Source organism: Ostrinia furnacalis, unplaced genomic scaffold (genome assembly GCF_004193835.3).
Source record: "Ostrinia furnacalis isolate ACB-3 unplaced genomic scaffold, ASM419383v2 OfSCF1345, whole genome shotgun sequence".
In the NCBI taxonomy this organism is placed as follows: Eukaryota; Metazoa; Arthropoda; class Insecta; order Lepidoptera; family Crambidae; genus Ostrinia; species Ostrinia furnacalis.
In genome coordinates this window covers 93,702-382,059 of record NW_021131584.1, presented here as the reverse complement: position 1 = coordinate 382,059, position 288,358 = coordinate 93,702, and the positions used below count along the sequence as shown (strand labels likewise).

Here is a 288,358-nt window from a genome sequence, read left to right as displayed (position 1 = left end):
ATTTTTATGTATTTAAAATAGTTCTATCTATTCAAAGACTATTGGCGTAAACTGTAAATAATTTCACTATAGCATAGTGCACCAAATCCCCTGACAGTAACAAAACAGCGCTAAATTAAGTGAGTGGATCGACGTGACCGTTGATTGGGGCTCTCCCGTTACGGCCGGCGAATTTGCCCGCTGCTTCATGTAATAGCATTCATTTTCCTCTTTCCCCACACACTATTTAAGCACATTGGGAATAGGAGGGAAATTAAATCTGTTACCTACTGATAACGGAATCGTGTGTTATCTTAATCATAATAAGATTGCCATAGCAACAATGTTAATAGCATTGTTGTGTTCCTATAGTTGAAAGGAAGATAGCTAGTTCCTCTGTGGTTGAGGATTCCGGGTGAAACTCGCTTTCACCTTCCGTCCGATCATCACTTTTCTTAGAAAACATTTTCATCACAGACATTTTCTTAGAAAATAAACTAAACAAATCATCATCATTTATTTAGTTTATGGCAGTCCACGTAAGCCTCCCCTAAGAACGTCATAAATCACGAATCTTTTTTCATGCACCTTCTACCACATTTTTGGCCGTTCTACGCTACGTTTACGGAAACAACAACAAAATTACTTACAGTAAACAGTATAAACAAATAAAGTAAATTAACAACAAATACCTAATTGTGATAATAAAGCATTGTTATACTTAGAGGAAAATTCTGACTACTGTAAAAGTAATTAATGGGCAAAATGGATGTATTTCCTTTGAGGAAACTGCTTTTCAAGCAGACGATAGACGTACGAATCCCAATTAATTAAATTTACCGCGACAAAAAGGAGGAAAGTGAAAAATAAACAATTTAAAAAGTACCTATCCAATCGCAAGTCAGCAACGAGAGTGACCTGAATTGATGAGTTAATGGATTTATTTGCATAGTTTGACAGATGTAGAGACAGCCAACGGCGATTCTAACGGAATTGAATAGTTGCTTTGATTTATATTGTTCAGATTGAGTTAAGCCATAACTAACGTAATACGGGACTATTCCCACCTCTCCTTCCCACCGCTGTAACTGTCTAAGTTGCTGTAAGCTGTCTTGTTAGTCGAAGGTCAAGTTTGTCCCGGGGGAAAGTTAAACTGTCATTGGACCCGCAACGAAATTAATCAGAAGAACTAACACTNCTAACATTATCCAAAATATTCATTAAAAGTATTGCACTGATAAAACTTGAGTTATTACACATTTTTAGACATAAATAATGTTCATACAATACCCCCATTTTCGTAGCTTTTTGAAAAAGATAAGTTATATTTTAAGCTCTATTCATTGATAATATCAATAGTAGTGGGATTCAGTTCTATATGCGATAGTAATAATATTACAAGACATTAAAATATGTATCTACTTTTAACAAATTTAGTTGGTAATTTTTTTGTAAGCGCGAGATTTATGCGTCATAATAACTCATGAAAGATACACAACAAAAAAATCTTGATTGTAATTGCACCGCTTCAAAAATGAGTTTTGAATAAAACAGAAACATCTATCGTAATAACTTAGCAGCTCTTGCAAATAAAAACAATTTTTCTCGAAAGGTATGTCCATAAATACGAGTTAGGGCCCCAGCGAAATTTTTATGAGGTTCCGTACGGTTGTCTTTCTTCCTTCTTTATTGAGGTCTCGAATTCTTAGTTATTTGGGGCAAGAAACAAAGTAACACGTTTTAAAATAACTTTTGTTTTGGGGAATGTGAACGAACGAAAACATAGAACGTGTACCTGACGGTTTTTATTTTTAATCGTTGTAGAGAAATAGTTACACTCCTTTTCTCTACGTTATTACAGGGATGTAGAGTGAATCGTGTTTATCTAATTATCAATTAATTTATAAAAAAATACAACTGCACAGAGTTTGTTTTATTACGTTTTGCTTTACTTTTTATTCCTAAACCTAACCAATTATGTTGAATATCAATACATTACCCGTTTGTGCCGTAAAATAACAAAAGTATATTAAATGCATGGAGAATCCATGTTACTTGTTGGTGTATAAAATAATAAATGATGTAACGGCCCTCCAAACACTAGTATTGTATAATCTGTGCTCTGACGCTCGGATTCGCATTTGGCGGGCTTGAGTTTCGCGGGTTCGCGCGCTCACCCGGCGCGCTCTTTTCAACGGCCGCCGCGCTTTGTGGTCCGCGAAACTCGACCTTATTAGGCAGTCGCGCCCATCGCCTCGACGCGTGCGAACGAGCTATCGTTTTAATGGTTATAAATTATAAATGTAAATCCGCCATTACAATGGCGCCCAACGTGGGGCCTCGCGTTCTAAGTTCGAGAACGTTCGAGAGAAACCACAAGTACCGCGACCCCAGTGAGTCGTGTTGATTGAANCCTTATTAGGCAGTCGCGCCCATCGCCTCGACGCGTGCGAACGAGCTATCGTTTTAATGGTTATAAATTATAAATGTAAATCCGCCATTACAATGATTTAGTTATATCAGATAAACTGTCATAGTCATATAAGGCCGCTACCAACCGGATGTGGAAATCATTAGAGAAGACCTATGTTCAGCAGTGGATGTCCTGTGGCTGAAATTATGATGATGTTGAATGATACATTATTGGCTTAGAAGCGTTGTGTTAACAGTCTAAATATATTTTATTTCTCTTCAAAAATTCAAGTACAGTAAAATAAAATCGACATATTCAAATTCCTTCATAGCAGAATCGCTGTCGTAAGCTAAAATCAGTTCAAACAGAGAAAACACGACTATAAAGATGCAACTTTCCCCTTCAGGATTCTTCCCGCTTTAAAAATATATTACGAACCCTTTAAATTTAACGAGCTCGAAGACAAATCTCTTAACTTTAAGTCGAGTTAGAAGGTCCATTTTCGCTTAACTCTTTGATAAAACTTCGAAGAGGTTTTTTATAACGGCTATTGAAGTGATAAGAACTGATAAAATTATATGAAGAGCCTGTAAAATGTTTTAAAGACCTTATTTTTATGGGACTCGAAAATATAATTAGACAATCAGTGCCTTGTTTACTAACGAAAATAAAACAAAAGTAAGCTAGTTATTGAGAAAAATAATTAGGCTAATTTTAAAATTACGCTTTTTCTGCCATCTTTTTGTCAATTTAAAATAAATAAATTAAAGACTCCTTTAGTAAAAAATGGTCTATGGAGCTTACTTTAAAAGTAGTAAGCTCGTACTCTCCAGAGTACATGGTCCATAACGTTACAATTCCGTCAGACTGCTGTGTAGCATAGGGCACCGACGAGATGGTCGGACGCGGTGAGGAAGACAGTGGGCGGGAGTTTGCATCGTGCGGTCCACACAGCTTATGACCGCAGTCTGTGGAGGAACACTATCTGTGGTCGCGATCCTCATCAGTGAGGGACCGAGGAAGAAGAAGAATGCTGTGTAGATGTTGCGACAATCTTGCGAGGATGTTGAATTTGTCATGTAGGTTATAAATTCCTTTTTTTTATTGAAAAAGAGGCTGACAAAGGTGACTGAGTTTTTTCTGCCACTTCTCAGCACCAGCCCATATTTTGTCCCGAAGTGGTGGTAGGGCAAGTAGGCCCTGGAAAAGGGTTATGTACTGAATAAACCATTTGAATAAGCTACGAGTATGTGACCATTACCACAATGTCAAGCTGTAGCATCTACAGTAATGTAGCGTAGCACAAGGTGGACAAGCAGCCTTCAGTTGATGTGTGTACTCGTTTGGTAATACAATTCTCTTCACTACCCACTTGAGGGTGTGTGAGCGTTGATTACGTCATCAAACTTGAATAATAAACTTGTCACAAACTTTATCTTCGTGTCCTGCATTTGCTAGTGTTGTCCAGTCATTAATATTTAAGAATCTCTAGGCGTAGAATTTGTTAGAAAACGTAATCTTTTATCCTAGGACCCCATCTTACGTTAACTGGGTATAACAAACGTTTAAAGTCTGACAAATTTCACACAAAAATACTGTTTAAAGTTAAGGTGATGTCGTAATCTAACTCAAAGGTGACTGACTGACTGACCGACATAGTGATCTATCAACGTACAGCCCGAACCACTGGACGGATCGGGCTGAAATTTGGCATGCAGGTAGATGTTATGATGTAGGCATCCGCTAAGAAAGGATTTTACAAAACTCCACCCTAAGCGGGTAAAACGGGATCCACGCGTACGAAGTCGCGGGCTGCCGCTAGTTTTTAGTGTAAAACACTATGCATTTGCCCTCAGCGAGATTAAAACCAGCAGTCAAAAGTGGCGTTGTAGTATCTATTTAAACCACCACGATGACAACGTATAAAATGGGATGATCATAACGTTTAGGTAGGTATTATAAATTAATTATGCTCCACAATAGAAATGCTGCAGTGTATAAAACACCCCAGGGACAAACCTTTGAACTTATCACCAATAAATTACATCGCGGAAGTAGGCAGTATCAACAAATAATCCCAAATCTAATATGAAACCGGGAATTCATATTAATTACGAACTAAGGTGAGAAAACCCGGATCTCCCGGGATAACTAAATCCGGATATGAGTAATAAATTGCGATTTGTTGATCAATACACCTTTGTTTGGTTAAATCAACACCTCTATGTGGTACGGAATAAGGACAAATATTGAATAACGGCAATCAATAGTTAGGGATTGTAACGGTCAGTTACGGGTATTACGGGGTGTCAAACAAAAGTAATATTTCGTGTCATTTCCGCAAGGCTAAGGTGGGACTTTGAGGAACAGTGTCCTGTTTTGGAATGGATGTATTGAATTGTATGCATTAAATATAGGTAATAATTTAACAGTATTAACTTTATGTACAACTAGCTTTTGCCCGCGGCTTCACCCGCGTGAAATTTAGTTTGTCACAGATTGTCATAAATTATTCTGGGTTATAGACAATAATACTGTAAAGTTTCATGAAAATCCGTTCAGTTGTTTTTGCGTGAAAGAGTAACAAATATCCAGACATCCACACAAACTTTCGCATTTATAATATTAGTAGGACAATTTTGTGTCTTACCTATTAGGGGAGACCGAGGAAAGTTGTAACAGAGGTGAGTTGTGACAAACCTGATTTTTCTGCACGTATGACAAGTTATCGAGATAGTAATTTCGCGAATTCGTTGCTCTTTAAACTCTACATTTTGCGTGAAATTATCACCTCGCCAACTATCAGGACCTTTTCACACGTCCCGGTTGCCGGCTAACCGGCGCCGGGTACCCGGTCGTGAAGTGTATGGGCATGCCGGACTAATTACGCCGGAACATGTGAAAGCTACGTACGTAGCTATGGCATCATCATCATCATCATGTCAGCCATAGAACGTCCACTGCTGAACATACGCCTCCCCTAATGCTTTCCACATTGATCGATTGGTAGCGGCCTGCATCCAGCGCTTCCCTGCTACCTTCACGATGTCGTCGGTCCACCTTGTAGGTGGACGTCCCACGCTGCGCCTATGTTGCACAGCGTGCTATGGAGAGGGCTATGCTTGGTGTTTCTTTGCGAGATCGAATCAGAAATGAGGAAATCCGTAAACGAACTAAAGTCGCTGACATAGCCCGACGGATTAGCAAGCTGAAGTGGCAATGGGCAGGGCACATAGTGCGCAGAACTGACGGCCGATGGGGCAGCAAGGTTCTGGAATGGAGGCCGCGTACCGGAAGGCTATGGCATGGTACGAGTGAAAAGAGCCTGATAGTTGGCGAGCTGATAATTTCACGCAAAATGTAGAGTTTAAAGAGTAACGAATTCGCGAAATAACTAGCTCGATAACCTGTCATACGTTTAGAGATATTGAGTTTGTACTCAACTCTCCTCGGTCTCCCCTACTGTACTCAATTTGAATGTCTCTTACTAAACAGTGACTCATCTTAGTAGCTCGCTTTCAAAAGGCTTTGTTTAATCGCGGTGTTTAATCTATGTCAATCGATTTTTTTCTTTCTTTCGGTGAAGAGTTAATTACACCAATATTCAGCAAAGTTCAACAATGAGGGAAAGGCCAAAATATAAACTAACCTGGGTTTCAGGTCAACGATCTTATAAAAAAGGATCCGCAGAATACCTAGTACCCGAACAAAATAATTGAAATTAAAGAATAAAGATAAAAGCTCCCAAATTAAGGGTTTTCAAGCAGAAAGGTTTTAATTAAAAAACCGTCCAACCATGGATTTGACTTTCGGCAAATCGTTTTTGTCAATAGCTTGCTATAGATTACAATTTTTGCGACCAGATAGGGCATCGTTTCAAAGTGATTACCTTTACCTTTACGATGTCGTCGGTCCACCTTGTTTTCAAGTTCTTTACTCGTACTATCGGATGACAGATCGCATCAATACAAAATGTTAAGAGACCCATCATGTTATTATGATGTGGGCTGCTAGTGTCCTGACCACAGAAAATTCTATAATCTTGATCTAACCATGCTAGTATTTTGGGACTGTTAAAAAAACACTCCAATCTACATGCGTTTTGAAATAAAAAGGAGGAAATAACAACAAGGAAAGCACGCTATAAACCAATCCATTTAACGCTTAAAATAGTTTAACGCACATGAAAGAAACTGTGCTGTAGACACAGAAGAACCAGTACCTTTTGCAGTGGTAATAGAAGTTATTTTGCTACAAAAATATTCTGATGTGCTGACTGTACGCGGGACCTCACAGTGCCGTTCTTTCTCTATTAAAAATACGCAATGAATATGAACTCACATTTTAAAATTTCAATTTTCCATCTCGATTCGCGACTATTGCGACCGTTTCCGCAATCGCGGGCGGCGCAAATTATGATTTGGTGCAAATGAAAGGCGAAAGAGGACGAGTTTTTAAATATTTTTGTATAATTAATTGTCTAAACTAAAGAACTAATTAATTAGTCCTTCATATCTCCCAAAAACAAAACCGCTCACATCTCATCCCTCAATTTGCTAGTTATTGTGACATGTCGGGCCAGTGAAGCCGGGCCGGCCGTCGCATTGTCCGGCCCAGCTGGTAATAACCGGCAATAATTACTCTAACCGGCCGGAATCCGGAGTTCGGCCGTCTTTTGACCGGACCGCGTGAAATTGGTGTGCGCGTCAAGATTGTGTTAACTCAACTAAAGTACGGCCAACTAGCAGCGATACAAAAGGTCGATTCGACTGTCAAACTGACAATCTATTCTGTCTCTTCCCATCTTGTGTATTTGTCGTAATGTCTCGTTCTCTCGCCAAAATATGTCAAAGTCAAACCCCTGCTATTCCAAATAACCATGACATTAGGTTTGTTTACATTTGGTATCGCTTCTCGTTGGCCGTACTTTAGGAATTGATTTTGAGTAATAGAAGCTGTTAACGATAGTCCATCAATACCATTAAAAGAAGTAAGAAAGGCAAAGTATGGAAAATAAATGCGTAACAAGTTACTTTGTGACGTTTTTCCAACAGTCTTGCCATAAATGCAACATTGAACGAGTATAATTGATATTCTTATTTCCTGAAAATAAATAAATTTGTTAGCTATGGACTGATGGTGTAATAACAATATAAATTGTAATTGAAATGATATGAGTACGACTAGATTGTACACTAAAAATACTTTTTAAAATTAGTCCTTCTTCTCCCAAAAACAAAACCGCTCACATCTCATCCCTTAATTTGCTAGTTATTGTGACATGTCGGGGCAGTGAAGCCGGGCCGGCCGTCGCATTGTCCGGCCCAGCTGGTAATAACCGGCAATAATTACTCTAACCGGCCGGAATCCGGAGTTCGGCCGTCTTTTGACCGGACCGCGTGAAATTGCCGCCATCTTGTGTTAAGTCAACTACGAATTTGTGTAGAAGCTGTTAACGTTTCGATTGACGGTTACTCGAGTCTGAAGGGATATTGGTCAGTTGAGTAATAGGAATCGATGTGGCAACACGTGGAGATTAATACAACAGCAATTTATGTAGTTGTATAAATGTTTATGTATAATTCTTACCGATTGTCCATCAAGGCCCATAAAATACGTAAGGAAGGGAGTCAGAAAATCTAAATAAATATAAGTCAAAGGTGCCTGACTGACTGACTGACATAGTGATCTATCAACGCACATCCCAAACCACTAGACAGATCGGGCTGAAATATGGAATGCAGGAGGTATCCGCACCGATTTTACGAAACTCCATCCCTAAGTGCCTTTTCACACGTTCCGGTTGCCGGCTATCCGGCGCCGGGTACCTGGTCGTGAATGTATGGGCATGCCGGATTAATTACGCCGGAACATGTGAAAGCTACGTACCATGCCCATACACTTCACCACCGGATACCCGGCGCCGGTTAGCCGGCAACCGGGACGTGTGAAAAGGGCCTAAGTGCCTTTTCACACGTTCCGGTTGCCGGCTATCCGGCGCCGGGTACCCGGTCGTGAATGTATGGGCATGCCGGATTAATTACGCCGGAACATGTGAAAGCTACGTACCATGCCCATACACTTCACCACCTGGTACCCGGCGCCGGATAGCCGGCAACCGGAACGTGTGAAAAGGCAGTAAGGGGGTAAAACGGGATCCACGCGTACGAAGCCGCGGGGGCCGCTAGTTGACGTATAATTTTATTAGGTAGGTAATCATTTAGTGATATTGATGCTACATTGATCTTATCAAAAATGTCTTATCATAGCAAGACAGTGTCAACAGTATACTAAAGTATTGGTTAAATGTCAGATACTTTGGGGTCTAAAAAGGTAGATTTGAAATAATCCGAATAATATTTTAACATAGTTTTTTATAGGCTTGAAATTTATTGAAATCCAATTTAGTAACCCTGTGGTACAAATTATCGAACCGGTTGGCTAAATTGGACCGAAGCTCTGAACTCGTACTTTATTGATTTGTACTAAATATACAACAATCATGTTAATTAATACTTATGAAATAGTAAGTTGAATAATGTATCTTTTATTATATACAACTAGCTTTCCGCCCGCGGCTTCGCCCGCGTGGAATTTTGTCTGTCACAGAAAAACTTTATCGCGCGCGTCCCTGTTTCAAAAACCGGGATAAAAACTATCCTATGTTCTTTCCCGGGACTCAACCTATCTCTATGCCAAATTTCATCAAAATCGGTTGCGAGGTTTAAGCGGGAAAGCGTAACAGACAGACAGACAGACAGACAGACAGACAGACAGACAGACAGACAGAGTTAGACTTTCGCATTTATAATATTAGTTGGGATAGACATTAGCAAAAACAAAAGAAAACTAGGTGTAAAATGGGATTGAAAAAATCTGGTCCAAATTAGCGGACTCTCCCTTATTAGTAGGACAATTTTGTGTCTTACCTATTAGGGGAGACCGAAGAGAGTTGTAACAGAGGTGAGTTGTGACAAAGCTGATTTCTCTGCACCTGTGATAGTTGGCGAGGTGATAATTTCACGCAAAACGTAGAGAGTTTAAAGAGCAACGAAGTCGCGAAATTACTAGCTCGATAACCTGTCATACGTCTAGAGATATTGAGTTTGTAATGTGACAACTCTCCTCGGTTTCCCCTACTGTACTCAATTTGAATGTATCTTAGGTACTAAACAATGACTCATTTTAGTAGCTCGCTTTCAAAAAGCTTTGTTTAATCGCAGTGTTTAATCTATGTCAATCGATTTTTTTCTTTCTTTCGGTGAAGAGTTAATTACACCAATATTCTGTAAAGTTCAACAATGAGGGAAAGGGCAAAATATAAACTAACCGGGGTTTCAGGTCAACGGTCTTATAAAAAAGGATCCGCAGAATACCTAGTACCCGAACAAAATAATTGAAGTTAAAGAATAAAGATAAAAGCTCCCAAATTAAACGTTTTCAAGCAGAAAGGTTTTAATTAAAAAACCGTCCAACCATGGATTTGACTTTCGGCAAATCGTTTTTGTCAATAGCTTGCTATAGATTACAATTTTTGCGACCAGATAGGGCATCGATTCAAAGTGATTAGGGGATAGGGATTATAGAAGTATTCTACCTTGCCTTCCTGCTACCTTTGCGATGTCGTCGGTCCACCTTGTTTTCAAGTTCTTTACTCGTACTATCGGATGACAGATCGCATCAATACAAAATGTTAAGAGACCCATAATGTTATTATGATGTGGGCTGCTAGTGTCCTGACCACAGAAAATTCTATAATCTTGATCTAACCATGCTAGTATTTTGGGACTGTTAAAAAACCATTCCAATCTACATGCGTTTTGAAATAAAAAGGAGGGAATAACAACAAGGAAAGCACGCTATAAACCAATCCATTTAACGCTTAAAATAGTTTAACGCACATGAAAGAAACTGTGCTGTAGACACAGAAGAACCAGTACCTTTTTCAGTGGTAATAGAAGTTATTTTGCTACAAAAATATTCTGATGTGCTGACTGTACGCGGGAAATCACAGTAACGTTCTTTCTCTATTAAAAATACGCAGTGAATATGAACTCACATTTTAAAATTTCAATTTTCCATCTCGATTCGCGACTATTGCGACCGTTTCCGCAATCGCGGGCGGCGCAAATTATGATTTGATGCAAACGAAAGGCGAAAGAGAATTGAGTTTTTAAATATTATTGTCTAAACTAGAGAACAAATCCTCTTTAACATAATTCTTTAGCAAAAGTCGAAATGAGAAGCTGGTGATACAGCAATTACAATTTACATTGTTATTACACCATCAGTCCATAGCTAACTTTATTTATTTTCAGGAAATACGAGTATCAATTATACTCGTACAATGTTGCATTTATGGCAAGACTGTTGGAAAAACGTCACAAAGTAACTTGTTACGCATTTCTTTTCCATACTTTGCCTTTCTTACTTCTTTTAATGGTATTGATGGACTATCGTTAACAAAAACAAAACCGCTCACATCTCATCCCTCAATCCGCTAGTTATTGTGACATGTCGGGGCAGTGAAGCCGGGCCGGCCGTCGCATTGTCCGGCCCAGCTGGTAATAACCGGCAATAATTACTCTAACCGGCCGGAATCCGGAGTTCGGCCGTCTTTTGACCGGACCGCGTGAAATTGCCGCCATCTTGTGTTAAGTAAACTAGGAATTTGTGTAGAAGCTGTTAGCGTTTCGATTGACAGTTACTCGAGTCTGAAGAGATATTGGTCAGTTGAGTAATAGGAATCGATGTGGCAACACGTGGAGATTAATACAACAGCATTTTATGTAGTTGTATAAATGTTTATGTATAATTCTTACCGATTGTCCATCAAGGCCCATAAAATACGTAAGGAAGGGAAATACGTTAGCTGCGATCGGAGGATCGAAAAAAAACCGAATATACTTATAAAAGATTTAATTAGAAATTAGAAAATTACATGAAATACTTATAATTAAAACAAGATGAGACCTAATCGAAGTATGATTATGGAATGATAAAATAATGAACTACAGTTTTAAGGAAAATGTCGATTGACGTCACTTTCACTAATTGCACTTCGGACCATTGCACTAATGTAGGGCAGCAAGTCAGCGATCTTCATACTGGGCGACAGCGTAATTAGGGAGTCAGAAAATCTAAATAAATATAAGTCAAAGGTGCCTGACTGACTGACTGACATAGTGATCTATCAACGCACATCCCAAACCACTAGACAGATCGGGCTGAAATTCGGAATGCAGGAGGTATCCGCACCGATTTTACGAAACTCCATCCCTAAGGGGGTAAAACGGGATCCACGCGTACGAAATCGCGGGCGGCCGGTAGTTGACGTATAATTTTATTAGGTAGGTAATCACTTAGTGATATTGATGCTACATTGATCTTATCAAAAATGTCTGATCATAGCAACATAGTGTCAACAGTATAACAAAGAATTGGTTACATCTCAGAAAGTCAAAAGTCAAAGTCAAAATTTCTTTATTTGCTTAGACTAATAAATAGTTCTTACAAATCGTCATTTTGCTCTTAAGGAGCTCTACATGTCTAATAATCTTTTTACCCTACCAGCGCTTCGAGACCAACATTTGGCAAGTGCTGAGAAGAAGCGCAGACACTTATGGCAGCTCTTAAACTTCTGTAATAAATAATTTAATACAATAATTCTATTCAGTTACAGTACTTATTAATTTTCTGGGGAGTTTTTCATAAAAAGTCGACTGGTTGTAGTTTCTTATAAAAATCTATTTCGGGTCTTAAACGTTAAAGCTTCAAGAGACACGACTTACAACTCCAAGTAAATTGCAAGTTGTTTAGAAAGTTGACCGTTTTGATGTGTTGAAGGGGTCGGAACTATCTCAGGCATATCAAAGCTACTGAAAGGCTTCTTGGAAGAACAGGAAACTTCATTGTCCTCTATTACTAGCCTCATTAACTGAGACCGTTTAACCATGTGGGATACACACCCACGCAGGGATGTATGTTTAATCTTTGACGTAACTACAATTTACATTCACAGATTGACTTCAAAAGGACATACAGCATAATTGAACATGAGTGTATAAACATGGTAGGTACAACAAAGATCATTAACATTTCAGCCATAGGACGTCCACAACTGAACAGAGGCCCCCATAGTGACCGGTTGGTAGCGGCCTGTATCCAGCACCTTTCTGCTACCTTTGTGAGGTCGTCGGGCTATCTTGCGGGTGGACGTCCTACCAGAGGTCCTACCCTGCACTTCTCAGTAATTTGTTTTCCTTCCCCAAAGTTATATCCCCAAAGTTGTTAGTTGGTCCCCAATCCAGAACCTTGCTGCCCGATCAGCCGTCACTATGGATTTGTCAAGCTTTTCTCTTAACTACATATTGATTGTTAGGTATCTCTATTTCTAATGTCATAGTGTTTGTAAGAAAACGGATTGACCGATTCTTATGAAATGTATATGTGTATATCAGTAGGCCTGAGAATGTTACGTAAATTATTTTTCAGACGTCTAGGTGATTGGGGTCTTTCACACGTAGTAATTATTTAGAAATTTGTCAATACGAAGAACCTTGGCCTAAACCGTTTAGCCCTGAACGATCGCTTTGTAATTACAGTATTTAGAGAAACATCTTTTCCTTATATCAATGTACCTACGTCTATCAAGTACACGTCATGTCAAGAACACAACAGAGATGTGCGAGAAAGATAAAAGTCCTCAAAAGGACATCTACGGTTGCTTCTCTGAACATTTATTTGTACACATCTTACGGATTACAGGCGATTGTCAAATTCTGAGTAAAGGTAATCACACTTATCAACTCGAAAAGTGGTCAACACCGCCTTTCGCCGCGCGGTCGCGGCGAGGCGAGGCGTTTACGTTACGGTGCGGATAAAGGTCATAGCAGACTTATGAACTTGGAAAGGGCATCAACACCATTTATAGCCTTTCGCGAGCTGCCATCGCCTTTCGCTCGCTGTCAACCGCGAGGCTAGGCGATTACATTACGGTGCGGATAAGTGTGCGTTGCAGTACGGACGCAGGTTGGCCGTAGTAAGGACAATCTTGTCAGGTGGGGATTCTTGGATGGCATAAACATGGAGTGCAGGTGCGGTTTTTTCCCCAGTCGATGAAGCACCAGATGTCGTGCCCTGAGTGCCTGAGCAACTGCACTCAGGAGGATTTGATGAATGTTGCTGACAACGCCGCTCTTGTGGCGGAGTTTTGGGCTGACACTGTGTAGGTTTGTTGTCGACACGAAAAAAAGAAGAAGAAGTACGGAGTTTCATAAAAAGAACACTGACCGCCTCGAGTTGATACGGTTACGATCCGTTTCCGGGTTGATAAGTGTGCTTTGTCCTTAAACCTTCAGATTCCGCCCAAACGGGAGTCTGTGTCGGACGTAATACTCGTATTACCCTCGAAACTTCGCGAGGATTTCATGTTTTGATCAAATAAGGGCTTGAAGATGAAATAAATATTTTACTTGTGTCACGAGAGGTATAAGCTCCAGTGATGATTACAGGAATATTTATTTTTAAAGATTATTAGTAATTTGTCATTGCACAAATTACTAATAGTCGCGTTGTTAGCCCTTCGTACTAAGCTATATGCTTTTGTCACGGGTGAGCTCACCACAATAGTCGGCGGCGGGGACCGAACCCGCGTTCCCCGAATCACGAGTCGGTTAGTCCAACCCCTTCATATATTTCTATAGTTATAAATAAGTTAAATAGTTATTAAACATACCTACAGAACCAATTAACTAAGACATTCAACGGTTAAACCAATCATGTAGTTAAATTATAAACCGAAGCCCCACCGCCATTACCTACTCAGAATATAATAAATCATGACTATTGCCAACTAACCACAACACAGNGGCGCCGGGTACCCGGTCGTGAATGTATGGGCATGCCGGATTAATTACGCCGGAACATGTGAAAGCTACGTACCATGCCCATACACTTCACCACCTGGTACCCGGCGCCGGATAGCCGGCAACCGGAACGTGTGAAAAGGCAGTAAGGGGGTAAAACGGGATCCACGCGTACGAAGCCGCGGGGGCCGCTAGTTGACGTATAATTTTATTAGGTAGGTAATCATTTAGTGATATTGATGCTACATTGATCTTATCAAAAATGTCTTATCATAGCAAGACAGTGTCAACAGTATACTAAAGAATTGGTTAAATGTCAGATACTTATGGCAGCTCTTAAACTTCTGTAATGAATCTATATTAATATTATAAAGAGGTAAAGTTTGTATATTTGTTAAATTGTAAGGGGTAATCTCGGGATGTACTGAACCGATTTTAAAAATTATTTCAGAAATAGAAAGCCACATTATTGCTGAAAGCTAGTAATTTAATACAAACATTCTATAATTTAATAATACAATTTTCTGGGATGTCGACTGGTTGTAGTTTGTTTAAACATCTATTTTCTCATAAAAAATCTATTCCGGGTCTTAAACGTTAACGCTTCAAGAGACACGACTTACAACTCCAAGTAAATTGCAAGTTGTTTGGAAAGTTGACCGTTTTGATGTGTTGAAGGGGTCGGAACTATCTCAGGCGTATCAAAGCTACTGAAAGGCTTCTTGGAAGAACAGGAAACTTCATTGTCCTCTATTACTAGCCTCATTAACTGAGACCGTTTAACCATGTGGGATACACACCCACGCAGGGATGTATGTTTAATCTTTGACGTAACTACAATTTACATTCACAGATTGACTTCAAAAGGACATACAGCATAATTGAACATGAGTGTATAAACATAGTACAACAAAGATCATTATCATTTCAGCCATAGGATGTCCACAACTGAACGGAGGCCGCCATAGTGACCGGTTGGTAGCGGCCTGTATCCAGCACCTTTCTGCTACCTTTATGAGGTCGTCGGTCTATCTTGCGGGTGGACGTCCTACCAGAGGTCCTACCCTGCACTTCTCAGTACGTGGTCCCCACTCCAGAACCTTGCTGCCCCATCACTATGAATTTGTCAAGCTTTTCTCTTAACTACATATTGATTGTTAGGTATCTCTATTTCTAATGTCATAGTGTTTGTAAGAAAACGGATTGACCGATTCTTATGAAATGTATATGTGTATATCAGTAGGCCTGAGAATGTTACGTAAATTATTTTTCAGACGTCTAGGTGATTGGGGTCTTTCACACGTAGTAATTATTTAGAAATTTGTCAATACGAAGAACCTTGGCCTAAACCGTTTAGCCCTGACCGATCGCTTTGTAATTACAGTATTTAGAAAAACATCTTTTCCTTATATCAATGTACCTACGTCTATCAAGTACACGTCATGTCAAGAACACAACATAATCATAATCATAATCATAATCATAATCATTTATTTGCAATTAAACATGGTATATTAAGATGTTAGGTACAGACAGTGAGAACTATACATGTTTAGCTAAAATTATTAGCATGCAAAAGTTAAATTAAACAGAGATGTGCGAGAAAGATAAAAGTCCTCAAAAAGACATCTACGGTTGCTTCTCTGAACATTTATTTGTACACATCTTACGGATTACAGGCGATTGTCAAATTCTGAGTAAAGGTAATCACACTCTTGTCAACCCGGAAAGGGGTCAACACCGTATCGCCTTTCCAGGCGACACGTTTACGTTACCGTGCGAATAAAGGTCATAGCAGACTTATGAACTTGGAAAGGGATCAACACCATTTATAGCCTTTCGCGAGCTGTCATCGCCTTTCGCTCGCTGTCAACCGCGAGGCTAGGCGTTTACATTACGGTGCGGATAAGTGTGCGTTGCAGTACGGACGCAGGTTGGCCGTAATAAGGACAATCTTGTCAGGTGGGGATTCTTGGATGCTTAAACATGGAGTGCAGGTGCGGTTTTGTTCCCCAGTCGATGAAGCACCTGATGTCATGCCCTGAGTGCCCGAGCAACTGCACTCAGGAGGATTTGATGAATGTTGCTGACAACGCCACTCTTGTGGCGGAGTTTTGGGCTGACACTGTGTAGGTTTGTTGTCGACACGAAAAAAATAAAAGTACGTAGTTTCATAAAAAGAACACTGACCGCCTCGAGTCGGTTACGATCCGTTTCCGTGTTGATAAGTGTGCTTTGTCCTTAAACCTTCAGATTCCGCCCAAACGGGAGTCTGTGTCGGACGTAATACTCGTATTACCCTCGAAACTTCGCGAGGATTTCATGTTTTGATCAAATAAGGGCTTGAAGATGAAATAAATATTTTACTTGTGTCACGAGAGGTATAAGCTCCAGTGATGATTACAGGAATATTTATTTTTAAAGATTAGTAATTTGTCATTGCACAAATTACTAATAGTCGCGTTGTTAGCCCTTCGTACTAAGCTATATGCTTGTGTCACGGGTGAGCTTACCACAATAGTCGGCGGCGGGGACCGAACCCGCGTTCCCCGAATCACGAGTCGGTTAGTCCAACCCCTTCATATATTTCTATAGTTATAAATAAGTTAAATAGTTATTAAACATACCTACAGAACCAATTAACTGTGACATTCAACGGTTAAACCAATCATGTAGTTAAATTATATCTAAACTGAAGCCCCACCGCAATTACGCAGAATATAATAAATCGTGACTATTGCTAACTAACCACAGCACAATCATTTCACGCGGAATTAATTATTACAATATACAGGGTGACTTCGCAAACAGTTGTGAAATTTTTGGAACTACTCGTAAGAAAACATCTATCGGTTGCGAGCAGTCCAAATTGGCACACATGGATAATTTACTTTGTTCATAGAAAAATACACACACACAGTTAACAGCAAGGCTTAGTAGCCATTTTGTTGCGCAAAATTAATAAGCCTTAGGCTTAGTTGCACCATCTTACTTTAACTTTAACAAACGCCAAATATTTGTCAAACTCCATACAAAAAACACAGGTTATTCTTATAGTTACGGTTAAGGTAAGTTGGTGCAACTCAGACTTCGGTATGGGATCTCGCAAATGCCATTTTACAATATTTTATTTCGAAAAGTACTTCGAATAAAATGAATTACGATAAAGTTGTATTATTATTTTGTTCTATAGAACTTATTAAAAAAAATTGGCAACACCTTGCAAAGTCACCCTGTATAAATATTGGTTAATTTTACATGAGGTGCTGACTATTGAACACCTCACGTATATTGGTACGCTCACGTCATGACGTCATCATAATTTAAGGCTTACTCTGACGACATTTAGTCGAACTTTGCAAGAGGTGTTCATGAAATGTTAAGTACAGTAAGGTCTTAAGTAAATGCTTTCGTTGATATCAAATACAGTGTAACGTCGAAACTTTGGCGAAATGAAAAGTTAAAAGCCTTCTCGAGATGAGTGCTGGGGACGTAAGTACTTTCTTTCTTAGCACTTTTTAAAAAGTGTATGGGTGGCGCACCCTTATCAGCCATAGTATTGAAGATTTTGATGCTAAATTGGTGTGGATTGATGACAAATGAAGTCAGAAGTGTTTGTCAGGCTTAACAAATCGAGTTAACTGAATTCCTTAACTACCCACACAATATCCCGTTATATCGTTCCCGCGGAACCCCAGCGGAAATAACTTTGGTTTGACTTCTTTTTTCCTCATTTTAATCGCCAAAAGCCGGATATTAAACCTCAGGGCTTATTCGCCCATTATTTTTTCACCCTTTGTCTCTGTAATTCCGATGCTCCTCTAAAATTTCAGCCGGCGCGACGGTCGGTGGCCTATAATTTGACGTTTTAAGAGTGATATTTGAAGCTGAAACTTGAATTAAAATTTGTTGCTACACTGAGTTTTATTATAAGTGAACTTCTTCATAATTGGTTATTTAAGTGTTAGGTACTGTAGAGCAAAAATAATCAATGTTATTAATAGACGCCAGAAGGTATTTTTAACTGACTTTAATAAAAGGAGGAGGTTCTAAATTCAGTTGGTATGTTTATTTTATTTTATTTTGTGGTGCCTCATAACTTAATTACGTTTATTTACTAAGGTGCTAATATTTTTACAAATAATATGCACAAAATAGAAATAATAATAGTCCCGTTAACCCCTCGTACCCCGGGTTTACCACAATAGTTCAGCGGTTCCTCCAGCGTTCCTCGTATTTTTTGTCAGTCATTCCGACACCCTCACCGTTGGACTATTTCATAAACCATGTGGTTATTAAAATCTGTTAGATAACTTACCAAAACTCTGCGCGTCAAAAACATATTGAGTATCTTCCTCACAGCTTCTTTCGATATACTCGTACCTGGAAAAAAACAAAACAAATTCAAAATTAAGACCAAAAAGAGCAACTCGTAAGTTTTTTCTTTTAGTCGAACAGTAAATCATTACATACACTTTCAGAGGCTTATATCTTACACCAAAACATTTCTCATTACAAAAGATAAATAAGAAATGGATACTGAACATTATGGTATTGTTCCAGGGAACAGTATTCTTCAGTATCGGTGTCCGATAGCCATTGTCTCTGATTGAATACAAAATAGGGACACACGGTCGTAAAAATGAGATGGCTGGGTGATTGATTTCCCAGACATATTGGGAGAGTGTATATTTTTTTACTTTCTCTGAGGTTATTTTTCATCTACTCTCTCAACTAGACTTTGATGTGTGTTGTTGTTTAATAGAGCAATAAATCTTTTTTCAGTAGGAACTTTAACTTTAACCGCCTCTGTGGTCTAGTGGTAAGACCACCTGCTTCAGACGCAGAGGTCCCGGGTTCGATTCCCAGTGGGGGCAGATTTTTCTGTTCGGTTTGGTTGGTGGTAGGGCTTGTTCTAAGTCCGCCTGGCTAGCTACCACCATCTTACCTAAGTCTGTCGCCATAACAACAATGTTAACAGCATTATTGTGTTCCGGCAGTTAGAGGTAAGATAGCCAGTTCCTCCGTGGTTGAGGATTCCGGGTGAAGCTCGCTTCCACCTTCGGCCTGATCATCACTTACCATCAGGTGAGATACAGGCCAAGAGCTTCCTCGTTGTGGATAAAAAAAAAAAACTCTTTTGTTTATTTAACGCTGTTGAAACTTTGAATCATGCAGCTCTTGCCTATAACTGGATTTCACCGAAATTATAATTTTAATATAATGTCCGCTGGGTTTGTTAATAGTATCTAACATAAATCTACACACTGATATCAAGAGGTCAAGTGTGACAGTTTTGGAGTTTGTTTGCAGGGAGTAATCTCGGAAATTTCTGAATTGTTTTTCAAACCAACAAAAAGCTACATTATTCCAGAAAAACAAACTTACTATATTTGATAGTTATAATGAAAATAGCTGTAAACATTCGTTTTAACACTAGAGTTTTACAGAAGAAACCCTATAGTTTCAGACTATGAACAGACTTTGATATTCAGTGTCTACAGAATAAGGTTAAATTGCACCATCTTATTTTAACTTTGACAAGCGTCAAAAATCTGTTAAACTCCACACAAAAACACCAGTTATTTTTATAATTAGACTGTTAAAGTAAGTTTGTGCAACTTAAGCTTAAGTAGAATAGCCCCAATCAATTGAAAACACACAGTTCCTTAGTTTGTGGCCACAGCATCACTATTCACGCCCGGGCGTTAGCAACGTGTTAGCATCAACCACACGAGCAAGTAGTGGTTAACCGAACATCGGTTAACGGCAGTAGTTAAGGCGATATACTGACATTTCACCTTGAGAAAACCTTAGTTTAATTGACGATGAATGTTTATTTTCACTCCACAAATACATAATACGATAAACTATCCTAATGTTAAAATAAATTACGTTCTTCTTTAGGATACCAAAGGATAACCTAAGCATTATTGCCTACTTTAGAACTTCAGGCCTCCAAAATGTGTATAGGTATCATTTCTTGAGAAGGTGTAATATTTTTCTTTTGTTTTAATATATTGTATAAGTTTGCGAGCGCAAAGTGTAATGTGAAGATATTTATTACAGAAAGTCTTTGCAAAAATATTGTGTAATTTTCATGAAAACCACTTCAGTTTGTTTGATGCTTTCAAATAATATAACGAGTCGTGCATTAAAAACTGGGATGTAGGATGGTAAGGTAAGTAAGCATTCATGATTCTATAAAGAATCAAGAATGCTTACTAACCTTGGATGTGAGATGGTCTTAACAAAATCACAAGTTTTGTTGACTAATCTTTCCACCTGTATGTCCAATCTATCGACACGACGTAATTTTCTCTCATTTTGTATCTATTTCTAATAGCAATTAATGTTCTTTCACGAGCGCAAAACGTTCTGTATTGACCACATTGTTCCTCTTCTAATAGCTACAGGCTTTGTTTGACTGCGCCTATTAATCATCTATTAATTAAAGACTTCTAATAGCTAAAAATTGTATTTTTTTACTAAGGAAATTGATAGCAAATTACTACCTATCCACGCTTCTAGAGTTTAGTGTTTAGAGAATACTACTTTCTCAAAGAGACTAAACTAATCGCTATTAAAAAGATACTTAAGCGTTGAGTTGTGTTGTTGTTGTTGTTGTGTGAGACTGGTATGATCAGTACGGCTAGCACGAAAAACTTTCGAGTTCGAATCGTTTGCGTGTTCGAATTGCCATCAAAAGATTTAGTACGAAAACTACAACAGCGCCCTTGTGAACGTGTCGTAAAGTGAACTTAGTATGAGAAATGGTTGCACGAAACTTATTTTGACAATCAAAATTGTCACGTTATCGCTTAATTCGAAGTTTGAGTATGGAATTTTATCGAATACGCAAACGATTCGAAGACGATAGTTGTTCATGCTAGAAGTACTGGTATGATAATCTTTCACGAGGGGGGTACAAATAGTTGAGACCTTTAAAGGTAATCCTTCAAAGATGCCTTTTCGCTTTCGACATTATGGTTGTGTGGATTCAAGCACAAGGACGCTGAAGTTCATCATAAGATAACCATTATTTATTTATTTACCCTTTTCTATTCTCCTTCCCAAGGTGTCTCCACCCCACAACACGAGCAGAAAATAACATAATTATTCGTCCATACACCGTATTTCGTGCCTTACACGCGTTTTTTATTGGATATTACCATACAAAATAGTACCTAAAGGTGGCACAGAATCTTCTCAGTTCTTTACTACTAATATTACCATTGTAGTGCGTTTGGATCGGATTGACGAATTACGTTAAACCGACAAAAAAGTTACAGGTTCAAATTCCTCGCGTTAGGAGATTGGTGAAGAAAATCAAATGGGTAATAAATATCAAATTAAGCTTCTTAAATGTAGTACTTTCAGATGGATCTTTAGGTACATAGTTAGATTTTCCGTGTTGTTTTAAAACTGGCTACAAGCGTAGTTTCTATACTAATTTTAAAACTTCGAGAAAACTCCGATTAGAATTGAACGCACAATTGCCGGGTGACTGCTGTGACTGCGGAGAGAGAAAAGTTCAATTGCTACCAGAGGCAATTTTTCTAGTATTAAAACAAGTGCGAAATAAGTTTAGCATCTTAAATGCAAATACCCTTTTAATTTATAGCTTAAACTTAAAAAAACGTACGATTAAAACGTACACGTTTAGTGTTCCTATAGTCACTTTAATAACACGAGTCAATTCATACCATCCCGCCCAACCCCGCCCTACATTCAGCAGTGACAGCGCTGCGTAATTTGGTCGTATGACCAGCGTTCCGGCGTTCCGGGCCTAACCGGAGCCCGGAGGAACGGGTAATCCGGAGTTCCGGACCCTTGTATTACCGGCTGGGACAGTAATAATGTATCGTAATGCACTAGTGTTACTGTCGTGTTCTGTGTGATTGCCACAATTAAGCGCTTGTTCGTGGGAGTTGACAAGATGATAACCTTTTTTATTATATTAGATAGGTACTACCTTTCCGTACGCGCTTTGCCCGAGTGAAATATTGTCTGTCACAGAAAAACTTATCGCGCGTCCCTGTCAAAAACCGGGATAAAAACTATTCTATGTCCTTTCTCGGGATTCAAACTCTATGATTTTCATCAAAATCGGTTTTGTGGCTTAGGCGTGAAAGTGACACAGACAGACAGACAGACAGACAGAGTTACTTTCGTATTTATAATATTAGTAGGGATTATCTAATATTACAACCATGGTGTCGGAGTGTATGTACGATTGAAGCTAACCAAGTGACGTAGGTAGGTAAGGAACTACCAAAAAGACCGTACTAACATTTGATATGGGTACGAATGTGAAAATTGATACTAAATGTAACGTGCATTTACGTTTGGTTTAAGTTTTGGTTACCAAAAGTTTATGTGATAGACTGTTTACGTAGTCACTAAATATGTAGTAGAAATTATATAAGGAATCTAAATTCAGTTGAAATCTATTTTGGTGCCTTCCAATGATGGTGTTAAACAATATGTTTTTTTTTCCTTTTTTGCCATTAATCTTAATTTATTTATCATCAAAATCTCCAGTTTATTAATTAGAGCAAAATAATTCCATAAACGACCATTTATGTCCACTAAGTTAACGACAAAATCCGGCAGTTGGTCTGACTTTACTCTTAAGCATAACTAGTTGTAGTACAGTCTTGTGGACCCTACCAGAATCGCTGGTAGGGCCCAAAAGATAAGGAGACATGTAAAGTGCCCCATAAGGGCTACCTTTTCTTTTTTTATTATTTTCTATTGACGTTCATAAGTGCCACTTGTGGTCTAAACTGAATAAATATTTTTGATTTTGATTGATTTTTGATTTTGAGTCAACGGCACATCATGGTAACAATACAAGGCATCATAAGTACTTGTAAAAAGAGCTATTTTGCAGCAATTTACAGCCTGAAGTGCTGTCTATTACCAGCATCTCGCACACTGTTCTTGAGCAGAAGTTAAGTGCTTCTAATAAATATTTTTCTAAAGTAATAAAACTTGGACAGCACAAACAGCTCTTTTTCACGGCACATTTACTTCTTAGGCTGGGTTGCACCATCTTACTTCAACTTTGACAAACGTCAAAAATCTGTCAAACTCCATACAAAAACCACCGGTTATTGTTATAGTTACCGTCAAAGTTAGGTGGTGCAACTCAGCCTTAGTGGAGTAGTTTCTTGCGACCATAACGGTCATACGTTCAAGTGAGTTAAAATAAAGAGCTTTGATGTATTAATTGCTTAGGTTGGTTAGGAAGGCTGCAAAAACGATGGCTTATTTAGAGGCTTCCTAGTTAGCCTTTGAGTTCGTTCGTTCTTTTCAGCCGAAAGACGTCCATGCACTGCTGGACAAAGGATTTCCACAAAGGCCATCCAGGCACCTCCCGCGACCTTCACCAGATCGTCGGTCCACGTAGTGGCCCATGCTACGTCTTCCGGCTCGTGGTCACCGCTCAAGAATTTTCCTCAGCAGCCTTTGAGTATTTAATAGTTATTTGTTCGTTTCAGGAGAAGCCTCCCTCAAGGATTTCCATGCGCTGCCTTCATCCAAGTACTTTCCGCGACCTTCTCACAGCTTGTAGAGCTAATGGCCATTATGGTAGACAAGTTCTCGAGTAGCAGTCATGGACCGAAGGAAGTGGTGTGGGAAAGCCCCCACTAAGTGGACCGACGATCTTGATAGTTATTCATAGAAAAGAATACTTAATAACTTATAAAAACAGTAAGGCTGGGTCCACAATCTTACTTTTACTGTACGAACGTCAAAAATCAGTCAAACTGTATACAAAAAGCACCGAGTTACGGTCAAAGTTAGGTTAAGGTCTAATGAAACAACGGTCATAGTCAAGGTCAAGGTCTAATGAAAAAACTAATCTGATGTTAACCCATGCGGGCTAAAAGACATTAATTCAAAGTTTAATTCCCCATAAACATTGTTGAAGAGAGAAAAGAATTGCTCGAAATTTTCATTGAATCTCGTGTCTGCGAATCTTCTGTGAAATTAAAATTTCTTCAACGTATTTTATTTTGTTCTAGCCAATGCAATTTGTCCCCTAGAACGCGATAGGGCATGTCTCCAGCAAATGAAAACAGTGGCCTTACTACCGATGAGAACTCGAATAGAAATTAGAAGTCCATGTAAAAGTCATTAGAATAGAGAAAAATAGGAAATAAAAATATCAACATGACACTTAAAACCAGAATGATAAGATATTAATACATAAGATTCTAAGGCTAAGTGATCCATCATTCGGACGTGAACTGGACGGTGGACGCGAAAGGGCGTGTCGACCTTACGCAAAAATATATCCAGTTAATTTTAATTATTTTAAGCTTAATGGTAAGCCTAAAATAATTAAAATTAATAGTGCTTGTTATGAAGCATGGCTTTTGTTCTTTTATTTGTCTTTTTTTTTAATTTTAAGTAAACGTACAATTATCTGATCAAAAGCAATCATAATCTGCGATTATATTTGATTTTTCTAATAAATTTATTACTATTTCATTGCAAAAGTGATAAAAATATGTTCTATTTTTATGTTTTGTTTTTTTACTTAAACTTCATTCAAAATAATTAACTTAAATCAAATTTTTACACCTTAAAAGTTTGTTTTTCTTTGGTGAATAACTTGACAAGTCGTCGGTACACAACTTGACAAGTCTTTTTTTTAATAGATTAAGAAAATAATTTCATCAAATTCTTACGCCAATCGAAAGATACGCATCAAATTAGCTTATTTCAATCATAAAAATATCAATTATCATTAATTCCGATTTACCAGAGAACTCTAAACTTTAAAATCGCTCCCCTGAAAAGTACGCAAAAATGACATGTCAAGTTATTCCCGCGCGGTACGGAAATTACGTTTAAAAGTATGCGTTTTTGTGCGTAGCCCTCGAGCATTCTGATAATATACACTAAGGTTTGCCATCTCTAAAGCTAAAAGCATAAAAGCCATATACAAACAAAATAAATATAAATTCCGAATTATCCACAATATAATCACAGTTACGAATTACATAATTGTAACTGACCCACTCAAATGCATAGCAAATAAAGCAAATCGCTAAAAATAACTGCCGATGTAAATTGTAATAATTTAAAAATAAGGTACAAATGCAAAACATCGTAAGCAAAGCAAAAGACGCTACGCAGTCATAGTTGCGACGTTCCGTAGTTATATAGCAATTAATGTTCTTACACGAGTGCAAAACGTTCTGTATTGACCACAGTGTTCCTTCCTTCTAATAGATCTGTATCTATTAGAAGGGCTTTTAATGAAAAAATTGGGATGTGAGATGGTCTTAACAAAATCAAGAGTTTTGTTGACTAATCTTCCCACCTGTATGTCCAATCTATCGACACGACGTAATTTTCTCTCATTTTGTATCTATTTCTAATAGCAATTAATGTTCTTTCACAAGCGCAAAACGTTCTGTATTGACCACATTGTTCCTCCTTCTTGGATACAGGCTTTGTTTGACTGCGCCTTTTAATCATCGATTAATTAGACTTAGAATAGCTAAAAATAGTATTTTTTACAAAGAAAATTTTATTGACAGTTACTATCCACGCTTCTAGAGTCTAGTGTTTATTATATTCACAAACATTGCTATGAGGTCTCACAGTGCGCGAAGAGGCACAGGGTCACACTCGAACCAATTACAGAGCTCTATCAATTCAACGCTGTGCGTTCGATTTGCTGCTTCACTTAAGTAAATATCGTTTGTGAATACAGGTGTCAGACTCTCAGAGTAGAGTAGTTTCTCAAAGAGACTACATGAGCTATGGAGAGTGACCGCAACTTATAGACCAATTTCTCTGTACCTCACAAGCTGTAGGTATTGTAAATATTAGAACTCTTACTTTAATCGCTATTAAAAGATACGTGGACCATCATAAAGTTAGCAGGAAGGCGTTGGACGCAGGCCGGTACCAACATGGAAATAAGATAAATAATAAGTACGCCACTTATTATAGTAGGTAGGCCTCATACTAGCTGATGGACCGACGATCTGGTAAAGGTCGCGGGAAGAGCCTGGATGCGGGCAGCGCAGGACCGTTCACTGTGGAAAACCTTAGGAGGCCTTTGTCCAGCAGTGGACGTCATTTGGCTGAAACGAACAAAGATAAATAATGTGAGACTGGTAAGTTATGATAAATCTTTCACAACTTTCTTAAAAGATGCCTATTCGCTTTTATCTTAAAGGCTTTGGCTTCAGGCATAAGGACGCTGAAATTCATAGTAAGATAACCATTATTTATTTACCCTTTTCTATTCTCCTTCCCAAGGTGTCTCTTCCCCAAAACACAAGCAGAAAAATAACATAATTATTCGGCCATACACCGTATTTCGTGCCTTACTTTCTTACACGCGTTTTTTATTGGATATTACCATACAAAATAGTACCTAAAAGTGGTATAGAATCTTCTCAGTTCTTTACTACTAATATTACCATTGTAGTGCGTTTGGATCGGATTGACGAATTACGTTAAACCGACAAAAAAGTTACGGGTTTCAATTCCTCGCGTAGAAGATTGGCGAAGAAAATCAAATGGGTAAAAAATATCAAATTAAGCAGTTTAAACTGTGTACTTTCATACGAATCTTTACATTGTTATATTTTCTGTGTTGTTTTTATTGTTGTGGTACTAGCGTAATTATTATTCTAATTTTAAAACTTCGAAAAAACTCCGATCATCAGGTCAAGATCAGAATTGAACCACAATTACCGAGCGACTATTCTAACCGCGGAGAAAGAAAAGTTCAATTACCACCAGAGGCAAATTTTCTAGTTTAGCATCTTAAATGCAAACACCCTTTTATAATTGCAGTTTTAACTTATGACAACGTAGATGTTTAGTGTTCCTATAGTCACTTTAATAACACGAGTCAATTCATACCATCCCGCCCAACCCCGCCCTACATTCAGCAGTGACAGCGCTGCGTAATTCGGTCGTATGACCAGCGTTCCGGCGTTCCGGGCCTAACCGGAGCCCGGAGGAACGGGTAATCCGGAGTTCCGGACCCTTGTATTACCGGCTGGGACAGTAATAATGTATCGTAACGCACTAGTGTTACTGTCGTGTTCTGTGTGATTCCCACAATTAAGCGCTTGTTCGTGGGAGTTGACAAGATAATAACCTTTTTTATTATTTTAGATACTAGCTTTCCGCCCGCAGTTTCGCCGGCGTGAAATATTGTCTGTCACAGAAAAACTTTATTGCACGCGTCCCTGTTTCAAAAACCGGGATAAAAACTATCCTATGTCATTTCTCGGGATTAAAACTATCTTTATGCCAAATTTCATCAAAATCAATTCTGTGGTTTAGGCGTGAAAGCGACACATACAGACAGACAGAGTTACTTTAGTATTTATAATATTAGTAGGGATTAATCTAATACTACAACCATGGTGTCGGAGTGTATGTAGGATTGAAGCTTACCAAGTGACATAGGTAGGTATGAAACATACAAAAAGACCTTACTAAAATTTGATATGGGTACGAATGTGAAAATGTATACTAAAGTATCGTGCATTTACGCGTGGTTTAAGTTATGGTTACCAAAAGTTTATGAGATAGACTGTTTACGTAGTCACTAAATATGTAGCAGAAATTATGGAATGTAAATTCAGTCGAAAACTGTTTTGGTGCCTTCCAATGACGGTGTTATACAATATCTGGGGGCACGGCAGTGCCCCCACCAAGTCGAGCAAAAAAGCGGCACGGCCGTACCATCCTTTTCTCGAAGCAATTCAGGCCATTTTCGACCGGCTGTAACTTCGTTGTGGATAAAACTAGAAGGCTGAATTTTCATTAGCTATGCAGGCATTGTAAAGACACGGTATATTTAAAATTTCATTCAATTCGAACCAGTAGTTTAAGAATTATAACGGGTCAAAGTTACTTAATTTTGTCACTCACTGACTGACTCACCGATCATCAAAATTCTAAGGCACTTCTAGCAGACCTAGAAGCTTCAAATTTGAAATATAAGTAGTGTTTGGTGTATGAATCAAGAAAAAACTAAAATATTTGGGGGCACGGTAGTGCAACCGCCAAGTCGAGTAAAATTTTTCAATTTCGGTCCAGTTTTCTAGATACATAACTGCTGTCTACAAAATACAAAAAGAAATGAGATCCCATCAAAAACAATACTTGTCAAAAAAACCAAGTCTCGCAACTCAGTTGTTCTACGGTAAAAAGTTGTGAGATCCATGTAATACCAAGTCCAGGCCAGGAAATCTTTAACGTTTTAAATAAATATATTGACTTGGCCATCGCATGAAAACAAGTGTAAATTAAATTATTTAGTGCGATGGCCAAGTCAATAATTTATGTAAAACGTTAAAGATTTCCTGGCCTGGACTTGGTATTACATGGATCTCACAACTTTTTACCGTAGAACAACTGAGTTGCGAGACTTGGTTTTTTTGACAAGTATTGTTTTTGATGGGATGTTTTTTTTCCGGTCCACTTAATTTTCATTTATCATCGAACATTTTTAGTTTATCAATTCCCTAGAGCAAACGTTAGGCAAATACAGGGAATATTTCAATATTAACTATCCGCGTATCGCGTTAAAATTTGTTTAAATTAATTTAACTACCTAGACCCTAGAGAAAAATCATTTCGTAAACGAATAGAGTCGCTTCTCAAACTAAATAAACAACTTGAAAAAATCGATCTGCCTAAGGCGGGATACGAACCCACGAACTTCCGCTTGCCGGGCTTTTTGGATTTTTTCAAGTTGGAAAATTATAAATAAATTGAAAAATTGGAACTGCCTAAGGCGGGAATTGAACGCACGACCTTCCGCTTTTATCCACGACCTTTTTCAAGTTGTTTATTTAAAATAAGTTGTCAGTAAATATTATATCCCTCAAGTTACGATAACATTGCAGCAGTTCATTCGGTTGTACTACAGGCAATAGCCAATCATGATTACACATAACAAAAGGCATCTTAAATCCTGGTAAAAAGTACTATTTTGCAGAAATTTACGACCCGAAGTGCTGTCTATTACCAGCATCTCGCACACTGTTCTTGAGCAGAAGTTAAGTGCTTCTAATAAATATTTTTCTAAAGTAATAAGCCTTGAGAGTACAAATAGCTTCTTTTCACGGAACATTTATTTCCTAGTGGAGTAGTTTCTTGCGACCATAACGGTCATACATTCAAGTGAGTTAAAATAAAGAGCTTTGATGTATTTGTCGCAGTCTTCATAATTTATTTTCTTAATTTTGCGATAATTTAGCAATAAGTTCTCAAATTGATTACAGAATAAAACACTGAGGGCAATCTCAAATTCACCATGGTTCGCTAGAAATGTAGAGATACACGAGTACTTGGAGATGCCGACAGTCAGAGAGGAGGTGAGCAAATACTGTACCAAATATAAGGAAAGGCTGAAACATCACACAAACCAACTCGCTAGAGAAATAGTGGAACAAACCCACAAGACCACCACAAGACTGAAAAGATGGCAAATATTACAGTTGGACCAAAGATGCTAGTGGCTTGGACTGAATATTAAAGGCTGGACTAGATTGCTACGTAAATTAGTAAAAACCGAGGGAGAGAATTTACTGGAATACCCCTCCTCATGAACACAAACAAAAAAGCAAGACAAAACATCTGATTATGACCTAAGTCGATTGCAGATATAAAAAGGGAAAAAAAAATATAATAATTGATTACTGTAGTACCGGAAATGAGTGAACGTCGTAACGTTATTATGATCGAGTTAATTGAGTGACGAAACGAGAACGGAATCGTGATGGTGGGGAATCGTTGAGCTAGTGGCAGTCTGTGTTCAACTATCACTCGGCGCGGACGTTCCTATCGCAAGACCGTTGGTTCACTCGATTCCGATACAACTCTCGTACTGTGTACGTACAGTACGAAATACACGGAATTTATTAATTTCTACAAGTGGATTTTCATTTTGCCTGAGACCTACGCATGAACCCTGAACCAGAAGACCCTGCCGCCGGCGACAGCGACGCTCATACATCCCTGGCGTCGACATAATAATTGTTTGGGTTGAAGTTAGGAAGGCTGCAAAAAGGCTGCCTAATATAGAGGCCTCCTAGTTAGCCTTCGAGTTCGTTCGTTTGTTTCAGCCGTAAGACGTCCACTGCTGGACAAAGGCCTCCCCCAAGGATTTCCACAAAGGCCGGTCCTGCGCCGCTCGCATCCAGGTGCCTCCCGCGACCTTCACCAGATCGTTGGTCCACCTAGTGGGAGGGCCCATGCTACGTCTTCCGGCTCGTGGTCGCCGCTCAAGAATTTTCCTCAGCAGCCTGTGAGTATTTAATAGTTATTTGTTCGTTTCAGGAGAAGCCTCCCCCAAGGATTTCCATGCGCTGCCTTCATCCAAGTACTTTCCGCGACCTCACAGCTTGTAGAGCTAATGGCCATTATGGTAGAAAAGTTCTCGAGTAGCAGTCATGGACCGAAGGAAGTGGTGTGGACAAGCCCCCACTAAGTGGACCGACGATCTTGATAGTTATTCATAGAAAAGAATACTCAATAACTTATAAAAAACAGTAAGGCTGGGTTGCACCATCTTACTTTTACTGTAACGAACGTCAAAAATCTGTTAAACTGTATACAAAAAGCACCGGTTGACGTTAAAGTTACGGTCAAAGTTAGGTGGTGCAACACAGCCTAAGTATAATAGTTTGAGATTAACGCGTTCAACCAAACAAAGAAACAAGATCATGGACTTTTAATACTTTTAAAAAGGGCAGAAAATTTTAAGGTCTAATAAAGCAACGGATGAAACTAATCTGATGTTAACCCATGCGGGCTAAAAGACATTAATTCAAAGTTTAATTCCCCATAAACATTGTTGAAGATAGAGAAAAGAATTGCTCGAAATTTTCATTGAATCTCGTGTCTGCGAATCTTCTGTGAAATTAAAATTTCTTCAGCGTATTTTATTTTGTTCTAGCCAATGCAATTTGTCCCCTAGAACGCGATAGGGCATGTCTCTAGCAAATGAAAACAGTGGCCTTACTACCGATGAGAACTCGAATAGAAATTAGAAGTCCATGTAAAAGTCATTAGAATAGAGAAAAATAGGAAATAAAAATATCAACATGACACTTAAAACCAGAATGATAAGATATTACATAAGATACTGAGGCTGAGTTGCACCACATTATTTTAACCATAACTATCAGAATAACCGGTGCTTTTTGTATATAGAGTTTGACAGATTTTTGACATTTGTCAAAGTTAAAGTACGATGGGGCAACTCAGCCTAAGAGTAAATTATTAAAATGTAATAAAAATGATAGAATTCGACTAATTGCCTTCAACTGCGCATACCTATATTTTACTTTTAATAACAACAGGTTAAATATTTAAGGGAGAGTCCGCTAATTTGGACCAGTTTTTTTCAATCCCATTTTACACATAGTTTTCTTTTGTTTTTGCTAATGTCCATGGTATATAATAAAAGATACATTATTCAACTTACTAGATAATTTGTACCACAGGGTTACTAAATTGAATTTCAATAAATTTCAAGCCTATAAAAAAACTATGGCAAAATATTATACGATACATTCTTAACAAATTAGGAAACGAAAAGGAACAGTAGTTAATAACATAGACAATCGATATTATTTTACACGTTATCACGATTTTGAGTACAAGTTTTGTAATTCCAATTATCGTAACGCACACTTGTACCTAATCTACTTTGCCAGTCTTTTGCTTTCATTTATTGTTAGTCAAACATAACTACGCTATTATAACTTCAAAATATGATTTACTAAAAAAAATTTCAAAATCCTTTGGTAAAGTTCCATACAACTTGATGTGGTACAATTTAGCCGACTAGGTGATAGTGCTTTTAAAAAATCGGTAAAAAATATAGCTTATAAATACCGAAAAATGTTTCAAATAATTGTAATCCACACTAATTTATGCTTCTAAATAATATATTAGAAACACCCTGTGATTAAATTTAACAAAATTACAAACTAAACATGTATTGTCAAAAGTTACTTGAAAACAATGAAAAAATACTTTTCAAAATAAAACACACGTGTTTGTTGTCACGGCAAAAACCACATGGCCGATATTAATTTATTTTAGTTGTGTATCGCTGAGTGTTGCAATTACAGACATTCAATTAATACTTTACGAAATATGAGGGTGGTACAATTTACCCGGCGGTACAATATACCGAACTCTCCCCTAAATACTCGTAGATACGGCTTATGTATTTACTTGTGAATAAACAATACTTACATCATGTTATTTTGAACTTCGTCCATTTATCTAACATTTTAAGTAACCTAATCAACATATACATAACATTAATTGTCCCCCTCAGGAATCGAACGCACAACAACTGTTTTGTAATCGGCCTGCAAACCGCAAGATCTTCCTCATAACTTAAACCAATAATTTTTATTCACAACTCCCATAAAGTTAAGACTTCATAGTAGGGTCCCAGCTCCGTTGAAAATGCAAAACGTTTTAATATCTCGCACAATGGCGACTCTTAATTTAAGTTAAGGGCCTTAACTTTGCTTTAATTAATTCAAGCCTCGGCTAATTGGTCCTGTATGTTTCTAGTAGCGCCCTCTACGTTAAAGATTCCCCCTTGATTTAATTTCGGTGACCGGAAGGGAAACACATTAATGCTGAAGTGGTATAAAAAATGTATTGACTTGGAGGTTTGGGTTTCTTCTTTTGTAAATATTTTGTTCTTTTGTGCCTATGTTCGCCTTTCGTTCGTTCGTTTCAGCCAAATAACGTTCACTGCTGGACAAAGGCCTTCCCCAAGGATTTCCATGCAACGACCGCTCCTGTGCTGCCCGCATCCAGGTACTTAATCCCGCGACCTTTACCAGAGGTGGAATTGTGTAAAGCAATCGTAATCATTTGACAGTTCATAACGTACGATTATTCTGTCAAACGCTTTGTTTAACTGACTTTATCGTACGTTATGAACTGTCAAATGATTACGATTGCTTTACACAATTCCATCTCAGATCTTTAGTTCACCTGGTGGGAGGCCTGTTTACACTACGTTTTCCGATACGTTGTCACCACTCGATAAATTTTCTGCCCCAACGGCCATCAGCTCTACGAGCTATGTGCTCCGTCCATCGCCACTTTAAGTATAGTCTTTGATTACTATTTACTATGTATTCGAGTCACATTTCAAGTTTAGTGGCATGTACGTAGGTATTTGTCATTTGACTTACTACTAATTTCATGGAATTATTTTTAACTGTTAGTTAACCTCAACTTAATTACGTCAGTTACGGTTGGTCGTTTGGCTCCATCCACTAAAGTTCGCCATTTGGAGAGGACGAGTAATTTGCCTAAGTTTTATGTCAATAGAGACGTCATCATTGGCTACTTCAGTCAAAGGAGAAACGTGATTCATTTTCTGGACAAGTAATAATAGTATTTTTATTTATAGTTTTTTAACAGACTGTAAAATATGAGGTTTCAGTCTTAATTTTGTTTAATGTGAGTATTTCGTTCCTTGAATACTCGATGACGTCTGGACAAAAATGGAAAATACTTTTTTTTTACATTTACATGAAAAAGATACCTAAATCGGTTCAGTAGNTTATTAGTCTACGTTTATTAGTTTCGACGTAATTGTTGAACAAAGATACCCCTTCCCAGCGGTTTCCATAGTAATCGGAATAGGGTTGTAATAATTTTGTGGCAGGCCTTTGTTCAAACGATCATAGCAAATGTTGTGATAGGGATAGAGACATGAGAGTTTTGGTTTTACAAAGATAATACGATAGAGAATAATACAAAGTAATAAAAACCACCTGTGGTAGGGACATTTTTTGGAGAAATTTATCAAATAACCAAAAAAACACGAATTTAAAAGCAGATTTTTTTTCAAAAAGTATCATTTTTATTATTTGTAGGCATTTTATGTATTTTTTTAGTATTGCCTGTTATTTAGCATTATTACTGTTTCTATTTTATCAGAATATACCGCTTAGTTTAAAAGTTATTACGTTTTCTTTACAATAAGTAATTGGAAGAAAAAAAATTCTATAAAAAATTTAAAAAAAAATCTCAAAAAAATTTTCACCTCCTTTTTGTCGATAAAAATAGGTCTAGTTTCATCTATTTTCATATGTACACTTTAACGTGACTCACACTGTATACCCTGAAATCCGCCTCTGTGGTCTAGTGGTAAGACCACCTAGGTACTTCAGACGCAGAGGTCCCGGGTTCGATTCCCAGTGGGGGCAGATTTTTCTGTTCGGTTTGGTTGGTGGTAGGGCTTGTTCTAGCCTGGCGCTGAACGGCGCTTGTGGCGCCTGGCTATCTTACCTAAGTCTGTCACCATAACAACAATGTTAACAGCATTGTTGTGTTCCAGCAGTTAGAAGTAAGATAGCCAGTTCCTCCGTGGCTGAAAATTCCGGGTGAAGGTCGCTTCCACCTTCGGCCTGATCATCACTTACCATCAGGTGAGATACAGGCCACNTAGTAGGTACATTCGATTCAGGAGCAGTTCACTGAATTTACCATGCATTCTTGTATGGTGTATCTTATAAGAATGGGTATACAAGATTGCGTGGTATATTAAACAAGGTAGTGACGTGCTAATTTCTAGACTTACATATTAAGATACTAGTAGAAATGACTCGCATACATAAATTTGAATAACAAGAGTAAATAAATATATGTTTACAGTCATAAAAGTGTTTTTGTTGCAAAAAATCCCGTGACAGTAATAATTTTATCATAATAAGAGTGTTAGGACCAGTTGTTTTTTTAGTTCTGAAAAATAATAAATAAAATCCTGTCTTCGTGTATTATAGTAAATTTTTGAACAGTGTGCCTACCATGAGTTTACGTTAGGTGTGCTCGCTAGCGACTGCGTAAAAAAATGACATTTAAATGTATGACATATTGTGCAGCGCCCCTAGCGGCTACTTTCAAGAAATAAAATCTTCATAGAATTTTTTGACGTATTCGCTAGCGAGCTCACCTAACGTAAACTCATGGTAGGCACACAGAAGAATCAGATTGCCATCAATCTCAAATCCCAAAACAGTGTGACCTAAAAACACCCGCCACATTTTTGACGCCACATCCATTTCCTCAGCCACACAGACCCGTCAACGTGGCTCCAAAAATTCCTATTAAAACGGGCGCAATCTGCGACTACCCGCCGTCACGGTTGACCGCGTGACGTCCATCGACACAGACAGATCGCCAGGCCGAGACCGGCGGCGTGTTTCCACTGTTTCCAATTCGATTGACAAATATAATATGGAAGTATCAAAAATGAACCTGGATGCGAGCGGCGCAGGACCGGTCTTCGTGGAAATCCTTGGGGGAGGCCTTTGTCCAGCAATGGATGTTTTTCGGCTGAAACGAACGGACGAACGAACCTACAAGGTGGACAGATGACCTCCATTTGCAGGAAGACTCTGGATGCAGGCTGCTACCAATCAGCTAATCTAGAAATAATTTAGGCTGCGGTGGACATGGTTAAAAATGCACTAGTTTTTTTTTTTCATAAATTGGTTAGGCCAACACACTTTGACTATCACAATCATAAAATTTTGCGTTTAGATACCACACGTTGATTAAAATAAGCCATGTTTTTGCATGGCGAGCAACTAACAAATTGCTGAACCGAACACTCGATGACCGTCGTCGCTTTCCAGTGGAAATACACTCAATTCGGGGACTTCTACCGGTCATCGATACTTATACCAGTATTCGTATTAGATTTATTTTATTTAGCTTTTGTGTTTTCGCTAAATTTTATTAAATCCATGAATTTGATTCAGAGTAGTAAAAGATTGCTATTGGAATCAAATTTCATCGATTACTTTTACTCAAAATTGGCTTAATATTTAATAATCTATTTACGTACCCATACCGACTACTAAGAAGAAACCTAAGCAACACAAGATGAAGAAGAACAATGAAAAAGGTTTGGTAGAATGATAATTTTATTCGACCCAACATTCATTTTCGATATGAGCCTTTCTTTCAGACTTAGGCGACTATGGCCCAGTTTGTGAATCAAGATTGTCAGCTTAAGCGTCAAGCAAAAATCAATTCAGAAGCCGGGGTATATTAATCAACGTTATTAATAAACGCTATGCGTAGGAGTTCCTGGTACTCCTTGTCACCTTTACCAAAACGTTTCCTTGTCACCAAAAGACCACAGCATTAAATTAATAAATAACTCGTTAGATTCATTATCTATTTCCCAGACTGTTTTGAAGCAAATCGATCGATATTACGTTTACGGATGATCGCGCGACATCAACCCTACCATTGACAGCACATAAGACTATACAATGTTGTTGCAATCTCGGTCTTATCACAACTGTGTAAGATCGTAGTGCTAAGCTTGATATGCTCTCGTACCGTTTGACTGACGAAACTCTCATGAAATATTGCGATGTCAACGCCCTGTATCCGAATGTGTAACAGGGGTGTTACTGATACTTAGCATCCGCAAAATATGCGAAACGTTCGTGTTATTAAAATTCTGACACCTTCATCCGCATACGCATCAATTAATGCGGAACTTTTACGGATGCAAATTCATATTAACAAGGAACAGCATTAAAAAGAAAGTTTGAGGAGCCAGAGTGACGCAGGGCTTAAAATGATGTTAAGTAACTGAAAGCTGTCTAACGCCCGTATTCACAAACGATGCTTGCTTAAGTGAAGCAGCAAATTGAACGCACAGCGTTGAATAGAGCTCTGTGATTGGTTCGTGTGTCACCCTGTGCGTCCACGCGCACTGTAAGCTGTTTTTGTTCTCAAAATGAGTGATAAACCAATTTTCACTATTTATGAACTTTAAATCTTTAAGCCCTGAAATCCGCCTCTGTGGTCTTGTGGTAAGACCAACCAACTTCAGACGCAGAGGTCCCGGGTTCGATTCCCAGTGGGGGCAGATTTTTCTGTTCGGTTTGGTTGGTGGTAGGGCTTGTTCTAAGTCCGCCTGGCTATCTTACCTAAGTCTGTCGCCATAACAATAATGTCAAAGTCAAAGTCAAAATTTCTTTATTTGTTTAGACTAATAAATAGTTCTTACAAATCGTCATATGCTCTTAAGGAGCCTCTACATGTCTCATAATATTTTTACCCTACCAGCGCTTCGAGACCAACATTTGGCAAGTGCTGAGAAGAAGCGCCGCAACAAACTCAGTCACCACTGTCTGCCGGTTAATATAAATAAATAGAAATAAATGTTAACAGCATTGTTGTGTTCCAGCAGTTAGAAGTAAGATAGCCAGTTCCTCCGTGGTTGAAAATTCCGGTGAAGTTCGCTTCCACCTTCGGCCTGATCATCACTTACCATCAGGTGAGATATAGACCAAGAGCTTCCTCGTTGTGGATAAAAAAAATCCACATCCGCGGATGTGAACTTGTAATAAAAAGATGTCAAAGTTTTTGCATGCGTAACAACCCTGGCGCGTATCACTCATCGATTAGGCGCCCTTTAGAGCGTTATCACGTCACTTTGGCAAGGGAAATCTTTGAGCAGTTAGCTCCGACTCTGACAAAGGGAATGTACTGAGTTGTTTGATTTTTTGTATAAAACCATTGTTATATGAACTGTATGAGTGTTGGAAGCGTTTTGCTTTATTTGTTGTGTGGTAGGTTCGTTCGTTTCAGCCAAATGACGTCCACTGCTGGACAAAGGCCTCCCCCAAGGTTTTCCACAATGAACGGTCCTGTAACGCACCTATTTTTATAGCTATGTTTAGAACGTGTTAACGCCCGTATTCACAAACATTACTAAGAGGTCTTACAGTGCGTATGGACGCACACTGTGCGTCCATACGCACTGTAAGACGTCCTGTGCGTCGCACAGGGTGGTTCGTTCGATTTGCTGCTTCACTTAATCAAGCATAGTTTGTGAATACGGGTGTAAGCGCCCTGGAAAAGGCCTAAGTCTTGAATAAAAGCTTTGACTTTGACTTATGCAGGACAAGTCAGGTATTTGACCGCAAACTCACCTGATGTTAAGTAAGATGCAGTATAGGATGGGTACATTATTTGCCGAGTAAACTATTCACTCTTAGCTTCAAGAGGCCCGGATTGTTGCGGAAAGACTTAATGTAGAAATAAGATAAATTGTTATTATAGTAGCACTTCATTATGTAGCAAGATAGCAGTCCTAAATATGAAGTAAGAGGTTTCTAATTTACCAAAGGCAAATGGAGAATCTGTATCAACATAACTTCTTAGAAGTCGCTCTTATTTTAATTAGTCCAATGATAATTACTCATTACCTGATCACAGTCGCAATAAAGGAGGTCCTTGAAGGCTGTCAGCGAGTCGTTGAGATAAAACGGCGATATTAAAGATAAAATAAACGACGGGGATGCTCTCCCTTGGGTTTGCACTCGATTTGAGGTCTAAGTAAGGGGAGGAGAACGATTTGAAATGATAGAGTGATTGATTCAGATATCAAACTTTTATTATAGTTGATACGCTTTTAATATCCATCTATTGACTTATGGGGATAGGTTAGGTTAGGTTAGGTAAAATATAGAAGAAACCATCCAGAGATAAACAATTATACACAAAAAGGCCACTTTGACGGTTCTTTAATTTAAAATATTTTACCTTTTTTTGAATTAAAGAACCGTCAAAGTACTAAACGCCTTCGATTTTCGATGTTGAAGATGGAGTCTATCAAAGAAAAGCAATTTGGAATCCATCAAAGAGGTTTATACCGTGATTCATCATGAAAACCATGCAAAGTGGGTCTATTCCACTTTGATCACCTTTTGATCACCCAGGGGATCAAAATGGACTCCAGGCGACACTTTGGTGTCCTTTGATCACCCATGGATAAGATCACCAGAGATCAAAGTGGGCTTCTTCTTCCACTAAATGGAAGTAGGTATACCTTTTTACCAAATTTCCTGTGAATAGAAATGTGATTCCATTCTTCAAAATTAATATTTTGATCTTTCGAGTATAAATTCACACTTTCACTGAAAAAAATGTTTGGTTACTGTTTACACAACAAAAGTGACCACCGAATACTTTGGTTATGAGGAACAAAATGTTGTGTAAATTAAACAAATAATTCTGTAGTGAGCTAGACTTAATAATAATAATAAATACTCTTTATTGCACACCAAAGAACAGAACAGAAAGAAAAGGAACACACAAGGTACAACTAGGCGGTCTTATCGCTATGAAGCGATCTCTTCCAGAAAACCTATGGTGAGGACAGTTACTTAAAACTTAGGACTTAGTTTGGTTGTAGTTAACTCTTAGTTCGGTGGGCCCTTTCTTGTGTATGCAGTAACCAAACATTTTTTTCAGTGTAAAGGAAGGACGTTTGATGATAACGGCATTGGTTCTCTTCAGGTTCTTATATCTTACACCACCATACTAATAGGCACGTAAAAATAGGCGTTTCGAGGCCGGCCTAACAAATGGGTTTCGAGTGGCTCGGTTTGTGATTGTCTTCGTATCTAATATTGTAAAAATACGAGCTCGGATAAACGCTGGCAAGATTTATGCTGATGTATATTGTCGCTAGGAAGTATTGCAGCGATGTATCAAGGCAATCGGAATACGATTTTGGTACGTTGATGGGATTTAGAGATTGATCCCTTTCGCAGGCATTTAGTGGCGTGGTTTCGGCTTTTTGATTTTGTTTGGCTTAAGCGTTAGAACTTCAATTGTTTGGTAGAGCATAAATAAATTATTATTGTAAATTAAAAAGTATGAAAATTGCAGCTACTTCCTCAAATAGTCTTTATGCAGAATGAAAAATTCATATGCAATCCCAAAAGTACTTGGATGCTGAAACACATCGCCTTGTTTATGAGACGAAAATTTCAAAACATCTATTTAATTCCCTCGTACTTCAAACTAATAACCATAATGAGCTATGACAATTTAAGGGGAATGTCTTCTCAACAATAACAAATGCCCCAATAAAGGGCACTCATAACCTTTGCACTGATTATTCAAAATCTAAGTAAGTATAACAAAAGATTTAATCCAACAATATTTAGATCTCACCATGAAATGAAATGAAAATATACATTATTGCCAGATCAACTAGTACAAAACAAAAGACAGACCTCCACTCTAGGCATTGCCTGTCCAGTCCTTTTCCTATTGTAAAAATAATGACCAATCAGTGAAGAATCTCAACAGATGTAATTAATTTCCACCCTGAAACGACTTAGCTTTTCTAATTGCTATTACGTAATCCTTGATGCTGTCCAATTATTGTCTTGGAATAAGTATTTCTTGAAATAAAAGTACTAAACGTCCAATCAGAATGGATCTCGTTTAATTACCGTCAGTCGTTATTTCTTGGCTTCCTTTTCACCAAATGACGTCCACTGGTATAGTCTGGTCTGTGAGCACGTAGAATTTTTTCCAATGTCCAGTGCGCTCGCACACTCTCTGCGGGCGCCCGTTGCACAGTCGCGACAGCAATATAATTACGCGCGAGCGATAAGGATGGGTAGCTTGGGGTCATTGGACAAAATTCTACGTGCTCACAGACCGGGCTTTAGACATAGGCCCTCAACAATATCCACAACGACCAGCCCTGCGCTACCCGTATCCAGATACTTCTCACGATCGTTTGTTTCAGCTGAATGACGTCCACTGCTGGACAAAGGCCTCCTCCAAGGTTTTCCACAATGAACGGTCCTGCGCTGCCCGCATCCAGGCTCTTCCCGCGACCTTCACCAGATCGTCAAAAAAAAAATCAAAATCAAATCAAAATCAAAATTCATTTATTTGCTTGATAAGCGGTACACAGCAGATGTCCATATAAAAATAGTTCGCACAAATCACCACAACTGGCATGCAAATAGCTTACAACTACTTAATCTACGCAATTTAATAGATACATGCAACAAAACGACGTCGGTCCACCTAGTAGGAGGCCTGCCCACGCTACGTCTGCCAGCCCGTGATCACCACTCGACAACTTTTCTGACCCAACGGCCATCGTCTCTACGAGCTATGTGCCCCGCCCACTGCCACTTGATTTTAGCAATTCTGCGAGCAATTCACTTCTCACCACCTTTACAAGATCACGCTGTCGGTACATCGATGTACTGTACTTAGGCTGAGTTGCACCACCATATTTTAACATAACAATAACCGATTTTTTTTTGTATAGAGTTTGACACATTTTTGACGTTTGTTAATGTTAAAGTAAGATGGTGCAATTCAGCCTTTTTAATCAAATGTATACCTACAGCTTTGACCACGTCTTACCGGCAGTTGGAGGTAAATAAAAAATTAAGCCTGTAGGAACTGGCTAAAGATGAGGACTCCGGGTCCGAGTGAAGGTCGCTATTACCTTCCAATCATCATTTTCCATAAAATTATCACCAAGAGCTCTCCAAGTAAAAAAAAAAATACAACTGAATAAGCGGTGATTGCAAAATCACGATTTTATTATCCAGCAAATAGTTCTTCGTAAATTACATCATGTTGTCCGCTAAAAGTTAGTCTTACTAGGAAATCTTTCTATGAATTGACATTTACTGAATATTTTGACCTTTTTAGGCTTTTTAACTCAGCCTTAGAGATATCGCCCGTTTTGTAAGTGATAAAAGGAAGTCGATATTCTTCAAAATCGTTTGATTTGATGATGTCGTATTGTTTTGTGGATATCTTCGAGATTTGCCAACGGAATCAAGATGATAAATGTAAATAGAATGTTATATTTTCTTTAAGTGCTAACGTCTATAGCTAGCTAAGTATATCATTTCATAACAATGTTTTAGTTACCTCACAACAAAATGAACAGTATAAATAAGCAATGAATTTGTAAAATTAATTAACTTATTAGTAAAAGAGTCAATAAATTAGAAGGGAATCTATGAGTTTGACATCTTAAAGTTCAAGAGAAATGAAATTAATTGAAGCAAACTAATTTTGCCTACAGCCGAGACCGCACACAATTTTTTTTTCAAAATTATCCCCTTTCATAATCACACAAGATCTTCTGCAGTCTACACAATCATAGATTAACCTCTACAACTAATTTATTGAACTTTATTTTATCCTCGCGGTCCCACAGCGTATATCCAACTCCGGCTTCCAAAAGCTATATTTTTTCTCTTCCGTAAATTATTATTAATGTGCCATTATTTTATCGTTACTGAGATTCAGAGAGGGGTCTAATTGGCTGGGTGTTTTTTCTTTGTTCTAACTTAGTAGGGGTATCTAACCATGGTTTTTTTGCTCATATAGAGTTCTGATTTGATAGAGCTAGTGATTGATGTATATTAATTTTAATTATAGTTTAGACCAACAGATGGCACTGTCCCGTTTTACTTCGCAGTGAGTGAATTAGTAGTACCTACCAAAAGAAAGCGCTTAATATCATGTGGTGTTAAGTACCTATGATAAATGTATTATTGGTTGCATGTAATAATGGGTGACTTTGTGTTTTAGAATTCAGATTGTGGAGCGAGAAAAATGTTTTGGCAAAACATCTACACCTGACGCTGTGACTTCTTTTTGTCCCCAACTTCTTTCTTTCTTTTACGTTCTCATAATAAGCGTATTTTTGTAAGTCTTAATGAGAATACAGATCTGAAAACATCAACTAGTGTCGTTCATTTTTACTTTTAAATAGATAGAGACGAATAGCCGGCCTTAAGAGCATCAGCATGAGAGTTTTTGAATACTGTACATCATCTCAGGTAGGTACCCTGCGGAATATGCCATTACCAGACCATACACAAGCCCGTATCCCACTTTGAAGTGATTACCCAAGAAACAAATTAGTATCATTCAAGCTTCACTCAAGAGTGAACTAGCCAAGTCTCTCAGGAAATGTTGAGCACGTTCTTAATTATATAAGCTAATGCCTTTGTTTCAAGAGCCCTGCTGAGGGCCGGGTGATGAGCACTTTCTCTTAGGATAGGGAATTTCAAAGCTGATGTAGGTATAAAAACATAGGTTGTAATAACGCCCATATTCACAAACGATAATCGAACGCACAGCGTTGAATAGAGCTCTGTGATTGGTTCGTGTGTCACCCTGTGCGTCCACGCGCACTGTGAGACCTCATAGTAATGTTTGTGAATACGGGCGTAAGTCTTTAAAAGTTTCAATTCTTTAGACCTTTGGACCCACCAAGGGGAGACAAGTTTTTTTTTATTTTGTTTTAGGTTTCAAGGAGTCCATTAATTTGCTAGAATATTTAAAATGATTGACTAAAGTTGACTTAAGTTGAGAATCTCTGGCAACTCAATCAAGACTATGTTATAAAGCAACTGAATTTTTTAGGTAAACAAGCCATAAATATTGTTAACTCCTTTATAATCATTTTCCATATTCTAAGAAGTATCACTGAATACGTACTTGCTGCTTCTCAACCTCGAAATGGAATATGAATATGGTTTGAGGATTATGACCGCATAAAACCCGTAATAATCGTAAGCCGGTCGAGACATGTTATCTCGTATAGATTCACGCCCAAATCAGAGGGTCGTCAGCAAATTGAATAATAATTTTCCCGATTTCACATTAAAATTAGTTAAAGATAATCTTAATATAACCTACAGCCGCTACAGTAGCCGTGACGTCACATCGACGCTCTGGTATACATCGTTTGATGATCCATCGCTAATGATTAAGTGCTATCGGTAATTCGGTACACGCTAATTATTCATGAGTGCACGCACTACTACAACTCGGATTGCTCGGATCAAACTCCCCGCACCCCGCGGTTTCCTCGACCAAAAATAATTAGTGGGGGGCGTCTTCGTGGATGAAACCATCTATACGGATGGGGCGAACGAGACAGGTGGCGAGCTGGTAGGGCAAAAAAAGAATGAGACATGTATAGGCTCCTTAAGAGCATTTGACGATTTGCAAGAACTAATTTAATTAGTCTAAACAAATAAAGATAATTTTGATTTGATTTGATTTGATTTGAGCGAGTGCGAAGGAGAATCGCATTCCAGCGAAGTGCGCAGTTAGCTCGACCAGGCTGTTGATTTTTATTAATTAAAGGTCGATTAATCATGGACTATTTTACATCAACTTTATAGATAAGGAAAAGTTTCAAAAGGAAGGTGGATCCATAAAACCCACCTTTACTACCATATTTGGGTGGTTCATTATAAATAAATTTAGCAATTTTTTTATCGAAGCAATTATTATTTACAGCTCTTTACATTGTTTTTTTCTATGATCTGTGATTGTCACAGCAGTGTCGCTTCAATAAATCTAAACGAGTGTGAGCGCTCAGTCCGTGCGTGTTCTTTGTAATCTTCAGGGGTTTGCGTGTATACGAACTTTTAATATTTAGCGCTTCTAAGTCTTATCATCTAAGTGACACGTGTAAGTTATCGAAAGAAGCTTATAAGAAGGTGTGAGCGTAACCAAACGCTTACTTATCTGAGAGATTGTAATTTTTCGGAAAAAAATTGTACCTACTAGGAAAAGCCTAATTGATATGGTGAGGGTGTGTAGTTGACACAACCAATTATTTTATATGCTCTAAAAATTTGATTCTCCCTTGCGATTCTGTATTGCTTTACCAGTCAATTGATTAGTCATAAATATACCCAAGATAGCCTGTATAAGCTCAAGCGGCAGTAGGTAGGGTACAGCTCGTAGAGCTGATGGTCGTTAGAGCAGAAAAGTTCTCGAGTGGCGACCACGGATCGGAATACGTAGTGTGGGCAGACCTTCCACTAGGTGAACCGACGATCTTGTAAAGGTCGCAGAAACTTCCTGGATATAGGCAGTGCAGGACCGGTAGTTGTGGAACTCCTTGTCCAGAAGTGGATGTCATTTGCCTGAAATGAATATCAACGATTTACATTTCATTCAATTTTCTTTTGAGCATTGTCTCAGAACAGAACCATTATTCATGTGTACCGTTTAGCTAAAGAAGACCTTCCATCGAATAGAACGTCTGTTTTAGAAAATAATTTATTCCCACCCAGAGTAAATTGCAAAAGACATACCTACGAGTATACCACACAATCTCAGCCTTAAAAATACTCCCAAAACGCGGCAATTCTCTCCGATCTGATTGCTTGCCTTGTTTATTTGTCGCCCTCCTTATTAAGTTGGTTAATAGCCCCAGTTAATGCGCGCTGGGACTGTCTACTTAGATAAGTCGGCTTGTTTAGGAAATAAGATAAAAACACTGCTGTTGTTATGAATAAACAATAGACAAAGAGCTGAGTAAATACTCGTAGAAGTGATTTGATGAGAGACCTGAAAAAGACGAAAGGTCTTGTGGGATAAAAACATTATTCTACATAGGGCACTATTTCTGAGACTATACTGATCTAAATAATACTTTTAATGAAAAGTTTGTCATTTTTTACCTTACCTAATTCAATACTTTTTTAATATTGAGCACGTTTCCTATTATCAAAATTGAATTGAAAATTATCTTGACCACAAAAAATGGAATTGGCTTGCGAAAATTTTCGCGCGAAGATTTATCATGAATTTTGACGTGGATAATCAATACAAAGCGATGGGCTTTTCACTTTTGGTGATAAAGATCTACCCTTTTCCATAGTTAGGCTCAGCACCCCACGTGCCCCAAGTATTTGGACGAGAAAATTTAAAGTAGAAATTACTATGTCCACTGTTTGAATATAGATACGTGAATTGTATTTTTTAACTAAGTTAACTGAGGCAATCGATTTTTTCAAGTTTAAAAATTAGTTTCATACGCATTTCACGTGCAAAAAGTCCTCATAACAATCAATGTTTATGTATCTTTTCAGTAGACCTAATATCGGAACACCCACACCTGTATCACCATAAAGTTACGAGTATAAGACGTAGGGTTGAGATGTCGATGGCGTTCGTTGCGCACAATACGACTAATGACGCCCGACACTTGGACCGACAGCAAAACATTAAATAATAATAAATAAATCTTTGGACCGCAGTGTCTCAAGTCAAAAGTCTTTGACCAGTGTGTGTTGCCAGTGATGGTATATGGATCTGAGACGTGGTCGCTTACTATGGGCCTCATAAGAAGGCTCAAGGTCACCCAAAGGGCGATGGAGCGTGCTATGCTCGGAGTTTCCCTGCGTGATCGAATCAGAAATGAGGAGATCCGTAGGAGAACCAGAGTGACCGACATAGCCCGCCAAATCGCTAAAATCAAGTGGCAGTGGGCGGAGCACATAGCTCGTAGAGCTGACGGCCGCTGGGGCAGGAAAGTTCTTGAGTGGCGACCACGAGCCGAAATTGCTTCGTTTCCGCATAACTATAATTCGAAAATCATTGACCAGGTTGTGACGAAACTTTGGTAGGGTGTTCTAAAAAATACTTTGAAACTTAAATGAATGACATTCAGTCTCAAAATACCCGGTCCCAAAATCGATCTCGCCATCTTAGCTAAAATCACTTTTCATTTCCAAACTCCACTGATTCACACTTAATTAGATAATAAAATGCTATCACTGCCTAAAACATTGAAATCTCCTGTTTACCCTGTAAACCTCTTTCATCTCGGTTATGCTAACAACTACGAAATTCGGGGTCCTTGACAAGATGAATTATCAACCCTATCGCTCAAAAAATAAGAAACAATTTGTCAAGGCATTTCGTATCTGACAGAATATACCGTCCATTGGGGCCGGTTACCTAAATTGGACACATTTCCGTTTGGTGAAGTGTTCTGTTGTACCAACTTTTTGGCCGAATGAGAAAACCAGTTGTTTTTGGTCCATTCAATTTTGGACCTTTTGGCTACCAATTAAGAACTGAGGTGAATGCATATTACTGGCGAAAATTTGTGATATACCAACTTTTTGGTCACATGGTACTCGCGGGTCTGATTGTTGGCAAAGTTAATAATGACGCTCAAAATAAGGGACGGCTCTTTATTATTCCTTCTAAGGTTATTATGGCGTTTGACATTGGAATTGTTAACTGAATTGGCAAAACTTTTTAATTAAATCGATATGCGGCGGTTTTATACATAAAGACGGCACGTGCACATACCTAGGACTGAAAGATGGTCAGTTTTAAAAACAAATGAAATAATTTAATATTAGGAATAGTAATTAAATGCTTGCTTTACCACGTACGTAAAGTTAGATACTTTTACACTTAAACTTTTGAATTACAGACATTTTTATTTAAAACACTTTTTCTTTGTCACTGTCAAACTTTGTTTGACAAATTTTCATTAATTTTAACAATTTTCAATAACTTTTTGTAATAAAATACTGTTTTCTTATTAATTCTATGTTTTTTATCTAGAACAGGGCAGATATTTGACTACAATCACATCTGATGTTAAGTGAGATACAGTTTAGGGTGGTAAGTCGGCGTACATACTTGCACAGTAAAGCTATTCACTCTCGCATTGAAGAGAATGCCTCTCTTTACAATTTAGAAGAGAATTCTAAATATAAATTCAATTTGTTTGCTGTCGCTCCATATGAAAGCGTGTGATATCTTCGGGTCAGGTGCAGCTCAGCGGCTTGAAGCGCGATTGCTCGTTTAATGCTCCTCTAAGTTCTAATACATTCCTTGGAGATCCGCTGTTAAATGTGAGAACCATCCAGTTTTATTGTCCTGTGCTCTTAAAGGTGATGTGGAAATCATTGGGGGAGACCTATGTTCAGCAGTGGACGTCCTGTGGCTGAAATGATGATGATCCTATGCACTGGTGCAAATATAATTTAATTAAAATAATTATGTTTAAAAAATATTTAGAATACAGATGTAGATTGATGGATAGATAGAACACGCCCTATTATACATCACACAAGACAAGCAAAAAAGAAATACATATTACACAACGAAGCGGCACATTTTAGACGGATTTATCGCTTTATTTTGCTTTAAAGCAAGATTTTCAGACAAATAGATAGAGGAATCTTTACAAAATATTTACTAATCGTCATATTTTGTTCAACAGTACCAATCGATACTTCAAAAAAGAAAGCAGATTTAAAGTAAAAACATTTTTTTAAAACAAATAATGATGGAGGATAGACATATTATATAGAAAAGATTTTTTATTATGTAGTCATCACTATATTTATTTATTTTTTGAAAGTTTCAATCACTATATTATACATTTTACAGAAAATATGATCATTGCTATTGCTATTGTTAGGATTTTTGTTGCTGACGCTACGTGATCAAGATCGTAAGAAGTGTGAGGACGCGCGGCCTCGCTCGCTCGGCTTTTAGACCGATTGCTCGCTCAGCTGAAGTATCTTTGTACCGACAGCAAATCAAGCTCAACACAGTGGCGTCTTATCTCGGTGGAGTACAGGCCATTTTGCAATTGAAATATGTATAGTCTGATGTGCTGTGGACTGTACAAGTAGCTTTCACACTTTCGACTTTAATATTTACAGTAGTGATGGGCCGACTATGGTCTTTGCCGACTAACCGACTACCCGACTAATCAGTTTTCAAATTGCCGACTAGTCGGCCCATCTCTAATTTACAGATAAATATTACGATCATCGTATGTTATAAAAGTCTAGTATTAAAATTTATTTCTAGGCAATCAACTTGTTTATAAATTATGGACAAATGTCTTCAATACGCAGCTGACTCATAAAATGGTAGTCAAAGGAAAATGGTGTTAGAGCTATGTTGTAAAAATTAAATAGAAAGAAAAAGAAAGAAAAAAATGTTTATTCAGTATCATCGACAATACACTTACAATACTTAACATTAATTAATGAGTAGGTAATGATACTGAAAAGGTATCCACTCAGCATGGTGTCGTAGCATCTCAGTAGATAATGCCACGACGCTGGTCTTCCGTGGGATAAATAATATAATAAATAAGATACGAATCAACAATACTGAGAGAAGTATTCATTTAGTCAAGTAGTTTTCTATTATTTATTCCTCACGCTATTCCAAAAAGTTATTGTTCTATTAAAATATGAATTTACTTTATTAGTGTTTGAAGCGGTTAGTTGAATCCATTATCTTTTATTGAGGCTGGGTTGCACCATATCACGTTGACTACTTTAACAAACGTCAAAAATCTATCAGATTCCATACAAAATACGCAGGTTATCTTTATAGTTACGATTAAGTTAATTGGTGCATCTCAGCTTAAGTGTTGTGTAAATTTTATTACACTTTAAAACTTAAAGAGCAAAATTGATGAAAGCATTTTCAGCTTACATTCAAAATTCAGATTGTAATTTTTTTCAGTTCAATTCCGTAGCATAGAAACACATCATTTCCTTGTGACCTTTTCCAAATTAATCTACCTTACTCCTCGTTATCAAGATTGGCACAAAATAAAAGGGACTGATTGTTTCAAGCCCGGATTGTGCCCGAATCAGAATCACGCACAGTCCCGTGTCAAAAATTACATTTCCCTGTTACATTTGACGTGCACATTTGTTACCTTTTTGTTCGTTCCCAAAAAATAAAAACAATCAACAGGACCGCGGGATTGTGATTCTTTTGCTGACGGGTTTTTTGTGGAAATGATTTTATCAGTCTCATTTTGACATTAACTTTAACATTTTTTTTTAACCACAACAGGGAAGGCTTACTTGATGAAATTTTTTTGCTGGAAAGTGATGATTAGGACGAAGGAAGTTAGTTTTTAATCCTATTTATGTTGATTTTAACAACGACCAGTCCTGGCTACCCGAATCCAGGTCCTTCTCGCAACCTTAATTCACCAGATCGTCAGTCCATCAAGTGAGAGGCCTTACGTAGAGAAAGTTTTTTTCAGTGACCTTAAACTGGAAGTGAATTTACCAGTCCAAGGTCGCAATTCGATTGTGTTCTACTTATGTGTAAACATTATTGTTACTTCCTAATTATTTTCAACATTAAATTTATAAAGATTAAGTAATAGGTACCTAGTTCTATGGATATTCTACTTCAAACAGACGCCATCCCTCTCTTGAACATTGCAAATGGTAAATATGTAGTAAGGATCTATTTTTGTCAAGAATTCAATTCAAATATTTCAGCACATAGGCCCTTTCCAGGGTACTTAACACGTCCCAAATATAGCTTACCCTACCACCACTTCGGGACAACATATGGGCTGGTACTGAGAAGAAGTGGCGGAAGAAACTCAGTTACTTTTGTCAGCTTCTTTTACAATTAATGTGCAAGCTATGTAACTTTTTATCTCATATAAACCCGTTCGGAACTCTGCATCTCATATTTAACCCTTAGGCATCTTAATTGATTGCTTTATACCTATTATGCGAATTCGTAATTCCCTCAGCGCGTTAATAAACTAGATTGTACCAGTAACTGTCACGGCCGCGTTGTTTCGGATTTAATATGGGCAGAGTAAATACAAATGAGTAGATCATCTTCATAGAAACGTACCGAGCGCGGTTTGTATGTGAGCGCGCCAATGTACGTATGTGGCGCGCACGCACACACTGACAAAATTCGGCGCAACCACGACTGGCTCCCCGGCCCCGCTAAATTTTGTCAGTGTGTGCGTGCGCGCCGCATACGTGTTGGCGCGCTCACATACAAACCACGCCCGTGCGTTTCTATGAAGATGACCTACTCATTTGTATTTACTCTGATACGGGGAAATATTTCATTACACGATCGTCGTCTGCAAGGGCGAATAATTCGAATATCTGGACGACACAGACCTTGTTGTTGTACGAGGGTCAATATGCCTTGGATAAATGCTAAGCAATATTAGATTTTAGATAGTTTGCATCACAAAGGATTTGTTACTTTGTAAATACAAATTAGTTTTGTGTGGAATTTATAATTTTATAAAAGGCTTTTTTTACCATAAGAACTGCAATATAAGATCACATTTTCATAAACGTAATATTTATGAACGAAACTAAAATGAGAAACAAAATAAAAATGAAATCATCCTAAATCAAATCAAACTCCATTTATTTGCTTAGTAACTGGTAGTACAGAAGATGAAAAATAGTTCGCAAGATTTCTAGGTTTTACATTTTGTATGAATTTGCAACAAAAACGAAATACTAACTACTTGAAGTCTTTAGATGGCAATTTTCTTAAGTAGTAAGTACCTAGTACCTACCTAGTACCAAAAATGATTTACATGACAACTATACCCATTTGAGATGTCCTACACTGAACTGTCCCAGTTATGACATTGTTAGGAGGGCATTACTAAAGCCTGGTCCGTGAGCACGTAGAATTTTGTCCAATGACCCCAAGCTAGCCATCCTTATCGCTCGCGCGTCTGTCGCGACTGTGCGACGCGCCCCCGCAGTGACTGTGCGAGCGCGACAGCAACATAATTACGCGCAAGCGATAAGGATGGATAGCTTGGGGTCATTGAACAAAATTCTACGTGCTCACGGACCAGGCTTTACTAATACTGGGTTATTAGTTTTTGATTTTTGCCACTTGAAATTTAAAACCCTTGGACTAATATAAACCATAATAAACCTATTGTCAAAACGTTCTAACAAAGGTCCACTATCAAATCACGCTCTATTTAATAGAGAATATTTCGCATGCTCATTAGTGTCGCTTGTCGGTGTAACTCATATGGTAAACGTACAGCCGATATTGAAGGCTTGACAGCCAAATAAAGCCAGGCTTTATCTTTTATCATGCATATGGTAATTTCAAAAACATACTCTTTTTTTGGTCAAAAAGTTTAACAAACAATATTATTATCATCTCTGCATTCAAAATGGCTTGATTTTTTTTTTCAAAACGGTGTTATTTATCACAATCGAAATATTACTCAAAGACTGACTGACTGACTGACCGCTAAGAAAGAATTTTACGAAACTCCACCCCTAAGGGGGTAAAATGGGATCCACGCGTACGAAGTCGCGGGCGGCCGCTAGTCAATAGATATAATTTACGAACAGGCAAAGACAGAAAAGAATAGCGAAAGTAAGGCTGTTTTAGATAGAGCGCGCCCATAGCAAAACTTCCGTGCGTCATTCACGCCACGTTGCAAACAGTCGTACAAAATTATCTCCACACTTACTAATGTAATGAGAGGACAAAAAAGGCCCTTCCTCCCGCAGGAGGCTAATGAGCCGTCGACGCGTGAGGCGCATTAATAACTGCCGTGGGTAAGCGCGCGACCATGCACGAGAATAGCGCGGAGCGAGAAATAGGGAGTTAGGAGCCTACAGCAACGACATTATAAAAACTCATTATAATAAAAGTACGGGACTATTCCCACCTCTCGTTCCCACCACTGCAACTCCTGTGTAGCCAGGATCTACAGCTTGACCGCCACAAAAACCCAACCAATGAAGGTCAAGCTTGTCCCGGGGGAAAGTTAAACTGTCATTGGACCCGCAACGAAATTAGTCAGAAGAACATAGGAGGAGTTCGAAATTAAGGTTCGACTTCCCTCCATTGCAAAGCGGATGACAGGTGACAAAGGTTCTAATAAAAGAATAGAAATGTTTAAAAGCCTCAAAGTAGCTACGACATGAACTATGGACGTCGTCGCCGTCGACACATGAGGCGTATTAAAAATTGCGCGTCCATGCACGAGCTTAGCGCGGGATGGAAAATATAGAGTTAGGAGCCTACAACAACCGAATTATACACACTTTAATCCAGGCCTTTTCAAGGTGAAAGTGAATAGGCACTTACAGGGTAGATAACAGAGACCCGCGACCATCACCAGATCGATTTTCCACCTAGTGGGAGGCCTGCATACTACTTCCGCCTCGTCGCCACTTAAGAAATTTTCTGTCCCAACAACCGACCACGTGCTATGTGCCCCGCTCACTGCCACTTAAAGGCAGTTTTGCGGGCTATTTCAGTTACTGACCAAAGTAACTGAAATAGCCTGCGGATTCCTGCGGATCTTCTCATTTCTGATTCGATCAAACTCCGAGCATAGGACGTTCAATCGCCTTTTTTATAGGGTCCATAGTAAGAATAATAAAGTAAAAGATATCTATCTATCTTACCTTATCCCATCCATGCCCTTCACTTAAGGTCCATAAAAACTTAATTTAAGCCGCTATTTAACTTGAAGCTACAATTATCGCGCTCTACGCTACTCTGCTTGTATGAACGCAGCCTTAGCTGGTTTCTTACCAGTCTGAATGACGTCACACCTGCAAGATGACGCGGCACTAATTAAACTCGTACTTCGTCCCCTATTCATCGTCAGTACTATACCTGTTTGTGTACATACTGAAAAGTGTGTAATTACGAGGGGTGTTCAAAAAGTAATGAGAACGGGATATTTCTAGCCATCACAAAAATCTGAAAAAAACGGGTAGGTAGCTTAATTTTTCACTAGAAACTGGTAAAAAAATAATTTAAGTTCACCAGTCGGATGATTTCCTTGACTCTCCAAAAAGACCTAAAAAGGACACTGCCTCGACAATTCCTCAACTACCAGGTCCCTGAACTATTTTTTAAATTGAAAAAAAAAAAAGCTATTAACGTAGCTGAGATTCAGATCTAGAGAAAATGATGGGTTATTGAGCATTTTAAAACGCAATTTTTTTTGGCTGCCACCGCTACTTCAGGGTTGTGTACGGGTGCGTTGGCCAAAGAAAACAAGGTCTTCCCGACTGGTCACGTTCAGGTAAATGTAATTCTTAACACGCTCACTGCGTTATGAGGTCTAAAAAGCCACATGCAGAACTTATCGCAGGTGCGGCGTTATATATAATCGCGTTCTCTCACTCTGTGCGGGGGGCGACTATTTTAACATTTCTATGAGTACAACAGAGACAAATATATCAAATTGCTTCTCTTACGAAGCCTAGCATAATGACGTAGACAATATTGTATGAGGTCGATTAGGTCCCATACGCACTGGATAGAAACGTTCAGTGCGCCGTGAGGTCTGAACTGCCTCAAAAATTGCAGGCCTCATAACCGCACAGAGTGAGGCGCGGGCGCCGCGCATTTAGAGTAGTGATGTGATAAGTTTCGATACGGACGCACGCTGTTAGCCGGTGACACATTAACACTGACTTTTTAACTAAAAATGGCATTTGTATACACTTAACGCACGTATTTATTTCAGGTATTCCTAGTGGCAGATAATAATAACATATTGAAAGTAATAATATCTTAGCAGAACAGCAAAAAGGATGTAGAAAATTTAGCCAAGGTTGTAAAGAACAGCTCACAATTGATTCCATTATATTACGCCAAGTACAAAAGACAAAAGGTGAACTACACTCGATGTACATAGATTACAAAAAAGCCTATGATTCCCTGCCACACTCTTGGCTTTTAAAAGTTTTAGACATTTATAAAATTCATCCGACTCTGTCAAAGGACAATGGGCAAAATGGTACCCGGCTCCAATAGATATGCTTCTAGTGTCGTTTGAAAGGTCTTACCAAGACGAACAACTTTTACTATGGCCACCAGCCTCAGATCTGGTTGCGTTCTGAGATAAACATACTTTTTGTGTAACCAAAGTATCATACGTGTCCATCGTATGGTACTTAGGTTATGCGAGGCATGAAGGGTTTATTGCTCCAGCATCCTTCCTTAACTCTATAATTATTGATAGGGATAATTGTGAAATAAATGTTTTTATTGGAAGAACTACTACCCCCTTATTAATAAAAAGTTATACCTAGGATGAACCTTGGATTAAAATGACATTTCCATACCAAATGACAATTTAAGCCAGAGTTCAACTAGGGTGTAACTTTTATTAATAAAGGGGTTGGAGTTTTATTACTTCTTAAAGGTTTTATTATGGGTTGCTAAAGCGAATAAACCCACAAGACCCAATAAGTCCACCCACAAGATGGACCGACGACCTCATAAAGGTAGCGGGAAGGCGCTGGATGCAGGCCGCCACCAACCGGCCATTGTGGAAATCATTGGGGGAGGCCTATGTTCAACTAGACGTCCTATGGCTAAAATGATCATGATGATGATGCTGAAAGCGAATAAAGGGCTAATGGCTTGGGTAGTTCATGGTAGGTATAATCCTTTCCTTTTCAATGTTTATTTTAGTTATATTAATAGATTCTAGTCATAGTACATACTCGTATACATGGATGATTGTGTTATACTTTCATACAATACTTAGTGGAATTACTGCTTTCAAAACGTGAATTAGAACTGGCCCCATAGCAGACATTTTTCTACATCTAAAGGCCTTTTGAAATATATATTGGTTATGGCTATTGGAGCGGGTACCACTTTCCATACATTTGTGCCCATCATCCTTTCCTGCAAACATCAATGCAAAAATGGGTAACGCGACTTAAAATAGCTGAATACGAGACAGATCCCATCAGAATAAACCGAGGAATTTTCCAAGGAGATTCCCTAAGTCCCCTCTGGTTTTGCCTAGCTTTAAACCCACTATCAAACAACTTAAACAATTCAGAAGCAGGTTATCTACTAAAGTACAAGTACGCCAATACAGATACACCGACCAAGACCCTCATCAACCACCTCATGTAGGGTCAAGGAGGCAACAGTGACTCGGTCGGCTACAGTGGCTCAGTCATGTTTCGACCTGAAGGCATAGGAATATATGTATATTTGTCTCTTTTACCGATTCAAAGGTNCTAGAGATTGCAATCCGGATTATTCGAAATTCGAAAATATCTGAAAAATCCGGATTTTGAGGCTATAAAAAAATCCGGATTTTTACTTTGAAATCCGGTTTTTTCGAATACTTATACCCCAAAAATTTTATCATAAAATCATAAACCAAAATATCTATTGAATGCAACAGGGATGCAAAACAAGCGAAGTTTTGATTGAACGCACCCGCACTTCGTCGCACAACACTCACACCTGCACAATGACGCGTCATTCCGCATGCGTAAGTGAATTCGCTAGTCGGCCAGTGAGTTTTATACGAGACGCTGATTCTGAAACACCATATCGCTGAGTTTTAAAGAGCAGCTAAATCGGCAAATATCCCTTGCAAGTGTAAGTCATCATCATCATCATCATCTCAGCCATAGGACGTCCACTGCTTTCCATGTTGCCTGGTTGGTAGCGGCCTGCGTCCAGCGCCTTCCTTCTACCTTTATGATGTTATCGGTCCACCTTGTGGGTGGACGTCCCACGCTGCGTTTTCCGGTACGCGGCCTCCACTCCAAATTCAAATTATTTATTGCATGTCACTCCAGAACCTTGCTGCCCCATCGGCCGTCAGTTCTGCGTACTATGTGCCCTGCCCATTGCCACTTCAACTTGTATCCGTCGGGCTAGTATGTCAGCGACTATACTTCGTTTACGGATCTCCTCATTTCTGATTCGATCTTGTAAAGAAACACCGAGCATAGCCCTCTCCATAGCACGCTGTGCAATTTGAGCTTCTGTATAAGGCCTATAGTGAGAGGCCACGTTTCCGAACCATAAGTCATCACTGGTAACACACATTGGCGGTAGACCTTAGTCTTCAGGCACTGAGGTATTTTGGACGAAAAGATGTTGCGTCGTTTCCCAAACGCTGCCCAGCCGAGTTGGATTCGACGATTGACCTCTTTCTCGAAATTGGACCTACCCAACTGAATCGTTTGTCCGAGGTAGACATACTTGTCAACAATCTCGAGAATTGAGCTCCCAACCGAAACTGGGTAGGGCGCAACATGGACATTGGACATAAGCTTTGTTTTCTCCATAATATTCATCCGCAGGCCAAGTGTAAGTAGAGATCTTCAACCTTGCTCATCAAATTCACCCAGCGGATCCGATTTACTTAGGTACATTAATTCATCTCGAAATGTTATTGTATGAGAATGGGGGTGATTGTGGAGAGATCCTTAAAAGAGTTTTAAACAGGTTGTTGGCTATACCGCCAACCATTTAGCTGNTTATGGTAACTGAAATTTTGTTTTATTCCCATCCCTAGTCGAGACACAAATTGGACTTTCTTTCAGTGCGAAATGAGGCAGAAAAGATGTCATATTTATTTTTTTAATTTATTCAATACCAAAATGTCATAACTGCGGGCGAAGCTAGTTTAAGGTTAAACATCTATTTAAGTTTATAATAGAAAAGTTTCAAGCCAATATTGTCTTTCCTGAGCTATATTTAAAGTATTTTTAGAAACAATATTTTGTGAGGCAGAAAAGGTCTCATACGCACTGTAAAGAAGTTCAATATTGACTCGAAAAGACCTCATACGCACTGGCTGAAAGTCTACGAAAAATGGTTACGCAGTGAGCGTGTTAAATGAAAAGGTGAACTTAAGTGATTTTTTTACTAGTTTCTAGTGAAGAGTTATAATTAAGCTACTTACCCAATTTTTTCAGATTTTTGTGATGGCTAGAATTATCCTATTCTCATTACTTAGTATTATGTAAAAAAGGATGATAAAGCCCATAATATCAAATCACGCACTGTTTAACTGTTTAGAAGACTGTTTGAAGTTTCATAAATAGCAGAGTGATATCACAGGAACACAATCCTCGAATAAAACCTTTGCCAAAGTGCCAAATTGGTATGCGTATATAGAATTTAGCTTCGATGCCAAATAACTGTTAATGGGTGCTTGACGCCACATGTGCTCGTTCAGATAATAAAAGGGAATGTTTGTCTCCGCGCTTACACGATTGAGCCAATCGGATTGTCGAAGTTATTGGCGGGGATCAGTGTTATTTTGAAGGTAGACAGAAGGTATTTAACAATACTGGTTTAATCCAAAGCATGTTAATCCAAATTATATTATAATAATATATTAATCAATGCAAAAGTAACTTCGTAAGATACTTTGTCGTTTTTACGGCGCAGTTTTTGGTCTTAGTTAAAATAATCAATTTTATTATATTTGTAGCATTACAACAACATGTCTTAATTACACTGGAAAATGGCGAAGGAAATAGCGTTTTCAGAACGATAGTTACTTTTAGTAGTACAATTTTTTACTATTAGTTTACATTTTGTTAATATTTAACCATTGGTAACAAAATATGATAATGATTATTTTTAACTACAGACCAAAAAACTGCGCAATCGCGAAAAAATTTTTGATGACTTTTGCTTCAGAAATAGACAGGACCTAGAAGAAGGATAATGGACTTCTGTAACTGTCAGATAAGTAGCATTCTACTATCATGTCAAAGTTTATAAGTTTTTATCTGGATGAAAGCTTTAAATGTTTTGTTCGCACTTCACTCGTCGCTCGCTCAATGTAACTACGAGTACAATTAAAACAATTGACTACAGAAATAGCTTATAAATGAAATCCCCGGTATTGTTTCATAATGCAGCAAACTGTACCAGTTTAATTGAATAGTAATTGTTAATTAGTCGGTCCATTTAAAGTGGGATGTTTCCATTAGTCCCTGCAGACAAAACTTTTTATCGGCTGATAGTTTGGTTGCTTTCTTATTTGTAATGTGCGTATTCCGTTTAATTCTTATACATACTGATTAACAACTACAGTCCGCAGGGACTCGTTCTTATACGTAATACCACTTATTCTTTAGTTTGTTCGTTTCAGCCAAGTGACGTCCACTACTGGACAAAGGCCTCCCCCAAGGATTTCCATAACGACCCGTCCTGCACTGCCCACATTCAGGATCTCCCTTCACTAGATCGTAGGTCCACCTAGTGGGAGGTCTGCCACGTTACTAATTTTTATTAATTAACTAGCTGACCCGGCGAACTTTGTTCCGCCTTAATGGCAATAAATACGCAGACTTTTTTTTTTAATTTCGAACGGGGTAAAAAGTATCCTATGTCCTTCTCCTGGCTCTAAACTACCTCCCTGACAATTTTCAGCTAAATCAGTTCAGCCGTTCTTGAGTTATAAGTGGTGTAACTAACACGACTTTCTTTTATACAGGGTGGATGGAAACGTTAAGTGATCTCACTCCATTATTTCTAATCTATACAAGATATCGAAAAACTGATTACTGATTCTGAAAGTGCTTTACAAGCTCTTTCAAACGGTACTAATAATAGGTTACATAATAAACTGGATCTATCCAAAAATTCCATGTTTCCAGCTTCCATACATTTAGTAAAATCACATAATATTAAAAACTGTAAAAGATATACAAAAACTGGTTACTGATCCTGAAAGTGCTTCACGAGCTCTATCCAACGATATCAATAATAGGTTACAAAATTAAGGCGATTACATGGCCGAACGACCTTGAGCATTAGAGCGAGACAACGCGCCTCTCGCCGCGCGCCCGCGCTTCTGCCCGATACCAAAGTGCGCTCAGAATACAGATGCGAAGCGCTGCCAATTCTAACATAACTGCCTACGGGAATGTTAACTCGATTTTAANAATTTAAGCCGCTATTTAACTTGAAGCTACAATTATCGCGCTCCACGCTACTCTGCTTGTATGAACGCAGCCTTAGCTGGTTTCTTACCGGTCTGAATGACGTCACACCTGCAAGATGACGCGGCACTAATTAAACTCGTACTTCGTCCCCTATTCATCGTCAGTACTATACCTGTTTGTGTACACACTGAAAAGTGTGTAATTACGAGGGGTGTTCAAAAAGTAACGAGAACGGGATATTTCTAGTCATAACAAAAATCTGAAAAAATGGGTAGGTAGCTTAATTCTTCACTAGAAACTGGTAAAAATTATAATTTAAGTTCATCATTGCGTTTAAAAATTACATTCGCTTGAACACGACCAGTCGGATGATTTTCTTGACTCTCCAAAAAGACCTAAAAAGGACACTGCTGCCTCTACAATAGGCTAGTTTCCTAAAAAATTTTTTTAGTCCGTTAATTTTAACATAAAAAAATATTGGACACGTATATTTTGAATTGTCAATCAAACAAATAATTACAAAGTTATAATGCGTTGAAGTTCCGCGTGACGTCACAAAGTGCTGCACGCTGCACTTGTACGCACTCATTGACGTCACGGGCCTTTACTTTAGAACTTTGGCACGCTTTATCTCTTTACATTTTCATTAGTTTTAAAAAGTGAAAAATACGTGTTGAGTATTTTTTCATAAGCTAACTGACGGACTAATTAAAACTCTTGCTTTTTTACCCAGGAAACATCCCTATTCTTCAAATATCTGGCCCCTTAACTATTTTTTATATAGGAAAAAGAGCTACGTTAGTAGCTGAGAGTCAGATCTAGAGAACATGATGGGTTTTTGAGCATTTTAAAACGCAATTTTTTTTGGCTGCCACCGCTACTTCAGGGTTGTGTACGGGTGCGTTGGCCAAAGAAAACAAGGTCTTCCCGACTGGTCACGTTCAGGTAAATGTAATTCTTAAATGAAAAGGTGAACTTAAGTGATTTTCTTACTAGTTTCTAGTGAAGAATTATTATTTAGCTACTTACCCAAGATTTTTGTGATGGCTAGAAATATCCCATTCTCATTACTTTTTGAACAACCCTAGTACTAAGTAAAAAAGGATGATAAGGTCCATAATTTCAAATCACGAACTATTTGACTGTCTAGAAGACTGTTTGAAGTTATATAAATATCACAGTGATATCACAGGAACACAATCCTCAAATAAAACCTTTGCCAAAGTGCCAAATTGGTATGCGTATATAGAATTTAGCTTTGATGCCAAATAACTGTTAATGGGTGCTTGACGCCACATGTGCTCGTTCAGATAATAAAAGGGAATGTTTGTCTCCGCGCTTACACGATTGAGCCAATCGGATTGTCGAAGTTATTGGCGGGGATCAGTGTTATTTTGAAGGTAGACAGAAGGTATTTAATACTGGTATAATCCAAAGGATGTTAATCCAAATTTTATTATATTATATTAATACAATGCAAAAGTAACTTCATATGATACGTTTACGTTTTTACGGCGCAGTTTTTGATCCTCGTCACAATAACCAATTTTATTATATTTATAGCATTACAACAACATGTCTTTAAGGATAGTGGAAAATGGCGAAGGAAAATGCGTTTCCCGAACGATAGTTAGGTACTTTGACTTGTAAAGTTTTTTATTAATTAATAGGTATTAATTATAAAGTTTAGCTAACAAAAAACTGCGCCATCGCTAAAAAATTGGATGTCTTTTGCTTCAGAAATAGACAGGACCTAGAAGAAGGATAATGGACTTCTGAAACTGTCAGATAACTAGCTTCTCTATCATGTCAAAGTTTATAAGTTTTTGTCTGGATGAAAGCTTTAAATGTTTTGTTCGCACTTTACTCGCTCGCCACTGGACAATTAAAACAATTGACAACAGAAATAGCTTATGAATGAAGTCCCCGTTATTGTTTCATAATGCAGCAAACTGTATCAGTTTAATTGAATAGTAATTGTTAATTAGTCGGTCCATTTAAAGTGGGATGTTTATGTGGAATTGTGAACTCTGTCAGTTTATAATATAACGCGTTAGATTGTAAACTAACAGTGGGTTAGGTTAGGTTAGATTGTAATTTAACTATGTCAGATTATAATCTGACGGAATTCACAATTTTACGGTGACGTTTCCATAAGTCCCTGCAGACAAAACTTTTTATCGGCCAATAGTTTGGTCGACTTTTTATTTGTAACTAGCTGACCCGGCGAACTTCGTACCGCCTTAGCGTAGAGATTTTCTTAATATTTTTTTCCGTAAGAACCATCCTTGGACTTCCACAAACATTTAAAAAAAAGAATGATCGAAATCGGTTCAGCCGTTCACACGTGATGCCGTGACAACGCGAAACGGGTTTCATTTTTATATATATAGATGTGCGTATTCCGGTTCATTCTTGTCCATACTGATAAACAACTATAGTCTGCTGGGACTCGTTCTTATACGTAATACCACTTATTCTTTCGTTTGTTACTTTCAGTTAAATGACGTCCACTGCTGGACAAAGGCCTCCCCTAAGGATTTCCATAACGTCCGGTCCTGCACTGCCCACATCCAGGCTCTTCCTTCACCAGATCGTCAGTCCACCTAGTGGGAGGCCTGCCAACGTTACTTATTTTTTATTAATTAATTAAGTTACTTTGACCAATTCCTATTTCCAAACAATTGCGTGCGCCTTTCTTTATAAAAAGTATTTTTTTAATCTAATTTATTTATCTGTTTCTCAAAATCAAACGCTTAGCTAACGAAGGTGACAATCTAACCGTGGTATTACGCGCTGTCACCTGTCATGAATATGTAACACAGGGAAGGTTAGTAACACAAAATAATAAACAAACATCTACTTCTAATATGTTAGCTAAACGTCTGTTCAGAGGAAAGGTCTTAAAGGCGGATTTCATTTCGCGACCGTAATATAGGGGTTAAGTTAGAAGAGATAACGAGAGAAAACTATCGTCACTTTTTGTTTTAGTCGTCATTTTAATAGAACAAAAAGGTTAGAAACTCCAAACTTTTCGTGCTGGAGAATCTAGATTCTTTTACAGCTTTTGGATACGAAACTAAAAATGTCTAAGTAAGGCGAATTCTGGCAATAAGTTTAATCTGTGTAGCAGTTTGATAACTTTATGAAAGCTCCAAGGCTGAGTTGCACCACCAAACTTTGACCGTATTTTTGACGATAACCGGTGTTTTTGGTATGGATTTTGGCAGATTTTTTACGTTTATCAAAGCTAAAGTAAGATGGTGCAACCCAGCCTTAGTGCTCTAAGTTTCGTCAACGAAATATAAATGAATATGAAACGTATGGGCTTTTGCAGTTAACCTGTTAGAGCATAATAAATTACTTTATACTATCTGTTGGATAACATGTCACCAAGAGATGGCGCTGATTGCCTGCTACATCTCGGTAGCACGCGATCGACGACCTTGCGCATTTCAATAAATCAGTCATTAACGTGATTACATAGAGACCTTCAAACCTCTTGTGCTTTACGTCTCTCCCTTAAGGGCAGATTTCATTGCAGACCCACCTAAGGGCTGTGAATTATTCATTCGCAGAGCGCTCTTTACTGAATAAACATGACGGGGTTGTACGTATATAGTAAATTATTTTTACCATCTTAGAAAGCTGATTTAAACGGGTAATGAGGGGTGTTAAGTTAAATACACTGATTGTGCTGATTATCTACATTAATTTTATAAAGAAAAAGAAGGATTAGATTTTTTGTTTGAATAGGCCTTGAAACTACTGGACTGATTTTAAAAATTCTTTCACTATTAGGATTCTACATTAGTTCTGATGAACATTGGCGGCATGAAGTTCAACGGGGCAACTAGCATTGTTTATAATAAATACAACGTGATTTATATGACACGACAAGAATAAGAATTACTTCTTTGCATAATAATATCCCTTTATTAATTAATAACTATCATGGTAAACTCTAGCTAGAGTTATTATTCAAATGAAAAATAAAAAAAAGTGCTTAAACTTTAATAAAATGATGAATATGTCAATTATATGACTGTACCTTTTGAAACACCTACCTTAGCCAGTTATTACCGTGAAGGATAATCGACAGCACGTCAGACAGTGAAACATACATTTTTGTTTCAAAATCGCTGTTATTACCACTATTACAAGATACTTAGCTTAATGTGTCATAGTCTGTACCTTTTCAAAATGACTTTAACAGACACGAGTAATAATATAACCGTATTCGCGCCGTGCAAGCGTCTTCTGGTTAATTAGATAAGGCGGGGTGTACACGCGCTGGATCGGTGCGGGAAATTATGCGTACGGCAGCCATTACACTTGTCGTTAGGCTGGAGGCTGCTGCGTCTACTTTCAATGAGGCCACAGTGAAAATAAGGTCAGTCAGTAGTCAGTCAACAAACTTTCTTCGTCTTTTCATCATCATCATCATCATCATGTCAGCTATAGGACGTCCACTGCTGAACATAGGCCTCCCCTAATGCTTTCCACGTTGATCGATTGGTAGCGGCCTGCATCCAGCGCTTCCCTGTTACCTTTACGATGTTGTCGGTCCACCTTGTAGGTGGACGTCTCACGCTGCGCCTTCCGGTACGCGGCCTCCATTCCAGAACCTTGCTGCCCCATCGGCCGTCAGTTCTGCGCACTATGTGCCCTGCCCATTGCCACTTCAGCTTATAGTACCATCGTCTTTTCAAGTCTTATAAAAGTTTAATCGGTCATTACACCGTAAGGTTGGAGGCTACTGTGAAACCACAGTAAAATATGGGCAGTTGATTACCTAAACATTATTTTATATGATTACGTTATACTTTGAATGTATTCACAGTTCAAAGGCAGTAAATTATTACATGCAAGTCCTCAAGAATGAAAAGGGAGGGTTTTCAATTCAATATCTCATCAAATTATGCGTACGGGAGCGATTACACTCGTTGTTAGGCTGGAGGCTGCTGTGTCTACTTTCAATGAGGCCACAGTCAAGTAATGGCAGTAAATAATCATGTCAAGTCATTAAGAAGATATTTTTATACATTTAGGGCAGATTTTTCAATCGTCGGATAACTACTACCTGAAGAATTTTGGCACATTGACAGTTTCAGTATGGGAAATATGTCATAATGACAAGTTTATCCTTCAGTAAAAAGATATCTGACGATTGAAAAATCAGCCCTTGGTCACCAATTACTCATTCAATGAGGCCACCAATTACTCATTCAATGAGGCCACACACACATACACACACACACACACACACACGAACACACAAGGAGCATAATGTGTATATGTTTTGTGTTTCATTTAATGTTTTAGTGTCAGCATAATTTATAGTTATGTGATTATCTAAACGATTCGACATTTCCAACTCAATATGATATTCTGTGGAAATCTGTAATTAGCTGTAAGTTTTATTCAATACTAATGTATATTATTACCATAATGTATCGCCGTTGATTTCCCAAATAAATAAAATAAATAAATAAACAGTAAAATGAGAGCAGTAGATCATCGTGCCTTTAAATAGTGGTTTTCGTTTCGTTATTTGTTTAGGTTTAAGGATATTTTGCCATTTAAATAAAACAAGAGCTTGTTTACTCACTTGTTTAGAATTTTGACTCGATTTAAATTTGTATTTTTACGCGATTAGGAGAAATAGGATACCTGCATAGGGATGTACGATACAGTCCGATAGATAGTAGATAGAACTAGCTCGATGCGATCCAAAGTATAATGATATAAGGATCGACCATCTCTAAGCTAAGCTGCTAGGTCTATAGCAACAGTTTCATTTGAATTCAATAGAGAACACACATTGTCTGGTCGGATGAACCAAATAATATGGGAGTGGTTTGTCATTTGGCTTTGTCCTAGCCAAATATGTTGTTTGAAGAGGACGGGTAGTTCCACTGAAAGAGGGTCCTCTCTAGTGGACCTAAGCTGCGATGTTATTGCAAAAATATACCTATTTCAATTAGAATTCGTATCAAATTTATATGGCAAGATATTTAAAGTTACAGAAAAAATCTCATTCGCATTCAGAAAGCAGTGTCTTGTGGGTTTAAAATGAGAACCGATTACGATTGGCGCAGAGCCCATAAAATCATTAGGGTAACCCATCTCACAAAAAGGAATTCTGATCCTCATTTTGTAGATTTTTTTCTTCAGATTTTTGTCTCCAAAACATAGGCTTTTTCTACTTATTACCTACCGTTTTTCTATACCTATTACTTACTAGCGGCCGCCCGCGACTTCGTACGCGTGGATCCTGTTTTACCCCCATAGGGGTAGAGTTTCGTAAAATCCGTTCTTAGTGAGCACCTACGGTTTAAAAGGAACCTCCATGCGAAATTTGAGACTCCTAGCACTTGTAGTTTCTGAGATTTCGTTATGAGTTAGTCAGTCAATCAGTGACCTTTTAATTATGATATATTAGATTTTAATAAAAATCACGGCCGTGGTCTGTAAAACTGTGTCTGTAGCGACACAGCTAAAAAATTAAGCTGTAAGTACTCAAATTTAATTTTGGTAAATCTGACTTATAAAGTTATTAAGTAAACTTGACCCACAAATGTTTTAATCATCAAACTCGACGTCGACGTTTCCGTTGGGACCAGCCAGAGATGATAATTTGGACAAATATCGACGGGTCTTATATCACCGGGAACATTTTCATTAACTTAGTAGCGTGCGATTCGAATTCCGAGGAAGCATGGTTTAGGCCTGGAGATAGAGGTTTAATTAAACTAAAAATAGATTGAAATAAAAAAGCATTCATAAACCTCGAGATGTTTTTAACCGATTCTGGTCTAATGGTAAGACCACCTACTTTAGACCCAGAGGTCTCGGGTTCGATTCGCAGAGGGGGAAGATTTATTTATTCGGTTTCGTCAGTGGGTTTGTTTTAAATCCGCTTGGCAAGCTACTACCATCTTACCCAAGTCTGTATTCTGGCAGTTGGAGATAAGATAGCCAGTTCCTCTGTGGTTGAGATAAGGTAGTCAGTTCTTCCGGGTGAAGCTCCCCTCCACCTTCGGACTGATCATCACTTTCCATCAGGTGAGATGCGGGCCAAGAGCTTTCTCGTTAAGGGTAAAAAAATATATCTTGTTATAAAATTTGAAGCTCAGTAAATATTGAATAACTAATTATTTTTAAGCGGCTCAAAAATTAATTGTAAGCACCAAGTCCCCTAGCCTAAAAGGAATTATTCACGCGGCCGAGCCAACCCTACAACCGTTCGCGGGTGAGAGGTGGAATTGTGGAATCACACCAACTATGCCCAACTATGCCACCCGGAACTTTTTGTGGCTATTTTGAACTATTCTGAATTTTTGTCTATTACTTTCATGGATTCGGGATATTGTATCATCTTTTGACTGAGAAAAGATGGTTGAAGTCAATTTTCGGAGGTAAAAAGAAAAAGATGTACTTCAGTAAATATGTCTAATTGTCTAGTCTAGGTAATTAAAATAATCCGAAGTTTTTTTTATGCATAACATGGCAGGTATTTGACCACGATCGCACCTAGTGTTAAGTGGGATCTGTCCTGTAAGTGCTTATTCACTCTCGCCTTGAAAAGACCCGGATTATAGTCTTCGGGAAAGACAGCAGCAGGCAACGAATTCCAGTCCCTAGCTGTTCACATTTGCTCTATAAACTCATAATTTACTAGGGTTCAAGAAAATCATTTGATGTTTTTTTTTGCCTTTACCTTCCTTAATGAATTTACTGGAGATTTTGTTAGATCCAAAGAATGGGGTTGCCATTTTGTTAAACAAAATATAAGAATGAAATAATCACAAATCCCAACCAAAATTTGATGGGATCAAATTACCAAGAAATAAATGAACCAGACTTCTTACCTTTAAATTAATTGAAAAATGTTTCACTAAGAAATAGCCGCAATTAACAATTTTGCTAAGAAATATTTTTTCCCCATTTTAGGGTATTAATTACCCGAGGCGACGCTTAATTCTGAACAAAAACATCCAATCTCGGGAGGTCAGACGTTGTCCGGCGTCTTTTGGTAATTCTATCGCAGCTGCCACCGTCAAAGCTCGCTAGATCGTAGTTTCCCTTCAAATAAGTATATAGCCGCCCATCCATCGAGATATTGTAAATAATTTCATTTTCATTGTGTAAAACTTAAATATTAGTGTCTATCCACTTAATATGGCTGCTACAGAATACCAGCGTTATTCTCTAGTTGCTGTAACACATGCTGAGTGGCTGCCATTTTAGTTCAAATATAAGTACATAAGTAGGTAACTATGTTGTAAGTAGTCTAAGGATGTTTGGACTAAAAATAAATATTTTCTTTCTTTCTTTCATTCATTAAAAGTCTAGATAATTAATTACATTACTCGATTTACAGGTCAGAATTTTCTTTTTTCAGAACATTAAATTATTTAAGGCTAGGTTCAGATTGCAAAATCTAAGCTGAAAATGGAAATTAAAAACAAACATTGGGTAACCTTCTGTCAATTTGCTTTCATAGCAATATGTTACGCTTATCAATTTAAAAAAATATTGTTAAAATCCATAATGTTTGTGTCACTTTGTAGGTACTGTTTAAGACATGTCTTGCAATAAAAAGAGTCTAATTACTTTTTAATAAAAAATATCTAATCTTTTTATTAAAATATTAAAAACTAAAAATTAATAATAATTATTAAAAACTTACCCATAACTGCCAGTGCTGCCATCACGAACAATCTGGAAATAGAACAAAACATTTCACATCAGTGGATGCGCGGTTACCTGCTAATCAAGTTGAGACGTTGAGCCCATTTCGTCTGCTTGTTTATCCCCTCATCCTTATTAAACTCTTAAATCACAGGCTCCACGAAAATCACCCTTAAGAAAAAGTGCTTCTAGTTTTTAAGGGAAGATTAATAATATTGGACACTTACAATTTAAAAGTTAATGAACTTTAAAAGACAATTTTTTGTAAAGATTTATTACTCATTAATATTTATCTTCTAAAGATGTTCCTAAATGCCAAAAAAAATGTATAAAACTTACCCGTGACTAACGGGTCAATTACTCGTAATTTAATTGAAAAATATGAAGTTTGTACAAAGTAAGAAATGTTGTCAACTTTGAATACAAGTTCTGATAAAAAATGTTTTTATCACTAACTAGCTGACCCGGCGAACTTTGTTCCGCCTTAATGGCAATAAATAAGCAGACTTTTTTTTATTTCGAACGGGATAAAAAGTATCCTATGTCCTTCTCCTGGCTCTAAACTACCTCCCTGACAATTTTCAGCTAAATCGGTTCAGCCGTTCTTGAGTTAAAAGTGGTGTAACTAACACGACTTTCTTTTATATATATAGATTTAATTATAGCCTTTGACCTTTAAAACAAATCTAATAGCTTTTGTAAAAAAAAATACTCACCGATTACTACTGTTTTAAGATTATTTTACTTGTAAATTAAATTGTAATGTAATTTAATGTAAAAAAATGAGAACAAAAAATTATAATTAATATAATTAAGCTCGCTTCCACCTTTCAGCCTGATCATCGCTTACCATCAGGTGAGATACAGGCCAAGAGCTTCATCGTTGTGGATAAAAAAAGTTGTATATTTTTTCGATATAAATAAATCATTTCATTTTAATTTTAAAAGTCTACACAAATGTTTTGTTGGAGAAAGGTAACCAAATAATAAAGCGAAATTTATGTCCAATAAGGCACGTACAAGATTTATAGACAAACTAGACGTGACTTGCATGGAGTTTGGTATTTCATTAAAATTCTTTATCGTTAGGACGAAGGCACGTCAAGATACCCTATGTAGATGCGTAGATGTAATAAGTGTGTGCACGTCCTTAGGCATGTTTGAAACGAGTGTAATAAATATTTATGAAATTTCAGGTTGGTTAAAGCTACACAACGTTATGTTAAAAAAGAATAACGTAGACGCCGCGGTTTTTTATACATTTTGACTCTTAAATGCCATCGAATTTTTTTAAATATCCATAAGATATTGAATCCAAAAAAAATTGGTCCTAAATTCAGTTACTATCGAGTATCGATACCCAATATCATAAAAGAAAAAATATTAAAACTTATGGAAGATACTTTTAAAATGTGACATGTTTTTTTATACAGTGTGAGTCACTATAAAGTGCACATATGAAAATAGATGAAACTAGACCTATCTTTATCGACAAAAAATAGGTCAAATTTTTTTTAAGTTTTTTTTAAATTTTTTTATGGAATATTTTTCTTCCAATTACAAAAGTAAAGAAAACGTCATAACTTTTAAACTAATAGGTATATCCTGATAAAATAAAAATAGTAATAATGCTAAATAACAGGCGATAATAAAAAAAAACCATAAAATACTCAGAAAATGGCAACAAATAATAAAAAATATACTTTTTGAATAAAAAAAAACTGCTTTTAAATTCGTATTTTTGACCTCTTTTCTGTCGATAAAAATAGGTTCAGTTTCATCTATATTCATATGTACACTTTAACGTGACTCACGTTGTATTTTTAACATATTTTTTTATTATTGCCAAATAAATGCCTTGGGCGGATTTATCCAACGTCAGATCGAAAAACCAATAAGGTGAAGAACGTTAAATTATTACTATCTAGGAAACTTTGGCCATTATCGACTTATCTTGGCCTTTATTCATCTCCTATCGTTATTCCACCATTAAAAGGGTACTGAAATTGCCTTAGGCAGAGGTAGATAACCTTTCGCACTTTGATAGTCAATCGTTTATTTCTACTGTTTCGTAAAATTCTGCGGTGGTCTTGAATAATGTATTGTACTTCAAAGAGGAAATGACCATAGAGTATTATGAAAATGAATGTTTGTAATAGTTTAATAGGAAAATCAGTTTTATCAGGTAACTGCAAAACGATCGACTGTCATTATGGGACAAATATTCGATCATCAGGCCTCCCTAGCCCATAATACGAGTATTCAATAGGACGTGTAGGGTCTTGAAAAGAGCCTATAGACTTATAATTATTTTAATTTCAAAGACCCTTAAATTTTTTCCTCCATAATCATATCCCAATATTTAAAAAATTGGCTTGGCTTGTGCCAAGTAAAGTTGGCCACCTCTGATCTATACATGGCTCTATCTTCAGAAAAATGGTACCTACTGTCAATAAAAATAACGAGCAGTATAAAGGACGGCTGTTTGTCTCTGATTGCTCATTTGTGACGTAGTCTTGATTGAAGGTGGGCTGATTGAAGGCTGATGTTACCTTCTGCCCTCGTTCGTGCACAATAAGTGCCTATTGATAAGGCCAAGGGATTAGTAAGCTAAAGAGGCAATGAACACACAGCACGCAGCACTGACAGCTGATGGGACAGCAAGTAACGGAAAGCGCAGCGTGAGACGACCATCTACAAGGTGAACCGACGACTTTATAAAGGTAGTAGGATGGCGCTGGATGTAAGCTGCTACCAACCCACCAATCTGGAAATCATTGGAGTGGCCTATACACTCAGCAGTGGACATCCTGTGGCTGCAATGAAACTTGCGGCCTTACCTAAATGCTATTTGGAGGTTTTAGAATTCGATAGACAACTAGTTTGTAGTAGGTACATTTTGGACTTCGAATGTTGAATAATACAGGTAAACGGCATTATTGAGAACTTATGACTTTCAATAATTACATTTTAAACTATAGTTAGTTAGGACAAAGTTCAAAACCTGTAATAAAATGATCCCTCAGCCAGATGAATATCAAATTACCCAAGACGCGGAACTCTTGTATGAACTAGAATCTAACTATCTTGTATGAACCAAATAGTTAACAGATCTCTTAGATCCTTAACTGGGTTATGTCGGAGAACAACTTTAAGGCTGAGACCACACTGAGTCGAACGTCACTCATAAACTTAGTTTTGTGCAGACAAAGGTAGGTATACATCAAGCTTTAAAACTATATATAGTATAGAGCTGACTTCAGCAATAAAAAGATCAATCAACAGCACATTTTATTTATTTAAATACTTTTTGCACAAAAATAATGCAAAAGGATACCTTAATGCTCAAAGAATTGTCCGCCAGTCGACCTTTGGGCCAAGCAACCACATTTTTTATTGAAAACCGGCCCATATTGCAACTGCTTTAGGCCTCACAGTGTTAAGCGTAATTTTCCGCATGTAATTAAAATTGACAATAAAACGAACTTAAGTTTCTTTATGCATAACAATGGTATTTAACCATAATCGCACCTGGTGTTAAGTTTGATGCAGTCTAGGATGGTACATCTGTCCTGTGTGTAGTACCAAACAGATTGATTTTTCGAGTTTCAAAAGGTTTTAAAAGATTTTTTTGTTCATAAAACACACCTGAAATTAGGTACGTAATGTATATTGTTAGCAACATGTTCAGATCAGCTACAATTCCTGAAACTCCCGCTTTGTGAGGGTAATAAAAATGAGTTGCATATTTTACAGAGGCGCACGTTCTTTTTAACATTCCACGCACGATCGTCATTTGTCGGCGTCGGGCGTTATTCGGTAACGACTGAAACGTCTTCAACATTTAATTTTTAGGGTTCCGTAGGTAGACAAAGGGTGTTTGTGGGATTGTATAAGCCCCTAAAATAAAAACACATTATTATCTAAGTACAAGGGTCTTAACGCGAAACATTACTTTAGTTGAAATGGAACGCGAAAATTTAAAAGTCATATGATCAAATTATTGTTGGATTTTTTTAAAAAGGAATATTTTTTTAATAATCGAATTTTTAATATACCAGATTATAAGTCGATCTTTATGTCACAAAGCATTATCTGCCAGTTAGCTATAGAGGAATAGGAATATAGAATACAACGTTTGGCGGTGCTTTATATGTATATGTTTAACTCAAAGGTGACTGACTGACTGATTGACTGACATAGTAATCTATCAACGCACGGCTCTAACCACTGGACGGATCGGGCTGAAATTTGGCATGCAGGTAGATGTTATGACGTTGGCATTCGCTAAGAAAGGATTTCACGAAACTCCACCCCTAAGGGGGTAAAACGGGATCGCGTACGAAGTCGCGGGCGGCCGCTAGTTATCAATAAATATCTAATTAACATTTGTACAAGATAAGGTTAAACTGAAAGTTAATTGCACAGTGTGGTCTTTGCCTATCCACTATTTAAACTAAATTCGCGAGTTATAACGAGTTTTGTACATAACAGCCCGGAGGGATAAAATAGACCTCGACTCATAAACAATATCTTTAAAGAATTTTCTGACTAAAGAATTGAACTTCCCGACTTACGTATCTACTACTTACATATTTTAAAAACTTAAAGTTGTGCGGAAACTGGGCGATTGGTCTTACATTGATTAGAATAGTTACTGTTAAAACTACTACTATTTTCTTTTTCAAGTTTAGCCATTTTAGTTATTTTAGGGTCACCTGCGAGCTTAACTTTAAAGCTTCTTGATAATTTTATTTTCAAAATAAGTACAAATTATTTTATAAGGAAAGTTGCGTAACATTTATAGACGGGTAGGTCATCAAATTACATATTTGAACCAAAAAAAATATTACTTTACAACTAAAACGTACGCCTCAAAGCGGCTGAATCCTAAGTTGAAAAGACCAGTGTTACTTGACCTCCAGACTCTAACAGCTGGGTTATAGAAGTTCGGAGTTGCGAGTCGAGAGGGGTCTTCTAACGGTTGTTCGTAGACAAAGTCAACTTCAGGGTGGCAGTAGGATTGTATTTGGTGCAAGTTAAAAGATGTAGAGCAATTGCACTATAAAAGAAATGAGATTTGTTTTTCCATTATTCCATTCCATTCATTTATCAATTAATAATAATAATAAATATCCAAGGATATTTAGTATTATTTTTGTTGTTCTGTTTTATTAAACCTCGAAGAAAGATAATTTCTCCGGTGTTGACGGCTGACTCACTTATTATTATTATTATTATTATCATCAATAGACGGTATGCACAATTGCACATACAGTTCAAAAGGGATACTGCAAATTCTAAAACTGAGCACATAACATTTTATGTTTTCTCAATACTCGATGTTCTTCCCTTTATCTAGCTATTGATGAATATTGTATCAAAAGTGGAAAAAATAACTATGCTAGAGACATTGTATTCACGTTGATGAAGCAGTGCGTACTGAACTGAACACTGAACACTTGCATAATCAAAATTATACTGATACTTGTAACGTGCTATTATTGAGAAATTACCTACTCATTAAATTGTTGATTACTAACATTTATGCGAGCGAGAAGAGCAAATGGCATATAACCCACGAACGTTGTTTTAACTTTAACCTTAACAAACGTCAAAAATCTGTCAAACTCCTTACAAAAAACACCGGTTATTTATTTATTTATTTATTTAATGTGTGTGTATTATGTGTGTGTGAATTGTTAGTCACGGTTAAAATAAGGTGGTATAATTATTTAGAATTACTCGTATATCGTCGAAACAGTCGTTATTTTTTTACACATAGTATAATCTACAGCTTTTGAAAGTGTTTAGGCAGAATAGAAGACTGTAACATCTTACATCGCTTATTTAGAATCCTTGCGCCAAACTAAGATACTCCAAAACAAGCAAACTTTTGGACAGGTTGGACAGGACTTTTGATTATTTGCTGTTGGCCCCGGCCCAATTTTCAGTGTTGGATATCATGACGCTATGCAAAGTAAAGTGTGCTAACTTAAAATTATGGAAAAATCCTGAAAAATGCCTTTCATCCCAGGACTAGTCACGTATTTTGAATTGCGCATTTATTTTTAATCATAATCTAAGTAAAATCTGTTAAAATTCATTAAAAAATATCTAAAAATATACCAGCAAACCGTGAGAAGGCTCTAAAAACTAAATAAAATATATTTTTCTTCCATAAAAATATAACTAGTTATTCATTGGTATCGCGGTCACATTAAAATTTATGTGTTTTTGAGTTGAATTTAAACTATCATTAAGTTTCATTTTCTTAAAGCTTATTATTATTCCTTGTCCATATTCCTTGGAAATGGACGTATACATAGATCCAGAATAATATTATTTCGTTGACAAACTATTCCCTGGAGGCAGATGAGTAATAGTCGAGGTTACTGTCGCTTTGTAAGTAATTATATTACTTATGGGGTATCACGGGAACCCGTCAAGGATGTATATAATTCAATGATTATGGGAATCCCCGGGAGTTTGGTTGTCACAAAGGTTATGGATAGCAGCGATTCCTTGGGGAAGATAGTTTCGTATAGCATCGTTTGTAATGTAACAAATTACGTTGTCACTATGTATGATCATTTGACAATCTACATAATATACTTGTATTATGTAGAGGAAAGATTTTTTAATATGTAGTTTGCTACTTTATGAGCCTAATCATTCNATTTTTTTAGTATCGCCTGTTATTTGGCATTATTACTGTTTTTATTTTATCAGGATATACCGCTTAGTTTAAAAGTTATTACGTTTTCTTTACAATACGTAATTGGAAGAAAAAAAATTCGATAAAATTTAAAAAAAAATCTCAAAAATTTTTTGACCACTTTTTTGTTGATAAAAGTAGGTCTAGTTTCATCTTTTTTCATATGTACACTTTAACGTGACTCACACTGTATAACATTATTGATTCCTATAAATAGGTACTAAAAATCTTTACCAAAAACAAAAAAAAATACTCATTGTGTTTTTATACATGATTTTTTAATTTTTTGTTTAAAAATTAATAAAAATTTGTTTTATAATTATGTATCAGTTTTATTTTTATTTTATTAGCTCAGTAAAGAACCCTTTAAATATAGACAGTAATTAAAATTAAGATTACTTGTTCAATTTCCTGTAATCCAGTTCCAGTATGGGTCAATATGACCCGGGGTCATCGTCTTTGCAATTATTTTCACGTCATTGGCGCCGGGTTAAAATAATCCGAAGTTTTTTTTATGCATAACATGGCAGGTATTTGACCACGATCGCACCTAGTGTTAAGTGGGATCTGTCCTGTAAGTGCTTATTCACTCTCGCCTTGAAAAGACCCGGATTATAGTCTTCGGGAATGACAGAAGCAGGCAGCGAATTCCAGTATCTAGCTGTTCACATTTGCTCTATAAACTCATAATTTACTAGGGTTCAAGAAACCCAAGCGTGTTCACAGCTTTACAATCATTTGATGTTTTTGCCTTTTACCTTCCTTATTGAATTTACTTGAGATTTTGTTAGATCCAATAGGCCAGTAGAATTAAACACAAAAATGGATTAAATCGGAAATGATTCAAACTAAAGATTTTAGTGCTTTAATGGCTTCATTAGTTGCCCATAAAGACTCTCCTAGGTTTTCGACTTCGACGGAGTTGTGCTTAAGTGGTGGGGGCCCCCGAAAGGGGCGCTTTTTCGGTTTTCCGGTTATACCGCGTAAAGGACTTACCCTATCGAAAAGTGGTCTTCCTGACGGTTAAAGGGCATTTAATCCTGCATTAAATAAGACCAAATTCATATGTTTTGAACAAACCGTTCTCGTGCAAATGTTCGGCAAAGTAGAGAATATGTGTATGATTAATGACCCTCTCCACGTCCAATGGCTCGTTATCCGCAGGCTTCCAAGTCTTGAAAAGGAGCGCCTCAACCAGTGTAACCCTATCAAGGCTTACGAGCTGGATGCGCCTATCCTTGTTCGTCCCAGCCGTTCCTTAACTGCGGTTGCTGCACCTCTTCCTGGCACTCACCTGAACGACTCTGTGTTAGCTACTGTGGCTGCCCCTCTTCCTTGTATCCTAGTTCAATTAAAACAACAAGTTCATATTAAAACGTCGAAGAGTTTTTTGTTTGTTTGTTTGAACGCGCTAATCTCAAGAATTACTAGGTTGATTGAAATAACTATTTTTGTGTTGAATAGCTCATAAATTGAGGAAGGCTATAGGATAATTATATACAATCACTCTACGATTAATAGAGGCGAAGCAGTAAAGAAAAATGTTGCAAGCACGGAAAATAGTATTTAAACTATTTTCACGCTTACGAAGTTGATTTTGTGACGTCGAACCTTGGACCAGGCATATGGCTAAGCAATGCAATCGTACAGGAGGATACAAGGAAGAGGGGCAGCCAAATTAGGTAACACAGAGTCGTTCAGGAGAGTGCCAGGAAGAGGTGCAGCAACCGCAGTTAAGGAACGGCTGGGACGAACAAGGATAAGCGAATCCAACTCGTGAGCCTTGACAGAGATACGCTGGCTAAGGCGACCCTTTACAAGGCTTGGGAGCCTGCGGGTGACGAGCTATTGGACGTGGAGAGGGTCATTAATTATACACATATTTTCTACTTTGCCGAACATTTGCACGAGAACGGTTTGTCCAAAACATATAAATTTGGTCTTATTTAATGCAAGATTAAATGCCCTTCAACCGTCAGGAAGACCACTTTTCAATAGGGTAACTCCTTTACGCGGTATAACCGGAAAACCGAAAAAGCACCCTTTTCGGGGGCCCCCACCACTTAAGCACAACTCCGTCGAAGTCGAAAACCTAGGAGAGTCTTAATGGGCAACCAATGAAGCCATTAAAGCAATAAAATCTTTTGTAGGAATTATTTCCGATTTAAAATCTAATTCTACTGGACTACAAAGAATGTAACTGCCATTTTGTTAAACAAAATCATACATTCCAACAAAAATTTGATGGGATTAAATTACCAAGTAATAAGTGAACCAGGCGTTTTACCTTTAAATTAATTAAAAAACGTTTCACTAAGAAATAGCCGCAATCAACAATTTTGCTAAGAAATATTTTTTCCCCATTTTAGGGTATTAATTACCCGAGGCGACGCTTAATTCTGAACAAAAACATCCAATCTCGGGAGGTCAGACGTTGTCCGGCGTCCTTTGGTAATTCTATCGCAGCTGCCACCGTCAAAGCTCGCTAGATCGTAGTTTCCCTTCAAATAAGTATATAGCCGCCCATCCATGGAGATGACATTGTGAAGAAATTTGATCAAAGCGTTGAGGTTTTTTCCATAATATGATTGTTAAAAACATACTACGTGTACGTTACTAAGACGCAAAGACTAAAATCAAATCAAAGATATTTTGTTCAATTTAGACCACAAGTGGCACTTATGAACGTCAAAATATAGTAAATAAAAAAAAGGTAGCCCTTATGGGGCACTTTACATGTCTCCTTTATCTTTTGGGCCCTACCAGCGCTTCGAGACAAAAAACAATTATTGGCTTATGCCTTTTTTAAAATAAAGAGTTTTGGAATTATTATTTCTCAGTCAACTAATAATATTCAGATGGAATAATACGCTGAATGACGGAATGGATCTCTATGTCATACTTCAAACTGAACGAAAATGTTCTGCAGCATAGAAAAACTGACACACAACCAAACGTTTTAAAAACTCACAAAAATACTAGCTCACAAAAAAATAAATTTATAAAATAATAAAGTACTTACCCACGACCGGTGCTGCCATCGCTAACAACCTGGAAATAAAAAAAACATTGAGATGAAGCACATGATGTCGTGGAGTCAGTATCGTGAAGATTTAAAGAATGCTAATGACAACGCCACTCTTGTAGCAAAGTTTTGGGCTGACACTGTGTCGGTTTGTTGTCGACACGACAAGAAGAAAAAGAAAACATTTTACATCAGTGGATGCGCGGTTACCTGCTAATCAAGTTGAGACGTTGAGCCCATTTCGTCTGCTTGTTTATCCCCTCATCCTTATTAAACTCTTAAATCACAGGCTCCACGAAAATCACCCTTAAGAAAAAGAGCTTCTAGTTTTTAAGGGAAGATTAATTATATTGGACACTTCAAAATTTAAAAGTTAATGAACTTTAAAAGACAATTTTTTGTAAAGATTTATTACTTATTAATATTTATCTTCTAAAGATGTTCCTAAATGCCAAAAAAAATGTATAAAACTTACCCGTGACTAACGGGTCAATTACTCGTAATTTAATTGAAAAATATGAAGTTTGTACAAAGTAAGAAATGTTGTCAACTTTGAATACAAGTTATGATAAAAATTGTTTTTATCACTAATTTAATTGAGCCTTTGACCTTTAAAACAAAATCTAATGGTTTTGTAAAAAAAAAATTACTCACGATTACTACTGTTTTAAGATTATTTTATTTGTAAATTAAATGAATCTAATGTAAAAAAATCCGAATAAAAATTATAAATCTTAATTATGAAGCTCGCTTCCACCTTCGGCCTGATCATCACTTACCATTAGGTGAGATACAGGCCAAGAGCTTCCTCGCTGTGGCTAAAAAAAGTTGTATGTTTTTTCGATATAAATAAATCATTTCATTTTAATTTTAAAAGTCTATACAAATGTTTTGTTAGAGAAAGGTAACCTAATAACAGAGCGAAATTTATGTCCAATAAGGCACGTACAAGATTTATAGACAAACTAGACGTGACTTGCATAAAGTTTGGAATTTCATTAAAATTCTTTATCGTTAGGACGAAGGCACGTCAAGATACCCTATGTAGATGCGTAGATGTAATAAGTGTGTGCACGTCCTTAGGCATGTTTGAAATGAGTGTAATAAATATTTATGAAATTTCAGTTTGGTTAAAGCTACACAAAGTTATGTTAAAAAAAGAATAATGTAGACGCCGCCGTTTTTTATACCTTTTGACTCTTATATTATACCGCCATCAATTTTTTTATATCCAGAAGATATTGCATCCAAAAATAAAATTATGCAAAATTGGTCCTAAATTCGGTTACTATCATTCATAAATTCGGTTACTATCATTCATAATCATCATCATTTCAGCCATAGGACGTCCACCGCTGAACATAGGCCTCCCCAATGCTTTCCATGTTGATCGATTGGTAGCGGCCTGCGTCCAGCGCTTCCCTGCTACCTTTATGATGTCATCGGTCCACCTTGTGGGTGGACGTCTCACGCTGCGTTTTCCGGTACGCGGTTACTTATCATTACCCGATATCATAAAAGGAAAAAGATATCTAACTATTAAATTCTATTAAAAATTTAAGGAAGATACTTTAAGGCTGGGTTGCACCATCTTACTATAACTTTAATAAACGTTAAAAGTCTGTCAAACACCATAAAAAAACAACGGTTATTATCTATTTATAGTCATGATTAGGTATAATAAGGCTTAGGCTGTGTTGCACCATCAAACTTTGAGCGTAACTATAACGATAACCCGTTATTTTTGTTTGGAGTTTGACAGATTTTTGACGTTTGTTACAATCAAAGTTTTTTTTAAATATTTTTAATGGACTTTTTTATTATTGCAGCATTTAAATAAATGCCTTGGGCGGATTTATCCTACGTTAGATCGAAAAACCAATAAGGTCAAGAACGTTAAATTATTACTATCTAGGAAACTTTGGCCATTATCGACTTATCTTGGCCTTTATTCATCTCCTATCGTTATTCTACCATTAAAAGGGTACTGAAATTGTCTTAGGCAGAGGTAGAAAACCTTTCGCACTTTGATAGTCAATCGTTTATTTCTACTGTTTCGTAAAATTCTGGGGTGGTCTTGAATATGAAATGTATTGTTTTTCAAAGAGGAAATTACCATAGAGCATTATGAAACCATGAATTTTTGCAATAGTTTAATAGAGAAAATTAAATATCAGTTTTGTCAGGTAACTGCAGCAACCGATTGTCATTATGTGACAAATATTCGATCATCAGGCCTCCCTAGGCCATAATACGAGAATTCAATAGGACGGGTCCTGAAAAAAGCCTATAGACTAATAATGATTTTAATTTCAAAGACCCTTAAATTTTTTCCTCCATAATCATATCCCTCCATATAATATTTAAAAAAAAATTACTTGGCTTGTGCCAAGTAAAGTTGGCCACCTCTGATCTATACATGGCTCTATCTTCAGAAAAATGGTACCTACTGTCAATGAAAAAAAACGAGCAGTAGAAAGGACGGACGCTTGTCTCTGATTGCTCATTTGTGACGTAGCCTTGATTGGAGGTGGGCTGATTGAAGGCTGATGTTACCTTCTCCCCTCGTTCGTGCACAATAAGTGCCTATTGATAAGGCCAAGGGATTAGTAAGCTAAATAGGCAATGAACACACAGCACGCAGCACTGACAGCTGATGGGACAGCAAGTAACGGAAAGCACAGCGTGAGACGACCACCTACAAGGTGAACCGACGACTTCATAAAGGTAGTAGGATGGCGCTAGATGTAAGCTGCTACCAACCCACCAATCTGGAAATCATTGGAGTGGCCTATACACTCAGCAGTGGACGTCCTGTGGCTCCAATGAAACTTGCAGTCTTACCTATAAATGATGATGATGATTATGATGTGACAACTAATTTGCAATAGGTATATTTTGGATAGATTATCCTCGCAATAGAAAGTTGATTAATGTAGGTAGGTACTAAACAAAACCGGCCAAGTGCGAGTCGGTCTCGCTCACCGAGGATTCCGTACAAACCTGCAAGGTTTACAAAGTTCGTTCATTACGACAATCGAGTCAAACTATGGTATTTTTATGGCAAAATGAAATTCATAAGTCTATATTTATTAAAAAATATATATTTTGTAATGTAACTAAAAATTTAAGGTTTTTGGAATTTTTCCTTTATGTGGTACAAAGCAACGTCTTATAGCATAGAATGTGTGCTATAAAACGTTGCTTCATGCCAAATTTCAAGATTCTAGGTCGACTGGAAGTACCCTTTAGGTTTTGATTCCCTTGCGAGTACTTGCGAGTTTCAAAATATGCAGCTTAAATTGCTGTTTCTTTTGATTGCGTTGACATAGAAGTTTGATTTTGTTACAACTTAAAGGTATTATAGACTTGAGTATTTGGTATGAATTTCAATTTAATACCTCTACGCGTTTATGAGGAAATGGGTAGTAAGTTTAAAATTATTTAAAAAAATATATTATGTGATGTAACTAAAAATTTATGGTTTTCGTAATTTTTCCTTTATCTATGCTATAAGACGTTGCTTTGTACCAAATTTCAAGATTCTGAGTTCACGGGAAGCACCCTGTAGGTTTTGATTCCCTTGCAAGTGTCGAAAATTTGCGGCATAAACGGCTGTATCTTTTGATTGCGTTGGCTTAGAAGTTTGATTTTTTCACAGCTTCAAGGGACAGAAGACCTGAGTAATTGATATAAATTTCAGCTTCATACCTCCACGCGTTCCTGAGAAAAAGGATCTTGACAGACGGACGGACGGACAACAAAGTGATCCTATAAGGGTTCCGTTTTTTCCTTTTGAGGTACGGAACCCTAAAAAAACATAACCCTTCTGGCGCAGTCGGATAATAAGGTAGTATTTATGTGCATCTGACTTTAAATAATTACATTTTAAACTTTAGTTAAGACAAAGTTCAAAACCTGTAATAAAATGATCCCTCAGCCAGATGAATATCAAATTACCCAAGACGCGGAACTCTTGTATGAACTAGAAACCAAATAGTTAACAGATCTCTTAGATCCTTAACTGGGTTATGTCGGAGAACAACTTTAAGGCTGAGACCACACTGAAGCGAAACTCACTAATAAACATTTTTGAATGATTTGTGCAGGCAGACAAAGAAATCTTTTTTTATACACAACGAGGAAGCTCTTGGCCTGTATCTCACTCACCTGATGGTAAGAGATGATCAGGCCAAAGGTGGAAGCGAGATTCACCCGGAATCCTCAACCACGGAGGAACTGGCTATCTTACCTCTAACTGCCGGAACACAACAATGCTGTTAACAATGTTGTTATGGCGACAGATTTTGAAGTTGTAATAGTGGCCCTATAATATTTTTTATCCCCAACGGGGAAGCTCTTGTATCCGTATGTATTTAAAAAACAATCACTTATAATATGAATCTAAGTAGTACCGAACTGATTGATTTCTCGAGTCTAATAAAGTTTTAAAGATTTTTTGTTCATAAAACACACCTGAATTAGGTACGTAATGTATATTGTTGGCAACATGCTCGGATCTATTACATCTCCTGAAACTCCCGCTTTGTGAGGGTAATAAAAATGAGTTGCATATTTTACAGAGGCGCACGTTCTTTTTTAACATTCCACGCACGATCGTCATTTGTCGGCGTCGGGCGTTATTCGGTAACGACTGAAACGTCTTCAACACTTAATTTTTAGGGTTCCGTACACAAAAGACGCTTGTGGGAACAATCCCACAAGCGTCAGGCCATGCTGAAATGTCCAAATTATTGTTATGAACTTATTTTTTAATACCAGATTATAAGTTGAACTTTATGTCATAAAGAATTCTCTGCCGGTTAACCATAGAGAAATAGATCTAAACGTTTGGCGGTGTTTTAAATCAAAAGAAAAAAACACGACTAACTAAGACATATACATAATTAACAATAAATAGCTAATTAACATTTATACAAGATAAGGTTAAACTAAAAGTAAGTTGCATAGTGTGGTCTCTGCCTATCCACTATTTAGACTAACTTTGCAAGTTATAACGAGTTTTGTACATAACAGCCCGGAAGGTTCAAGTGGATGGATAAAATATACCTTGACTCATAAACAATATCTTCAAAGAATTTTCTGACTAAAGATTTAGAATTGACCTTCCCGACTTAACTACAATTTGAAAAACTTAATGGTGTGCGGAAACTGGGCGATTTTTGATTTAAACTGGTCTTACATTTATTAGAATAGTAACTGTTTAAACACGAAAAAAAGATCATTTTCCTTATTTGCTTTAATGTTTTCTTGATAATTTTATTTTCAAAATAAGTACAAAATATTTTATAAGGAAAGTAGGGTAACATTTAATTTTATAGACAGGTAATCAAATTACATTTTTTTTGAACCAAACAAGTACTTTGTTTGTAGTAGCAAGTAGGTATCTTTAAAGTCTTGTGGCGAAGTTTTTATGATTTAGAGTAGGCGCAGTATAATAATAGTTTAGTCGGGCAGTTGATGAGTATGGGCATGTATGGGAGTGCGCACACTACGCCGATTCGATTTGGCCGATTCTTCATACAATTTAAAATCGGGCACAACTATCGGCCAACTAAAAATCAACGGTGTGCGCCTACTCTTAGATTACTAGACTAGACTTAGATAAATAGAAAATAGAAATATCTCTAACCAAACACCTGCAAATCTCATTTCCAACTACACTTTCTACAAAAAATATTACTTTACAACTAAAAAGAACGCCTCAAAGCGTCTGAATCCTAAGTTGAGAAAGCCAGAGTTACTTGACCTCCAGACTCTAACAGCTGGGTTATAGAAGTTCGGAGTTGCGAGTCGAGAGGGGTCTTCTAACGGTTGTTCGTAGACAAAGTCAACTTCAGGGTGGCAGTCGGATTGTATTTGGTGCAAGTTAAAAGATGTAAAGCAATTTTGCACTATAAAAGAAATAAGATTTGTTTTTCCATTGGCGGCCGTTTGGTGTAGTGGTTCGGAAACGGACTACTATGCCGAGAGATCCCGGGTTCGATTCCCGGCCGGGCAGAAATTGAAATTATGTATATTATGTATGTATAAAAAAAAAGTATTTAAGTATGTTTGTTTATATCCGTTGTCTAGTACCCATAGTACAAGCTTTGCTTAGTTTGGGACTAGAAGCGTAGTGTAAAATGTCCAAGGCTATTTATTTATTTATTATTATTCCATTCCATTCATTTATCATCAATAGATTGTATGCACAGACAGTTCAAAAGGGATACTGCAAATTCTAAAACTGAGCACATAACACTTTATGTTTTCTCAATACTCAATGTTGTTCCCTTTATCTAGCTAGCTTGAATAGTGCATCAAAAGTGGAAAAAATAATTATGCTAGAGAGACATTGTATTCAAGTTGATGAAGCAGTGCATACTGAACACTGAACACTTTTGCACAACCAAAATTATATTGATACTCGTTATGTGCTATTATCGAGAAATGACTCATTAAATTGTTGATTAGTAACATTTAGAGTAGGCGCACACCGTTGATTTTTAGTTGGCCGATAGTTGTGCCCGATTTTAATTTGTATGAAGAATCGGCCAAATCGAATCGGCGTAGTGTGCGCACTCCCATACATGCCCGTATTGATCAACTGCCCGACTAAACTATCGGCCGACGAAAAATCAACGGTGTGCGCCTACTCTTATGCGAGCGAGAAGAGCAAATGGCATCTGACTCACGAACGTTGTTTTAACTTTAACTTTTACAAACTTCAAAAATCTGTCAAACTCCACAGAAAAAACTCCGGTCATTTATTTATTTATTTAATACACTGTGAACTGTGTGTGTGAGTTATTCGTCACGATTAAAATAAGGTGGTATAATTTAGAATTACTCGTATATCGTCGAATCAGTCGTTATTTTTTTTACACATAGTATAATCTAACAGATTTTGAAAGTCTTTAGGCAGAATAGAAGACTACAACATCTTACATCGCTTAAAATAGTAAGACACGGGTCTTAACGCGACGTTTAATACGGTGAAGCCGTGAGTACATAATGTACCTCATTAATAAACTTCGCGGTAAGCGGTGTCTTACTATTTTAATTGAAATGGAACGCGAATGTTTAAAATCTTATCTTACATCGCTTATTTAGAATCCTTGCGCCAAACTAAGATACTCCAAAACAAGCAAACTTTTGGACAGGTTGGACACTTGGGTCCTACTTTTGATTATTTGCTGTTGGCCCCGGCCCAATTTTCAGTGTTGGATATCATGACGCTATGCAAAGTGAAGTGTGCTAACTTAAAATTATGGAAAAATCCTGAAAAATGCCTTTCATCCCAGGACTAGTGACGTATTTTGATTTTTTCTTACGCATTTATATTACTTTGATCATAATTTAAGTAAAATCAGTTAAATAATTAAAAATGTTAATGAGAACCGTAAGAAAATATTCTTTTGTAAAAATACTAGCGGCCGCCCGCGACTTCGTACGCGAGAATCCCGTTATACCCCCTTCATCTATCTTACGCGGTTTAGATTTTTTCATACAAAAGCATTTTCTCGCTATTTCCCGTTCCCGTGCGAATTTCGGGAATTCCTTTCTTAGTGCACCTCTACGGTACCTAAGCTACGTCCCTTCCAAATTTCAAGTGCCTACGTTTAGCCGTTTAGGCTGTTCGTTGGTCTGTCAGTTTCTCCTTTTATACTACATATTTGGATTAGGTACCTGTGTCATTGGTTTTTGAGTTGAATTTGAACTAAAACAATTCTTAAAGTTTATATTCCTTGCCCATATTCCTTGGAAGACGACGTATACATAGATCCAGAATAATATTATTTCGTTGACAAACTATTCCCTGGAGGCAGATGAGTAATAGTCGAGGTTACTGTCGCTTTGTAAGTAATTATATTACTTATGGGGTATCACGGGAACCCGTCAAGGATGTATATAATTCAATGATTATGGGAATCCCCGGGAGTTTGGTTGTCACAAAGGTTATGGATAGCAGCGATTCCTTGGGGAAGATAGTTTCGTATAACATCGTTTGTAATGTAACAAATTACGTTGTCACTATGTATGATCATATGATAATCTACATATACTTGTATTATGTAGAGGAAAGATTTTTTTAATATGTAGTTTGCTACTTTATGTGCCTGATCTTTGNCTACTTTATGAGCCTAATCATTCAATAGGTACGCTTCGATCGATCTATGACAACGAAAATGAAAATAATACTTGAAATATTAATATTACATATTAATTGCTATTTTGTAAGTTCACCTACTGAAAATCAGTATCTTGGCAGTTACACTGACAAGATGGTACTGAGTGGGTGACCTTTTTAGCAACTTTATCGTTTTAATGAAATAAGTGTTCTTATTCGTTACGCTCTTGGCAGAGCGGTCGTGGTCACGTTGAGGCGTTGTTCACATCGCTTGTAGAGGCGGATTCAACTCTCCGCACGATCTCCCGCCATCTCTCTCTATTGGCAGACTGTCCGGTGCAGTCACATACGCCGTCTCCCACTGCTGATTTAACTTGGTCGGTCCAGATTTGCCACGCGATGATATGACGTTTGTTGCCAAATAAAATTATTTTCTTTCTATTTTCTTTCACGACATCACTGTCACAGATAATATTATGTTAACACTGTAACATGAGTACAAAAAATCAATCGATTTACACCGCTCGAGTCTATAGCAAATATTATGGTCTACACTACTACAGGCACAGTGGCCTACATCTCAAATTCCAAGATTTATCTTTGTCCAAGACGATCGCCTTTAAATTTAAGACGCCAAATTTCAAATTTATGATCGAGGACTGTCACTGGCCTTATCAACCAAGCAACTTGACGAATTGTTTCAGCAGGCATCGTTCCGCGTTTCTACTAAACTTCGTTTATTTCTCAACTTTGATTTGATATTTCAATCCTATTATTAGAAATTCGATTGCGAACTCTATTTCTTGAGACGTTGGACTTGAATTGGTTTGAGTGAGTTGGACCAACCCATCTGTCACGAATTGTTATGGAATCCGTAGATAGAAGTAAACAAGCGGTAAGCCATGGGACCCTAAAACTAAAACTTTTGGTTTATGTAATCTAAGAGTAGGCGCACACCGTTGATTTTTCGTCTGCCGATAGTTTAGTCGGGCAGTTGACAGTATGGGCATGTATGGGAGTGCGCACACTACGCTGATTCGATTTGGCCGATTCTTCATACAAATTAAAATCGGGCACAACTATCGGCCAACTAAAAATCAACGGTGTGCGCCTACTCTTAGGCTGAGTTGCTCCATCATACTTTAACACCCGATTCACAAACATTACTATGAGGTCACGCAGTGCGCGTGGACGCACAGGGTCACACACGAACCAAACATAGAGCTCTATTTAATGCTGTGCGTTCGATTTGCTGCTTCACTTAAGCAAGCATTGTTTGTGAATACGGGTGTTACTTAAACAAACGTGCAACTCAGCCTAAGAAATATGGGTAACCGTTTGCCAAAATATAGAATTAAATCCTCAATATAAGATGTATTTTGGTTTTTCCTTTAAAAATAAACAGCTTAAAGAAACAAAAGAGTCATAAGGCCACTTTATTTACTAAATTCTAGGTCAGTTAAAGCAGAGTAAATGCGCCGCATACGTATATTGGCTCGCTCAAATACAAACCGCGCCCGTGCGTTTCTATGAAGATGATCTACTCATTTGTATTTACTTTGCTTAAAGTTACAAAGCTGTTTAAATGCTGCTCAATGGTTTCTTGCTTATTCTTTGAATAACAAGTAAATATTTTCATCCAAGCTGTACTCAAGACCGTGGTATAAGATGAATCAAATCAGGTCACTTGGCTCCAAAGCACTGTACTCTGGTAAAAATATTTTTCTCAAAGAAACAAAGCTTGTTTTTAAAATAAGTGAAACTGCAACGCTCAAAGGAAACATTTCCCTTTTATTTTAGAAATGTACTCGTACTACTGCAAGTTTCATATTTAGTTTTCATGTCATAACATTTTGAACTTTTTTTTCAATGGAATGGATGTTTTTTACTCTTCATCGCTTACGACCCCTTTCGTTTATTATTCAGAACTACCATCGTCATCGTTTTCGTTGGACTCAAGCCCTCAAAAACCATAAAAACAAAGTTTTTTAACATTACAATTTTAGAAACTAAAATTAGCATTATTAATCAATAAACTATGTTTTGAAATATCTATATCGAAAACTCACACTAACGCCCGTATTCACAAACGATGCTTGCTTAAGTGACGCAGCAAATCGAACGCACAGCGTTTAATAGAGATCTGTGATTGGTTCATGTGTCACCCTGTGCGTCCACGCGCACTGTGAAACCTCATAGTAATTTCTGTGAATACGGGCGTTAATTATGTAAAAACACAGCATGATTGTGAAAATTTCATAAATATATTATGATATAACTTTGTTAATCCCCAAACTAATTAAAATTATAACACAGATTATGTGTAGTGTTAATTATGAAAAATCTAAAACGTTAAAATAACGGTATCGTTGTGGCCAATGAGATGCTGTCATAGTGACATTGACAATACGTCAATGTCACGCTAGCATCAAACGTCAGAATAGAGGGACGCGCGGAGTCGTCTCCGCGCGTCCCTCTATTCTGAAGTGATTAATTGTATCTAAATTAAGGCAATATAATGTGAAAGATGAGTATCCAGTGTTTTATTTATGAGAATAGATCTACCGGCCTCTAATAGTAGGTAACTGTTAACTGTTATGCATTTTAATCCAATTGTCACATAACTCAATCCACGGAAGCAGTACAAGTTCCATACTAAGGATTAGCGAGTTACGCTTTAATCCTTGCATGATTAATTTTAACTCTATTCCTAAATGTACGACAGAATATGATTTATACGTATTTATTAATATTTATCACCTTATTTGGAGTTTAACTATTATGAATAGCTTTCAAAGGTATAAATTATTTTGGAATTGGGACTTATAGAGCTTTAAAAAAGGGATTTGTATTATATTAAAATTATGTTAAAAAATAAAAATTTAGCAGCTACAATTTTAAAACTAAAGTAATTCATTATGATCTAATCTACATGTAGAAACAGCTATTGCATCTTTAGTAGCCGGTGAACTAAAGGCCATTTTTCTCCTAAATCATCTAACATGTAATTTTAGTCATGTAATCTAAATTTTAATAGTATAAGTACTCGTTGTTGAAAATCAAAAATAAAATAAACATACTTATCACTCAATGCAAGATTTAGGTATGAACAATGTGACAGACACGTAAAAATAAGAAGACATGCGAAGCAAAAAGTTACAGTGCTGTTACTTCTACGGTATAGACGCTCAAAACATGGCTACGGACTACGACATTGGTATAGGCAAACACGTAGTATGATATTCGTAGTCAGTTTCGTAGCTACGATTGCTACGGCTTATGCCGCTACGGTATGCTCGTAAAGAACTAGGAATATTCGTCATTCGATCTATGTTTAATTTAATACTGTGTCATCGGCGTTATTGTAAGAAAGACAATTACCCATTTATATTAAACTAGCTTTCAGCCCGCGGCTTCACCCGCGTGGAATTTTGTCTGCCACAGAAAAACTTTATCGCGCGCGTCCCTGTTTCAAAAACCGAGATAAAAACTATCCTATGTCCTTTCCCGAGACTCAAACTATCTATATTGCAAATTTCATGAAAATCGGTTCAGTGGTTTAGGCGTGAAAGCAAGACAGACAGACAGACGGACAGACAGAGTTACTTTCGCATTTATAATATTAATAGTCCAGTCATTATTAGGGTGGTCCTTATTCTTACGAAAAAAAATTTTTTTCTTTTATTTTGCGGGGCACCACGTAATTTGAATATATACCATATGAAAGTCTTTCATTATTTTTTTTCTAATTTTTAAAAGACATTTAGGGGTCGCTACCAAGGTTTGAATTTTAAGTAAAAACAAAATCTGTATTTGTTCGATTCATTTATTTTTAAAGTCAAAGCCAAATAAAAATATTACAAAATTATTGTTATTGCTATGAACTAAGATATTATGTACAATGTACATATTTGAATCAATTATTTTTAAGATATAAGAGTTTACTTGTTAGTATCTCGACGCGTCGGTACCATGGTCGGTACAGAAGAGGGGTTGAGGGGAGAAGGGGACAAGAAGCGATTGTATATTCTATCTATGCGATGTTTTTTTGCACGTAAAATGTAATATAAACACTTAAATAAAACATTTATGAAACCATGATTTAAAATCTTCAAAGCTTTTGTAAATATTTTGACAGCTGGTAGCGACCTCTAAATCTTAACCAAAAAAAAAACAAAAAAAGCTAATTTCATATTTAGAGGTATATAATCGAATGAGAAAGTGCCCCGGGGATAATTCAAAAGTCGAAAAATAAGGACCACCCTAGTCATTATAGTAAGTTCACCTCGGAATTCGAGATACCCAGCTGTAAGTCTGTAAATACGTGTATATTGACACCCTAAAAGTTGTCTCAAAACCTACATATGGTAGGGTGTAAGCAACTATTAAATTTTAAGGTCAACGGTCCCAAAAATCGGTTTTTTGCGCTTGTGTTAGAAATATCTCATTTNCTAGGAATATTCGTCATTCGATCTATGTTTAATTTAATACTGTGTCATCGGCGTTATTGTAAGAAAGACAATTACCCATTTATATTAAACTAGCTTTCAGCCCGCGGCTTCACCCGCGTGGAATTTTGTCTGCCACAGAAAAACTTTATCGCGCGCGTCCCTGTTTCAAAAACCGGGATAAAAACTATCCTATGTCCTTTCCCGAGACTCAAACTATCTATATTGTAAATTTCATGAAAATCGGTTCAGTGGTTTAGGCGTGAAAGCAAGACAGACAGACAGACGGACAGACAGAGTTACTTTCGCATTTATAATATTAAGTAATAATAATAATAATAAATAAATCTTTGGACAATTTCACACAGCGCCATTTAAGTATTATGTAGATACTGAAGTAGTACAAATTTAATAAATTTTTGAGGACCTGAAATCGATAGTAAATATCCGTTCAGATAAAAATAAACTTGAGAAACTTCACAAATTGTCACGGAACCCGGAAACGAGTTCAAAAGGAATTGAACTCTATTCACAGGGTGTGCAATAACAGATGAAACGCTTTCACACTGTTCGTATATTTTTTCGTTTCTGATTTGTGTCGCATCGTTACGTGTTAGGACTGGCAAAAGAAGGTTGAAATATTTTTTAAGACTGCATCAGAATGAATTTTATTGCTGTATATTTTGGGACAGTGTTGTACCGATTGAACGTAGTACCTATCGATAGATATCTTATAAAGTTTGACACAACAAATATTGAAACAGCTCTGACTTAAATGTGTTTGTACGAATTTCTTCATCTATGTATTTCATGACAAAACCTAGAAAATTTTACCAACCTACTCTTGTTCTATGAAATGATTTAATGAAAAAATCTGTTTTTACAGTACACCAGATTTTTTTTATTCAAAATCTATTAACATTAACATGGCATTAAGCTCGCCTTAGGTTTATTTACAACTAAATATAATGTCACAGTTATATGCTTGATATGGCGAAATCTGTAGGTACATTATAATACATAGCTATGATTGCTGATTTTAATAAAAATACATATTTAAAATCGACCTAGCTTAATTCATCTAAGCCAGATTGATCATCATCATAATTTTACCCATAAGACGTCCACTGCTGAAGATAGGCCTTCCCCAATTACTTCCATGATGACCGGTTGGCAGTGGTATGCATCCAGCGCCTTTGTGCTACCTTTAAGGCCCAGAATAGACGGTGAAACGCAACTGCAACGAAACTGCAACTTTGTGATGATTCTGATGAATGAAACTGAAACTGAAAGTGTCAAACTGGTCGCGTCATGTGTGGTCTCTCAACGGACGCTATGGCAGAAACTTAGATGCAACTCAAAAGTAACTAGCAGTTGCAGTTTCGTTGCAGTTGCGTTTCACCGTCTGTTCTGGGCCTAAGAGGTCGTCCACCTTGTGGGTGGATGTCCTACGCTATCAGATCAATATTATCACTTAAAAAGCGACAACCCTATATTCGGGGCGTTCCGTCACAAACGGCTCAGCCAGCATTGCGTCAAGATACGTCGAGATACGAGATGCGAGGACTGATCGTTTTCTATTCCGACATTATGACGCTTCGGGGAGCCACTTCTCGTGACAGTTCCCATTACAAGTTTTCGTCGCTTTATAATGGTGGCGGGAACGTATCGATAGTTGGCCTTGTCGATACTTAAAAAGGTTATTCTCAACTTGAGGAAATGTATCGTGAAATTGAGTGGGATGAGTCTAAGACTTTTGTTTGTCCGACAAATGCTTTGGCCACAACATGTAGAGATTGGAATAATCCTAAGAATTTTGTGTAAAAAGGATCACAGCTTTTAGTGCTGAAGCATTACTTTCTAATTAATTTTATTGTGCTAAGTGTGAGTATACATCAGTAGTAAGCGCAGTATACGTCGTCAGTAGTAAGCGCGTAAAAAATGTATGATTGATTATTACAGCGCTCCTAGTGGATACTTTCAAGAACTAAAATCTTCATAGATTTTTCAAACGCGCTCACTACTGACTACTTTTGATGTAAACTTACATATTAAGCCTTCAGAATCCCCATAAAGTACGCCTTTACAACAAAAAGGCGGAGAAACTTCTGACTGTCATTCTTGAATTCATATTGATATTACTGACAACACTAGTCTTCATTCTGTCTGAGTTCAGACTCCGTTTGTATTGCACGAGCATTCGCAAGTTTTGATGTACATGGCAACGGTAGAGTACCTACCTACTATGGAAATATTCCATAATCCGAGTACTTAAGTAGTTTTGGCATGACCGATAGCAAAGGCGACTTAGAATCTATTTGGTACTACGAGTACCTAAGTAGTTACTTTATGAATAATGCAAAACCGTGAGTGAATAAAATAATATAAGTAACAACATAGTGTTTCATTTTAAATCCTAGTAATTCGTTTTCAGCCAAATAATGACGTCCACTGCTGGACAAAGGCCTCCCCCAAGGTTTTCCACNATGCGGCGCGCACGCACACACTGACAAAATTTTGCGTTGATTAGCGGTGAGTTGCCGAATTTTGTCAGTGTGTGCGTTGCGCGCCGCATACGTATTGGCGCGCGCTCACATACAAACCGCGCTCGGCCGTTTCTATGAAGATGACCTACTCATTTGTATTTACTCTGATATTATCACTTAAGTCATGTGACAACCCTATATTCTGGGCGTTCCGTCACAAACGGCTCAGCCAGCATTGCGTCAAGATACGTCGAGATACGAGATGCGAGGACTGATCGTTTTCTATTCCGACATTATGACGCTTCGGGGAGCCACTTCTCGTGACAGTTCCCATTACAAGTTTTCGTCGCTTTATAATGGTGGTGGGAACGTATCGATAGTTGGCCTTGTCGATAGTTTTCTTTTTACTGTTTTTTTAATTTCAGTGTGGCAATATAAAAGTTATTCTCAACTTGAAGAAATGTATCGTGAAATTGAGAGGGATGCGATGCTTTGGCTCAACATCTAGAGATAGAAATAGCCCTAACAAATATTTAGAGTAAAAAGGATCATAGCTTTTTATGCTGAAGCATGGCATACATATTCTGAAAAGAAATGTTATTCATTACCTATTTGTGGCTAATCACTGTAATTACTTTCTAATTAATTTTATTGTGCTTAGAGTGAGTATACATCAAATGTCGTCACTAGTAAGCGCGTAAAAAAATGACATTAAATGTATGACGGATTATTACAGCGCCCCTAGTGGATACTTTCAAGAACTAAAATCTTCATAGATTTTTTAAACGCGCTCACTAGTGACTACGTTTGATGTAAACTCACACACTGAGCCTTCAGAATCCCCCTAATGTACGCCTTTACAATAAAAAGGCGTAGAAACTTCTGTTATTTTTTATTTCATATTGATATTACCAACAACACTAGTCTTCATTCTGTCTGAATTCGGACTCCGTTTGTATTGCGCGAGCATTCGCAAGTTTTGATATACATAGCAACGGTAGAATACTACGGAATTATTCCATAATACGACTTCTTAAGTAGTTTTAGCATGGCCGATAAATAAGACGACTTAGAATCTATGTATTTGGTACTAAGAGTACCGAAGTAGTCACTTTATGAATGATGCAAAAAGCTACAAAAACCGTGAGTGAATAAAATAAATACTTTATTTGTAAAACAAATATACTTATAATTTTACAATACGTTAATGTTAGTTAGCAAAATTACCTATTTCTTTTGCTATTTTCGGAGTAGGTATGTACTCTGTGTAGAACAAAGCAACATAACGCCTTACTACTTAGTTTCTTAGTCACGGATCTTCTTTAGTCTGTCATCTATAGCCTACAGTCCCGTTGGTTTTTAGAAATCAAGACAGAAACAAACAAAAAAATTACCTGGAAATGTCTTTTAATGTTCTGAAGTGGTAATCAAAACATAAGAGTATAAAAATATACTGGTATTTTTCATGTGTGCGTAAAAGCAAAATTAGGAAAAGTATTATTTTAATTTAAATTAAGATCATCTTAGAGAAAAGAACTTTTGAAGAAACTAAGTGAGATTCATGTGACTAACGCCCGTTTTCACCAACAAATTTTTAAGTGACCCTTATGAAAACAAAATACCTGTTATGTGTTACCATAGGGGTCACTTAAAAATAAGAGATTGATGGTGAAAACGGGCATAAGTGTTTTTACTAAGTGAAAATGCCAAAGAAAAAAATATGTTCACATTTTATTGTTTGGCCAAATAACTTTAATATGAAAAATCTTAATATCCCACAGCGATGCGATTAAAGCTCATATTTCTGATTAATATTAATTAATTTGGTCTTTCATAAAACGGTCTTTCGAAATCAAATATTTGGGCCAACAAAATTAATAGCAGTTTTTGCCTTATTTTGTACCATTTTAATTAATTTATAAATGAAAAGGTATACAATATCTTCTATTACTTAAGTTTATTAAAATACTCTTCGAAGATATTAATTTAGATTAGCAGCAAATTTTTGAGAATGTCTTGCTTCTGAAAATAAAATTAAGATTAAAATTGATTGATATTCTTTACTTAACAATCTGTGACTTCTAAGAAACTGTTAAAAAGGCGAGTCTGTACATTGAAACCGTATCCTTAGCCATGTGACATGCAATAAATAATTTGAATTTCAATCCTACTAATATTATAAATGCGAAAGTTTGAATGTCTGGATGGATGTTTCTTACTCTTTCACGCAAAAACTACTGAAAGGATTTTGATGGAACCTTATATTATTATTCTTTATAACCCAGAATAACATTTAGGCTATAATTTATGACGATCTGTGACAAACTGAATTTCACGCGGGTGAAGCCGCGGGCAATAGCTAGTTTCGGTAGGTATATAAATTTATTTAACACTAGCGGCCGTCCTCGGTTTCGTACGCGTCGATCCCGTTTCACCCTCTTAGGGGTGGAGTTTCGTAAAATCTGTGCTTAGTGAGCACCGACGTTTCAAAAGAAATTTGAGACTCCTAGCACTTGCAGTTTCTGAGATTTCGTTATGAGTGAGTGAGTCAGTCAGTCAGTAAGTGACCTTTCGCTTTTATGAATATAGATTAAGTTAATATATTATCTTATCATCGATTTCTCGAAACAACCAACAGGTAGGTAGTAGACAACAGGAATTTATAGTAAAATAAGACAACGCATTATGAAACTTGAAGATTTAAATTCTGTTAAAAATATTTATTTTAAGATAGAAGAACGGGACTATTCTCAGCTCTCGTTCCCACCGCTGCAACTCCTGTGTAGCCAGGATCTACAGCTTGACCGCCAATAAAAACCCCACCCAGTGAAGGTCAAGTTTGTCCCGGGGGAAAGTTAAACTGCCATTGGACCCGCAACGAAATTAATCAGAAGAACATAGGAGGAGTTCAAAGTTAAGGTTTGACTTCCCTCCGTTGCAAAGCGGAGAAATAAAAAGAATAGAAACAGTCACCCTTAATAAGGTTTTTGTAGAATTATAAACTTTTATACTAACAAACTCTTACAATACTCGTTAAGAAATGTTACCGCACATTTTTGTTTATAAGTTGATTTTCTTTAGCTACAATATTAAAAAGTTTCTTACAAAAACGCATTCCACTTGTAATAAAACTGCAATATAGATCCAGACTTCAGAACAAGTTAAGCGGACTCCAATTAAGAACTGCTTTGTGGGTGTGGGGCACACTGAGCTATCTTCTATTCTATTCTGTAACAACTATGGCTAGAACTTTCGTTTTAATCGCAGTAAATGTATGGCTCAATCAAAAGGATGTGCTTCGAAGTACGAATTCAGTATTAATTAATTTGTCTCTAACTTTTACCCTTTAGGTAAATGTTTTGCTAATAATAAACGACGTAGTGTGTGGGCAGCCCTCCCACTAGGAATACTGACGATCTGGTGAAGGTCGCGGGAAGTAACTGGATGCTGGCAGCGCATGACCGGCCCTTGTGGAAATCCTTGGGGAAGCCTTTGTTTTGCAGTGAATGTCATTTGGCCACGGATTTGGCTGAAACAAAGGAAATATTGTGCTCATCTGATCGCAGATTTAACAATGTGTGTAATATAGGTACATAACTACTATTGTACTTATTTAGTATGCCATTTAGTAACGGTGTCTTATTAATAAAGAAATAAAAACATTACAATACAGTTTCATGTACTCAACTCGTACATAACAGCTTTACTCTCAGTACATCCCCACCACAACTGCACAACTCATTATGTGCAACAATCTTAGACGTAAACGTTTCGAATGCAAAATGAAATATTAACGCGAAAGCGTTCAAATTCAGATCCGGCCCGGTGAGGTTGGTAATGTTGCGAGCTTTTCATTCAACTTTTTACGGCAAAAACGCTAACGTTTGACTCGATTTAGTTTCTGCAGTAAACCCGTTAATGATGCAGAAAATACGAGTGTGTGTGTTTGAATTCAGTTAAAAGGCAAAATCATTTAAATACCTACCTATAATATTTAAATAAATGTATTTATTAACACTAGCTTTTCGTCTGCGTCTTCGCCCGCGAGGAATTTTGTCTGTCACAGAAAAACTTTATCGCGCACGTCCCTGTTTCAAAAACCGGGATAAAAACTATCCTATGTCCTTTCCCGGGACTCAAACTATCTCTATGCCAAATTTCATTAAAATCGGTTCAGTGATTCAGGCGTGAAAGAGAGACAGACAGATATACCTACAGACAGACAGAGTTACTTTCGCATTTATAATATTAGTATAGATTGTACTCAGTTTGGTAAGTCATTGTACGATTAAACCACATTTTTGCTGATAAACGTGATCAAGAATTCTTTCAAGCTATAGCTCTGACTCCGAAGAATTCTCAATAATGCTTCTTAGTACGAAACTTCGATTGTATGCTCTTATAACAAAACGTTTCAATTTCAATGTCTCAAATTAAATTTCTTATTCACTGCACAGACTCCCTTCACTGTTATACACAATGAAGCAATACACAGTAATCTCAGGCAGATAAGTTAACCATTTTTGTTGCCTCCAATGATATTGGGTGATATTTCATTAATTCAATAAACAATTTTATAATATATTTCTATAAACTTAAAATTACTTAAAAACTAAAATTTAAAAATTACCTACTAATAATAAAAACTTATAATTTGTCAAATGAACAATTACATTAATAGGTACCACTCTCATAGTCACTGGTTGTAATAAAAATTTAGAGCGATTTTTATTAATGTGCAGTTTAAAAAATAGTTATTACTTAAACCTTAATCAACTTCTGTCGTACCTACCTAACGCAAATAACGGATTGATATTTCGATGTTAGGTATGCCTAAACCTGAACCCCTATAGACTAATAGAAATCATTATAAAAGACGAAACCAGTAACAGCTTCCACACATTCATCCATCATATTATTATAGTCAGCCACCTCAAAGAATAAATAAATAATTAACACTAAATAGCCCAGAAAGATAAACACTGCCTTGCTCTCGGAGTAACCCACTAGCTTCGATAGTAAGAGCAAAAATGTACACCACTAAAATCCGGAAAAGTTTTAAGAAACCAGTCAAATAGCCAATTCCCTGTCATTAAAATATGAAATTACTGCATCAAAATGTGTTATGATTCAGAATCAAGGTTTCTGATACTGCCTACAACATCCCAGCGGAATTAAACGAATATTACGGTCAAATTCAATTAAGCGTTTTGTTTAACTTTGCCAATCAAAATCCGATTGTGAACAGATTTGGTTTGAAACAAATTTGTTATGGTTCACCGTTGTTGTCATAAAATATGAGAGGTTAGAAAGCCCGAAATTTTAGTTAGAAATAAGATATTCATTAATAGCAAGGGATCTCACGAAGTATAAACTTTACCAGGTAAACCGACGATCTGTTTGTTTTTATTTGTGGCCAATATTATATTATCAAATTAAATCACTTTATGGGCGGTACATAAAAATACATGTACAAAAATACAAGTATGTACATCATAGGTGCTGGTGATGGTAGAAACTGTACAATTTTCTAGAAAAAAAACCGGTCCACCTAGAGGTGAACCGACGATCTTGTGAAGGTCACGGGAAGCATCTGGATGCTGGCAAAGCAGGGCCGGTCTTTGTGGAAATACTTAGGGGCGGTCTTTGTCTAGCATTTGACGTTATTTAATTGGAACGAACGGAAGAACCTACTCTAAAAAAGTGTACTAAAAATAGAAAAGTAACAGCGCTATTTATTAGGCCCAACTACTATGCTAGATATTTTCTGAGACCAAGATTTTCAATTCCAGACACGACGTTCCAAACTTCACATTACCACATTTAACCCTTCTAAAGACCCTTTTATTAAAAGTCACATTCACTAAATCCATTCCAATTGAATAAGTTGAAAATAAGTGAGTTGTTGAAGCCCAATATCGTGCAAATGGGGCACACTTTCGTCTTATTTGCCGAAAGAATAAAGTAATCGTATTGTGACAAAGGCAGAAAGGTAACATTTGGAGCTAACACTTTAGTAATATAACTTACTCAATATATAAAGAGGTAATGTGGTGACAGAAATAAATGATGTGTGGATGGATTATGCGATAAATTAAACCAAAATCTAAAGGGATGAGAGCTAGATTTTTTTATTCCATTGCTTGGAAAACTATGACAAAGGCAAAATTATTCACAGAATATGCTAATATCGTAGACTTAATAGGCTCCTAAAGGTGACAGTTTTTTTCACTGTTTTTTTTTAGCAGAAGCCAAAATTATTGTCCAGCAGTGATAAGTAGGGTTAAAATGTCTAAAATCACTTTTTAAAAACCTTATTGCAAAACATTTATTATGACTTATTTGATGACTGCAATTCTTAATATCACCTCAGTGGGTGTAATGGTTTCCAACCGTTGCTGACATACCTAACCATTGTTTTGTAGCAACTTTTTAGCAAAAAGTTTTAAGTCTCTTTTTAAAAAGAAAACCTAGCGAAAAACAAAAGAACCTCGCAAGATTTTCTAATTCAGACTTTCATAATACCTGGCCATATTTTAGAAAATATTAGCAAAGTTTAAAAACTTTATTGGCGTGTGTGGTGTGTTTATTAAAAAACCGGTGTTTACGCTGTGGGCAAAACTTAATAACGTGTAATGTGGTTTCCTTATTAACTTTGCGCCACACGTTATCTTATTTTTCTTGACATTATTAAAGCGTATAATGTGCTAAGGGAGTGAAAATATTAAGGTGTATCTAAACTTTGGGTTTTAGCAGTCAATTAGTTGGCATTTTTAAACCTATGTCTGGTGATCGTAGTAACAGCAATATTAAGACTAACATTAAATGAAAAAGTACCTGAGAGAGATTATTAAATAGATAAAAAATATTCATATTAGTACATAATTTCAGCAAGCTATTTAATATTGAAAAATAGGCTGAAAATAAGTAGTGGCAGTTTTAATGTTTTGCACAGGCCAAGACTCTAATTAGTTCTAAATCAATGTTAGAGACGTGATAATAAGTAGAGATGGAAGATCTTTAAATGTCACAGAATTGAGATACTATACTTTTTTATGGGACAGGAGGCAAACGACGCGACGTCGTCTTGTTTCAGCCAAATGACGTCCATTGCTGCAAGTTGCAAATCAGTTAGGGCCGTCACGCGCTTGTGAGCACACGCGTATTTCTTTACACGCTCGGTCGATCATCGTCTCAATCAAGATTTATTGTTCCAACAGCACTGTTCATCATTTCAGCCACAGGACGTCCACTGCTGAACATAGGCCTCCCCCAATGCTTTCCATGTTGATCGATTGGTAGCGGCCTGCGTCCAGCGCTTCCCTGCTACCTTTACGATGTCGTCGGTCCACCTTGTAGGTGGACGTCCCACGCTGCGTTTCCCGGTACGCGACAGACAGACAGACTAGAGTGTATAACCAATGTGTGTTACCAGTGATAACTTATGGCTCGGAAACGTGGCCTCTCACTATAGGCCTTATACAGAAGCTCAAAGTTGCACAGCGTGCTATGGAGAGGGCTATGCTTGGTGTTTCTTTGCGAGATCGAATCAGAAACAGCACTGTTATTCTTCTTTAATGGAAAATCGTAATATTTAGGAATAATAATTAACTGTAGTGATTTAAATAACTAAAAAAACTACACTTTTTAAATAATTTTGAAATACTTATGACAAAAAACTGTAGCAAAAAAAATATTTTAGCTAATAAAATATGAACTTTACTTCACCGTGTATATTTTCCGACACTACACCTTTTAAAAATGTTTGTCTAATTTCGAATTATCGCAACACTGAAGTTTATTAACAGGTACTTTAGAGATGGTACGATTATACAAACACCACTAGATTAAAGTTTACCAATCGTAAATACAATAAATGCTTCTTAAAATTAAGTTTTTATTTATTTTACTTTGCTTATACAACCCTGACGCTTGAGCTGTGAGGTAGATCAATTCTGAACACAAAAAAATTGCGCTCTTGTGATCGTAGTAGTCAGTTGTGATTTCGAATGCACCATGTGCGTTGGATATTTTGCATTATTATTATTACCGTTAAAATGCCGGCATCTGATCCTACACAAAGGAGCGCAATTTATGTTGCTACTAAGTATTATGTATTCTGTGCTTGTGGTAGGGCTGCCCACGCTACGTCTGTATATCTGTGATTAAATAAAAGAAACCATTCCTAGCTCAATAACAGTAATAAATAAAAAAGAATATCCTCATCCAATGAAATACCAAATTGCTTATTTCCTGTTGCTTAATCTCGGCTCTAAGTTCCTTAACCCGGGGCAGATTAATCGGAATTGATTTTGTACACGAGCTTCTTAGGGACGTTATTAGTATTCCTGGGCGCGCCTATAAGTTGTGACGTCGATAGGCAAGATGGCGCGTTTCCATTATGTTTTTAGCTGCGACAAAGTAAATCAATCATTAATGATTCTAATTGATTTGGCGAGGTATTCTTTGAAGCGCACCCATTTTAAGTGCACCCATTTTCAAGCGCACCTCAGTTCTCGTAGTGCATTAATCGGAATTGGTTTTCTTAGGGACGTTATTAGTATTCGCGGGTGCGCCTATAAGTTTTGACGTTGGAATAGGCAAGGTAGCGCGTTTTCAGTGAGCAAGTGCTGCAAATGTATACTAATTTATAAATGAGAAAGTACGCTCTCACGCCTAAACTTGGCAAAGAGATAGTTTCCCGGGAAAGGACATAGGATAGTTTTTATCCCGGTTTTTGAAACGGGGACGCTACTAATGTAATCTTACCCACTATTTACAAATAATAGCCCATGTACTATCTTGATATAAGTACCATTAACATTGTAGAGTTTCATCCAAATTGATCCCGTAATTTTTGCGTAAAGGAGTTCAAACATCCAATATTTCCCACGCAAAATATTAGTATAGATTATTAAGGGTTCCGATACAATAGCACGGATAGTTATTGTGTACGGAGGCGTTCACGGATGTTTCTGCTTCAGTGGACACCCGCCCTTATCCAATCACTGTTGACTACACTAATAACCCACTACTGTGTGCGAATGTTTTTTATTTATTGCCGTGTTTTGTTTTTATTTGTGGCCAATATAATCAAATCACTTTATTCTTCATCATGAGCCGTATAAAGTACATAAAACAAAGTGCATCATCGGTGGTAAATAAAGGTCTGTCTAATGATGGCCTAGGAAAAATTGTAAGTAGTCGCAAAGGTACGAATAATCAATCTCCTTGGTCGCTCGCCTGGCCAGCGTGAAACTTATTTATTTTTGTTTTTTTTTTAACGACTGTCACTTTTTTCTCTTCCTCTTGACTTTTCTACTGAACAAACACGAGTAATGTGATTTTAACAATATAGTTAATTTTATTTTACAACATAAAGCCTTTCAAATAATATCTCTCGTAGTGTCGGTGACGTATTTCGTTCAGTGGTGGTGGAGTGGAGTGGTTGAAACTGAATAATTTTCTAGCAAAAACCGATTAACGTTGACTGCCTTTTTGATTTGCTTTTACCAACTGAACAAAAATTTTAGCTCATTAAATATTGGCTTTGCTTACTTTAAAATAAACACGTAGGTAGATGCAATTTGCATGTATTTGAGTATAAATCGTGTAAGTTAGGCTCGAATATGATGCAGCCCGTGTGCTATTACAGTTTAGATAGATACAGTGGGTTTATGCCATAAGCCCTAAATGTAACTATTTGTTATCCCAAATAAAGAGAAAAAAAGTGTGATTTGTACCAGCGCTATTTGTCATTGCATGTTTTCGGTGCATTGACTACATCAGGGGCCAGAAACCTTTTGAGATGGAATAGCCAAAGTAACAATTATTCTCAAAAATGTCGTTCGTCGATCAGTGACAAACTGGATTTCACTCGGGAAAAGCCGCAGGTAACAACTACCTAGTTTCAAATAAAATACAAAATTACTTCCTTATAAAGTTAAGTTGTTGACTTGAAGTAGCCTAAATTTAGTTCAATCACTAAAACAATAAGCGGAATTAGGCTACAGGAAAGTGAAAATTCATCATGATTTTATACAAAGTAAGTAGGTCTGTTTTTGAGTCTTTGTATAAAACATACCCTACTTAAGAGACTACCGTATTTACTTACCCTATAAAACTAAGAATACGAGGTTATTAATACAGGCCAACTTAATTAACAACTCGTGGTTTGGCTTCGCTCTTCCCAAACTTTAAACGAGGTATTTTGAATACGTGCAAGAAGGAAGATAATTGTGCATAATTTACCAGATGGTAAAAGGTGAGGGAACATTATGATAATAGCAAAGAAAATTAGGTTACGGCGTACTCTTAAGGGGTCACAGACTGGGTGTATTGATGTGTAATGTAACGATGTGTAACGATTCCGGATTTTGGACTTTACCTGCATGAAAATTAGGAATAAAATAAAGCCAGACGAGAGATATTAAGCTTAACACTGTGGCATCTTAAGTGCTTGAAATAGGTGTGATTTTGGAATACAATGTAGGTAAGTCTAATGTGATCAAAATATTTAACAATATCTTTAGATAGGTCGTGGGTTCGTTTCCCGCCTTAGACAGTTCGATTTTTCAAGTTGTTTATTTATTTTTTATCTACGCAATTTCCAAGTTTCCTTAAAACTGCTTTAAAATACTTGCTAGTTAAGTTTAACGTGACGTTTAAGGCTATTTCTCATCGCCACGGTTCTCATCGTCACCTTCGTGGCGAATTTTATTTCTAACTTATTTCAACTTTTTGTAAACAAAAATTGTAGCGCTTGATGTGAAGATTGTATTCTCAGTAAATCAGGCAAATAGTGAGTCTCGTTTGGAAGCTTTAACGTTTTAAATTTTTTGATACCACGAAAGTGATTCTGTACATCACAGCGATAANTTTTAACCAACACTGTATAGAACTACCCTTATATTCGGAATGACTATGCAATTTTAATGAGCCATTGTTTTGTACTGTTCGTACCTAACACTAGTACTACTTTACCAAAATGTTAATTAATGATCAACGTGAATAATCGAGCGCAAATAGTCCAGTCAATGAATGCCTTAACGACGGTGTAGAGAGAAATCCGTGGAACACAATTTCTGACCTCGGGACTTTATTTAGCCTAGTTAGGTGGTGAACATAGCAAAAGTCCCCGCCCTTAGCTCTTGAGCCGGTGGGGAGAGGGGGGTTTAAAGGTACCACTTTTCGGTTTTTCGCTTAATCCTCGGAAACTATGCGTCTTAGTGACATGACTACTATGAACCAAAAAAAGCTTATTCAATTTGCTACAGGTGAGACCGTCAGGTTTTTCTATATCTTGTATAGTTTTTGCGGCATCTGCTCTAGAAGGTCTATAAAATTGGAAATTTTATTNTGTCAAATAAAAAAAACCAAGGCAAGGACATCTAGTCATACAGCCTACTGTTAAAATTTAATTCCAACAGTTTTTGCGTAAAGGAGTTCAAACATTCAATATTTCCCACGCAAAATATTAGTACAGATTATTAAGGGTTCCGATACAATAGCACGGATAGTTATTGTGTACGGAGGCGTTCACGGATGTTTCTGCTTCAGTGGACACCCGCCCTTATCCAATCACTGTTGACTACACTAATAACCCACTACTGTGTGCGAATGTTTTTTATTTATATCTGTGTTTGTTTTTATTTGTGGCCAGTATAATCAAATCACTTTATTCTTCATCATAGGTCGTATAAAGTACATAAAACAAAGTGCATCATCGGTTTTAAGTATTATAGGTCTGTCTAATGACGGCCTAGTAAAAATTGTAAGGGGTCGCAAAGGTACGACCAAACTCCTTGGCCGCTCGCCTGGCCTGCGAAAAACTTTTTTATTTTTGTTTTTTAACGACTGTCACTTTTTTCTCTACCTCTTGATTTTTCTACTGAACAAACACGATTAATAAGTAGGTACCTATTGTGATTTTTATTCACCTTAAAAATTCATTTTACACCACTGCCTTTCAATTAATATCTTTCGTAGTGTCGGTGACGTTTTTAGTTCAGTGGTGGTGGTGGTAGAAACAGAATAATTTTCTGGAAAAAAAAAATCAATTTAACGTTGACGGCCTTTTTTATTAGCTTTTACCAAATTAACAAAAGTTTTGTCTCATTTCAATATTGGCATTGATTCTTACTTTGAAATAAACATGTAGATGCAATTTGCATGTATTTGAGTATGAATCGTGTAAGTTAGGCTAGGATATGATGCAGCCCGTGTGCTATTACAGTTTAGATAGGTGCAGTGGGTTTATGCCATAAGCCCTCAATGTAACCGTTTGTTATCCCAAATAAAGAGAAAAAAAGTGTGATTTGTACCAGCGCTATTTGTCATTGCATTTCGGTGCATTGACTACATCAAGGGTCAGAAACCTTTTGATACGGAATAGCCAAAGTAACAATTCTCAAAATTTTCGTTCGTCGATCAGTGACAAACTGGATTTCACTCGGAAAAAGCCGCAGTTAACAACTACCTAGTTTCAAATAAAATACAAAATTACTTCCTTATAAAGTTAAGTTGTTGACTTGAAGTAGCCTAATTTCAGTTCAATTGCTAAAACAATAAGCGGAATTAGGCTACAGGAAAGTGAAAATACTTTGCGATTTTAGACAAAGTAGGTCTGTTTTTGAGTCTTTCTATAAAACATACCCTACTTAAGATACTACCGTATTTACTTACCCTATAAAACTAAGAATACGAGGTTATTAATACAGGCTAACTTAATTAACAACTCGTGGTTTGGCTTCGCTCTTCCCAAACTTTAAACGAGGTATTTTGAATACGTGCAAGAAGGAAGAGAATTGTGCATAATTTACCAGATGGTAAAAGGTGAGGGAACATTATGATAATAGCAAAGAAAATTAGGTTACGACGTACTCTTAAGGAGGTCATAGACTGGGTGTATTGATGTGTAATGTAACGATGTGTAACGATTCCGGATTTTGGACTTTACCTGCATGAAAATAAAGGATAAAATAGAGTCAGACGACGGCATAATAAGAAAGAAAGAAAGAAAGAAAGATACATTTATTACATTAATAAGCTTAACGCCTGTGCTTGAAATAGGTGTGATTTTGGAATAAAATAGAGGTAAGTCTAATGTGATCGAAATATCTATTTACCAATATCTTTAGATATATTTGTCTATGCAATTTCCAAGTTTCTTTAAAACAGCTTTAAAATACTACTTAGTGAAGTGCAACGTGAGGTTTAACAGTTCAAAGTGATTAAAATTGTTATCATAATATTAACAACAGTTTCAGTCTCCATTTTAATTTTCAGCAAGACAAACAGTTTGCTTTGAATCTGCATTTTGAATTCACAGTCGTTCATAAACTCCCGCAAAGCCTTTTGTACTTGTTTATGCATATGATAGCAATTGTAGCAATTTCAAAGGACACATATTGCAATGACAGTTGTAAAATAGGCGAAACTACCAAATTTAATAGGATGATAGAGTACCTATGTAAATGATTAGGGAAAATATGGTTCTTCAGGATATCACTAGGCATCAATAATATTATGAAAACCTACATTATTGTAGGTGCAATTTTGCGACCTTACTATGAGTGTCTTGTCGATTAGACTTTTTTACTTTTATTTTAGATCTTTAGGATGAGTTGCACCACATAACGTTGACCGTAACTATAACGATAACCGGTGCTTTTTGTATGGAGTTTGACAGATTTTTGACGTGTATCAAAAGTAAGATGGTGCAACCCAGCCTTAGTAGGTATTGCTTGGTTTTACAACTTCAATTTATGAGGGTGTAGGTATATCTTCTCAATTAATCTCCGGTCTATGAGGGTTTAATAAATATGTACCCTCTATTGAGACTATAAAACACATTTTCTGTTTGGATTTAAAAACGTGTCGGTTGCATTTACAAAAATAAAACCAAATACGGCCTAATTTCCTTAAAGTTGTGCCGCGGCACATTCCGGAACAAAGATGGCCGAACAAAACATTCCCGAACTGATTGCTGTTTAATAATTCCCGGGAAAGTTTCCCGTAACGCCGTTTTCATTGCATCCCACTGTTGATAAAAGTTGCCCAGGGATCCGTTCAGAATAAATAATTTCATTTAACAGCTGTTTAAATTATTATTATTCTGCAACTATTCAAATCAATCGAAGGGCCACGCAGGTCCGTTTTCCATTAAGCAACTATCCAAAATAAGAAATGTGAATAATCAAACAATCTTTTTTATTTCATAAAATAGATTTTGAAAATTTTAAACAATTTATCAGGAAAATAGTTTTTAAAAAGCACTTTCACACGTTCTAATATTAATACTGGTAGGTAGGTTGGGTGGACATCATAAAGGTAGCAAGCAGGAAGGCGCTGGACGCGGGCCGCCCGCCACCAACCGGCCATTTTGTGTGGCCACCTATGTTCAGCAGTGAACATCCTAATAGCTGAAATGATGATGATGATGATGATGTTGATGATGAAGGCAATATAAAGCTGAGTTTTAATTTAAAATAATTGATTTTGAAAATTCAAAACAATTTATCATGATACCCTTGAAATCTGTTGTTGAAACCTAATTTTAGTCATTTTAATAATCAAAATGAACTCAACTTAAAATGAATAAAATATCGAAGAAAAACAGAAAATGGAAATAGCTATTGAATTATTTAGACTACGAACTCATGAATATGTAGAAAAGTTTCATTTGAATTTGAAACCTTGTAATGCCGGCTGTTCCTATGTGACGAAGAATTCCTATTGTAACTCACTTTCACCATAGCGTTCTCCTTTACATCAGGTGACGTCAAGAGCTTCCTCGATGTACTTATAGGTCTAGTCACTCTAGTGCATAACTCAGCCNACTCTGTCATTGCCTGAGGCTGAAACTGACATATTATGACGTGACAAAGCATACAAATTAGAAACACATTTTGATGTTTTGCTGTCGTTTGGGTACCTCTCTGTAAACTGATGGTGTCGGCGGTACGATAGAAAATCTTATCAACATATCGCGTGTCATAAAGTCACATAAACTCGACTTGACAGCCTTAAGGCAAGTTATACGAAAATATACATTCCAGAGAAGTCGACGTCCCTCGACGACGTCAGCCAGGAGTACCAACCTAATGGATCATCGTAATGGATCCATGGCTTTAGTAATGCAATAATACTCATATTTATAACACGATATTGTCGTATTTGTTGTGTTTTCGCAAATGGGAAATAGACAAAAGCCCGTATTCACGATTCAAATTCAAATTAAAATTCATAAAATTCATTTATTTTTGCAAATAGGCTTTAAAAAAGCGCTTTTACACGTCCCAATATTAACCCTACCACTGCTTCGGGACAATAAATGGGCCAGTGCTGAGAAGAAGCAGCGCAAGAAACTCAGTCACTATATTATTTATTTGCAATAAATAGGATTTACAAAAAGGTGTTTCAAAGAGATAAATGTTGCTTTCACCTATTTAACCATGATAACACAGCATGCAAATTTTCGTCTTAACCCGTAAAGATCTTGTTTAAAAGTGAAGTAGCAAATCGAACGCACAACGTTGAATAGAGGTATGTGATTGATACGTATGTCACCTTATGCATTCACGCGCACTGTGAGACCTCATAGTAATGTTTGCCAATATAGGCGTGAGCTTCATTACTCTGTGCCAAAATCAGGAGTATTATCAGATATTTTCTCTTACATCTGTTTAGAAGCAATAACATACGGGTAATGTAACTTTCGTAAGTTCAGTGATAAACTGTTATAGGTACTCGTATAATATACGACATTGCCAATGTTATAAATGCGAAAGTTGCTCTATTAGAATAACAAACATCCGAACTTTAGCTATTGAGATAGTTGTCTTATTAGGTATGAAATGACGCTCAAAATTCGATACTCAAGCGTAGATTTGATTTGTGATTCATTCTGGTGAATAAATAGGAACGAATATTCACAATGTCGATTTTCTTGAACTTTTCCTATTGGATTCTTAAATTGAGCAACTTTTCGTGCGGGTTATCATTACTCACAACAGTTACAACCTTGGTGTCAGATGATAAGCGTCTGACATGATATATTATTGTCTCAGTTAGACCCTATGTGTTTTATGAGAGACAAAATAACAGGAATTAATCGTTTCAGATCCGACACTCGAGTTCAGTCAATTTTTTTTTGTAAAAAGAGTTATTTTTTCATAAACTAGCTGACCGGCGAAACCTACTTGCGGATTTTGCCTAAAATTTGCCTATGTTAATTAGAAACATAATATAGGATTCTAATGCTGAAAAATCTTTCAATTCGGTCCAATAGATTCTGAGGCTATTGAAAACAAACAAACAATCAAATGTTCCTCTTTGCTGGTATAGGAATGAAGATGACTTTAATTTGAAATCAGGCTGGTAAAACTAGTTTTATTCAAAGTACATATCAAACGAAGAGCTTTTATAAAACATCGTTCAATATCTCCGACATCAACACTCAACGGTGTCTACTTGATATTCAGCGATACAATACCGAATACAGAATACAAAGTCTAACAATACTATAACTAACATTATGTATTCTGTACTGAAATACACAATAGACCCGCTGAAAGGCTATTTCTATCGCTGCATTGAGGTATTTGGATAGAGTTGCCGCCTATTTTTGCTGTCACAAAGTTTACATTGCATCAGAAAAAATGTGCTTTTTAAGTGAGCTTGTGGAATGTACGAAAATTCAATGTTAATTCGAAAGTTATATGCAATTTTTGTTTTAAATTTAATATTGGACCGCTTTGGTGCAAATAAGATTTCAGAAATGATAATGCAATAATATAGGTAAGTAACTAGCGATTTGTAAGCGAGTTCTAAGCGATACATGGTGGCCCTAAGAGTTTGTTTTTTCGAGGAACCACGTAAATATTGTGTGGCAATGGTAACCGTTAGAATAGAATATTTACTTAGCGAAAAAGTACCAAGCTTTCCTAAAAAAACTAGCTTCTCCCCAAGCTTCTACTCACCTTCTAAGCTTCTACCTACGAGTAAATTGTCAGAAGTTACCATCTTTGCACTTTTTAAAACCCATTGCCTCTGTTAGATGATAACATTGACCAGTTCTAAGAAAAGAAACGCTAAAAACCTAGTGACTTTAATCAAGTTACTCACAATAGTTTTAAGACCCTNGGACGACACTGGGAAACTCATATTCGCTATCGAAGTAGTTAACAGAAAGTTATATGCAATTTTTGTTTTAAATTTAATATTGGACCGCTTTGGTGCAAATAAGATTTCAGAAATGATAATGCAATATAGGTAAGTAGGTAACTAGCGATTTGTAAGCGAGTTCTAAGCGAAACATGGTGGCCCTAAGAGTTTGTTTTTTCGAGGATGGTAACCGTTAGAATAAAATATTTACTGTCAGAAGTTACCATCTTTGCGCTTTTTAAAACCCACTGCTTCTGGACGATAACATTGGCCAGTTTTATGAAAAGAAACGCCTACGAAACGAAAAAGAAAAATCTAGTAACATAGGTAAATCAATGAAGTTACTCACGACAGTTTTAAGGCACTACNGACCCTAAACTGCTATAGGCAATACAACAGGCCAAATCCACCCCTCGTTCCCACCACTGTAACTCGCAACTGGGATCAGCCTTAAGTCGCTGGGCTACATCGATTGAATTAGATTAAAATTGCTCCCTTTCTGTGCCTAACTGCTTATTGCGTTACCCGTGTTACGCAACAAAACTAAAGTAAACCGGGATTATTCTATGTCTTTCTCCCGAAATAGTAACGGGAAACAAAGGGAATGTATCTTGCTATTAAATTTCGGCCTCAGGACCCTTATAATGGACGCAAATGGACTGCCGTCTTGATATAGAATTAATAATGAACGTTTTTAGCTATACGCCGAATACAAGGGACGATAAGGCTGGTTTCCACTAAAGAGACGAGACGGAGATGTGTGGCGAAGTTGGCAGGTTATTTTCACTGAAGCAGAGCGGAGACAACTGGATTAGCCACACTCTCCGAAGGGACCCCGATCACATCCCTAAGCAGGCTCTGGATTGGAATCCCCAATGAAAACGCAAACGTGGTCGATCCAGGCAAACTTGGCGGCGCACTGTAGCGGACGAGGCAAAGAAGATCGGCAAGACCTGGAGCGAGATCAAGCCACAACAGTCCTCCATCTCGTTCGGTCTTGAGCTTCTCAAGACCGAACGAGATGGAGGACTGTTGTGGACGCCCTCTGCCCCATCTAGGGGACATAGGACCATAAGTCAAAGTAAGTCAGAGCGGAGACAAGGCGAGAGAAAAGGAGCTGTGCGTAGCTGTCAGTCTAAGATATCGTAACCGTATCAACTTGAGACGGTCAGTATTCTTTGTATGAAACTCCATACTGCAACGCGTGAAAAGCGATGACAGCTCGTGTAGGCGATACGATGTTGATCATTTTCCGAGTTGATTTAAAGTCTGCTATGACCTTAATGCTGTCTACGAATCGTATGACGCCTTCGAGTGCATGAGATGTGGGAAGAAGGCAGCGGGTACATTTCCTCTCCTCTGCGCTCCATCTATGTCCATCGATGTGGAAATAACGAAATTTAGTTGGATCATAACATATTTCCTCTTATAAGATTTTAAACTTTCGCGTTCCATTTCAACTAATATAGTAAGACAGTGCTCTTAACGCGCCGTTTATTAATGAGTTACATTATCTACTCACGGCTTGACGTTTCGGACTATGCTGCAGCCGTGGTCACAAGCAGACTGGCGGTTCGCGGCGTCGTCCGTTCGGGCGGGCTTGAAGATTTTCAACTACCCTCATATTGTCATTTGTTACTACCACTAGTGATGTTACCACGACACACAACACTCACAGTATCCGTATTCGTACTTGACGGCAAAATTCGCGGTTTGCATTTATTAATCACCGGATTCCACACTGGTGACAATTTAAATCCGTCCTCCCGATTGAAATTTTTATCTCATATCTTCTCTTGCCTCCGCTTTTCTCCGCCTTGGTGGAAACTGAGCTTAAGTAGATATTTGGGAGGAGTGGACGGGTATGAATAGTGTAGGACGATACAAAGGGGTGTCTAATCAGCTTTTCAGGTAAAATATGGATACAAGATTTACTTAGTTCGAAAGATTTTAGCTTGATGTAGGTGAAGGTTTAAGATTTTAACCTACTATATAGAACTACCCTTATATTCGGAATGACTATGCAATTTTAATGAACCATTGTTTTGTACTGTTCGTACCTAACACTAGTACACTTTACCAAAATGTTAATTAATGATCAACGTAAATAATCGAGCGCAAACTGGTGACAGACATACGTAGGTACAGACGATGGCACGTCAACGTAAACACTGTGGCGTCTTATTTAGTCGTAATAGATGCGATTTTGCAACAAAAATATATAGCCTGATGTGCTGTTGACTGTACTTATTAGACACAATGTTCCGATCGTGCGTTTGTAAAATCATGTCCACTGCTGGACAAAAGTCTCCTCATCATCATCATCATCATTTCAGCTACAGGACGTCCACTGCTGAACATAGGCCTCCCCCAATGACTTCCACATCGCACGGTTGGTAGCGGCCTGCATCCAGCGCCTTCCTGCTACCTTTATCAGGTCGTCGGTCCACCTTGTAGGTCGACGTCCCACGCTGCAAAAGTTTCCTCAAGGATTTCCAATAACCGGTCCTGCACTGCCCGCATCCAAGCGCAAACATCACATAATTTTTCCATATAGGCAAAATTTAAGAAAGTACCATTTTCTTCGTTTCATTTCAATACGGGCATATTTGATAGTAGTAAAATATGACACAACAGATGAATCATAAAACAAAAACTTAATCCATAATCATACACAATGGGTCTTATTCTAAAAATAGGCAAATCCCTTCCTTATTTGATAAAAGAACCGTGAAGTTCTTTACCAACCCTACTTGTCCACAATGGACTGCGAGGTATTGTGATAAAGATGCCTTTTATTTACTGAAACCTGCAAAGAAATGAACTAACTACAGATAAAAACTCATTTATTTATGCAAGTAGGCTATTATAAAGCACTTTTACACGTCCCACGTATTATTAACCCTACCACTGCTTCAGGGCAATAAATGGGCCAGTGCTGACAAGAAGCAGCGCAAGAGACTCAGTCACTATTTAATTGTCATGATGATATTCATGAAGATGTGCAGGTTTATACATTAGGTACATATTTGTCACCCGAAACCATGGAAGATATAAAAACCATGCTTCAAGATGCGAATGTTATTGAAAGTTTCAAGTAAAGAAAATAATACGTATTGTTAATTATGAAAAATCTAATGGACTCCTGCTGCGCCGACCGCGCCGCGCTCCACGCAGTATGTATGTCAGTATCTACTTCATCAGAAAAATCAGTCAATAGTGGCAGCATAAGGACGTCAACTTTTTTTCTCAAAGCCCTATTACCAGGCCTGTTCATCTCCGCGAGTTTACATCGAAAACAAAACACGCACGATGGCCCACCTACAGGATACTATTCGACAAGGCCTCACATACGAGCGAACATTAGACTCACGCACGCGTATTCTTGTGTATGATGGAAGAAAATAAAGAAAATGGTGTACTAAATACTGTGCAGTATTTAACTGCCTAAATAATAATAAAAACACAGAATAAACTTTTTTAAGTTGCCTCAAGACACTGAGAGGTAAATAAGTAGTTAATATTATTTATGATAATTAATGCTAAATGTGCTAGATCACGTATTTCCTCCGCCATTTTCCGCAGTTTGGCACCTCACGTCACATCATTTTACCGAAGTCAGCCCTATAGCTTCGGCGCAGTGCCGATCACTGACGTTTGTCAACAAAATGGTGCTTGACTCTTGAGACAGGCTAAATTACACCATATTGTTAATGACATTGAGCATACATTTTTTTAAATACCTTCGCGAAGTAAAACTTCTGTACGTAGTAATTATTATTATTCTGTGCTATTACTCATTTATGTAGTTCATACAAATTTTATAGAATTTAAATAGTTCGATAGATACTTGTATGTATAGTGTTGAGGTAGTTTAACGTCCATGATTCTAAACTATCATTTTTTGTCCCCGATAGTATCCAGGTAGGTATTCTGTTGATATTGGTATTCTTGTAAAGTACAAACAGTCTACGGCAGCCATGAAATTATTCATAGAGATCAAAAACTCATAAATAATCAAGCAAACGGCAAGCAATTAATTTAATCATGTCTTCAATTATTTCATTATGGGATATTTGCTTTCATCTCAGATCCTTCCTGTCAATTATACAGCAGTATTAAAGTGTGTGCACCCTTATCGTTATCAGGGACAAAACGCCGGGCCCACGGCGCCTACGTAATATATTTGCCGCCCTTGGGAGGTTTTCGCACTGGCGTTTATTGTACGCATCTTTTCATGAGAACAAGAAAGCTCGTTAACAAAAAGAAAAAAAATGTTTTTAAAGTCAAATTGATAAGACTGTTTTAAATCATAGTAGGTATGTGAGTGAAGTCTGGATTTCAAAATGCATGTCAAAATCAACTATTTTAAAGCACTATAATGAACTTGGCTGATCTTAAAATGATACTGTAAAGTAAATATAACACACTGTTTATTATTAAAACGGTTGCTTATTCCGGTAAGTAACAATATACCCGTATTTTTGTACTACATCCTATAGAAATCAGCTGACTTGTGGACTTTTCTTTAATTATTTTGTGTGTTGTTTAAATAGCTTTTTGAAAAAACAGTTTGTTGCACAGATCGCCATCATATAAATTATAATTAAGATAAATTAGTAATTATTTATCCACAAACACAAGTCATAGACAGTATTTACGGCTTTTATTAAAGTATTTTTAGCACCAGTGTGAATGTATTCCCAGACCCTTTTCACAGCAGTAGGTATACGCAGCGATTCATCACAATAATAATAAATTATACAATGAACAGCCGCATTTGTTAACAATCATTAATATTTGATTAATTATAACTAATAATTGGTAATTTATGTGTTTTATTAAGGGTTTAATTGCTAGTTTCAGTCTGGTGGTTTTGAATAATGTTTTCGTTTAAACTAAGTTTATTTTCTACCGTTCATCATAATTTCAGTCACAGGACGTCCACTGCTGAACATCGAAAGGCCTTCCCCAATGACTTCCACATCGCACGGTAGATTATATAATATTATGAACTTCTTTTTGGTACAATTTTGTGAGTTAGAATTTTTCACTCTTTCATGTTTTTCTATACTCTTGTCTATTATGTGTCTCTCGGCACATTTTGATTCAACCTCTGTCTAGCTAAGTTGTGATTGATGAAATTTTGATATTTGACCAACCTTCAAAGACCTAAAAGTCCTCGATTTACTACTAACTGAAATAAGCTAGCAATCATATTTCATTGGATTAAGAGTCAAGTCTGCAGTGAATAATAACTAGACGTAAATCGTCGAATAAACGTCATAATATTATTACGTGAGTGTAGTTTTTTAATTCTGAACCAAGGTCTGCTCTTATCTATGGAGATGGAATCATAGACCTACTTTAAATTCTACATACCTATTTATACCGTCTTTTGTTAATCAATTTCCTCAAGTGTGCATAACAAGCAACAATAAAACAATTTTATACTTCACTCGTTTCATTATTTCTGGAACGCCGACTTTCTTTGGTTTAGCTAATCTCTACTGCTCAGTGGATCAAATCTCTGGCGCAGATAAGCCCGCCTTTTTGTGTGGCTCCAGCCGGAAATTTATTTTCGGTGTCAGTTACAGCGACTAGCTATTTTTAGTTTCTTAGTCTGGTTGGATTTTTAAAACAGTGTTTTAGAAGTTGAAGTCAAGTTTGACTAAACTTTAATAAAGCATCATGGGGCAGAATTTCACATTATGGATACGATATTTTATAAAATCACTAGGTACTGAAAATACTAGCCCACAATAATTATACAAGTTTTATATCACAAAACAATAGATGTAAAATAAATCGTGTCAATTTATTTATGTCTTTTCAGAATGAGAACGCTCTATTTCATCAGAATCGTGTGTCAAATGTTTTAGATATTCATTTGTTCGTGCGCCATTCGAATTTCTAAGGGCGCATTACTCAGTGCGATCACGTTCGTCGCGAGTTCCGCATAAACTCGCGACGTGTAACGCGTCCTTATTTGTTATTTGTACGATGTTTGGTCCTGAGTATTTGCGACGAAAGATTTAATTGTTAATTTTGGAATGTTGGAAGAAAGTAAAAGTTTCGTTTGACAATATAAACCCGCCAAATATTTTAATGTAATTAATGTTGCCAAGATGAGGCCAAAATGAGGCCAAAATGATTCGCATTTGTGAAAATATTGTCTAATATCATGTGCAGACAAGCTTCTAACTCTACAAGCCGTTACCAAAAAATATCTACACCTTAGTTAAATTATATGGCACAGCCATTTCGCTATCGTCACTTTTTTTAAAGATTATTAGTTATACAAATAAACAACAATTTTTAGCAATACAAAATTGCACAAATTACTAATAGTCCCGTTAGCCCCTTGTACTAAGCTAAATATTATGCTTGTATTACGAGTGAACTCACCACAATACCTACTCGAGCTTGGATTTGAACCCGCATTTCCCAGATCACGAGTCGGCCAGTCCCTTCACCATTCGGCTATCGTGTTTGTTTGTCACCAGTGTGCCTACCATGAGTTTACGTTAGGTGAGCTCGCTAGCGAATACGTCAAAAAATTATATGAAGATTTTATTTCTTGAAAGTAGCCGCTAGGGGCTCTGCACAATATGTCATAAATTTAAATGTCATTTTTTTACGTAGTCGCTAGCGAGCACACCTAACGAAAACTCATGGTAGGCACACTGTCATCCGCTTTGCAATGGAGGGAAGTCGAACTTTAATTTCGAACTCCTCCTATTATGTTCTTCTGATCAATTTCGTTGCGGGTCCAATGACAGTTTAAATTTCCCCCGGGACAAACTTGACCTTCATTGGTTGGGTTTTTGTGGCGGTCAAGCTGTAGATCCTGGCTACACAGGAGTTGCAGTGGTGGGGACGAGAGGGGAATAGTCCCGTTTTATCGTGGCTTCTAATGTCATGGGCGTAAGGTGAAAAATGTATTCAATTTTCAATACGTTTATCACAAGTTGTAGTTTCGAAAAAAACAATTACAGTATTTTGACTAAGGCGTAGATAGAGATTGTTAAGTTAGACTTATAGAATTAGGGTGTATAGATTTAGAAGCCAGGCTCTACATAAGAGTAGATGCTTTCTTTACTGAACACTATAATCCGGGCCTTTTCAAGGAGAGAGTGAATAGGCACATACAGGGCAGATATCTACTATCCAAGACTGCATCTCACTTAACACCAGGTGCAATTGCGGTTAAATACCTGCCTTGACATGCATAAAAAAAGATATTTTTTAATTTTTGGCAAAAGAAGTTCCTGAATGGGTAGCCACTGCAACTGAAAGCCACTTTATATGTGACTAGCTTTCCGCCCGAGGCTTCGCGCGCGTGGACCCCTGAACCCTATATTTTTCCAAAATAAAATTTAGCCTATGTTACTCGTAGATAATGTAGCTTTCGAATGGTGAATGAATTTTTAAAAACGGTCTAGTAGTTTTTGAGCCTATTCATTACAACCAAACAAAGAAACAAAGTTTTCCTCTTTTAATATTAGTGTTGATTATCCATAACTTGATATTCTGCTTATCATTATACACTATGAAATGTAAATGATTAAGCTATAGATCTACACATTAATATTACTACTAATTCTGGTATTAGGTTTCGCATTCCGTCGAATAAGGATGGATCTGGGTTATTCCTTGTATTCAATCATCTGGGATGAGTACGTAGATTATAACTGACTAATGTTCGCATTTGGAATGTTCAATTATGTAGGTATCTTCTATCATTAAGGGTGAGTTGCACCATCTTACTTTGACTTGACAAACGTCAAAAATCTGTCAGATTCCATACAAAAAGCACCGGTTATTGTTATTATTACGGTTAAAATAAGTTGGTGCAACTCAGCCTTAGTATCTATGTTACAGTCAAAACTCATAATCGGTTTTTGTGGGGCTTCGGTGCGAACAAAAAAAAATTAGAAAGTGTGTAGCTGTTTTTTTGTTACAGAAAAGAGCATTTGGCATCATTTACATTTTTAAACATTAAAAAACAAATAGGAAATTGGCAAGAGCATAACATAGGCTGAGTTGTACCAACTTTGACCGTAACTTTAACGATAACCTGTGTTTTTTGTATGGATTTTAACAGATTTGTTGGTCAAAGTTAAAGTAAGATGGTGCAACCCAGCCCTAGAGAGAGAGAGAAAAATCCAGTAAACCACCTTTATTCAACCACACAAAAAAAAACTATCATTGTTTTTTTAAGTTTTCCATTGCCATCTTTAGCTCAACTAAAAATAATACTATCATCCTCTACCTCAATGAAAAATGACCACTATTTCCAAGTGAAAACTGCCAAAACCTTTCGCAAAGCGGATTGAATAAATGAATTTGTGTTCCCTGGCAATGAGCGGCGGCCATAATTATACCTGTCGGTCCGGGGCTCCATTCCGCGGCTTCACCCAAACATTTTTCGCCGCAATCGCTGGCTATTAGGGGAACGTAGTCTTGGATCTGGCGATCATTATTATTATTTTATAGAGTGTTTATTGAAAGTTATTCATGTTTAGTGTTATATATTATTAATGTGCATTATTATCTTATAAATAATCTCAAAAACTACTGGACCGATTTGGAATCTTTCACCATTAAAATCCATTTTTTTCTGATATATATTTTTTTAATTAAGATTCCTATATTTACCCCTGCGTAACGGGGGGGGGGCGCTAATATTCAACAAAATAGTAACTAACGTCTTTCTTCAAATTTTACATCTCTATTTTTAAAACAACTAAAAATAAAAAGTATCATCCCTTTCCTCGATGAAAAGTGACGACTATTTCCAAGTGAAAACTGCCAAAACCTTTTGCAAAGCGGATTGAATAAATGAATTTGTGTTCCCTGGCAATGAGCGGCGGCCATAATTATACCTGTCGGCCCGGGGCTCCATTCCGCGGCTTCACCCAAACATTTTTCGCCGCAATCGCTGGCTATTAGGGGAACATAGTCTTGGATCTGGCGATCATTATTATTATTTTATAGAGTGTTTATTGAACGTTATTCATGTTTAGTGTTATATTAATGTGCATTATTATCTTATAAATAATCTCAAAAACTACTGGACCGATTTGGAATCTTTCACCATTAAAATCCATTTTTTTCTGATATATTTTTTTTTTAATTAAGATTCCTATATTTACCCCTGCGTAACGGGGCGGGCCGCTAATATTCAACAAAATAGTAACTAACGTCTTTCTTCAAATTTTACATCTCTATTTTTAAAACAACTAAAAATAAAAAGTATCATCCCTTTCCTCGATGAAAAGTGACGACTATTTCCAAGTGAAAACTGCCAAAACCTTTTGCAAAGCGGATTGAATAAATGAATTTGTGTTCCCTGGCAATGAGCGGCGGCCATAATTATACCTGTCGGTCCGGGGCTCCATTCCGCGGCTTCACCCAAACATTTTTCGCCGCAATCGCTGCCTATTAGGGGAACGTAGTCTTGGATCTGGCGATCGTTGGAATAACTTTATAAATTGTTTCTTTTACAAAGGTTTCATGTTTAGTATCGTAAATGTCGTGTCGTGTCGTCGACTTGTCGTGCAGGGGAAGGTTGAGGGCACAAGAGCGCGCGGCAGGTCGCCCATGCGCTGGACTGACCAGGGCAAAGCCGCACTCAATGGTCCACGAGTGCACAAGAAAGGCTGCAGTGCGGGAGGAATGGCGACGGATTGTGAGACTTGCCACCGGCCCGGATACTAGGTATACTACCTGCACTACCTGCCTAACTTACGTTTATAGTGCTTAGTTCACATAAGAACTAACAAAAAGGGAAACAATATAGTAGGTACTAAGTTAATGTGGGGAGGTAGATAACGTAGAGATTAAGCATGTAGAGATAGCGGTATCTACGTATAAATGAAAAAGTTTGATGCAACAGACTGCTCTTATCAATCAAACATCTTTTATCAAATTAGCAACTAATTTACTGGGCCATTTCTTCTACAGCTAAATCCTGTGGTTTACGAGCTGCCTAAATATTTGCCTCTGACATTTTATTCATACTAAAAGAATATGTTTTTTACATAAAGATCTTGCTTTTACTTTGATTTTAGATATTCAATAAACTTCTTTTTAATAAAATCATTGTTTTAGTAGAGGGTAATTACCGATTAAAATTAGTTGGCCATAACTGGCCCTCGGCCTATTTGGCAATTTGTTTTAAAGTCGAACCGAAACAATGGGTCGTGCCATTGATTTAATGGCCGATTGTCAGTTGTCAAATGACAAATGACGCCCACTCGACAGAGTTTAATGAAAAATAAAGCAAAATTATGGATAATGTACTCGTAATATGGGACTTAGCTGTTTTCATCCAGACCGCATTGTTAAAGTCATTAGCGGATGATATTCCATTTTTTTAAGGCGAGTACCTACCTAATAGGGAAAAGTTTTTATGGAACGGCCAGGGTAATACAGAATACCTAAATGCTCTGGTTATGGGTTAAGAGGTCAGTTTTTTCAGGGCATTTTCTGGTTTTAGGTACTTTTTAAGTTAAAAAACGTTTTAATCTTAAATTTTACTGGCTTTATTTAAGTATAAATGTTTTAGTTAAAAAAATACTTTTTCTCTTACATTCCATTATTTATTTTACTGCTTTGCTATTAATTTCTTGAGTAGGTACCTATAGAAATAAAAGTTTTAGTACAAATTCAAACAGTACAGAAGTGCCCATTTCCATTGCATGGAAACATTACTGGTGTAGCAAAGTCGACGGCATTTCAAGCTTAACACTGAGCACCTTATGCAGTTGTAATAGATGTCATTTTCCCACAGATATGTATACTTCGATGTGCTAGTTACTGTGCAAACGAAAACTTTTCGGTTTGTCTGTAGCTGTGCATAAATAACAATAAATTCGTGCACAAAGGCGAACTTGCTTCCACACTATCGTGAATAAAGTTTTACAATACAATCCTGGTTGAAATGCCTTGGGAGAGCAGATTTCAGTAGGTTTACGTACATCAAAGAGTTTGTATTAACAATAATTACTAGAAATAGTAGAACTCAATGCGGTTGGGGCTGAAAAGTTCTTGAGTGGCGTCATGGACCGATCGACCCGGTGTGGGCACTGTGGGCAAGACTCTGGTGAACCGACGATCTATTATGTGTAGTGATGGTCGAGGAAAGCACATGGATTCGAGTAGCGCAGAAACAGTCGTTGTGGAAATCCTAAAAGGTGGGCTTTGTCAAACAGTAGACATCTTTTAGTTGAAACGAAAAGTGATGACGTATGACTCATTTTCCAACCACACGTCAAAATTCAAAATTTCTTTATTTTCTTATAAGACACATTTACAGGGGTTGGATGTCTCCTTTTAAGTTTAAAAAACCTGTATTAGGAGACGTCGCACTTAACGTTGACTGGTTGCCTTCTGAAATATTATTATTTGTGAATCATCATCATCATCATCATCTCAGCCATAGGACGTCCACAGCTGAACATAGGCCTCCCCCAATGCTTTCCATGTTACCCGGTTGGTAGCGGCCTGCGTCCAGCGCTTTCCTGCTGCCTTTATTTGTGAATGTATTCTATCAATGTGTACCTACATAATATAATATATGACGGTAATGGCAAATGAACAAATAAACATAATTTACGGGAATTCCCCGGCGGGAAACAATGACTACGGGATGAGGTGTTGTGAATTCTTAATGTGACTTATTATGTTTAAAAAATATTTCACTTTATGAACTTAAAACACCTAGGTAAGTACCTGCCTTTTTTCAGATTGCCTAGAGTTCAGTTAATTAAGTCCACTTTCAACATATGAAGTTACTTTTAAGGGTGGAACAAAAATCTAACTCCGTTTCATTCAAGAACTAAGACATTCCCAATTCTTTGAAGTCAAAGCAAAGATTCATCACCATTATCATTTCAGCCATAGGACGTCCACTGCTGAACATAGGCCTCCCCCAATGCTTTCCATGTAGATAGATTGGTAGCGGCCTGCGTCCAGCGCTTCCCTGCTACCTTTACGATGTCGTCAGTCCACCTTGTGGGTGGACGTCACACGCTGCGTTTTCCGGTACGCGGCCTCCATTCCAGAACCTTTCTGCCCCATCGGCCGTCAGTTCTGCGTACTGTGTGCCCTGCCCATTGCCACTTCAAAGCAAAGATTATTCTAACGATAAATGATTATATAACCTTAAAATGGTGGGACAAGTCCCCATTAAAGGCCTCGGTTGCTAAGGCCGGGAAATTTGTTACAATTCAACCGTCCTTAGACGGTTATTTGTTAATATTCCTTAATAAGCGACTCAATTTTGTGGAGCTGGTAATTTATTGTGTCAAGGAATTGAGAATTTTGAAAGGGTCACGCCGTGGCCACACGGTGAGACGTTTGCTAGATATTTTAGCTTTATTTTCATTCATTTTATAATATCTGAAGAAAGAATAAACTAATATTTGTTGTAATACCGCCTGAATTGTGGTGTTTCGAATTTCTATTTCTTTTTTTGGGTAGAGTGCAATCAAACAGCAGGCTAGGTCTATCTTTGATTGTTGGGAAGGTATTTGTAGATAGATTTTTATTTATTTAAATAAATATCTAATAAAGAGTTTTCCTTTGTGATTACAAACAAAAAATTGTTCTTTGAACCCTCAACTACTGCTGTCATTTGGCAATCAAACGACAGTATAAAATAACAACATAACAGTCTAAAGTAAACTACCTACACATTATCGTTAGCGTCAGTACAGTCGTCTCCAAAAATAGACGCGATATCTGGTCCTAATAGTTTAATCTTCCCCTAATACTAAACATGAATAGGTAGTCGCGTTCTTGAGCCCCACATCACCGCACCCTTGATTTCTGGACCAGTATCTTGAGACCTATCCCCTCCTCCTTAGCCTGTTCAAATAGGGTGTGAAAAGAGCGTGATAGACCCACCATGGGGGTCCTAGTTGGCTGGCCACGAGGATATATAGGACCCCCTATATCAAGCGACCCGAGGGCCGTCTATCTTCGGTGTACCCGAGGAATTTTGGTCCAAGTGTCGTAGTGTAAATAGTGGGGACGTTTAAGTCACAAGAACAAGCAAGTCTAAGGACAGATTTTTGACGTTTGTTAAAGGTAAAGTAAGATGGTGTAACTCAGCCTAAGTTTATTCACTTTTATTATGATAAAGCCAGATGCAATATTTTTTTTCATTGCTATCGAATGTCACTTTTGGAATGTGATTCTGTAATATGTAAGTAATCTGTAAGTATACCTACTATAAAGGACTCTACACACCAAGTGCACCGACAACCCGGCTTGGTGTGGTGTCTTTTTTTCAAAAGATTTATGTCAACGACTTGTACAGACAGAACATAGAAAGTCTTTGGTCAGTTTGGTATGCAGACTGCATAATACTTAATCCTTTCCTATTACTACTGCTAATTTAGCACAGCCATCTTGGGAAACGCAATGAAATAATCACAAAATATCTACTTACTTACCTACTTTTTTCCACTGCGAAGCGGGAGACAAGCATTAGTAACCTCAGTCGGCGAGTTAATTGATGTAAAAAACAGATAAAAGCCATCATTTTCAACGTATTTTAGAACAAAGAATGTAGCTCTGCCAAACGCTCTTGTCATACACCACCACGTATATCACGACATAATGTAGTAAGCGACATTATCGCAGCTTCTATCACGCACCGAAATTGCGTCTCGTCTCTTTAAAATTATTGCCTCGTAACTCTTGAGCTAACGCGCCATTCTGATTCGAACTAAAATTGCAGGATAGTTGTGTGGTGCTTCGCTGCTTGTAAGTCAAAAGGGTTGGCTTGTCTTGGCAAGTATCGTATATTACTTTAATTTAACCTAAAAAATCATAGAAGTAATATTTTTAGACGTGAATCTAAAAACTTTTTTACAGATTTCAACTTTACAACATACGTTATGGACTTCGTTATTAGTACTTATAGATTAGATCTGTTCAGAATTAAAATAGCGTCACAAAAGGCACGCTAGCTACGAGTACCTCAAAATAAACAAAATAGGCAATTCATAAAAGCAAACCCCAGAACTTGACTAAGTAGTTGTACAGATAAAGGACTAGCTACTTTTTGATAAATATGATGACATAAATAATTAACAAAATCATTCACATTAAAGATAGTTTGTCGATTACAGGCTTCTGCAACATGACCCATGATGACCCATTCTGCAACATGATGAATTTGTTATTTACAGAGAATTGAGCCATTTAAAAGATATAGGTATTCGAAGGTAAAACGCCTAATAACCCTTCAATATCAACCACTAAATTGTAACTGATATGTATCTAATGGATACAACAGACAGATAAACCTATCCCACATTAAATTAATATGGAAGGATATTATTTATTAGGCAATATTGGGTGTTAACTAGGATCCCCAATGAACTGTTTATGGCCCTTAGGTTCTGTTGCGGTTGTAAAGTCTATAATTGAAAGGGATAGGAACGTTGACTTGGTATTTATGGTCTCTGAATGGAATAATAGTCAATAGAGTCCAACATTATCAAGGAAGTTGTAATATAAAAATAATTATCATGTTTCTGAAGATTAATAGTTGAATAGGAGGATATTTTCACCCCTTCACGCAAAGACTACTGAAGAATTAATAATTTTCATTCAAATATGCAGCACTATAGCGGTTATTAGTCTCGCATCTTTTTAATGTAGTTTTAAGAAAAACAAAAGTGTTTGTTTACTTTGTGTTGTTTACAAAACTCACTCATTCACTTTCACTTACCAATGTTCTGCATTCTATTTACTACTATTCTGTCGTGATAAAGGTACTTAAGTATACTGAAAACTGAAACAAATTTAAATGAAATTCAATACAAGCAATTAAGTGTCACTCACAAACAATACTTTACATGAGTTTTAAGCTGAGTTGCACCACCTAACTTTAACGGTAACTATGACGATAACCGGTGCTTTTTGTATGGAGTTTGACAGATTTGTTTTTTTTTTAATGACTGAATGAATCTAGACAAGGCAGGTATTTGACCGCAATCGCACCTGGTGTTAAGTGAGATGCAGTCTAGGATGGTACATATCTGCCCTGTTTGTCAAAGTTAAAATAAGATGGTGCAACCCAGCCTTAGTGTCTAATATAAACCTTGTAAAACATTCGGAAAAATAATTTGTCATACAGTCTAGCCATCCATTAAAACGACAAAGTTGACCGCAGATTGTAGCTCGGAACCAGTTCAAATCGGAACAAATTAACTTTTACGTTTTTAATTATACGAAGTGCTATCATTTTCAATATGCAGAAAGGCACAGAAGGTCTATTGGTCAGAGACTCAAACTTTTCAATCTGGTAGTCCAAGATTTAATTCTCCAAACAATTCTAATTTATTCTAATCCTAGCTAGGTAGGTACCTACTTTGTGATGAGTTCCTAACTTAAAAAGTTAATATTATAATTTTGCGGCTAAAAAATCTTCTAGGTTTAATCTATCTCTATTAAAAATTGATCAAAATTGGAGTTACTTTCGCCTTTACAACAGTAGTGAAGACCAAACCCACTGAGTATCTTCTTATATTACAATCAATACAGATCCAATCACTCATTTATTACGTTTTCTCCCGGAATAAAGTGTTAAAGCAAGTTTTATTATAGCGTTCAGATAATCCGACATTCACCATTTCTTTCCCTGATTCAGCCGAGATCAAGAAATGAGTGTTAATGAATTGTCGTCTTTATATTACGTATTTTGAACCAACCAGCTACCATTTTAGCTTGGAGCCAAGGATCTTGAAGCTTTAACCTATTAGTATAAAACATCTCTGTGTCATTAATTTCTGCCTTATAATTAACATTTAGAGACCGAGTAAGCGCAAAAATATGAGGCACATCATACTAAATCTACGAGTAGACTAGCTCAGTTTTCTTCTTACGTCTTGACAGTTGACAAAGTGAAACTCTAGTTATGTTTTATGACTCAATTTAGAGTAAGTCCTTGTGTAAAGTAACCAAAGTAATACTTCAATAGAGCTTTGTCAGGTACTTTTGAAGATACCTATTGAAGATTTTTTAGCAGACTCTTTTTCTTTGCGGTCCAGGGTATTTGCACAGTAACAGTACAGTAACATAATTTGTTTTTAGACTAAGATTCTGCCCTAAATTAGAGTACCTAGGTCATTAAATCCATTAATTAATTTACTACCAGTACAAAAATACAACCATTTTCATCTCAATCCGTGATTGAAAGTGGAAGGACATCGATTGTACGCCGTGTATTGGATTTGTCTCTAGGCTGACTGATGGTCGACCCGAGTGATTGCATTTGTTTCTTTTATTTCTATCGGGAGGTAGGTTTTCTACTCGTCAATCTAAACCTATAACATCTTAAAATAGGCGGTATTTTACTACAGAAATGTATGGTATGAAGATAAGCAGACTGAACAGAATATGTGATGAAATGGAATGAATCTTGCTAACAAAGACCGATCAATGCAATAAGTAAAATAATTTGAATTTGAATGTGAACGTTGACACCGAGCTGTCTTTTGCTTCAAGTTTCAAGTAGGTAACATTTGGCCTATAGTCAATATGCCAACATTTTTGTTGGCTAAGTTAAATACGGTCGTTGTGGAAATTCATGTTTGGGACGCCTTTGTCCAGCAGACTAGACGGCATTAGGTTGAAACGAACGAACCGTATTACCAACTTATAATTAAATGGTACGACAAGATGGACTGACGACCTCATAAAGGTAGCAGGAAGGCGCTGGATACAAACCGCCACCAACCAGGCGATGTAGAAATCATTGTGAGAGGTCAATGTTCGTCAGTGGATATCCTGTGGCTGAAATGATATGAAAAACTCTAATGTACCATTTTTCATAAGCTTTGGATAGTGAGTATTCGCTAGAATAACAAAGCCTATGTACACATCTGGAGCATTTCATTTCGATCTTTTTTCCGTCACCCCTTTTAACCCTTCCTTCGGCTCTGGGTCATATTTGATATTCTTTTCGAAATGACGTTATAATACAGTGTGAGTCACGTTAAAGTGTACATATGAAAATAGATGAAACTAGACCTATTTTTATCGACAAAAAAGAGGTCAAAAAATTTTTGAGATTTTTTTTTATTTTTTTATAGAATTTTTTTTCTTCCAATTACTTATTGTAAAGAAAACGTAATAACTTTTAAACTAAGCGGTATATCCTGATAAAATAAAAACAGTAATAATGCTAAATAACAGGGCGATACTAAAAAAATACATACAATTCACAAAAATGCCAACAAATAATAAAAAATGATACTTTTTGAAAAAAATCTGCTTAAAAATTCGTGTTTTTTTATCCCTATCACAACATTTGCTATGATCGTTTGAACTAAGCCTCTCCGGGCGCGCCATTCAACGCTTCGTTAACAACGAAAGTGAAAATGGCTCTAGATTTGTAATTTTGATAAAGACAAGTTAGATTTCAAGTAAAAAGAAAAAATTTCGAAGAAAAATAAGCATTTTAGTTAAATTTAAAATTGTCCCTACCTGTAGAGGAGAATAATGTTGTGGTAGGCCTTTGTTCAAACTATCATAGCAAATGTTGTGATAGGGATAGAGACATGCAATTTTTGGTTTTACAAAGGTAATACGATAGAGAATAATACACAACAATAAAAACTACCTGTTATACGGGCATTTTTTGGAGAAATTTATCAAATAACCAAAAAAACACGAATTTTTAAGCAGATTTTTTTCAAAAAGTATCATTTTTTATTACTTGTTGGCATTTTTTGTGTATTGTATGTATTTTTTAGTATTGCCTGTTATTTAGCATTATTACTGTTTTTATTTTATCAGGATATACTGCTTAGTTTAAAAGTTATTACGTTTTCTTTACAATAAGTAATTGGAAGAGAAAAAATTCTATAAAAAATTAAAAAAAAATCTCAAAAAAATTTTGACCTCTTTTTTGTCGATAAAAATAGGTCTAGTTTCATCTATTTTCATATGTACACTTTAACGTGACTCACACTGTATAACAAGCCTTCTGAAATCTTTTATGAATATCGGTTTGGCCGAGCGTGTTTATCATAATAATGGAAGGTCACATTAACTTCGGGCCGTTGGTTCGGGCCCCTCGACTGTAATGAATGGATTGTTTTTGGTGTTCCACTGTTTTTTGAGACGGTTTTTTGGCTAATGAGTTACAATAATGTTTTTTTAATAATATGGGCACATTTTTTTATCATATTTTTGCTAAAAGTTGGAAGTAAAATGAAAAAAGTACTTATCAAGAACGAAAAAGAATGCGACAAGACTTTTTTTGCTATTAGGGATATTTCAAAAACATTTTTTACATTTAAAAAGTAAAATAAATAATAATTTACCGCTGGTTACTTATATCAAACATTTTCTTATTTTTTAAACCCTACAAAAAACTACCCCAACGTTTTTAGTCATACCTGATAGCGGTGTTTACCGTTCCCTATCAACACTAAAAAGAGACCACAGGAGGGTCGCCATTTTTTTCTCAAAATTACTTCCGAATAGGTGCGAAGATTGGCGTATTGTGGACGAGAATTTTCTACGAGTTGATGGATTAGGTACGATCATAATGCACCTACCGACATTTTGAGAGACTTCATAGTGAAAGGAAATTCTGGGTAAAAAGCCTTTTTGTGAGGGGTTGATTGTTGTTTTTATTTGTCTATTTTACATGCCTTGAAATTTTCCTCAAAACGCGAAATTGGACGAAACTTTGTGAAAATGGGGCAGGGGTTGCAATGACACCAAAACAACCTTATCACTGTTATGAACCTAGGCTGCTAAGTACTCTGAATGTTTTATTCCCAGAAAACGAAATGCTGTAAAAAATGCAAGTCTTGTAACAAGAAAAAGTAATTCAAAACTTACCTTGCACCCACACACACCTTTGTTGTTCTGGAACAAGCACTTCAAACACAAATGCACAGTTCTTTTTCTTTTATTGTAACAAGGAAGGCACAGTTTATTATTTCTGTTAATATGAGATACTTATCAATGTCTAAATAAAACATCAATCTGACAGCGACAAGTTTATATTCAATATTGCAATCAAAGTGATCACAAACACAGAAAATTATTTTATATTATGTTCCACTCACGAACCGAGAACACAACTGAACTACTACTACTAGTATAATACACAAATTCATAATGTAGAAACAGGATTTTCATTTTATTTCACTACAAAGTTCGTGCACACCTGCACACCCGGTCGCGTCTCACGATTGACTGAGTAATGTTGTGGGTAGATTTGCTTTCCTATGTCAAATCATTGTAGTTACGTAATTGTCAAATCAGAAAGTAACTACCTACATTTTGACAAGTTGTTTATGAATATTAAGCAAATCTTTTTTTATTCTAATCTTTTATTTTATACTCGTATTTTTAGATTAAGGCCAAAATTTCTACTATATTTAGCTGAGTGTAAGTTTACATTAAACGTGCTCACTAATGAGCGCATTTAAAAATTGTATAAAAATTTTAGTTTTTGACAGTTTCCCGCTAGGGGCGCTGTACAATCCGTCATACATTTAATGTCACTTTTTGACGCGCTCACTAGTCTAGTGAGCACGTTTGAAAAAAACTGACACTCAGCCCTCTGGAAAAGAAATAAACTTTTTTCATCTCACATTTAAATCTAAATTTAGAACTCAATTAAAAAGAAACGGTTGCAAAAACACGCAGTTTAATCTTAATAATGGCTGGTAGCCCTAATTTCCAGCTTTTCACTCCAGAGTCAGGGTTGACATAATTTACTTGGCCCATTAATTCCAGGGTTGACTCCGTCGCGTTTTTCAGACAGGTTGAGAGGTCTTTAGCTCTTATTAAATTACCCCAATTTTAGAGCGTTAACTTTAAAGTGGGGAATTGTTCGGTAATTGTTTACAAGCTTTTTGTTAGTTTAGGGCTTAACTTTGAATTATATTTGAGTTACTACNTATTTGAAATACATTGCCTCAATTTGACGCTGATTGAGACACTTTCTTTTAAAAATAGATTGCTGAATGTTTTATTCCATAATATATGATTACCATATTTTATTTACTGAATTGTGACTAAAAATATAAACATAAAAAAATTAGCATGTCAATCACTGAGAGCAAAAATCTGTATAACGAATTAGAAGTCTTAGGCTGAGTTGCACCATCTTCTTTAACTTTGATAAACGTCAAAAATCTGTCAAACTCCATACAAAAAGCACCGGTTATTGTGATTGTTACGCTTAAAATAAGATAGTGCAACTCAGCCTTACAGTGTTACAAAATAATAATGCACGTTTGTAAAATATAAATAGAGTAGTATTTTTTATGAAAATGGAATTATAACATTAACAGTGCCTAAAATGCATAAATCATCTTCGACCAATCTTCACAAATATTGGTGGCTAAAATGCATAATAACTTTGACCCATCAGAATTGATTTAGCAGCTCCACAAATTACCTTCCCAAAACAATGTTTACCTAACTTGCTTACTATATTGTAATTCATGTGTTGCACAATACATCAACCAAACTTCGACTATCGACATCAAACTCACAATACATGGGCCCATCGATACATGAAACATTATCTCCCATCAAACTTAAAGGCCCATACACTGTTACGCCATGTTGGTATCATGATCGGAACTTTTCATTGATAGTTTGACGTGTGTTGGCAACCCTGCGGACATATGCAGTGATTCAGGGCTGGCACTATGCGATTAATAAAACATAATTCATTTTTCTTGATCATAATATTTCTACAATGTCTTATGATGTTGAAACGTTACCTGCTTTTGTTTAAATATTTTTCATACATTTATCAAGAAAATAAATATTGGATATTTTTGATTTTGGAAAGTCAAATCAAAGTCATTTGTTTTAATGAAATTTAATGAGGGAGGGGTGTGAAATAAATAAACACCAATGGACAAAACAATTTTATTCAAAAAGTGAAGCTCACAGTATAACATAAAAAATGTAATGCAAATTGCAATGTAAATAAATTGATTTCAACGCTCTTATTTACATAAAGTTAAATCAAACATAATTAATAAAGAGTAATTATGTATCTAATACAGATCTTTCATCGCGATTCGTTGATGTCCATCTGGAAAATAAAATTAAAATATTAATAAAATAGGATAGGCACTACGTAACATTATTATAAACTGTTGTACGAGTATATCCTTGTTAAAGTGGTTTAGTCATCAAAATGACAACTTCTCAAAATGACAACCGGGATGCAAAATGTCCACTTCTCGAAATTACAACTTCTTAAAATCTTAAAATGTCAACTTCGCTAAAATACAACTTCTCATAATTATATTGTCTATTTCGGATATTTCGATTATTTGTGGACATTCTGCGTCCCGGTTGTTATTTTGAGCAGTTGTCATTTTCATGACTAAGCCGTTAAAATTAGTATCCGTGTTACTATAACTACTGATTTAAGATCTCTTCAACCTTGGTACCTAAAGCTGCATTTGGTAACTAATGTTCAGTTACGCTCTGTTATTTCTTTTTAAGTCGAAGTTACGTAACAATCTCTATAAGCCGATCTGAAGTTTTCAAAGTTAAAGTTGGACCCCACTGGGAATCGAACCCTCGACCAATACATGTCGTCCAAAAAATATTTTAACAAAAAATCCGGTAGTAGAAACTTCTATATTTTCCAATTTTAGAGAACTCTTTACGTGCATCTGATTTGCTCACTCACTTTCATCCTCACCTTAGAACACTTGCTTTAGAGTAGGCGCACACCGTTGATTTTTCGTCGGCCGATAGTTTAGTCGGGCAGTTGATCAGTATGGGCATGTATGGGAGTGCGCACACTACGCCGATTCGATTTGGCCGATTCTTCATACAATTTAAAATCGGGCACAACTATCGGCCAACTAAAAATCAACGGTGTGCGCCTACTCTTAGTTGTCTTATTGCAATTTTTTTTCATCTCACCTTTAGAACACCTGCACCCTATGGTTCTCTCTATCGCACACTATGATGTTGCCTCCAGACATGACGGCGATGCCCTCCAGACCCTTGAACTCCCCATCACTGGAGCCCCAAGAACCAAAGGCTCTCAGGAACGTGCCATCAGGGTGGAAGATCTGGATGCGGTTGTTGCCAGAATCAGCCACCACGATGTAGCCTTGGTCGTCGACGGCTACACCCCTGTAGAAGACATTACTTGGTAAGACTTACAATTCACTAAATTCAAAATTGAAACAAAAAAATACTTAAGTAAGATGCTTGGCAGGTATCTGGATGAAAAATGCCTAAACTTCCAGGTCTTTTAGCACTTTTTGCCCTGCCGAGGGCCTACATACTAATAAAGAATTGGAATTTGGGGCCTCGTCATTATCATGTAAAGAACAATGTAAAGAACAAAAGTATGATAATTCAAAATCTATTGACCGATATTTATCCAATTCAATCGTGTGGCATAATTAAAAGAAGTCACCATTCCTGTGAGACTCCATAAACCGCCATAGGAAACTTCAAAATATGTTCTCTAAGACCCCACTGCGAAAATACGGCGAAGTCTGAGAAATCTTTAAAAGACGGAAATATTGATAGCCTCAGGTGAGAATATAACACACAATCTTTCGCTTGCAGAGCGACTGCTCTGTCATTTTTTAGGTTGTAGACTTTGAACCAGTGTTTTGAGATACACCACCTTAAAACGTTAAAATTCTTATGAGTCTTATGCATCTTCTAATGCATTGTTCTAACATTAAATTCTGCTTTACCACATTGAATATGACACAAACATCTTCAAGGTTTGTAATTCCAAACACGATTCAAAACCTCAGATTTATTTTGCACAGTAAAAATAGATCGATGGCATATCGGAGTTGCTCTTTTTACGGCGAAGCTATTAGTTGAGGTGTAAAAATTGTTACAGCAGTCTTGGAAGTCGCAGCGTGTGTTAGAGGCGATATCTAAACGGATCACGTATATAGGCCAGACGTAGGGCTGCCACTTTTTAAAAAGTTTTAAAGCTGTATTCTAATTTAATGTACTGATTATTTTGTGGATAGGTCATGTAATTTTTAAGTTGACGTTAGACAGTCAAGTTTTGAACGTTATAGCTACGAGATCGATAGAGCCACATTCAACTTATGGACACAGGAAGACAATTTCACTACATATCTTTAGAACACGCGACACATCACATTTGTTTACTTAAGTCAATTAAAAATAAGTAAATTAAGTCTTAAACGATCGATCACGCATTACATTCAAATACCGTCCACGGACCCAGCTTGTAACTTTGTAACTTTTGTTGATACGACTATAACTTATAAGAAATCAAGATAAAATTGTTAGTGCGTTGAGTTGACCGAGTTTTTTGGAAGATAGTTTGTGAACTGGTTAAATATTATTCATATCTTTTACCCAATAAATTGAAATTTAATTTTTGGTAGCCCTACCAGTGCTCGTATTATTCTAACTGGCCATAAGAATCCGGTCAAGGCGTCCGAGCGTAAAGTCTGGAGCGATGGAAATATAACCCGTGGTCGGTATCAACGGTAGTAACCATCATTACATGGGAATCCGGTCAAGTTCACGTCTTCCTCCCGAAAATAAAGGGCCTCTGTAGTCGGTAAAACGGTATTAACTACGGATAAATCTGTCTCTTACGCTCACCTTGGGATGCTGATATGAGTGACAAGATCAGAAGATTGTTTGTTTTTTTTTTACTTTTTATGTAAATTTAGTGGAAAACATGATTGATGACAAATAATTTATTTATATTGGCACACTTGGAAACATTGATTATATTTAGCGTTCAGATGATTCAAGACAACAAAATCTTAATTCAGTTCAAGATGGAAGATACAAGACACAGAGAACTTTTTTTTTAATTTAAGGCATTTTGAATTTCAGAGAGAGCGCGGCGCTATCGGTTTACGCGTTGCTCTTTCCTATGTGATTTAAATTTTTAATTGTTGAAAGATTTTAGGTTGCTAACTATGTTTTCAATGTGGGTTGTAAATGTTGTTATGGAATCTTGCTTGGTTATATTTCAATTGGTAAGCAGTGAACCCAGAGCGTTTAATCGAGGGACTCGAACTCCCAAGCCACAAACTACAGATGCGTATTTCAAGTCCAACAAATCGATGATATTATAATGAGAATACCGCAGCCCACAGTTTACGGTCAATGGAAACCGCGCGCTATAACATTCGTTACAAGTTTGAACTGAAATATGCGAGACAGTTGCAGGCCTCGTTAACATTGAGCGGGTATGCCTGGGGTCTAATAAAGTAACCTCTTTATGATAGAAAGTTGGCTTAATTTATATTCGCAAATATCTATAGTGAAATGGGAATTTGATAAATCCGATAGATCTATGAGTCGATGATATTACGAGATAAGAAACTATCCCTAAACCTGAGACACTCGATCATAAGATTTTGTTTTAAAAATAGTACAAAAGCAAACTCTTTTAAGCTACAAAAAAATAAAGGAACGTTATTCTGTAATATTAACGTTAAACGTATTGAAATACAAAATGAGTCTACTTTGGATATTAGATAATTCAAAAGTGCCTGTCGTACATTTCTCTTTGACCTGGAAGTTTAACAACTGAATTTGAATTTGAGGTCATATCCCTCTAAAAATCGGACTTAAGGCTGAGATTTTATGTTGGCAATCGATCTTCAGATATTTTATTGTAAATTCAAAATTTATATTGCAAATTGACTCATAAAAAGCTCTTTTACACGTCCCAGTAATAAGTACTTAACCCTACTGCTTTGGGACAACAATGGGCCAGTGCTGAGAAGAAGCAGACAGTGGTGGGATTCGGATAAATAGTCTAAAAATTGGACTATGTATCCGAAACGAACTATAGACTGTAAACATGATTTAGGTATGAGAGAAAAAATTTTTTTTGCCTTCTATTAGTAGTACACTTATTTGCGTGTTGTGGCAGCCTTTAAATAAGGCAACACCACATAATGTTTGATGTATTAAGGTTATTATATTAGATAAGGTGTATGCGTTGTTGGATGTCCTTAAAATAAATAAATAAAGGAAGAAAAGACCTATTACACAACGTACCTCGGGAACTTAAACTGTCCATCCTCAGAGCCTTCCTCTCCAAACGATGAGAGCACGCGACCGTTAACGTCGAACACCTGGATCCTGTGGTTGTTGGAGTCCGACACCAGGACTCGGTTGGTGCTGGAGACGGCGATGTAGTGGGGATGTTCAAGCTGGCCCAGTTTCGAGCCGAAGCTGCCGAACTTGCCCACGAATGTGCCGTCTGATTGGAACACCTGGGGATGGGGGGTAACTTGAGAATTTGCTAGATTTTCTTTTCTTGCAATTTTGTACTTCTGTGTGCTTACCATGAGTTTACGTTAGGTGTGCTCGCTAGCGACTGCGTAAAAAAATGACATTTAATTGTATGACATATTGTGCAGCGCCCCTAGTGGCTACTTTCAAGAAACAAAATCTTCATAGAGATTTTTGACGTACTCGCTAGCGAGCACACCTAACGTAAACTCATGGTAGGTACACTGATCGAATGCTTAGTACTTAGACTTTAAACTACAGAATTTACAGGAAAGCATTCAACTAAAAGGTAGCCTAAAGAAGTGACTATTGCTCCAAAACTGCTATTAAATATGTCAATAGACATTGACATATTTAATAGCAATCTTTAAAAATTAATAACTATCCAATGTTTACCCTATTTTTATGTATATTTACATTTGTCTTAATATAAGTAGCTTTATTTAATACTAAGCATGTTGAGTACGCTGATTTTGGATCTCTATTTAGTTATTTAATATTTTGTTAATTTCATGGCTATGTAATTGACAGTTATCTGTTTGTGTACCTATTTTAAATAAATAAATAAATAATACAAGGAAACTATGTCATGGAAATCAAGTTATGGAAATGGAAATCATGCTCTTGAGCAATGGAAATCGTTTTGAAGAGGTAAAGGTGATTCTGTCTCACCTGTACTCTATGGTTTTCCTTGTCACACACGTAGATGAAGCCAAGCGCGTCCGTGGTGATGCCCCACGGGTAGTTGAACTTGCCGTCTCCAGTGCCCTGACTGCCGAATGCTCGGAGGAAACGGCCTTGAGGGTCGAAGACCTGGAGACAAAGGTACATGTCTGAAGTATGGATTTTTTAGGTAACATTATGATATGGGTAAGACAATGTTTGTAGAAGTTATTGTTGTGGAAGCAAGTGGTAAGATAGTTGATAACTGACATTATGGGATGTTATTCAAATTTATGTATGCGAGTCATTTCTACTAGTATCTTAATATGTAAGTCTAGATATTAGCACGTCACTACCTTGTTTAANCACAAGTGACTTTTCTCATATTTATACATTAAATACCAGGTACTCATAATATTGTCCTAAACATAAATAACTTTCATAGTAATACTCGAAACTTTCATAACCCTGCTTAAAATAAGAACAAAAATATGAGCAATTTGAACTTTGAAACGCTCTCCTGTAAAGTTGCTGTTTTTCACATACGACATTGTTAATAGTCATGGGCGATTTAATCGTGTGATGTGAAGTGTGTGAACAAAGGTACAAGTCAGAAATGAATCAGAAAGTATGGATTTTTTAGGTAACATTATGATATGGGTAAGATAATGTTTGTAGAAGTTATTGTTGTGGAAGCAAGTGGTAAGATAGTTGATAACTGACATTATGGGACGAATTTTTTTTTGTGGGACAGGAGGCAAACTTGATAGTAAGTGATTACCATAGACACCCGTAGTCTCAGGGGCGTTACAGGTGCCTTGCCGGCTTTTGCCATTGTTGAATTTGAGTACCACACAACATAAACACTTATAACGTACTATGCATTAAGATATCTGTTTGTATTGTTTTGGGTGTCATCAAAAAAATTCATAAATTATGAACAAGTTTAGATTTGGGGCTAGATCGACCATGTGTAATTTGTAAAGATTTTATTATTATAAATTTTACATTTAAAATTATGTGTAAGTCTTTGTTTGAAACTTCAAACTGTCTTGAATTGAAAATAAACTATTACCAAAATAGAAACTGAATAGCGCCATTTCTGGACACCATGGATCTAACTGCGATTGTCTCCAATTACATATTACACAAACATAGCTCCTAAAGCGGGACTCTGAAAGTCGCATTTCCAATGCAAAGTCTCCGATGCACCGATAGGTATTCTACGCACAATTTGTATGCAGACCACGTGTGGTGCACGCGTAGGTGACATCTCGTACGATATCGTTTAGCACACGGAGAATGCATACAGAACTAATATAAATACGATGTACGTTGCGATTCTTTGGTGCGATATGTATTTCAATTAAGGAAAAGAAAAACTTAATGTTGCTAGTTACAAAATTAAATCCTCGTGGTTAATATTCAAACATTCTTCATTTTTTACTACTTAGTACTTTTATACGAATTTATTTAGATAACTTATATTGAAACTGAATCTGATTATTTTCAAAGACGATTTGTGGCATGTAGTAAATGTTAACAGCATTTTCACCAACACTAGACTAGACTACATCTCACTTAACATCAGGTGCGATTGCGGTCAAATACCTGCCTTGTCCTGCATAAAAAAAACTGAAGTTCATTCGGATCTCAAATGTTTTTCAACCCTGAGGAAAGATTTGATTGTTTGTATTGAATAGGCTCCGAAACTACTGGACTGATTTGAAAAAGTCTTTCACCACTAGAATCTTACATTATTTCTGATACGCGGTACGAAGTTCGCCGGGTCAGCTAGTTTACGATAAAATAAAATCTATACGAATTGAAACTGCTTATTTAAACTATAATTTATTTAATCATTAAACTTGCATAAACCCAATAGCGGTGTGCCCAGAGATTTGGCGTAATAAGATTATGCTATCACAACATGGGATTGGATAGGTATGTTATTACAGCGCCTTCATAGCGCATTACCATGATAATGCGTCGTATAACCAATGATTAGTTCACTATGTATTGTATTTAACCGAGATAACATTGTTCGTTACCTCCATCAAATAATGTTTAGTTCGGAATAGACTTGGTTAAATCGTACTATCCTATCCTACTAATATTATAAAATGCGAAAGTTTGGATGTCTGGATGTTTGTTACTCTTTCACGCAAAAACTACTGAACGAATTTTGTTGAAACTTTACAGTATTATTGTGTATAACCCAGAATAACATATAGGCTATAATTTGTGAAGATCTGTGACAAACTAAATTTAACGCGGGTGAAGCCGCGGGCGGAAAGCTAGTTATAAATAAATATAGACACTGAAATAACATCGATATCGAAATTAATATCTTTGTCTCTTTAAAAAACAATATAACTTAGTTGCTTGTCGCTAATGAAGGAGAGATCAACCCTGTAATAACGTGTTAAAATCATAAACTCTAGAATAGGTACGAGTAATACACTTACGAGCAATTTACTATATAAATTACTTATTTCTATATATTATGAGAGATTTTTTAAATTTCGAAATATGATGTTAAAAAATGTTTTGCAAACGAAATAGATCAGAGGAAATTCAAAGCTAGTGCTTGCTTTATTTCAAGATGCAAGATACAATGCTGTACTCGTAGAATCTACTCGTAAATAAAAAGCATTCGGAAGAAATTGTATAAGTAATAGTAAAATGTACAGCTACTTTGAACTTTTGAGCTTAATGTCACCCTGCACTGAGAGAAAAAAATCTGTCCAAGCCAAGTTGTGTAAATGTTTGTGTTTTTATTTTTTATAAAGTTCCGAAATCCTTGCTCGTCAGTGTATGCGTGTGTACCCTAGCAAGTTATCTTAAGAATCAATGAAATATTAATAAGCTACTTAGTCTCTTGATAAATATATTCTTTATAGGGTTCATTATATGAGCTACTACTACTTCTTCAATTATTAATTTACTAACTGTGCCCCGTGGTGTTAACCGCGCTAAAACGTAGCCTTTGTGTTAATCCAGGGTGTCAGCTAACTCTATACATTTTTTTATTAAAATCGCTCTAGCCGTTTAGATGTGAAGAGGTAACAAATACACACTCACAAATTTTCGGCTTTATAATTTTAGTGTGATGTAATTCTAGATACTTACTATCCTGGTTGTGTGAAAATTCATTCATGTCACTCACTGACCGAAAAACCAAATATTATATTCTCTTGAAAATGCATCGGAGATCAAACTCGTTGCAGTGGTGGGGTTTAGCGATAGTGTTGTCGATGGATAATATCGATACACTTAGGCCCGATTCGACCAAACTCCTAGTATAACTGGCACATTGACAGTTTTAGTATGGGAAATAATTATGTCAAAATGTCGAATAACTGACGATGTATTCTGAGATTAATATTTACTCTTGTTTAGTCGAAACCACCCTTATACGACAATAAGTAATTACTCTATGTATAAGCTTTGTTACGTAAAGGCCAATATTTTAGTAAGTAGATATATGATTAACCATTTTACAACATTTAATTACAAAAAAAAGCTTAATGTCATTGATGTACTCGTAGTTAAGGAGAGAGAATATCAATTTACTTGGGTACCTACTCAAAGTTAAAACAGAAAAACGTTTATGGTTAAAAAAGTATTAATAAAGATGACGACTGCCTTCATAATTAGTGACAAAGTAACACAAAAATGGAACTTCTCTGATTTTTTATATCAGAATTTATCGATATTAATGGTGGACTATTCCCACCTCTCGTTCCTACCTCTGCAACTCCTGTGTAGCTAGGAACTACAGCTTGACCGCCAATAAAAAACCCAACCAGTGAAGGTTAATCAGAAGAACATTTATCGATATTTAGTTATAGGTATGTAAGCAGCACTATTTCTCAATTTTAAATTCGATCTTCACGTGCTGGACATGTTCCATCTCGTACCATCATATCTCTGTCGGGATCATATTTTATTTCTGTTTGACGTTTTAGTGCCAATGTCTCGCTGATCCTGCGATGGTTTTATTTGAAGACAAGCTTCTAATTTAAAATTTGAGGAAACTGGGATTGGTTTTCCAGTCTTTTGCGGAATATTGATATTTGTTATCTAAATAACAGAGATTTTATCACGTTGTAGTCACAACACACCCAGCTACACAATGGCTAATTGCGACTAACAGTCTAAAATTGATTTAGTGATATAGAATTATTAGGGCCCTATAGAGGTCTTTTTTATTATTGTTTTGCCCTGCCAGCTTAACTAGACGAACATTTTGGCAAGTGCTGAGAAGAAGCGAAGAAGAGTATGAGGTCCAATTAAATGTATTCATGTAGGTATACCAATCTGGTGTATTTTGAAAGATTTTCTCTTAGCTTGAGCGTGTTCATTTCTACTCAAGTATAAACTTTTTATATATATACTATATATATGTTCTAAGTAAGAAAATTAGCATGCTAAAGCTAAAAATCTCAATTCGAATCCGGGGGTTAGAAGCTAAATTACATCTAGCAGCGGACTGCAACTCTAGTATCACTATGACAGTGAACTAAATCGTTCGTTCGTTCGTTCGTTTCAGCCAAATGCTCCCCCAAGGTTTTCCATGATGAACGGTCCTGCGCTGCCCGCATCCAGGCTCTTCCCGCGACCTTTACCAGATCGTCGGTCCCTAGTAGGAGGCCTGCACACGTCTTCCAGCCCGTGGTCGCCACTCGAGAACTTTCCTGCCCCAGCGGCCATCGTCTCTACGAGCTATGTGCCCCGCCCACTGCCACTTGATTTTAGCAGTTCTGCGAGCCATGTCAAAGTTAGCTTATTGTTCTCACCTGGATGCGATGATTGTATCTGTCCGCGATGATGTACTGCCCAATGCGGTTGACGGCGACGCCGGCGAGGCAGTCGAACTCTCCTTCGCCGCTGCCGTACTGTCCGAACTCCTTCACGAAGATGCCGTTTGAGTCGAACACCTGTTGAGAATACTTCTTTGAGTATTTTCTATCAGAAAACACTTCTTTAAATACTATTTTTCGAAGTTTTGTTGCGGATTTAAAAGCAGATAGAGGTCCTTGAGAGTAATTACTGGCTGATTTTGGCAGACTAGGTCTTAGTAAACCCTACTATACTGTAGTTCTAAGACATTACTTCTGGAAAAGACGTTAATTAAATTTCCGACAACCCAAATTATTTTTATTAATTTTTAATGAATAGCAATTACATTTTGCTACTAATGTTTTTCCTTTGATATCAACAAAATATTAAGTCAACTGATTAAGCAAAAAAGTGACGTCTTGACTATACAATAACAACGGGAGAGCCTTATTATTTATTTATTTTTCATATCAGGAGAGGTGAAAACAAGAGTTAGATTAGTCCCGTTGAAAACTTTAAAGTTTATAATGATTTACATAGCACTGTCTATTAATCTTCAGACTTTATCGTAAAGTTTTGGCAAGGAAAATTGTTTTGACATGAGACTTAACGAAATACTATCTGCCTCGTGAATGAGATCCTTGATTAAAGCCAAATTGCGAGCTTCCATTAAAGATAGTTTAATCTTTTGACTGAATGTCAAATTTCTTAACCATCTGCAGACGCTGCGATTTAAATAATTGAGATTGCTCTGCCAAAGGAGTTCGCAAATACATTTTGTATTTTAGTTCATTTTAAACCTCAAAGTAATATAAATATTTAAATCTTAATTGTACGTCTACTCGTACGTTTAATTAAACTAGTTATCTTATTTGTTGGTGGATGTTACATTGCTTTACATGAACGTGGTGATTTTTATTATTTTATTACGTACGAGAAGCTCATTTAGTAGAGTACTTAAATTGTATTTAAACATAGAAATGTGTGGTTTTTTACCTGCACTCGATGATTTGAAGAATCAGCCACGACCATAGTATTGTCGGGGCCAACAGCGATGCCACGAGGCCAAGTAAAACAACCGGGTTCGCTCCCCCGGCTCCCCACGCTGAATTGTAAACGGCGTTTCTGCAGATACTGGCTCCTAGGGGAGGAACCTGCTGCTGCGAAACCTAAAGTAAAAACAAATTATTAGCACACATTCAAATAAAAGGGATAAGTTCCATTTTCCAAGCGCCAAACCTATGTACACGCCACGCTATGTCTAACCTGCTACCGCTGCTGTAGCCGCCGTAGGGGAGATGGGGGAGCCTGCCGCGTTTTTTGAATCGTCATCAGAACTGGCAAGCTCGTTAGCCGAACGTAATGGCAGCCCGAGAGACAGGCGACGGGACGTGCTCGACGTTCCGCTCGACGTGTCACGGTCTTTGCCCCGCGATCCGTACTTGTTTTTCAAATACCTCGCCCAGGAGCTCAAGGCTGCGCCGTCTTTCTCGCCCGTGACCGTCCGCTCGGGCGAGTTCTCTCTAGACTTCAAAGCGTGCGAGGACCGGCTGCGAGACAACTCCGAACCACCAGTGCCGGAGCCGTATCGAGCCGCGAGGTACGCAGAGGGCGACGCTGTCGTCGGAGATACGGGATCGTCTTGATCGTCATCATCTCCCACACCGAAGCCGGTGTGGCTGCTCTTGCTTCTAGCGAGACGGTTACGACGTTCTTTCAAGGCGAGGTACCTAGACCGAGCAGTCGGATACTTAGATTCATCGTCCAACGAGGACTGTGGTTCGAGTTCTTCTTTCGGCTTACTACCGTAACGGTTACCGTACGAGGAGCTAGTGCTGTAGCGGGACGGGGGTTCTTCCTCGGTCTGTGAACTTTGTCGGGTACGGTATCGTGACTGAGTAGGAGTTTCTTTGGTTGGTTTGGTTTCGTGGGCGTCGTTACGGGCGTTAGTGCTGCGAGCTAAGAGCGGACCTATATCGCTGCGAGCCATCGCCTGGCTCTCGGGCTTTCTTTGCGTTGCAGGCTCCTCTTCACTCTCCTCCGACGAGTCAGTCTCTTCTTCAGAGCTGGTGTCTGAGTCTTCGTGAGCCGGCTCGGCGGGCGCCGGAGCGGGCGTCGGCCGCTGGGACCCAACAAAACGGCTTTGAACGCGCTGTGCCCCGCCGGCTGTTCCGTTCGTTGTCACGGGTGTTGTTCTCTCGTTGCCTGCGGAAAGAAAACGAATGCCTGGTTTTGGTGGGAGCCCAACGGTACTATATTTGGCTTTAAGTTCTGCGATGGATAGTATCGCACCTGTGTGTTTAACCGCCGAGCCGGAGCTTTCTGTAGACGCGCTTGATTCGGTGCTAGGAGCACGGGCGGCCGGGCGATGAGGTGCCGGAGTCTCAGTAGCTGAGGGCCGTCTAGCTGTTACGGTTGGTTTGGGAACTGGCGCGGCAGCCTTACGTTGCTGCGTTCGTTGCAAAGATCCAACAGATTCATCGGATTCACCGTCGCTGGACGCCTGAGAAATATATTGAAATTCGATATGGACACCAAAACTGTAGATACATTTGTTCGTGTTGTGTAATGTGTGTAAATTGGTTAATCGTGGAGTGTATATACGGAATGAAATTCCCTTGTTAGTAACGATGATTTGCCTAAGCTCTACGTTGTACTATCAATCGTCAGGTACTTCAATCTCTTTCTTCTTCCACACTCACCTCCCGAGCTGGTGTCGGTGGTTTACGAGTTATAGAGTTCCTCTCTTCTTCTGCGGCGCGTTGAGGAGCTCTGTCAGGCTCCTGCGATGATGCAGCACCTTTGTTTTGTCTTTTGAGTCGTGAGATTTCATCGTCCTCACTTTGCTGACGCGCTGGTGCTGGCGGTCGACGTACTTGCGGTGCTGGTTGAACCGGTTTCGGTGGAGGCGGTGGCTCCTTTTTTTCCTTCTTTTTTCCACTGTCTACATCCATAATCCTTTGCATGACTCGAGGACAGTCACTGAGTCTAAATATACCACTGAGTGGACCGCGAGTTGCGTCTTCAGTATCGGTGACCTTCTCTTTTTCTTTTTGAAGCTGTTCAGCTTTGACAGCAGCCGCACGGGTACTAGATTCCGTGTCCGAGTCGTTGTCTTGTTGGTGACTCCTAACAAATCGGGAACGGAATCTGCGGGATGGTCTATGCTCTGACTCATAACCACTGTAATCGTCAGTCGTACCATATGTATCTCTTGTGTGCTTTTCTGGAGGAGGTGGTCTTCGTTCACCAAACTTCCTACCTCCCAAAATAGGTTCATCATTTTCTGTATAACCTTTGTTTTCTTCTTGCTGGCGGAATTGAGTCGCCAAGCGATGATCACTCTTAGATCTCGTTAGTCCTTGGCTCTGTTGCATTCCACCAGAATAAGCATTTGGTTGAGTGATATTCAGTTCACCATAGCTTGCAACATGCATCACCAACTGGTTAGGATCATGAGTCATAATAAATCGTATTCTACGATTATAATCACCAGCTTCATAATCGAAGTTTCTGAGAAATTCAACTGTCTTGAGGAAGATCTCTTTGGTGTCCACTAACTCAGTGTCCTCCCATTCTACGTCGTCGTTCATGTATTTATCGGCGAGATCACAATTACTTTGTATATTACTTAATTCTAACTCTAAGTTATCTTTAAGATGAGTGAGGTTTCTCAGTTCAGTTGCTAAGTAACGGTCGACCTCGTTCCTTAGGAAGTCAGTTCTATCTTTCAATGCCTTTGAAAGTCTTTTGTGGATTTCATCTATTTCTCCACCAACTGCTCCGCAGTTTGTTTGAAGATTCGTCGTGTTGCGTTCAACTATTGCTAAAATATCTTGAAGCCTATTAACACCGCGTCGAATTTGATTGTTGATCCTTGAAATTTCCCGACGAAGTACTTCCATGTGTGCAGACTTGCAGTCTTCGCAGACTTTCTTGTCGCAATGAGCACATGGTGCGCAGTAAGCCTTTTCGGAGCAAACGTTGCATCTTTCCATGACCTGTCCAGCAGTGGGATCTGGAAGTTCCCCTGCTATTTGAGCGTGCAGTTCCAGGAACCGTTGAAGAGTTACATTTGTTGGGAACCCTTGTACTCCTTGGTACGGGATTCGGTGTTCTGCACGGCATTCTGGACATTTGACCTGGAACGAAAATATAAATCAGCAAAACAGAAAAAGATTAAAGAAAACTTAATTTAAATATAGACAGAAATGTTGTTACCTGTCGTCTGACGTAGTCGACAAGCCCGTCCATGCAAGGTTCCATACAAAAACTGTGCTGACATGGCAGCAGTTTTGGGTTCCTGTACCGGTCGAGGCAAACGCAGCACGTCAACAGCGATTCAAACTGCTCCATTTTGGCTTTTTCGCTGCTTTACGTATCTGTCAAAGAAAACTAAACATTAGAAGGTCACATAAGGAGTACATAAACAAACAACTCTATCGAGGGAGATGTTTAGTAAATTATAGAAAATTACATGCAGGAAATATGACTGTCTTCAAAACTTTCTAATAGACTATAACAGTTTCGACACTTTCACTCAGTTCCAAAGCCCGAAGCTGCCATAAATTCAAACACAACTTCGTCTATATAAATGCTTTTGTCAAAACTTCACCTTTTAAAGTCTGCAAGTTTTTATGTACAAAATAAACGCCAGTCATTACGGAATATGGGTACCGAAGAAAATTCCCGCGGGGAAATTGTATTGAATGAGCGAAACTTGCTTCAAATTACCATCAGAAAGAATGATGGCCTTCAAAATTGAGGCGAGCTTTGTTTACTTTCACCGCGGAAGTCGCTTTTGGTTCGACTGAAGTCTGGGGCGAGTTAAATTTGGTATTCGAGGTGTATCCAAGGATCCGGCAGATTTTATAAATAGAACAGTCTGCCATTTCACACGGCTTCTATACGAATCTCTAGTAAGCATTCAGCTCTGCAGTAGCAGATTCGCTGTCAAACGATTTTCAACCGTATTGATTGTGAAACAAGGTTTTTTCAGCCACGCCTTGGCTTCCGTTGAAACAATGAAATAGGGTGGTGATATTTTAGGAGCCCGATGTGACACTTCGTGATGGAGTAGTAATTACTTTTTGTTACGTGCCGATATTCTGTTTGTTACGAGTTTTCTATTGAGTCATTTGGTTGCGTCACTGGAAGGAGAGTTGGCAAAATTTATTATTCAGTTATGAACTCGTACGCTACGAAGTTTAGTTCACTATGGTTCATGTTCAAGTAAATAAGATGAAGTCTCTGCAGTTTAGTTTGTTCAGCTTGAAAATTTAATCCCTGATGAGGTTTTGGTTGGTGGAGAGTTTCTAATTTGTTGAACGTAATTTAACAGCATAACACTAGTAGTTGAAACGAATAGCCAGTGAAAATGCACGTTAATCTCGTTTTGCAAGTTTATTTATACACCTCTAATGGATCCTTGGCATGGTAAGATTGAGTGAGTGAGTGCAGAATAATAATATATTATTTACCCGCTTTTGAAATTAATTAGTTAAATAGTAAATAGGCATGTGATTTGAAATATTGTATTTTATTTAGCCCTAGCTTTAATATAATAATAAAAAACAATAACTACTCGTATAAAACAAATGAAAAAATTTTTCAATTGTTCTCATATCTTATACCTACTCGTATCTCTTGAAACGATGTTATTGCAGAAACCTCTATCTTTAGAAAATTAGCATTTATTCCCATAATAGAACATCGTTATTATTTCATCACGAAAGCAATTTTGTCTTTGTTATTCTTTATCCTCGGCGTGACAACTTTGTTTTAAGGCTCCGTTAACATTTACGTCATAGATATTTTGTCAAAATGGTATACACAGGCTGAGTTGCACCACCTAATTTTGACCGAAACTTTAACGATAACCGGTGATTTTTGTATGGAGTTTGACAGATTTTTACGTTTGTCAAAGTTAAAAAAGATGGTGCAACCCAACCTTAGTCATGAATTAAAGTTGTTTAAAAGATTTTAGCTCTATTTCAGGAAATTGAAGTTTAAATTGATTATGAACAACAAAAGCTATTGTGGAAATAGTATGTCAGAATGTTGTAAGTCGACTTGTTGGTGACTGCACTTTAAATAATTTGGAATTTGGTTCTAATTACTATTTTTCCTATTCTTCCTAGCTCACTAACTTGTAACTAGCTAAAATAATAACAAAGTACGTAGTCAAGGTTGATTTTGATATTCTAAAACTGTCCCGGCATTTTAGTTCCGTATTCTATTCTAGACAAACTAAAACTCATAGCTTCCATCGCGGAAGCTCGATTTAGTACTGCGTTGATTGTTTATCAAACCACCCACGTGTAAATACAGTCGCAATGGTTATTTTTAAAAATATTGGCCGTCAAATTTTTTGCCGTACAGCGTTTCAATCTGGTTTCAATCATACTTTTACGTTTTTGGCGACTGTCAGGCATTTTTTAGTTAGAACTCTTTTTATTGAGTCACGCCCGCTTTTAGTTGATGTTCTGGTAAGTAATTAGTGACAATAGACATGTCATGTCAGAATAGAGTAGTTGTCACCACCATCAATGATGTGGGTACTTTTTGTTGAAGTTGTGACTTGAAATTCAAATGTTTTATTCTGTAAGCATATGAAATACTAGTTTTTAATTGTGGATATCTATGTATTAATTTAAAACAGAAGAGTTTTTCATTAAAATGTGTTTAAATTAATGAATAAATTAATAATAGGTAATCATCGATCAAAATCTCTATTATCTATCTGTATATTCTTATTATCTTGTATCTAATCTGTATATTCTTAATCTTGCGAGTTTGCAAGTAAAATATAGTCTTCGCTCTGTAGAGAGTTGATAATGACGTCAATGACGTACGAACATAATGATGTAAACAATTTTAAAATAGCCAGCGTACTTGTGGTCACGTTTATAAACAATAATGTTATGGTATTCCAGCATGTACGGGTGGTAAAGAAAGTTTTAATGAAATCAATTCTCTTAAAACAATCTTCAGTAATGAACCTACAATTATGTATATTGTTCGTTCGTTCGTTTTCGCCAAATGACGTCCACTGCTGGCCAAAGGCCTCCCCCAAGGTTTTCCATAATGAACGGTCCTGCGCTGCCCACATCCAGGCTCTTCCCGCGACCTTTACCAGATCGTCGGTCCACTTAGTAGGAGGCCTGCCCATGCTATGTCTTCCAGCCTGTGGTCGCCACTCGAGAACTTTCCTGCCCCAACGGCCAATTATATTATAGGGTAAGGTGGGGCACAATGTTACACGGGGTACAATGTTACAATGCATATTTCTCCGTCCCTTTCTATTAGTTGTATGATGTTGGTATACACGTTTGTCAAGCTCATAAGAGCTGCTGAACTGAGCCATTGAACATCATACAACTATAGAAAGGGACGGAGAAATATGCATTGTAACATTGTACCCCGTGTAACATTGTGCCCCACCTTACCCTATAATATAATTGGCCGTTGGGGCAGGAAAGTTCTCGAGTGGCGACCACAGGCTGGAAGACGTACTTCCTGTGAACTCAGAATCTTGAAATTCGGCACGAAGCAACGTTATATAGTACAGATAAAGGAAAAATTGCGAAAATGATAAATTTGAAGTTATATAAAATTTAAAATATTATTTTTGCTTACATGACATAAAATATTTTTTTAATAATTATAAACTTACTACCTACCCTTTTTCACATGAACGCGTAGAGATATTAAAGTTGAAATTCATATCAAACACTTCTTAAATCTAATTGCCTCTAAACTGTGAGAAATTCTAAATCAACGCAAAAATTCAAAACGCTGAGGTAGGTACCTACCTATAATGCAAATATAGGAAAAATAAATAAATAAAAAATAATCATACTGCATATTTTTTTTTATAAAACTCCGGACTTTGACGTAATTTTGGTTTAAGTGAAATGAATGGTGTCCATTGGCATAGCTACAGGTTTTACCTTAGAATACTTGTTTTATATTTGTAGGTAGTTACCCTGCCTAAAAAAAACCCTAGCTACGCCAAAGCTAGCGTTATTTGATAATAGTACGAGAGCCCACGANACTGAGCCGTTGAACATCATACAACTATAGAAAGGGACGGAGAAATATGCATTGTAACATTGTACCCCGTGTAACATTGTGCCCCACCTTACCCTATTGATGTCATGGGAATACTACGTCGATGGGCGTAAATGTTGATTTAAACAAATATGTCGAAATAAATCCTACAAACAATTCTGATAAAAAATATCATAAAATTTTTATTCGATGATTCGATAACATCCAGTCACATTCTGTTTAACTTTTCCCTTTATTTTTGGTCATGACTGTATCCACTTTAATCGTATTCTAGGAAAAGGTTACGAAACCCAGGAAACCGACCGCACCGCTGGGACAAATGCCAGCTATTGAGAAGGGAGATGCGAACGATACAGATAACCGCTTTAATTATGTTATGACTGGTGGCGTTTGGAACATTTTGGATTGCATGATAATAGATGTATATTACAATGGCAAGAAAAAATTAACTTAGATTTATACAAGTTTTTGTATCTAAGTTATTAAAGACCATCAAAGAACTAAACTTTGTAAAAACGTCACAAAACTAGTACCTAGCCTTTTATAACAACTGTTGAATAGCTTCTAATTCTTCTAAAATGTCGTAAGCCTGTGCTGTTAGATCTGGTATTTCTTCTATCTTTTTATAATGTATTGTACAATAAAGTAAATTCTCATTTTATTCATTTTTTCTTGAATGTAAACACATTCTAATTGATTGGAGTTGAAATGCAGGAGCAATTGGTTAAATATATCTTGTAAAACCCGAGCTGTAATACTTAGTTTTGCTCTGAATTCTGAACATCGAATCACTAACAGATTTTCCACGTGAATTGAGCACATCTGTGTTTCGCTGAAGTAAAAAGTATTCATAAAACTCCTCAGACAAATTTAGACTGATACTACATAGGTACTTAATAAACCGACTCATGAAACTTTCGATGAACGATAAAACATAAATCGCAATCAGAAAATTTCCAACCTTGGTTAGATTAAAATCAAATGAGCTTGACTCAGATTTTTGTTTTTCACGACTTTGTTTTGAAGATTAAATTTTTTTCATCCTCTTTATTATTATTGAATAAATATTGTTTCCGGGTGATATTTATTAAATAAGGAAAACATCTATAAGAAAATAGTACAGCAAAAGCTGTGATTATAATCATGTTGACTTAACGAAACCTAGTAACTGTTCGTTAAGTCAACATGACGATAACTTATATTTACGAGTACCTACTATGATTTGATTAATTTAGTCCCCACTGCAGCACGACTACAAATCTCTAATTTACCAGAAGCAAATGGAGAATTTAGTCTACACTTTTCACATTAAAAAATGAGTACGTCTCTAACTTCCGGATGTTTGATCCCTTAGCTGCTTTTCACTACATCCACAGTAAGAGTTGGAGTCGTCTCATTCTCTAAAAACACACTGGCAATATTGTCTAGGGTATATAAATGAGCTGCTGCATAAACAATACCTAGTTAATGTACAGATAACAATTTAATTGGCACTAAAACATTTTTCAGCTGTATTTGTTCGAAGGCGAGTTTCCATGTATGACGTAGCGGCGGCATCACGCGGTTCAACAAAGACGGTATTTTCGCCAGTGACTTAATCGCCGAACGCTTTCACGGACAAAGACCTACTTCTGTTTGAAACTCCAAATTTGCAAATCATGGTATTCGTTCTGATATTACATGAGATAAATTTCGCAATGTTAGAAAAAAATGTGCTACGAGTAGAGTAAAACTGTGTGATAGGAAAATGGTGGGTAAAGAAATCATTTTTCGTAACGAATGGTGCGCTTCTTTTTTGGTATATTAAGTTTTAGATTACAAAGAAATAAGGGAAAATTGATAATAGTATTTAAATACATAATGACAATGGTAGACATAATAATTTATGATGCTGATGTAAATCAAGCTTAAGTATAATATTTGTAGTTAGTAGGTGTAAAGGCAGAAAAGTGAGTTATAATTTAATATAAAAGTTGGTTGTGAAGAAGATTAGATAGATAAAGTAAATAGAAATATAAAAACATAAAAAAAATTTGGAGAAAATTAAGTATTAATATAAATTTTCATTTGAAGACAACTATAGTCATCATTTCCAGAGATATTTATGTTAAGAAAACTCAGAAAGGGGATTTTAGGAATTTACAAATTTAAAGTGCACGCGGTAATATTTCATTGTTTCAAAATAATACGCAATTCAAAGCGTGTTGTGTGTTAAATTAAAAACAAAGCAGATACTTACAGCCTTAATTATTGGTACATCAAAAAATTACAAACACTGGTAATCCAATTCACACAAGCGGGATTAGCGTTACAGTTTTGGGGGTGAAAATATCGGGTGCTCAGGTCACTAGTGTATTACTTGACATTATTGCAGCAGCGGCTGTGGCACTTGTAACTGACTAGTATTTATCACAGGCTAGTACGCTCGCGGGAGCTCGGGGGATACTGAAAGGAATACGATACCGGCGAGCGGGAACTTATTTCGGGAACGGTCGGCGCGAGCGCACGTTGTAGAATCTCTCCGTCACAGTTTACTTTTGGACGTGAAAAGGTCATTGGACACGTATTAAGATATTGTTTTTGATTACAAGGTGCGCTTTGTCTCGGTTTCCCTCAATGTCATCGTTTTGCTAGATTTTTGATGTTCTTTGAATTTGAGGTTGATGTCTTGTCATGTAGAGGGCACATTTCGCAAACTTTTGCAATATTTATGTCAATTTGTTTTTCGTTATTTTCATATTCATTTTTGTCATTTATTTCATCGCATCTTATAGCCACATTAATGCTAATCCCAGTAAAAACATTTGCGTCTTTCGAAGTATCCGAAATACATCGACTATTTTCTTCACGGGATATTTACAGCTTTGCTTTCTAAATTCTCAATGAAAGCGTATGAACTAGAATGTGTTGCTATTTCCTTGGAAAATGCGCGAACATTACTCGTGTTTGTGATAAATGGACATGCTAAACGTCGTTTTGATTTAATTTTATCCTCTTCATTCAAGCAAAGTACGTTTACGTGTACACGTTTTACTCTATTTTGAGAAACAATGCTTTTGTTGTGTTACTGAAATTTATTTGTTTGCATAAATCTCTACAGTTGAAGTTTTATTGATTAATATTTACTGTTCCTTGGTTTTTTTTAATAGCTTTAGAATAATAATAATTTGTTCATTGTTAGCGATAATTTTTCTCGTTGTTAAAATACAATATTTTACGGNTTTTACGGTTGCTGATTATTTTTATTGCTGAAATGGCTAAATATATTAGCGCAAGAAGACGCATTGTGTTCGCGAAAATGTAATTTTGGAAAATAAATTCATGTAGGTATCCCCAATTTTTGTAGGTGTTTTTACGATTTTCATTAAAATGATGACACTGCGTATGATTTACACAACTTTTATATCCCCTAAGTTCTGTTTTTTAGGGTTCCGTACCTCAAAAGGAAAAAACGGAACCCTTATAGGATCACTTTGTTGTCCGTCAGTCCTTCTGTCAAGACCCTTTATCTCAAGAACGCGTGAACGTATCAAGCTGAAATTCACATGAAATACTCAGGTCTATTGTCCCTTTAAGCTGTACATTAAATTACATTTTTNTTTTACGGATTATTTTTATTGCTGAAATGGCAAAACATATTAGCGCAAGAAGACGCATTAAGTTCGCGAAAATGTAATTTAGGAAAATAAATTCATGTATCCCCAATTTTTGTAGGCGTTGTTTTTACGTTTTCCATTAAAATTATGACACTGCGTGTGATTTACACAACTTGTATATCCCTAAGTTCTGTTATTTTTTGTCCTAACATTTCGTACACGTGAAAATAGTTTGAATATTATTTCCCATTTTTGTAGCACTTTTCTTTATTGCTCTGCCTCTATTAGCAGTAGGGTGATGTTATGTAGCCTGAAGCTTTCTTCGATAAAATGGGCTATCCAATACTAGGTAAATATTTTTTCAAATTGGACCAAGGTAAATAGACTTGTTCCTGAGATTAGCGCGTTCAAGCAAACAACAAACTCTTCGTCTTTATAATATTACTAGCTGACCCGGCGAACTTCGTACCGCCTTAGCGTAGAGATTTTCTTAATATTTTTTTCCGTAAGAACCATCCTTGGACTTCCACAAACATTTAAAAAAAAGAATTATCGAAATCGGTTCAGCCGTTCACACGTGATGCCGTGACAACGCGAAACGGGTTTCATTTTTATATATATAGATTATAGATTTCTTCCACACGTTCAATTTAATGTTTCCTGTTGTAATACATTCTTGTGAGGTTTATTTGTCGCAGCGAAATTGTATTGCGCATCGCTTTTTTTACTCTCGTAAACAATATTGTCGTAGATAATTGAAAAAAAAACGTAGCTTAAGTACGGGTTACAAATGTAAGTGTAGTGAGCACGATAATTCATTTATCTAGAACTGTTTAAATATCAACACGCATGCATGGCTAAACTTATTTCGTTCACTATTTTATTTTCAGACTCACTTCTGATGCTTCAAAGTCCCGTAAGGTCATAACTTTCTCTCTAACATTCTACTTGGACATTTTGTTTACGAAATCAGATAACCTTATTCTTATTTACATCATAAACTACGCCTAATCTATAACGCCACTATTTACTATAATGGGCGTACGAGCTACGAATACTTACCAAACATTAAATACCCGTCTTAGAGCCAAAACACACGATGCGTTGCGGCGCGGTTGAAGATTTTGTTGTATTTCGCGACGCAGCGCCGCACTGCTTGTGTGCTCGACACAGATTTCTATGTATGACCAATGATAAGACCAATGACAGAGTAAATACAAATGAGTAGGTCATCTTCATAGAAACGCACCGAACGCGGTTTGTATGTGAGCGCGTCAATATACGTATGCGGCGCGCACTTACATATTGACAAAATTCGGCGCAACCACGACTGGCTCCCCGATAATCCACGCTTAACTTTGTCAGTGTGTGCGTGCGCGCCGCATACGTATTGGTGCGCTCATATACAAACCGCGCCCGGTGCGGTTTCTATGAAGATAACCTACTCATTTGTATTTACTCTGCCAATGACGACGAAGTGACACCGCTCCGGCGTCGCATCGCCGCCGCAACGCATGGTGTGATTTGGCTCTTATACTTTTGATCTATAAATACATTATACATCTGTCCTTTCGATACAGATGCTAATGATTTGGATATAAATAGCATTATAGGCTGCCAAATCATAGATTGGCATGTACAGGAAGTTCAGTACAACTGCGAAATGCGTCTTTATATGTTAGACGATAAGGACTAGGTGCTGATGTATTGGTGATCTTTGAAGTCTGACTCTTCAGTTATTTAGGGTGATAGAAAAGAAAGTAAAAGTTACGGAAGCAAAGGTGAAAGCACGTGAAGATAGCGGCTATTACATGTACATAAGGTACTTTATTTTGAAAATAAAGTACCTTATTTGAAAAATACCTTATTGAGTACCGAATCTGCGACCTATCTGTTTTGCAAATCTGCATAACTTTTGCAACCATATTGCAATCTTAAAAGGTCGAATAGATACCTATGCTAACCTTCATCTTCATTGATGATCTGTTGATAAAGAGTACGGATATAAGTTAGTCATGATGACGGTTGCCAAGATGATTATGACCAGTTTCATGCTAAAAAGACTAATTTAGTTGAAACTACCATTGACGTACATATAAATGTATGACTAATTTTATAATGACAAGAAAATTATTTTTTAGTTGTGCAATTGTATGTTGAAATCTCTACAGTCTACAACTTTTTTTAACATTTTACAAATAATGCTAAAACTGTAAACAGCATTTTTCTCATTTATAAATTTATGTTTCTAAATGATACCACAGATGATACCAAAAACGCGCGTCATGTTCCTATTTATAAATATAAATTTTTGAGTGGTGTATTATAGATTAAGAGCTAGTGAACGCCAGACCTACGTCATTTTATAAAAGCTGAAAGTTTATCAGCGTATGCCTCCCAAAGCCACCATGACCCAAACTTCATACTTCACCAACATTATATCCTATATTGGGAGCATTCGCTGACAAACTTTCAGCTAAACATTAGCTCTTTCTACTAAAACAACTGGACGATTTTGACTTACTTTACAATGTTATACATAGGCTGCATTCTTAGGCTGGGTTGCAGCATCTTACTTTAATTTTGACAAACGTCAAAAATCTGTCAAACTCCATACAAAAACACCGTTATAGTTACGGTCAAAGTTAGGTGGTGCAACTCAACTATGCACTTTATCAAAATTAACTCCGACGAAGTCGCAAGCAAAAACTAGTATTGAATTTCCTAATTCAGTTACGATATCCAATCGTTAGAAATAGCATCATCTTGACCGTTTAACTTTGGGTAGGAGGTGTTTATACCGAGTCAGTGCTATATTAAGGTTTTGACGCAAGCAAACCGTTTTAATTTCGCTAAAAGAAAACTGGGCGTAATCGGTGACGTAGATTTTGAATGGAAATATTTGATAAGACTTTGCCAGCGGTTTTGTTTTCGTCACTTTCGTATATAGCTAATGACGTCTTAAGGCCCGTTATTACAAACCTTTGCTCAAAGCTAGACTCAATTTACTCCCACTAGGTGGTCCTATGATCTGGTGAAAATCCTTGGGGGATGCCTTTGTCCAGTAGTGAACATCATTAGGCTGAAACGAACTAGACTCAATTACAAACGTCGAAATGACCTCTTTCAGTGATCTGGAACTCCAAATATTGAAATCCAACCAATAATAAGCCTCAATCGACATTTAGTATAATATTGAGATTAGATCTTTAAAATACTGCTTCCAGAATAATTAAAAAAATACTATGTTTAATGACGTAAAACATTATTCTTTGTAGATTTATTAATAAGTACCTAATTCCCCAAATTGAATTTCCTAAGAAGTCGGTTAAAAATAGAGAGAACAATAAAACGTACGATTTCTAAAAGCAGTTAGGTACATACTTGAAATGGAAATACAATAATTACAAGATACATATCAACAAGTCAAAGCTTATTCAAGTCGCAAGCACAGCTTAAAAGCACTGTTGACTTTATTTAGTAAAATATACAATTAGCATTTCGGTTTAGAGCGAGTGATTTAATTAATCCTTGTGTTTAAAACAGCGTTTAGTCCAGAATTTCCAGAGACCCCTTTTAACAAATCCAGATTAGTGTATTGGGACTGTGACGTCACGGGATGTGTGTGGGCGGACCAGAGCTAGTCGTTTTAGATTGCTGAAAGTCAAACGTTTTTGCTTTAGATTTTAAAGGTTAGAAAGATTTTTGCTATTTTCTGTTACTTGATCCACGTATTTTTGTGCCGTTTCTAATCAAACGATGCAGAAGCTGGGGTTTATTAAAAAAAAGTTTATTAAGTTCAATTTTCTTTCAGCTTTTTTAAAAAATGCGTCATTAGCAGCATTGAAGAATGGTAGAGTAGGTAGATTGTTATCGACGATAATAGTTCTAACTTTTGTTTGTTTATCATTTACCAAAGTGATTTATGAATTAAGTACCTTTTTAGAAAGTTTCATATCAGAGTCATCGGTACCTTTAGTTGTAACTCAAAGTATTTTTATATCAGATAGCTCACAAATTTTCATAATTATTCTGCGTTCTAAGTACTATCCATCTGCCTTCCAAACTATCGGATCGTTAGAACGGATTGATCCGGAACCTGCTCTCAGATACCGCCTGGCACAATACAATAGAGCCAGTAAATCTATAGACAGAACGTTGAAAATTCAATCGGAATACGATTGAGTAGTGCACGCTGGAGTGGCAATCGTCTTCGGCCGGCGGCGCAATTAAGTACATACTTACAAGCCTCTACGGGACTAAAGAAACACAGTGTTAAGGGAAGTCAGAAAGCTCATACTAAACGGGACTATTCCCACTTCTCGTTCCCACCACNCCCACCATTGAAACTTCTGTACAGCTTGAGCGTCAATAAAAAACTCAACCAGTGAAGGTCAAGTTTGTCCCAGGGGAAAGTTAAACTGTCATTGGACCCGCAATGAGGGCTATCGTTTTAGCGCTCACCAGTTTGCGCCACTGTAGAGTAAGGTCCTGTCACTTGCTAGTAGCGAAGACAGTGGCACCAACTGGTGAGCGCTAAAGTGGTAGGAGGACTATCGCATTTGCACTCATCAAGATGGCGCCACTGTAGAGTAAGGTCCTGTCAATCGCCAGGGGTGCCAACTGTTAAGTATAAAAACGATAGCCCTCATTAGAAGAACATAGGAGCTCACACTAGAAATCAAAGAGCTTAATCATCAACATCTACAGAAAGACCACTGCTGAACATAGGCCTCCACCAATAATTTTCATATTGCCCGGCTGGTAGCGGCTTACATCCAGCGCCTTCCTGCTACCTTTATGAGGTTGTTGACATGCTGAGTTTTTCATAATGCCTGTATTTTTATGCAGTGCATAATCGCCGCATAGTGTTTTTCTTTTCGTAGCCTTAGTACGCTTTCTCTTGATGTTCTTCAGAAAGATTTATGAAACGAAATTTTTTTAAAGTCCGATGTCATTTTGCAAGAAACTATATTCCTATATTCCTAGACACTAGTGAACCCTCTGTCCAACTGTGCCTTGTGGTGTGAATCGCTGCCAACGGTTAAATGAGGTTGAGTTCTAAGCAAGAGCTTTAAAGACGACTAGGAGATAGGTTTGGCGTAATTAAAACAGACAGTCTAAACTCCTAGTGTCAATTCTTACCTACAATATTCAAAATAACTCGCTCGTATAGGTATTATTACCGAACGAAGGAAACACTCTTGTTTTAAACTTAAGTTTAAACTTCACTCTGTGATCAGTCAATTCAGAATTTCGATAGGTATACGTACTCAAACTCCATTAAGCACCATTGGGTGTTGACTATTTTACACTCTTATGTGAAAAACTTGAGGTTTCTAGTATAAAGTGTGTATGTATTATTTTTGTTTAGTTTCATATGAGCCCAGACAACCACTAAGGTACAAAAAAAAGATTTACAACACAAAAAACAAAAGAAGACAGCCCAATAAACCTAAACAAAACTAAGCTAGTTTCTGTCCAACATTTTACCAGAACTACGTTCTTAAACTAAATTCACGACCTTCTTTTGTTTAATTAAAAATAAAAACAAGTACCTACAATAGAAGTTATTTCTAACTGGCCAGTATATTACTGCCCTAATAGGGGTCTACATAAAGACGCAACAGTAAAACCTATTTTGTCCGTCTTATAAATAGTCAAATAAAAAACAAACATAGCACAACGTAGGCACAAAGAAATCCGTATCTTCTCAAATATTTAACGTAACCTTCACACTGACACCAGAGCTGGTGAAACTGGGAACAAATAGGTTTCTTTGAACTGAGAAACGTGCAAATATATTAAAAAGTAAATGATATCGCTGAGGATTTCGAGTCACATTAAAGTGGACTTTAAGACGATGGTTGAGAATATATTTTTGGTTGAAGACGTTTCAGCTGAAGTCGGAGATTTTGAAACAGGCTTAGCTACCGCTTCTGATTGAATGTGGATACCGCAGGATCCTGTTAAGCATCTGGACAAATATCTTTGGTGGCGAAAATATGCAAATACAGGAGTATAAATTCAATAGAATAGATTTCAATGGAATACATTTTAATATCGTCTAGATATGAAAGAAGAAAGGGAAAAATGTGTGAATATGTAAATTTTACAAAAAATGTCTTTATTTAATGTAAACTGATATCTGCTGATATAACCGCCTCTGTGGTCTAATGATAAGACCACCTGCTTCAGACACAGAGGTCCCGGATTCGATTCCCAGTGGGGGCAGATTTTTCTGTTCGGTTTGGTTGGTGGTAGGGCTTGTTCTAAGTCCGCCTGGCTAGCTACCACCATCTTACCTAAGTCTGTCGCCATAACAACAATGTTAACAGCATTGTTGTGTTCCGGCAGTTAGAATTAAGATAGCCAGTTCCTCCGTGGTTGAGGATTCCAGGTGAAGCTCGCTTCCACCTTCGACCTGATCGTCACTTACCATCAGGTGAGATACAGGCCAAGAGCTTCCTCGATGTGGATAAAAAAAATCTGCGGCACACTTATTCGCTTAAAATTATAATCATAATTTTACAACCAAGTAGCGATCCCATAATTGTTTTTTTAACGAGGAAGCGAGATTTTTTTTTCCAAGAAAGCGACCATCTGTATAAGGAGATTATACCAACGAACCCTTAAACACATAATTAAAATGCAAAGGCTACCCTTCGGATTAACCATAAAATCATTCTTCGCTTACGTTCCGAATATATTGCGAAGTTTCCTTACAGCGCACGTATCGCGCGTATTTTGAAAATCGCCTGAATCATCCAATGTGCAGTTGACAGCACATTGGGCTGCCCAATTTGATGTAAAATAGCACTTAGCATACGTACCTACATAAGGTTTTCTTTTTCTAAGTTTTTCTTTCGCAGTCTTGGCTTTGGAATGATCCTTCTTGGCTTTATTGCAATACTTATAGCTCCTGGATACTACCTACGGATTATTTTTTAATTCATGTGATTATTGTCCTCTTTTGTGAGTCCTATGCAATGCAAATTCCTATAATGTGGTAGGAGTCACTTAAAAATTAGGGATTCATGGTGAAAACGGGCACTACACTCACAAATGGATATTCCATTATCATCTATTTTAGTGTGGAAAATATATTAAAAGTATTTACTGCCCTCACGTAATTCTCATGAGAGACTCCCAAAGTCCCAATCCCAACCTCATTGCATCTCTCACCTTAGTCAACTCTCTATACTCCCTCTACAAAAGCTATTATTTATCTGCCAGCAGACTTAAACCGAGGAAATCCGCAGGAGAACCAAAGTAACTGACATAACTCGCAGAATTGCTAAAATCAAGTGGCAGTGGGCGGGGCACATAGCTCGTAGAGACGATGGCCGTTGGGGCAGGAAAGTTCTCGAGTGGCGACCACGGGCTGGAAGACGTAGCGTGGGCAGGCCTCCTACTGGGTGGACCGACGATCTGGTAAAGGTCGCGGGAAGAGCCTGGATGCGGGCAGCGCAGGACCGCTCATTATGGAAAACCTTGGGGGAGGCCTTTGTCCAACAGTGGACGTCATTTGGCTGAAACGACGAACGAGACTTTCTACATTGCGTCTTCATCTACGCGTTCTCCTATCCTAAATTTTGTCAAAGACCATTCCACAAGTCTTCCCAGAGCTGTCAAAAGTAACATCAAGACCCAAAGTAGATTGGAACACGAATATCTCATTTCACTCAAATATAACATCCGCGTTTACACCCAAATTAATGTTCGCCAAGTTTTGAACGCAACTTGAAACTCACTTGGGAACAAAAGACTTACAAATGTATGGTAATTACTACACACGTTGCTTAGACAGTTGTTATGTTGAACGATGATTTTGATATAACTAGTATTTGCTTGAGGTTCCAATGTTGAGGATGTTTGTTAGATAAATTACGCATAATGAGAATTTGCAACATTTGACATTGAAGATAAATAACTACGCTGTGGATATGGATAATGGAATAAATATTATGGTTGTGTAAAAAATAAACTAAATTTTATTCAAAGAAAACACAAAATAAATTTGTTGTTAAGTGAGCTCAGTTAATCTCTATCATCAGTTTTCATAAAGGTGAGTATAGACTATAAAGCATTTCTATGTAATGTTAATGTAACGTTCTTACGAATGGTACAATACAGGTAATAGGTATACGACGCGACGTTTGGTTCGTAAAGGATGATACTGACACTGATACTAGAACATAATATAGAGCTGCTCGTTGTTCTATTACAAGTCTAGTCTATATTCACCTTAAAGGTAACGCCCTGCTTGCAATTTACTTTTAGGCTGAGTTGCACCATCTTACTTTAACTTTGACAAACGTCAAAAATCTGTCAAACTCCATACAAAAAACACCGGTTATTGTCATAGTTACGGTCAAAGTTAGGTGGTGCAACTCAGCCTTAGTGTAAGTAGCAACAATAATATAAAATCATTTATTTTTTAAATTAAAAGTCTCTTGTCTTAAAAACACATCTTAAAACAACTTTCATACACACAGCTCCATACAAATAATGTACTATGACACAGCAAATGTCCCTTGGAACGTTGGCTCTCTGCCGAGAGCACTGTTTTTGTTTTGGAATTTTTCATACAACTTGTATTAAACAAAGGGTTCCCAACAAATAGTTCTGTACTTTGTATAGCATTTGTTCTGCTCCCAACTTTCTGTCTTCGAGTCGCGCAAATGAAATTAGTTTTGGAAATAATAACAGAAAAGTATGTTTTGTTATGAAAAAACTGGGACTTGTTTATTTCTAAATATAAGAACTAAGGAAGTTACGCCAGCACTATTATTATGCTAACATACTCAATACATGTGCGACTTTTTCATAATACTCTTTATGCCTCTATTTCAATTCATTAATTAATTTTTTTGTGTCGGTAAAAGTTTTGTTGACTGATCGATCACAACACACTTATTAAACATCAAATATTATATCATTAAATCATGTAGTTAATACATATAAAAAGACATACAATGTGACTAAAGTTCCTTTGCTGCTTTTTCTCAGACCCTATAAGATGAAAGTTACGTTCGAAAATGAAAGAGAGCTTGTTATGGCAACTTCGGAAAATCACCAATAACCAATTATAGGAAGTTAAAAGGAACCTGAGCAAGTATGTTCGTTTGAACTTTAACTGATTACTCCCTGTTGAAATCCTTAACTTTAAGGAGACTCAACTGGGAATTGAATCCAGAAGTTCTAGTGCACTTTCAAAGACCGTTATCAAAAACTAGGCCACGAAGATATTAATTGACGTGTGTTATAATATTTTTAGTGAAAACCCTTTTTACTCGAATCACAGACGGCTGGCTAGCATACAGGTCAATTAATTAACAAGCCCGCTTAATGGATGGAATGCGTCCTAATTGTCGATGCCTGTCGCTAACAATCATTGTCGGTAGCCAAATTTGTGACTGATAATACACGGTTATTGCTATTAAAATCTAGCGACATTTTATGTTACAACATAATAATTATTATAATAACGAATCGGAAAAGATACTCTACTATAGGTATACACAATGTCTAATGTTTGTACCTATTTATTTTCAAGATTATTAATGCCAATATGCCAGTTTATTAATGTCACTGGTTCCTATAAGCCTAGATGCAGACCATCGATTTTGAGTTGGTCGATAGTTTAGTCGGATAAAGCTTGTTATAGCAACTAACTTTCAGATAAACTATAATTTTCAGTTTCAAATATTTCGGATAGAAATAGGTACCTATCTTGCAATATCTAAAATCTAAAACCCAGTCAAGCACCTGTAAAACAGGTCCTTAGTCTCTGTAGGTACATACTAAATTTCATTCTACCTCTTGATCTCACTTTGTAAAGCTTTAACGTATACCTACGTTCATTTGTAGCATTGACTTGCTATTACTTTTGTCTTGCCGTTCATACATATTCATTTACTGCGGATGAGAATAAAAACGGATAACCGGTTGCTGGATGTGCCTTAACTATTGTTAAACGAGTAAATACCTACTGTGAACTACAATTAGTGAAATGCTGTTTATTTATTTATTTAAAAATATCACCAACATGTTAACACTAATCTAGATATTAACAACAATAACATCTGGTTTCTTATCTTACGTTATCTTACGGAAAAGTATAATTTTCTTCTTCTTCTTTCTCTAGCCCTTTATTTGGGGACGGCTGTCCTTGTTCTCCTTCTTCGTACAAAGTACGAGTATAATTGGATCACAGAATTAATTATAAAACCAGTATGTTAGCTAAACCATAACAAAATATCTATAAACTAAATGGCTGACGACCGTTGTTAACCAAATCAGAGAAAAAATCTTTATAAACAATATGACTAACGATCGTTGTTAACCTAGAGTCAGAGACTATAGCCTAATACCGATGTTAAAAGATCTGTCGCCAACTTCTACAAACTTTGTAATTTGAAATGAAAGGTCAAACGGCCAAAAAAATGTAAGTTATCTTACAACTCACAAGTTTAAAAAAAAACCTATAGCGTCCATCGTCCTACATAGCATACGCCAATATGAGGTCTCTACTTCAGAGCCTGTTAACTCCTTTTCATAAAAATATAAAAAATAAACATAAGAACGCACTTCCAGGCTTTTAGGTTTTAGGATGCCATTCTCCAGCTCTCTAGGCGGTCGGTACTGCCGACTTACATTAAGAAATATATTAAAGGTGCGAAGTGAAAGATGAAATTTTAATGTTTGAGCAGGTACTCAAGGCACATGATTCGTTACGTATGCAATGTTTTGTGCTATTCAATACTACTGAGTTGGTAGCTGCTGATCGAAATGAATTGAAATAAGTTTTAAAAAGAGTCGTAGGTACATTGTAATGTACATATTTGCGGGTTAAATTCTCATCAATAAGAAATGTTAAGTTTCAGATTTGTATTAAGAAACTGAACCTAAAGTCGTTATAATCCACATATTAATTAGTTAAGACCTATATCCAGTAGTCGACTGCTACAGGCTGATGATGATGGTAACGTTTTTACTCATAAAATTTTCAAGGCTCCAAAGAGAGTGATAGTTTTCTTTATCACATTCTTAATCGATTTGCTTAAAAATATCATCAACATCAGATTTTATCTATAGCCCTGGCATTTTACGTGCTTTCATTCTCATCAAAGCAAACATTGATCAAATAACATTCTTAATAATTAAAGTGGAAGCCGTTCCATTATGCAGAAACATCGGTCGGTCTGCAACTCCTGCAATGAATATGCAACTTTGGCATTCAGATGAAGTCTTATTATCATCAACAGCACGCTTAATTTCAGCCCTGGCATTTGTTTAACATACTTTTAATCCTTGTTCTATTGATTAATTTCATTGCGCGTCAAATGACAGTTTAACTTTCCTCCGGGACAAACTTGACCTTCACTGGCTGGGTTTTTATTGGTATCAAGCTGTAGATCCTGGCTACACAGGAGTTGCAGCGGTGGGAATAGTCCCGTAAATAATTTTAATCTTATCAAAGCAAACATTGATCAAATAACACTCTTAATAATTAAAGTGGAAGCCGTTCCATTATGCAGAAACATCGGTCGGTCTGCAACTCCTGCAATGAATATGCAACTTCGGCAATATTCGCGAATTGCGGCCGCAGTCAGCTAAGGTCTTGTACAAGCGGTATTGGGGATTGCTTTTACTGTTTATTGTGTGGGAAGAATGTATGTGATTAATTAATTAATCAAAACAGTTTTTTTCAGGCTTCATCGTTAGGAATTAGGATCTTACATAAGGAGTTTTTTCCCGCGGATTTTCCCGAGTGGATTCATAAATTACTTTCTTCATAATTAATTAGAACAAAAATACTTATAGGTTTCAACTAAAATAGTAAGACACGGGTCTTAACGCGACGTTTATTAATGAGTTACATTATGTACTCATGTGTGTATAAATGTCGCGTTAAGACCCGTGTCTTACTATTTTAGTTGAAATGGAACGCGAAAGTTTAAAAATTATATCTTATAAGGTTTCATCAAAATTTCATTAACATCCTTCCAAACTTTCACATTTTATAACACCAGAAGGATTATTAAAATTTAGAACTTTGTGGATTTTAAAGTCTAAAATTTAATTTTCCTCCAGGAATAACTCAGCATTTATTGATTCAATTTAATAAAAGCGATCTAGCTCCGAGTTCAATTAATGGAACACTTCAAAAAGTTTAAAGATTTACTGGTTTTAGTTTAATAAGGTTTTAATTACTATTAAAATTTAATTCCATTAATATTTTCTTACAAGATTATAAACCTAGAACTAGATGACAGGTTCTTAATGAAAAATCACCAAACAATTATCGGAGGCTATAATATTTTTACAGCCGCAAACTTCGTAGCAGCTACGAGAACAAACACGACTACGAACACTACGATACTGGCGTCTCGTAGACGTAGTGCCTATGAGGCTACGGATTTGAGTCGTAATGTACTAAGAACTACGAAGGCCTGTTACAGAATGCACAATTTCAACGCACCTTACAACAAAGTTTTATTTTTTACTANTTTTTGTAGGTGAACAATAAACTATAAATAAATAAATAAGAATGACGTCAATTTCGAAACACCCCCCCCCCCCCTAATTTAGAAGGACGGAATATTGGACGGCCCCTTTACACAAGGTCTTAAATCAAGAAAAATTAAACTTCAAACTAAATAATACTTAAACAGTTAACAATGTATAGATAAGTTTGTAATTAAATATAAGAATTAAGAATTATTTTGAGAGGTCATGATTCAGTAATCGCGCGGAGGTCAATAAAAAGGCAATCAAACAGTCCAATTACTAGCACGGGTCAACACAAAACAAAATCAATCGGTTAGGGATCACAAAACTTCACAAAATAATTAATTTTTTTAAAAAATAAAACCGACTTCAAATGCGTGAACACAAAAAAAACTAAAAATTAAAAATATTGCGTATAAAAAAGTTCATCCCCAATTTTCCACCCTTGGGGGTGAAATATTTTCTTCAAATTCGGAAGAAACCACCCTTTTGATGATACCTATTTAACAAAAAAATAATCGTTCAAATTGATTTATAATCGGCGGAGATATTGCGTTTAAAAAAGTTCATCCCAAATTTTCCACCCTTGGGGGTTGTTTTTTCTATTATTAAATTTAAATGGAACCATCCTTGAGGTATTTACCTATACGCCGAAAAAAGATTTGTTCAAATCGGTTCATAATTGGCGGAGTTATCGCGTAACAAACATAGAAAAAAAAAACATACGGGTCGAATTGAGAACCTCCTCCTTTTTTGAAGTCGTTTGAAAACAAAGGAGAGAATATGTCGACAGTTCGCCAAAGCAAAAAGCAGACAGACCTCGAATAAAAATACAATATTAAAAAAATACATATCTATTTGTTTGTAACCAAATTCTATTATTAAAATTCTAAAGCTGAGTTACACCATCTTACTTTAACTTTGAAAAACGTCAAAAATCTGTTAAACTCCATACAAAAAGCACCGGTTACCGCTATAGCTACGGTCAAAGTTAGGTGGTGCAACTCAGCTATAATATTAGTATGATATTGATTGGTATTTCCCCTAGTCGTTTTTTAAACATTTTTACTGATAGCGGATGGTGGGAGGGTTCATTTCGTTTTCGTGCGCTTCGCGGATTCCCTAGCAAGAGCTGAAAATCAGTGTTCTGCCCTTTTCAGGGCAGTGTTTACATTGAGCTCTTTGCTTTTTGCATCGCTGCGACACACATCATGCAGGAAGTATTCTTCCACTTGTTACTGCTTTTGTTTGTTTTATGCATGCTTATATAACTAGTATTCTACTGTATTCTATTCTTTTCTTATTATTGTTATGCTGCAACTTTACTCTTTATGTGTGTTAAGTGTATGCAAATAAATGATTTATCTATCTATCTATCTATCTACCCTGAGTTTACGTTAGATTTGCTCGCTAGCGACTACGTAAAAAAATGACATTAATTGTATGACATATTGTGCAGCGCCACTAGCGGCTACTTTCAAGAAACGAAATCTTCATAGAGATTTTTGACGTACTCGCTAGCGAGCACACCTAACGTAAACTCATGGTAGGTGCACTGAGCTATAGAATCGAAAGATAAAACAAATTGCTCGAGTGCTAGTGCTAGTGCTGTGCTAACTATGTCGATAAAGACTAACTTTTATATCGACGCCTCTGAATGAAAGAAGGATTTAGTGTGATGATAGGGATAGTTGAAAAGGATTTTAAAATAGAATGGAAGCGACTTGTCACATCAAATTATTGATGAATAGTCAGTGCAGACTATGTCTTGGCAACACATTATGGGTGCACAGTATTTACCTATATCATTTCAATGTCAGCTACAAGTAAATAAAAAAGTTAAAAATATGCCCACGAGATTGATTGAGCAATATAAACAGCAGAAATATAAATGTAGTCTCATAATAATAGCAACAGTCTGTATTTCCCAAAATATTTGAAGTAAAGTGAATCTTGAAATATCGATATCAATGTAACTCCCTATCTGCATTAGTGCACATACCTAAACTCTAACTTATTTGTTGTAAATGAATTTAAAAGCATTTAGAGAGAAACACCACATGCTTTATGTAATGGGATTAAGACTAAATTTTTAACTTGCAAGGTTTTCTTGTACGGAAACATGTAATTAATTAATTTATATAATTAGATTTAACAAGAGTAAACACCTCTTAGTAAGCTAAATATAATGCTTGTGTTAGTAAACGGGACTATTCCCACCTCTCGTTCCCACCACTGCAACTCCTGTGTAGCCAGGATCTACAGCTTGACCGCCACAAAAACCCAACCAATGAAGGTCAAGTTTGTCCCGGGGGAAAGTTAAACTGTCATTGGACCCGCAACGAAATTAATCAGAAGGACATAGGATGAGTTCGAAATTAAGGTTCGACTTCCCTCCATTGCAAAGCGGATGACAGGTGACAAACAAAGGTTTAAAACCTTTAAGAAAAAGATTATGCACCACGGACAATAAATTAAATTAAGGGGGCCTATCTTATGAGCAATTAGCAACTACCTGCCAATAATATTTTTTTTTTAGTGTTAGTAGTGAGTGCACCACAATTATANTAGTGCACATTCAAAGACCGTTATCAAAAACTAGGCCACGAAGATATTAATTGACGTGTGTTATAACCTTTTTAGTTAAAACCCTTTTTACTCGAATCACAGACGGCTGGCTAGCACACAGGTCAATTAATTAACAAACCCACTTAATGGATGGAATGCGTCCTAATTGTCGATGCCTGTCGCTAACAATCATTGTCGGTAGCCAAATGTGTAACTGATAATACACGGTTATTGCTATTAAAATCTAGCGACATTTTATATGACAACATAATAATTATTATAATAACGAATCGGAAAAGATACTCTACTATAGGTATACACAATGTCTAATGTTTGTACCTATTTATTTTCAAGATTACAATATGCCAGTTTATTAATATCACTTCCTATAAGCCTAGATGCAGACCATCGATTTAGTTTAGTCGGATAAAGCTTGTGATAGCAACTAACTGTCAGATAAAATATAATTTTCAGTTTCAAATATTTCGGATAGAAATAAGCACCTATCTGGCGATATCTAAAATCTAAAACCCTGTCAAGCACCTGTGAAACAGGTCCTTAGTCTCTGTACATACTAAATTTCATCCTACCTCTTGATCTCACTTTGTAAAGCCTTAACGTATACCTACGTTCATTTGTAGCATTGACTTGCTATTACTTTTGTCTTGCCGTTCATACATATTCATTTACTGCGGATGAGAATAAAAACGGATAACCGGTTACTGGATGTGCCTTAACGTATTGTTAAGGTTAAATACCTACTGTTAACTACAGTAAGTGAAATGCTGTTTATTTATTTATTTAAAAAGGTCACCAACAAGTTAACTCTAAGAGTAGGCGCACACCGTTGATTTTTCGTCGACCGATAGTTTAGTCGGGCAGTTGATCAGTATGGGCATGTATGGGAGTGCGCACACTACGCCGATTCGATTTGGCCGATTCATCATACAAATTAAAATCGGGCACAACTATCGGCCAACTAAAAATCAACGGTGTGCGCCTACCCTAAACTAGATATTAATAACAATATCATTTGGTTTCTTATCTTACGTTATCTTACGGAAAAAAATATTCTTTTCCCTAGCCCTTTTTCCCATTATCTGGGGTCAGGACTCCTTGTTCTCCTTCTTCTAAGAAAAGTACGAGTATAATTTGATCACAGAATTAATTATAAAACCCGTATGTTAGCTAAACCATATTTAATATATCAATAAACAATATGGCTGACGACCGTTGTTAACCTAATTAGAGACTATAGCCTAATGCCGATGTTAAAATATCTATCGCCAACTTCTACAAGCTTGAAATGAAATTGGCCAAATGGCAAACTGGCCAAAAAAAGAAAACTGAGAAAACCTACAGCGTCCATCGTCCTACATAGCATATGTCAATATGAGGTCTCTACTTCAGAGCCTGTTAACTCCTTCTCATAATAATATAAAAAATAAACATAAGAAAGCACTTCCAGGCTTTTAGGTTTTAGGATGCCATTCTCCAGCTCTCTAGGCGGTCGGTACTGCCGACTTACATTAAGAAATATATTAAAGGTGCGGACTGAAAGATGAAATTTTAATGTTTGAGCAGGTACTCAAGGCACATGATTCGTTAAGTATGCAATGTTTTGTGCTATTCAATACTAGGTACTGATTTGGTAGCTGCTGATCGAAATGAATTGAAATAAGTTTTAAAAAGAGTCGTAGGTACATTGTACATATTTGCCGGTTAAATTCTCATCAATAAGAAATGTTAAGTTTCAGATTTGTATTAAGAAACTGAACCTAAAGTCGTTATAATCCACATATTAATTAGTTAAGACCTATATCCAGTAGTCGACTGCTACAGGCTGATGATGATGGTAACATTTTTACTCATAAAATTCTCAAGGCTTAAACTTCCAAAGAGAGTGATAGTTTTCTATAACACATTCTTAATCGATTTGCGTAAAAATATCATCAACATCAGATTTTATCTATAGCCCTGGCATTATACGTGCTTTCATTCTCATCAAAGCAAGCATTGATCAAATAACACTCTTAATAATTAAAGTGGAAGCCGTTCCATTATGCAGAAACATCGGTCGGTCTGCAACTCCTGCAATGAATATGCAACTTTGGCATTCAGCTGAGGTCTTATTATCATCAACAGCACGCTTAATTTCAGCCTTGGCATTTGTTTAATATACTTTTGATCCTTGTTCTTTCGATTAATTTCGTTGCGGGTCCAATGACAGTTTAACTCTACCCAGGGACAAACTTGACCTTCACTAGTTGGGTTTTTATTGGCGGTCAAGCTGTAGATCCTGGCTACACAGGAGTTGCAGCGGTGGGAATAGTCCCGTAAATAATTTTAATCTTATCACAGCAAACATTGATCAACTAACACTCTTAATAATTAAAGTGGAAGCCGTTCCATTATGCAGAAACATCGGTCGGTCTGCAACTCCTGCAATGAATATGCAACTTCGGCAATATTCGCGAATTGCGGCCGCAGTCAGCTGAGGTCTTGTACAGTCACGGAATGAAAAGGTTCGTCAGTTTTCAAATTGATTCCTTCAACGAATCGCGAGCACATATTACCTTTTGAAACTATGTTACAGAATAATCTCGAGTTAGAGAAAATCTTTAACTGTTCGTCAGTAAAGTTCAAAATTATTCAGATTAAAGTTGTTTGACGATTTATCTTGTCAAGAAGATTATTATGATTGATAAACTAAAACCTTCTTGTTGGTTCAACCTGCCATTATAATGTCTATTAAATAAAAAAAACTATTGTCAATTGGTCAATGTCATCATTGCATTGCACTGATTAAACTAAACAAAGAGAAAAATAAACAAGCAAAACCTTATTCGTCAGCAAACGTCATATTTATTTAAATGTTAGCAGCACTGTTTCTTGCACTGTTATGTTGGCAGGTTTGACTCTTTGGTGCAAGCGAAAACCGACACTAAGGTGACGAACCTTTTCATTCCGCCACTGTACAAGCGGTATTGGGGATTGCTTTTACTGTTTATTGTGTGGGAAGAATGGATGTGATTAAGTACTCACATGTGTATAAACGTCGCGTTAAGACCCGTGTCTTACTATTTTAGATGAAATGGAACGCGAAACTTTAAAAATTAAATCTTATACTTATAGGTTTAATCAAAATTTCATTAACATCCTTCCAAACTTTCACATTTTATAACACCAGAAGGATTATATTAAAATTTAGAACTTTGTGGATTTTATAGTCCAAATTTAATTTTCCTCAAGGAACAAGTCAGCCTTTATTGATTCAATTTATTAAAAGCGATCTAGCTCCGAGTTCAATTAATGAAACACTTTAAAAAGTTTAAAGGTTACTATTAAAAACGAATTCCATTAATGTTTTCTTAGAAGATTATATACCTAGACCTAGATGACAGGTTATTAATGAAAAATCACCAAACAATTTATAGGCTATAATATTTTTACAGCCGCAAACTTCGTAGCAGCTACGAGAACAAACACGACTACGAACACTACGATACTGGCGTCTCGTAGACGTAGTGCCTACGAGGCTACGGATTTGAGTCGTAATGTACTAAGAACTACGAAGGCCTGTTACAGAATGCACAATTTCAACGCACCTTACATCAAAGCTTTATTTTTTATCATGGTCGCGAATTTAAGTGGTGTAGTTTAAAAGAATCTGCATATAAAGCAACTGAATAAAAACACTTACATAAAAAGCATAATAAAAATGAAAAATAATTTAAACAGTTATGTAAACAAAGGCCAGATAAAGCGGAATTAAATATTTTTTTTTATTACACTACATTTGAGACTGATAGTTTCTTACATTTTGAGACAGTTTTCAAACAAAGCTCTAGTATTGTAAGTAATTAACATATGACTCAAATAATATTATAGTCAGGCCAATTAAGGTTAGTGTCCAATTCCATGACTTCCACTCGGCATGGGGCATACAAAAAACCAGGATCGTGGCCTTCCCCACCGTGGGCTATGGCATATGCTGAGTGGAGTCCCATTGCTATGGGCATCGCTGTTGCGACAGGATAGCACTGCTCAGAGGTGGAATTGTGTAAAGCAATCGTAATCATTTGACAGTTCATAACGTACGATAAAGTCATTTAAACAAAGCGTTTGACAGAATAATCGTACGTTATGAACTGTCAAATGATAACGATTGCTTTACATAATTCCACCTCTGTTCACTTTTTATTTCCTTGTAATATTTATGTGCTATTTCTGTCTAATTTTCCGTATTACCTTCTTCGTCCTTAACTACTAAGTGATGTTCATCGTAACGTTTCTTTCTTTCTTTCAATTTTGTACCAATTAGGTATTGATAAACGGATACCAATCGACTAATATAATCGAGCCCTACTGACTTTCCCTTCACTATGCCCTTATGCGTTTCTGCACGTGCTATAAAACTGCAAGTCGTAACGTTTACGGGCCGCCATAACCGAAGTTGCTCGACAACAGATTTGGAACTGATCTGCGCTATTTACTGCTTGTGTCGTTGAAAGGTTATTAAGATTGGGTTGGAATTAAGTGACCTGAATGTTATTGGTTTGAAGCTGAAATAATAAACAACAACTTCTTGCATGTGCAACGCAAACGTGGTTGCCCCAAGCAATCTTGGCGGCGCACTGTGGCAGACGAAGCGAAGAAGATCGGCAAGACTTGGAGCGAGATCAAACGCGAAGCTCAAGAACGAACGCGATGGAGGACTTTTGTGGACGCCCTCTGCCCCATCTAGGGGACATAGGACCTTAAGTCAAGTAAGTCAAGTCATGCATGTCACTTGTTTAGTAGTTTCTGTAACTACTTTAGATTTTTATAGAAAAGTGGCTGATTTAAAATATCACAAAATAAAAATAAAAGTCACCCCAAACGAAAAATTCTCTAAAATGTAATATTCTACTTCAACATAATCTTATTGTATTAATATGACGTAATATTGTATGGAACCCCTCCACAATTTACAAAGATAAGGTGACGTCACGGGTCCATGAAAACGCGCGTCACCACCCGCGTCTCATATTCTGCATACTCTCGCACCAACTTAACTTTGCAGCTGCATTATATGAGATACCAACCAAACCAACTGCAAATGTAACTTGGTTCTGTTATTTGCCCATAAACATTCATACAGCGTTATGTAAGAATGTCGTTCAGACAAAATGTAACGGGAAATTGTGGCAATTACGTATAATTTATTTGGAGTCACGCGAAATTTTAGAATGTAATACGAGTCGAATATGTATAATTTTCTTTAAAGAAGTAATTTACGTTCAAAGGATGTCATTTGAGTAATAATGTAATCGTGATTGAAGCTTTTTAGTTTCTAATGTGAAGTTATTAATTCGTTCGTTCGTTCGTTCGTTTCAGCCGAAAGACGTCCACTGCTGGACAAGTTATTAATTATCGCACTTAAAATGTATGAAAAGATTTACCTTTGAAGTGAACTATTTAATATGAAATGGTTTTGTAAAAAAAATTTTAAAAACTACTAAAGTTAAAATGGTAGGTAATTACTATATTTTGTAATATATTTTCTTTGGCGACGATAATAAAAAATCACAAAATAAATGTTTTTAATTAATCTACTTTTTATGACACAACAATCTAAAAACATTTTTAGTAAGTACCTACTATCAAGTTTTTTTATCAAAAAAGTTTAAGTTTTTGTGAATTTGAACGCACAACTCTAACAAAGATTTCAGCTTATAAATGACTCGACCCAAACCGAATTTCGATTCAAAGTTATGGCTCAGATTTACTAGAACGAAGTTTAGTAGCTAGTACATCTCTCTAATTGCCTTGATGCACAGATACGTAGGATTTACCGACCCCTGAGCTATAGAATCGAAAGATAAAACAAATTGCTCGAGTGCTAGTGCTGTGCTAACTATGTCGATAGAGAGTAACTTTTATATCGACGTCTCTGAATGAGAAAGAAGGATTTAGTGTGATGATAGGGATAGTTAAAATGGATTTTAAAATAGAGTGGAAGCGACTTGTCACATGAAATTATTAATGAATAGTCAGTGCAGACTGTGTCCTGGCAACACAGTCATTATGGGTGCACAGTATTTACCTATATGTTATTCTATAAAAATGTTTGAGATTGTATTCTGTTGTTGTACCTATAAATAAATAAATAAATAAATAAATAAATATCATTTCAATGTCAGCTACAAGTAAATAAAAAAGTTAAAAATATGCCCACGAGAATGATTGAGCAATATAAACAGCAGCAATATAAATGTAGTCTCATAATATTTTTTTACAAAAGTTTAAAGTATTCTCTGTATTTCCCAAAATATTTGAAGTAAAGTGAGTCTTGAAATATCGATATCAATGTAACTCCCTATCTGCATTAGTGCAGATAGGTACCTAAACCCTAACTTATTTGTTGTAAATGAATTTAAAAGCATTTAGAGAAAAACACAACATGTTTCATGTACATCTGGGATTAAGAATAAATCTTTAACTTCCAATGTTTTCTTGTACAGAAACATGTAATTTAATTTATTTAATTAAGGTTAACAAGAGTAGGCACCTCTAAGTAAGCTAAGTTTAATGCTTGTGTTAGGAGTGAGTTCACCACAATAGTCCAGTGTTCAACGGGAATTGAACTAGTCTTCGTCAAATCTTGAAGCGACCAGTCTAATGCAGACACCATAAGGCAATGTTTCCTCTATTATTGACTTGAAAACATATATCTTTGATAACAAAAGAAGTAAGAAAGGTGATATTGTTGTCGACATTATAACCGCTGTAAAACTTTTACTGGCCAAGACCATCTTAACCCATTTAATGCAATTCTGTTTTTAACGGTTGTTGACCCAAATATTTGGAGCCAACCTTGGAATCGCAATGAACGAGTCCAAACATTTTGACACATAAATCTTTGCAATCATTGTTCATTTGTCAAAATATAAGATAAAATATTTTGTTTATGCACTGTTTAGTAGGCCAGTAAGAAAAGTTATTTTAAATGACAATGAATAGTGTTACAGTTATGGTATTACGGTGGACATGTGGCCAGGGACAGAAGTCGGTGGAAGGTTGAAGAGGAGGCCTATGTTCGAAGGCGAACCCAAAGGCAGAAAAGGCCTTGCCACGACGAGAAAACTCTAGGCGGAAAAGTTGCGCTTCCGCGGCATCTTCGTTGCGTTGCCGCTCCGCGTTGAAAACGCTTACAATCCGCTAGTGTGGCAGCTCACTTAGATAGAGATAGAAAGATAGAATAGTGTTAAATCTCCATAATTTTAAATACAGGTTATTGTTTCCATTGAAAATCCGCCTTGATTAATTTGTTAATTAATTTCGCTTGCAAATCTAGTATGGTTTGGTTAAATTAGAATTTTGAGACCATATTTCAAACAATTTTAAAAATATTATTTCAAGCGGATTATGCACGCAGACCGAGCCTCAACGATCCGTCACCTCAGCCGCGTTCACGCGCGTTACCCGCGTGAAACTTATTTAATTTTCAGGCCAACTGTACTTAATGGGTGGAATGGTAGCGCGCCAGGTAGCGTTTTGAAACAAAGGAACCGTTTTTAAAAATGTACTTTTTTGGTTTTTTAATCGGTTGAGGAATAAAATATTTTTGAAATTAAATGAAATGATAAAAATCGATTCGAACAGAGAGAGAGTAAACCTATCTGTGACTTTGTAGTCACAGATAGGTTAACTCAGATCACTAAAGATGCTTTAGGGCTTAACAAAAAAAAAAATTAAAAAATATATTAATATTGGAGCGCACTACAGATAGCTATTTCTGGTATTTCTTTAGCTTCATAATATTTCGAGAAACGTTACAAAATTTAGCTTCAGTCACATGAAATGTCGCAGAGTTTAGCTTCATATTACATGAAATGATACAGAGTTTAGCTTCAGTTATAGCTTTGGTTTGAAACCTACGTAAAGGTCTGAAAGCAAACCCCTTGAGTTACACAGCACTATAGGGACTTCTAAAACCTTTAAAGCAACTACCGCAATTAAATGAATGCTTATTCACCATTTTAATCCTTATATCTGGGTCAAAAGATCAAAAGCCGTAATTAACTCACTTTACACACACGAGTGTGCGAAGGTTAATTATTTGTGTGTTTCAATTAATTTCTCGCCTAATGATAGGGGGCCGTTATGAAAATTGAAAACAACGTCTAAGCAACTCCTAAGTATATCGCAATTAGCACGTCGACTCTAATTATGTCGCAGTGCTATGGGCTGTGCAGACGGGCGGTTGAAACGCTAAACGCATGGTGGTGGGAAAGATGGTCTAATGCCCGATTTCGCCATCAATCCCTAATTTTTAAGTGATCCCTATGAAATCAAAATTCATGTTATGTGTTACCATAGGGATCACTTAAAAATTAGGGATTGATTGTGAAAACGGGCTTTAATCTCCTAGGAAAATATAGGAATTTTCTTTTGTTGGCCATTGAAAAATGTATTCTGCTGGGGACAGAAAAATCAAAATGTTGATTGTAAAAATTTTGGCTTTTCCATAGGTCGTTTCACTGCACGATATCTTTTTAGGAATGGAGGTTTAATTTACTTTTGAACCTGCTAGCCTATATCGTGATTTAAAAGCAAAAATATTTTTACGATTACATTTATTTCAAACCCTTTCAAAATCATGCATAGCATTACCTACTGCTTAATCTAGTTCTAGTGAGTAAATACCAAAAGCGTTTAAAAAACGCTCGTCTGCAACTCATCCAGAAAACCACTCAGGTTGTAATTAATTACTCGCGTCATTTCCCTTTCACTTAATTACAGTACTAAAATATGGTAAGATTACGAAACATCCGGAGGCTCCGGTGCAGAACCTGCTAAGTAGATCCTTGAAAGGTTTTGATGTTCCGCCATGATAGATTTCACAGGAAGTTGTTCAAAGTTGTTCAAATTTTGTTTTCGTTTTGTCTAAGATGTTAAAACACAAATATAGAGCAAAGCGTATTTTGTGACCGAAAGTGTAACATAAATGGGTATTTAGGTAAGTATGTATTTATAAAAAAAAAAATTAAATAGCACGTACCTAAATATTACAAAAATAAGTCTTAAAATAGTAAAAACTTAGGATTTTTTCATCGAATACTCCAATTCCAATTATGAATGTATGAATATTGAATTAATATAAATTAAACAATTTTAAACGACATGTTAAAATGTTATACTTACGTAGGTGTGTATGAAAAAAACCATGAAAATGGATGACTTTACAATGCAACCGGCTTTATGACCACTAAAACTAAAGGTCTCTGTACTTAAAATTTGCCAATTTCGTAGGCTAATGCTAAGAACTTGATTAAGTGATAACACCTCACGTTACTCAGCTAACGCATAGCATTTCGCTTATTTTCAAAAGCGGAAGTTCCGCGGTGTTCGCAACGTAATTAATAAGGGAGCGGAGCGAGCGAAATGACGCGACATACTTGATTAATTACAGCGAGCGGTTTGTAAGACTGGTCCACGATAGAGTGGAGTTTATGATCTATCTCAATGACACGATCATATTATAAGACCCATAAATTAATGTAGAGCATATTATTTGAGGAGATCCGTAAACGAACTAAAGTCGCTGACATAGCCGAAGCTGAAGTGGCAGTGGGCAGGGCACATAGTACGCAGAACTGACGGCTGATGGGGCAGCAAGGTTCTGGAATGGAGGCCGCGTATCGGAAAACGCAGCGTGGGACGTCCACCCACAAGGTGGACCGACCACTACCAACCGTGCGATGTGGAAGTCATCGGGGGAGGCCTATGTTCAACAGTGGACGTCCTGTGGCTGAAATGATGATGATGATGATGATATTATTTGGAATACACGTTTGTTACACGGGTTACCCTTTAAATAGGTGTTAGTGGAGGAATCACTGGCTACTAAGATACAGGTTGTAACCTATACTCATGGGACCCCAGATTATTATGCCAGTTTTTGTAACTTTTGCATAGTAATACATGCATAATGTAACTTTTGGTTCAAATAAACGTTTTTATTATTATTATTTATTATTATTACCCCGGTTTTACACGGGTGAAATGTAAGATTTTTATGAAAATTAATAATAAAATAAATGGGTAAGTATTCTTACAAGATAGCTGTCATAATATGCCATTATTGCAGGCTTCTAAAAGAGAACAAATCCCTCCACACGTAATTTAGACTAACATTTTTGATGAAATCTCCAGGATGGCTTGATTTTTTCCAACCTATTTCTTCAGCACTTCTACATCTTCATTCACACAAAACCTTAACGAAATACATCTAGACCTTTCTCTTGATACGCTTTTCATATTCATGAAGACCGTGCGAAATTGCAGATTTTGTTAGATAAAATTAGATATAAGTGAAGAAGAATACAAACGAAGCCACTTTGTTTGGNTTGTTTTGTAGTACCAATATATTTACATAGAAAAGTAAAGTGACGACCAGTTTACCTAAAAATATTGTAATCGAGCCATGTACACGCATGCGAACGAATTTAGTTGTTTCCAAAGATAACAAACAATTATTATAAACATAAAAAATAGGATATTTCATCCAACATTTTCTCGAGAGAAAATCCATTATTTTTCAGTTTAAAACCGTGATTCGAACTCACTGTCCAACTTTTCGACAGCCTGTCCCTAACACTTTGTATAATCCAAAAATGAGTAAGACTTTATTAGGATTTTCTCTACGAAGAATAATAAAACGCTCCTGCCATCAAAACAGGAAGGTACGGCCAGGAAAAAAGCTGTATAAAAGTAAACTTTATAGGCGATAAACGGTGAGCGCCCAACATCATTCCCTGCCCCGGTAAACTTGGGAAAATTGATTTTTTTGGTGACGGTACAGGTTTTGAAGAACTCTTTGATTTGCGGTGCTATTTCTTTGTAGCACAAAAATGATGGAAGAGGGCTGAGGAGTAATAAAATGACTATATTGAGTTTTAAATAAACCAGTCTCTTGTAAAGAAAGCTTACGTGAATTCATCTGAAAAAATATTAAAAAATGTCTATTTGTTTAGACGTCCGATTTACATTGTTTTTGGGACTCTCTTTTACTCGTAAGTTTGTACTGTCTTTCTAATGTTAGTCGTGTATTGCGATGAAATCCTTCATTTGCCAAACGTGGTCTTCACTTAAAAATTGATTAAGACCATTGATTTATGATTTTTCTTTTCAAAAACCTAATTAAACCAGAAATGCTTTATGTTGAACGTATTAAATAAATAAAAACTATAGACTCTAACTAAACAATACCCGGTACATTAACCGGTGTTTTTGTATGGAGTTTGACAAATTTTTGACGTTTGTTAAAGTTCGATGGTGCAAACTCAGCCTTAGATTTAACTTATTGCTCATGCCCTTTTATTGGAGACTCAAAATATAAACTCTCTGACATTAATGACTAAGAAATCTAAACGTTGTAATGAATCAAAGTTATCATTGCCTAAGCACTTTATACACACGAGCACAAAGCGTATGATATTATTTCGGTAACATTATTGTAACATTCTGTGCCACTGACTTGAGAAATTCAATTATATTATTCCCCATTTTGTTGACCACACTAGAGATGGGTAAAGAAGTTTCCATTTTCTACGTACTCATGTTAACATTGAGACTCTTTAACTGGTCATCTCACTTAACTACCGTTCACGCTTATTACTGTCTCATTTGTGCACAGCATGATAGTGTTAAGCATACGTACACCGTAGAGTTAAAGAAGGCTTAAATTGATAATTTAGAAAGCATTCTGATTTTCTCTTAACTTATAGATACTTATTAAGGTTCCCGAAGTCAAAGATTTACGTAATAAATTATCCTGTCTTACTAAAAAAATATGATTTTTTATTCCATGTTTTAAAACTAGGAAATGATAATTATTTTTAGTATCATATTTGTTTTTATAACTGTTCGTGGCCTAACTGTGTCGGTCTACATTGTACCAAAGCATTAATGTAAACTTTTCTCCAACTTTTGCTCAGAAATCATTGTTTTGATGTAAGAACTCTTTGGCGATGTTGCAAAACTTGTGACAATGAATTTCGTGTGTTCCAAGTTTCGAGCGAAACATATTTTATGAATGTGTTTGAATCAGTGTGTCGACTTGCGATAAACAAACAATTGTTTTGATAGAAAGGATGTTATCGATAACAAAGGTCCTAAAAGTCATCGAACGCCTTTGTTGGGTCGCAGAAATGTCATGCCATCGGGTATTGCTAATCCAGACAGGCGCATTCGGTAAACAGTGTCTGTTGAACGTCATCAACAGAATTCAGCAACGTACAGCGGGGTTTGTCTAATTGATATGTTCGAGCTAGAGCTTCTGATGTCAGTGACATCGAGCACTGCGATCCGCTTAAGAGCGTTTACGCCGTTTGGTGCAAAATAGTACTTTTTCAACTCGTTACAATCATTAACCAGTTACATTACAAATATGTTATAGGCATAAATAATTAGGCAATTTTGCCGTCTAAATAGTTAGTTGAGAAAATATTTCGATTAGTATAGTATTTAAGAGTTCTATCAAGATAAGTCCACATAGGTTTTCAAATTTCCACTTTAGCGTCAGTTTACAAGCTAATTTTTTTGTAAAAAATACTGTGAAAACGATATAACAAACATTTATATCCTATAGCATAGATCCTGAGGCAAATAGTTAGTTGAGAAAATTCTTAGATTTAAGCATTTTACAATAAGAAATCACAAATTCAAAGAACGTGAAATACCCAAAAATCAAAGTGATTTTTACACCATTATTTTTCTTTAATTCAACATAAAAATAGCTTAATATAATAAAATAACATCTTCTTTAAAATATTTACTTTGAAACGATATATAATTCATTGTTATTGTTTTGCTATAAACATTTGAAAACTATTAAAAAACGCCGCGCGCGAATCATTTCCAATGATGCCCCTTGAAACGCCGCGCTTCGCGTAAACGCTCTTAAGTGTATTTGCTAATGTCATTTAGGTCGTTGCTCGTGAGCTCTTCATATTGATTTTCAGTGAGAATAGTCCTTATCGGCATGTGTTCAACGACTCTCCGTAATTTGACCTGGCTATCAGTCTATCATATTTTGCTTGACTAGAAAGTAAGTTACTAAAAATAAGTAATCAATATAGAGTCAGGTAAAAATGTTAGGAAGAAACATAAAAATAGAATAATATAGGTTGATTTAGTTTTTGGCAGAAGCGAAGGACTGGCCGAATTAGAAATCCTTGGGCTTTGTCCAGAAGTGGATGTGCTTTAGTTGAAACGAATTTTATCGATAACAAAACTACCGATTCCTCAGCAACCCTCATTAAATGTATTTATAGGCGTAATAAAGTTGTTGCCTGCTAGTGACGAAGAGTTTGTTACAAACTTTGGGCTAAATGACACATAATTTCTATTCCATTCATCATTTAACTTCCAAAGTCTAGAATAACCTTTAGGGCGCAGTTGGTTTTAACAAGTTTATCAAAGCAAACTATTTAAGTTCTGTTTGTTATTTATTCAAAAACCTAATTATAACTTTATTTTCAGAATCCATCTAATTAACTGTAATAATAACTTTTCTTCTGTAATGTCTTTTGTTTTCATATTCTCAATAAGATCTAGTGAGACTACCCACGATCTACGAATAGTGGGTAGATCGATGTAATAAAAATACAGGGTGTAATTTTTAACAGATTTTAGTTGGTTCGATTCCCGGGGGTGGCAAGCAAATGGAAATCTTTGAATGCAGTTCTCTTTCTTTTCAAAAATAAAGGAATGTTTTTTTTTGTTCAGTAAAATTTTCTATCTACTGTATTAAGAGTACTTTCCCTCCAGGTGGCATCACAAAATTCCACTCTGTATAAAGATAAACAGTATCTTCTTATGCAATCGTAATACGTTCTATTTTGCAACAAAATGTATGTGCAGTCTACTGTACAAGCGAACCCAAGGGGACCCAGATAATCTCCTGGCACTTAAAATTTAATGAAACGTTAGTACGAAGTTCCTCACACGCGGTTAACGACGCCATAGAGTCCCTCATAACTCTTTAGTGCCACCCTGTATAATCGCCGTAAAGAAGAGATTGTTCATGAGATTGATTTGATTTATCCATATCCCGATTATGTGTTTAATCTATAATATAAAAATGAATCGCAAAATGTGTTGGTAAGCGCATAGCTCAACAACGCCTGGACCAATTTTACCAATTCTTTTTTTAAAATGTTTGTTGAAGTCCAAGGAGGGTTTTTACAGCGAGAAAAGTTTGAATAATTTCCGGGTAAACCCTAAAAAACTCGAAACTTCACCCCTAAGGGTAAAACGGGGTCCACGCGTACGAAGTCGCGGGCGGCCGCTAGTACCTAATAATTATGATGTACGGTGTATTTAACACTAGCTTTTGCCCGCGGCTTCACCCGCGTGAAATTTAGTTTGTCACAGATCGTCATAAATTATAGCTTATGGTTATTCTAGGTTATCCCAACTAGTCCCAACTAATATTATAAATGCGAAAGTAACTCTGTCTGTCTGTCTGTCTGTCTGTCTGTTACGCTTTCCCGCTTAAACCTCGCAACCGATTTTGATGAAATTTGGCATAGAGATAGTTTGAGTCCCGGGAAAGAACATAGGATAGTTTTTATCCCGGTTTTTGAAACAGGGACGCGCGCGATAAAGTTTTTCTGTGACAGACAAAATTCCACGCGGGCGAAACCGCGGGCGGAAAGCTAGTATACTATAATACTGTAAAGTTGCATAAAAACCCGTTCAGTAGTTTTTGCGTGAAAGAGTAACAAACATCTAGACATCCAAACCTTCGCATTTATAATANCGCATTTATTATCAGTAAGAAGTAAGACTATAGGCAAATGATGAAACTATGTTTTATTTGGGCTTTGTATTTAAGCTTAGAACAACAAAAAATACTTATTATTTTAGTCAAAAGTACCCGTCTCTTTTCTCATTCAGTGTGTGATATAAAAGATGTAAATTCTAGTCACATAGAATAGATTCATAAAGGTTTGGATAACATCTCTAATTCCATAATTGTGTCCTTCCATTCTAATATCGCCCCGAATTCATTACAAACTAACAAAAACTATTTGTTTCAATTGTCCAGGGAGTCTATTAGGAAGTTCCAAACAGTATTTAATTTAATTTCTGGGTACCATAAGTGCCTTTTTCCTTTGATGCGGATTTCAGTACGCGTGCGGATTTAAGGTCATAGCAGACTTATCAACTCGGAAAGGGATCAACACCGTATCACTTTTATTGAGCTGTCATCGCCTTTCGCGCGCTGTCAACTGCGAGGCGAGGCGTTAACGTTACCAGTGCGGATAAGTGTGCGTTGCAGTATAGAGTTTCATTCAAAGAATACTGACCGCCCTGAGTTGATACGGTTACGATCCCTTTCCGGGTTGATAAGTGTGTTTTGTCCTTTATTTCGCATACGGACTGCCCTCATTTTCATTATTTCATTTATGTTTTCCTACTACGCGGGATACACGCACGCGGAACGCGGATTGGCTGTGGACACACAATACGAAATCTTTGTCCTGCGTGCAACCAGCAGCGTGATTTAACACGCACGCGGACCATCCGCAATCCGCATGCATGCCGAATCGGCATCACAGAAAAAAGGCACTTACGTACGTACGTTAGTACGGCTACCTTAGGATTAGAGTAAACTCTTAATTTTTATATTTCAGTTACGAGTATTACGTCATCCAAGTGTAGTGTGTTTATACGCAACCTTATTTGAAGAACTAGCGCCCGTATTCACAATAATATGAGGTCTCACAATGCGCGTGGACGCACAGGGTGACACATGAACCAATCACAGAGCTCTATTCAACGCTGTGCGTTCGATTTGCTGCTTCACTTAAGCAATATCGTTTGTTAATACGGGCGTTAGACTTAATTATTCTACTTACAGGTGGGTCATTAAATGGAAAAACTTACCCTGAAACAAGAGAAAAACATGTGTTAATGGTAATCATATTTAATTTTAATATTTATTACGTTTTACGTAAAATTTCGTTTCATGTAATAATATTGTGAACATAAACAGCCAGGTGCCTATGAAAATTTTAATATCAAACATGATATTCTGTCCAAATATGTACCGAATAATGTGGTGAATACATATTTGTTTTATGTGAAGTTATTTAAATCTGAATAGTGTATTCAACAAACTAACGAACTAACGCAAACAAGTTTCAGCACGACTTCTCCGGTAGAAATCCAAAAAATATTTTAAATTTAGTTCTGAAAATTCTTAAAAACTATTCAAATGCGCTTAGATTTAAAAATTAATTAAACTTTGCAGACTTAGTTCATTAGTAAAATAGTCATGAACCAACCCTCTATGTTCTGTATGTAGTGCACGTATTGTTTTAATTTTCATTGCGTCGTTAAATAGAAAGTTCTCAGCTCGCTTACTAACACTACCTAAATATTTGGGTATTTAATAGTTACAGCGTTAGCCAAAGCGTTTGAGATGGCGTCTGTTTTCGAGCGATTTCAAATACTGATACCTAAATGTATATAATTTATTAGAAACTAGCTTTCCGCCCGCGGCTTCGCCCGCGTGGAATTTTGTCTGTCACAGAAAAACTTTATCGCGCGCGTCCCTGTTTCAAAAACCGGGATAAAAACTATCCTATGTTCTTTCCCGGGACTCAAACTATCTCTATGCCAAATTTCATCAAAATCGGTTGCGAGGTTTAAGCGGGAAAGCGTAACAGACAGACAGACAGACAGACAGACAGACAGAGTTACTTTCGCATTTATAATATTAGTTGGGATGGGATTAGAATAGAATAACGTACTTATTTGTATTAGGTATATGAGGTATTAATGAGTATATGGCTTCCTCAATTTGTCTGGCAAGAGTGGGGAGAGTAAGCCAAATCCTCTATATGCCTTTAGCAAATTAGAGACAATCAAAGACAACAAAATTTATTTGCATCTAGTCGTCCTCCTGCAGTGAACGCTAATTAATATCCTAATGATGAAGATGATGATTCATAGGTATTATTTTAATTTCTGTCGCTCTCAACCAGGCTCCGGCTAGTATAGGCTTTCCAGATATCCTAAAGCCAAGTGTACTTGAAAGCTTATTGCCGTCATAATGTTTGGATGCCTTCGCCTGTACACTGCTTAATGGCACATAATGGTAATGGACCGAAACTGGTAACATCCAATGTTGTGGCTAAGTAGTTGTTGATAAATACCGTTTTATTATCAGCTGACGTTTTACATTTTTAGCACTTTGTTTACTGTGGCAGTAAAATGGGTACTATTATCTGTACATGGTTTAGCTCTAAGTCCCGTGAGTGGGTGTTGATGTTATTCATATTCAGAAATTTTATTTAATATCTTTAGTAGAAAGGTCAAAATCAGGTGATCTACATAAAATATTTTCTGAGTCCATAGGTAAATATGACGTCATTTAACTTTTTGTCAATCTGGTGCAACCCAATTTTTGCCTAACTGGTGCTTTAACTGAAATTTCGAGCTCAGTAACTGTTAAAGTAAGATGGTACAACCCACCCTTAGTTGCCTATAATGTGAAATAAAGACTAAAGTATGTTTTTATTTTATTTTGTCCAGTTAAACTACCTACCTTCATATTTCAAAAGTTACTACTGAAGTACTGATACATAAATAATAAAGCCTACCAGAAAAATAAATAAAAAACCTATTCAAATTCAAATGATATTACTTTCCTCCCCTTTTAATTTATATAAAACCTTCAAAGTTACCTTTCATGACGGCAATAATATCGCAAACTAGCACTTTTACTTAGTTATTACCATATTTTCAATAAAAGAGTCTAATAATATTATTATTATAGGCTCTAACTTTATTCTACTCGTAAAACTAAATCTATTATGAAATTCAACGTATTTTTATAACCACGTGAGTTTCATACCAAAACAAGTTATTTTATTCAATAACAACTTTTTCACTTTGATTAAAACACATTTATATTCATTTTCATTTGTTTCAGAGACCTGCATAATTTTGTAAACCTGTATTAATTTGCTAGTTAAGAGTTGGTACCGTAAATTCATTACTTCAATTAAAACTAAGCGTGTTTGTATGGACGAGTATCAATTATCAGTTTACGTTACTTTCATAATATGTTTGTGTTTAACAAAACGTAATATGTTTTATGTACGATATTTACGTTTAATAAAAGCTTTAATTTGAAAAGCATTACACTACCGATAGATATTTTAATATTACCTACGTTGATACGTCAATTTACTGGTCAACAATGCCAAATTAATGGTCGTCTAAATCCGTATTACAAAATAACAGTCAAAACTCATTCCAACTCAGTCATAGAGTTTGTCCTTTGATTACTGTGTACTCATTTAAGTATACCTACTAATAAGGTAGGTACTATGAATTCACAATGTTTTGTACATAATTAGAAGTAGTCTTACTAATATCCTGTAATTGGTCTAATTATATTAAAATTCAATGACTTAAGGCCGGGTAACAGAGAAAATGGCGAAAATGAGGTTTTCATTTTTCATTTTTGAGGTACTAAACAGTAAAATAAAAGGCTAAGATTTTTTTTGAACATAGTTGAGGATATTTTCTAGGGCTATTAACGGATGGAAACACGATTTGATGAAGTTGACTCGATAGAATAAATTCCCAAAGTTACCTCTATTCGTTTTCTAATAATGGTTTTATTTTTAAAATAAGCGATTTGAGATTCTGAATCTTTTACTAAACTAAAGTTCAGAAATAACTTGAGGGCTTTTAACGGATGAAATTTTTATATTGCGTCTTATTTAGTTACTATGTTAAAAAATGTGGAAAAAATCGCCCATGACGGCTTGGACAATCTCAATCAGTCGCGCGGTGGCGCTTACGGAGGACGGACGCGTGCCAGTTTTTTGGCTGGGGTTAAAAGAACATGTGCCATTTGTCTTAGCCATGTAATAAAATGTACTAGGTTCACTAGAACTTATTATGATAAACCTATGTGCCTAAATTGCTGCAAGCAAAATTGTGATGTCTGTAGACGTGAACGTTTCTAGTAAGTGATGTTTGATGATTGTAGTTTTTTTAATTTCTTATATTAGTATAGCTTTACCTGCTGAGTTTTGTTGATTAGTATCTAAACTATCTAAAAATGATGATTAGGAAGGTCCCAAAGTGTATTTCTGGGGGCTAGTATGCCCATTTTAGGTGTCTAACTTTTTTTTAAATGAAAAGTACCTTGCTCAAATAAAGACTGATTTTGTACCAAAAACTAATGTTTTTTTAAACCATGTTTTTATATTATTTGGACAACTATATAAGTTACTAAATTCTTGGCCTCAAACATATTTTACGTCAGCCAATTTTTTTGTACATTAGTTTTTCTTTAACGTCTCTTAAACGTCACCTCACCAAATACGCACTGTTGACTTCAGGTCACCAGTTAAAGGTTAAAATCGAATCGAGTTTCGAGCTTCGTTTTTAAACATATGACAAACACAACATCAACTCATAAAGTAGATGCTTACACCAGTATTTACAAAACAATGCTTGCTTAAGTGAAGCAGTAATGCTATGCGAAGTCGAACGCATAGTGTTGAATAGAGCTCTGTGATTGGTTTCGTGTGTGTCAATTAAATAGGTTTTTGGGACCCTGTGCTGCCATGTGCACTATGAAACCTCATAGTAATGTTTGTAAAAACGTGTGTTAAAAGCAGTCTCATTTAAAACTTGTCTTACAACACAAACGCGTAAACAAAACACCTCCTAGAGCAATAATTCAATCGCAAATCAAAGTGGGGCAGGTTAATAGGAAAACAAAGCAAAAAACCAATCCGAGTCTTATTACGATACCAATTCCGAGTCTTGCCTTTACGTCCGAAGGCAGTTAAGGGTGAGCCGGGTGACAATTGTTACTTTTGAACTACTTCTTCTAACTTTTTAAAAGCTTTAGGTATCAATTAATATTCTGGCATATAAGCATGGCGTTTCTTGTCAGCACTTGCCTTACATATTTGTCTTCAAGCGCTGGTAGAGCCCAAGCGATAAGGGACATGTAAAGAACCCCTTATAGGATGAAGCACACTTATCACCCCAGAAACGGCTCATAACCCTATCAATTCCAGGCGGTAAGTATTCTTTACATGAAACTCCGTGCTGTAACGCACAGTGATCCGCACTGTAACGTAAATGCCTCGCCTCATGGTGAAAGCGATACGATGTTGATCCCTTTCCGGGTTGATAAGTGTGCTATGACCTTTAGGACAAAATTGATTATATTTTTCATTTTCATTTTCATGGCAGTGTAGGTAATGGTTGAAAATTATGTAGAAACCGATTTGACGCTGTAGAGAACAATGTTTTTGTGTGCCCGACCCTGTTTATTATTAGTATTACGTAAAATCATTTAGGTATGTAGATTTTTATCGATTCTGAAACAAACACTTTCGTTCTATTCTTTTCTCTACATTCGCAAACCGCTGGGGAACCCTAAAAACACCCGACTCAGTTTCCAATTACGGCAAGCTGCTCTTTTAAAAGTAACCAGTCTCTTTGGAAGAAACTGCGGCGGTAAATGTAAATTGCAGTACAGCATAAATAAATACAGTACATCCGATCCTATTAAACGTAATAAATCTCTAAGAACAGAAACTTGGAACTAGCTTTAACCCTCGCTGTACGAGGTGGGGTGTGACACACCCCAGGCCTTTAAAAATCGCCATAATTTTAAAAATTTGCAAGTACTGAATTTGAAATTCTCAGTAGCTGGAATTATGGCGCTGCTGCTTCGATCAGCGTTGCAAAATCAGTCCAGCGGTGACTACCAACTGAGTTACATGCCTTTAAAGTGCGTGTGGGTGTCACACACCCCATCTGGTACGGGACGTTGTTAAAAAAGTTAAAAAATAATATAACAGTTTTGGTATAATTTATATATTTTTAGCATTGTTAATTGAATAAAATTCAATACAAATAACATTTTTCGTGATTTTCACGGAATCTGAAATTTTCAAGCACTTTTAGTCAAATGAGATGACTTTTAGTGCGAATCTGGAAGTTTAGTACTGAGATCCGAAGATGTATGTGAACATACACTTATGGACTACAATTTATACTTGGTGATACAATTTATGGGTTACTGAAATGGAATAGCTTATTTTATAAATAAATAAAATTGTTACGCTCCCATTTTATGCATTGAGCATACTCATTTTCTTTCATCAGAATTGTAGTAAATTGAAAACCTATAATCAAAATAAATTTATACCCTTCCAGTTTTTAATTTGCTTTTAAATTATAAGTAAATATCTTGTACTTTGTTATATAAAACGGTTGTCATAATTAAAGGCACTAATTAAAAATTATACATAAGAAACTGATTCCTCAATTACAAGAACAACGAAAATTGTGTATTTTTGTTATTTTATGATAAAAATATTATAATACACATTTTCAGCTCAGAGCTTTTCTTACACCTAATTAGCATGCGTAAATAATCAATATTAAATATAAAATTCCACGTAAAGAAATGTTCAATAAAAATTTTATCACTTTGTATATTGGGGTATGTCATACCCCACCTGGTACGGGACGTAACTTTTAGTCACCTCGTACACGGAGGGTTAAAACACTTTTGTTTTTTATCATTTACCAAAGAATAACACTCTTTCTCTCCGTTTCACAGTGATTCGAGTAGAACAAGCTAGCTGGACAATATTATTTTTTTACTTTAATGGGTTTAATACACGCATTACTTACTTTTTTGTGCAATTTAAGATTAATTAGGCTTGTTATTATAATTATTATAGGTAGGTTTGAAAAAAAAATTTTTTTTGGTAATAAAATATTTATTTCCTAAAATCAAGAGAAACAGACTAAAAAGTAAAGAAGAAACTAACTTTACAGTATAATAATAATTGGTCTTATGATGTATTAGGTGTTAAAGTATGAAATTCCCGTTTTTTATGGAGAATTAAATGAAAATCAATTTTTCGATATAAACATTTTTGCGATTTATATGGAACAAAGAATCTCAGTGTTTTTTAATTTAGTGGGTAGACTGGGACAAAATTAATGACTTGCCAAGTTGCTGTGGCCAGCAGACATTTGCGCTGCAGCTTCAGCAGCCAATATCAGTTCTCAAGTACTTCTTGAGGAAATGAGGTCTAAAAGTCTTCTTCTTTTCGTCTTTTTGCTGGACTCGTCGAACTCCTTGAGTGGTCGTCCAGGTGTAGAATCGNACTTATCACTCCAGAAACGGCTCGTAACCCTATCAATTCCAGGCGGTAAGTATTCTTTACATGAAACTCCGTGCTGTAACGCACATTGATCCGCACTGTAACGTAAATGCCTCGCCTCGTGGCGAGAGGCGATTCGGTGTTGATCCCTTTCCGGGTTGATAAGTGTGCTATGACCTTTAGGGCTAAAATAATTATTTTGAGTTCATAATTGGACAAAATTCAATTAATATTTTTTCATTTTCATGGCAAAATAGGTCTAAAATTACGAAGCGACCGATATGATGCTGTAGAAAACTCGATTAATGGATAGATGTCTAGTTCAATCCCGTCATATTATACAAATGTTTTTGTCTACCTGAACCTATTTATTATTAGTATATGCATAATATCATTTATGTAAATTTGCAGTCTATTCTCAAACACATTCTTTCTATTCTTTTCTCTCCATTCGCAAACCGCTGGGGAACCCTAAAAACACCCGACTCAGTTTCCAATTACGGCAAGCTGCTCTTTTAAAAGTAACCAGTCTCTTTGGAAGAAACTGCGGCGGTAAATGTAAATTGCAGTACAGCATAAATAAATACAGTACAGCCGATCCTATTAAACGTAAGAAATCGCTAAGAACAGAAACTTAGAATTAGCTTTAAAACACTTTTGTTTTTAGGGTTCCATAGCCAAATGGCAAAAAACGGAACCCTTATAGATTCGTCATGTCTGTCTGTCCGTCCGTATGTCACAGCCATTTTTTTCCGCTTGTACTAGGTACTGTAAGAGTCAAACCTGCCAACATAACAGTGCAAGAAAGCAAGAAACAGTGCTGCTAACATTTAAATAAATATGACGTTTGCTAACGTATAAGGTTTTGCTTGTTTATTTTTCTATCCCATCAGTGCAATGCAATGATGACATTGACCAATTGACAATAGTTTTTTTTTATTTTATAAGAAATAATAATGGCAGGTTGAACCAACAAGAAGGTTTTAGTTTATCAATCATAATAATCTTCTTGACAAGATAAATCGTCAAACAACTTTGATCTGAATAATTTTGAACTTTACTGACGAACAGATAAAGATTATTTTCTATAACTCAAGATTATTCTGTAACATAGTTTCAAAAGGTAATAGGTATGTGCTCGCGATTCGTTGAAGGAATCAATTTGAAAACTGACGAACCTTTACATTCCGTGACTGTACATTACTATAAAAACTACTAATGAAAATTGTTTTGAACGAGATCTAGTAAGTAGTTTTTTTTTAATACCTCGTAAATCGTAAACCGCTTATTACCGCGTAATCTTTCTTACAAATAACTTAAATTAAAAAATAATAGTTTTAATTTCATAAATCAATGGTACGGAACCCTTTGTGCGTGAGTCCGACACGCACTTGGCCGGTTTTTTATCATTTACCAAAGAATAACACTCTTTCTCTCCGTTTGTGTAATCTTTGATTTGTTGTTTATATTGTGACTAAACTTTAAATTGGCATTTCTAGTCCATGTCAATCGCTATTTTTAGCGAAATTTATCAAAGTTAGGGCAAAAATTACCCTCATAATTTTAAAATAAACATCTTTTTTATGTTCAGGGTGACCTTTCTGGATCTTTCTAATTTTTGATATGTACTCGTACTTGTCGCTTTGGTAGATGTAAATTGCAACTCCAATGAAAGGCTACACTTCATCGCACAAGGTCATTGGCGACTTGGAACATAATCATAAAAGCAATTTTCGCACCTTAATTAGAACACTTTATTTACTCCTGATTTGAGATGGAAGGAAATTAGATGTACTCGTATCAACAGAACCAGTTCTTTTCGAGTATTTTCTTATCGTCATCAACGTCATCATCATCGAACCATTTAATGCAAGAGAATGACCCTTTCCAGATTAGACCAGAAGAAAATGGAGGAGTTGGTTTACATTCTCTAAACTGACCAGATGCATCAGAACTTTACCCTGAACTCATCAATTTTGTATCTCAATCGCCTATTATGACGTCCACGGGAAGAATAGCAGTAGTTCTATTTACTCATCATCATCATCATCATCATCATTTCAGTCATACGAGGTTTACTGCTACATAGGCCTCCCCCAATGAATTCCATCCTTCCTGCTTTTATGAGGTTGTCGGTCTACCTTGTGGATTCAACTCCTATTCTACTTTTTACTTTACGGTATTCAATATTCTGTATCAACACGGTCTAATTCTAAATTTCCCCTCGGAATCATTTAATCCGGAATTCGTAAGCGCACGCGACGGGCGAGGCTATTGTTCCACTCGTAATGGCCGAATACTGGAACTGCATTGTACTGTGAGATCTGCAAACCTTTGTTTCCATCTACCGCAGTCACATTTAATGTTCAGCCGTTTTGCAGTAGCTACCAGGGATGTTATGGATATCCGTAACCGTAACCGAAACTTTCGGATATCCGAAATAAAAAAATATTAGAAACCGTAACTGTAACCGATTCAAAAATTTCGGATAGTTTCGGATGTTGGCATTTTAAATTGTTTTTGTATAGCATTATACATGTAAAGGCATAACGGCTTGATTAACCTTTATAATGCCATCTAGTATCAATTATCATTTTTTTATTACTTTTTATTTGATGTAAAGTGTGCGGCCATGAATGAACCGTGTGGACAACTATTGCAAATTGCATTCTAAAGCACAGAATATAAGTAACCGTAACCGAAACCGGTATAATATTATTCCTATATCCGTAACCATATCCATAACCGAAACCACATATCCATAACATCCCTAGTAGCAACCGAGCTTATTCTATTATTTATAATTATGATTATTCGTTCAGTCGAATAAGTGAATATTAGGTAACTGAAGTCTTTCTTAGTCATGACAATACATATTTGTCGTTAGTAATTCATTAAAACCTTTTTTTTTTCATTTATTTAACAACCAAAAAGATAATTAGATACATAAGTTACATTTCATCATCATCATCTCAGCCATAGGACGTCCACTGCTGAACATAGGCCTCTCCCAATGCTTTCCATGTTGCCCGGTTAATAGCGGCCTGCGTTCAGCGCCTTCCTGCTACCTTTATGATGTCGTCGTTCCACCTTGTGGGTTAGTTACATTTAGATAACTTTAAAAATACTTGGGTTTAAACTAAAGCTAAATTTACGGACATAGATTGATAGTTGTCATACTTTTCAGCAGTCTACACGTTAGTGTACCTACAAAGCAACCCAATGATAGTCGTTTTAGCACTGACGTATAACTTTATTGGTAAAAAATACATATTTGTGTTACGACGACCGAAACTAGGTAGGGCTGTTGGTTTTGTGTGTTGTTGTTTGTATTATTTATAAAATTGTTGCTTTTATACAAAAACCGTATTTTTAATTATACGATTAAAACATAAAAAAGGAAACGTATTTATACAAATTAACTTGAAGCACCCGCGTTAAAGTAAATCAGAAATTCAATTAACTCCGCACAGTTTCCGTGTTATTTCGTATTGTTGGAATGAATATTGGCAGTCGTTCACGTATTCCACAATAGAATATGATTCAGTAAATTCAATTCTTCATTTCTTGTCAAAATGTACTACTACTTTGCCTGGCCCATTCCCATTTTATTTGGGGTCGGACCTCCGCGTCATGCGTCTCCAGGTGGCTCGGTCCTGGGTTGCTTACTGTAAACTTGGGCTTCTTTAAGGTCGTTATTGATTACGGTCATATGGTTGGGTGGTCAAAAAGTAAAAGTCGTTTATTTTTTGCAATTGACCTTTTAAAAAGAACTTTTACAGTTTCACTTAAACCCTACTACTGCTTCAGGACAATAAGACGGGCAGTACTGAATCGAGCAGTGAAAATCCGTGGGGTAGGCCTTGTCCAGCAGTGGACGGAATGAACGAAACTAGAAACATGTAAAGATCCTATAAGTTAAGTATGTAAAGGTGCAGAGGATGGGAGACGTAGTATTAAATAAGATTTTATTTAGTCGTATTTCTTACTCTTACATTTTAGTTAAAATTTCCCGCAAGACTGTAGTTTAATTCAACCAAAAAAAGATTTGTGTTTAATCAAATAGAATAAATACTCCATAATCTTATAAAATATGTGTCATCTACCCTCGGAGTTGACATCGATCACCCCACCGTGTACCACGTCAGCGCAACCACGACCACTCTGACAACAGTGCCCGACTAAGAAGAAGTGAAGAAGAAGTCATCTAAGCAGGTCACATATTGGAGATTTAAATATTCCAGTTCACTGTGTAAAGTGTGTACTTTTAGGTGGACCTACAACACAATAAGCGGTTATGTGAGGTTACTGTATCTAACTGTCTACTGCACAATAACAGTTATCTTTAATCTAATGCGTCAGTTACAGTCAACGGCCATTGTGGGTTCCTCATTCGTACTCTATTTGAGTTTCAATTTTCACCAAGCCTCAATACCCTATGCTATTTAAATGACGTCATGCATTTAAGTTGATACTGTGTTACGATATAGTTGTAGGGTCTGACTGGTTCAGCCTAATCAAATGAGGGCCTTAATACTATACTAGCTTTTGCAGCATCTTCACTCGTATTAAAATTAGAACCTCCGTTTACGTTCATTTACGCCCGTAATCACAAACATTACTATGAGGTCTCACAGTGCACGTGGACGCACAGGGTGACACACGAACCAGATCACAGAGCTATATTCAACGCCGTGCATTCGATTTGCTGCTCGTTTGTGAATACGGGCAGGCCTGTTCATCTCCGCGAGTTTACATCGAAAACAAAACACGCACGATGGCCCACCTACAGGATACTATTCGACAAGGCCTCACATACGAGCGAACATTGACTCACGCACGCGTATTCTTGTGTATAATGGAAGAAAATAAAGAAAATGGTGTACTAAATACTGTGCAGTATTTAACTGCTTAAATAATAATAAAAACACAGAATGTACTTTTTTAAATTGCCTCAAGACACTGAGAGGTAAATAAGTAGTTAATATTATTCATGATAATTCATGCTAAATCATGTATTTCCTCCGCCATTTTCCGCAGTTTGGCACCTCACGTCACATCATTTTACCGAAGTCAGCCCTATAGCTTCGGCGCAGTGCCGATCACTGACGTTTGTCAACAAAATGGTGCTTGACTCTTGAAACAGGCTAAATTACACCGTTAATGACATTGAGCATACATTTTTTTAAATACCTTCGCGAAGTAAAACTTCTGTAAGTCGTACTTATTATTATTCTGTGATACAGGTGTTAGTCTGACAGTTAAAACATTTTCAAATTACTTAATTCATATAGTTTTTGAAAATCTCCACAAAATATTTTGTGAATTTGACGCTCGGCAATAAACGTGCCAATTACCAAGTTAAATCCTCTGGAGGATTTAGTTTAAATACAATCTAATTCTATTGACAATTGCAAAAAGTACTAAAAGGTGCCTTACAGAGCCCTCTGAACCAATCTCTACTCTGCCCGTTTTGTGTATGTAGCACACAGAACACAGTTGCCACAGACGACCAGCGCCGCTATGGGATGTGTACTGAGCACTTCAGAACCTAGTGGACGCAATTTTGCCAATGACTGACTTTGTCCTGACGTCGACTGGTCGAGAATCCCCTTGAGGAATGGTCGCCTCTCAGGCACTGTTATCGTGGAGTATATTAGGCTACGTATAGGCACAGTTGTGAAGAAAATAAGTGTTGTTTATAAGGTTTTGTTCAACTTGCATGAAAATTTGAAAGTCGTCAATGCTGCGTTATTAGCGCAAGGTCATTCGAGGATTCACATAGGGGATTTCTATGTTGTTTGTTGCAGTCGACTAAAAAAATAATTAAAACAAAAACTGTTCATAAGACTACATTTTTGTTGAAAAATCATACCTATTAGTAAGATGCCACAAGGCTTAGCTTGGTGTGCAGTCCGTTCCATTTCACTAAAATTATCAATATTGCATTAATATGCTAATTATTTCAAACAAATTAACTCGCAGGAAAAAGCAGCAAAGATTTAATTTACAATTATGTAGGTATTTTAATTTGGCTGGACTAATTTGCATTGAGATGTCGGCCGTAACATTAAGTCCATGTGGAAGCATGCCCTGGGCACGATCAATTAGAGTGCAGAAGGGCAACTTGTTTTTAAGGACTCGATTATTGCCTAACCTCGTAAAATTGTAACGTAAAACAAGTCGATTATTGCCTATCCGCTTAAACAGTAACGTGAAATAAACTAAATAATTTTCATGCCTATCTTTGTTAAACATGTAAAATATAACGTACTGATAATGGTACTCCTAGCAAGAGTTATTTGCGGGATCTTAGCCAGAATTTATTGGCTATGATAAATTAACTGATGCCCTAAAACTGTGTAACTATGTATTGCCCACTTTTTAATAGTGGAACAAATATCTTCAGATAAAATGCATTTAATAGATTAGCGAATTTAATAATATGGCAATGACTCGTCGTTTGTTAACTACTCATAAGCATACTCTACTAGAGCTGATCATCTGAGTCGTTAAATCAATTAAGTGGTTTTTCTGTATTTTACATACTCACTGCCCTCAGACCGTGGGAGGATAGCGTTAAAAATAACGATAGGACAAAATTGGATTCTTTTCGTTAAGAAGTTTTCTTAAGTTTACGACTATTTTACTGGGGCCAAATTAAGACATTGGATACAAAACAGGTTTTCAAAATAAAATTAAACAAAAAGTGAAAAAATATACAAATACAAAAACCCATTAAATACGCATTCAATTAGAACTAATAAAATATCGTTACACATCTATGATTCAATATAATTATGGGAATAAAAATAATTTGTCAATTTTACTTTCATAAGATGAATGTGTACATACTCGTAAACTCCTACAAATGCCTACCAAAATAATATTTTGAAGAATAAATACAAAATGTTTTCAGCACTTTCATAAACCATATTTATTCGAGAATAAATTTAATAACCTATAAACAAGGATTTATCACCGAAAAGAAATTTCGTGCTGTAAAAAGCTATTACGTCAACACGGCTTTTCACGTTTCATTTGACAAATAATTTATCCTGGCAAAAAAACTTCAGCTACATTTTACGTTAGGCCGGGCTTGGAAATCAAGTTATACTTGGGCCAAACTTTATACAGCAAAGTTTAAAAGCACACATACAAAAATTATAAGTAACTAGCGGCCGCCCGCGACTTCGTACGCGTGGATCCTGTTTTACCCCCTTTTCCAGAATTTTCTTTGCTATTAACCTCACGGAGCCCGAGACCTTTCCAACGAATGCAAAACCGTGGAAATCGGTTCGTGCGTTCTGGAGTTATATAGAAATTTAAAAAAAAAAATAAACACCGACACTGAATGAATGAATGACTGGTAATGCCACACGGATTACGTTCGTCTTTTGTATTTATTTATTCTATATGTAATAAAGTTGTGATATAATGAATGTGAAATGAATTTATTTTTATTAATTAATTTTTATGGTGCTTTCTTGTATCTTTCTTTTTGTTTGTTTTCTCTTTTTCTTTTGCGCCCCCCTGCTGCGTTCTCCCTGCTGCCGGACTTGTGGACTCCTTTCTCCTCTTGCATCTCCGTCAGCAGGGGTACGCCGTGACAACAGAGGGCCCCCGCTGAAAATCAGTTTCAAGACAAGCCCTGGCGGTCTTGATGTACGCTGAGCGGGTGCCTTTTTGTCAGAGGGGCACAAGCAGTTGATTGTCCGCTTTTTTATTTCTCTCTGTTTTGATCTATGTCTTACCTGCTTGTATACCTTTCTTGCAAATAAAAAGTTTTCTATTCTATTTCTATTCTATTCTATTCTAAAGTTTTTGAGCCTACCTAAAATACCTTTTTGTCGGTTTTATATTACTTTCTAGAACAGCTCTTCGAATTTCTAGATTGAAGTGGCGATGGGAAGGCTATAATCTAGGACAATTTTCTACAGTACTTATATGTTATGCCGTGGTAGCATTTAGCTTTAAAACTTTCTACCCATTTCTGCTAATGTTATAGATGGAGTCTAAGGCTGAGTTGCACCACCTAACTTTGACCGTAACTATAACAACAACCGATGTTTTTGTACGGAGTTTGACAGATTTTTGACGTTTGTCAAAGTAAAAGTAAGATGGTGCAATCGAGCCTAACATCTACACTACTGAGTACTGACACTGCATTACAAAACTTTTATACGATCATCATTTTCTTCCTGCGCCAAAGTAGAGTCTAGCTCCGTCTTATACCATACCGTAGTCTTAAAACCATGAACCATTACTGCATGAAGCCCAATGAGTTATGTTCGTCCAAATGGCTGACCATAAAAGGTTTTATGGGGCCGTAGCTAATTAGATGGTACCGCGTTTTAAAACTCACCACTTCGTTGTAATAACTTCTTAAACTATAAAGAGTGAGTTTAAATGTCTTACTATGAGAGCTTGTAAGATTTGTAACGATTTTTAACTGGGTAATTATTTAATTTGTTTCTTTTTAAAAAGGTTTAAGCATCAGACTGGGTGCGTTCTGAGGTCTGCGATCAGGTCAAATGAACGCAGCCCGCACCTGTCAGATGCCATCAATACAAAATGTAGAAAGACTGACAATTTAGTTTATACATGATGTTGACTGCGTTTTCTTTGACCTGACCGCAGACCACATCCAGTTAGGCAAATCCTTTTATATCACTGTTAACCCCTCCAAGTAAGCAAAATATTAGGTATGTTACGAGTGGGTTCGCCACAATAGCCCAAAGTCGACGATGATCGAATTAGCGTCACTCAAAACTCAAATCACTAAGTTACTATTCAAATCGACATTATTAGTTCCTCATAAAGATTTTCTTCTAGCAGAAGAACTTCTCATAATAATTTCACCGCGTTTCGTATACGGATGCCTAGATAGAAGCGTACATTACACCGCAAAAGGCATGAGTAAATTAGTCAAAGGCAAATGGATGCAGTACGACACTTTGCGTCATCGCGCGTCGTCTAACCGTAGTCCTGACAAAACAGCCAATTTAAGAATTTAATAAAAGTTACGTCCCATTAAATAGTAGAATATAAAACGTACCCTAAAGTAGTGTTTTTAGAAACGTAATGTGCATTTATTTAGTCAAAAACTTGAATACAGTTTGTCAATCTTTTTCATTTACGGCCGATCTAGACCTAGGTAACTCAAACAGTTTCTAATTCAAATTGTGAGCGTATTGTGACTATAGAATGAACCGTTCAATAGCTGCATATCCTGATAACGTTCCTTACCCAGCTGTTCTATTCCATTAAGTTATGTTGTTTAGGTTAGCATGGGGAGCGTAGCCTAAAATTCCTCCACTTGCCTCTGGCAATAAGAAAAAATACTAACTTGATTATCATGACTCAGTCAGTACCTTTTCACACTTTTTTTTTCCGATTCGATGGAGTCTAACCCACTGAAACCGGAAGGTGTCCTCCGATTCCAAAACCCAATGAAACGAAGCCGCGAGTTATTGTTGGCTGTTCTACCCACCCTATGGTAAGCGAATCGAGCGCGTAATTTCCCTGGAACGCGCCAAGGGCCTCATCAGTTCATTTAGACAGTCTAGTTGTACGAATCACATCAGATACTGAGCGAAGGACGAATCCTCCTCGGTCGGATTCGGAACGTTCTCGGGTGAGCAGTTTAGATAAACAGTTGGCCATCAAATTGCTTGGAAACAAAATGAGGTTTTCAGTACAGTTCTGGAAACTGTACAATGTAAAATGTTCTGTGTAAAGCCAGATTATGAGATGTTTGAAGGTATAGAATCTGACTCAAATGGTTATACTCGCAGAATTTGATAATACGAATTTAGAATAAATATTATCTCATCTCATCTTATCTCATCTTATCTTAACCCTTTGAATATTGTGCCTAATGAATTTATTCAATTATATTCTAGGAAGTGTATTCAGTCCGTACACTGAATGAGAAAAGAAAAATAATAAGGTATAATTATTTAGGTTATGTGAAATTAATAAACCTAAGTATGAATAATATACTCGTATTTCTTTGCATAGTATTCATCCAATGAGGTAGTCCATTCTCTATTTTAATAGATTTTCATAATAAGTACACATATTTTTTCATAGATTTTTTGTGAATAATAATAATAATACTTTTTAAACAGTAGACTTTATACTCAAATGCATTTTAACGATGGTGAACTTACCTATATTTTTATGCACAAGACACCATACCTATTTGACGATTGTAAGAAACCATAGAAACAAAGTTCATTTTCATTCAGGATTATAATAGGCTAGTTTCCTAAAAAAAATTTTTTAGTCCGTCAATTTTAATATAAAATAATATTGGACACGTATATTTTTAATTGTCAATCAAACAAATAATTACAAAGTTATAGTGCGTTGAAGTTCCGCGCGACGTCACAAAGTGCTGCACTTTTACGCACTCACTAACGTCACGGGCCTTTTCTTTAGAACTTTGGCATGCTTTACTTATCTCTTTACATTTTCATTAGTTTTAAAAAGTGAAAAATAGGTGTCGAGTATTTTTTGATAAGCTAACTGACGGACTAATTAAAACTCTTGCTTTTTTACCCTGGAAACATCCCTCTTCTACTGGCACTTATAAACATAGTCTACGAGCAAAATATAAGTAGACTACACTCTTTTTATCAGCTCAACTAACTAACAATATGTCTTACCGAGCCAGCAAACATACTACCGACTCGGCTTGCAAAATTAACGACGCGGCTTCCCATTGCCTTCTTCATTTTACAGGATGATTTATTATTAAGCCCGCTTCCTTAGTACCTATTTACTCTGAGGCATTAACGAGGGAAAACTTTAAATATTTTGTATGTGCTTGACTAGTGGAAGTTTTGAGAATGTGCTTAATCTATAACATTAAGAGCGCAGTGGTAAGGGCATAGATTAGGGTCAAGGAGTCCCAATGTCAATTAATGATATTTTTTATTAGTAAATATCAAAAAAATTCTAATTGGTGGACCTAGTTGTACGAAATACTAGACAATTTCAGTAAGGCAAATATCAAAATGCATGTCCTAAAACTTGCCTGGACCCATGATAAAATATCAATGGCTTTAACATAAAACAAAAGTCTGAAATTTAACCATGCACTATTACTTTTGGTCTTATCAGTGAACATTAAATTATATTAGAACGTTATGTAATCTGAGATGAAAAGTTGTAAGTTTCATTGCAAGACTTAAGAAAATGGCCGACTTTTCAATGAAAAGTTAAAAGATAGGCTTATTTTTATCGAGCGGACGAATTAACTATTGTTATTTTAAAATAGTTACTTACTTATATAATTTTTTTAGCGATAATAGTCACTCAAAATACATTTTCAACAACTTGAAAAAATCTAATTGCTTTACGCTGGCCACATTTCGACGGGTTCACCCAATGTCTTAGTAGCTCAGATGGAAGAGCAGTTGCCCCGCAAGCGAAGGATTTAGTTCCCACGTTATAAAATTATTTTTTTTCAAGTTCGCTATATAAAAGTATTATTTACAATTACTTACAAGTTGTATAACTGGTCCAGTGGCGGGCCCAACCCACCGGCGGGCCCGCACGCGCGCCCTTTGACTGCCCCTCTTCTAAAAGTTGAGCTGGCACCTGGAATTGAGATAAAAAACTATTTAGACTGATGTGAATTAGCAGAATAATGCACAAATTACTAATCCTATAGTAAAAGGTTAGAAGAAACAATAAAAAAGTACAGCGTTATCTGTAGTGGCACTCTGGGCCTAAACGTTGCAGGTTTGTGTGCTTTGAGGTACCTAGGTATCGTAATTATAAATTCAGTCTCGATTTATGCTGTAAAAATCTAAAATAATATTTATTTACTTACAAATTCAAGTCGTATAAAATGTATGCGTGAAAAATGAGGGACGAGAGCAAGAGAAAAAACAAAAGAGCATCGATAATTCAATATATTGGTCGTCAAGAAAAAGAATACATTTCTTGGTGGCCAGTGTCGTCCGGCCAAATGCCTAGAAAAATACGAAATTGCTTGCTTATTGTCGCTGGCAATTAATACTTTCAAATAATAAGTTAAAAAAAGTTTTCATCAAAACTTCGCGAGTTCTATCTTTAAAATTTAAAACTAAACGTGTACCCATTCACTGCCAATCGTTACGAGCGTTTAGTTGCAGTTGAATTTTTAATAAAAATTCTAAAACAAGGGCTGCATGCGGGCTGTATTCATGGTTTGTCGTACTTTAGTGGGGCTTTATTTTTTTTGTCATATCTTTGCTTCTGCAGGCAGCGTTTTGGCGTTCGGCCAATTATAAGGGCTCGGTTGTAAGATGAAGCGTTTGGGAGATCGGTCTTGGTGAACTTATTAACCCAGTAACCTTTAACCTAATGGGACATTTTAAGATACCTAGTTATTATTTATTATGTATAGACAGATTAGACAGTTGTGATTTATTCTACGGATATGATTCTATGACTGCGTTCATGATTCGTAGTAAGGATTTTTGCTGCTTCGAACTTTTGGCGAGATGTTATTCAGTTTTTTGGACTTCTTCATTCTTCAAGTAGCAAACTTTATTGGATCACAAATTGTCTAATGTTATTATATTATTCTGTACAATGCTGCACCAAATTTTCTACAAATGGCCGCATCTACCTGTCCGAAATACGAGCCCCGTGAGAATTAAATTAATGTGAGGCGCAAACCGCAACCAGGGTGGGATTCGTAACAGAATGGGCGCGAATAATTTTATTATGAAATGCGTATAGCCGAGGCAAGTTCGTGCCTACACAAGTGATAATCGATTGGGAAGATTTGCTTGCGAAGCCAATACTCTACTTATGTGTATGTATGAGAATACTAAAGGAAAAAACACTATTAACAAAATGAAAACTTTCAGGTACAATAAGCTTTCAGTCCTATTGGGCCACGTCAGACTGTGTAATTGGCGACTAAATTAAGTTTATTCAACTTAGTTGTCATGGGATGTGTCGCCTGTCAGATATGGTTGGTTAAGGAACTTCGCGAGCTTGAACTAAGACACATTGGATCACTATTCTATCGGAGTAAGTAATTTATGCAACTAGGATGTCAAATTCTTAGAAAAAACAGAAATTCCCAAACACTCGAGAAAATTCAGGAAAGAACTAATACACAGCTTCTATCTTTCACTGAAAGACTCGACACTTTGGGTTGCTGAGATTGGTCGCTGGCTGAGCCATCGGAGTAAGTAACTAGCATGTCCGAATCCGAGACAAAACAAAAAATTACAAAATCTCAGTGAATATGCACGAAAAAACTAATACACAGCTTCTATCTTTCACTAAAAGACTCAAGACGAGATGAAGGCGACAAACTGCAGCGCAGCATATGGCAGATATAATTCTTTAACGTATGAACAAGTGCACAGCGTCTGCGACTCAGACGCTAGACGCAAATATTGCTATCCGGTCTAATTATTTAAGCACCTGTCGTCGACTGGCGTATAAATTATGATTTATGCAGGTATGCGAGATGAAAGCTTGGTGGCAGAATGAATAATATTTAGACAAAGGTTTACGTGAAAATAACAAGGACGATTCAAATAGATAAATCCTACTGTCTAGACCGTTGCCTTGTCGATACAATGCGCAATGTACAGTCACGGAATGAAAAGGTTCGTCAGTTTTCAAATTGATTCCTTCAACGAGTCGCGAGCACATGTTACCTTTTGAAACTATGTTACAGAATAATCTCGAATTAGAGAAAATAATCTTTAACTGTTCGTCAGTAAAGTTCAAAATTATTCAGATCAAAGTTGTTTGACGATTTATCTTGTCAAGAAGATTATTATGATTGTAAACTAAAACCTTCTTGTTGGTTCAACCTGCCATTATTATTTCTATTAAATAAAAAAAAACTATTGTCAATTGGTCAATGTCATCATTGCATTGCACTGATGGGATAGAAAAATAAACAAGCAAAACCTTATTCGTTAGCAAACGTCATATTTATTTTAATGTTAGTAGCACTGTTTCTTGCACTGTTATATTGGCAGGTTTGATTCTTACAGTACCTAGTGCAAGCGAAAACCGACACTAAGGTGACGAACCTTTTCATTCCGCGACTGTACCTTAGCATACCAGGCCACTAAGAAATGTTTTCTTTTTTGTTCCACGAATTTCGACAGTCAATTGTTTTTACTTGGAATTCTTTAATACTAAGGTTGAGTTGCACCACCAAACTTTGACCGTAACTATAACCATAACCGGTGCTTTTTGTATATAGTTTGACAGATTTTTGAGGTTTGTCAAAGTTAAAATAAGATGGTGCAACCCAGCCTTAAACTCATACGACTTCAAATATTAATTAATATAATTTTATTCTTCGTTAGATAAATTTTGTAAAATAGAGTCATGGAAACTCGCACCTAATATATCAACCACCAGATTACCAACCTACTCGTATGTAACTTTCGATTCGATACTCACGCACAGTGTGTATTCATTAGTTAGCACCAGCGTCTTGTTTTCGCAAGCCTAACATCTCTATTTGTCAATTTGGCTTTAATTAACTTGATTTATTGAGATCCTGCCAGAGTTTTGACAGTAAAATACGTTCCACAGAAAATCGTTCCATAAACACTTCAGCCTGAAATTTCATAGCCATTAATACTGGAAGTGTAATTTTGAACACAAACGACCCATTTACATACTTTTGAAACTCATCCAAATCTGTGTTTCCTGAACTGACACTAATTTGGGTATACACAAAGGCCAAGTTCACACGCGTTCTCCAAATTTATCTTGCAAGCAAAATATGGAACTTAGTGATGCTACGATAGTTGGCCGATAAGTCGATAAAAATTATTATGGCACTCTCGAGTACATAAAATATTACTTTGGCATTCGTTTTTGAGTTGTTATCAGACCAAAAGACACAAAAGAGAGTGCTGCATTGAACACAGTCGTTTATATCAGTCTCTATTACTCAGATGTGATTAAAAAAACACAACTTCTTTATGGCAAATTCTTAAAAAGCAAGGCTTAATAACATTCAATTTAGTAGGACTACTTTACGGACTAAATAAAGGTGATTTCTGTCTCTGTGTGTAACGTATAATTTAAATAAAAATTAACAGAACAGTCTGTAGCTTGTTCCGTCTAGAAAAATTAAAATAGTTTCTCAGAGATCGATCGAATTTGTTGATTAGGCCAACCCACAGAGCTCGATCGAATTCAACTGTCGATTAGGTCAAACCTTACCAAAACCATCGACGTTGCACCTCCCTAAAATCTGGCGCAAGAGAAGTGGCATCAACTAATTCTGTTGTTGGAATTAATAATAATGTATATTAAAGTGAATTTCAGTACAGAATGCCGCTTCGTGGTTGGCCCTGGGCCAAAAGTTGCGACGATCTCAAAGGCATGTGACCTTAGGAGCTTAGAAATTGTTATATAGAGACATTATGCAGTGCCACCTGCTTTTATGATGCGATATTTAAAGATAGAACAAATCAAGAAGGTAATTCTTACATTATACCGTTTGAACTAAGATATTATCATGCACTGGGCTGCATATTTACATTGCTTAGTACACAAAGTAGGTACCTATCTACTATTTAGGTGTCATAATTTTTAATACTAATGCAAATCATCATCAATATAGGTGTACCAATTTAAAGCGTAAGCTTAAGTTAAGTACTAAGTCTTGAGTTCTATATCTTTTATTTATGGTGGAAATTAAAGGACAACTTTTGCTTACTTCTTTCAGTTCGGTAGGTACCTATTAAGTTTTTTCCTCAGTGGCTTATGGGACAGTAAATAAAATAAATACTTATGAAAGTTTGTGAATAGTTACGTTTTGCAATAAATAAAACATTCCAATACAGTATAGAACTTAATAAATAAAATTAGTCCATTCATTTTCCAGAAATGATATTTTAGAAACACGTTTCAAATCCTCTGTTTGAGTTTTCCAACCTGTCCTTTACATCCTGTATTTCATTTTTTAGACTTGTGAAGGTTCAGATTTTCCGGCTCAAAGTTTTTCTTGGAGCCGTCGGAACTTCATTTGGGATTCAGAGCGGCTGCGAGCGCCTTAATTGAATAAATTATTGTGACTTTAGCTTTAAGGTGAAGATGTGAAGCATTCTCTGTCTTACGAGTAATTTGCTTTGATTTTCTTTGTCCAAATTATGGCAAAAATGTAGACGACAGACATTAAGGCTGGGTCTAAAAATCTATCAAAATGTATACAAAAAGCACCGGTTGTCGTTATAGTTACCGTTCAAGTTAGGTGGTGTAACTCTGCCTTTAATTATTGCGTGCTGGGGACTCAATTAATATTAACGGGTATAATTTTAGACTCATAAATTTTGACACCAGAATATTGACAATCGATTGCGATATCTATCTATCTATATGTATAAATAAAAATGAATTGCTCCTCGTTAGTCTGATTAAAACTCGAGAACAGCTGGGCCGATTGAGCTGATTTTGGTTTTAAAATGTTTGTCGTAGTCCAGGGTAGGTCTAAACGGTGAGCAAATAAGGAAAAATTGCGATGGCTTATTTATTGCCTTTAAGGCGGAACAGAGTTCGCCGGGTCAGCTAGTTTCTAATAAAAAATAGATCATATTTCTAAATAACTAAGAAGCTAAACTAAATCAGATTGAAAACACATTTTCCTTCAAGATGTTTAATATGAGACTTTCAGTTACGAAAAACCTGCTTTATTTTGCAAGATTTTTGTATGGTAAAATTCAGAAATAAAAGATGGTACTGAAAGATTGAAAGACTGACTACTATCCAATATTCGAATACCTTTTCCTATTTATCATTATCAGATCCAGATTCTTCTAGCCCGAACCGGCTCGAACAAGTACGAAGCTTTGACAAATGATGCTAACATTCAAGTATCCATCCGAAACTCGTCCAAAGTTGTTTGAAGGTCTGCCACAACTTTTGTTTCGTAGGTTTTTGTGATCAATACTTGGGAATGATTACAATTGAGATTGCATCACGAGAAAATACAGTATCTTAACTATCTTTTTACTCATATGTAGAGTCGCCAAAAGACAGCGTATGGTAACCCTTTACCCATAATGTTCTTGGTGTTTTATACAATTTCTTATACATATTTTTTTCCTTTTATGTTTTCTGTCCTCTTCTTTTGTTATTTCTGTCATCTAATTCTACTTACTTGTCTCTTTGTAGGCATTCTTATCTAAGTTAATATACAGTAGTTTACTTAATCTTGCGAATCTTCTACCCTTCATTCCTATCCATAACAGTTTTTTTCAGTGTCTCCAGGAAAAAACAAATAACAATAACTGCCGAGTATATGACACCATAAACAATAAAGAACATAAGATGTTACTTCACGCAGTCTACATACCAAACCTGTCGGCCTGTTGACATTAGTCATCGACTTTTGACATGTTGTCTAAAGTCATAGAAAGTATAAGGCTGGGTTGCACCATCTCACTTTTACTTTGGAAAACGTCAAAAATCTGCCAAACTCCATACAAAATAAACCGGTTTCGCTATAGTTACGGTCAAAGTTAGGTCATAGGTGGTGCAACTCGGCCTAAGTCATCGACATGTTTCTTTTGAAATAAAGCCGCCGACATCAAGTTGCCGGGCAGTCAGCGGGCTTGATATTGTGTAAGGTCCTTAACGTGCACGACAAAATGAGCCATACACACCATAGAACTAAATTAAACGTGCTCCCAAATCTAGGGGCGCGAACAGAAGGCTGGAAGCAAGGGTCGGTAATATCGCAGATAAGCGACGAGCAGTGAGAAATGGCCGCCGTCGCCCTTAGGCCCTTTGATACGGTTTTTTATGAGCTCAAATGTGCAGCTGGCTTTTTAGATGTGAAAGACTGAGAGTAATCAAGTGGAAGGTCAGAATTTGATGTTGCTTGAGCATGTCACATTTTTGGTGTCAAGCCTTGATGGAAGGTCAGATTATGTCAAACTTGTCAATCATAAATTCTAATAGTTATGCTAGAAATTATCTTGTACAATTTGTACATAAGCTTGAAAGTCTGTTCTACAAGACTGTGAATAATCATTAAAAATGTTGATAGATATTTGTAGTGCACAAAAATATGTCCGTTCATTGTGAAATTCAAAGTCGTATGTATGCTTTTGAAAATGTTCTTTAAATATTATTTTAATAAGCACACTTATTTTAAGATTTACAAGTTATATCATAACTTCGGTATATCACAGTTCCCGGTTGTAAAAAATACACTAATGAATTTTTGAAAAATCATACTTAACTTAATGGCTATCTACGAAAATTGTATACCTGTAACACTTGTCCCTAATACACTCTGATTCCCGGACTCCATTAAAATTACCAGAAAATCTTCTCGGAAAAAATCAAGAGCTCTCCCGTTTATAGGGAGAAATTCTGTCTCTGTAAAAAATCCCGTTTCCCCTGGGAAATAATAAGAATAAGACAAATCACCACACGGCGGGTCAGATTTCCTCAGATATTTAGGAGAATGAAAAATGGCGAGGTTCAGATGGAGAGGAAATTTTTTTGACGTTCCAGATGGCTTTGTCCAACGCTCTCAGAATATTTTAGGCCACGTGGATTTGCAGGTTAAACGTTTAGGTATTACCTAAATACTTAAACGATAGCAAACGTCAAAAACTGTTATACTCCATAATAGTATAAACACCGGTTAAAGTTAAGGTCATGCAATTCAGCCTAAGCCTCCAAACATAATCCTACTAATATTATAAATGCAAAAGTTTGTATGGATGTTTGTTACTCTTTCACGCAAAAACTACTGAATGGATTTTCAAGAAACTTTACAGTATTCTTATTTATAACCCAGAACAACAATATAGGCTATAATTTATGACGATCTTTGATAAACTAAATTTCACGCGGGTGAAGCCGCGGGCAAAAGCTAGTTTGTAAATAATGACATTAATATTACTGTCATTCCTTACTGTCGTATGGAATTCTAAGTCTCCCCAAATATAAATAGCCTTATCGCACTTATCCACGCCATAGCGGTTATTAACTCACAAATTCACAATGGAGATGATAAAATAATGTTAAAATTTTGATCACTATCGCTAGAACAACTATGGTTCTCAGTTTGCTTATGACATCAAGTTTAAAATTAAACTGATGAATATGTGATTTTCTGTTAAAAATATCCGAGCTATGCTAAGCCTGTACCGTATCTTAACACCATAGATTTCCAAGAACTTTTTAAACACAACCTAATCGAAAAATAGAAGTTTTTAGCTTTTTTTATTATTATTATTTTACTCAAAATTCTCCTAGTTTCTCTCTGTTAGTAACTTCTCCTTCAAAATACATTATTCAACACGTTGCCAAAACAAAATGCACGTCAAACTTTTTCCTTGACGTGCAAATATTAATTTTCCCAAAACCAATTTGTCAAAAGTGTCGGTGCTTAGAATAAATTTGAAAAAATATTGATACTTTATTATGTCTTGGGAAGGGTCCGGATCATTAGTTTACTTCAAAATCAAGCTCCTGCTAGTACATGTTAAACAACGGGTCCCTTTGAAAATTAAATATGTACTACTTTTTGCACGCGGCTTTACCCGTGTGAACATTTGCCTGTCACAGAAAAACTTTATCGTGCGCGTCCCTGTTTCAAAAACAATGGCCTTTCCGGGGACTCAAATTATTTATTTATTTGATCACCAACATTGTTACATTGTTACTAGGTTTGTTCATTCGTTCGTTTCAGGTGAAAAACGTCCACTTCTAGACAAAGGCTGGTTGGTCGAGGGAGGTGCCTGAATGCAAGCGGCGCAGGACCGGACTTTGTGGAAATCCTTGGGGGAGGCCTTTGTCCAGCAGTGGACGTTAACTAGGTTAGTCTGTACCTTTCATTAAAATTGGTTCACTTCCATATACCTGCTGTATCTTACACAGTACAAGTATTCATACCATTCTATTGTATACTTATTTCTTAACTACCGGCCGCCCGCGACTTCGTACGCGTGGATCCCTTTTTACCCCTTAGGGGTTGAATTTTGCAAAATCCCGTCCTAGTGAGCATCCACGTTCTAAAAGGAACCGTCATGCAAAATTTGAGACTCAGCACTTGTAGAAGTCAGTGACCTTTCGCTTTTATAACTGTAGATTTAAAAAAAATTTCAGGCGCGAAACTTAAATCGTGTAAGTAATTATTTTTAGGTGTCAATTCAATATTTTCAGACTATCACCTATTAACAAAGAAGGCCTTAAATAAAGCTACCAAGAGATTCATAGCCTTAAAGCAAACCGGTCCCCTAAAAGTGTTAGGCTGAGTTGCTCCATCTTACTTTAACTTTGATACACGTCAAAAATCTGTCAAACTCCATACAAAAAGCACCGGTTACTGTTATTGTTACGGTTAAAATAAGGTGGTGCAACTCAGCCTTACAGTAAAACTGCGTAAAACACGGATACCCGAGCAGTACCTTTGGCGGGGTACGTGCTCGGAATCGAACCGGTAGTGCAGATGTTTTAATACCTATTCCGTTTTTGGTGCCGTTAAATCATTCTTCGGTCACAATAATAGAATTAAAATTACGGTAACCTCTTGATGGAAGAAATCGTAAATTACTTCGAAAAAAACAACCTTAAACAAGTGCACTTTTATATCTCCGTTTTGACTTTTTGTCACATGCGCCTTTTCAACTATCGGGGGGCAGAATAACGTTATTTACTTTTAGAGTCGCTGCTGACATACAGTCGAATTGAGGCTCATCCTTTTTTGAAGTCGGCTAATTAAAGCAGAAATAAATGACCAGTATCTATTGAGGCCGAAATGTATCCAAGCGAAAGAGAAATAAATAAAAAAGAATGAAAATATAAGCGTTAATAAAATAACGTTATTCAAATAACTTTACGTTTTGACAAGAGTTTTAGAACGTAAATTCTAGAATTCGCACAATGACGCAGACAATGCGGTAACAAGATCTAGAATTAGACAGTTTGGCAGAACACCTCAGTAATGTTTGACCTACTACGAATAGTAACTGGATCACAACCGGTTCATTAGTAGGTACCTTTTGACGTGATGTGAATGTGTAGAGAACTTTATATATTCTAACATAGATGATGCTATCAGAGTTTGTAGCCAAAATCATCAATGTTATAAGATTATATGCTCCAATATGTTTTATCACTTATTTTGTGTAATAAAATGCTGTTTGTTTTCTGACAATAAAATAAAATTTNTTTTGTGGCCTAGTCTTATAGGGCATGGTCATTTGGGGATTCACATAGGGAATTTCTAACTGGTTTGTTGCGGTCAACTTAAAAAATAATCAAAATAAAAACTGTTCATAAGACTCTACATTTTTGTTAAAAAATCATACCTATTGCTAATTAGTAAGATGCCACAAGGCTTAGCTTGGTATCAATTTGTTATTTTCACTAATATTATCAATATTGAATGAATGTGCTAATGATTTCAAACAAATTAACTCGCAGGAAAAAGCAGCAAAGATTTAATTTACAATTATGTAGGTATTTTAATTTGGCTGGACTAATTTGCATTGAGATGTCGGCCGTAACATTAAGTCCATGTGGAGGCATGCCCTGGGCACGATCAAATAGCGTGCAGAAGGGCAACTTGTTTCGATTTAATTATTGCCTAACCTCGTAAAATTGTAACGTAAAATTAACTAAGTCTCTTTTATACCTATCTTTGTTAGACATTTGAAATATGACGTAGGTACTGATAATGCTACTCCTAGCAAGAGTTATTTTTGAGATCTTACTTAGCATTTATTGGTCATGATATTATGTCAATTAATTTACTGATGCCCTAAAACTGTGTAACTATTTATTGCCCACTTTTTAATTATTAGAACAAATATCTTTAATAGATTAGCGAATTTCAACGTCTTATTAATAGTGACTCGACGTTTGTTGACTACTCATAAACATATCTAAATCGTGAGATCAATTAAGTGGTTTTTCTGTATTTTACATACTCACTGCCCTCAGACCGTGGGAGGATAGCGTTAAAAATAACGATAGGACAAAATTGGATTCTTTTCGTTAAAAAGTTTTCTTAAGTTTACGACTATTTTACTGGGGCCAAATTAAGACATTGGGTACAAAACAGGTTTTCAAAATTAAATGGAAATAAAAGTGAAAAAAATATACAAATACAAAAACCCATTAAATACGCATTCAATTAGAACTAATAAAATATCGTTACACTTCAATATAATTATGGGAATAAAAATAATTCGTCAATTTTACTTTCATAAGATGAATGTGTACATACTCGTAAACTCCTACAAATGCCTACCAAAATAATATTTTGAAGAATAAATACAAAATGTTTTCAGCACTTTCATAAACCATATTTATTCGAGAATAAATTTAATAACCTATAAACAAGGATTTATCACCGAAAAGAAATTTCGTGCTGTAAAAAGCTATTACGTCAACACGGCTTTTCACGTTTCATTTGACAAATAATTTATCCTGGCAAAAAAACTTCAGCTACATTTATTTACGTTAGGCCGGGCTTGGAAATCAAGTTAAACTTGGCCCAAAGTTTATACAGCAAAGTTTAAAAACACACATTCGAAAATATAAGTTTATTTAAAGGAATAATAAAAAGAAAGACGTGATAGGTTGAGCACACACTGCACTCCAAGTTGAGTGATAAAAGTTTACGTCCTGTCAAGGACAGTCATATCGGGTGGATTCTAATAAATTAACGCCCTCGTACTGTATTCACAAACAGTTCTTGCAAATCGAACGCAGAGCGTTGAATTGGTTCGTATGTCACCCTGTGCGTCCACGCGCACTGTGAAACCTCACAGTAATGTTAGTGAATACGGGTGAATGTAAGTCACAAATCTTATTAACAGGATTTAACCCATTTCACATAGTTCACACCTAGTAACTATACAAAGAACTTGCTAGATAATAAACAAAAATATAAAGACAGACAATGAACGACTGACTAGTAGAGAATGCCACACGGTATTAAGTTCGCCTTATGTACCTAGGTACTTATTTTTTTTTTGTGCCTTAAAATTTTTCAATAAAAAATTAGGCTTCTGGAGTTTTATGAAATTCCATACTTTCTCTCTTTTCGAATACAACAAGAGCAAGGTACTCGTATATCTAGGAGAAGTATATCTTGTTGCAGTCTTTAAAACTTTCTACCCATTTCTACTTAATTATGTTAAATGGAGTCTAACATTCACACTACATTATAAAACTTTTATGCGGCTCATTTCTTCCTGCACCAAAGTCTAGCTCAGTCTTATCATAACACAGTCTTAAAACCATTACTGCATGAAGTCCAATGAGTTATGTTCGTCCAAATGGCTGACCATAAAAGGTTTTATGGGGCCGTAGCTAATTAGATGGTACCACGTTTTAAAACTCACCACTTCGTTGTAATAACTTTTTAAACTATAAAGAGTGAGTTTAAATGTCTTACTATGAGAGCTTGTAAGATTTGTTACAATTTTTACTGGGTACTTATTTAATTTGTTTCTTTTTAAAAAGGTTTAAGCATCAGACTGGGTGCGTTCTGAGGTCTGCGGTCAGGTTAGATGAACAAATGAACGCAGCCAGCACCTGTCAGATCGTATCAATACAAAATGTATAGTATTGTATAGAGACCACAGGGATATAAAGAGATACCAACTAATGCGCTGAGCTCGAAACACAGTGTCGTATTAGAAATTCACACACACAAAGTAATCAAAATAAATGTGCTCATTGTCACGAGCATTGTGTTCTGTTTTTGGGCATATTGCTGCGACACCAGCCCCGCCCCTTTGTCACATCTCTTTTTAGTTTCTGTGATCTGTGATAGAGAGAGACCGACAATGGTTCATACATGATGTGGGCTACGTTCACTTTGACCTGACCGCAGACCGCATCCAGTGTGGCAAATCCTTTATTAAATAGCAAATATAATGTGTTACGAGATGGGTTCACCACAATAGTCAAGAAGTCGACGATGATCGAATTAGCGTCGCTCACAACTCAAATTACTATTTAGGTTAATTCCAATCGTTATTATAATAATACCTCATAAAGATTTTCTTCTAGCAGAAGAACTTCTCATAATAATTTCACCGCGTTTCGTACGCGGATGCCTAGATAGAAGCGTACATTACACCGCAAAAGGCATGAGTAAATTAGTCAAAGGCAAATGGATGCAGTACGACACTTTGCGTCATCGCGCGTCGTCTAACCGTAGTCCTGATAAAACAGCCAATTTAAGAATTTAATAAAAGTTACGTCCCATTTAATAGTAGAATATAAAACGTACCCTAAACTAGTATTTTTAGAAACGTATGTGCATTTAAAATGAAAATGAAAATAGGTACTTTTATTAAATAAACACTTTACAATTACTTACAAGATATGTGCCGCTCTCGTATAAGGTTAACCTGTGTAACGAGAGTCAGGCTCCTCCTAAAAAAAACATAGACTAAATTAGTGTTTAGATTTAATTTTATTTTTTAATTTAAAAATTTAAAGATAAAATTCAATAAATTTATTTATTTATTTAGTTAAAAAATTGAATACAGTTTGTCAATCTTTTTCATATACGGCCGATCTAGACCTAGGTAACTCAAACAGTTTCTAATTCAAATTATGAGAGTAACTATTGTGATGTGTATAGAACGAACCGTTCAATAGCTGAATAATTATCCTGATTACGTTCTTTACCTTCTTTATTAAGTTATGTTGTTTAGGTTAGCATGGGGAGCGTAGCCTAAAATTCCTCCACTTGCCTCTGGCAATAAGAAAAAATACTAACTTGATTATCATGACTCAGTCAGTACCTTTTCACACTTTTTTTTCCGATTCGATGGAGTCTAACCCACTGAAACCGGAAGGTGTCCTCCGATTCCAAAAAACAATGAAGCGAAGCCGTGAGTTATTGTTGGCTGTTCTACCTACACTATGGTAAGCGAAGCGAGCGCGTAATTTCCCTGGAACGCGCCAAGGGCCTCATCAGTTCATTTAGACAGTCTAGTTGTACGAATCACATCAGATACTGAGCGAAGGACGAATCCTCCTGGGTCAGATTCAGAACGTTTCTCGGGTGAGCTATGAACCTAACCCCTCTGGTCTGCACGGAGTGTTGGAAGTCCATATTAAGACAATACCTTGCGGCTCCGTTTTATTGGGCTTCGGAGGACACCGTCGAGTTTTAATGGGTGCTCCCCTCTAACGAGGAGAGTCCCACATAACTAACTGATCGTGCCCATTAGGAAAGGTACGCATAAAACAATTCTCGACACAAAAAAAGGCCAAAACATTATCAATTTGCCTGGCTGTTCTACCTACCCTGTGGTAAGCGAAGCGAGCGCGTAATTTCCCTGGAACGCGCCAAGGGCCTCATCAGTTCATTTAGACAGTCTAGTTGTACGAATCACATCAGATACTGAGTGAAGGACGAATCCTCCTCGGTCGGATTCGGAACGTTCTCGGGTGAGCAGTTTAGATAAACAGTTGGCCATCAAATTGCTTGGAAACAAAATGAGGTTTTCAGTACAGTTCTGGAAACTGTACAATGTAAAATGTACTGTGTAAAACCAGATTATGATACTTCTGAAGGTATAGACTGACTCAAATGGTTATACTCGCAGAATTTGATCATAAAATAAATGTTATCTTAATATCTTAACCCTTTGAATATTGTGCCTAATGAATTTATTAAATTATTCTAGGAAGTGTACTTTAGTCTTTGTTTTTAAATGTACAGTCACAGAATGAAAAGGTTCGTCAGTTTTCAAATTGATTCCTTCAACGAATCGCGAGCACATAATAATATTACCTTTTGAAACTATGTTACAGAATAATCTCGAGTTAGATAAAAATTACCTTTAACAGTTCGTCAACTAAAACCTTCTTGTTGGTTCAACCTGCCATTATTATTTCTATTAAATAAAAAAAACTATTGTCAATTGGTCAATGTCATCATTGCATTGCACTGATGGGATAGAAAAATAAACAAGCAAAACCTTCCCCCCTAAACAAAACGCACTTTTTGATCGAATCGAAAATCGAATCCGTCAAAACTCCATACAAAAAAGGGGCTTTTCGACCACTTTTCGACTGGTTTGCGATTATAATTTGCACTTTGTCTAGACCCACTTATTCGTTAGCAAACGTCATATTTATTTAAATGTTAGCAGCACTGTTTCTTGCACTGTTATGTTGGCAGGTTTGACTCTTACAGTACCTAGTGCAAGCGAAAACCGACACTAAGGTGACGAACCTTTTCATTCCGCGACTGTACATTGAATGAGAAAATATAAATAAGTTTCAATAAACCAACGACTTAAACTCTTATTTCTTTACATACTATACATCTATAGTCTATCCAANGATAGACTATAATAAGACTGTTCAGTCCCTGTTTTAATAGCTTAATTTTCATAAAATAAATAGTTACAAAGATTTTTATTATTATTTTTATATTTTTTATGCAAACGACACCATATTTGAAGATTGTGAGAAACACCTAATGTTTTGAAGAATATTGAAAGTTGTAGGGGCACAATTACATTAACATAATCTTACGGTCGACATTGCTCATTAGCGCGTATAAAGGCAGTCTACAAGCAAAATATAAGTAGATTACACCCTTTTTATTAGCTAAACTAACTAACAATATGTCTTACCGAGCCAGCAAACATACTACCGACTCGGCTTGCAAAATTAACGACGCGGCTTCCCATTGCCTTCTTCATTTTACAGGATGATTTATTATTAAGCCCGCTTCCTTAGTATTTACTCTGAGGCATTAACGAGGGAAAACTTTAAATATTTTGTATGTGCTTGGCTGGAGGAAGATTTTAGAATGTCCATAATCTATAACATTAAGAGCGCAGTGGTAAGGGCATAGATTAGGGTCAAGGAGTCCCAATGTCAAAAAAAATATCAAAAAATTTCTAATTGGTGGATCTAGTTGTACGAAATACTAGACAATTTCAGTAGGTAAGGCAAATATCAAAATGCATGTCCTCAAACTTGCCTGGACCCATGATAAAATATCATGGGTCCTATTACATGGCTTTAACATAAAACAAAAGTCTAAAATTTAACGATGCACTATTACTTTTGGTCTTATCAATGAACATTAAATTATATTTGAACGTTATGTAATCTGAGATAAAAAGTTGTAAGTTTCATTGCAAGACTTAAGAAAATGGCCGACTTTTAAATGAAAAGTTACATAAAAGATAAGCTTTTTATTGAGCGGACGAAGTCACTGTTATTATTTTAAAATATTCACTTATTTAATAAGTGGTTTTCTAGCGATAAGTGACATCTCAAAATACGTATTTTTAATATCTTGAAAAAATCTAATTACCTAACGCTGGCCGTAACAGCGTATTAAGTACCTACACTTGATAATTTCGACTGGATCACCCAATGCCTGAGTAGCTCACATGGTAGAGCACTTGCCCGGTAAACTAAGGGTTCGTTTCCCACCTTAGGCAATATTTTTTTCAAGTTCGCTATATATAAAAGTATTATTTACATTTACTTACAAGTTTTATAACTGGTCCAGTGGCGGGCCCAACCCACCGGCGGGCCCGCACGCGCTCCCTTTGACTGCCCCTCTTCTAAAAGTTGAGCTGGCACCTGGAATTGAGATAAAAATCTATTTAGACTATGTAGTGCAGTATTAGCAGAGTGTTGTACTAAAGACTAAAATTTTAGGTGTTACAAGAAATAATAAAATTTACTGCGTTATCTGTAGTGGCTCTCTGGGCCTAAACGTTGCATGTTTGCGTGCTTTGGGGTATTGTAGTTATAAATTCATCCTCGATTTATGCAGTGAAAATCTTGACTAAAATATTTATTTACTTACAAATTCGAGTCGTATAAAATGTACGCGTGAAAAATCGAGGGTCAAGAGCGAGAGAAAAAACAAAAGAGATAAATAATTCGACATTGGTCATCGAGAAAAAAGAATGCATTTCTTGGTGGCCAGTGTCGCCCGGCCAAATGCCTAGAAAAATACGAAATTGCTTGCTTATTGTCGCTGGCAATTAATACTTTCAAATAATAAGTTAAAAAAAGTTTTCATCAAAACTTCGCGAGTTCTATCTTTAAAATTTAAAACTAAACGTGTACCCATTCACTGCCAATCGTTGCGAGCGTTTAGTTGCAGTTGAATTTTTAATAAAAATTCTAAAACAAGGGCTGCATGCGGGCTGTATTCATGGTTTGTCGTACTTTAGTGGGCGGTTTTATTTTTTTGTCATACCTATCTGTGCTTCTGCAGGCAGTGTTTTGGCGTTCGGCCAATTATAAGGGCTCGGTTGTAAGATGAAGCGTTTGGTAGTTCGGTCTTAGTGAACTTATTAACCCAGTAACCTTTAACCTAATGGGGCATTTAAGATACCTAGTTATTATTTATTATGTATAGACAGATTAGACAGTTGTCATTTATTCTACGGATATGATTCTATGACTGCGTTCATGATTCGTAGTAAGGATTTTTGCTGCTTCGAACTTTTGGCGAGATGTTATTCAGTTTTTTGGACTTCTTCATTCTTCAAGTAGCAAACTTAATTGGATCACAAATTGTGTAATGTTATTATTATATTATGTACAGTGCTGCACTAAATTTTCTACAAATGGCCGCATCTACCTGTCCGAAATACGGCTCGTATGAGAATTAAATTAATGTGAGGCGCAAACCGCAACCAGGGTGGGATTCGTAACAGAATGGGCGCGAATAATTTTATTATGAAATGCGTGAGGCATGCGACTTTAACAAGGTGATAATCGATTGGGAAGATTTGCTTGCGAATTAACAAAATAAAACTTCAAGGCATACCTATTAAGTTTTCAGTCTGATTGATCCACTTTAGACTGTATTACAGTATTACTCAATTATGGCGTCATAGCATCATTGATGATGGCCACTGGGTAATGTGGTGTATGAGGGTTTTCGCAAACTGAAGTAGAAGACTGGCGTGAAACCGTACAAGACCGAAGTAAATGAAGACATCTCATATCGGAGGCCAAGGCACATTTTGGGTCACTGAGCCTTCGGAGTAAGTAACTAGAATGTCCGATGTCGACACAAAACAGAAATTCCCAAATACCCCAGAAAATTCACGAAAGAACTAATACACAGCTTCTATCTTTCACTGAAAGACTCGACACAAGGAACTTTGGGTTGCTTAGATTGGTCGCTGGCTGAGCCATCAGTGTAAGTAACTAGCATGTCCGAATCCGAGATAAAACAAAAAAATACAAAATCTCAGTGAATATGCACGAAAAAACAAATACACAGCTCTATCTTTCACTAAAAGACTCAGGACGAGACGAAGGCGACAAATTGCAGCGCAGCATATGGCAGATTTAATTCTGTAACGTATGAACAAGTGCACAGCGTCTGCGACTCAGACGCTAGACGCAAATATTGCTATCCGGTCTAATTATTTAAGCACCTGTCGTCGACTGGCGTATAAATTATGATTTATGCAGGTATGCGACATGAAAGCTTGGTGGCAGAATAATAATATTTAATAAAAGTTTAGATGAAAATAGCGAAAAGATAACAAGGACGATTCCAATAAATAAATATACTCTCTAGCCCGTTGCGCGTTGCCTTGTTCATACAACGTACCATGGCATACCAGGCCACTAAGAAATATTTTCTTTTTTGTTCCACCAATTTCGATAGTCAATTGTTTTTACTTGGAATTCTTTCATGCTTCCATTCGAACGACTTCAATATTTTAGTTAGGCTGGTTTTAGAATCGCGCTGACATGACCGCTCGCTGATCGTCGGCGCTGACAAATCAAAATGTATGTAATTAAAGGGAACGTTCCTGAGTGACGCTGATCGCTCGGCGCCGACGCTTCATACATTTCGGATGTCAGCGCTGACGGTCAGCGTGCGTCAGCGTGATTCTAAAACCAGCCTATCATATATCATTTAATTTCGTTGTAAAATGGATAAATTATGTAAAATAGAATAAGGGAAACTCGCACCTACACGAGTGTATTCAAGAGTACCAACCCTACACTCGTATGTAACTTTCGATTCGATACTCACGCACTGTGTATTCATTAGTTAGCACAAGCGTCTTGTTTTCGCAAGCCTAACATCTCTATTTGTCAATTTGGCTTTAATTAACTTGATTTATTGAGATCCTGCCAGAGTTTTGACAGTAAAATACGTTCTAGAGAAAATCGTTCCATAAACACTTCAGCCTGAAATTTCATAGCCATTAATACTGGAAGTGTAATTTTGAACACAAACGACCCATTTACATACTTTTGAAACTCATCCAAATCTGTGTTTCCTGAACTGACACTAATTTGGGTATACACAAAGGCCAAGTTCACACGCGTCCTCCAAATTTATCTTGCAAGCAAAATATGGAACTTAGTGATGCTACGATAGTTGGCCGATAAGTCGATAAAAATTATTATGGCACTCTCGAGTACATAAAATATTACTTTGGCATTCGTTTTTGAGTTGTTATCAGACCAAAAGACACAAAAGAGAGTGTTGCATTCAACACATTCGTTTATATCAGCCCCTATTGATAGCAGATGTGATTAAAAGCCACGAACACTATGGCTTTAAAAAACAAGGCTCAGTAATATTAAATTCAGTAACGATTTAACGCACTAAATAAAGGCGATTTCTGTCTTTGTGTTTAACATACATATTATTAGAAATATAATCAGAACACCCTGTACCTTGTTCCGTCTAGAAAAATTAAAATAGTTTCTCAGAGATCGATCGAATGTGTTGATTAGGCCAACCCAAACAGCTCGATCGAATTCAATTGGGTATTTGACACCATTCGCCAATAATTCTAAACCACAACTTTTTTAAAAAGACACTTGTTTCTGGTCTTAAAAACTTAATTAATTTTTAATTACCTGTAAATTACGATTTTTGGTTGCATTATCATTGAAAAAAGTAGTTTCATTGAGTTGATAAAATTGTGACGTCACATGCTAGTATTGCCGTACAAAATCTATGGGAGAGTGTCGTTTTGACATTTTTAAAAAGTACGTCAATTGATTGGTGGTGTCAAATACCCTATTGTCGATTAGGTCAAACCTCCCCAAAACATCGACGTTGCACCTCCCTAAAATCTGGCGCAAGAGAAGTGGCATCAACTAATTCTGTTGTTGGAATTAATAATAATGTATATTAAAGTGAATTTCAGTACAGAATGCCGCTTTGCGGTTGGCCCCGGGCCAAAAGATGCGACGATCTGAGAGGCATGTGACCTTAGGAGCTTAGAAATTGTTATACAGACATTATGCAGTGCCACCTGCTTTTATGATGCGATATTTAAAGATGAAACAAATCAAGAAGGTAATTCTTACATTATTACCGTTAGAACTAAGATATTATCATGCATTGGGCTGCATATTTACATTTCTTAGTCACACAAAGTACTATTAAAATGTCTTAATTTTTAATACTAATGCAAATCATCATCAATATAGTTGTGCAATTTAATGCGTACTATGTTAAGTAAGTCTTGAGTTCTATATTATCTTTTTTTTATGGTGGAAATTAAAGGAAAACTTTTGCTTACTTCTTTCAGTTCGGTAGGTATTAAGTTTTTTCCTCAGTGGCTTATGGGACAGTAAATAAAATAAATACTTATGAAAGTTTGTGAATAGTTACGTTTTTCAATCAATAAAATATTCTCATACAGTATAGAAGTTGAAAAAATAAAATTAGTCCATTCATTTTCCAGAAATTGTTATTTTAGAGACACGTTTCAAATCCTCTGTTTGAGTTTTCCAACCTGTCCTTTACATCCTGTATTTCATTTTTTAGACTTGTGACGGTTCAGATTTTCCGGCTCAAAGTTTTTCTTGGAGCCGTTGGAACTTCATTTGGGATTCAGAGCGGCTGCGAGCGCCTTAATTGAATAAATTATTGTGACTTTAGCTTTAAGGTGAAGATGTGAAGCATTCTCTGTCTTAAAGTAATTTGCTTTGATTTTCTTTGTCCAAAATTATGGCAAGTGTAGATCTACAGTCTACTACACTAATAATATAAAGAAGAAAAATTTAATTGTTTCTTTATTTGTGTGTAATGAATAGTTAATTCTAAAATGTATGTATTTATGTATACATGACTTTCAATTATGTACAACAAACCTGCTAACACCTGTAACGTTTTTTGTATGATAAAATTCAGAAATAAAAGATAATACCTACTGAAAGACTACTATAAAATATTCGGATACCTTTTCCTATTTATCATTATCAGATCCAGATTCTTCTAGCCCGAACCGGCTCGAACAAGTGCGAAGCTTTTGACAAATGATGCTAACATTCAAGTATCCATCCGAAACTCGTCCAAAGTTGTTTGAAGGTCTGCCACAACTTTTGTTTCGTTGGTTTTTGTGGTAAATACTTGGGAATGATTATAATTGAGATAGCATCGCGAGAAAATACAGTGTCTTAACTATCTTTTTACTCATATGTAGAGTCGCCAGAAGACAGCGTATGGTAACCCATAATGTTCTTGGTGTTTTATACAATTTCTTATACATATTTTTTTCCTTTTATGTTTTCTGTCCTCTTCTTTTGTTATTTCTGTCATCTAACTCTACTTGTCTCTTTGTAGGCATTCTTATCTAAGTTAATATACAGTAGTTTCCTTAATCTTGCGAATCTTCTACCCTTCATTCCTATCCATAACAGTTTGTTTCAATGTCTCCAGGAAAAAAACAAATAGCAATAACTGCCGAGTATATGACACTATAAACTATAAATAACATAAGATGTTACTTTACGCAGTCTACATACCAAACCTGCCGGCCTGTCGACATGAGTCGTCGACTTTTGACATAAAATTATCACTGTCACGGGATTTTGCAACAAAAACAGTTTTATAACGGTAAACAGTTATTTACACTCCCGACGTAATTTTATAGTGAAAATGCAACATATAGTTTAACCCATTAACGCCCGCCGTACAATAAATAGTACACAACTTTAAGTTACGATAAATCTGATTTAGTGGGTATTTTTACTCTGGAAATAATTCCAATCAGTAAACAAAGGTCTATGCATTATATCCTGAGATGAAACAGACCATAATTATACGATCTTAAGGGGGTATTTTGCGATTTCCTTTCAGTGATTTTTTTCGTATCCTCTAGTGGGTACTTGATAATTTTTTATGCAAGGTTTAAGTTACACAAAATACCAAATATGTTGTTTGTGTATTAGCTAACAACATATTCTAATAAAAAATACCTAAAAAAGTTCATTTTATAGATTTTTTTTCATGCTATAACTCCCAAAGTGATGCTGTACTAAGTTTAGTACAATGGGCGCTTGACATGTTACGTAAAATAGTACAATAACGGCATTATTATTAGAGTTTTTACTTGTTTCTTCATAGTTTTTATATATAATCATTGTTTTCTTTTTTCGATAACATGGCTCTTTATTTATGGGGTTACAGACAACAAAAAGAAACATATTGTTTTCCCAATTACGAGCTGTTTGTCGACCTAAAGAGACTTAGTTACATAGTTTTTGGAACCACACGTGAAAACAGAACCAAACGGTATCCTTTGATTACTTATAAAGATTTTCACAAAAAGCCTAGAGACAGATTCGACAAGGCAAAAATAATTTTATTAGTATTGATTGAAAGATAATAATGTGGGTACTATTGGAACAAATTTTGATGCTTTATAACCATTGGGAAAGGTCATTATATGGGGTCTCTTGAGAAAAAAAAGTTGAGTTAGGCACCACAGGGTGTCCAGCTCCAGTATAATAAGAAGATCAATGGGGTAGATCAGATGGCTAGTCTATAGAACTTTACCAAATTGAGATAAAAGGAAAAAAAGCGGTGCATGGGTCTTGTTCGCTTATATGGTGGACATGACAATTTCAGATGCATGCAGTCTGCACTGCATAGTAAGCCCATATAGTCGCTTAGATCAGCTAGCATTTCGTAAATATATAGTACGCATATATTTGACCTATAAAAGATAAATAAAAGTAGGTAGTCTTGCTCTAGTTGGTGGAGAAAAAATATGAAATAATGGTTATAATCAAAATAAACCAGCAAACAAGCTGATTTGACAGCTTAAAATTACTGTGTGTTTCAATAGAGTCAAAACAGCTTATTGAAAGTGCCTGAAAACACTGTGACAGGATGGAGAAGACTTTGCTCAATATGACTCATAAGCGCCCATTGTACTAAACTTTGTACACCCCTGAAAACCTAACTTCTGATTTTGTTTTCGAATTTCTTCCTGTTTAGTATTATTTCTAAAGTATTTTTATAAAGAAAATAAACATTGGCTATGTGAAATTGACAGTAGTTTTGATTTGGGCGTTAATGGGTTAAAAGACTTTTGACATGTTGTCTACATTTATACAACAACTCGTCGACATGTTTCTTTTGAAATAAAGCCGCCGACACTAAGTCGCCGGGCAGTCAGCGGGCTTGATATTGTGTAAGGTCCTTAACGTGCACGACAAAATGAGCCATACATACAGCTATTTCCCTAAATAACAATACCATAGAACTAAATTAAACGTGCTCCCAAATCTAGGGGCGCGAACAGAAGGCTGGAAGCAAGGGTCGGTAATATCGCAGATAAGCGACGAGCAGTGAGAAATGGCCGCCGTCGCCCTTAGGCCCTTTGATACGGTTTTTTATGAGCTCAAATGTGCAGCTGGCTTTTTAGATGTGAAAGACTGAGAGTAATCAAGTGGAAGGTCAAAATTTGATGTTGCTTGAGCATGTCACATTTTTGGTGTCAAGCTATGGAAGGTCAGATAATAAGTGAAATTTGTCAGTCATAAATTCTAGTACTTATAGGTACTAGAAATTATATCTTGTACAATTTGTACATAAGCTTGAAAGTCTGTTCTACAAGACTGTCGTTGATAATCAAGTAAAATATTGTAGATATTTGTAGTGCACAAAAATATGTCCGTTCATTGCGAAATTCAAAATCGTATGCATTTGAACATGTTATTTAGATATTATTTTAATATGCACACTTATTATAAGACTAGCTTTCCGCCCGCGGCTTCGCCCGCGTGGAATTTTGTCTGTCACAGAAAAACTTTATCGCGCGCGTCCCTGTTTCAAAAACCGGGATAAAAACTATCCTATGTCCTTTCCTATCTCTATGCCAAATTTCATCAAAATCAGTTCAGTGGTTTAGGCGTGAAAGCAAGACAGACAGTTACTTTCGCATTTATAATGTTAATTATCCTACTAATATTATAAATGCGAAAGTTTGGATGTCTGGATGTTTGTTAGTCTTTCACGCAAAAAGTAATGAACGGATTTTGTTGAAACTTTACAGTATTATTGTTTGTAACCCAGAATAACATAGTATAGGCTATAATTTATGCCGATCTGTGACACTAAATTTCACGCGGGTGAAGAAGCCGCAAGCAAAAGCTAGTATATTAGTATATATTTATAAGGTATAGTCACAACTTCGTAATGATTACAGTTCACGGTTGTAAAAAAAACGTTAACGAATTTTTGAAAAATCATAAAAGATTGTATACCTGGAACACTTGTCCCTAATACACTCTGATTCTACTCCATTAAAATTACCAGAAAATCTTCTCAGAAAAATCAAAAGCTCTCCCGTTTATAGGGAGAAATTCTGTCTCTGTAAAAAATCCCGTTTCCCCTGGGAAATAATAAGAATAAGACAAATCGCCACACGGCGGGTCAGATTTTCTCAGCTATTTAGGAGAATGAAAAATGGCGAGGTTGAGATGGAGAGGAAATTTTTTTGACGTTCCAGATGGGTTTGTCCAACGCTCTCAGAATATTTTAGGCACGTGGATGTGCAGGTTAAACGCCTAGGTATTACCTAAATACTTAAACTATAGCAAACGTCAAAAACTGTCATACTCCATAATAGTATAAACACCGGTTAAAGTTAAGGTCATGCAATTCAGCCTAAGCCTCCAGACATAATTTGTAATTTGTTACTGTCGTATGGAATTCTAAGTCTCCCCACATACAAATTAATAGCCTTATCGCACTTTAACCGTCATCATTTCCTTCACTACATCCACCGCCATAGTGGTTACTAACTCACAAATTCACAATGGATATGATATAATATTAAAATTTGCTCACTGTCGCTAGAACAACTATGGTTCTCAGTTGACTTATGATAATAAGTTTAAGATTAAACTGATGAACAGGTGATTGTCTGTTAAAAATATCCGAGCTATGCTATGCCTGTACCGAAGTATGTTACACCATAGATTTCCAAGAACTTTTTAAACACAACCAAATCGAAAAATTGAAGTTTTTCGCTTTTTTTTATTATTATTTCACTCAAAATTCTCGTAGTTTCTCTCTGTTAGTAACTTCTCCTTCAAAATACATTATTCAACACGTTGCCAAAACAAAATGCACGTCAAACTTTTTCCTTGACGTGCAAATATTAATTTTCCCAAAACCAATTTGTCAAAAGTGTCGGTGCTTAGAATAAATTTGAAAAAATATTGATACTTTATTATGTCTTGGGAAGGGTCCGTATCATTAGTCTACATCAAAATCAAGCTCCTGGCAGAACATGTTAAACAACTGGTCCCTTTGAAAATAAAATATGTACTACCTTTTGCACGCGGCTTCACCCGTGTGAACATTTGCCTGTCACAGAAAAACTTTATCGTGCGCGTCCCTGTTTCAAAATCCAGGGTACCTTTACTTTCCTGGGACTCAAATTATTCATTTATTTGATCACCAACAAGGTTGGTTTCATTGTTACCTCTATATCTTTCATCAAAATCGGTTCAGTTCAATATACCTACTCTATCTTACACAATGCAATAATGCATAGCATTTTATTGTATATTTCTAAATTAAAAAAAAATACATGCGTGAAATTTAAATCGTGTGTAATCGTGGTGTCAATTCAACATTTTGAGACTATCACCTATTAACAAAAAAGGCCTTAAATAAAGCTGCCAAGAGATTCATAGCCTTAAAGCAAACCTCTAAAACGCCAGTAAAACGTGGAAAGATGCAAATCGGTTCCCTAAAAGTGTTAGGCTGGGTTGCAGCATCTTACTTTAACTTTGACAAACGTCAAAAATCTGTCAAACTCCATACAAAAAGCACCGGTTACTGTTATTGTTACGGTTAAAATAAGGTGGTGCAACTCAGCCTTAAGAGTAAAACTGCGTAAAACATGGCTACCCGAGCGGTGCCTTTGGCAGTGTACGTGCTCGGAATCGAACCGGTAGTGCAGATGTTTTAATACCTATTCCGTTTTTGGTGCCGTTAAATCATTGTTCGGTCGCAATAATAGAATTAAAATTACGGTAACCTCTTGATGGAAGAAATCGTAAATTACTTCGAAAAAAACAACCTTAAACAAGTGCACTTTTATGTCTCCATTTTGATTTTTTGTCACATGCGCCTTTTCAACTATCGGGGGACAGAATAACGTTATTTACTTTTAGAGTCGCTGCTGACATACAGTCGAATTGAGGACCTCATCCTTTTTTGAAGTCGGCTAATTAAAGCAGAAATAAATGACCAGTACCTATCTATTGAGGCCGAAAAATATCCAAACAAAAGAGAAACTTTCTTTTCTGCTCAACCCAAAGGTAAACTGGTCGAGAATGCTTTAGTGCCTTATGTACAAATTTATTTTGGCATTAAAGTTTAAATAAATAAATGAATAAATAAATAAATAAATAAAAGAATAATAGTAAAAAAAAACTTTAATAAAATAACGTTATTCAAATAACCTTACGTTTTGACAAGAGTTTTAGAACGTAAATTCTAGAATTCGCACAATGACGCAGACAATGCGGTAACAAGATCTAGAATTAGACAGTTTGGCAGAACACCTCAGTAATGTTTGACCTACTACGAATAGTAACTGGATCACAACCGGTTCATTAGTAGGTACCTTTTGACGTGATGTGAATGTGTAGAGAACTTTATATATTGTAACATAGATGATGCTATCAGAGTTTGTAGCCAAAATCATCAATGTTATAAGATTATGCTCCAATATGTTTTATCACTTATATTTTGTGTAATAAAATGATGTTTTTTTACTAACAATACAATAAAATTGAAGCCGAGTTGCATCATCTCACTTTAACTTTGTCAAACGTCAAAAATCTGTCAATATCCATATAAAAAGCACCGGTTAGTGTTATTGTTACGGTTAAAATAAGGTGGTGCAACATCCTACCTACCCTTTTTTTTTCCCTTACATTTTAATTTCTAAATTATGTTTTTATTTGTGTTATCTCAATTTGTGTTATCTTTTCTGTTTTAGGTACTCACACAAACAATTTTGCTTTTAATTAGAAATGTAAATACTTTTGTTTTTTGTATACCCTGTTACACTCCGTCAAAGCTGTTTACGTGACATTGGCGAAATCATGGTTCTCAATACCAAGTCGTTGCCAAAATAAAAGAAGAAGAAGAAGGTGGTGCAACTCAGCCTAAGTGTGCTATTTAAAACATAAACAAAAGCTAGTGGTATCATCTATCTAAAAAGCATGTTATCGTAGCTCAAGATCGAGTGGCAGCCAACGTTGAGTATATTTTGCTAACTTTCACCCTATAGGTCACAACAACACCTAACCTTTTCCACGCAATTTTCTATACGTTTTTTAAATAATAAACATCAGGAGCTGCAATATTTCTCCCGTACTTTATTTTCCCCTTAATGAGCACACGCCTTAAAGCTAACTAAGGCATAAAAACGCGGAAATATATCAGAAAACAACGCGCGAATGGATAATGGCGAAATTAAACTGGAACTCATTTTTCGCGCTCCGATCTGGGCCGAATAATCTTGGCGGTAGTGATGGGGAGGCTAATTTGATATTGAAAAATATCGATAAAATATGATCTATTAACATTATGACGATGATCTATAAGTACCTATTGTTACAGAGCTTCAGCGTTGCACATTGACATCGAAGATTAGGTACATTTATCGTGAAGGCTTTCATTAGGGGCATGATTAAATTTTTCAATAAACACACACAATAGGTCTGTCGGAGAAAGAGACTGCTAAAAACATAAATAGATTGAATACTTTTATTGATGAAAACTAAAAAAAAAAATACTTACTTTTAAAAGACACGACAATCACAAAAAAAGTTTTTGTGGTTGACGACAGAAGGTTGATTGCTTGACAAAATCTAAAAATCTGATATCGACAGTAAATAATCGTTTAACACTTCAACATCACTACTCGGATAAAATTCGGGATGGAAAAACATACGAAAGTAAAGGATGGCAGAATCTGAGTGTAGAGTTGAATACAATATTGTTCCCGGGTTCAAATTAGGGGCAGCTATGTGCAAGGCGTGTCACACTTTTTGTTCGGTCCAGCATGCGGGAAAAATAGGAACATAGCAAAACATTGTTCTGAAGTTCAGTGCAGTGTGATGCTTTTTATAAAATATTTTGCTGGAGAAACTCTCGCGAGCTTGCGACGAAAGATTTTAATACAAGTTTTTGTTTTATCTCGTCATTTTAAAATCTTGGATTAGATATTTTTAAACCCGATTTTAGGTTACAAATTGGACATGGTCATAAGATGCATTGACTGCTTGTTAACGGAGACCCATTACCTACAACAAGATAATTATACTGTGGTTATATAATCTTACAATCTTTGGCAGCAGAAGCCACTAAATTATTTGTCCTAAGTATGCTTACATAACTGTGAAAAGTCTTCATAACTAATACATGGATAGAATATTCAACATCTTTAATATCACGATCAAAAAGAGTATTGAAATGATATAAAATTGTATTCATTGATTGGACGCATTCACCTATTTATTGGATTCAATAAATTTAAAGCGACGCGACGTGCAAAATGTACAGCGAAACCACAAAATGAGGACTGTGTAGAAGGTTTGTTCATGATTTTGTTTAAAGGTACGTAACGTGATAGTTTCACTTTATACTCTTTTGCCAAAAAACAATACAAAGAAACTCTGATGTTTTCAAATTGTAGATTACAAAAGTGGCTCTTCTGCAATTCTAAAAATAATGTTTTGACGACTCTGTGTGACAAAATATTTTGAGTTACATCGCTTTAACTTTAACCGTAACTAGAACTTGAAACGGAGTTTTTTGTATTGAGTTTGACCGTATTTTGACGTTTGTTATATATATTTATTAAAATAAGATGGTACAAAACAGGGTTAGTGTTTTGTTTTATAGCTCGACTCTGCTCTACCACAAGTGAAACTAATTTGGTTTATCGTTTTAACCGAAAAACGTCCACTGCTGGTCGGAGGCCTTTGAAGGTTTTCCACAAACTTCCCACCTAGTCCCAGGCACTTTCCAAGACCTTGACCAGATCGTCGAATTTGGTTAATGTCCACTTTAAAATGAAGTCACTGTATCAATTTATATTGTGGCAAAACCGGAGTTATCTAGACAGTAAACAGTTACCGATTTGGAAAATATTATGTGACCGTGCTGTCTTTATGGCTCGTATATTTTAAACTTTGGCTATCGGATATTGCACATGACTCGGTTGTTTGTTGTAGGTGTGAAAGTTTTTATATGTGAAGTATTTTACAATCCGAGGAAATGTTGATTTTAACAGACACAACATTTTTATTTATCAATTCTAAGTAGGTATTTACAAACCTTGGGGGAAGGCCTTTGTCCAGCAGTGTCATTTGGCTGAAACGACTAATTTACATGTCGTAATTGTGGTGCAGTCCTACCAACCAGGGGGGACAACAGGACTGCACCGTAATTGTAGATAGATTTTCATCTGGTAGGATCATAAAAATCGAACGTTGCACAAGATGGACCTATGCATATTGCCTAGTTTTATAATGCAATTAAGTAGTTGGATTGATGAAATCAGTATTTTTTAATTTGTAAATATTTTAATTAAGTTAATGTGAGTTCGTTGGTTGTAAAAACCAAAAATACGTGATTGTGACAGAAAATACGAAGCTGTTTTTAGCAACTTACTAAGGATGTTTTGCACCACTTAATTTTAAAACTAAGTAAGTAGTAACTTTAACATTAACCGTTTTTTGTATGGAGATTGACAGATTTTTGAGGTTAGTTATAGTTCAAAGAAGATAGTAGCAACCTGGTTATTTTAAATTTATAATAAAGTTTTCACTTTGATAAATAAAACCTCAACTATTTCGCCGTGGAACAGTATGGCATAAGGCGCTAAAGCCTCTGTTTACGTTAGCCAGTCCGGTAATCCGCCGACTCATAACCCACGTATCACAGCGAATAGCAACGACACAAGTGAGTTATACCCAGTAGTAATATCCAGAAAAAGTAAGTTAGTAGGTAATCAAGAGCAAGGACATGCGCATTATAGAGTTTGGCAGTTTTGAATTAATTAAACTACACAAGATTGAAACGTCAGGCAAATACAGGTTTTCAATATAGGTAAAAAACATGCCAGCTTAGGTCAAACATCATAATCATCATCAATAGTTAGTTTACTCGTAGTTTCTATTACAGAAAGACGAATAATTCTAATTTGCCAAAACTCACTCACGCTGATCATTAGACTCAAGCATTTTTTCATAATTTGTTAAAATTTTAGCCAATATTGTACCTACCTCAGAGTCCTTAACTTTACGACTTTACAATTAAACAGGGCTACTCAAATCATTAGAGACTTCAAAATCTCAGTTCAATATTATGTTATCATCAGGCCTTATTGAATGATTTCCAGTTTCTATCGGCTCTGGTTTTACACATTTGTTTAAAAAATTTATCAGATGACAGTTGAAATATTGAAAAGCAGCTACTATAGTGAGCTTACTGCACCAATTTAGTTACACTAAACTTGGTTCAGCAGTAATCCACCAATCCGCATAACTCCACACGTTTCCGACGCACAGCGGTCTCTACAAACCATGGTTTAACGCCCCACAGGGTTTTATTGTGCATGTATCTCTGAAAAAACTAACGATAACCTAAAATAACTTGTTTGGGTTCGAAGTTAGGGCGATGATCCACTACAAATGAAAAATAAAGCTTTTTTAGGGAGTTTGTACCTCATATAAAGAGTTCGGAGATAAATTCAAATAAAATACCTATTTTCAGAAAAACAAATGGTGTTTCAGGCTAGAGCCGGTAAACAAAATACCTGAGTTACATTAGGTAAAAAATATTGTTACTCAGACGAAAAGAACTAAACGTTTTATGATGAAACTTTACAATGTTTTTATAGCTTGTAAACTAATTATAGCACATGGACTTATTAATATAATAAGCAAATTCTTCCAGACGAAGGAGAGGGCACAATCAACAAGCACATCAAATATTGCCCATGTGTCCAAGGTAAATATAAAATATTTTCACAATTTTTTATCTATCGCTACGCTTTTCACCTGGATGCATGCCTTAATACGAGTGGCTGTGCAAAATGGAGCGGAAAGTTTTTACTGTGACCGCTGGTGTAATATTCGCTGCCCGGGTAGACCTAATACGTACGTATGGTACACTCGATAGCACATCAAGCCATACATTGTTGTTACAACATCACCCCTATTACCACTACATAAGCTCCCATAGTGTGACGCTTGAAGTGCCGTCATCTGTACATTATTACTTCTGTACAGTTACTATGAAAGTACGGAGTGGAGAAAAGGGTATTGTCAAATTACTTTTGCTTGGTTATTTTTCCCAGACTTTTCCAAGTTATTGAAGATATTTTTTGCGAAACCCCTGGGAAATTTGTTCTGATTTTCCTGGAGAAGCATTAGTCAGGTATAGGCAATAAATAACTGCGATTTACTTAGTTGATGTCTTTTTTATCAACGTTAATGGTTTCTGATTATTCTTTTCAGCACGTTCGTTTATTTACTTCAGCCAAATGAAGTCCACAGCTGGACAAAGGTCTCCTCCAAGGATATCCAAAACGATCGGTCCTGCGCCGCCCGCATCCAGGCTTCTCCCGCGACCTTCACCAGATCGTCGGTCAACCTAGTGGGGGCCTGCCCATGCTACGTCTTCCAGCTCGTGATTATTATTATTATTTTAACCACAGATTTGAACGATGCGAAGAAAATCTGCAAGACTTCTGCAAGAAGAGCGAGATCAAACGCGCAGCTCAAGACCGAACGTGATGGAGGACTGTGTGGACGCCCTCTGCCCCATCTAGGGGACATAGGATCTTAAGTCAAGTAAGTCAACCAAGATTTTTGGTCTATTTTGCAAACTATCAAGCCACCAAGTCAGGTATGACATAATATTAAATATGTTTTCACACCTCAAAGTAGGTAGGTATAATATTGTGTTACTTATGCATGCATAATACATATTTTACGATAAACGCAAATAAAACTTGACCATCTCTATCTATTCAAAAGGGCCTTTTTCAACGCAAAACCAGAAATGTAGCGAAATTTTATGACCCATAAAGATACTATGACACGCCTACACTTTCCTATGTTTTATTCTGATACAGAACACTTAGGTTATAGAGACTGCTGTACTATTCATAATTCATGATAACATGAGAACAGACAACCCAAAACATGAGAATTTAACATGAGAATGTGAACAGAGAACCTGAAACTCTTGTGTAGTGAGAGGACTAATTAAAACTTGAGAGCATAAATAAATATTGATGCACGGGGCATTTGACGCTACCAATCAATTGACGTACTTTTATTGATCACTCAAAACGCGACTCTTTCACAGTTTTTGTGTGGGAATACAAGCTACGAGTAGGTAATGATACGTCACTAATTAAAAAATTTATAAGTGGGAATACAAGCCACGAGTAATGACGTCACTTACTCAAAATTTTATAATTTTTATATCAATTTCTAAGCGAAAATCTAAATCTAAACTAATTGAAAATCATCGAGTTTTTAAGAACAGATTTATACAAATGTTCTTTGCTCTATCCTGCTGATAGTAACTTAATGAAAAATCAGGTTAGTGTATCGTGACTGACTACTAGTGATATAAATATCTATTTACAATGTAAAATATGCGTTATAAAGATGACCAAATCGGCGTCTATCTCGCTAAACCGTCTGCAGAAAATATCAAATATTTCATAAACCGCACCCATAAATCCATAAAACCAATAAATCGCATATTCCATCAAAATGTATTCAAATCGAGTACCGGTCGTAAACCAGCTATTAGGTTCGCTGGAAAATCTAAACGGCTCATTTTTACTGCTCCGTCCACTAAGTTAGAGTTTATGACGGATGGAGACGGGATCGGAAAGCGGGATCTGAGCGATTATTGTATTGCAATATAGTGCTAAGAATCAGCGTGAATTGAACTGACAATGTATTTAATTGACAATGTTCTGACTTTGTCGCATGCTTACTGTGAAAGATATTGGAACGCAAGAGTTGCCGTGGTAGGAAAAGTTCCATGTAACCAATCACTTTCGGTGAATTAGATTCCTTACAAATTCTCTGAGGTAGAATAAATGCGATACAATTTTTTTAGACGATCGAGTATTCACATACTTACTACGTACCCATAGATAATTCGTCGCTTGCCTCTCTAACTGACGTAACTGACATTTTGCAAAACTTTCAGGCGATTGGACAGATCGATTCGTCTTGCAAAATTGATTAAGATGGTGTACTAGGGCACTATTTAAGTTGTGAGCCTCGACAACATAACGTGTTGTTAGACGACATCTGATACTTTTAATGAAAAGTTTGACATTTTCGACTACAACCTTATTCAAAACTTTTTATCATTTGAGCACGTTTTGTATTATTAACATTGAATTGAAAATTATCTTGACTACAAAAACATGGAATTGACTTGCGGAAATTTTCGCGCGAAGATTTATTATGACTTTCGACGTGGTTAATCAATACAAAACTCAAGCGGTCAGCTAAATTTCACTTTTGGTGATAAATATCTGTCCTTTACCATTGTAAAACGCTAGTTTAAGAAGTATAATATTGTATGTCCTTGGCTAACTAGTGAACTTTGCGAAAGTCGTCCAAAATGACTAATAGTGGCGGAAAACATTGATGTTGTCAGAAAAATGGAAGAGAAACCTCGTCATATGATATATCGTAGGATTGAGATAATCCTAGGCATTAATTCCACTAGCAGTAATAAAATATTGTATGACCATATTATGGTTAATATGTTTTTTTCTCGCTGGATGTCACAAAATTTTTCAAACGCTCAATAGGACGCTTGTGTCGTTTAGTCCTTGGAAATGTTTGATAAATACGTTAAAAAAGCTTTAAAAGCCGTTTTTAAAATTGTGACAGTTGACGAATTAAAGATCTTTGCATAATGATCCTAAAAATAAACAGCTATCGACTATGGAGGTGTTTTAAGATGAACCAATGGGGATGTTGCCTGGGTCAAAAAGCAAGAGTTTTAATTAGTCCGTCAGTTAACTTATCAAAAAATACTCTACACGTATTTTTCACTTTTTCAAACTAATGAAAATTTAAAGAGATAAAGCGCCCCAAAGTTCATAAGAAGAGGCCCGTGACGTCAACGCTTGCTTAAAAATGCCGCACGTTGTGACGTCGTGCGCAACTTCAACGCACCATAACTATGTAATTATTTGTTAGATTGACAAATAAAAATATACGTGTCCAATATTTTTTGATATTAAACATTACGGACTAAAAAAATTTTTTTAGGCAACTAGCCTATTCCAACAAAAGTAACATGCGCTCGGAACACTTTTAAACTTACGGTCGCCTATTTTTCCGAAATATCCGATTATATGACAGAAACGTCACTAGAGAAATTTAGAATGGTTAATTGTTAATAGTAAACAGCCACTTTTTTCCAAAAGTCTTCAGTTTAATAAGGGAAACTGGCCAGCATAGTCGAATCGCCATTCGTGGCAAAAATGTGAGCTTTTACACGTCTCGTCAAACAACTGACTATTTGAACACTCAAAATATGAAATAAACAGGTCCAACGCTATAAAATTCTTGTTTAAAATCTAAACACTTCTTTTGGTACCCATTATATTAAAATTAAATGCGTGAACAGCGATTTATGTAGCCAGAAGCAACTGTCGGTGCGATCAAAAACCATGCTTTGGAGGTGCCTCAAGCTGAGTGGAAAAAATGCTATGATAAGTGTTTCGGACACATTAAAAAGTACATAAATCATGAAAGACAATACCAATAAACGCAATCAATACCATTTTAATAATATACTACTTTGTTTTCATAGTTAGGCTCACAACTTAAATAGTGTCCCACGTAGATAACTCAGTTTCGAAAAAAATGTCAGATAAGTACGTCAGTTAGAGAGGCAAGCGACAAATTTATGGGAAAGGTCACGTTAATTTTAGTCTCTAAGTAAAACACGGTACCTATGTGGATTTTTTCAAATTTTTCGCTTCATGGAATTTTTCGCTTTCCTAGAATGTTGAATTTGTTGATGAACTCTCGAGCTGTTCAATACAAGTATAACAAAAAAGTACTAATGCTTCAAGTGATTTAAGTTACATCTTACTAGTCCTGTTTAACGCCCAAAAAATATTTTAATTAACAGTTGTAATTTAAAAATATGACCCTTAATAACCGGCTAAGCACCACGTTAACCAATTGCGTTGTACAGTCGACTGCCCCTCTGGATACAATGTTAGCTGTAAAATAGCATCTATTACAATTACGTAAGGCACAGTGTTAGCTTGTTGTGCTGTTTGTACTCGTAAACTTCAAGGGGCAGTAACGATGCGGCGAGTGCGCTTAAATAAATAGTAGCGTACAGATCCGACTCACCAGATTACGGGCAAGTTGAATAACTTACTAGGGTTATCAAGTTATCCAATAACTCAATTACTTTTCAAAAAATTATGACAAAGAAAAAACTCGGTCAACATTTAGTTAATTTCGTGTTGCATAAACTGACGCTAAAGGATAAGTAACCTAAGATAAAAAGCGGATAGTTCTCAATTATAGTTATTTAAAATATCAATAAACCTAACAAAGACTCAAAAACAAGTAGTAAATAGCCACCTATCCCGTGCCAAATAGGTAAAAAAACGTACAAAACTGTACGTACAAAATAAACGGTTCGATTTAAACTCTGCCATTGATTGACTTAATCGGCTTTCGCAGGAAAATTCCCACAACACATCGACATCAACCCACGCGATTCCTCAAACCGCGATTTAACACACATAAAAATCATTTGTCAAATTTTACGACTTGGCAGCCCTAGCCGAATTTATTTACAATTTTCCTTATGAAATACTTTGTACTGTGCTTCGGAATTTATCGGAAGACTTTGCGAAGTAATTCAGAGTTTCAACATCTCTTACTGCCTGAATTGTAGACGTTTTGTGAAAATTTCACACATTTTTAGCTCGTTGAGTGGGATTTTTGCACCCCAAAGTTTCGGGTGTGCGGATCCAAGAAGTTATGTGATTTAATATGTACACCGTATTTATTTTGTTTTGTATTTTCTGGGTTAGAGTTGTGTTATGTTTGCAAAGTACAATGTATTATTCAAATTGAGCTAAGGCTGTTTTGTTTTGGAAAAAGGGTAGCGGTGAAAGTCTACCTTTAGAACACGTGAGTTATTGACCTTCTTAAACAAATGATATCTGAACTAGATGCTTACAAGTTTGTTTTTATGGTACTTGTAAGTTTGTATTAGGTAACTAGGAAAAGCCCTAATTTATAAAAAAAACAGATGTTCATACTGTGTGCAATTAATATGAGAGAAATAATTATGTTAAATAGTTTCATAAATAAGAAAAAAGAGGTCCTCGTTAACATCGTAGTGACGTGCGATCATCCGATTTAAAAAAAACAAACAATTTAAACAATACCAATAAAATGAATCAACCGAATTCAATTCTCGAATATGCTGATCGGAGGAAAACCGAAAACGCTTGCAAATTTCGGAAATAAAACACAGGCCTTTGATATTTTCGTGTGTAACGCCTCTCAATGAGATAAAGGCTCTGCCTTTATTCTGGTGAAATGGCCGGTTTGACGATAGTTTTTTTTTGGATCCGGTTTTCATTTCTGTTTTTATAAACGCACGTTTTGTCAACAAATGAACTGAAACTCAAATAATGTAGAGTTTGTGAAATCTGTAAGGGCAGGACTAGTAACAGAGTCACAGTTTATTGAACAACCGAATATAAAATTCGGTTTTTTATATAGGCTTAATTAAAATAACAACGACAACAACATCGGTAACTACCTACACAGTATTACAGTAAGTATATTTTAAAAAAACTTTTTTAATTGTAGGCAAAAACATTTATTTTCCCTTAAAACTTTGGTTACTGCTTAACTAGGTCTTACAGTAGCTAATGTATAATAATATGCTTCGTCGATATCCCAGAAACACTGAATTTATGTAGGACTGGCGCCTTCAAAGAATATTTCAAATAATCAATTTTGTATTCTACCCTAAAACTTCAAAATCCTTATACTCCAACAACAGAGCTTACAGTTCGTTTTCGGTTATATAAAAGCTCAACAAGGTTCCAGAATAAGTCTCCGGACTGGATAAAAGGCTTATTTTATTACTTTTATGAAATTTGCCGGCAACAGAGGCTGGACCATGCTCCATTGCACTTTTGCTGCGAAGCAGAAAAGGGACGGACAATTTCAAATATATTTTCACACATTTTCACTCAAAATTATTGTACTGTTATTAAAATTTCTTAGCGAATAGAGTCGATTTTAAATAAAGAACTAGAAAAAATCGAACTGCCTAAGGCGGGACTCGAACCCACGATCTTCCGCTTGCCTAAGTAGCTCAGTTGGAAGAGCAGTCGTGGGTTCGATTTTTTCAAGTTGTTTATTTAGTGTGCCTGCGACTTCGTACGCGTGGAAATCAAATCGTAATTTTCCCATGTTTTCTCATCGTTTAAACCATCACTGGACAATAATCATTTCAAAACCAAAATAAGCCAAATCGGTCCAGCCATTCTCGAGTTTTAGCGAGACTACGAACAGAAATTCATTTTTATTATAAAGATAATCAATTTCATCATAGAGTTAAAGAATCTCAGCAACTCCAATTATTATTATATTAATAACCCCTTTGCCCTGGACGTAATAAAATAGAATTTTAATGAAATCAAATACGCGACGCTTTATATCAAATTTTGAGCATCAACATTAAATATTAACATCTAAACAGTACAGAAGCCTTTTCATACTATTTAAATTATGCCTACCAATAAATGCCGACTCAATAAATCTCCTTAAATTTTGAAATATGATCGCAAAGCTGGCTTGCTTAGATTGTACGGTATAAATTCGTTTTATTCAGTTATCGAAAATGAATTATAACATGATTTTGATACGAAATTCGATTTAAAGCTACAACGGGGCGCTCCTCGAGGCCTGTTCAATAGCAGTTTGGAGGAGAGGGTCGGACTAAGGGCGATATTGGGGCTATAACTGTAAAAACCTGCTTTTGTTAGTAGGTAACCAGAACTGGCTATGACTATTCCCACCTCTCATTTCCACCGCTGCAACTCTAGTGTAGCCAGGATCTACAGATTGACCGCCAATAAAAACCCAACCAGTGAAGGTCAAGTTTTTCACGGGGGAAAGTTAAACTGTCATTGGACCCGCAACGAAATTAATCAGAAGAACCTGAGGAGTTCGAAGAAGCAGAACTGGCTGTACATACATTCCATATGGTCATAGCTATATTTGAATGTGACTTTTATATACTGAGCTGTTTATGTTTGTCAGTACTCTACCAAAATAACAGTTGGTTGGTCGAGTTAACAGAAAAGTCACGATAACACGTCAAATTCTCATACAAAATGTATGGCTAACTAACGTGGCCCCCCAACAAGCCCTTGATCCATCCCTGTTCCCTAGTAATAGATGCCTGATACAGAACAATGATAGTGTTCTGTGAATTGGGTCTGATTTTGAGAGCGGTAAGACATTTATCGAATATTGATTTCAGTAAGTTAACATTTACATGTTCATATTTAATTATAGATAGTAGGTACCCACCAACTACTCGTACAATAGGTAACTTTCTACATCACGATAACTCTATTGTCTCTCTAAATATTTCAAATCTGAACCGAATTTAACAAAGGGATTCTTGATACACTTTATAAAAGACAGACAAAGCATTGGGACATTACTATTATTCAGTTTAAATTAGACGCATACCCGGTTGCACATCTATGTACTAACTCAGTTGACTTTTGTAAAAAAAAATCTATTCAAGAAGGTCATTTTCGAAGGTGATCACTTACTTTTACACACGGTCAATTAGTTTTGCTCTCTATCCGTTTCACGCGCTACTAATCAAAAGCACCTAACACCTTATTATCTGTGCTCACGGATTAAAAAAAAACTATCAAGAAGAAAAGAAAAATCTTTTTCTGCAGGGGACAAAAGCGTCGGCCTTGTGACGTCAAAGCCAGGGCCGGACTTCCGCGCGTCCGCACAGGTGATAATTGCGCTACTTTTCACCTGCGTGTGAGTGGCGCTGGAAGGACTAGTCGAGAAAACATTTTAATTGACGTTAGACAACGTGTGAAAAAATAGTTATTCAGAGTAATGATGACTACTTGGGAGAGAAAAATCTGCAAGATGATAGAGGTACTAGTAAGGTTCTTTTTCTGCAGGGGACAAAAGCATCAGCCTTGTGATGTTAAAGCCAGAGCCGGACGTCCGCGTGTCCGCACAGGTGATAATTTATTATTGTGCTACTTTTCACCTGCGCCCTGGAAGAACCAGTCGAGAAAACTTCTTAATTGGCGTTAGACAGTGTGTAAAAAATTGTTATTCGGTACTGGTAAGTGAGATAAAGTGCCTATTCACCCTCGCCTTGAAGCGGCCCGGATTATAATGCTCGGGAAAGGCAGCAAGCAGTGAATTCCAGTCACTAGCGTTTCTAGTAGTATTAGTATGTAAGGTTCCTTTTCTGCAGAAGACAAAAGCAACGGCCTGCAGGTGTCAAAAACCAAGGCTATCCGTGTGTGCTAATTGCGCTACTTTTCACCTGCGTGTAACTAGCGCTGGAAGAACCAGTTAAGATTACTTTTTATGGGTGTTTTAAAAAAAGTTATTTAGTATGTTAAGGCTAGTTTGAAAGATGTACAGTACTGTGAGCTAAAAAGGGAATTCAAAATGAGTTTTCAGGACAATTAATCAGATATCTTCAGTATTAAAATTGTACGTACTGAAATTTCCATAACTTTGTAAGCGTACCTCAAGTTATGAGACTTTTCTTTATTGTTTGGAGAAATATTAAATCGATAAGTATTACCATGTTATTAGAAAAATATTTATGAGTAGGTACCTAAATGCTGAGATTGGCTCACATCGTATCGAGTAGCTATGATATTGCTCTAAAATTTTATCTGAAATAATGTATGCTAGCAAACATTATTACATAGTAATAATAATAATTAACTGAAATAAAATACAATGGCTTTTTATCAGCAATTTCCTGGTGTCAAAACTAAAAATTACACCAAAAATATAAATGCACTGATAGCATCGACTTTAATTAAGAAAACGAAACATTATCAAGTAATTCACCATTAAAATCTCCAAATGTTTCATTTTATCTCAAGTAAATATCATAATGGGATCGTAAAACGGCGGGGCGCTGGCTTGACGCACACCCGGCCGGTGTTCTTACCATGAGTTTACGTTACGTGTGCTCGCTAGCGACTGCGTAAAAAAATGACATTAATTGTATGACATATTGTGCAGCGCCCCTAGCGGCTACTTTCAAGAAACAAAATCTCCATAGAGATTTTTGACGTTTTCGCTAGCGAGCACACCTAACGTAAACTCATGGTAGGTACACGGAAGTCGATGGCGCTAACGAGCAAGGTGCTCGTCACTTCCGGTTGAAAACTTTATGGCTTTGAACTGACAGCTTTCCAGGAGGCTGTAAGCTATGAAATAGAATGGTCTTCGACACAAAAGTGTTCGATCATCGTTAATTAATAACAGATATAAGATAGCGCGGATAAATAATTTGAGAAACACTTTTTGTAAGTTGCTTTTAGAAATAGAATCAAATTTTGAATTTACATCGTGATATTAATTAATAGATTTTAATTAGATTAAGAAGATTTTAATTTAAATGGTAAATGGCTGATTTTAACTGAAAAATAAAATTGCCATTTCAACATCTTTCCCATACTGGCACTGTCAAAGTTTCAAGTAATTCTTCAGTTTAAAGTTGTCCAGCGTTTGATGCCCTTAGAAAACAAATGTAATTGAAAAATATTTTTAGGTTGATAACTCTATAATAATATGTTAAAGACACACGATTGTAACGGTAAACATCTGGGCAAGTTCATCAATGCTACACTGCAGCCACATAGACAAGAACTCCCAAACCCTAAGCGAGTTAGGATCAACAAAGCAAATTATCCGCACAGTATTTCGTGCCGGTTTTCAATACGAATAACGAACTTTGGTATTCGGAACACGACGCAATCGCCTTGGCATTGTCTGTTGTGGAACTGCGCTTTGGAACAATGAAAAATCGGGTTTTGGCACTGTTTTCCAATTGACGAAGTTTGGGAACTGGATTGGTTAATGATCCGTAGCAGTAATGAATTTTTGTGGGAAAAAAAATCCCAAATAGAATCACTGTGGCATAAAGTGTACTTTTGACAATTATCTACCTAGTGTTACCTATATCATTTTATGCTATGCGGTTGTGGTAAGATAGTTTTTATAGAACACTAGCTTTCCGCTCGCGGCTTCGCCCGCGGCTTCGCCCGCGTGGAATTTCGTTTGTAAAATTTTCCTGAATTTTCTTTTCTATAAACCTCACGGAGCCCGAGACCTTTCCAACTAATGCAAAACCGGGGAAATCGGTTCGTGCGTTCTGGAGTTAGAGCGTCAGGAAGGAAAACCCGACTTATTTTTATATAGTCGATTTTCAAGTTATTAATTCTCATAAAAGTTTAAAATTTGAACTACACATAATGTTAAATTATTACAATTTGTTTGTTATCCTTTCGGGAATCGAACTCGCTGCATAGCTGGCATTTTGTTAATTACGCGGACCACCAGGCTAAGCCGGCGTCAAATTGTCACTTCTCTACCCTGAAAAAGTGGTGCACTGATAAAACAATTTTCATTTTGTTGTTTCACCACCCCACCTGCCAACACATCCCAACTGCATTCCGTTCCAACTTGATTCCCTTCTTAATCCACTTTGTTCCAGTAATTTTTGGCTAAAACTCAAGCTGCTATCCGGCCAACTTTTACCCCTCCGTATACTTCGTTCGTAAATTGCATTATCTAGTTAAACCAAACGTAGTTACATTATTACCCGGCAAAACTCCGGCCGCTTTGTCGCAAACAAAGTTGTTTCATTCATGAAGATTCAATAGACTTTTGAAATATCGCCTTTTGAGTGCTGAGAAAATTGGAGGCAAGTTTGCGTTGGATTTGAGACGGAAGACCGTGCGATAGGGTAGATTGTGATCGTGGGTTGAATTACGTATAGACATGAATTTGGTTTTAGTATGGTTTTAGACACGTTTTCTTGGCTTCGGTAGGTTCTAAATTTTTTTTATGCATCACAAGGCAGGTATTTGACCACAATCGCACCTGATGTTAAGTGGGATGCAGTCTAGGATGGTACATAATATCTGCCCTGTAAGTGCCTATTCACTCTCGCCTTGAAAAGGCCCGGATTATAGTCTTCGGGAAAGACAGCAGCAGACAGCGAATTCCAGTCCCTAGCTGTTCGCATTATAAATTATACGTTTAGTTCTTCTCTAAGTTAAATTAAAGTTCCTTATTTTTTTTAAACACTTTCCTACTATAATGTTTTTCAATTATTCCTAAATAGCCTCCTACGATATCTACCAGAAGAGTAGGAGGCATTATTTGTCCCTGATAGAGAGAATGTGCTCCTGCAGTGGAGGCTAAATGATTTATTGATGATTTTCTTTATACTACATGCTTAAGTACAAACTTTGCCTAGCTTGGAGTGGGTCATAGTTTCTAACTTCCAATTAAAATATACTTACTAGGATAAAAAGATTGTCAGCGCTCTTAAAATTAAAATTCAGTTTAAATCTCCTCTACTAAGAATACTAAGAGTACACCTACAAACTTTTCAACTTTTAAATTCACGTAACTTAACGTTGGACTTCCCTGAAAAAACTACTTTTGATTTTCTTCAAGTTTCAACTTCTCGTAGTGTATAAGAATCCAAAACAAGATAAACTAGGCTTAACAATGTCTCAGGTAACTTAGATGTCTTTGGAAACTTCCAGGACATTAACATTTGTTGGGCACTTCTTAAAATATAGCCGTGGGGACGCCTCTTGTTCAGTTTTGGCAGACAGTTGAAAGTCATTGGGGTTGAGCATTGTGATTCTTTGAACAAAGACGTTTTAAACAAATGTACTTGTCTCTTAAATCTTTAAAATAAGTATGAATAATGAGACTTTATTTTAAAGTAGCTTTCACTTCCGATTTCGTCCGCGTGAATTTTGGTAAGTCTATGGAAAAATAATATTTTCGCGAAGAAATTCATGCATACATCTTCACTTCACAATTGTCGCGTATACAAGTAGAGGTACAGGTCTAAGAGGGACAAAAACATCCGAAACTACAAAAACAGCTACAGATCCAGGGTCACGGATAGTCTGATGGATTACCAAGTAGCAACAAGCTAGAAGTGATTGGATTAGCACGAAGAACTAATGGACGCTCGCAGTAAATGTGTAAACCGTTGTTTCAATAATGCAACTTGCTCAAAGCAATATCTTCCGAACGCTACAGACACAAGTTAGTGAACTTCTAGGTCATGAAATAAGACCTGGGTGCTCTTGCGAACTATCGCCCTCACATATTAGTCGGGACTCCATGGCTTTTAATGACTATGGGACATTTCGAAATGTAATTTTATCAGAAGTAGGTAAACTTTTGGGTTAGTATAGAATTTTAGGAAATAAGTAAGTAAATTAACTGTTTCAGCTAACCTCGTGATCTAATAATAATCTAATATAGATGAACAATGAGCGATAGTTTCCTACCATTAAGACCACCTAAATTGTATTTAAACTTTTTGTGTTTTTTGTATGGTCTACTATCTACATATTTAAGTACTATACATTACATACGCACCTACATAATATCAAAGCGATGTAGGTATAAATTAGGTTCTGGCAAAATTTACGTATCTAGAATTAAACGAAATAATTTAATTTATTCATCAAGAATACCATGACGACGATTATTTATTTTTCTTTAATTACTTAGGTACTTGCTTAGTTATTTGATAGTATTTAAACTACTCCTTTTGTCCTACCAACCACATAAATTGAGGAAACCCTAACAGACACTAACAGAATTAACCGTGGAGAAGTTGCGAGTTGCGGTGCAAAGCGCGCGTTTGTGCACGTTCATTTTCACCCGCGCGGGGTAACTGTTTAGATAGCATTCGGATCAAGACGACCGCGACGCGAGACCGCGACTCGAGACCGCGACCGGCGACCGGTCGCAGGTCGCAGGGCGACAGCTACTTACGAATCTTCGCGACACGAGTCGTGCGACCCATACGAAACTCAGTATGCTTGCAGTTACTAAACTAAACGGTTGTATTCCATCCATCTGTAAACAATAAAAATAAGTACCTTTTCTAATAAAAATATGTATCATTTGAACTTATTTGTTTTATTTAATGCTTTTCCAATTTTTTCCCAAATATTGTCTCTCACAGTATTATCTTTATAAGCTTGAAGTCTCGTATCGAATACAGGTGCGTTTTTACTTACTAATTCTATTAAAATTTCGTCTTCGTGCGAAGAAAACACGGCCATTTTGCATCTGTCGCGCCACGGCACTGCCTTGTGAGCGACCGAGTCGCGCGACGCAAGTAGCCGGCAGGCCACGCCCACACGTCGCGCGACTCGGTTGCTTGCATCCGTCAGCACTTCCTATTAATTCATATAAAGCAGTGGGTCGCGGACGCCGGTCGCGGTCTCGAGTCGCGGTCTCGCGTCGCGGTCGTCTTGATCCGAATGCTACCTTTTGATTGCAATTGGTACTCACTTTGTGTGACGATACTGGAGATTTTGAGTAATTACACATACTTTGGATGTTTGTTAAAGTTAAATTAAGATGGCGCAACCCAGCCTTAGACTACGTCGTCTTCTTATCTAGAAGTTTGTCTAAAAGATATAATCTCCTTATGAATAGACTGGACAAATTATATCGTTCCAACTAAAAAAACGTTCCATACGTGTTATGGTCAGTTTTTGTATTACTTTAAAGAGTGGCCATATTCTATGTAGGGTAAACCGTATAGCTATTGCCCACTTAAAGATTTCAAACACATTGAGATGAAAAATTAAAGAAAGTATTTTAATTATGGACCATTTATGACTTTTTTCTTATAACTCAATAAACTGTTAAACAGAATATTAACAGTTTTTAGTTAAAACTTACGTAACTTAGAAAATATTGAAATAAATTTAAAATCGTCCAAAAAGTACAGTCATTGCCCATTACTTACACTAATTGCCCACATCAAAGCACAGTAATTGCCCAGTATCTTAAAACAAAATAATCCATTTTAAAATGACAAAATAGGCTTTAAATAAACAAAACAAAACATTAAACTTAAATTCTAGTAGTACAGTCTTCAAAATTTCAAAATAAATTGCGTTTGGCCTTATTAACATATTATCAAATATTTCTTGAGCTGATGTTGATGAGTCAGAATCGGTAGAGACAGAATCCTCTACTTCAAAACATAGATGACGCAAAAATTTGAATTTTATATGTAAATTTTATATGTATTTATTTTTATATCTTCTTTGATATCAGTTCAAGTGGTTGCTCAGAATGTTCAATTAGCTGTTGGTTATTCTTCCCTAAAGTTGTATCTATTTCCTTACAATTAACATTTTCACTAGTAGATTTAACGTAGGTTTTTCATTTTTTGTATTTGCGTTTGAATTTTTATCAATTTTTTCAAGCCAAACCATATTTTTCAGCAATTTATCTTGTAGATAAATTGTTGGATACATCTTGTACAGCTTCGATCGCTTTTTGCAAATTTTCTATGCTATATTGAACTTTTGGAGTCTTTGGCATACTGAAAATGAAACATTAAAAGCCATTTCAATATTTATGCCTGTAAATTGCAAAACAAGTCTAGCAATGAGCAACTTAAACACTGCTACTGCATGGTGGCAACACTCTAATAATAATTGCCCTGGGCAATAACTATACATTAACATATGGCAATAACTGAAATGATGGTGGGCAATAACTAAAAATATACAGATTTACGTGCAGTGATTACCCACCGTTAAAATGACCGTTAGAAATCAAATTTTATCAGTTATTTTCATTGATAATGGAGAAAACACTTATAATTTCATCATGACTATACACCATTAGTTGAATATTAAATAACTTGCAAAAAAAATTTAACCTCTAAGCAAGTAATTCCTTAGTAAAATTGTTAAAGTCTTCACCTGTTTTAGTAACATTTTCACCCGTCTTGACAAAATCCGCCATAACTGTTTTTTTTTAGTGTTTCCTATTGTAAATTTTAAATCTACTGTACATTGATCACGGAGCCATCTACTTAGTAAATTCAAATCTAACTAGAGTGATTCAAAGTCAGCACCTGACAATATTATTCTTAAAGCGGGCAATCACTACCAGTGGGCAATCACTCTCTGGTTTACCCTACTTTAGACATCTCAATTAGAACCGTACTTTTAATATAAGAACGTAATTCGTTCGTATCTATCATTACTAATATCTTTTTTCATTTGACTCTATTCTTGTTGATTCAAACACTCATGTGTCTACAGCCTAATTGAATCTAATATTGCACTATGACTAATCTAAAAGCAGCGCCAATAGACACTCGTTCTTCTGCACTGATTCCAATTTACTGGCATAATGTGCTTAGGTACAGAAGTTTCGTTTCTATTTCAATCAAATTATACACAGATGAAGTTTCAACTATGATCCTACGACTCAAGCGTTATAATATTTTAGGAGCCAAACGTCTGTGTTACTAAACATTGGTCAAAACTCGATTCAGTCTCCTTCATATAGATTCTGTTCTGTGATTATTTTTATCTAAACGGATTTGAGGCCTTTGTTTAACAATGGACGTTATATGGCTGAAATGATGATTGATTTATCGTTGAGTATTTAACGTTCCGTAAACGAACTAAAGTCGCTGACATAGCCCGACGGATTAGCAAACTGAAGTGGCAATGGGCAGGGCAGATAGTACGCAGAACTGATGGCCGACAGGCAGCCAGGTTCTGGAGTGGAGGCCGCATACCGGAAAACGCAGCGTGTGACGTCCACCCACAAGGTGGACCGACGACATCATAAAGGTAGCAGGAAAGCGCTAGACACAGGCCGGGTAACATGGAAAGCATTGGGGGAGGCCTATGTTCAGTAGTGGACGTCCTATGGCTGAGATGATGATGATGATGATGACTATTTAAAAACCTCAATATAGGCTCGTTTTCACCTAATTATTTAATACGTTATAATTCTTAACTACCAAGTAACAACCTACTAAATATTAAGTTAAATTGTTATTACAAGTGTGCGTCTTATCTATGTTCTTATAGCTTTGTGGTAATTCCTTCTATATTGTGATTCAATTATGCCAACACCTAATCTTCGCTAACCAGAAGTTCGACGAGACAATGGCCGTGTTCCTGGCGGGGTGCCAAATGTAACAACTGGGTGGCAAATGGGAATTTTATGGCGTTGTTAAGGGGAACGGTAGTAAATAACGGGATTTGTGACGCGATGTGCTCTTGATTTTGGGTAATTGTTTCATAAGCTGACCGAGAAGGTTAGGTCAGGTTTATTTCAAGAGAAGTACTTACACTTACATCTGTTTTCATGTGTTTTTAATCTCTTAGTCCTACTCATTAGATTATTTATCATTATTAATTAGACCGCCGTACAAAATTGTTCTTTTGAGAAAATTTTTAAATACTTTATTTAAAAAATTGGAGCTCATGAATTTTATTAATCCTAACTTTTAGAAGATTGTTAAAAATCTCAGACCTAGAGTTCTTGAATGAATCTGGATTCCGGAAGAATAGTTTTCTAGGTACTTTACATAATGTCTATCGTATATTAAATAGCGCATGAAAATATGTCAGTTTAACGCTATTTCGAGGTTAACAGATGTGAGTGTGTGTCCCAACGTATTTTCAACCTGCGATGTTTTTTGGCAAGCTTTTGGCGTGCTTTGAAGAAGAACCATAAAACGGAGATCGGATGACAAGTCCAACAAAGAAATTCAAAAGGTACATACACAAACAAGTACTTCTCTCGCTTTTTTATACACTCGTATTCAAACTTAGGTGGTATGAAATTTTAACTATTTGGTCATACTTTACGCCACGATAGCCCAACGGTGAAGTGGTCGGATTGGCCGACTCGAGATCCGAGGAACGCGGGTTCGAATCCCGCCGCCGGTCGACTATTGTGGTGAGCCCACTCGTAACACAAGCTTATTTAGCTTACCACGGGGGGCTAAAGGGACTATTAGTAATGTGTGTAATACAAATTGCTAATAATCTTTTTTAAACAACAAAAACTAAACAAAAATATTTTTCTCAGCAACTCTACCAACGTCACTATTTCATTTTATGTTTAGTAATACCTCAAAAACATCATTTAATTACGTCAAAGATTCTTCTCTGCTTACATAAACCCCCCCAAATACCCGTAGGTGCACTCTAAATATAATCGACGCGTGCGCAGGTCGAGATATATCTGGGCCAGGTGAGAGGCGGAAGACTCAGGTGTGCCAATGAGACGACGGGTATTAAAGATAAGTAGATAGATACGTGACTATTCCCACCTCTCGTTCCCACCGCTGCAACTCCTGTGTAGCCAGGATCTACAGCTTGACCGCCAATAAAACCCAACCAGTGAAGGCCAAGTTCAACTTGGAGATTGATTGCACATCACATTGAAGAAAGGAAAGAAATACACATGAAAGAGACATCCATCACAATCATGTAGTTTGAAAATGCTTTGAGTTGAATGAAGATAAACAGTCTGATTGGGACTGACATATTAAAATACTTTCACGATAAGGTGATAAATATTGAAATGGCACGCTGTCTACCAGCGTAAAAAGAAATCTGTATCCCAATGGAACAGCTTTCACTCAGCTTTAAGTAAATAAATAATTTTATAGAACATACAATAATACATTTTCATGGTAAAAAGTTCATATCGCTTTCTGATTTTTTGGAAATAATGGTTGTCTGGTGGCGACCACGTCTTGGAAGACGGAGAGTGGGTTGGGTCCCATCCATTCAGAACCTTTTAGAATAATGTATTGAGATAATAATAACTTTTTCCACAACTAAAGTTTTAGTTGGTTATCGATAAGCAGATTTAGCTCAATATAGGTAGGTACAAACAATAAAATCATTGTAAGGAAACAAGTAAATATACAAAAATGTTCAGTAATTTCTCATAAAAGAGTCATAGTGTGAAGAACTCAATAGAATACATAAATGTTTTGTTTACCATTTGAGCAAGTAAACTGGGTGAAGTATTTTACAATGGCAACATAAAATTCCGAATTTTAGGTTCTAAATGTACAAAAAATTCAGTAATGCCACATCAATTTCGCAAAACACTGATAAGCAAGAAGTATTAGCTAATTTCAGGCATGAAACGCCCGAGTAAGACATAAATATATCACGGGTCCATAAAGATAAATCATGTGGAAATTCCGGTACATAAAACGTGAACTTTTTGCGGCAAAAACTGTTTCTAAACCATATTGGATGTAGGTTAAGTAGGTTCATATTTCTGTAATTTTCGTAGAGAGCATGTGTATTTGAAAAAATGAATCATTGAATCGTAAAACATTTCTAAATTCGCATTCTAAAATTAAAGCATAAGAAAATTCTGTGAGAGAAAAACTGACAATCGATATTGGTTATAAAAAAACGTGAATGCCAGCGACTAGAACAACTACGATATTTGATTTGTGCTTATTGTTGTTAAAACCTAGGAAACTAGCTTTTTTTTGTTCAAATCATCAATACCGTGAGTAAAATGGCTTCTCAAAAATCAATACCTAAGTGCTTTGTTATATTATTTTCATGCCTGAATTGTTCCTACATGTCTAGAAAAATATCTTAATCTAAGCTTTTGCATGCTTATTACTCTACTTAATTTGAATTTTGTAAAACTTCCCTTCTGAGTTGATTTTTGTTCCTTTTACATGTTTTCTTTTTTGCGCATTTCTTTGCAAAACTGGAACGATTCTACTGAACATTCTTCCACTACCGCCAAACATAATGAACAGAAAACACTCAAACGGGCAGTTTGCAACAAAAAATGCAATAAATCTTACCTTCTACCCCAAAAAGAAGAACATCTTGTTGGTTCCCACGTGAGCATGTATACCTCCACAGCGGCGGGCGCACCTGTGGGACGGTAATTAGGTTAGTACTATTTCTAGTATTGTATTTTTGACTAATATAAGTTGAAATATTGGCCCCCTTACTAATAAAACTTACACGCTCGTTGATCAGTGTTTTAAAGTGGCGTTTAGTATGGAAATGTCATTTTAAAACAGTGTTCAACAACTGTGTAACTTTTTATTAGTAAGGGAGTTAGACTATAAGAACTAGAGTGGTTTGACTCATATTTGACAATATTAAAGTTGGGTTGCACCATCTTACTTTGACTGTAACAAACGTCAAAAATCCGCAAACTCCATACTAAAATCACCGGTTACCAGTCAAAGTTTGGTGGTGCAACTCAGCCTAAGTATGTAGGAGCATCAACATGACCTTGAAATTTTATTAGTAGCCTAAAATAATTGAGATACAGTTTCATGTTCTGAAACGAAATCCAAAATTTGATTCGAACTCAAACAATATCCTTGAATTGAGACTGTTATTAGTTAAGTTCAATATTTTAGTTAGACCAATCATAGATTGAGATCGAATCAGAAATGTGGAGATCCGTAAACGAACAAAAGACGCTGACATAGCTCGACGAATTAGCAAGCTGAAGTGGCAATGGGCAGGGCACATAGCACGCAGAACTGACAGCCGATGGGGCAGCAAGGTTCTGCAGTGGAGGCCGCGTACTGGAAAACGCAGCGTGGAACGTCCACCCACAAAGTGGACCGACGACATCATAGAGGTATCAGGAAGGCGCTGGACGCAGGCCGCTACCAACCGGGCAACATGGAAAGCATTGAGTGAGGTCTATATTCAGCGGACGTCCTATGGCTGAGATGATGATGATGATGATGATGATGATGATGAAGTATGTAGGAGCATCAGCATGACCTTAAAATGCTTAGGTAGCCTAGAATAATTGGGATACAGTTTCATATTCTGAAACGAAATTCAAAACTTGATTCAAACTCAAACAATATCATTGATTTAACACTGTTATTCGTCGTTTCAGCCAAATGACGTCCACTGCTGGACAAAGGCCTCCCCCAAGTTTTTCCACAATGAACGGTCCTGCGCTGCCCGCATCCAGGCTCTTCCCGCGACCTTTACCAGATCGTCGGTCCACCTAGTAGGAGGCCTGCCCACGCTACGTCTTCCAGCCCGTGACACTGACACTGACAGACACTGTTATTAGTTAAGTTCAATATTTAGTTAGACCAATCATAGAACATAATTTATGACTAAGATTGTATCGCGTTTCGTAATAAGGACATGATGATGCACAAAGCAATGTTCAATAGTCGACTCAATATACTCGTAGTTTAATTAAATTTCAATATTAAAATCTTTTACAGCGTCTACGCTTGACTTTGGAAATCTCAAAATGAAAAAAAATTTTAAAAATCTTCTTGGCGTAGTTGATATCTTGCCAACGAAAATGCAATTGTTTATTACAATGTCAACATAGAAAATATGAAATAAGGCGACTAATCACAGCTCATTAGACTGTGTGCTGAGATGAGCTGTTAAAAGTTTAACAAATTAACAAATACAGGTATGTGTCATGTCTGCGTCCCACTCTCTATCACAACTTTATTTCTTTTGGCAATGACAATTTTAATCCGAAATAATTTCATAAAAAATGCTGGGTATACAATTTATTGACTGGAATATTCAATTTTCGCTGATTTAATTGAAAACTTAGGCAATAAGTATGATTAAGAAGATATTTTCGTTGCAATGAAATATGAATATGCACCTACTTGCATGTGAAAGAATAAAAATAGTACTTTACGCTATGTGTTACATGATAGACAAATGATGATAGATGAATGATTATTATTTGTATCCCAAAATACATTATCAAGGTTACTCTACATTCTTGCGTTCAATTACTCATATATTTATTATTATTAATATCTATGTGCTATTGTGCTATTCCAAAGTTGGCGAAGTTTATGTGCAATGTTATTAATAGTTTAAAATATTTTATGTGAAGCTTATGAAAGTTAAGGTTGCAGGTATACTACACTCGCGAGCAAAAGTATGGAATCACTTACATGAAGTTGTTTCCACGCGATCTTGTGTACTAACGAATTTGTTAGTAACAAAAAAAGTAGCACCACTTTAAAGATTAAACTTTTTACTTTAAATTGATACCAAATTCATTTAAATCACACCAGTATTTAAAAAGATATCCCGGCTGATGTGAAGAAGTAACGAAAAAGACATTTATCAACTGTTTGATACGTCGCGAGTTGCGGCCTATTTACCCCCCATAAAAGCAAGTGTTTTCGGATTTTTGCTTTCACACGTTGATCCATACACATCTCCGCTTCTTTTGACACTTTACCTGGGATTCTACACCTTCAGAAGCAGCACAAATCGTTGCACTATTGCAAGAAGGGCTCAGCCAGCGGGCTGTCGCACGTCAGCTCCACATAAGCCAGTCCTGGGTTTCGAAAGTTTGAAGACGCTTTCGGGATACCGGTGGCTTTATCCCGAGACCAAGTTCTGAACATTGCCGGTGCACATCGCAGAGGGAAAACCGTTTTTTCATGTCAACTTCTCTACGAAATCGTCATTTGACTGGTATCGACGTCCAGCAAGAGCTCAGAAATGTTCGTAGGATAGCTGTTAGCAAGTGGACAGTTTGTCTAAGATATAAACAATAGAATTTGACTCCAAAAAGGCCTGCCACAGGCTTGAAACTGACGGCAGGTCACCGATAAGCACGCTTTCAATTTGCTCCTACACATCTCGATGGGAAGTCGAGCAAGCCACCCCCATAAGCCAATGTTTTAGCGAACCAGCACTGCACAAATCGCTCCCCAGGCCGTCTATAGACCCGACCTCTTTGACTGCTGCACTGCAAAAACAGTCTGCATTCATCGGAGAACAAAACTCGCCTCCATTACTCGCTTTCCGAGTGCGACCTAATTGAAAGCGTGCTTGTCGGTGACCTGCCGTCAGTTTCCAGCCTGTGGCAGGCCTTTTTGGAGTCAAATTTTATTGCTCATATCTTAGACGAACTGTCCACTCGCTAACAGCTATCCTACGAACATTTCTGAGCTCTTGCTGGACGTCGATACCAGTCAAATGACGATTTCGTAGAGAAGTTGACATGAAAAAACGGTTTTCCCTCTGCGATGTGCACCGGCAATGTTCAGAACTTGGTCTCAGGATAAAGCCACCGGTATCCCGAAAGCGTCTTCAAACTTTCGAAACCCAGGACTGGCTTATGTGGAGCTGACGTGCGACAGCCCGCTGGCTGAGCCCTTCTTGCAATAGTGCAACGATTTGTGCTGCTTCTGAAGGTGTAGAATCCCAGGTAAAGTGTCAAAAGAAGCGGAGATGTGTATGGATCAACGTGTGAAAGCAAAAATCCGAAAATACTTGCTTTAATGGGGGGGTAAATAGGCCGCAACTCGCGACGTATCAAACAGTTGATAAATGTCTTTTTCGTTACTTCTTCACATCAGCCGGGATATCTTTTTAAATACTGGTGTGTAAATGAATTTTGTATCAATTTAAAGTAAAAAGTTTAATCTTTAAAATGGTGCTACTTTTTTTGTTACTAACAAATTGGTTAGTACACAAGATCGCGTGGAAACAACTTCATGTAAGTGATTCCATATTTTTGCTCGCAAGTGTAAAATATTGTTTACAAAAAAATCCAGCAGGCAAATAAGTTTGCCTATTATACATAGTTTAAGGGCAGTAAATGATAAATAAATAATAGAATAAAGCATTAATAAAAGTTAATTGCGTAAAACATTATATAAATGCTTTATTTCCTGCACAAAGTGCAATGTATTGTGATAAAATAACATTAAAATAAGACAAAATATCTATTAAAATAAGCCAAAAGTTTATCTACAGTAATGACACTGTTTTACTTGGAACCTATACACTTTTGACCTCAATATCTAAACATGATAATGCTTTCTAAGATGGAGTTCGGTTACTAAGTAAATTACTCTCAACGATACCATAAGGAATATAGAATATTTATAACGAAAGGTTAGGAGCCTTATCGGTCTCAATTACACCAATCTATCCAAATAAATCGAGGCACTTCGTAAAAAAATCTTTAAATAGAATCCTGTGTCAGCTGGGTACTTTCTATTTTCACTCAAATGCACTGTCACTTGTCACCTCATTACAAACACTTGACACTGGCTGGTTTTTGACACTAATTCGAATAAAAAAGTGACGACGTCACGGTAATTGACAATTTGAAATTCAAAACTCGAGTTCTAAGTTAAAAAAATCGTTTTAAATTTGAAAATGGAATCGTTTCGTGAGGTCGCATACTTTTTTTTTTGTAGAAAAAAGTTTTCTTTTGAAACTTACTGTAGTGCGCGCGCCTATCTCAACGCTACTGTCGGTGAAGATCGCATTATTCGCCTGCTGAAATCTAAAAAAAGATGCGACACTCATACGTGAAGTGTTAAGGTATATTTAGGAGCGAACAACATTCACGAGGGTGTCAGTATGTCTGGTATTCTGGGTGTTTACTCGGCTGTGGGTAAGAATCAGGTGCACGGTCGAAAAAGTCGTTATGTAACTATTTTTAGCGGTCAATGACTTTGTACGTGACATTAGTGGTGGCGAGTGCAGTGGTTGCTGGGGCGCCATCTTCTTTAACATTTATTGGCTGTCCTAATTGTTCGAGCGATGCCGTCATGTTTTATCGCTTGCTTGGATTTATAATATCGTTATAAATTATAGCATATTTATTATTGTGATAAGATAAGCCATTGTAAAGTTTCGTCAAAATCCGTTCTATACTTTTAGCTCCATAATCATGAGTAGGTAAACTTATTTGTTTTAATTTGTAAATCTTTTTTTAAATAAGTTCCAGTTACAAAGTTATGGCAATGAATTTCTCACAACTCTACCTGTCCGATTAATTCGACTAACCTGAATATCCAGAATGGCTGAAAAAGAATGGCCAAAACCTCATAACATCTGATCCCAAAGAACTATTTGAAAGCTAGGACGTTTACTTCTAAGTCCCATATCAATTTGCATAATTCAAAAAGTATTGAACTACGTACCCATGCCTATTGTACCGTTTGGAGTTTTATGCGACATACAACAAAATTATCTAACTTTTTATAATGATACGAGTAAGGACCGTTATGTTCAATGTTCATTCACAATTAGTGCGTGAGACAGAACTCACATCAAAGCTGGCAACTCTTGCGCAATGGCCGCCGCTCCAGACTATATCTGACAGTGGGTTAAGGACGCGGCGAAAATTAGCGTTAATATTACGTGCTTTCCTACGAAAATGTAGGATACTTTCCTAGAATCATAAGTTATCCATTCTGTGTATTTTGACAAAAAGTTTTTCGGCTAAAATCTAAACACTAATGGTGATATTGCAAAAAACTTAAACAGATTTAAACACGTGTTTAAAATCTCATTTTGTCCATTGTCATCCATTTAACTTTTTGACATAAACTCCTAAATGTACGCTGTATTACTGTGCAGAAGACTGGCACCGGCTGAAAACCAGCGCTGCATGGACCTAGTGCCGCACAGCTTACGCTGAGCCGGATGCCCTTGTCACCTTGTTCTTAATAGTTAAACTGTGTTAATGTGTTTTTTTATGGTGACAATAAAGGTTTATTTATTTAAATGACAACTTTTCGCCCCACTTCGGCTCTATCCATATTATCTGATATACAGGGTGTTTGGCGCATCGTGTGCCAAAATGATTTGGCGGATAGAATGGGTCATTTCCTATATTTTCAGCCCCCATAACACGTTCCATGCCAGGCGGCTACTTTTAAATTAATTTTTTTAGTAATTTCACCAAAATACCCAAATCGCATCATTTAATTTCGATTAAAAAAAAAACTACTAGGCGCAGCCCTAAAGTAAATATTTTGTTTTGACGTACATTAATGTAGGGTTGCATCAAATCTAAATTTACTGGCAAATATCATCTAGTTTTTTTTAAATTCAGCTTTGAAGTTTTCCGAAAAGTTAAAAATGGACTGAACATTTAAGTTTACATGGGTATAATTTTTTTTTTAAAAGAGATAGCGATCTTCGGATTTTATCAAAACTTCTCTAGTCTATCCTCATTCAAACGGTATACTAATCTTGTTTAAATAATAACAACAACTTCATACGTGCTATTCACACAAAAAGGGGCTATAAACACAAATTTCGCAAATCAGTCCGAGTAGAGTCAATGCACTAATTTAAGGAATTTTTGAAGTTGTTGTTATTATTTAAACAAGATTAGTATACCGTTTGAATGAGGATAGACTAGAGAAGTTTTGATAAAATCCGAAGATCGCTATCTTTTTTAAAAAAAAATTTATACCCATGTAAACTTAAATGTTCAGTCCATTTTTAACTTTTCGGAAAACTTCAAAGATGAATTTAAAAAAAACTAGATGATATTTGCCAGTAAATTTAGATTTGATGCAACCCTACATTAATGCACGTCAAAACAAAATATTTACTTTAGGGCTGCGCCTAGTAGTTTTTTTTAAATCGAAATTAAATGATGCGATTTGGGTATTTTGGTGAAATTACTAAAAAAATTAATTTAAAAGTAGCCGCCTGGCATGGAACGTGTTATGGGGGCTGAAAATATAGGAAATGACCCATTCTATCCGCCAAATCATTTTGGCACACGATGCGCCAAACACCCTGTATTATTTTGAAAATTTTGTTTCAGTTGAGTTTATTTTCGAACAAGACTAAGTGAGATGTAAATTCGCGGGATTCCCCGTTAACGTAAAAAAAAACTGATAGGTATACCTCCTACTTGGTAAATGAAATGGTTCGAAATCTGGGATTGTCATACTATCTAAAATCTCCTCATCCTCGTTTGAACTCCTGATCTTATCTCCTACTTATCATGAGGATCTTTTTTACCCATGTCATATGTGATATGTTCCAAATCATAAAAGCTAAGATTATAAACGACTTTACCGTTCGGAAAAAGCTCAATTCACAAAACCTATAAAAAGCTATCTAAAATTAGCCCACACTAGATAAGACAGTTGAATTACGTACCTCTAACCACTTCACTAACTGGCTATCTTGAACATCGCATCCATCAGCGTCAGAGCTAAGTTGTATCAAAAAGTTAATCATGGGTTAATGTAGCATTGCTAACGCGAGTTAGACTGCACTTAGATGAACTTGACTTGATTTGAATCACAAATAAGTCATATTTTATTCAGATGATATAAGAATGTGAAATTAACTGTCTGTTAAGTTATCCAACCGCCACTGATGTTGACGATTTTTGGTAGATTGAACTAAGGAGAAGGATATTAGCTAACGTTTATCACAAAAATCAAAAATAAATCAAAACAGAGTGAAATAATAAGTAAAATTGTGTGGTGGTTTTCATTATAAGCGATTTTTAAGCAAAGAAGCGCACTCAATAAAGTTTCTTTTTTGTATCACATCATGAAATCACACTCCATTAAAAATCGAAGTCAAGGACAATGTTTTTTCATTTTTATCAGTTTACTAAACAGCACACACGAAAACAACAGATTTTTACATATACCTGCCTAAATGTTGAAATAGATACACTGTTATTGTATAATACATAATATAGTGTACTTACTTATCGTCCACAGAATCTCAAATTTTTTGATTTTATTTAAAATATCTCTACCATCACTCATTACCGTTAAAATTGCTTGTTCACTTCACAATCGATTGAAAACAAACATCACTCTCGATGTTTTTACGCACTTTCCGATTCGGCCGTATAATGGACGGGCCTTTTCACTCTTTTAAGGGCCCTCATGGTGACAGCTATGTTATCTTGCCTTTCAACCTCTCGTGTGATTGATATGAATGGGGTCATTCCGTGTGACGGCGAAATGGGCAGTGTTGCAAATTTTTTTATGGCAGAAAAAAGTTCCTGAAAGTAAGCGACCGTTGACATTGTTATTCGGGTTTTTCGTTATCTTCAAAGGAATATTTTCCAAGGGGAAACCAGAAAAATATACACGGCGTAGAACGCGGTATATCTATCTTTGAGCTAATAAAGGCAGAGGTATGTTTTCCGAAAGTTTTTAGGATAGGTAATTTATGACCTCGAAATGTCCTACCTATCTGACCTTCACGTACACTACAGTACATTCGTTGGGCATTATTCGCTAAGAAAATAATATGTAACAGAAGGTAATTCACACATTACCTAGTCCCTAAGTTAAGAAAAACCTTACACTTTCATACTTAAACAAAGATACACAAACTCCATGATTCAAGTTAAAAGTTCTTATTCCTTTCACACAAACATTTCCTCGTTTCAATTCAAATCCATAAAAACAGACCACTACCTGAACATTTTATTCCATAAAATTGGAATAACATTTCTTTCCAGATATTTTTGGCTGCTCTTACCTATTCAGATGGCAGGTGTTGAAACACAAACACCTTTACCCTTTTTTGCGAGTCAGGAACGCCGGTCAGGGCCGTATTTAGGGGAGGGTAAGCGGGCCTCTACAAAAAACCAAATTCAGCAGGCTCCCACAATAGACTTCGGTAAAAAATCAAATTCAGACTCGTAAACAACTTTTCTTCGGTTTTTTTTTTAGTTCTTTTTTAGTCTATTTACCCTTTGTCGCGAAATAGCAAGGTAAACCCAAATGAGCTTATGTAGGTATAGCTCATTTGGGTTTAAAAAATGATATCATATAATATTTTCCTTCTCTGAATTCTCGTTTATTAAATTTTGTCGTTGAAATGCTTAATATTTTAATGGAAATATTTTATGTCTTCTACTGCGCAATAATTACCAATGTGGTTTAGGCATTTCGATGATTAAACGCAGAAAACGTGCACTGCGAGCGCTCAGACGAGCGGCCTGTACTGTGTAGAGATGTAGATGTAACTCCGTAGTGAATTGTAATAAAGATCTGCATCCTTGCCAAAGACTAAAATTTACCATTTTATTTAGAAAACAATTTGGGGCCAAGGGGCCTCTACGCTTTTGTTGCCCTTAGGTCTCCAGACCTCTAAATCCGGCCCTGTCAGAGTTCACGGCTATGAAAATTCCTGGGTGTTATGTCGTCACATTAAAAAGAGCGCGGTCATGTCATGGATTAAATTCCAGGCCCACGACCCTTGGAAATGCCGGGGAATTTTTTCTTGTTAATTACATTTGTTTTTATGTGAAGAATGGACGGTGTTACTTTTGAGTGAGAAAAAAGGGTTGAAGTGTTATGTAGCTCATTTTTATTTCATGTACCTAATGAGCGGGGAAGTGCGAGTCAGTTTTGCACAGAAAGGTTGTGTACCAAGAGGTACGAGGACACATGAACCAATCACAGAGCTCTATTCAACGCTGTGCGTTCGATTTGCTGCTTCACTTAAGCAAGCATCGTTTGGTTGTTGGGCGTGAGTACTATGCTTTTATTTTTTTAATACTTTCACATTAATATAAATAAGAAACTTCAAAAGATCATGTTTTTATTTAATTCCATTAACTACGATTACCACTGTCGAGCTGATGGCGTGAAAATTCTTACTGCCGAGTTATTGAAGTACTCGTACCAATACACTTAAATAAAATAAAATACTTTAAAAACTGTCGTATCCCAAGATAAGGTCAGTTGAAATAAAATTTCCCAATAGCGCAGAGTGACGTGATGTGTTTACACACACTTCCGTTGCTGAATTGCCCTCCTAAAAGTTACGCTAGTTAGGACATCTGTCCACTGCTATAGCGAAGCTTTTTATCGCATGGTAGAATGGCTAGAAGTTAGACTGAGAGTCTAAGCACTTAGGATGGGTTGCACCATCTTATTTTAACTTTGACAAACGTCAAAAATCTGTCAAACTCCATACAAAAAGCACCGGTTATCGTCATAGTTACCGATAAATTTAGATGGTGCAACTCAGCCTTAAAGTTTTTGGTTAATATTGCCAGGTTTACAAATACAAATAATTACAAATACAAATAATTTATTGAACTTAAAACATACATTAACATTTACACTTGTATACCTTAACCAATACAGAAACATAAAACAAAGGTTTGAAAGCATTATTTACTTTTGTGGTTTGGAAGGCAGCTTCAGACTTCATTAATAAATGTATAGAGCCTATTGTCTAAGGCCAAGTTGCATCATCTTACTTTAACTTTGACAAACGTCAAAAATCTGTTAAACTCCATACAAAAACACCGGTTACATGGTTAATGGTTATATAGGCTAATGGTTTTAGCGGGGAGGTGGGACGGTATCCTGATAAGACACTGGATCACCGCTCTAATAAACCAGGAGCCAATTTATTTATATAATTAATGTCAAAATAATACAACTATGTACTAACATTAGATGTAAGAACATTGTTACTAACATAAATGGATGTTTGAAATCTGAATAAATGAAATGAAATGTAAAATAAATAAATAAATAAATAAAATAAATAAATTTTTCAGCTGTCTTTGTGACGTCACTAGCGATAAAAAAATCATCAACAGACTGAGTAAGTAGACATCGTTCTTTACTCGTACCTACTTTAGTACGTAATGCTTGTTCTACTTGAAACTGTAGACTTTAGAGTAATGGTTTCCTATTGTAGGGATAAAGGGTCTTACTTCAGAGAAGTGACGTCAGAGTGAAGCGGAACGTTTAGCCTTTTTAATTTGATTTTGGGAATGGAGGAAAAAGTTAAGTGTTTGTTTTGCTCCTTTATTTTTTGGATTTGCGCTGTGATTTGTGGGGTCTGTAATGAGCTAGGATTCTGTGGATTGAAACGCGAATGAATCGTAGATGAACTTAAAGTATTAACTTAAGGTCCGTTGAACCCATGTGCATTGACTGTTGAAGGCTATTAAATTACTGAACGAGGTCTCATTTTATATTTTTCAAAATCATTACAGCAGTCCGAGACCTGATAACATGAAAAACCGAAGTTTGATCTTCATAATAATTACGATATTAGTAATAACTAGCGGCCGCCCGCGACTTCGTACGCGTGGATCCCGTTTTACCCCCTTAGAGGTGGAGTTTCGTAAAATCCTTTCTTAGCGGATGCCTACGTCATAACATCTACCTGCATGCCAAATTTCAGCCCGATCCGTCCAGTGGTTTGGGCTGTGCGTTCATAGATCACTATGTCAGTCAGTCAGTCAGTCAGTCAGTCAGTCATTCAGTCACCTTTGAATTATATATATTTAGATTCAGATTATTCCTTTACATAATTACTCTACATACTCCATAATTATCAAAACATTGATCCAATTTCCGAATAACTGAACTTAACTTAAATCGTTAATCCTCAAGAATGATAGAGCAATCAACCTTTCTAAGCGCAGACAATTAAAAACATGAAAAAACACAAGCCCATAAAATTGATGGTCATAATAAATTTTATCCAGGAGTACAGACGACAGCGCTTCAAGCTTGACACAGTGGTATCTAATGGCGTTGCATTAAGAGCCATTTTTCATCAAAAACGTGTTGTTAACTCTACTTTTAACCGAATTTATTCGAGGGAGGGATGATCTTAAATAAAAAATAATTGCGCCCCGAATCACATACTGAGACGACAATAAAAACAAAAATGCCTCTGTCTGTTTCACATTACAAAATACAATTATTCTGGTGGATTTTCTAAGAAGTCGTAATGCAATATTCGCAGGTAAGAAAGTACTGATTATGTTGATTTGTATTACCATAGAGAAATGTTTTCTTTTATAACAATCTGAATAGTTATTTATGAAACAAAAACAAGTTCGAGAAAGTTCTTTGCGGTTAAGAATTCCGGGTAAAGCTCGCTTTCACCTTTGGCCTAATCATCACTTTACTTCATGTGAGATTCAGGCCAAGAACTTCTCCATAATAGGTACGTTTAAAATGTAAAAGCACGTTTAGTCATAAATACTTGACTTAAAAGTCCTATGTCCCCTAGATGGGGCAGAGGGCGTCCACAACAGTCCTCCATCGCGTAAATAATTATTAATATAAGAACATAACTAACCTATAAAAGTAGAGATTTTCACATATTAGCTGGCCCATTTTCATAGAGTTCCTACACCTATTTTTAATATTCTAATAGTCTTCTTTCAGCCTTTAAAAGTAAGACCTGTTTTAAACTAAAAACGAAACCCCAAGAGTAATCATCACTAAAGAGAACTCCTTCTACCCTCTTTTCTTAAAGCGAAGGTAATTTCAGATCCATCAGACGTACTTTTGCATATTAGATCGCTCTGCCGTAAAAGCTATGAAAATTTTCACGCGAGGCAAGAGCTTTGTTCTACGCTTTTTGGAAAACTAAGAGCTAGATTGGAACAGTCAGGACAACAACAACAACATAAATATTAACCATGAATTTTTTAAGTGTTGTACCTACTTGTTTAATAATAAATAAGTATTAATATCGTACCTAATTCAATTTTAAAATTTAGTTCTAGAACTAATCCCTCGTTAATTTGGTACTATTCCACTATTCCATCCACATTCCTCTAACAAATTAGATTTTCGTCCTAAGCCTTCGGCATGTCCCGAAATAATAACTGACGCGAATTTTGTCCAATTAACAACCGTCTTTGGTAATTGCCCATTCTAGTGTCAATTAGAGCTGTCAATCTGACAGATTGGGAATTGTTTTTGCTTTGAAAAGGTTAAGAGATTATCGCACATTTTCTATAAAAAATACTGTAAGATTTGCTTTTATTTACCTTAAAGTCAATAAGTACTTAGTTGATTAGGCTAATAGTTGACATCAAAAGTCCTTTTGTTCTTTTGCTGAATGAATGTTATTAAAGAAGGGCGTTTAACAGCTCATAATGAGCAGGTGTTTCAATTTTATGACTGAATAGTGTTGTCAACTGCAGATAAGAATGTGTGTAGCGATTCAATAATAACCGTTGGTAATTAACTGCACAAAAGTAGTAAATAAACAGAGAGAACTGAAGGTGATGAACAATGAAACTTTCCTGAACACTATAATCCGGGCTTTTTCAAGGCGAGATTGAATAAGCACTTATAGGGCAGATATGTACCATCCAAGACTACATCTCACTTAACCCCAGGTGCGATTGCGGTCAAATACCTGCCTTGTCCTGCATAAAAAAAACTTTTGCAATATTATTTAATAATTCTCAGACTTTTATTATTTTGTGCTTGTGGCAACTTGACTCCCAAACTGATGAATCCATTTCAAATAAGCTTTTCTCTCAATTTTTAGGTAGCTTGTAAAGTCACGCGATAGTTCAAGATTAATTATGTGCAGGTGACTTTTCACTTTCTTTTCTCTTCTTTCTTTCATTTTTAGTAATTTGTTATTAGGTACCTAAATTACTTTATTCGGTTCTAAAGTATTGCGAGGAACATCACTCATCGTGATTCACAATGATGACCACGACCACTCTGATAAAAGTGTACCGACTGAGAAGAAGAAGAAATTACTTTATGCCTAAATTATACCTTACACAATACAGCATCACATTTCCAAAGGCATTAGACTGGGATTAGTGCGGACGCGGGATTACTCGTTCAGTTGAGACTAGGGATGTTATGGATATGTAGTTTCGGTTAAGGATACGGTTACGGATATAGGAATAATATTATTACCGGTTTCGGTTACGGTTACGGATATTTTTTTTATTTCGGATATACGAAAGTTTCGGTTACGGTTACGGATATCTGTGCTTTAGAATGCAATTTGCAATAGTTGTCCAACACGGTTCATTCATGGCCGCACACACGAACAAAAAGTATTAAAAAAAATAAAAATTGATACTAGATGGCATTATAAAGGTAAATCAGGCTGTTGCCTTTACAATGCTATACAAAAAATAATTTAAACTGCCTACATCCGAAACTATCCGAAACTTTTGAATCGGTTACGGTTTCAGATATTTTTTTATTTCGGATATACGAAAGTTACAGTTACGGATATCCATAACAACCCTGGATGAGACTCGCTTGTCGAGCCAAATTAATTTCGACAACTTGACAACTGTCGCTATGGCCCTTGTAGATGAGAGTTAGTGTATTTCGTTCGTTTCAGCCGAAAGACGTCCACTGCTGGACAAAGGCCTCCCCCAAACATTTCCACAAAGACCGGTCCTGCGCCGCTTGCATCCAGGTACCTCCCGCAACCTTCACCAGATCGTCGGTCCACCTAGTGAGAGGCCTGCCCACGCTACGTCTTCCAGCTCGTGGTCGCCACTCAAGAACTTTCCTGCCCCAGCGGCCATCAGCCCTTCGAGCTATGTGCCCCGCCCACTGCCACTTGATTTTAGCGATTCTGCGGGCTATGTCAGTGTATTTAAATGATCTTAGTTTATATTGAAATTACAAACTAGACGTGTGTTTCTTAGGCTGAGTTGCAACACCTAACTTTGACCGTAACTATAACGATAACCGGTGTATTTTGTATGGAGTTTAACAGATTTTTGACGTTTGTCAAAGTTAAAGTAAGATGGTGCAACCCAGCCTTAACCCTTCATTTGGCAAGACTCTAAAAGTATTANATGAATAGGTATATTAGTTAGGCCTATACACACACATAGGTACTTATCTGTATTTTATGTATTAATACATAATAAGTATTATCTTTAATGTAAAGCTTAATCATTTATTAAACACTAAAAAAGTTTGTACCACACATTTGAGTATAGAATATATTTACGAATAGGTTCCTGAAGACATTCTGAAAACCGGTTAAGTTCGTTAGAACCTAACTTAATGAAACCCAACAAAACGGGTTAACTGAAAATTACTGAAAAATTACGGCTAGGTTCTTGAAGACATTACCTATCTTAAGTATTGTGATAATAATAAGAATCAATAATGATAAGAATCAATTTTAGACTCCTATTTAGTTATATCTCACTGTTTTAATATGAATGTCAAATTAATGTGTTTAGAATAATGAAATGAGTCCCAGTGTTTGTTTAAGTGGAGTTACACGACTATTGTAGGTAATTCTAACAATTTTTTATTATCTAAAAACAAATGACAGTGCACAGAGTTTTTTCCTCTCTAACTCGGAATGAGGTCGTATTTCGATTTGCGAACGGAGCCAAAACGCGTCCCTTGAGGACCCTAAGCACGGATTGAATTCGGCTAAGGATTCCCTTAGCTGCCCTGCAGAGACCGAGGCAAATAAGGCACGAGTGATTAGGCCCACAATTTATAACGTGTCTATTAACCTATTGCAAAGAAAATTATTCGGCAAATTCTGTGTCTTTTCAAGGCAACCTAGAATCATGTAAAAGAAATATTAATATGATAAAGGCGAGTATAATTAAAGCCCTATTTGGCTGAGTTGCACCACCTAACTTTGACTGTAACTATAACGATAACCGGTTCTTTTTGTGTTATGTTTGACATGTCTTTGACGTTTGTTAAATCAATTTAAGATGGTGCAACTCAGCCTTAGTGCCTTTATCTATCTGGGGGCACGGCAGTGCCCCCACCAAGTCGAGCAAAAAAGCAGCACGGCCGTACCATCCTTTTCTCGAAGCAATTCAGGCCATTTTCGACCGCCTGTAACTTCGTTGTGGATAAAACTAGAAGNCACTTTTGAAAATTTGAGCTTACCCTTTAACAGTCAAAATTTTCTATGTTTTTGAACCTCAAGATAAGCGAATAAGGTTCAAAATATGGTGGGAACTATATTCCCACTGCCTTTTAAAGGTTTAATAAATCTCTATAAATTTTTAAAACTGCAAAATATTTTTCTTTAAATTGTGGCCAAAATGGTGGTCTAAGTACGAGAACAATTTTGAAGATTACTGCTTCATATTTTTTCTCTTCAGTAAAAGATTTTTTTAGCTCGATATGCGAATTTTGTTGTTTGTAAAAAGTACCCATCAAAAACAATACTTGTCAAAAAAACCAAGTCTCGCAACTCAGTTGTTCTACGGTAAAAAGTTGTGAGATCCATGTAATACCAAGTCCAGGCCAGGAAATCTTTAACGTTTTACATAAATATATTGACTTGGCCATCGCATGAAAACACGTGTACCTAAATTAAATTATTTAGTGCGATGGCCAAGTCAATAATTTATGTAAAACGTTAAAGATTTCCTGGCCTGGACTTGGTATTACATGGATCTCACAACTTTTTACCGTAGAACAACTGAGTTGCGAGACTTGGTTTTTTTGACAAGTATTGTTTTTGATGGGTACTTTTTACAAACAACAAAATTCGCATATCGAGCTAAAAAAATCTTTTACTGAAGAGAAAAAATATGAAGCAGTAATCTTCAAAATTGTTCTCGTACTTAGACCACCATTTTGGCCACAATTTAAAGAAAAATATTTTGCAGTTTTAAAAATTTATAGAGATTTATTAAACCTTTAAAAGGCAGTGGGAATATAGTTCCCACCATATTTTGAACCTTATTCGCTTATCTTGAGGTTCAAAAACATAGAAAATTTTGACTGTTAAAGGGTAAGCTCAAATTTTCAAAAGTGGTCTGCTCCCAGGTGGATAATGAGCATCAAAACCAGTTAACTGCTACTATAACTACGCTATGCTACGAATCTAGACATTATTTAAAATGTATTAATACATTTATACTCCTCAAATAATTTAGTTACAGAGTTATATAGCAAAACTTTATGATTTAAAGTCAACTGAGACCGTCTGGGGTATATCGGCAAAAGTAATATGTGGAGAACTTTACAAAGACAACATATTAAATAACTTTAACGAGCTTCTAAACTAAAATTTATGACCGAACTCATTTTCGGATTTATAATTATTTAGTATTAACTTTATCACTGCAACTTTAGGTCACTCAACTTACAATAAATTAGCCATCTTTGACTATTTATTTTCTAACTTAAATTATCAAAATTTTAATCGAATCAAAGTTAGCAGACGTCTTATTATTTGAAACATACCTACCTACCTATTAGTAGGACTTAAAAAAAACGTAAAGAAACACAAAAAGTCAGCTATTTGATGAAAATCCGAGTATCTGCAGTTTGGCGATACAATCGGTCTAAATCCATCAGCAAATGTAAATAAGACAGTCTATTCAGTCATTTTGGATCTGGATTGTGCCAGATCTAGTGACATCTGACTCAGAAACTGTCCCCTGCGGAAATGAAGACGATCCAACGAAGAATACAAAACACCTTTTACCCGGGAAACTTCTGGATTCACTAACAAAGTTCGTTTCACAAACGTTGATCATTTAAGCAGGATTCAGGAACTAAGATGACTAAAGTCTTAAATTGAGACTGAAACTCAAAACTAGAATTGATTCTCAAGCATGGATCTAACTCTTTCGATCCATTGAGTTCCAATATTTAAACCAATCAAAACTTCCTATCTACGACAAGGATAGAATCGAGTTTCGGTATTTACTTTTAAATTGATCCAATAATCATAAGACTTTTTTACTACTTGTAGGGGCAAAGTTTTATTATTATACTTTTTTTTTGGGATGGACTGTCCCGCTGAAGCGTGCAGGATTATTATACATAATTTGCTTAAAATGTTAAAATGTTAAGACACGTTGACACCAACAATCAATTGAAGTACTTTTTAAAAACTGTCAAAACGAAACTCTCCCATAGATTTTGTATGGCACTACAAGCAAGTGACGTCACTGTTTTGTCAACTCAATCAAACTACTTTTTTCAATTACAATGCGAACAAAAATCGTAATTTACAGGTAATTTAAAATTAATTAAGTTTTTAAGACCAGAATGAAGGGTCTTTTTTAAAAAGTTGTGGTTTCGAATTATAGGGTATGATGTCAAACTGTCTATTGTTGTAAAGCTCGAAACTGTCTGTTAAACTGATCAGTTGAACTGACATAGGTACGAGTACATCCAAAAAACTCAAGCAAGCGGAAGGTCGTGGGTTCGAGTCCCGCCTTAGGCGTGTACTTACTGATCTGGTCAAATTTTTTATTCATCAGTTTAATTTTATTAACCACTAGCTTTTGCCCGCGGCTTCACCCGCGGGAAATTTAGTTGTTTATCGTCATAAATTATAGCCTATTGTTATTGTGGGTAATCAATAATAATATGAAGTTTCATCAAAATCCGTTCAGTAGTTTTTGCGTGAAAGAGTAACAAACATCCACACAAACTTTCGCATTTATAATATTAGTAGGATGTGTGTCCAGCTTAAGATACAGACTCTACACAGACTTCGATTCTTAACCGTCAATCTGACATGCTCGCCTCCATACCCCCATGCAGTCGAATCAGAGGATGGCTTATTATCTGCCGCTATGCTTTGTATACCTACCCGGTGGCTGGTCAACGGATATTAAACGATGCGGGTGAATGAACACGCCGTATAAGCTCGATTCTTACCGACCAACAAAGAACGCTCGGTGGATATGGCAAAATTTAATTTGCCTAAAGAAATCAGATGAGAAATGTTTAGTGATTTTATTTGATAAATCAAATCAGCGAAAAATTACGACATTTTTATGCAACACAAAATAAGTGTTTGACTGCAATTGCACCTGATGTGAAGTGAGTAAATGACCAATTTGTAACAAATGCCTACTATCTGTGTCATTTTCCTATAAAACCTTTCCTCGTCTATTTCCGCTCTTATACATAAAATAAAAGTAGCTTACATCTTTGCTTTCCACGGCGCGTTCGTCATTGTAAGCTCCAATGTATCTGAAACCAAAATAAATAAAATCAGTTCTGTGTTTAAGCGTACAAATGTAACAAACAGACTTACAGAGATATCTCATTTATAAAATCAGCACGGATGTAGGTCAATAGGAAAGACTTGTCTAGACCCCGTCAAACAAAGATATAATTAAATTGATTCCTATTTCCAAAAGGCAGATCCTTCTGCCTAATTAAATAAGTTCCGAAGCTGGCAACTTAAATTACCTGTCGCCGACAGTACTTAACAAGATCCAGGCTTTTTGGCGATAAAAAAGTTTCTCAAAAGTTAAAAATTAATTAGTGATGTGCTCTGAGTACTTATCTATATCTATAAAGCGAAAGGTCACAGATCGATTGATTGACTCAGCATGAAATCTCAAAAACTACAAGTGCTAGGAGTCTCAAATTATGCATGGGGGTTCCTTTTAAAACGTAGATGCTCACTAAGAACGGGTTTTACCAAATTCCACCCCTAAGAGGGTAAACCGGGCTCTACGCGTATGAAGTCACGGGCGGCCGCTAGCCTTCTTATAATCGTCTTACGTATGCGAAACGTTCAAAATGTTAACTTTAAAATGACATGATTTATACCCGACTGAGCAAGAAGGAGGTTATTATAAAGAATAATCAACACCTCATGTTACGAGCGGGTTCAATATCGGATCGGATCGGATCGGATCGGATCTCGATTCTGCCAGTCTGACTCCGAGACCATTGTTCTGTTGACGCCTCAAATGTTCATATGTCTTAAAATAAGTATGTCTTAAATCACTTAACGGCTTAAACAGTAGGTCAAAATGCCATGTCCAACACCATTTGTACCATGACTCATACCTTGGTATGACTACGAAGCCAAGCTCGAGCGGACTGTGGATATCAGGCACATCTTGTGTGGTGCAAGATTAAAACAAAACGCTATTTTATTAAATACTTCTACCACACCAATTTTAACCCAAAGTTAGCTGAATATGAGTAATTTATCTACTTTTTTCATTTTCCATTTAGCGCAGTCGGTTATGTCGGTAGTAACACACCCGCAACCTCATTATTGTAAGTTTTTTGAATGTACGTGGTAATAAAACCTTTTTTTTTCGGCAGGAAATGCATAAAATTGCATACCCACTGGCCCGGGGGAACCAGTCGGTTATGTGAGGCTCTCCCTGCCAAATAGGCAGGGCCTACTCACTAAAACCTGACAGTGACCTCCCAAAGTCTTTGGTGGGCTTACATTTAGCAGCAGCAGCAATGTTGATAAACATGTTGATACGTAATCTAAAGATCGCTTAAACTTGTCACTTGCGCCATTTTTATGCTCACCAAGCTTACGTCCCGATAGTTTGAAGCTTGTAAAAGAATATTAGGGTGACTCCGCGACGTGAAATCTATTTCCTTTAATAATAGGAATTCTTACCTATATGAAAAATATCGCATGTTACATAGTTTTACCTCCGCTGGATTCCTTCGGATATTATAATTTGTGTGACGCTAGAATTTTCGTGGAGAAATGATTTGACTATCACAGAATTTTCAATAAGATTGCTATGTTGTTCTAAGATTAATACCTGCATTGTAGCAAATATTTTTTATAGAAATTACAGGATAAATGGTATAGGTTTCCTCAATCTACCATTGGAGTCTAAAATAATATTCGTAATGATTAATAATGTAAATTATTTGTATCTAGAACATTCCTTTAAAAAGGAAAATATAGATAGGTCTCCAGAATGAATCAAAAGCCAAAGTTCCCTCGTTAAGCCTATAGGCACCCAAAGACAATATTAATGAATAACTAATTAGCAAACCACTCATTAAAATCCAAATTCATTACCCAAAACGAGAAACACGACAACGCCTAATCTAAACTTCACTATGCAAATCGTTTTCAGGATGTTTTTCTCTCGCTTTTTAATCGCGACAACAAAAACTTGTGAAAAAAAAGCAATTCAAAAGCTTAATTGCGAATATTAAGAAAGTTGATATCAAAGCTTCTCATTACGTTTGCTAATTTCCTTTGGAAGAACACAAAAGCTTCGGATAAATCCGTCTATTGTGGTTTTAAGTCGAGAGTGCTTGAAGGAGATCGCAGGATAAATCTTGTTGAGACACGTTGATAATAAAATATCTTTGAATAAATATTTTTGGGCATGCAAATATATTATTGTTTTATATAAAATTTGGTTCCGACTTAACGATTTATCAACTCTGTTTACTATTGTAAGCAAGTAAGTATAGCGTTGAAGCGATGTGATGCAATTTCACGCTTAAAATTCCGCCCTTTAACATTACACATCTAGCGAAACCTGTTTAAGAATAAAAATAGTATTAAATACGAAAACCATCCAATCGTGACGTGATATCAGCAGATTTTAAAATCTTTGTTAGCGGTTTTACTTAACATGTTTATTAATTAGCTAGCCTTAATAAAACAAACAAAATGTAGTTTATTGTAACTGAAAGTTGAGTCAATAAGCACAAAATATTTTCTCAAAACACTGAGAGCTAAGCTAAGCTTATTCTAAAAGCTAAATACACTAACATCAACCTATTTACTGCTCCAATGTTACCGCTTATACGCTTTATAATTTGAAAATGACTGTGTCGTCTGAAACAATAATAAATTCCAGAAACGTCCAATTAAATCCTTTCACTTGCACACAGGTCGCGTAATTCCAAAATCTCATTTAAACCGACGGGTAATTTTGCCCTAATTACGACAAAAAGCTTCAGACAATGTCCTTATAATTAACTTTTCTTGCAAAATGATCAAGGGCTCCCAAATTCTGATGTTCTTTATTTAATTTAATACTTTTGCTTATGATTTTATGTAGGTTATGTACAGTCACGGAATGAAAAGGTTCGTCAGTTTTCAAATTGATTCCTTCAACGAATCGCGAGCACATATTACCTTTTGAAACTATGTTACAGAATAATCTCGAGTTAGAGAAAATAATCTTTAACTGTTCGACAGTAAAGTTCAAAATTATTCAGATCAAAGTTGTTTGACGATTTAACTTGTCAAGAAGATTAATATGATTGATAAACTAAAACCTTCTTGTTGGTTCAACCTGCCATCATCTATTAAATAAAAAAAACTACATTTTGTAACATTGCACTGATGGGATAGAAAAATAAACAAGCAAAACCTTATTCGTTAGCAAACGTCATATTTATTTAAATGTTAGCAGCACTGTTTCTTGCACGGTTATGTTGGTAGGTTTGACTCTTACAGTACCTAGTGCAAGCGAAAACCGACACTAAGGTGACGAACCTTTTCATTCCGCGACTGTACTGTGACCTTATACATACAACTTTATTTATTTATTTAATTACATAATGTATTTAAAATAGGTACACAAACAGATCACTGTCAATTACATACAATTATGCCATAAAATAACAAAATATTAAATAATTAAACAGAGATCCAAAGTTAGCGTTCACAACATGTTTAGTATTAAATAAAGCTACTTTTATAAAGATAAATGTAAATATTCAGAAAAATAGTAATTGGATAGGGCCGAGGACGATTATTTATTTTTAAAGATTTCTGTTAACGTTAAAAGTTACTAATCTCTTGTACCGGGGAAAACTGCTATTAAATATGTCAATGTCTCTACCACTGCGAATTACCTCGTTGTATGAGCGACACATACTCACCATCTCATTGAAAAGCATCGTTTTTAAACTCAAATAATACTAAACTAAAGACATTTAATTTTTATAAACCAAGCTTTCTTCAAATAAACGACGTGAAAAGAAATCTTTGAGGTTACGTACGTTTAGTAATGATTCAAGAATTTAAGACAATCTTTTTTTTGTAATTACGAATTAGTGGTAGACCAGCCCCAATTCCAGCAGTTCCGAAATCGCTTCCTGTTGGGAACTTTTTGTTGGTTTCTTTGCACCATGAATCAATTTCGAAATTAAACTCACAAATGGTTCTTCGTCTAAGCTCTCAAAGCCTAGTGGCAGCCCTAAATCCGAATTTGGATATGGCGATATCGCGTCAAAGTGTACCGGAGCCATTCCGGTGATGGCGGCCATTCCGCGCGATCGGTTGGATGGAAAAAATAACTACCCTCTTTGTTCACAGCTGAGCCTAAGGCGGTACGGTCAGGAGAATAATCTAGAACGTTTCGCGAACTGGTTTATGAACCTGGGGGCGTAGTGTGCGTAAAAAAGTGACAATGTATGACGGATTGTACAGCGCCCCTAGCGGAAACTTTGAAGAACTAAAATCTTCATAAACTTTTTTAAGCGTGCTCGCTAGTGACGACGTTTGATGTAAACTCACACTAAGCCCTGTGATATTTAGAGATGGAAAGATATTGTAAGGCTTATTCTCGCAAAATATTACTATAGTTGACTCTAATTTTTACCGTAACTAACGTGGTACGGTCATATTAAAGGCAATCAGGCCCAGTCCACCACAAGGTGGTCAGATGACCTCAAGAAGATTCTGGATTCTGTCAGCCAGCCAATTAGGAAATCATGGGGGAAATTTTACGTTCAGTTCAGTTCAATTCAGTGAATTGATGATGATGGTGATGAGTCAGAACCTTTAGTCTACCTAAGCCCCGACAGCAATTTAGTGCAGTAAACCTTATAGACAGTCTATAAAATTAAGATACATAGATAAAAGTAACAAACAAGGGAGAAGCAGAAAAATTATTACATTACAAGCAATAAAAAAAAGAAAATCCTGCGCTAAGGTGTAAGTGTGCCGTGTGTGCTAAGGTGTATGAAAACGTTGTCTTGATTTTGTAAGCACTACTAGTACTTAAGCATTTTCGTTATTATAGGCAGTCTTGTCATCAGTTGAGGTAGTTAAAGATTGTGCTCAGGTTCGTTCGTTCGCTCGTTTCCACTGCTGGACAAAGGCCTCCCCCAAGGATTTCCCTAACGACCGGTCCTGTGCTGCCCGCATCCAGGCTCTTCCCGTAACTTTCACCAGATCGTCGGTCCACCTAGGCCTGCCCACGCTACGTCTTCCGGCCCGTGCTCAGGTATTTAGGTGCAAACATTATTCAAATTAACTTATTTGCCGACCATACAGCACCAAAGGTACCTATTATACGTGTAGCGTCATCTCAATAGCTATCTGATATTCTACGTTTACAAGATAAATATCGGATACCAGTCCTCAGAGAGCTTTTTAGATAACGAACATAATGTACTTAGCGAAAGGTTTTAGGCCTAAGTCATTTTGGACTTAAAAAGGCAGGCTTAATCCCTAGGTGCCTGCAGTATTCATAAACAATGAGATAAGGTTGTATAATAAAAGACATGAGGCATACACTTAGTGTTGTAATCTACATTGTTATCAGCTTTAGAACAGTCTCAAGTGTCAATAAATCGTGTGTTCGTATTATTCAGTCGTAAGATAAAATCAATGGTTGAATATTTAACATTTCTTCATTTTTCTGGCGAACCAACCCAAAGCAGTTATAATAATTTAAATTAATCTGTAATTTTTTGCCAAATAACATTTTCTCTATCAAAGATCCTAAGCTAATTACAATTAAGTCTACTAGCCGTGCATCATCTATATATATAAAAGAAAGTCGTGTTAGTTACTCCACTTATAACTCAAGAACGGCTGAACCGATTTAGCTGAAAATTGTCAGGGAGGTAGTTTAGAGCCAGGAGAAGGACATAGGATACTTTTTATCCCGTTCGAAATAAAAAAAAGTCTGTTTATTTATTGCCATTAAGGCGGAACAAAGTTCGCCGGGTCAGCTAGTTACTTCTAAAGTTCAAACGTCCATCATTCACAAACGATTGCTTAAGTGAAGCATCAAATCGAACGCAGAGCGTTGAATAGAGCTCTGTGATTTGGTTCATGTGTCACCCTGTGCGTTGTTTGTGAATACGAGCGTAAGCCTCGATGTGATTTGATAGTACCTACTTATGTGTAATTCTAATTACTATGGGTACTTACTTAAAAGTCGCGGTCAATGTTGTATATGAGAATCAATCTTTATTTTCGTAAGAGCATCGTATTTTGTGATGTTACAGGTGTATTGTATTTTAAATTATTTCAGAATTTAAAGGTTCTACTGTCTTGTAGAAACACGACGAGCTACGACCACGAGCCGGAAGACGTAGCGTGGGCAGTAGGGTGGTCCTTATTTTTCGACTTTTGAATTATCCCCGGGGCACTTTCTCATTCGATTATATACCTCTAAATATGAAATTAGCTTTTTTTGTTTTTTTTTTTTTATCATTTCATCCATAGGACGTCCACTGCTGAACATAGGCCTTTGTAAAATAATTAGACTAAATTATTAAAAGTGCCTACCCAAAGTCATTATTCCACGCGGACGAAGTCGCGGGCACAGCTAGTATGGTATATAATCAAATTACGTGGTGCCCCGCAAAATATAAGAAAAAAATTTTTTTTCGTAGGAATAAGGACCACCCTAGTGGGCAGGCCTCCCACTAGGTGGACCGACGATATGGTGAAGGTCGCGGGAGGTGCCTGGATGCGAGCGGCGCAGGATCGGTCTTCGTGGAAATCCTTGTACAGCAGTGGACGTCTTTCGGCTGAAACGAACGAACGAACGAACTTGTAGAAACAGGTATTCTTTTATGTACAGTCATCAGACTACACTCTTTTGTTGCAATATCGCACCTATCACGTCAGCTTAGATACCACATTCTACTTCATAGGTATACTGTATACCGTATACATGATGTTATTTCATAAGCTTTCTCACTAACTGACTTGCTAGCTAGACCGTTAGGTAAGCTGCTTGTTGCCGAAGAGTTTAGTATGTAAATGTTGTCCAACTTAACAACGATTTGCTATCCTATTCCACTGGGCTCCCATACAAAGGCCCTAAGGGATCTTCACATGTAAACTAGATTTAACTTGTGTAGAAGCGCTTAAATTTCGTTATAGGACTTTGTGAAACGGTCTGTGATACTTGTTAATATAGAGAATAATTAAATTATTATGCCCGTACATCAGATACACTGTTTTTATATTGATTTTTTAGCTGTATAGCTTTCCGCCCGCGGCTTCGCCCGCGTGGAATTTTGTCTGTCACAGAAAAACTTTATCGCGCGCGTCCCTGTTTCAAAAACCGGGATAAAAACTATCCTATGTTCTTTCCCGGGACTCAAACTATCTCTATGCCAAATTTCATCAAAATCGGTTGCGAGGTTTAAGCGGGAAAGCGTAACAGACAGACAGACAGACAGACAGACAGACAGACAGAGTTACTTTCGCATTTATAATATTAGTTGGGATATTCACCACCTGACTTTAACTGTAACAATGACAATAACCGGTGCTTTTAGTTTAGAGTTTGACAGATTTTTTACGTTTGTCACAGTTAAAGTAAGATGGTGCAACCCAGCCTAAGAATGTTTCAGTCAACAACACAATGAAACTAGGCGTTTTCTTATTGTAAAATAGCATTAATAAGTACAGAGACATTAGTTACCACATGGTTTAACTTGATATGTTGTTGACTGCGTATGGTTTAAGTAGGTAAGTCCCGTTACTTTTAACATCACACAAAGATTAATTTCATCAATTAACATACCCACTTGTTACAATGAAATGTAACAAAATTACATAAAACTCCCCAAAGGGACATTAGGAAGGAACTAAATAATAATTCCAGAGTATCATTAAAATTTGAACACATATGAAATGGCTCCCAGTAGCCCATTCTAGCGCCGCGTCGCGAAAATTCATACAATTCCAAATATTTATAGCTGGGTTACTGTGACATTTATGATGTATCCTACGACTTTTTGAAAATTAAACGTATGCCCTCTGTGGTAGTTGTGAATGGAACACATGTTCGCATTTTTCTACGTTATAACATCCACGAGAAAACTCGGGACTATTCCCACCTCTAGTTCCCACCGCTGCAACTCCTGTGTGGCCAGGACCTACACTGCCAATAAAAACACTTGAACTAATAAAGAGTCCACGAGAAGAGTGTAGATGTTCAGAACCACATGGCTAACCCGTCTGGTCAGGGTGGGGAACGACCAAATCCTCCATTTGCCCCTGGTAATTGAAGAGACCAAAGGACCTGATGATGGTGTTTAATAAACATTGTTTCTATATTGTAGATGCTAGTAATAAACCCCAAAAAGTGATGAAAATGATTAAGATTTTCAGTGTAAAGTGATAGATTTTTAATAATTCTTGCTTGGCTTGCTCCTACGCGTTGAAACCGAGTATTATTTGGCCGTAAAAATGAAGAAAGGCCGCGAGAATCGGGTAAATCCGCATGGTGTGAGTTATTTTTTTTCAACCATGGTTCCGTATTTAAGTAGCGAATCCTCTCGGCTTGAGAAATGCATATTAACAACAATATATTGTTTTAAACTTTCATGGTCACTATCATAATTATTATTACTGACGGGATTGCTAACATGTAATGGCAACAGTGCCGAAATATCGGAAACTCAAAATTAAGTCAGTAATAATAATTATATTACCAACAACCATTTCACCGGTTGGTAGACACCAACTAGAGGAATTCTACAAAATACAGAAGATGATTATCAGAGACAAAATGGAATTCAGACTTTAGTATCCACTAATTTCTTTTTATAACTTTAGTCTAAAACAGAAATTATAACCTAGACATCAAAGAAACTACTTTTATTTTAGCCGCAGTTAATTTAGTTCCTGAAACGAATTATGGGAATAACTATAAAATCTCTTTCTCTACGTTTTTACAATTTCATTGTGGATCCTTAAAACAGTATCAAAGCAGGAAGACTGATATTGAATTGATTGAGCCATCATGACAGGAGATGAGAAAAGTTAAAAAAGGTTTTTGAATAGGTAAAATTATAAGTATTGGCGTCCTTTAAGGAGTTACTAAAAAGTTGAATATTGTTTAAATCTTTTTGACTAAAAAACCTGACCATCTCTTCAATTTACAGTGAAGTACATTCATCCAATAACTAAGAGTCCCAAACTAAGCAAAGTTTGTATTTTTTATGAATCTATCAGTCACTAGACCATTTTGACTTTCAACTATAATTCCATAACTAATATATTAGATACACTACTATCCGTTCGCTTTAAGTTTGCCGCTGGCGATATGACGTCACTCGAAAGGAAGCGTCTATACTAACTTTATCAAACTATACAGGGTGGAAACGATAAGTGATCTCACTCGATTATATTTTCCAAACTATACAAGATGTCGAAAAACTGGTTACTGATCCTGAAAGTGCTTCATGAGCTCTTTCAAACGGTACCAATAACAGGTTACAGATTAAACGGGATCTATCCGAAAATTCAATGTTTCCAGCTTCCATACTAAATATATGCCAACCACTCAATAATAGAATTTTATTTTTTTTTAATTTTAAATAAACTTGTAAATTGCATTCTTATTTAAAATTATTTATGGAAAACATTAGTTTTAGGCTTTACTTGCTATAAAATTTGCTATAATATTATCAAGAGATGAGTACCATACCTGTGATAGTACTAAATGTATGGAAGATGGAAACATTGAATTTTTAGATAGATCCAGTTTATTCTGTAACTTAATATTGATACCATTGGATAGAGCTCGTGAAGCACTTTTAGGATCAGTAACCAGTTTTACGATATCTTTTGTAGTTTTTAATATTATGAGACTGGACCAAATGTATGGAAGCCGGAAACATTGAATTTTTTGATAGATCCAGTTTATTCTGTAACTTAATATTGATACCATTGGATAGAGCTCATGAAGCACTTTCAGGATCAGTAATTAGTTTTTTGATATCTTGTATAGTTTAGAAATAATCGAGTGAGATCACTTATCGTTTCCACCCTGTATTTAAAATATTTTGTACTTATTCATTATTATTGTTAAAAATTGTGTATTTGTGTAAAATAAGACACATTAATTGCGTTTAATCACTAATTAATCGCGGTTGGGATAGGGGACGCGCATTCCACGGACCGGCAAACATAGCGTGAACGGGTAGTAGAGGGTTTTCCCAATTGGAGGTACGAGTAGGATGGTAATTTTTGATTAAATTATTATGAGGTACTTTTAAGTCGTCGTCGTCATCTGGCGGTACAAACTTACCTTTTTTGAGTTCAGATTCACTCAACGAAAAATCAGATAATAGATCTTCCCAAAATAAAAGGGAAATTCGAAATCGTAGCTAATTCAAAACACTTCCCATAGGAAAAGATACTAAAATGTATTATTCTCCAGGGCCTATTTAGTGGCACACCCTGTATTCCAGATGTATGCTCTGTTTTCTTCTGGAGTATCGCTGACATAAGCAAGGGTCGGTCACGCCTTGGATCTGGTAAAAAGAGACCCGAGAGACTTTGATAAAGGCTCCGGTCTTTAAGTGGTCTCCAAGGAAAAGTTACAATGGGGCTACAACACCATTTTTGGGTCATTTGATATTGACAAAGGTGACTGAGTTTCTTCCGCCACTTCTTCTCAGCACCAGCCCATTGTTGTCCCGAAGTGGTGGTAGGGCAAGCTATAATTTGGGACGTGTATAAGTGCCCAAGAAAGGGACTATGTACTGAATAAATTATTTGTATTTATATTTGTACAACATATGACCCACGAGTACAATTTGTTAAATTCGTTCAAAATAGCTTGTAATATAAAATACATACATTTTTAGTCATCTACTTTTCTGAACAAAATAAAATGTTACCTCTAACTGGCACAGAACTTTAATCACGTCTAGCTTATAATAAATGGAATAATATCTGAAAATATACAAAAAAACATTAAACAAAATGTACTGAAAATAAGTTTTCTTGGGTGAAAATAGTTATAAGCTTCATAAATCTTATAACTGATATTTTATCTGAAAAACATAAATTCTTGAAGAACAAACTATCCATGATATATTTATTTTATACGCTCCAGTAGCAGAGAGTAATATAAAAAAGCCTCGTACATAAATTAGCTATAAACAATTCCGACTGTGGTGGCATTTTCATTACAACAAACAGGTGCGATCATGCCGACAACAGCTCAAAGAGGTCAGCAAAATCATAGGAATATTGGCAAAAAATATCTACATCATCATCATCATTTCAGCCATACGACGTCCACTGCTGAACAAGGCCTCCCCCAATGATTTCAATGTTGATCGATTGGTAGCGATCTGCGTCCAGCGCTTTCCCGCTACCTTTATGATGTCGTCAGTCCACCTTGTGGGTGGACGTCCCACGCTGCGTTTTCCGGTCTCTACTCCAGAACCATAAAAAATATCAACACATTCTCGACAGATTTGCCGTGATCATTTGCCGATGTAAACAGACTCAAACCTAGTTCAAGATGCAAGTATCACACCTTAAATCCTGTTTCATTGTTTTCTGATAAATACCCTGATAACAAATTTGGTGGTAATCTGTCAGAACTACTACGACTTGGTTACATAGATTTGGAATAGAAATATCTGGCAAATAGAATTCACAGTTATCGGAATTCATAGTGTCGTATGTTAGTAAAATTGGGGCTCACTTTTTCAGACGAATAAGTACAGTTAAGACTGTATGTAAAAGTTAGGGAAAAAGCTGTGACGTATAACTCTACGTGTTTGGAAGTATTGTGAACTGGCTGTTTATTCAAAACTGTAACTAAAGGCCCTATAAATATAAACCAAGATTGCGTGCGCAGGTAAAGCATGCGCGTCACATATATTGCAGCGATATGACTAAGGGTGAATGCTAATTGCTGAATTTTTTTACGTGTCCATGGGAAATATTAATACGTAATACCGAGCACATGCAACATGATGACTAGGAAAACAGTATTATTACTAAGTAAGCCCATGGCGACTTTTTGTAGCGATGCCGTCGCGCTGCTGTAGCGTTGGCATCTCTTCTGTAGTGCGTACTGCGTTGCAAATGCGACTAACGCGCGTTAGTAGCGAAGCTATCGCGCGTTAGTAGCGATGCTGTCGCGCGTTTACAAAACGAGAAACGAAACAGTCGCCGTGACCGAAGGCCCTTACTTACTAGCATTTGTTTATGATAAATTATATAAATAATTAACTACCATAATGCAACACAGCTTTAGCAGTGGCAGCTAGAGCAAGCTATTGGTTAATGACCAGAAAAGGGTCCTACATTATAATAATAATGAATATGTTTTTGAATGGATCTATTTTCCCTCCTTTATTTGGATGTAAGCGTTTTTCAGACTGCACCTTTTTGTAGGTGTCAACAATTTGACGCCTGCTGTACAGTCAACAGCTTCTTATTAATTTCGTTGCGGGTCCAATGACAGTTTAACTTTCTTCCAGGACAAACTTGACCTTCACTGGTTGGGTTTTTATTGGCGGTCAAACTGTAGATTCTGGCTACACATGAGTTGCAGCGGTGGGAATGAGAGGTGGGAATAGTTTCGTGTACAGTCAACAGTAAAAACTAAATTTTCGGTGGACAATAGAATTTATCGCAGCTACATAAGATGCCTCAATTATTGACCTTAATGTAGGCATTGCTCGTATTTCACCGTGACCGAAATCTTAACAATGAAAAAGCTGTAGCCCTAAAACAGATTTTATGGCCACTATCGCAAGTTCAGCGGGTTCATTTGCCCCCAAAATAACGGCCAATAAGGTGGCGGATGTTACAGTAACTGCCGCCAAGTACATTACGTCTTAACTTATGTCCCCAGCCTCAATTTCGTCCCTCTGGTGAAATTAGGCATTTTTCCTTGGTCAATGTGGCGAGAAGTAGAACGGGTGTAGGGAGACCATGATTTGTGGGAAAAACAAACGTATTAGGACCCGTTTCCTTCTCTCGTTTCCGCAACTTCCGTGTATCCGAGACTAAAATAAGAAGAGCCTTCGATAAAAGTGAACCATTGATCTCTTTAGGTTGCACCATGTTACTTTAACTATACAAACGTTAACAATCTGTCAAACTCCATACAAAAACACCGGTTATCGTTATAGTTACGGTTAAAATTACGTGGTGCAATTCAGCCTAAGTCCAATGGGTAAGCTGTAATGTCATTGTTACAGGACTTGCAACAAAAGTGTTCAGAAAAGAACTTCCTACTCCACGTGTGTGGAGAAGAAAGTTTCTTTTTGATGATGATTTAATAAGAGTCTAGATATCAAGATGTCTTCGAAACATTAGATCGTTTTTCTCATCAAGGTTGATTTAAGTTTACAGTTTTGAACTTATAATGCTAGATTTTATTGAAAACCAAGGGTAATAATCAAATAACTCTGCTAGCATAGACATCAGGTCGTTAATTCTACTTACAAGCATTAAAACGATTATTTATGCATCAATGCCAGAGTAAAATGTTCAATGCTTTAACTGTCTCAATTTTAACCACAGTTTGGTTACCCCACAAGACCGAGATTTCACCGCTTCGAAGATAAAAAGAGTGCTTAGTTTTGATTGAAGTGACGTTCAGTGGAAGTCACATTGTTATCCAGTCGGATGTTACGACAGACCGCTGGGGTAACGAACAACTTTGTTTTTAACAAACGCTGATGAAATGTTAGTTTTGATTAATTTTGGACGAAAAGTTATTACTTTATTTTTGGAGAGTTAATTCCGTGTGAAAACTGTGCGATCGTGAACTTCTTTATGCTTTGAGCGTAATCTCATGATAAAATCTTTTCTATGAACGAATGTACGAATGTTATAAAGAGCAACGATATTACATACCATATCTGTTCATGATAGAGCGACACCAGTATGTTAGTTTCAGAACTTTATCTACATGAAAGAGTAGGTAAGTGAGTTAGTTTTAAATTTTTGTAACAACAGAACCGATTTTGAAAATTCTTAAATCAGTAGAGAGTGACAAGAATTCTTGCGGCAGACTAAATTATAAAATGGGCTACGTTTTAATTCTATGTTGGAGCTCTAGCTTATTCCCAATTTTAAGCAAAGCTAATAGGTATTACTCTGATTGAAATCTTCAAGTTTCTGTTCAACGTTCTGTTTACGGCACCCATACCTTACGGTAGTGGTTAATGAAGCCAGGTTCCGTACAAATTAGTGGGTATGTTCAGTCTAGCCAGACCGGGCCTTGTGAATAGCAAGCAGCCGTATTTACAATTTAGATCCAGACTGTAGCAACCAATCGGAACAGATTTAATCTGAGCCTAGATTTGTGCTATAATAAACATAGCCTAGACTAGATGCTAAGACAAAGGGAAACACTGTGATATCAAATTAAGGAGATGTCTTGTGTTCTATGTTTTGAAATATTCTCTTTTCATTTAGGTCGTGATAACAGCACATAGTTGAATCTAATCTAAATTTCGTATTTCAAGAAGATATTGTTATAAAGAAGTTGTTGTTGTTATGTTTCCGAAGACATCGTAAAGGTAGCAGGGAAGCGCTGGACGCAGGCCGCTACCATTCGATCAACATGGAAAGCATTGGGGGAGGCCTATGTTCAGCAGTGGACGTCCTATGGCTGAAATGATGATAATGATGATGATTGTTATGAAAGTCTTGTTACAAAATTATACTTTCTTATAACACAACATAAAGAATGGTTCTCGTATAAGTATCTTACTGAATCTTATTTTCATGAAGGGCTATTAATATCAAGCAATACCGTGAAAACGCTAAAATATGTACTTTCCTATTAAAAACTATGTAAGTACTAGCTACCCTTCGTGCCTAATAGCACATAGTGATTAGTGTTCGGGATCTGTACTAGGTTCAAGTACTTTCGATATGAATTTACCCTCGTAAGTATCTCATGCAACTTTTGCTATGCAGCATCTAAAACTAAATTGTTGCGTAACAATTTTCATTAAACATTGTTCCTGATAAAATGAATAGCTCTATCATAAACTATGTTATGGGTTTGATTTGGAATAAATTAATAACTACGTAGGTAATATTATTTTATTACTTTTAGCACTTTATTATTACTCCTATTCTAAAGCTGTTAAGTAAGCAAATACAATAGTAGATACGTTAATATTTCACTTACTCAATTGATAAACTTTTTATTTAGAGAAACTACAAATCTGCTAAGTGTGTTAATGTATAGTTTATTGAAAAAACAAATTAAGTTTTTAGACTAGAATGATACCTTCTTCCTTTAGTGAAGTTATGGATTTAAGTTAAGTATTGCAAATTGTCGCAAAACCCCAATTCAAGGTGTTCTACTAACTTCGCACGAATAACTTTTCTCTCACTAACCATTTCTGACTCACAAAACCTCCCAATCTTCAGCACAAAGGCAGTTTTTTCTTTATCTACCCCCAAAATATCATGGCGGATCCAGCACGTGATCAGTCAGAAAACGGTAACACAATCAAGCAATCGCACACAAAAGAATATACGGGTGTTGGTGGCTGCGCTGATGTCCAAATCAATAAAGCGAGTGGACAGCGACTTAGGCTGGTGATACACTGACTACAAGTTTTCCACCTCTTAGGAACGGTTTCCACTAAAGCGGAGCAGAGCGGAAAGTGTCGGGTCGCCAATTTTTTCTATAGAATTTGACAGCGGCGGCGGCGCGGCTCGGAGCGTAAGCCGTGTAGCATGTAATGTATCAGATGCTGTATCAAGTGAGTACATAGGCACGAGCCCGCTGCTCGCGCGTGTTTCGCAGGGAGATCGCAGCGACCCGCCGAGTCACTGCGAGCACAAAGGCGGCTCGCAGTAGGATCCAGGAGCTCGCAGCCAGATACGCGATGACCGTGGACGAGCCGTACTCACTTGAAGGTTGGTTACGTTACATGCTACGTTACGTGTTACATCGCAGATAAGTACCCTCCGGAGACGAGAAGTGGAAATTGTGAAATCTTTATTTAAAACACTTCTCCGCTCCGCCTCGGTCGCCAATCACAGAGCTCTATTCAACGCTGTGCGTTCGATTTGCTGCTTCACTTATGCAAGCATCGTTTGTGAATACGGGCGTTAGTATCATTGCTACAACTCTAGCCAGGATACCGCAAAATAAGAAAATCAAACCCTGTAAAGTAAACTTTGTCTCAAGGGAAAATTTGAGTACCATAGGCCTGAAATCCGAGGAGCACATAAGACTTTAGACTACCTAAAATTAATTGGGCTCATTACATAAATTCTGTTACAGATTGTTCTACGAATATACACAGCTGGTGATCATATCTATCGAATGACGAGATAACGAGAAATCGTACCAGCATCAATATTATGTAAAGATTTTTGCAGAGTACCTATAGAGTTTGGAAGTAATGAAGTGTCTGAATCAAATGCACTACTTTTTATAGATAGAGCTAAAAATCTTGTTGAATGGATGCGCATCGCGATGCACTCTCCAGAATGAGCTCTAGAGATACGAAGTAGAGAAAATAGATATGATTTTCTTTTACACTCAAGTTTAGTTAAGTTATTTTAACATGTAAATTAAATTCCATGTAGGTATTTTCCTAAAAATACTAATTAAATTAAAAATTACGACTTGAGACGTGTCGCGTTGGAGCTGTTACATAATTTGGAGCGGAGCCGCAAAATAATTTCTAGCTCGGACAATAACTCGCAGTTCCGTCCCAAAGACTTTGGGAGGGCACCGTCAGGTTTAAGGGCGAGCCTCACATAACTCATTGGTTCCCCCGAGCCAGTGGATATGCTTATGCAATTTCATGCATTTCCTGAGAACAAAAGAGCTGTTACATTAGCTAAATAGTCCAAAACTATCCTTAAAACTGTCTCCATTCGCAAAAACAATAAAAGAACCCTTACACCCATGCACACTTACCCTTACAGAACACAAAGGATCGCGCATCTAAAGAATCCAATGCATTATTCAGCATCGCGCCCCGTTTATTTTCACTTTGCTAAATGAAATAAATTTCCATCGATCCGGCTCCACTTGTCGGCTAACTGTCTTGTGCCATCTGTTTGCGTTACCTTAGTGTGTGGTTAATGCGCTCGTGTTTTGTTTATTTTATTTTTAATGTGAGTAAAAAGACGCTGCGTGATGGCCAGGATTTCGAATTTCAAAATTGTAATGACCCGTAATGACAGTTTTTCTTTTGTTTTGACTGTGTGTGGATGAGGCGTTTGTGTTTTGTTTTTTATTTTCACAAAAGAGAATGATGGCCAGGATTTTAGATTTTAAAAACTATTCGTTGTAATTTGTTGTTGACATTCTCTTGTTTACTCTCCTAGTTGTGCTGACGTCACGGGACTTATTTAATTGCATTGTAAAATTAATAAGAATGAGAAATAAGTATTAATAATAAATAGGACTTGCAATGTTCTCAATTGACGAGTAGAGTTACTTCCCAAGAGCAGATAAGTTACAAAGAAAAAACTGTAATTACCTATGCATAAATAAGTACGAGTAAACGAGTCGGGGGAGCCCACAGTGTTTTAAAATCACTTGGAAGCGGACATTTTTTGGTGAATAGATGACATGATTTAACAAGTAAATCTAAGTAAATTCCTAAAAGAAACCCGTGGTCTATCTTCAACAGCTTTCGAGAAAAAAATTTTTTAATTTGGCTTATTTTGTGTGTTTTAAAATACGTTTTTTTGTTTATCTGTTCTTTATTTGAAGTTGTAACACAATTGACTTAAATGAGTAATAAAGCACACAATTTCCCTTTTTTTTAGCTATACATCATATTCTAAAGCTTTGTAGATCCGGAGAAATTATAAAAAAACTGATTTTTGGTTTTTAATTTTTTAAATTTAAGTTGTACGTTTTGAGCAATAACGAATTATTGCATGTTATAAAAGACCTTTTATTTTACTCACGAAAAAAAAATCACCGAATTTTGAGAACATACTTTTGAGAAATTTGCATTTGAAATTTCGTGTTAAGCAACGCCTTCCGAAAAACTCTTGGCAAAAACAAACTTTTGTCATTGCTAATACGCAATCTCATTTGTAGTGGAGAATCACAACTTTGATCTCCATTTGTCCATCCAGTGCGGACTGAAGTACGTAATAGAACAAATTAGTAACCCTAAACACTGCCTGCCTTGCACTAAATTGACCAGTACAATATCGCCAGACAATATTTTAATAGCAATGACGAAAGTTTGTGTTTGCCAAGAGCTTTTCAGAAGGCGTTGCATAACACGAAATTTCAAATGCAAATTTCTCAAAAGTATGTTCTCAAAATTCGGTGATTTTTTTTTCGTGAGTAAAATAAAAGGTCTTTTATAACATGCAATAATTCGTTATTGCTCAAAATGTACAACTTAAATTTAAAAAATTAAAAACCAAAAATCAGTTTTTTTATAATTTCTCGAGATCTACAAAGCTTTAGAATGTGATGTATAGCTCAAAAAAAGGGAAATTGTGTGCTTTATTACTCACATATGTCAATTGTGTTACAACTTCAACAAAAGAACAGATAAACCAAAAATCGTATTTTAACACACACAAAATAAGCCAAATTAAAAAATTTTTTTCTCGAAAGCTGTTGAAGATAGACCACGGGTTTCTTTTAGGAATTTACTTAGATTTACTCGTTAAATCATGTCATCTATTCACCAAAAAATGTCCGCTTCCAAGTGATTTT

The 288,358-nt window shown here is 36.4% G+C and overlaps 1 protein-coding gene across 5 annotated transcripts; it reads right to left on the bottom strand.

Annotated features, from left to right (window-relative positions):
• Nucleotides 1-131,038: 131,038 nt before the first annotated feature.
• tn (tripartite motif containing protein thin) lies at nt 131,039-251,289 on the bottom strand. Of its 5 annotated transcripts, none has more exons than XM_028303959.1 (11): nt 251,217-251,289; nt 217,411-217,504; nt 145,150-145,311; nt 143,631-145,070; nt 142,195-143,431; nt 141,925-142,097; nt 140,886-141,026; nt 136,093-136,233; nt 135,184-135,401; nt 132,070-132,285; nt 131,039-131,221 (listed from the first exon to the last, which is right to left on the bottom strand). In XM_028303959.1, the coding sequence occupies exons 3-10, from the start codon at nt 145,282-145,284 to the stop codon at nt 132,072-132,074; spliced, it is 3,699 nt and encodes a 1,232-aa protein (XP_028159760.1). In that variant the 5' UTR covers nt 145,285-145,311; nt 217,411-217,504; nt 251,217-251,289; the 3' UTR covers nt 131,039-131,221; nt 132,070-132,071. The 5 variants fall into 5 exon arrangements, with proteins under 5 accessions (XP_028159760.1, XP_028159762.1, XP_028159761.1 ...); XM_028303961.1 differs by lacking the exons at nt 217,411-217,504; nt 251,217-251,289 and adding an exon at nt 151,241-151,457 and having other exon boundaries at nt 142,195-143,133; nt 143,221-143,431; nt 145,150-145,310; XM_028303960.1 differs by lacking the exons at nt 217,411-217,504; nt 251,217-251,289 and adding an exon at nt 201,421-201,441.
• Nucleotides 251,290-288,358: the final 37,069 nt, after the last annotated feature.

What these genes read in the sequence shown, in the direction of transcription:
- tn (XM_028303959.1), bottom strand. Translation starts at nt 145,284, where the DNA reads ATGGAGCAGTTTGAATCGCTGTTGACGTGCTGCGTTTGCCTCGACCGG. An exon ending in TCGACTACGTCAGACGACAG is followed by an intron (nt 145,071 to 145,149) that starts GTAACAACATTT and finishes TTTTCGTTCCAG; the next exon opens with GTCAAATGTCCAGAATGCCG. An exon ending in CTTCAAATCATCGAGTGCAG is followed by an intron (nt 141,027 to 141,924) that starts GTAAAAAACCAC and finishes TATTCTCAACAG; the next exon opens with GTGTTCGACTCAAACGGCAT.